The 273698-nt window shown below is 58.0% G+C and overlaps 12 protein-coding genes, 1 long non-coding RNA gene and 1 other non-coding gene across 50 annotated transcripts; 6 read left to right on the top strand and 8 right to left on the bottom strand.

Annotated features, from left to right (window-relative positions):
- Positions 1-7925: 7925 nt before the first annotated feature.
- On the top strand, positions 7926-16812 carry GATA5 (GATA binding protein 5). Its single transcript, XM_036323635.1, has 7 exons — positions 7926-8139; positions 8336-8903; positions 10079-10254; positions 14930-15055; positions 15497-15584; positions 15855-15982; positions 16308-16812. Exons 2-7 carry the CDS (start codon positions 8357-8359, stop codon positions 16461-16463), a joined length of 1221 nt encoding a protein of 406 aa, XP_036179528.1. The 5' UTR covers positions 7926-8139; positions 8336-8356; the 3' UTR covers positions 16464-16812.
- Positions 16813-38868: 22056 nt separating this feature from the next.
- Positions 38869-52855, top strand: RBBP8NL (RBBP8 N-terminal like). Of its 11 annotated transcripts, none has more exons than XM_036323553.1 (15): positions 38869-38966; positions 44644-44783; positions 44922-44996; positions 45713-45755; positions 46157-46252; positions 47044-47156; positions 47629-47701; positions 48145-48296; positions 48404-48483; positions 48694-48851; positions 49305-50019; positions 50230-50356; positions 50797-50867; positions 50958-51093; positions 52621-52789. In XM_036323553.1, exons 2-15 carry the CDS (start codon positions 44723-44725, stop codon positions 52638-52640), a joined length of 1920 nt encoding a protein of 639 aa, XP_036179446.1. In that variant the 5' UTR covers positions 38869-38966; positions 44644-44722; the 3' UTR covers positions 52641-52789. The 11 variants fall into 11 exon arrangements, with proteins under 11 accessions (XP_036179446.1, XP_036179441.1, XP_036179445.1 ...); XM_036323548.1 differs by having other exon boundaries at positions 50680-50867; XM_036323552.1 differs by having other exon boundaries at positions 50230-50362.
- A 2051-nt stretch (positions 52856-54906) lies between these two features.
- Positions 54907-66977, top strand: CABLES2 (Cdk5 and Abl enzyme substrate 2). Its single transcript, XM_036323599.1, is given in 11 exon segments — positions 54907-55136; positions 55138-55313; positions 58568-58639; positions 58752-58844; positions 60035-60112; positions 60697-60805; positions 61175-61340; positions 61776-61879; positions 62256-62362; positions 63335-63539; positions 63791-66977. Coding segments are annotated over 11 exon segments (1437 nt in total). The 5' UTR covers positions 54907-54950; the 3' UTR covers positions 63932-66977.
- On the bottom strand, positions 66033-67515 carry RPS21 (ribosomal protein S21). Its single transcript, XM_036323633.1, has 6 exons — positions 67373-67515; positions 66974-67034; positions 66820-66883; positions 66601-66672; positions 66180-66235; positions 66033-66094 (listed from the first exon to the last, which is right to left on the bottom strand). Exons 2-6 carry the CDS (start codon positions 67021-67023, stop codon positions 66085-66087), a joined length of 252 nt encoding a protein of 83 aa, XP_036179526.1. The 5' UTR covers positions 67024-67034; positions 67373-67515; the 3' UTR covers positions 66033-66084.
- Positions 67516-81699: 14184 nt separating this feature from the next.
- LOC118663724 lies at positions 81700-84787 on the bottom strand. The gene is made up of 4 exons (XR_004970119.1): positions 84455-84787; positions 84204-84322; positions 83703-83934; positions 81700-82516 (listed from the first exon to the last, which is right to left on the bottom strand). It is a non-coding gene; the product is annotated as an uncharacterized LOC118663724 (long non-coding RNA).
- Positions 84788-84989: 202 nt separating this feature from the next.
- On the top strand, positions 84990-136481 carry LAMA5 (laminin subunit alpha 5). Its single transcript, XM_036323531.1, has 80 exons — positions 84990-85241; positions 90227-90379; positions 99565-99682; positions 99941-100059; positions 100137-100307; positions 100432-100529; positions 103512-103627; positions 103998-104116; positions 104211-104301; positions 104493-104627; positions 104725-104784; positions 111401-111541; positions 111621-111758; positions 111847-111981; positions 112072-112206; positions 112285-112422; positions 112922-112974; positions 113188-113293; positions 113427-113479; positions 113572-113677; positions 114095-114194; positions 114350-114506; positions 114633-114771; positions 114982-115124; positions 115206-115312; positions 115406-115559; positions 115961-116121; positions 116195-116303; positions 118055-118152; positions 118230-118431; positions 118528-118654; positions 119170-119309; positions 120105-120220; positions 120304-120515; positions 120880-121084; positions 121260-121404; positions 121551-121691; positions 122323-122484; positions 122629-122730; positions 122820-122903; positions 123586-123816; positions 124128-124241; positions 124367-124494; positions 124614-124694; positions 124774-124988; positions 125420-125520; positions 125720-125900; positions 126005-126154; positions 126497-126648; positions 126715-126825; positions 127011-127122; positions 127692-127856; positions 127986-128182; positions 128375-128491; positions 128634-128788; positions 128997-129138; positions 129222-129324; positions 129848-129958; positions 130732-130911; positions 131006-131154; positions 131235-131405; positions 131505-131641; positions 131716-131869; positions 132027-132160; positions 132231-132393; positions 132520-132642; positions 132737-132885; positions 132987-133119; positions 133198-133341; positions 133524-133654; positions 133754-133930; positions 134016-134157; positions 134286-134431; positions 134503-134695; positions 134767-134937; positions 135044-135206; positions 135304-135437; positions 135518-135611; positions 135797-135916; positions 136051-136481. Exons 1-80 carry the CDS (start codon positions 84990-84992, stop codon positions 136212-136214), a joined length of 11079 nt encoding a protein of 3692 aa, XP_036179424.1. The 3' UTR covers positions 136215-136481.
- Positions 136482-136766: 285 nt separating this feature from the next.
- Positions 136767-143269, bottom strand: ADRM1 (adhesion regulating molecule 1). Of its 6 annotated transcripts, XM_036323608.1 has the most exons (10): positions 143142-143259; positions 142120-142333; positions 141150-141266; positions 139653-139776; positions 139055-139141; positions 138445-138526; positions 137759-137991; positions 137366-137523; positions 137146-137248; positions 136767-137003 (listed from the first exon to the last, which is right to left on the bottom strand). In XM_036323608.1, the coding sequence occupies exons 2-10, from the start codon at positions 142330-142332 to the stop codon at positions 136897-136899; spliced, it is 1224 nt and encodes a 407-aa protein (XP_036179501.1). In that variant the 5' UTR covers position 142333; positions 143142-143259; the 3' UTR covers positions 136767-136896. The 6 variants fall into 6 exon arrangements, with proteins under 6 accessions (XP_036179501.1, XP_036179497.1, XP_036179496.1 ...); XM_036323604.1 differs by having other exon boundaries at positions 137146-137523; positions 143176-143269; XM_036323603.1 differs by having other exon boundaries at positions 137146-137523.
- On the bottom strand, positions 138161-138367 carry LOC118663931. Its single transcript, XR_004970217.1, has one exon. It is a non-coding gene; the product is annotated as a small nucleolar RNA U3 (small nucleolar RNA).
- Positions 143270-148993: 5724 nt separating the features above from the next.
- On the bottom strand, positions 148994-191693 carry OSBPL2 (oxysterol binding protein like 2). 9 transcript variants are annotated; one of them, XM_036323578.1, is made up of 15 exons: positions 191549-191647; positions 189787-189990; positions 181558-181721; positions 178198-178342; positions 175319-175394; positions 167420-167554; positions 166663-166760; positions 163139-163321; positions 160746-160853; positions 159974-160063; positions 158355-158478; positions 156895-157023; positions 155673-155796; positions 154684-154849; positions 148994-150373 (listed from the first exon to the last, which is right to left on the bottom strand). In XM_036323578.1, exons 3-15 carry the CDS (start codon positions 181592-181594, stop codon positions 150271-150273), a joined length of 1518 nt encoding a protein of 505 aa, XP_036179471.1. In that variant the 5' UTR covers positions 181595-181721; positions 189787-189990; positions 191549-191647; the 3' UTR covers positions 148994-150270. The 9 variants fall into 9 exon arrangements, with proteins under 9 accessions (XP_036179471.1, XP_036179469.1, XP_036179470.1 ...); XM_036323576.1 differs by lacking the exon at positions 191549-191647 and adding an exon at positions 191139-191540 and having other exon boundaries at positions 189787-189993; XM_036323577.1 differs by lacking the exon at positions 191549-191647 and adding an exon at positions 191139-191540.
- HRH3 (histamine receptor H3) lies at positions 190855-211016 on the top strand. 2 transcript variants are annotated; one of them, XM_036323601.1, is made up of 3 exons: positions 190855-190954; positions 207420-207586; positions 209043-211016. In XM_036323601.1, the coding sequence occupies exons 1-3, from the start codon at positions 190942-190944 to the stop codon at positions 209964-209966; spliced, it is 1104 nt and encodes a 367-aa protein (XP_036179494.1). In that variant the 5' UTR covers positions 190855-190941; the 3' UTR covers positions 209967-211016. The 2 variants fall into 2 exon arrangements, with proteins under 2 accessions (XP_036179494.1, XP_036179493.1); XM_036323600.1 differs by lacking the exon at positions 190855-190954 and adding an exon at positions 205793-206379.
- A 4664-nt stretch (positions 211017-215680) lies between these two features.
- MTG2 (mitochondrial ribosome associated GTPase 2) lies at positions 215681-230984 on the bottom strand. Of its 4 annotated transcripts, none has more exons than XM_036323618.1 (8): positions 230650-230984; positions 228600-228707; positions 221869-222063; positions 220407-220554; positions 219083-219198; positions 217982-218200; positions 217600-217738; positions 215681-216858 (listed from the first exon to the last, which is right to left on the bottom strand). In XM_036323618.1, the coding sequence occupies exons 3-8, from the start codon at positions 222055-222057 to the stop codon at positions 216464-216466; spliced, it is 1206 nt and encodes a 401-aa protein (XP_036179511.1). In that variant the 5' UTR covers positions 222058-222063; positions 228600-228707; positions 230650-230984; the 3' UTR covers positions 215681-216463. The 4 variants fall into 4 exon arrangements, with proteins under 4 accessions (XP_036179511.1, XP_036179508.1, XP_036179509.1 ...); XM_036323615.1 differs by lacking the exon at positions 230650-230984 and adding an exon at positions 230090-230642; XM_036323616.1 differs by lacking the exon at positions 230650-230984 and adding an exon at positions 228829-230082.
- A 2033-nt stretch (positions 230985-233017) lies between these two features.
- SS18L1 (SS18L1 subunit of BAF chromatin remodeling complex) lies at positions 233018-248823 on the bottom strand. Of its 5 annotated transcripts, none has more exons than XM_036323612.1 (11): positions 248516-248823; positions 241703-241831; positions 240889-240973; positions 240498-240642; positions 239868-240065; positions 238919-239080; positions 238419-238523; positions 237541-237633; positions 236636-236755; positions 234640-234767; positions 233018-234091 (listed from the first exon to the last, which is right to left on the bottom strand). In XM_036323612.1, the coding sequence occupies exons 2-11, from the start codon at positions 241777-241779 to the stop codon at positions 234065-234067; spliced, it is 1140 nt and encodes a 379-aa protein (XP_036179505.1). In that variant the 5' UTR covers positions 241780-241831; positions 248516-248823; the 3' UTR covers positions 233018-234064. The 5 variants fall into 5 exon arrangements, with proteins under 5 accessions (XP_036179505.1, XP_036179503.1, XP_036179506.1 ...); XM_036323610.1 differs by having other exon boundaries at positions 241703-241779; XM_036323613.1 differs by lacking the exon at positions 248516-248823 and adding an exon at positions 248351-248388 and having other exon boundaries at positions 241703-241779.
- A 105-nt stretch (positions 248824-248928) lies between these two features.
- PSMA7 (proteasome 20S subunit alpha 7) lies at positions 248929-255184 on the top strand. 2 transcript variants are annotated; one of them, XM_036323620.1, is made up of 7 exons: positions 248931-249151; positions 251347-251473; positions 252467-252591; positions 253203-253325; positions 253723-253842; positions 254539-254601; positions 254967-255184. In XM_036323620.1, exons 1-7 carry the CDS (start codon positions 249056-249058, stop codon positions 255057-255059), a joined length of 747 nt encoding a protein of 248 aa, XP_036179513.1. In that variant the 5' UTR covers positions 248931-249055; the 3' UTR covers positions 255060-255184. The 2 variants fall into 2 exon arrangements, with proteins under 2 accessions (XP_036179514.1, XP_036179513.1); XM_036323621.1 differs by lacking the exon at positions 253723-253842 and having other exon boundaries at positions 248929-249151.
- A 3475-nt stretch (positions 255185-258659) lies between these two features.
- Positions 258660-268335, bottom strand: LSM14B (LSM family member 14B). 5 transcript variants are annotated; one of them, XM_036323564.1, is made up of 11 exons: positions 268011-268335; positions 266933-267090; positions 266117-266280; positions 265145-265274; positions 264324-264440; positions 262121-262291; positions 261830-261907; positions 261463-261624; positions 261053-261203; positions 259407-259591; positions 258812-258949 (listed from the first exon to the last, which is right to left on the bottom strand). In XM_036323564.1, the coding sequence occupies exons 1-10, from the start codon at positions 268316-268318 to the stop codon at positions 259420-259422; spliced, it is 1611 nt and encodes a 536-aa protein (XP_036179457.1). In that variant the 5' UTR covers positions 268319-268335; the 3' UTR covers positions 258812-258949; positions 259407-259419. The 5 variants fall into 5 exon arrangements, with proteins under 5 accessions (XP_036179458.1, XP_036179460.1, XP_036179457.1 ...); XM_036323568.1 differs by lacking the exon at positions 266933-267090 and having other exon boundaries at positions 268011-268276; XM_036323566.1 differs by lacking the exons at positions 264324-264440; positions 266933-267090 and having other exon boundaries at positions 268011-268276.
- Positions 268336-273698: the final 5363 nt, after the last annotated feature.

The following is a 273698-nucleotide window of genomic DNA, read 5'->3' as shown; positions in this document are numbered from 1 at the left end:
CCTACAGTGACACGGCCTATACTGACACAGCCTATAATGACACGGCCTATAGTGACACGGCCTACAGTGACACAGCCTATAGTGACAAAGCCTGTAGTGACAGAGCCTGCAGTGACACAGCCTATAGTGACATAGCCTATAGTGACACAGCCGGTAGTGACAGAGCCTGTAGTGACACAGCCTGCCATGACATGGCCTATACTGACACGGCCTATAGTGGCACGGCCTATAGTGACACAGCCTGTAGTGACAGAGCCTGTAGTGACAGAGCCTGCAGAGACACAGCCTATAGTGACAGAGCCTATAGTGACACAGCCTGCAGTGACATGGCCTATACTGACACGGCCTATAGTGACACGGCCTATAGTGACACAGCCTGCAGTGACAGAGCATACAGTGACACAGCCTATAGTGACACAGCCTGCAGTGACACAGCCTATAATGACACAGCCTGCAGTGACACGGCCTATAGTGACACAGCCTATAGTGACATAGCCTATAGTGACAAAGCCTGTAGTGACATAGCCTGTAGTGACACAGCCTGCCGTGACATGGCCTATACTGACACGGCCTATAGTGGCACGGCCTATAGTGACACAGCCTTTAGTGACAGAGCCTGTAGTGACAGAGCCTGCAGAGACACAGCCTATAGTGACAGAGCCTATAGTGACACAGCCTGCAGTGACATGGCCTATACTGACACGGCCTATAGTGACACGGCCTATAGTGACACAGCCTGCAGTGACAGAGCCTACAGTGACACAGCCTATAGTGACACAGCCTGCAGTGACACAGCCTATAATGACACACCCTGCAGTGACACGGCCTACAGTGACACGGCCTATAGTGACACAGCCTGCAGTGACATGGCCTATAGTGACACAGCCTATAGTGACACGGCCTATAGTGACAAAGCCTGTAGTGACACAGCCTACAGTGACATGGCCTATAGTGACACGGCCTATAGTGACACGGCCTACAGTGACACGGCCTACAGTGACAAAGCCTGTAGTGACACAGCCTGCAGTGACACAGCCTGCAGTGACACAGACTATAGTGACAGCCTACAGTGACACGGCCTACAGTGACACGGCCTATAGTGACAAAGCCTGTAGTGACAGAGACTGCAGTGACACAGCCTGCAGTGACACAGCCTGTAGTGACACAGCCTACAGTGACACAGCCTATAGTGACAGAGCCTGCAGTAACACAGCCTACAGTGACATGGCCTATAGTGACACGGCCTATAGTGACACGGCCTACAGTGACACAGCCTACAGTGACACGGCCTATAGTGACAAAGCCTGCAGTGACAGAGACTGCAGTGACACAGCCTGCAGTGACACAGACTATAGTGACACAGCCTATAGTGACACAGCCTGCCGTGACATGGCCTGTACTGACACGGCCTATAGTGACATGGCCTATAGTGACACAGCCTGTAGTGACAGAGCCTGTAGTGACAGAGCCTGCAGTGACACAGCCTGCAGTGACACAGCTATAGCGACACGGCCTATACTGACATGGCCTATGGTGACACGGCCTACAGTGACACAGCCTATAGTGACACAGCCTGCAGTGACACAGCCTGCAGTGACACAGGCTGCAGTGACACAGCCTATAGTGACACGGCCCTTAGTGACACGGCCTATAGTGACACAGCCTGCAGTGACATGGCCTATACTGACACAGCCTGTAGTGACACAGCCTATAGTGACAGAGCCTGTAGTGACACAGCCTATACTGACACGGCCTATAGTGACACAGCCTGCAGTGACACCGCCTGTAGTGACACGGCCCTTAGTGACACAGCCTGCAGTGACACAGCCTGTAGTGACACGGCCCTTAGTGACACAGCCTGTAGTGACATGGCCTATACTGACACGGCCTATAGTGACACAGCCTATAGTGACAGACCCTGCAGTGACATAGCCTATTGTAGTGACACAGCCTGGAGTGACAGAGCCTGGAGTGACACAGCCTGGAGTGACACAGCCTATAGTACAGAGCTGGTCATGACACCACATCCCCGGAGGGACCCGCCAGTCCCCAGGGCCAGAGCTGTCCAAGGAGGTTGCCACTGACCGAGATCTCAGGAGGAGAAGGCCCAGGGCCCTCACCCTGAGATGCAAGTGCCCCTTCCCATAAGCAGGACCCAAGGCACTGACTCTCCAAGGTGACACCCACCTCCCATCTCAAAGCTCTCCTGCAGCGGCCCCCAAGCATTGCCACATGCAGGCAGCAGCTCCCAGCCAGGCCAGGTGTGGGTGCTCCCCACTGTGAAATGTCCAGAGCCTGCCTGATCCCCCCCCCCCACCCTGTCCACAAAGCCCGTGAACTGCAGGGGAATGGGGGGGTGGCATGGCCCCTCCCCATTGAGATGCCATCAGGCCTGGCCCAGCTCCTGGTCACTGGGGAATGCAAGGCCTCCAGTGACCAGGAAGGAGGTTTCCAAAACGCCAGCCCTGCCCACAGGTCACAAAGCATTATGACCTTCTGAGGCCAAGGAGCCCATCTGGCCTTCCTGAGGGCTCCGGGTCACTCGCCTTCCCCTGCTCTGGGCCGGGCCGTGGCTGACAGAAATGACTGGCCAGACGGGAGCAGAGGACTTAGGACCAATGCCGCTGCCTCCCACTGGGGGCCTAGGGGTGGCCAGAAAGGAGAGAAACCCTTGAAGGCATCTACATGTGTGCTCATGGGTGTGTGCAAGCACACATACACACATGTGCAGGTGTGCAGGTGTAAGCTCCGGGCGCTCCCAGAGCCCAGGACTGGGGAGAGCATGGCCCAGGTCCTCAGAAATGCACCCCCCGGGTGACAGTGCTTAGACAGGGCCACCAGGAGTTCAGGGAGACCCTTTGTGGTCACTGTCCAGGTCACCATCTGTGCCCCTCTCTGCTCAGGCAGACGGGTGCATCTGAGTCCGCAAACGCAGGGAGGCTGGACGTGTGCCTGACTCACAGGCACCTGGCTCTCACTGCCCTGTACAGGCCTCCTGTGCCCACTGGAGCATCATCAGCCAGACGCTATAAGACGTGACTTACTTCCATTGCATTCAGTGTGTGAGTGCAGTGTTTGTTCATAGTGGGAAATATGGAAATGCAAAACCCCTAAAAGATATAAGTAAAGAGCACACGTGGTCCCAGCCCTTCATTGTTCTCTTTCTGTCCAGACTGTTTGATGCTTCGGGCCCCCCGAACGTCCCTGGGCTCTCACAGAAGTCCTCAGGCCAGCAGGAGCAGACTGACGCAGGGCCCCACCGTGGAGGCTGTACATTGAGCGGACACAGTTGGAAAGAGATAAGTTTCTGCTCTTGGTGGGGAAATTCCACCTTCCCGCACACAGAGGTGGGGGCCGGCCCTGGTAGGAAGAGCCAGGAGGCAGGCCTGGATTCACTGAGCCTCACTGTCCAGGAGACACTGTGATCTAGGAACAGTCTAGATCAGGGCTGGGGTGACCAAGCACCTGCGGGTCCTCCCCAGGAGGAAGGAGGAGGCAAGAGGGGAGGAGGGATAGAGAGAGACAGGAGGGACAGAGAGGGAGGAGAGAAGAAAGGGCATTTTTAAAGATGAGAGCGCATAAAGGGAGACAGAGTGATGAAAGCAGGTGCCTGCCCCGGGCACCCAGCCCCGGTGCCTCCAGCATGAGCCAGGCCTGAAATCCTGCGGAGGCCTGGTCCCCGCAGCAGCACGGCCCAGGGCACACCCTGCAGGGGGGGCTGGATGCACGGCTGCGTTCACAAGACAGGGTGCAGGTTATCATTTCACAAGCAGGATTTCCGAGGCCCCCAACCGCATGGCTGCCGTTCAGGCTAAGTGCCCGTTAGTGCATCGTGAATTTCCCACCCGACAACGCCCGAGGGAAGGAATAAAGGGCCCTGGTCATGAGCTGCTCAAGGCAAAACCCTGGCCCGGGGAAGGAGTGGAGTTGCCTGCTGTGGGGAAGCCCTCTGGCTGGAAGCCACCATGGAGCACTTTTAAATCAAATGCTGTAACTCCACAGAGTGACCCGTGGTTTTCATCTTTATCTTCTCTGGGATAAAGGGGCCCGCAGTTACAAAGGGCCCAGGAACCACGCGCTTGCGTTCAAGGTCAGGCCGGCGGCTGATCTGACGGGGCAGCGGGTCATCACGGAGGCCAGCATTAGCGGCAGGCAGTTTTATGGCCCGCGGCCCTGCCGAGTTCCCAGGCATTCAGCGTGCCGTCACTGTCCGTGAAGTAAGTTACAGATCATAGACCTGAGGGGCTGCCTTGCCCAGCCATCCATTCGTCTGTCCATCCTCACCTGAGCTCAGGCCCAGGGGAGCCAGAGACTCCCAGCTCACTCCTCCCCCGTGACGGGCCCAGCCCTGTGCATCCTCCAGTCCTGTCTCCGGCCGCTGCTGCCGCGGGCCCATCCTGTGGGACGGAGCCTGTAGGGACGGGGAGCTCCTTGGCCTGGAAGCCGCTCATAGATATTCCCTCATGTGACAGGACATTGACCATACACTCCTGCTGACAAGGAGATGGACCTGTGCGATTATGTCTCCCCAAAAACAAACTTGCCTTGGTTCCCTCCCCAGGAACCCCTCTCTAAGTGGGCTGTCTGGTGACCTGGCCGAAAGGGCCTGCCAGCTGTCATGCTGCCGAATGTCAACAAGGGGCTTTGAAAGCAGATTGGGTTACATAAATGATACCAAGCCCAAGGACTCGGCAGCCAACTGGAGGCCCCGGCTGGGTCACCCGCAGTGCAGGCTGTGCATAAGGCCTGGCATCTCCCATTCATGAATCCTCCCCAGAGCCAGTGTGCAGGGCAAACATCATTGTCACCCCCCCCACACACACACACACACACACACACAAACACACACTCTTTATAGATGAACTTAGGTACAGAGAGAAAAGGAACTCACCCAAGGTCACACAGCCTTGAGGTGGCAAAACAGAGCCCTGAAGAAGGTCTGACTACTTTGAGTTCACACTCTGACCTGCTGTCCCCCAAGCTTTCCTCGGGGCTCCGTGTCTGCTGGGGAAGCAGGACAGGGCACATGGCCATTTGACCACAAAACATGGAGAGGCACAAGCGAGGAGACAGAGCAACTTATCAGGGAGGCCACAGACACAAGGGGCCTTGCAAGCTGGGCCTTGAGGGCGTGTAGGCGCTCAGCAAGTAGAGGCAAGGACAAAGAAGGGAGCCTCCAAGTTAGGGAGCAGCTTGGGCAAAGGCTGAGGGGAGAGACGGACTTGCAGCTGGACGCAGCAGCAGGGAGAGTGGGGTCCTGGTGGCTGGGGCACTTGCCTCCCTCCTGAAGGGCCCACGGAGACTGGCAGCACCCCGGAGGGTGACAGGGTCCTTTAACATCAGAAGGCGGCGTGTGCAGGGCCAGGGGAGGCTGGGCGAGGTTGGGTAGAGTGGGGAGGGACCTGGGCTTTGTATTTTCGGCTGAGATGCTTCCCTTTTTGGTTCAAGTAGAAAGGAATTCATGAGGGGACCCAGATGCTGTCACAGGCAGCCCTCCCCCCTGTCACGGTGCCTCTACGGTGTCCAGCCAATGCCCCAGAGCCTCTGTTTCTATTGCCTTTGGGGGATGGAGCCGTGGGGCAGCCCTGCACCCACCACCCCGCAGGGCCCAGGGGCTGGAGCAGCCTTCAGGGGAACCTCCTCCCGGAGACAGAGTCCTCGGCAGCTCCGCCACTCCGCTCCCCCTGCACATATCCTCTGGACGTGGTCTCAGCCTTTTAATTGTAAACATAAAATACGTCTAATTTAGAGATTTGTTAATAGAGAAAACGTTGCCAGAGATCACCTCCTTATGTCCAGTTTTGCAGTCGTTGGTTTTAATGACCTTGTTTAATTACTAGCTGTGTGACTTGGACAGGTTAGCTCACCTCTCTGCTTTGTTTCCCCAACTGTAATGGGAATAACAATCTACCTCCTAAGACTGATGTGAGAACTAAATAGGCACACTATAGGGCAGTGATGGCGAACCTGTGACGCGTCAGAGGTGACACGCGAACTCATTTTTTTGGTTGATTTTTCTTTGTTAAATGGCATTTAAATATGTAAAATAAACATCAAAAAAAGTCTTTGTTTTACTATGGTTGCAAATATCAAAAAATGTCTATATGTGACACGGCACCAGAGTTAAGTTAGGGTTTTTCAAAATGCTGGCACGCCGAGCTCAAAAGGTCGCCATCACTGCTGTAGGGCAAAGCACAGCCCCGCCCCCCCGCCCCCCCCCCATGCTGTGTTTGCTAATCAAGGACCTGGCTGGATTTTATTCCAAGTAAAAATGCAAGCCCCTCCCCCAGGGGCCTCCCCCACTGATCCTATGATCCCAGGTTTGCTGCGGATCTTTCCTCTTCCTCTGGACCTTTTTTTTTGGGGGGGGGGGGGGCGGCTCTCAGCCTCCAGCAAGTCGAGTCTCCCCTTTTTAATTTCTCCTCACCCGGTGCTGGCTCGGCATTTTCCTGTTGTATTTAAACTTCAGGGTCACCTGGGCTCCGAGGGCCTGGGGCGGGGACAGAGCTCGCATCTACCTGCTTCTCTGTAACCTCGGTCTAGGCTCAGCGGGTGGAGGAGGTCACACTGGAGCCCAGCAGGGCCCCGGCACTGCGAGTTTCCAGGACTCTGAACCGCACGGGGACCTCTCTCTGCCCTCGCCCGGCTGGGCGCACAGCGAGAAGAGAAAAAGCGGGAGTCCGGAGGGGGTGGGATAGAGGGGCCGAGTCCAGACCCCGAGAATAGTGAATAGGGAGAGGGGGAACCAGGGGCCCACTCAGCAAGTGGGATGCAGAGGGCGGAGTGCCTGGCAGGCGAAGCAGGACACCGGGAGCCCTGAAGGGCCCGCTCCCGCCCCAACGGCATACGCCAAGGCTTGGGAAGAGCCCGGAGCCCGCGTGGAGCCCTCGGTGGGGTCCCTGGCCCAGGGTGAGTCACATTCCGGGACACTCCACTCTGGGCGCCCCGGTGTGCACCCGAATCTGTGTGCTGTCCTGGAGAAGGGAACCAGGCCCGCAGCGCCCCGCCCGTCTAGCGCGCCGCGGAGCCGATCCTGGCCCCAGAGTTCTCTGCACCCAGGAAGTGAGCGGAGGCCTGTTCCTGCGAAAGGAAAGCATTGCGGCCCCAAGCACCACGGACCGGGGCGGTCGGGGGAGCCGGCTCCGCCCAGCCAGTGCGGCGGGCTGCCCCTCGGAGAGCTTAGCGGGGAGGGCGGCTTGGTCCATCCATCACAGAGCTGAGAGGGAGGCCACTCGGCCACAACGCCGCCACTGTCTCTCCCGCCCAGGCAGTGCCAGGGCACCTCCATGACCCCCGTCCCTAGAGGCAAGCGAGTGAAAGTCCCACCTAGGGTGGGGGCAGAAGCGGGGCTGGGACCTCGAAGAAGGGCGGGGTGCATCCAAACGGGCCTGCCAACCTCGCCACGCCCCCAGCCGACGGGCTTGGTCAGAGTGGAGGAAACGCTGAGACTCCCCCGGTTCAAGTCCCGGGACACTGAGGCCGTCGATCCCCATGGTAACCGGATCCCTGCGCTGTGTGCCGAGTCCAGGGGCGCAATAACGGGCCCCATCGCCGCGTGTCCGTGAGCGTGTCCACCCACAGACACGGAACTCCAGGCCAGCCTCGTGGAATCCGGGGCTGGAGACCCGCGAGTCCCCCGACAAACTTAGTCTCCGAGCCCCCGCTACCGGGCGGCCCGAAAACGCCGCCGGCTCCTGTCGCCTGCGCTGGCGGGACTCGACGCTGGGTGCCCAGCCCGCGCGCCCTCGTCGCCTTCCTGCGGAGCCCGCGGGCCGAGCCTGCTCGGTCACGTGGCGCCGCGGCCGCAGCCCCGGCACTGACCCCGCTGGGAGGGAGGAGAGGGCGCCCGGAGGGAAGGGGCGGCGCGGCGGGGCGGGGCGGGGCGAGGCGGCGGCGCGGCTCGAGCGCCCGGGATTCCCAGCGGAGCCCCGGGCTCCCAGTCTCCAGACCTCCTGACACCAGCCCCCCGCAGCCACCGCGCCCTCGGGCGCGCACGACGAGCCGGTGAGGGCCGCTCCGTGGCTTGGCGCCTTCTCCCAGCGCGGGGCCGGCGCCCAGGTCCTGCACCCTCCGGCGGGACGCGCCGGACCCTTTTTCTGAGCCCGCCCGGGAGTCTCAGAAGCCCAGACCGTGGAGGAGGTGAGCTTGGAGTTCCGGCTGCGAGCGGGCTACCCCTCGCCGGTCCGCCCCGCAGGTCCGGGACTTGCCCCTAAAACTGCCCGGCTGGAAAGTGGGAAGCGCGGCCCGAGTGGCCGCACCTGCCGGGCAGGAGCTCGGGCTGCGGGAGGTGCAAAGCTGCCGTGACGACCCCAAGGCCCGTCCTTCTTCCCCGCAGGTCAAGGCCAACTCCGGGAAGATGTACCCGAGCCTGGCATTGGCCCCAAGCCCCGGCCAGGCTACCTACGCAGACTCAGGCGCCTTTCTGCACGCACCAGGCGCCGGCTCCCCGGTGTTCGTGCCGCCGGCGCGCGTCCCCTCTATGCTGCCCTACCTGCCGGCGTGTGAGCCCGGCCCGCAGCCCTCCGCGCTCGCCGCGCACCCCGGGTGGGTGCAGGCGGCCTCGGCGGACTCGTCGGCCTTCGTCTCCGGCAGCCCGCACCCGCCAGCCTCCCAGCCGGCCGGAGCCACCTCCTTCTCCTTTGCACACAGCCCCCCAGGGCCGGGCGGCGGTGGTGGTGCGGGAGGCCGGGACGGCGGCGGCGCCTACCACGGCGCACTGCTGGCTCACGACCCGTACCCGGCCCCGCTCGGGCGACCTGTGGGCTCCTCGTACCCCACCGCGTACCCGGCCTACGTGAGCACCGAGGTGGCCCCGTCCTGGGCCTCCGGACCCTTCGAGGGCAGCGTTCTGCACAGCCTCCAGGGCCGTCCGGCGGGCCTTCCTGGCCGAAGAGCCACCTTGGGTGAGTGCGGGGCTGGGGCAGCTCCACTGGGTCCTCGGCCGCCCCGGAGTGCCACCCGCACCCTACGAAATGCGGAGCTTTCCCCGCCGGGGGCACCCAGCTTGGGGCGCCAGGACCCGACAGTGCAGCGTCTGCCACGGTCTCGCCGCCCCGCGGAGCCCGGGGCCCTGAATTCCCTTACACGTTAGAGGGGAGTGTACCTATGTCTACCTTCCTTCATCTGAAGCCAGCATTTTGGATGGTGCCCATGGAGCCTGCACGGTAAACGTCTCTGAAAAGTTTCAGAAGTGATTTCGCGAAGTTCAAGCCACGGGTTTCTTTCCATAGGCCGCCAGCTCGTCTCTCCCAGTTAGGACCTGGCCCCGGCCTCCCCGCCGCAGCTGGGGAAGTCGGACTCCAGACCCACACGGCTGAGAACACTCCACCCTCCACCCGTTTCTGCGGAGTCAGACCCTGACACCTTCTCACCCCGTGGCCGAACCGAACGAAACCCAGGCCTCGGGGCCGCCCTTGGGGACCCCTCGGGCCAATCCTCTCGCCGCCAGCCGCAGCCCAGACCGGCCTTTTGGCGCCGCTGCCGCCTCCTCGGCGCAGGAAGCGGGTCGCTGGGCCGAGGCGCCCACCCGCCGGCGCTGATTGATCCCTGCGCCGCCCCCGCTCCGCCGACCCGAGCCGCCAGCGCCTGGCGGGGCCTAGAGGCCCGGTCTGTGTGCCCCCCAAGGCCGTGGGGGCTGCGCTCAGCTGCCTCCGAAGTGGCGACCACAGCCAAGCTGACGGGCCTTGTTCCTTGTAGGATCTGGAGATCTGGCCCCGCGGATGCTGTCGCTCTGAGCAGGACAGGCCCCTCCCAGGCTCCCTCTGCACGCGGACCCCCTACCTCTCCAGCGGGTGGAAATCACAGACCCTAGAGCTGGACCCCGGCTGGGGTTGGGGGCAGTTCCCTGTTTCCTCACCAACGGCTAATTTATGAAACCTTCCCCACCTTATAAAACCAACCCTGAGGAGTGTTTTAAATTCGCACAAACTTTACTGCATGTAAATTTACAGCTAGATAAAATATATTTTACAATAAAATAAATTTAAGGCACAATTTTTAAGTTTGAAAAAGTGCTGCAGACGCCCTCGAGCGCCAGGGAGGGACAGGGCCTCGTCCCATGAGCTGCCTGTCCCCGCAGTGTCTGACTTCTTGGAGGAGTTCTCTGGTGAAGGTCGTGAGTGTGTCAACTGCGGGGCCCTGTCCACACCGCTCTGGCGCCGGGATGGCACCGGCCACTACCTGTGCAATGCCTGCGGCCTCTACCACAAGATGAACGGAGTCAACCGGCCGCTGGTGCGGCCCCAGAAGCGCCTGGTGAGTGTGGGACCCAGCTGGCAGCGTGGGAATCCAGACCCAGGTGCTGCGTTCTGGGGATGCCCCCAGAGAGGTGACGGCGCCTCCCCACTGCTATGGCGGGAAGGGACAAAGAACCTCCTCCCTAAGCTTGAGGCTGCGACTTGGTGGGGTCTCCCTGTCTCCCAGTCTGGATAGGGACAGTCTGCTGGGGGCTCAGCCCTGTGGCTGTGAGGGTGACTGGGTGACAAGCTTCTTGTCTGGTGGTGGGGCACAAGGGGCCTGGCGTGGGCTGGAGGGGAAGCTGGATGCTGTGTGGGTGCGGCATTAGGGGACACAGCAGGGGCGTTGGGTCCGCTGTCCCCGATGTCCCTTTGGGGAGCACTTTCTACCGATCCTGAAGGGACAGGATCAGGCGGGGCAGAGCTCGGGAAGCTGAGCAAAGAGGTGAAGTTGCTTTGCTCTATATGGTTCACAGGCGAACGCTGATGTTCCCGTGACTGTAAGGAAGGGGAAGGGACTGCTTGATTTCGAGCTGTGTAAGGTAGCGCTGCCAGTGGCTCCTGCCGAGGTCTGGGCAGGGGTACGGTGCTGGGGGTGCCGAGCCTTCTGGTCTCACGCTGGGATGAGTCCTGTCAGGTACAGTCGGCCGGTTCTGGCGCAGCAGGCCCTGGCAGGGGTGGAGGGGGCTGATTCCTGGCTGACCCTGGGGGGTAGCCCAGCCAGCCGACACAGTTGCCATTCTGGGCTGGGTGGGGGGCTCAGCTGCAGGCCTTTACTAGAAACCGAAGCGGCTCTGGGAGCATCAGGCCATCCTCCGAGCCCCAGACTGGACAGGTGGGAAGCAGCAGAGCGCTGCTGTTTGCACCCTCTGTTCTGGCCTGGAGTTGGGGCTCTGTGGGTTCCCCAACCTTCCTCCACTCACACTGTGCCTCTCAGAGAGAGCAGGCCCCTTAGAGTCCACATCACCCCACACTCTCATCTCTGCCCCTGCATTCATGACCCCCACCCCCTGGTGTGCTGTACCGCCCGTGTCTGGTGAGTCCCTCATTGAGGGGAAACAGGCTAAGAGGGGAAGGTACTAGGGGACCCCAAGCAGCAGGCCAGCCCTCCTCTGGCTCTTTCACTCTCCCTGTGCCAGGCCCCGAGCCAGGTGCCAAGGACACACTGGTCATCGGGACAAGATGGTGTCCCCACCTTTGTAGGGCCCACCTCCCAGCAGGAAACCCCTGACTCGGGGGTGGGCAGGCAGGGCTGCCATCTAAGCGCTGAGATGGTTATCCTCACAACAACCAGAGCCCTGGGCACCCAGAGCCCATGGCAGACCCTGGGTACAGGCCAGGACTGTCCACCTCAGGGTCCCCTGAGTCCCCCTCATGCTGAGCCCCCTGCCCCTGTCCTGGGTCTCCTGGCCCAGGCCCCTGGGCGATGAATTCAGGAACTGTTCCCGCGCCGTGTGGTAAAGGCCAGATCAGACAGCTCTGCCGAGCACTTTGGCTTTGGCTGGCTCTGTGAACAGGCTGTCTGGGCACTTGGCCTGGTGAGGCCTCTGCTTGCTGGTCTGGGGAACACAGGGTACTCGGGTACTTAGGGTGCCTGCTAAGGGGGAGAGCCCTGGAGACCGCTCATCTCCCCAAGGCATAGGCCATGGAGGGTGCACAGCCTGGTCACCGTGTCCAGGCCCACGCAGATCTGAGTGTGGAACACGCCCAGGAAGCTTTTCTCAAGTGGGGCAGGGGGCTTACCTGTCTCTCCCCAAGCAGCATCTAGGGGTTCACTCTGGCTCACTTAGGGATTCCTGCCTGGCATTCAGGGAGGGCAGCCCCAATGCTTGCCCCGTGGCTGGTCCTGGCAGGGCCAGGCTGGTGTGGAAACCGAGACTCTCAGAGAGTCCTGGGACCAAAGCTTGAGCCACATGGCTCCCGCCACGATGGGGCTGGGCCCATGGCCCCAGGCTTCCCCCCACTCCAGTGTCTCACTGTCCCTGTGTGTGGCCAGACCTGAAGTCCCAGGGGGGGCCTCCCCAGGAAAAACTTGTCCTGACCTTTAAATGACTCCAAACACCCTAGAAGCTTGTCACCAAGATACAGGAACGTGACAATAACAAGCACCCCTCCCTGCAGGCTCGTAGCTGCTGCCCTCTGCGCCCATGTGCCTGCTTCGTCACTGGCAGGCTGGGTGCACCTTGGCCTGAGGTCTCCGTCAGTGCAGACAGGGCAGATCGTTGTGGTGGTTTCCGTCACTGTGGGTGGGCCTCCCCAGCTCCTGCCGTCGGGCCAGGCGCTCTGCAGCCCCCTCAGGTCCCTCCTAGACATTGGCCCGCAGCCCACATCAGGGACAGTAGGCTCGTTGGCCTGTGGCAGCCTGGTGCCAGCCCCGGGAAGCGGCAGTGCCGTGGGGGCCCAGTGTTGGACCTTGACTGGGGCTCTGACTGTCCACTGGCCAGGCGTGCCTTCTGGCACAGCCCTGCCTCGCAGGCTCTTGTCCCCCGAAGTTTGCCCTGAGCAACAGGGACATGAGCTTATCGGGTTAATGTCCCCCACGTATGTCTCCCCTTCCGAGATGTGCAGGGGACCCGTTTGAAATTGGAGCCATTTTTCGAGGCTGCTGCATGCACCTGTGACCTGCAGCTGATTTCCTCCCCAGTGTCCCTGCTCGGTGGAGAGTGCTGCCCGCCCTGACTTCCTTGGGTGCCCCAGAGCTCAGGCAGCTCTGCTGGGCCCGCAGCCTTTGAAGTTTCACTTCATTTGAAAAGAACCGACCAAATCAGAAAACCAAGTGCAGCGGAGGGAGCGCCTGGCAGTCAGGGCCTGAGAGCAGCCGCAGCGCGGTTCCGCTGGGAGGCAGGCAGATGGAGGCCCAGGAAGGTGGTTCCGCCCACCTGAGGGCACATGGCCCCTCAGGGCCTCTGAGCCCCAGTTTCCCCTCTGAAACGAGGCTAGTGAGAGGGCAAGATCAATGAGCAAACACATTGAATTTTTTTCACGGTTGTTTTTCCCCCATTTTCTTAATTTTAATTTAATCTCCAATTTCTCAACTTGGATCTGTGCTCACTGTAGGAATTTCAGACCCGGCTTCCCGGTGTCCCCTCACACTCCCCAGAGAGGGAGGCTGGGTCGCATGCTTTGGGGGGGCTGGGTGCTTGTGTATGTTTTCTGTATGCGGGCACCCTCTGTGTGCACAGCTCCCAGCACCGAGGGGCAGATAGAAGGGAGGGGCAGAGGGAGACCCTGGTGTCCAGTAAAAGCAGCTGCTCTCTGGATGCGGTCGGTCTGTGGCCTCTGCCCGTGGAGAGGTCTTTCCAGGGCCTGTGTTTTCTTGGGAATGGCTGGTGCCCAGGCTTCAGACAAGCCCCCACTTCCTTCCCCGGCCACTCACAGGGGGCAGGTCTGCGCCCTTGACCGCTGACCACAGCCTGGGGGAAGTGGGTGGTCAACAAGGCTTGCTACCCTCAGTCATTGCAGAAGGAAGGATCCTAGAGACTGCTGACAAGTGGGGAAATTGAGGCTGGCCCTATCTGCTGACCCCTAACCCCCCAGGTCAGGTTCCTTTGTGGCTTGGCTTGGCAGTCTCTTGATTGCCCTCGGGCTGGGAAAGCTTTAAGTATGGGGTCCTCATGGGCTTCTGTAGCAGATGTGGCCTGGGCTGGCCCTGGTTGCACGGGGACCAGGCAGGGGCAGTACAAGTGGAGGAGAGGATGGGACAAGTTCAGGGGCATCTGAGGCAGTGGCTGGTGAGGAGAGAGCAGCACCCCCAGGACAAAGTTTGGGGGCAGGTAGCTGGGGAGGGCCGGTGCCACCGGCAGGCAATGCTACTGGAATGCGGGGAAGGACTTCGAGTCCGAGGTACCTTTGGGGCCCTGTGCCTGGAACAGAGCATCTGGAGCTCTGGAGCTATGGGTGACAAGACTCCACCCAAACACCAAAATGTGAGTCAGGCAGAATCTGTGCTGAGAGAGAGGTGGCTGGGCTCCGGGTGCCGGGGATGCCTGAGCTGGTGGCAGGGCCCCTCAGATTCTCTGCCCTGTTAGGTCCCCAACCTGAGCCTCAAACGCCTGCTCTCTCAGGATCCCTGGAGTCAGTGCTATCTGGGCCATCAGGCACCTAAGCATAGGGAGGTTTGGGGTCCCTCATCAGATATGGACCTGAAGGCTTGGCGGTCAACTCTGCCAGGACACACGGGAAGGAAACGGCTTTTGGAAGGTTCCGATGGGCCCAGTCTTACTCTGACATGAGGCACGATGAGGCTGGTGCCCTCAGCCCGCTGTCCAGTGGGGAGTTGTTGACTTACGCCCGTGCTGAGTCCCAGGTCCTGGGAGGCAGGTGTCCAGAGGACCAGCAGGTCCCCACACGTCCAGCCTGGGGCCTGGCCTCAGGAGGTGCCACTCACCGTAGAAATATGGGGTCTTCATGAGATCCTAGCCCCACAACAGGCCTGCGGTGGATCTGGTATCACCCCCATTTCACTGCTGGGGAAACTGAGGCCCAAAAGTGAAGTGACCTGTGCCAGGCTCATGGGGCATGGACTCCAGGACAGCCTCACAACACCTTAGCGGCCCCACGTGGGCCAGGCCTGGCTGCCAGTCAGTCTGAGTCCACTTCCATCCCCCTCCTCCAGCTGTGCCTAGCCCAGCAGCCCAGAGCCTTGGGCCCCCAGCACCGGGTTAGGTCCCCAACCTGGCCTTCCCCTCCCACAGTCCTCGACCCGCCGTGCCGGCCTCTGCTGCACCAACTGCCACACGACCACCACCACGCTATGGCGGCGCAACGCAGATGGCGAGCCCGTGTGCAATGCCTGCGGGCTCTACACCAAGCTGCACGGGGTGAGTGGGGCAGGGTGGATGGGGAGAGGCTGAGGGCTGCTGAGCCTGAGCTGGGGACAGGGATCCCACTTGACCAGCCTTCCTGGCACTTAGGGACCAGGGGGCTGGAGAGGAATAAGGTGGGTGGGGCTGGGACTGGCCGTGTTACACATGGGGCCCCACACACTGCTACTTTCAGGCCCATTGTGCAGATGGGCTCCCTGAGGCTCGTCACATCACTGTGGCTCTCTCACAACCATTCAGCCAGGGGCAGCAGCTGGACACTTAGTCTTGCCTCTGCACACCAGGGTCCCCCTGGCCCTGATAGCTCCAGGAGGCTGGGGTAGGACAGCTCCTCCACCCGCCTGGAGGGAAGCAGCAGCCCAGGCGGCAGCTCGTCCAGCAGGGCTCCTGGCTGTACAGGGAGAGGGACCCGCCGCCCGCCCCTGCATGTCTCTGCAGGTGCCCCGGCCCCTGGCGATGAAGAAGGAAAGCATCCAGACTCGGAAAAGGAAGCCTAAGAATGTTGCCAAGACCAAGGGCCCCTCAGGTGCAGGGCCAGGGCCCCGGGTGCTGGGTGGGAGCCGGGACCCCAGCCACTAGTCGCTCCCAGGCCTCTGGTGGGGCTTGTGGCCCCTGCGGAATCACCTGGCCTGTCTCACCTTCCACCATTCGAGGTTTACATGTCCGCTGCAAACACTGTCCCCCACCTGTTCTGGGATGGCTCTGGTTGGGGGAGGGGCAGGGAGCTCCCCCGGCACTGAGGCAGGAGGGACGGGCTGTGTGGCAGCTTCTATAAACGTCCCACCTTTCCTCCCAGGGTGCCCAGGGAACACCACAGCCTCCCAGCTGTCCTCCATCCCCACCCCTGCGAGCTCAGCGGCCACTCTGAAACCCAAGCCCAACCCGGCATCCCCTACTTGCCCTGGGCCCTGCCTCACCTCCCAGGTAAGGCATGTGGGCGGGGTGGGTGCCCAGAGCTGGCTCCCGGGCACCTCCTCAGGGAAGCCTGACTCCCTGGCCAGGCCAGGGCCCCTGCAGGCCTCTCCCGGGAGCTCTGGGCTGGCCACACAGCTGGTCGTTGGTACCGAGAGTTGACCTGTGTTAGACATGGGGTGAGAGCCCAGCGTGTCATCACGTTGACACTCACAAGAGGTCCCCCTCTCCATTCCAGGAGTGAGGGGACTCCTTAGGGTGAGGTTTCCTGACCCCACAATCCCACGTGAGGCAGCCTGGGTTCCTGAATTTATACACATCCCTGTCCTCCCTGCAGGCCTCCAGCCAGGTGGACGACCCCCTGGCTCCCAGCCACTTGGAGTTCAAATTCGAGGGTGAAGACTTCCCCCTCCCCTCCATGGCCCTGGGCTCCCAAGCTGGACTGGGAGGGGCCCTGCGCCAGGAGGCCTGGTGTGCACTGGCCTTGGCCTAGATTCCCAGTCACCCACCAGACCCACCTTGTGATTTGCGTCGCTTCAGCACAAGGGACAGACCACTGGGCCACCCACCAGGAGAGACAGCAGCCAGCAGGATCTCGAGGCACTGGGCCTGCAGCGGAGAGGCCTGGACAGATGGCAGTCAGGCCCCGGAGTGGGGTGAAGGCCTTGGGGACAGAGGCCCGTGCCCCCCCAATAAGGGACCCCCAAATGCTGCACGAGGCTTCACACCACTCTGGCCAGGGGTGCCTACCGCCAACCTGAATTCCGTTGTCAACACTTGCCGCTGCCATGTTTACAGGTGGCAGCTGCTGGGAAAAACTCAACCTTTTGTTGTGAAGCCAGGATCACAGACAGAATGGCCAAGGCCAGGAAGACACCTCTCCTGTAAGCGCAGGACTGCCAGGGGCAGGTGTGCAGGCCATGGACGCACCCCCCCCCCCCCCGCACCTCCTCCCCCACCGCCACACCGGGGGAAGCCCTGCACCTCACCATCCTCGCAGACAGTAAAGACCTTGTTCTGGTTGAATCTGTGTGTGAGCATCTCTGACAGGCAGAGTGAAGTACCTGAGCCTTTTCCAACCCACAGGCTGCTGGTGGGGTGAGCGCACATCCGGGCTTGTCTGTTGTCCCAGCAGAATTACCTGTCACACCCCCTTCCTCCTGCACAAGTCCTTCGCAGGTCGGGTGGTTACCAGTAAGTTGGTCCTGCCAACTAGACACAGCTCTGCCCACGGGAGCTGATGGGTGGCTAACAGCTTAATGTTGGAGGCAACAGGGAGTGGAGGGGAGTGGGGCACACCCGGCCGAGGGCCATGGCACTTGTACCCAGATGCTACTTTAACCAATAAGACCTCCTGGTTTTTCCAGGGAAGCCAGAAACTGGAATTTAAAAAAAAAAAATGTAAAGTCTTCCAATTAAAAGCTTCTTTCCCCAGCTCCCAACTTGATTCAAACCAGCTTCCAGAATGTCCGCTCACCTACAGCTGCCCCTTGAGGGCAACCAGCCCACTTTCCACACGCATTCCTTTTTTATTTTCTTTTTTTAAGACAAAGGAGGCCATAAGAAAATATGTAAAATAAAGACCTTGATTTTGCCTTCCTGTCTCTATCACCTGTGGACCTTCCCGGCCTCGCGCGAACACGTCCAACATCAGACCATCCCTTTCAGAAATGCGTCCCAGGGGCCGGTCTGCTGGACATCACTGGCCAGCTTGCGTCACACAAGGGCCCTGGAGGGCGCCTGCAGAATGGATGATGCCTTTGAGGTTGCTGGGCATTGCCCAGCCTCTCACACACGGAGCTGCTGCAGGCCCGGGGCCACGTCAGCGCAGCCCCGGGGCCTGTAGCCGCATAGGGCAGCGGTCGCCAGCTGGTGGTCTGTGAGGTCCAAAAGGCTGGCGACCGCTGGCATAGGGAACTGCATGGCCAGTGCCAGGCTGCAGAAGAAACCCCTCGTGGGCAGGTCAGCCTGGCAGCTCACTACCAGCACTTCCCACAGGCAGGCTGGATGGGAGAGACGGCAGCAGGCAGTGCACCTGCCTGTGGCCAGATGTGAGATTGCTGCTAGAGAGAGCTGGCTGCCATCTGTCTCCATGCCCACAGGTTTCCCAAAAGACTGTTCCCGGTGAGGAAACTGAGGCACAGAGAAGTTAAGGGGTCTCCCATTTCCTTGCCAGCCTCCCCTCCCCCCTCAGAGGGAAGCTCTGCTCTGTCCAGCCCCATCACTTGCCCTTCCCCCTTCGAGGGGTCGGACACCTGATGAGAGAAACTGAGGCACCAGGGAACACAAGGCATCCGGCCAACAGCAAGGCCCACGTGAGGGCCCAGGTGTGGAGGGGCTTGCAGAGCACCCTCACAGCACAGTGCCAGGAGCCAGTGGCTTCTGTCGGAAGCTGTTTCCCCATCTGTAGGTAGGGGAGGTGCCCTGGCCTGTAATCCACGCACGTGGGCCCAGGCCCCGGAGTCCCCAGTATTGGAGGCAGCACTCGCACTGACCAACCACAGGCTTCCTGGAGGTGGCGGTGGGGCAGGCGAGGGGGCAGGGCCTCACAGATGCAGGGGTGGGTTTGGCAGAGCGAAGGAAGACGCCACCTCTCCCACCTCTTTTTGTCATTTTTAAGGACATGCCCAGGATGAGGGAGGCTGAGCCCCACCTCTGGGCATGGCGTTGCTGCTAAATTTAAGCCTTTCTCCCCGAGTGCCTACAGCCTTAATATAGCCGCTGGGCACCCCTTCCTGCAGCCCTTCCTCCTGCTACGGCCCCCAAGGCTCTGCCCTCTGGTCACAAACAACCGGACACCGGGCTGGCAGGCCTGCAGCCTGGGCCACTTATCATAGTGACAGGGTGGAAAGGCCACCTCATGGGCGCTGCCTGACTGCACCCACTTCATCTCCAGCCTCTCTGCCCAGGGAGCCCGAGGAGGGGCGCCCCCCTGCAGCTGTCCCTGCCCATCCACATCCCAGAGTCCACCGAGCCCCCACCGGGCTCCACCCTGGGGCCTGGAGAAGGGAGAAGACCTTGCCGGTGAGCACACAGGGCACAGAAAGCGGCGACACCAGGACCCCTCGTCAGAGTTGCTTAAATCAGAACATTTTAAGGTGCCCTTCTCCCAACCTTCTAGCCCTTGGTGGCTTCACTCCAGTTGCAGGGCAGCAGCCAAACGTGTCCCAGGGACACTCCTGCAGGCTTGGTCCTCGAGGCAGAAGCATCCCCCCCCACACTTCCCCCTCCCCGTCCCCCCCCCCCCCCATACACACACATCCTTGACGATGGGGTCAGGGTCTGTGACGTTCACCCTGTCTTCCGCCTGCCTTGCTGCAGGTGTCAGCAGCATGTTTGCTGCATGCATGGTGCACATTTGCCCCCTGGGCTCTCGGACAAGCACCACCCTGAACCCCTCCAGCCCAGCCGTGCCCAGACCGAAGAGCCTCTGGGGGCCAGGACTAGGGCAAAGGGGCTCAAAGCCCCCCGGGCGCTCCTGGGGCCAGGCGGGAGGGACCAAGGACTGCGGTCCTGGGGGAAGCGCCGGGCACCAGGTCGGGAGAAGGCCAGGTGCCTCAGGGAAGGGATGGTGTCCTCCCCGCTCACTGCTCTTTCCTTTGCCACAAGCCCAGGGGAAGTGTGTGGCGACTCAGGGGCTGTGGTGTGGACAGGCTGTGTGGACAGAGGCCCAAAAAGAGGCTGATGAGGCTCCCCTGGGTCCCGGCCCCCCCATGGACCCTTTTTGGCCGACGAGAGGCCAGAGGGGTGGGGCCCCCTGAAGTTGGGAGGCTGTGGTGCCTGTTACCCATACACATCACATCTCGGCAGAGCCTGGCAGGCCCATCGGAGCCTGGGTGGGGGTGGCTAGCCCTCAACGGCCACGCGGAGGCCCTTGCAGGCAGCCCCCCCACAATGCCCTGCGAGGCCCGCCAAGATGTTGACATGGACGGCTCCAGCCGACTTATTTATTATCTGATAAAGGGCTCTCGGCACCGCTGGTGGACAGTGTCTGGCTGCACTGGGGCCTGGGGGAGGGAGGAGGGGGTGGGGGGACCGGAGGCCAGACCAGGCCTCTACATTGGACTCCAGGGCAGGACGCACAGAGGAATCTGGGCTCTTCCTCCCCAGCCACAGCCTTTCTACTCTACCGCCCCCCTAGCCAGCAGGCCAAGGAGACGGCTAGCTCCCGCCCGGAGCTGTCCCTGGGGACTCCCAGCCTGGGTGTCACACCCTGAGACCTGTGCCTCGATGCCAGGCCCTGCTCTCACTGTCCCAGGAACCCCCGCTGGGGCCCTCCTCTACCCTCCCACCCCCTTGGCCCAGAGCTCGGACTTTCCATGATGCAAATCTGGGCGTCTCTCCTTTGCTTCCAAATGCTCTGGCCCAGGTGCCGCCCCAGCAACTGCTCGGCCGGCTCCAGCCATAGTGGCCCCGTGGCCTCGGGGCCCCCCTTTCACGGCACCTGCGTCCACTCTTTGGTACTGGGGACACTTGTCAGCCTCCAAACACATCATGGCTCGGGGCCTTTGCGTGTGCTGCTCCCTCGCCTGTGCCTAACCGACGGCATGTTACTCAGGGCTTGAGACCCTGATGCACCTCTTCGCACGCCTTTCTCAGGCTGTGCAAGGTGGCTCCAGGGTCGCCTCCGGGCAGAGCCGCCGTGCCCTCCCTGGGCCGCCCTTGCACAGTGGAAACAACCTAGATGCCCAGTCAGAGCAGGGCAGCGTGTCAGTGAGCCTCTCAAGGCCGCGTTGCAAGAGGATCGGACAATTCCAGCTTATTCCGAAGTGCTTCTCCCTAAACCTCCGAGTCAGCTTCTATAACCAAGTGACAACGAAGGCGGCCTCCACGGGTCTCCACAGCCAGCCCTGCCGACCAGCCTCACTGCCTCCTCGTGAGGGCGGGCCTGCACGGGAGCGGCAGTGGGGGTCCAGGACAGGTGACCTGGCCACAACCCCAACAGGTCCCTTCCCATGGGAGGTTCAGCAGAGGCAGGTGACGGTCACTGTCCCTTCTGCTTGGCCTTTGAGAAGCCTGGGAGGCGGGCAGGCCCAGCTGGGAGCAGTGGCGCTTCCCCTGGCTGGTCACTTCCCGTCTGTGCAGTTTCAGCGTAGAGGCCACCTCTTCAGACAGGCCCTGCTTGTCCACACTGGTCCAAGCAGACCCCCATCCTGGCCCTCCTGCACCTTGGCCTTCCTGGGCCTTGTCCACCTGTAACCACAGATTTGAACGCTCCCACGCTCCCTCTGTCTCGCTGCAGCCCGTGTCCCTGTGAGAGCCAGCACCGACTGACTCGGTGGGAAATACATGCATGAGCAATGAGTCTGACCTGGGGGTGCTGACCAGCCGTTTGCCATGGGGGTGGGGACAACGTGGGTGAGGTGAGGTCCCCAGAGGAGGATTTGTGTGGGGCAATTCATGGGAGAGAGACGGAGAGGAGCCTGTCCGGCCGTGTGCGGTGGCACCCTGCCCAGCTGCTCCTGCAGGGGTGGAGAGTGCAGGCGGCCCTGAGACTGTCCTGCCCCAGGCACGGAGGCCGGCTCTCGCCTCCACACCAGTGCCGCCCTGTGCGTGCGATCAGGAAGGGGCTTCCTCGAGTGGGCCCTGGGAGGAGGACGTTCAGCTGTTGTCTCCCTAGTCCCAGACCACCCACCGCCCCCTCTGAGCAGGCCCCAGGCCCCTGAGGCTCAGGGCCGAGGCCAGTTCAGACCGGGGAGCCGGGGCCTGTCCTGGGTTTGGGGTGTGGCAGGGCTGATGTTCCCACACCTGGACAACGCCTGCAGGGGCTGTGAAAGGACAGAGGCCACTGGAAGGACCTTCAGAGCCGGGCACACTCAGGGTGGCCACAGGGCTGGCAGCACGCAGCGGGACCAGCCTTACCCGGAAGCCCATGGACACTGGCCAGGCTGAGCCTGCTGGATTCTGGTTCCCAGAAATTTGGAATTGACTCAGGATGGAGAGGGACAGAAGGCCCTAGCAGGGTCTGAGGGCTTCGTGTCTGACCTCTGAACTCATTACTCCCGAGTGGGTCTCTTGTGTGTAAAACGGGCCAAATTGCTCAATATAAACATTTTGGATATTACACAATGGCCACGCCCTGTTCTGGCTTGTCTTTGTTTTCTAACACACGGAGAACGCAGAACTCGGTGTAGGCAGGGCCCCTTGCTCTCGACCCCCAGAGGCCCTGGTGGCCAGGAATGGGCAGGCCAAGGTGGACCCACAGCAGGCCATGTGCCTGGACAGGGAGGGAGGGATGAGGTCAACACAGGCAGGCCAGGAATGGAGAGACCCAGATGGATGGAGGCAAACGCAGAGAGACCCGGAGAGACACAGAGACAGACACACAGAGAGGCAACGCCGGACTCGCAACCCCTGACCCCGCACCACCTCCGGTCTGATGGCCACAGCCCCCTTTCCTGGTGGCCTGTCCTAGGGTTTGTTCCCTTCCCACTCTGTGATGCTGCTGGACAGGGCCCCCGGGTGGGGTGATCTGGGGGCCAGTGGGGCGAGGAGCACTGGCCGGCCACGTGGGCGGCGTGGCAGGGCTGCCCATGGAAGAAGAGCAGGTGCCGGGGAGGCAGGCAGGGTGGGCAGCAGCAGACGAGGTGAGAGTTTTTCTAAAGATTCTGAAGGAAATATCAAAAACCCTTCATGCCAAGGTGAGTAGGACCGCTGGCCCCGGCCAGGACCTGCCCTCTCCTTAGCACTGGAGCCTCCTAACAATTACAAAACGGGGAGGGGGCGTTAGGAGGAGTCAAGGCAGCCAGGAGCCCCCTAGGATCCCACTGAGAGCTCAGAGGTCACCCAAGGAAACTGGCCAGCTTGAGGCCACCAACATGGTCTGCCCTGGGGCTGAGCACGGCCTTGACCCGCCTAATAACCTGTGGGGCCTGGGCTTGAATTGGAGGGCGGTGGCCCCGAGGAGAGCAGGCGCTGGTCTCCATCTTGAACTTGGCACTGCTGGCCCTTCTGCCACCCTCTGGGTCAAGGGCTGCGGGAAGGGAGACAGATGGGGTCTGGGCACGGTGGCTGGTCTGGCTTCCTCTGCTGAGCTAGGAACAGTGATAACTGGATTTGGGGGCCTTCCCTCAGGGACCACCTGCGTCAGTTCCACAAGGACCCAGTGGCGGGCAGTCGGCCACACCATGAGCCCCTCTGAGTCTCAGTGCAGAAGCCGGAGCCTGACATTGCCACGGGCACCTGGGAGAGTGCAATGACTTGTCCTGAAGCTTCTAAACCAAACACAGAAAACACTTAAAACAGAGCCTCCTTCAATCACCAGCACCCTGAGCGGGCGTCCCCGCCCCCACCCCCGGGCTGACAGACGGCAGCTCCTCAACCCGCGTCCTCCTCCCCAGCCCCGCAGGACTTTCTAGGGAAGATTTAGGACACCGCAGCCCAGCCCCGCTAACCTCCTGACTAAAATGCTAGGTCCATTCGCTTCCTGCAGCAAAGTTGTCATCTCCCCCTCCCCTTCCCCCCTCCCGCCCGTCAAGTTCTGAGCGTTTCCTGCACCAGGTCCCGGGACTCTGCATAGTGCCAGCAAGAGCTCACAGCCACTCGCACATAAATCTCCCTTGTTTATTTTATGAATGAGAAGGGACATTAAATACTCAAATAGAGTCCATCGAGCACACTTCCAGCCCAAGAGACACTTAGAGCAAGTCAGCCCCTCTGTGGCCTTAGGGAATTCATAGCCAGGCCTGGGTGCAGCCGCCAGAGGGTCTCTGGGCAGCAGACAGTGTCCCCAAACCCACACCTCAGGGCCACACAAGGGTGTCAGCTCTTGGGGAGAGAACATGGGCATCAGGACAGGTGAGCTCCACGGGGATTAACAGGCACTTTTTTTTCATTGATTTCAGAGAGGCAGGGAGAGGCAGAGAGAGATAGAAACATCAATGATGAGAGAGAATCATTGATTGGCTGCCTCCTGCACTGGGGATCAAACTGTGACCTCCTGATTCATGGGTCCATGCTCAACCACTGAGCCACACTGGCCAGACAGCAGGCACTTTGAGGGCTGGGTGACCTGACTGGGTCCAGGCCTGAGTCCCAGCTGCCTTTGACAGTGGCGAGCGGAGGGTAAGCGCGAGGCCATGCTTGCCTGGATTCCCATCGGCAGGGAGCTGGCGTGCCGTCTGTGTGGGCCGCTGGTGCCACCCACCTGCCTGGAGGCAGCCTCGGCCACCTGCCCTCTACCCTGTCTGTGTCCTTGGAGTTTCCCAAGGACCCCGGCCACCAGAGAAAACACAGGCCACACCCCACAGCCTCGTCTCTGCAGCTCACCACGAGCAGCGGCCCTGATCAGCAGGTAAAACAGCTCGGCCCCAGCCTGGCTGTGGGACAGAGAAGGACCCCTTCCTGGGCCCCCCTGCGGACCCCCGGAGGGAGGTGCAGCCCGGGGAGCCAGGAGGAGAGAGGCTGCGTACAGATCCTTGAGACCCGCTGGCCCACCCCATCGTCCCTCCATGCCCCTCTCACGGCTCCCACCCTATACAGACCGTGGGGCCCCCCACTCTGCCGGGGACTCAGCTACTGCTCTGCCCCGCCCAGCCTTCACACAGGTGCCTTTTTTCCCTAATGAGATGGGGGCTCCCAGCATCTCCCCCACTCCTGCACCCCCTCCCCGACAGCTCCCAGCAGAGAACTCAATAAAGACTTGTCCTGGCAGAATCAATGAAGGACTCTGAGGGTCTAAATGCCACCTCCTGGGGCCCAGTCTGCTCCAGTCCTGCAGAGAGAAGCTGGACCCCCCGCCTCCGGGGCTCCCAGGCTCCTGGCTCCCGGCTCCCTGGAGACCCAGACAAACTCACGTTCCCTCCTCAGAGAGATGCCAGAAAAACCCAGACAATGGGCACTAAAAATACTCTGGAGCAGCAGGGTCTCCCAGGGGCATCTGTAACTCCACACGGAAGTTATAAATACTGAGTAATGTTAATGCGGAGCCATCAGTCAAGCGGGGACAGCCGCGTCCTTTGTGGGGACAAGGGATGTTTTTCCAGATCTGTAATTTATTGCTCCTTACAGTTAAATCCAGCTACAGGCAAAAGGAAAACTGAACAAAGCAGGGTCTCCCGCGAGCAGCCCAGGGAGGGCAGGGTCCGCGCCTCCACCCTCCACCCTGACCCCTCTGCAGCCCAACTCGGGCTGCGGGACCTATGTGTCCCCGGGGATCCCAGGGTCGCCCTTGACGTCCCCAAACAAACTGGTCGGTCCTGGGTCTGCTTCCCAAGTGGGGTTCCAATTCTTGCACATGACGCCCCTCCAGCTACAGGTGACCCCAAAGGCTCCTCCCGCCTTCCTGACCCACCCTGCCGGCTGCCCCCCTGCCTCCCCGTAGGTCTCTGAGGCTCCCCAGAGCCTCACTCGCTGGCCTCCAGGGTGCTCTGCTAGGCAGTGGCCACTCATAGGCTGGTCCCTCCATCCTCACTGACAGCTCGCTCCCACCTAGCGCTGTCCACACTGTCCACAGCCTGGCCTCCGCCCTTGAGACCCAGGCCCCAGCCCTAGCAAGCTGAGCCTCAGGGTGGGACGGTTAAGAGCAGCTGGGTGGTCAGGAAAGGGTGGCCCATGTCCCAGCACCCTGGGTGGGGCTGCCAGGAGGTAATGGCTTTGAGGACGTCTGCTCCATGCATGGGGATCCCAGTGCAAAGGTCTCAGAAAAAAGAAAAGGAGCCATAAACCAAAGGGCAGTGTTTCCTGAGAGGAGGGCTCACGGGCCGGCGGCGGCACCAGTGGCGGGAGACAGTCCTGGAAGCTCCCGTGGCCCAGGGCACGGGGGCTGGAGGGGCTTCGGGGGTGGCCTGGCCTGCCAGCTGAGGCCTGGCCACTCTACTCCCTCAGCTGGCAGCGAGCCTCTCCCAGACAGACAGGGAGACAGGGTGATGCGTCCACCGGCCAGGGGCTGGCAGCGGCCTGGAGCAGATTCCCCAGGAGGGGCCGGCCCTGCGGTCGCCTGGGCTCTCACGTCCGGCTCCCACATGGGGAGAAGGAGTCTGTTCTCGAAGCCCCCAGTCTGTGGCAGTGGCCGGCGGCCAGGACACTCTCACCAGCCTGCCCACCGCCCTCTGCTGGGCCTCTGGGGTGTCCACCCGGAGCGGGGCCTTGCCCTGCTCGTAGCAGCAGGAGCCGTAGCCTGTAGGACCATTCGGGCCTGGATCCTTTTTAAAAACATCCTCACTGACTGAGGATATGTTTTTATTGATTTGAGAGAGAGAGAGAGGAAGAGAGAGAGAGAAACATCGATCGGCTGCCTCCTGAATGCACCCTACAGGCAGGGTTCGAAACCCACAACCTAGGTATGTGCCCTGACTGGGAATTGAACCTGCAACCTTTGGTGTAGGGGATGATATGCCAACCAACTGAGCCACCCAGCCAGGTCTGATGGTGCCTTTGCTGGTCCCAATCCCAATCCCCAGCCAGCTGGGCCCTCTGGTTGGGTTTTGGCCCAAAGAGGAGGTTGAGCCTGTATTTGGAGATGAGGCTCCACAGAGTCCCCAGGCTGTAGGCACAGCCCTCATTAGTGGCAGATGGAGTGTGTGTTCCATGCAGCCACCCAGTGGACACCCCAGCCCGGCCGGCCACCCAGGCAGGGTGAGGTCGTGCCAGCCTCTGCTGCCAAGCAGAGGTGTCTGCTGATGCCCCCAGGGGCGGGGAGGGGGCCTGGTGGGGAGCCAGCGGCCTGGAGAGGGGGAACTCACATTTTCCAATGACACCACATTGGGCTGCAGGGCCCAGCTGGTAAGGGCAGGGGCCTCTTAATCCCCTCCATTCTGCCTCCTACCATGAGGGGGGGTGGAGGAGGAGGTGCCATGAGGGGGGTGGAGGAGGAGGTGCCATGAGGGGAGGGGTGGAAGAGGAGGTGCCATGAGGGAGGGGTGGAGGAGGAGGGGTGGAGGAGGAGGGGTGGAGGAGGAGGTGCCATGAGGGGAGGGGTGGAGGAGGAGGTGCCATGAGGGAGGGGTGGAGGAGGAGGCGCCAGGGGAGGCCCCACCGGAGCCACTTGAATGTGTGTCCCACTCCCTCTGAGGGGGCAGCGGCTTCCCCAGGGCCCTGGCCGGCTCTAAGCTCCAGAACGTGGACCAGGGCTCCTGAGCCTGTAGTCACCACCCACACTGGGCTCAACACAAGGGCACACAGCGTGGTGGGAGATGCTTGAGGAATGAAGGAATGTATGAAGAAATGAAGAAATGGGGGACTCAGTTCGGGGCCCTCCTGGGAAGCACCTACTCTAGCCCCACATTCCGTCAGCAAGACCTGCAGTCCAGGCCCCAGCCTATACCTTGCTCACCAGGCCAGCAACTGGACGCGGTGAGCACAGACCACCAGCCCTGGCCCCACGGGACCCCCAGACAACCAGGGCAGCCCTGGATGGACGAACCCACAACTACACGAACCAGGTCATCAGGAGGGCCAGGTGCAGGCTGGTGAGGAGCAGGGACCTGGGACTCCACACAGGTTCAAACCCAGCTCTGCCCAACTAGCTGGGTGGCCTTGGGCAAGTCACTCAGCCTCTGTGGACCTTGGGTTCCCACAGCCCTGCTTGCAACTGCAGAGACTAGAATCCCCAACGGCTGTCCTTGGGGAGCCAGCCAGGCAGGGGCACAGGCAGGGGCTGTGCCATGTGGGGAGTGCCCTGAGTGGTCCGCTTTGTGCCAAAACCAACTGCCAGATGAGGCCTTCATCGACCTCCATGTCTTGGGTCAACGTTCCTGCTGGGTTCTGCAGATCCCGTGAAGGAGGTGGAGCCCCTCCTCCCCCACGCTCCTCGCCCCCCACCCCACGCCCCCCAGCAGTATTTGAGGGAGAAGCAGAGAATGTGCAGAGCAGCAGACAGGCCAGTGCACAGACCCTGAGGCAAGCCCTGCCTGGAGCAAGGAGCCAGCCGGCCCCTGCAGACTCGTCAAGTAGGGGCTGCGGAGGGCGTGAGGGTTCCAGAACATGGTCTCCCGTTACCAAGAGCCTCTGTGGTGCTGTCGGGAACAGAGCCCGGGAGACACTGGAGGTACCCAGAGACAGCCATGCATCTCTCCGCCGGCCACCGAGCACCCAATCCCAGCCCTGGGCTTCGAGGGAGTCGAGGGGAGAGGAGCCTGCTCCATGTCCCCAGGGCTCACATGAACACAGGCAATACTCCGTCCGGCACGTTGCCCCGGTCAGCGTGGGTTCCTGGCGCCCCCTGCGCCTGCTTCCCCATACTCCACAGCTCCCTCAGACTGCTGGGCTCTGAGCCCCGGGTGTGCCGCCCTTGTGGGGGTCTCTGGGCATCCCTGCCGCTCCCTGCCCACTCCCAGCCCCAGTGCACAGCCAGTGACAGGTGGCACTTGGGAAATAGAGCCGGCAGCCCGGGCCTGCTGGGCCGGTGGCCGACTGGGACATGCTCTCAGGGGTCCTGACACCCAGAGCCTCCCACAGACATGGACACGGAACACATCTCTGAGGCACATGGCAGTGTGGCCCCTGGGCTCTGAGGCATCCACAGGCAAGGCACCTAGCAGCTCACTGACGGCCACAGACCCTGCCCCAGACCCCCTTCGGGAATAAGCCCCATTGTCAGCCCCGTGAGCCCCGTGAGCATCTCCAGGCCCGTCCGCTGAGCCCTGGGGAGCCTGTGTGGGACACGCCCAGCACCTCTGGACCCCCAGGGCCCTGCAGCACCTCTGGGCCCCCAGGCCCTGCAGGGCAAGCACTCGTAGCCCCCCCCCCCCCCCATCTTGGCCAACACGCAGCGCCTGCCTCCCGAGGACCAGGAGGGCCCCTTCCCCTGGAGAGGCCCTTGCTCTGCCTTTGATCCTCCCTGAAGCTCTGCGGCTCTGCTCCCGCTCGGCCATGACACTGATGATTGTTTATTAGTTCTGAAATAGCTGAAATTCACGTCAAACATTCTCATGTTAGAAAAATGTTTATGAAGTGCTATCGCGGTTTATGTAACTGCGTGTTTGGGAGAGCAACAGAGGCTGTAGCGGACCACACAGCCTCGGCCTGGGCTCCAGGCAGTGCCTCCTGGGCTGGGAGGCTCCCAGAGCTCGGACCCCATCCCCAGTGCCCTGCTCCTGAGGTCAGGGAAATGCCCCCAGGCCACCTAGCAACTGGCCAGCGCTGGGTCAGGGAGGGAGGAACCCCCACCTCTGCCTCTAAAGCAAAGGCCCAGGAGGCCCCTTCCGGGTGCGGACATTACGGAAGCGGCGGTGGGCCCAGCCCCGGCACCGGGTGGGGACGAGGTCCTGCCCAGCCCCTGGGTTTTAAAGCGCTCGCTTACCCCACTGGAAAGCCCGTCAGTGAGGTGACACCTGGCCTCCTCCACGTGCTCTGGCCGGGCCCTGAGGCCACATGGGGAGGCCCTCAGAAGCATGAGCTCAGACCTGGAGGGCACAGGGTCAGCCGGTGGAGCCAGAAAGGCCCCTTGGTTCACTCCAGCTCCCCTGCTAATGCCAGCTGGCCGTGCAGGTGCCCAAGCGGCCCAGGCAGGGCCTCAGGACAAGACAGCGTGGTTTCTGCCCTCCCGGGCTGTCCTGTCCAGCAGGACAGAAAGGTGGCAACACCCAGGTGCTGCCACCTCAGATGCATGATTCATGGTACTGCTATCAAGGGGGCACAGGGCCAGGACGCAGAGGGTCCAGCTGGTGTGCCTGTCTGTCTGAGGGGCTGCTGCTCGGCTAGAAGGAAGGGCGGCTGGGAAGGCGCCAGGGTGGGGACCCCCAGCCAGAGCGGCTCCACGCACACGGAGTTCCGGGAGAGACATGGTCACCGCTACAGCAGAACTGGGAGCTCATTGAACCCATCAGACTGAGCGCCTCAGAAAGGGGTGCTGAGCAATGCCTGCCACCCTGCAGATACTCACTTAAAGTTATTCAGTAAGAGCTCCAACAGCTGGGCAGGAAAAGGGTCTCCAATCGAAGCAAAATACCCCAAATAATTGAGAACAGGAGCTCAGACCTGCGTGCCCAAGTGGCACAGCTGCACCACACACAGCAGCCACAGGGTGGGAGCAGCCCAGCGTCCACTGCAGAAGAATCGATAAACACATGGTGCTCGTCCCTCAATGGAGTATTAGTGAGCCGCTAAGAGGAGGGAAGCGCGGATCCAGGCTACAGCATGCATGAGCCTCAGAAATGCTGAGTGAGCCCGGCCAGTGTGGTTCAGTGGTTGAGCATCGACCCCATGACTCATTAGGTCATGATTCGATTCCCAGTCAGGGCACATGCCCAGGTTGCGAGATTGATCCCCAGTGGGGGGGCGTACAGGAGGCAACCGATAAATGATTCTATCTCATCATTGATATTTCTATTTCTCTCCCTCTCCCTTCCTCTCTCTGAAATCAATAAAGATATATTTTAAAAAGAACGAAGTGCTAAATGAGAGAAACCAGACACAAACAACCACATGCTGCAGGATTCTGTTTAGGAAACTTCCAGAACAGGCGAACGCATCCAGACGGAAGCTGATGGGGCAGCAGGAGCGGGGGCAGGGGGGGCGGGGGACTTCATGCCTATGGGTCTCCTTCTGGGTAATTGGAATGTCGGGGCTTGGCCAGTGGTTCAGTTGGTTGAGCATCACCCCGTGCACCAGTCCTATTCCCAGGCAGGGTTGCAGGCTCAATCCCCAGTGGGGGGTGTACAAGAGGCAGCCAATAGATCTCTCTCTCATCAATGCTTCTATCTCTCTCCCCCTTCTTCTCTCTCAACATCAATAAAATCATATTTTAAAATAAAGAAAGAAATAAAAATTTTTAAAAGAAATAAAATGTTCTGGAACTAGACAGAGGAGTGGTTACACACCATTGCAAATGTGCCAAATGCTACTGGATTGTTCACTTAAAAATGGTTAATTTTAGATTGTAGGAATTTCACATTAAAAAACAAAAACACTGGAGCAAAGTTTTGGAAGATCCTCACGCTGAGTGTGCGGTGACCCTGGGCACACCCAGGGCGGCCCTCCCACCCAGGCCCAGGGAGCGGAGAACAGAAGCCACGCCCTCCATCTCCCACAGACCCCCGTGTGGAGCACAGCCACCAGGGCCCGGCCAAGCCAGATGAGCCCCCTCCAGTGCTCACGAGCACCAGGGCAGGCAGCTCCTGAGGAGAACAGGCCCCATCAGAGGACTGGGGACCCACGGAGAGCCGCCCAGACCCCCTCGCCACCCACAGTGTCTCCTGGGGCCCCTAACTTTGTTCCTTTGTAGCTGACCCTGAAACAAAGACTTAGATTCTGCCCCGCAGTGTGTGGCCATCTGATCACGAGCACTCGTAGCCAACAGACCTTCCTTCTGGACAGAGCCGGTGACAACAGGGCATCGGAGCACCTGGCTGCACCGGGAGGCCCCAGGGCTGGGGGAGGCCAGTCACCGCCTGGCCTGCTGTGGCCCCAGCCTGGGATGCACCGTGAGACCCAACCCCAGTCTGAGCTGCCTGGACACTAACACCCCTCCTCCCGAAAGTGGGCCTTCCCAGTCCTCCATGAGGAGAGGGCTCCCAGCTGGCCCTTGGGGTCACAGAGGGTCACAGTGCCCGCCAAGCCCATCAAAGGGGGGCAGCCACCTCCCGCCTTGCCCCTCCAGGATGCTGAGACCAGCGGTGACAGATATTCTGATCTCCCTTCCCATGTCCTCATTACGTAGCCTTCTTTTTTTTTTGGCCATAAAGTTCTGACTCTTAATATTTTCAACTCTTGTTTCTCATAAAACAACAATATTAGTATTTCTGTAGAGACACGTGGGCCATTACTGTATCTTTATGATGTGCGTGGGATCCATGCTGCATGCACCGTGGCTTTCTGACATCACACTCCTGGCCAGGAAGCATCGGTTACACCGGCTTTGACGCTGCCTCTACCTCCCGTGCGTGCAGGAAGACACGGTTTTATTATCTGTGAGGTGCCGACAGACAGCCCAGCTCGGGCTGGGTCACTCCCATCACGGACACCCCCTTGCCCCGCCACAACCATGGACCGAGTTATCCCGACCCCGGCAGCGATTACAACCCCATTACTGCTCGTACAAGTTCAGCCACTCGAGGAAGCCAGAGGCTGCTCTGTGCAGACACACAGGTCCGGAGCGCTGCCACCGTCTGTCGGGCCGTTTACATCTGGGGACAGGAAGCAGGAAAACACGTTTTCAAGTTCCCGGAGTCGGCGAGGAGGCCCGGAGCTGCAGGCCAGGCTCCGGCAGGGTCTTGGGTGAACTTCGCTGCTCAGTGGCCAGGACGCCTTCCAGGACAGCCCTGCTCCCCAAGACCACGCTGCCCAGTGACAGGCTGAGGCTCTGGGCCTTCCCCAGCTGCTGAACTCAAAAAATGTCAAAATAAAAAACAGCGTAACAGTGGCCACTTGGGGGGACTCAGCAGGCCAGGCGCTGCCCGGCATCCATGGTTAGTTCTCGCATCTAATTCCCACACCTGCCAGGGACAGTGGCCCCACTGTCCCCAAAAGAAAGCTGAGCTGGGAAATGCCCAGGGCGCCCGCTGGTTTTCCCCCAGAACCTCCCCCCACCCCCCACCTACGGCCAGCACAGGCTTTTCAGGGGGTGTGAGAGCATCAGTGCAATCCCCCCAGAACCTGGCCCGTTATGTGGTGGATATGGACCAACTGACTCTAAAGTTTACATGGAGGCGAAAGACCCAGAGCAGCCAAAGAAACCATGAGGGAGCCCTAGCTGGTGTGGTTCAGTGGATAGGGCATCAGCCTGCGGACTGAAGGGTCCTGGGTTCAATTCCAGTCAAGGGCACGTGCCAGTTGGGGCTTGACCCCCAGTAGGGGGTGTGCAGGAGGCAACCAATCAATGATTCCCTCATCATTGATGTTTCTATCTCTCTCCCTCTCCCTTCCTCTCTGAAATCAATAAAAATGTATTTTTAAATAAAATAAGATAAATAAATAAACCATGAAGGTGAAGAACAGAGTTGGAGGACTGACGCCACCGACTTCAAGTCTGACTGTAAAGCTACAGCGATCAAGACAGCGTGGTTACTGGTGAAAGAACAGACACATAGACCAACAGAGCAGGACAGAGAGCCCAGAAATAGACCCCGTAAATACGGTCAACGGACCTCGACAAAGGAGCAACGGCAGCTCAATGGAGAAAGGACGGTCTCCTCAGAAAGTGGTGCTGGAACTGCTGGACATCCACATGCAAAACAAGGACCTGCACGCAGAATTAACCCAAACGGACCACAGACCTAAACGTAAAACGCAAAACTATAAAACTCCTGAACGTAGCACAGGAGAAAACCTAGAGGGCCTTGGGTTTGGAGGTGACTTTTTACAACAACAAAGGCACGACCCAGGAAGGAGAAAAGTGATGAGCTGAACTTAATTAAAATTCAACACTTCTGGCCCTAACCAGTTTGGCTCAGTGGAGAGAGCGTCGGCCTGAGGACTAAGGGGTCCTGGGTTCGATTCTGGTCAAGGGCATGTACCTTGGTTGCGGGCGCATCCCCAGTGGGGAGTGTGCAGGAGGCAGCTGAATCGATGTTTCTCTCTCATCGATGTTTCTAGCTCTCTGTCCCTCTCCCTTCCTCTCTGTGAAAAAAATCAATAAAACATATTTTTTTAAAAATAAATAAAATAAAAAATAAAAATAAATAAAAAACACTTCTGCTCTACAAAAACAATACCGAGAGAATGAGAAGACAACCACGGAGAGGAGAGAGAGTTGCAAAAGACACATCTGATGCAGGACTGTTTTCCAAAAGATACAAAGAATTCTAAGCCCAGAAAGAAAACAATGAACCCGATTAAAAATGGGCCCAGACCTTCCCAGACCCCTCACCAAATAGATACACAGATGACGGGTAAGCAAATGAAAAGATGCTCCGAGTCCTCGTCCTCAGGGAAATGGAAATGAAACAATGAGATTCCACTGCACACCTATCAGAGCGGCCAAAACCCAGAGCACTGACAACACCAAGTGCCGGCGAGGACGGGAGCAGCGGGAGCCCCCTCACTGCTGGTGGGAAGGCAGGGGCGCAGCCACTGTGGAAGACAGCTGGGTGGTCTCTTACCAAACTGAACAGACTCGTGGGACCCAGCAGTCACGCTCCCTGCTATTTACCCAAAGGAGCTGAAAGCTGATGTCCACACAAAACCTGCCCACCGACGTTTACAGCAGCTTTGTTCTTGACTGACAGGATGGGAAGCAGCCCAGGCGTCCTTCCGCAGGTGGGTGGGTGAGTCACCGTGGCCCACCCAGACGGGGGGTATTATTCAGCACGGAAAAGATTCCAACCTGGGCTTGCACACCCCCGAGTGTGAGCTCTTTGCTCCCCTCATCCTAGTCTTGACTTTATTTAAAACTTTGATATTTTGTTCATTGCAGGTTTTTCTATTGGTTTTGATCTTTTTTATCCTCACCTAAGGATATGTTTTTATAATTTGAGAGAGAGAGAGAGAGAGAGAGAGAGAGAGAGAGAGAGAGATTGATGTGAGATAAATATCAATTGGTTGCCTCCCATACGTGCCCCAACCAGGAATCAAACCTGTAACCTAGGTATGTGCCCTTACCAGGAATCAAAACCACAGCTTTTTGGTGTATGGGGACGATGCTCCAACCAACTGAGCACCCGGCCAGGGAAGATTTTGCTCTTTTAAAATATTGCATTAAAATATTGGCAATTATTTACATGCTAAACATGCAACTGCCATAGGCCCCAGTGGCTGCACCCAGCATGTATCCACAGAGATGAAACTTCACCCACACAAAAACCTGTCCACGAGTGTTCACCACACTTTACGTGGACGCCTCTTCAGTGGGGGGTCCGGCCCACCATGGCGCTCTGCTCAGCAGCCACGGGGAAGAAGCAAGTGAACAGACACGCAATGACCTGAGCAGAAAAGCGAGGCCCAGATGGCTACCTACGGCGCGGTCCATGCAGCTGATATTTTGGAATGAGAATTTCAGAAATGGAGAACAGAGCAGTGGCTGCAGGTGTAGCGACAGGGAAGCAGGGAGGTGGCGTGGCTGTAAAAGGGGGAGGCAAAGGTCCCAGGAGGGTGCTGGGAACGTGCTCTGTCTTGACTCTGTAGGAGGAAATAAAACATGTAGAATTTAGCGCATGCACACACTCTCTCACATACGAATTTGGGTAAATTGCCATGGCCGGGGTGACACCTTTTATAAAAAGATCACACAGGGCCCCCTATATATTTCTTGCAGCTCCCTGTGACTCCACAATTTTCTCCATTAAAATTTTAACAAAAGCAAACCCCAAAAATACGTTCTTTCTCTTCATTACTGAGTGTCAGTGCTGCCTTCAGCTCTGCACCCACTGTCCTCATCCTGATCCCCGCCCAGGTGGCCTCCTCCGGACCTCTCCTCTCCTCCTCACCCAGTTCCTTGCTCTCTCCCTCGAGACTCCCAAGGGCCGGGCCGGCTCCTTTGCCGCCGGCTCCTCCGCAGCCCAGGTTCTAGCAAGAACCCCGATGACTCCACCAGCAGCCGTGCAGGACTCGCCATCCTGGTTCTCGCAGGCTGAGCAATTAAATCGCCAAAGCCGCCGGCAGTCCCGCAGGCAGTCACACAGAATCGCCGGGGCCCAGCCCGCCCACCCGGGTGTACGCCCGAGAGGACTGAGAGCAGGTGCTCACAGGCTGGTCCACACATGTTCACAGCAGCCAAAAGGTGGAAACACCCCAAGTGTCCACCGACAGAGGACGGTGAGCACCATGTGGCCCCTCCACACGACGGAATATTACTCAGCCTTCGAAAGGAAGGAAGGACTGGCTCACGCCACAAAGTGGGCAAACTTCGAAAACATGATGCTCAGGGAACAAAGCCGGACAGAGACCACACGTGCGAGTCCACTCCATGAAGTGACTGCAAGACGCAGGTCCGCGGAGACAGAGCAGCGTGGCTGCTGCCACGGCTTGTGCAGAGGGAGCCACAGCTGCCGAGCACGCAGTCTCCTTGGGGTCTGGGTCCGACAGTGTCCTGGGTCCGACAGTGGAGACGCTGCGCATGCTCGTGAGTGTGCCCGGTGCCCCGGACTGTCCACTGGACAGGGTTGAAGGCACAGGTAGAGGGTCATGCAGAGAAGGACCTGGGAGGAGACAGAGGCCGCGCAGCGAGGTGACCGGGAGGCGTGGAAGCGACCATAAAGGGCCCGTGGCCTGGCCTGTGACGGTGTAGTGCTCTGAAGGCAGCCATCCTCGCCCTGCTGTGCTATCAAAGTGTACTTTTCAGAAAAGGGTGCCTTGTGTTGAGGCCATGTGGGGGTGCCTCCCCCCCGCAAGGACATCCCAAGGCCCCCTGCCCCTCCCATTGCCAGACTGGGCCAACCCCAAGCTGCAGTCTGGCCCTGTCCCTGGCCATCAGGAGCCGGTGGGGTGGAGACAGAGGCCCCAGACATGGAGGGAGGCAGCCTCGCCCCTCAGGCCGCTCTGCAAGGCCATATTAATAGGTGACCCATTTATCTGGAGCCAGGGTTCAGGGCTGGCCTGGCCTGGCCGCTGCCCACACCCCCATCTATCAATCCAGTAACACAAACAGTTGCGAAGCAGCAGGACAGGCCTGGCTCCTAAAAGTGCCTTAGCAGGTGCCTTTGAAGCCTTATCTCCCGCCCCGCCTGCGCCGGGTAAAAGCCAGACTGCGGATCCCTGGGCACTTCTGCCTCCAGCTGTTCCAGGAGACGCCCTGGGGCACAGACCCTTCCCAGGCTCCAAGCCCTAGCCCCTCACATGCAGGAGAACTGCCTGGTCCGGGTTTGGGGAGCTCTGGGCTGGGTTTGGGGAGCTGCTTCTAGCCCCCTGCACCCCTGGCAGGTGCCCCCCAGCCCACTTGGGCCTTGGTCTCCAGCTGACGGTCGGGTGTGGAGCAGACCCTGACCCTGGGCTCGCTGGTGGTGAAGCCACGGTCTGTGGGTGTCATTCAGGCGGTCACCCTGAGGCTGCTGGGTGATGTCTGAGGGGGGGTGCTGCCTGGTTAGTGAGTCCCACTCCCCAGCACCCAGCGTCCTGGGCTTCAACAAACAAAATGAGTGAATGAATGCATGAATACGTGCAAGATATAATCTCATTTAATCCTCACATCGACTCTGCAAAGTAGGAAACTCTGTCTTTGGGTTACAGGTGAGTAAACAGGCTCAGAGAGCACCACTGTATGTCTGATTCTGACAGGCTACCAAGCAGGAGGTCAAAAAATTGGGCCCAGTCACGACCATGCATGTGCTCAGAGCCAAGCATACAGCAGAGAAGTAGTCCTTGGATGGCTGTGTGAGCAAATAGGTGAGTGGCCCACGGAGCAGCCAAGCGGGACTGTGGGAAGCTGCAACACCCACATGCACCCCCCCTGGCCCCTCGCGCCTCCACCCCGCAGCGGCCATCCTCCCCTTTCTAGTGTTTTCCCCTCCCTCTGCTCAGGGCTCTCAGAGGCTGACAATGCTGGCCTGGTGTCCCTCCAGCCGCTGGCTGGCCCAGTAGTGTCACCTGTCCCCTGGCCAGCCACAGGCGTGATTGTGGACCCCTGGTCCCTCCCATCCCCACAGGCACTCTCCAGCCAGGTGGCTTCACCCTCTCTGTTCCCCCCACTGTGTCCCCCACTCACTCCTCCCTCCTGTCCTGCACTCCATCTCAGGGCACCCTCATCACCAGGGCCTGAGCACAGTGGGCGCTCTATAAATAGCTGCCGGATGAACACGCCAGGTGAGATCTAAGGTTGCTGCACTGGCCGTCTCACCTGTACCCTGGCTGGTCCCACAACAGAGGTGCAGTGCGACCTCAGTGGCTGGTCACACACCTGCCTGACTGTGCAGCACTCAGTGAGCACCTGTTGCATGTATGTGTGCACGAATGAGCATCGGATATTCAGCGTCTGCACATGTCTGGGGTGGAGGGTGTGACCTGGCACAAGCCATGGGGAGGCCCCCATACATCAGGCTGTACACACACTGCCACATCACTCCCTTATGCAGTGCACACGCAAGCACACGCAAGCACATGAAAACGTCTCCGGCCTGCGCACAGATCCTCTCACAGGGCAGCCAGCGGGGGGCGTCACGCAGGAACACCCAAAGAGCTCTACGCTGACTCTGCTCCCTCCCAGAGCCCCGGCCGCCCTGGCAGCAGGAAGTCCCTCTGGGACCTCACCTGGTCCTCCTCTGAGCCCTGGGAGCTCCGAGCTGAGTGAGGGTCGGGGGAGTTGGAGGGGTGTGAAGGGAGGAGCTTGGGGTGGGGATGAAGGAGGTGTGGGCACTTGGGGCAGGGAGGACAGTGTGGGGGTATGTGCAGGGAGCGGGTGGAGGGTGGCATGGGGCCTGGGGCAGGGGTGCAGGGGCAGCAGCATGGGGAGGCCGCAGCCCTCAGAGGCCAGCTCTTTGCTGTGTGAGTGGGGCCACAAGGTCCCTGTGCAGAGAACAAACATGTAAACCACATGCCAGCCCCTTTCATACCCGAGCAGAACCCCTGGGCCCATCCCCACTGGGCCCCCCAACTTGCCCCACTCCTAGGCCTGACTGCTGTCCTCAGCGAGAGCCAGAGGGGCACCACTGGGCAGGGCAGCCCCCAGACCCAGTGGGGCCACTTCCAATAGCGGCTCCAGATTTCCGTCCCCTGAGCTCCCATGGGAACAAGCCCTGTCTCCTTATCCTCAGTTTGCAGACCGGGAACCCGAGGCCAGAAAGGTGAGCCCTCTGCGAGCCAGGATGTAAGGAGGAGGGGCCTGCTGCCCACCTGCACCAAGGCTACAAGAGAGAAGCCAGCTGCCTCCTGCCCGCCCCCCCCCCCCTCCACGTTGGAGGCCCCAGAGTCTCCTTGTTAACTGGCCAGAGGTGTGGGCCATGTGTTACGGAGAAACAATCCCAGCTCTATGTGGGGTCAGACCCAACCTGTTCCACCACTTTCTGCAATGGCAGAGCCTGTTGGGCGGCTTTGGGCCCTGCCTCCTTTCTGCTCCTGGCAAGGAGAGCCCAGAACCTGCCCAGCGGGTTTGGCCAAGTTGCGTCTTGCTGCCTGTGCAGCTTCACACATTGCTGCCTCCATCTCGGGCAGGAAGGTCCGCGGAGGTCAACACGGGCCGGCGAGGGGCCATGTGAGTACCCGGGGCCCGGGACCCTACAGCTCCAGCAGCTGGAGGCAGGGGAGGGGCTGGGGTCACTGTGGGGTCACCCAAAGCACCCCAGCCCCTGTTTGCTGGGCAGGAGGTGGGCTGGCCAGGCTGGTAAGAGGGGTGCAGCCACCTGTTCTGAGGTGCCTCGTCTAGGGGGAAGGGGACCCAGTGAGCTTCCTGGCCAGGGGCAGGGTGCAGAGTCATGACTGGGAGTGAGGGTCTGGGGCACCGGGAATGGGCAGCTGGCCAGGCACCTCATCCTGGATCTGCCCCACAGCTGAGTCCTCATGGGCGGGGTGAAGCCCTGGGGGTGAGGAGGGGCACGGGGCTGTGGGACAGGGCTGCCCTGACCTTGGTGTCTCTGGGGAGGCCTCCTGGGGGCCATGGTCCTGCTCAGCCTCCCCCAGTGAGGCCTCAGGGGTGCAGCAGGTAGCCCATGCCCTGGAAGTCAGGTTGCAAGGCCCACAGTTACCTGAGCCAAGAAGCAACCTCAGCCCACCTGGGAGCGCCCTGTCCTGCTCCTCTGTGCACGTGTGCATGCGCCTGTGGGATGCACAACTATGTGTGCACACGTGCATCATGCACACTCATGTGCAGCTCTCCCTGGGCCAGGGCAGTGCTGGGTGCGTGGCGGGGGAGGTGGCTGAGGGGAGCACATGTGTGTGTGGCACTCGTGTTGGGATGTGCTCTAACATGTGTTAGGATGTTATTAGGATCCATGTGTATGGGTGTGGGCATCAGGCGTGCATGTGTGTCACGGGCCTGTGTGTCTGGTGACGTTAGAAACTTCCCTGGCAGTGACACATCTCTGAACGACCTTCCACCCTGAGCTGGCCCAGGGGTCATTAGGAGGCCCCGTTTCTGCCCTGGCTGTGTCCTTGTGAACCTCTCTTGCTCCTCTATAAACAGGGTTGGCGTGGCCACTCCATGGGCAAGCATGAGACCCAGTGAGCCACAGCATGGAGCACCTATAGGGTGCTGGCATGTGGGCGCTCCCAGACTGGCCCCTGACCACTGTGTTTGAGTCCTGACAGCTTGAGGTGGCAGAGACCCCCCCCCCCTCCAGGAGCAAGGGACAGAGCTCACTTCTGTCTGTGTGGAGAGGGACACTGAGGCTCAGCCAGGTGAGTGACTGCCCAGCCGCGCAGAGGCCCCCTCAGAGGGTGGACAAGGACTCAGGGCCGGAGCCTGTGGAGCGGGCCAATGAGCACCTCCTCAGATGGCCGCACGCCCCGAGCCTGGGCACGCAGTGGGTGCATAAATCCCCACGCTGCACGTGCAGTGGGCTCCGACGGCGTGCCTGGCCCCATGCAGGCCCAGCAGGAGGTCAGGGTCCGTCACTTGGGGACGGTACATCCAGTGACCTCTCCACACTCCTTCAGAGAAGCTTTGGGATCGTTTTTAGTGCCCTGCAAGCATGTAGAGCCCTGGCACCATGCTTGGCACAGTGGGCATGAGGAAGCAGCAGCTGCTGCTACTGCAGCATCATCATGGTTGTTTTGTGGGTAGGTGGACAGACAGACAGACCGATGGCAAAGGAGCAGCGTACGGGCCGGCCACAGTGCTCCGGCATCGAGGGCTGCTGAAGCAGGACTGCCCCGGGCAGGGAGGCAGCGAGGGGCGAGGAGCCGGGGCCGCTGGCCCAGGAGCAGGGCCAGAAACCACACGCCTGGGGCTTGGCCGCTCAACCTGACAGCCCAGTCCAGGCTGGGGCTACAGCGGGGCCTCAGTGCCTCCCTGCGTGGGGGCCACATGGCACCTGCCCTGGCACAGCCACCAAGACTCAGTGGCCTGAAGTGTCTCTACAGTCTGCACCATCACTACAGATTTCTGAATTGGGGCGGGGGGCGGTGTCCTCCTGCAAAGGGCCTTCGTGGCAATGGGACCTGAACTGGCCCAAGAGGAGGGGGGTCCTGTAAGCAGAAATGGCAGTGCCGGGGCCACACGTGAGGGAGGCACCATCGGAAGACTGCAGGCGGGGCGCAGGGTCTCCATTTGTAGTCAACTGAGCACTCAGCCTGCCAGGCACTGGACTGAGCATGTCTCAGCTGGACGGGCGTCCCCTGGACATATCTCAGCTGGACGGGCGTCCCCTGGACATATCTAACCTGGATGGGCGTCCCCTGGACATATACAACCTGGACGGGCATCCCCTGGACATATACAACATGGACGGGCGTCCCCTGGACATATACAACCTGGACGGGCGTCCCCTGGACATATACAACCTGGACAGGCATCCCCTGGACATATACAACCTGGACGGGCGTCCCCTGGACATATCTAACCTGGACGGGTGTCCCCTGGGCACGTGTTACTGGGAAGGAGCCTCACAGTCCCTGATACGAAGGGTAGTGTTACGCCCAGATGAGGAAACTGAGGCTCTGAGAGGTAAAACCACTAGCCCAAGTTTGCACAGAAGGTAAAGGTAGGACAGGGCCGCTACCAGGGCTGTAGGCTTATGGCTTGGGCCCCCATGTCTTTATCGATCTGGCCTGGCTGACTCAGCATGGCCGGCCCACCTGCCCTTCCCTCCCACCTGCCCTTCCAGGGGCTCAGCCCCAGCAGAAACCTTGCAGCCTGGGCATCCAGAGGTGGAGGGCTGGGGAGCCCTGGCCTGTCTGGGGCCCTAAGGAGCACAACTCAGGTCTTTGCTTCCAAGCCCCACCCCCGAGAGCAGCTCAGGCCAACCTCTCCTGCGCACAGGCCTCCAGAGTTCTCTGAACCCCCAGCCCCCACTGCCCTGGGCACTCCTGGCAGACACAGAGCCGCATGATAGGGAGGCCCGCTGACCTCCCAGCAGGAAGCTACAACCCAGGGCCATGCTACCCACAGTGCCCTTGGAGGCTGACTGTCCACTTCGCCTCAGACAATGCACTCGGTCACCTGCCCTCCTGGGAAAGTCACACTGTCCCCATGGCACTGCCGCACGGGCTGGGTGGCCCTGGGCTATGTGTGCAGACAGGAGACTCCAACTTTGCTGTCAGCGACCTGCACAGGCCTGCCCCAGGGCCCTTGTCCATGCTGTTCCCCTGCCCAGCATGCAGGGTGTCTCCTGCCGCCCTTTGGGGACCCTGAGAGCAGTAGCTGGGAGGGCTGGCAGGGCAGTTTGGGGCACAAAGAGGAGCCTGGCGGGGCAGGGGTGGCACCCAACAGAGGGCACCACAGTGACCTCTTCAGGATCAATGTTTGCCTCTTGCTTGGACCCAGAGCCCACACAGGCTTCTCCCGGCCCATGACACCAAGGGCTCCCTTGGGCGCCTCCTTTATGGGCGTTGGCCCAGCCCACAGCCCACGGCCCACGGCCACCACAGGTGTTGGAGGGAAGAGGCGCCTGTCAGGCAGGTCTGGGTGGAATTTCAGGCGCTGCGGCTCAGCCCCTCCCCGGCCCTCCTCACCCTCCTGCTAGAGACCTGAGCCCATGGAGGCCCCAGTTCAAAGTCTTACCTTCCAGGGTCCCCACCATGAGGTCAAGGTCAGCACAGTGAGCACAGTGGGACTACTAGGACATGTCCTTTGTCCCCATGGGGTGAGGGTGCAGCATCCATAGCCCTCAGAGAAAGTTCAAACCCTGGGTTCCGCCTCCACTGGGCAGTTGGGGAGGGTGACATGATCTTTTGGGGCCTCAGTTTCCCCATCTGGAGAGTGGACTGTTTACGGTGTGGTCAGGGTTGGACTGTCATGAAAGTGACGGTGTGTACAGCGCTCAGGAAACGGGCCGATACCATTTATACCCCTTCTGCTCCAGCCCTGGCCTCCCCGGCCTCCGGAATTCAGCATCTTTGCTTCATCATCTGACACAGAGCCACCATGCGGGCACCCCCACTTCCCCGCAGCCCAGGCAGGTCTGGTAAACAAGTTTGGGGAGCCTGGCCTTCCTGCTGCTCCACCCTCCACCACACCCCCAGGCCCTGCACAGCCGGCTCCTTGGACACTGCAGGGCACAGGCTCTCACCTGTCCTCCAGCCGGGCTGTCTCCGGTACAGAAGCACAGCTTCCCACTGTTCTTTGACTCAGGCTCAAGGGCCTGGCTGAGAGCCAGACTCATGGTCTGTTACCCGGCGGCAGTCCTAGCCCTGTGCTTGCTGCCCCCGACTTCTCTTGGGGTCATAAGACCTGCTCCATTCAGGCCTTGTGACCCCATGGCACCTGCCACCCCCACTTCCGAGAGCCCAGAGCAGCAGGCTGGCTTTCCATTCTGCTCCCGTGTCACTCAATGACGGCAGTGGGGGCTGGGGCAGTCCTCTGGCCGGGGACATCTGGCAGTTGGCATTTGGGGTTTTCTAGTTTGGGGCTGTTTTGTAGGGTGCTGCTGCGAACTCAGACATCCTCAGGGCAACCTTTGAAATGCAAATGAGACCACGCCCCCTTCTGTGGCCAGCCGAGGGGGGATTCTGAGCAGAGGTTTCAAGGGCCTGCGCTGCACTGTGCAGAGTGTGTGCTGGGGCCCGGCAGAGGCAGGGAGCCAGGTGCAGTGGCCCGGGAGATGCAACGGAGTCCCATGGTGGCTTGGGCCCAGTGTGGGGTGGCAAGGAGGGAAAGATGAGATTCTGGGCATAAGTAGAAGTCCTGCCAACAGTTGCTACTGAGGGGTCAGTGCGGGCGGCCAGAGGGGAGGGCTCTGGGGGTACAGGAGCCTGGCTGTCTGTTCTCAGGGCCCAGGGGACCCCAGGGCTCCTCAGGCTGGGGACCAGGAGGGGCCACCTCACCGTGGCCTGGAGGCGAGACCCAGAGGGAAGAGGTCTCTGGCCTCGGGCAGGCAGGACAGGATCCTTCTGCTCTTTGTGAGACTCAGGGCCCCAGGGAGCTGGCCACAGACCCCACCCCTGCAGCGGGCATGCAGGGGGCTTGGCTCAGCCTCAGTAAATACAGACCTGGGGTCAAAATTAGCATCCACAACTACTCAGACTCAAGGTGGGCACAGAGAGCACTGGGCCTCAGCACCCTGACACGCACGCGCATGCACACACACACACACAGCATGCACACACGCGTACACACACATACACATGTGCGCGCATGTGCACACACATGCACAGTGCGTGTGCGCACACTACCACGCCAGGACAGAGCACACCAGACTGAGTGAGGGGGCCCCGTGCTGAGGTCTGAGCCTTGGCGGCCCTTGGCACCCCGTAGCCGGCAGTGTCCCCACCCCTCAGGGAAGGAGCTGCTGGAGAGAGTTCCCCAGAGGGGGCTGCATGTCACAGCCGGCTAATGGGCTCATGGAGCATGATGTGGGTGCTCTGAGCCACTGCAGGCCAGGCCCAGCCAAGGCTCCTGACCAGGGGCCCAGCCTCCCAGGCCTGGGGCCAATCTGCAGCCACAGAGGGAGGGGGAGATGGGGAGAGTAAGGGACATGCCTGCGGGAGGCCGGGATTAGGTGGTGGATATTGAATGGACAGGTCCCATCCCTCCTGTCCCCTCCAAGTTCCCCCAAAGTATGAAAGCTAAGAGCAGGACAGTGTAGAGGAGCCCACTGGGTCCTCAGTGTGGACATGACCCAGTGGGAGTGGGGGTGGTCCACAGACAGGACACTCCACCAACACCCACGGGGCCAGCACCTAGCCCCTCTCCAAGCAGTGGCCCATGACTGGACCCTACAGCCCATAGGCCCTTCCCAAGCCAAAGAGCCCCTCTCCCACTTCCTGCTCCACAGGCTGGAAACAGAGGGGCAGTAGGACCGAGGGGCACCCTGCACCTGAGCACAGAGGGGCCTGGCCAGGGCCCAGAGGGCCATGGAGAGCTTCATGGAGTCCCTAAACAGGCTGAAGGACATCCATGAGAAGGAGGTCCTGGGTGAGTGCCGCGGGGGCAGGGTGGGTGAGGTGGGGCTGGTCTCCACAGGTGGCTCTCACCTGGACCAGTGGCCTAAGAGCCGAGGCCAGGCCAGGGTGCCCCACACATCGCCTCCAAACCTAGGACCTTGCCTTCCAGGCCCAGAAGGAAGTAATGCCTCAGAGCCCAGAGCATCCACGTGGCCAGGTGCCCAGCCTCAGATCAGCACCCCAAGTGAGCCCTGCAGGGCTTCTCCCAACGGTCAGCCCAGGCCGAGTGGAAATAAAAAGCCAGGCCTGCTGCCAAGAGCCAGGAGCCTCCTTCGCTCAGGGCAGGGGTCTCGGCGTCCCCCGAAGCAAGGCCCCTCTCTAAGAACGGGAGCTCACGGGTCCGGAGGCCCGTCCAGGGCATTGATCTGAAACCCTCCGTTTCACTCCTGGACACCAGGCTGAGCTCTGCCCCGCCCACACACCTGTCCCTCCATTCCCCGGGCCCCTGGGCCCTGGCCAGACCCTCCTGAGACCAACCATCCCACAAGCACCCCCCCTCCCCCAGAGGTCCCCAAGGGCCTGGGTCACCTCCCCAGAGACTTAGAGAAGTAGGTCTGCTTGGGGCATGGAGGAGTCTGCCAGGGTCCCTCCCAAGAGCCCATTTTATTTCAATATTAGCTGCACCCAAATGTAATGCCCCTCCCAGGACCTGGCTAGGTGGTTTGTTACTCCCAGCTTCGAGGTCCCAACCAACCTCCAGACAGACACCAGAGTCAGAGCCCCCATGGGGAAGGGAGACGCTGGGCCCAGGGCAGCGATCCTGAGCAGTCCCGAGACTGAGTCAGTGAGGCGGTCCATCAGGGGTGCGGGTGTGGAGAGGAACAGGAGGTGCCCTGGGCTCTGCTGCAGGGGCTGCCTGCACAGCCGGCCTGACCCTCCACCCCTTCCTCCACCCTCCAGGCCTGCAGAACAAGCTTCTGGAACTGAACTCAGAGCGGTGCCGGTGAGTCAGACGGGCTGGCCCAGCGGGAACGGATGCGAAGGACAGCAGCTCACCAGTCACTCACTTCATCCTCCCAAATGCCAGGGAGCCCCCACCCCCACCTCCCCATGTACAAAGAGAAACAGGCTCCGCATGGGCAGGAGGGAGGGAGCCACTGGCCCATGTCATGCATCCAATAGCTGGTGAGCCAGGACTGCAAACAGGGACCCTCCACGGGGCTGGGCAAGCCACATCCACTCCAGGCGCCTGCAGTACCAACAATTATCAGTGGGAACACACGTCATGAGACATTGAGAACTGAGGGGAGGGGCTCCCCACGTCCAGATGGGGCTCAGTTCTGTAGCAAGAGAGAACTGCAGGTGGCAAGAGAGAAACCCCATCTCGTTGGTTCCCCCCCACAGGGATGCCCAAAGGGTAGAGGAGCTCTGTGCCAAGAACCACCAGCTCAGGGAGCAGCAGAAGGCTCTGAAAGACAATGTGCGGGTGCTGGAGAACAGGTGAGCCAGGTGCTGGGGGACAGGTGAGCCAGGTGCTGGGGTACAGGTGAGCCAGGCGCTGGAGAACAGGTGAGCCAGGTGCTGGGGGACAGGTGAGCCAGGTGCTGGGGTACAGGTGAGCCAGGCGCTGGAGAACAGGTGAGCCAGGTGCTGGGGGACAGGTGAGCCAGGTGCTGGAGAACAGGTGAGCCAGGTGCTGGAGAACAGGTGAGCCAGGTGCTGGAGAACAGGTGAGCCAGGTGCTGGGGGACAGGTGAGCCAGGTGCTGGAGAACAGGTGAGCCAGGTGCTGGGGCACAGGTGAGCCAGGTGCTGGGGCACAGGTGAGCCAGGTGCTGGGGCACAGGTGAGCCAGGTGCTGGGGCACAGGTGAGCCAGGTGCTGGAGAACAGGTGAGCCAGGTGCTGGGGCACAGGTGAGCCAGGTGCTGGAGAACAGGTGAGCCAGGTGCTGGGGCACAGGTGAGCCAGGTGCTGGAGAACAGGTGAGCCAGAACTCGGCCACCTGCTGGCCATTGTCCTGATTGGAGGGAGGGGGGAGGACAAGGGGTCTGTGGTTGCGTTTGGGAAGCTCTAGGGTTAAACTAAACCAGACAGCTTTCCCCCACCTTCCCTGCAGGACTTCTCAGAGCCTTAAGTAAACTGTATTTTCAAGGTTCCTTCCCAAACTTCGGGGATGGGGCAGGCTTCCACAGTTTGGGAAAGGCAGGGGCACATCCCTGGAGGGTCCCAGCTCTTCGATGGGCCTCAGTCTGCCTCTTCAGGGTGACCTCTTGCCTCCCCCACGCCACAGGCTGCGGGCCGGCCTGTGCGACCGCTGCACTGTCACCCAGGAGCTGGCCAGGAAGAAGCAGCAGGAGTTCGAGAGCTCCCTCCTCCAGAACCTGCAGCACCTCTTCATCCTCAGTGAGCTGCCTGCTGTCCCCTTCTGTGGGCCATGACCCCAGGGCCCGCTCAGCCTGACATGGCGCCACAGGGAAAGAGGGAAGGTGATCCTTCTGTCCGACGGTCACCCCACACCCCAATTTACAGACAAATGATACGAAGCCCCAGCTGGCCCTGGCACGTCCCTCATTCATCAGTCCCCTGCCCTCTCGGACTCAACTCCCCCTCCTGCGATGACGAGAGGCCCCTGAGGCCCCACGTGAGGAGAGCAGGCCCCCTTGACCTTGGGGGACATTCCGGGGACAAGGTCCCATCGCTTTCCTCAGCCTTAATGCTGGCGCAGTTTAGTCAGTCACATTCAACCGTCCCCTCAGGCAGCAAGCATGCAGGGGGCACCTGCGCATGCCCGGCCCCGGCCTGGGGGCAGGACCAGAAGGGAGACTTCCCGGGGCTGTGAGGGGCCCCAGGCCTTCGCTAATCAGTGTCTTTGCAGCCAATGAGATGACCCGACTGCAGGAGGAAAATGAGACCTTGAAGGAAGAGGTGGCCCGGCTTCGGGGCCTGGGGTGAGTGGGGAAGGCACCAGGGGCCTGAGCACCCTGATCCCTATACCCAGCTCCCAGCAGGCACCCGCCACGCGTCCATGGGGCACCAGGGGCAGAGCATGGGGGCACAGGACCCTGTGGGGGACCAGCCCAGTGCTGGGGTGGGTGTCCCATGGCCACTCACCATAGAGCCAACTCCCGACCTCAGAGCAACCAGCACAGGTGCCTTGTAAATGGACAGGAGCCCAGTGGACCCCTTAGAAACAGGGATGGTCCCCAGCACGCCAGCCGCTTTGCCACTCGGGCTCTGCACCTGGGGGCACATCTCGGGTGGTGTCAAGGGCCCTCTTTCTGGGTCACCTGGGTCCCCCTGCAGTGGTGGCTTGGCCCCCAGGAGGACACCCTGGCCTTTCTGATTGTGTCTGGGGGCACTGCCCTCCCTCTCCCCTCCCCTCGGGAGACAGACCCAAGCCCCAGTGCAGGGAGAGCTCCTCGGACCCCTCCTCACCCCCCCTGCTCATCTCCCCGGGCCCCTGGAAGGCCAGCACCGAGAAGCTGCCAGAAGGCCACGAGGAGGCCGAGGACCACCCCCTAGATGCCAGTCCACGGGGAGAAGGTGCTGTGAGGCTGGGGGCGGGGGGCGGGCATCCCAGGCCAGGGGGCCTCTGGGCAGGGGCTGAGCCATCTCCCAACCTGGCCTGTCCAATGCGTTTCCTCCCACAGAAAAGCTGGAGCACAGGATGTCTCCAGTGGCCAAAATCTCCCCGGGTGCCAACCTGCCTGAGCCACGGGCCTCAGACATGGTGAGGACAAGGGACCCCAAGCCACCTCTCCCAGCCCCAGCCACATGCCACGCGCTGTCCTCTGGGACAGACAGGGACCCCTGAGCTCCATTCAACATGGGTGGAGGCAAGGCTCAGAGCCGGTGGGTGACCTGTCCAAGGTCCCACAAAGAGCAAGGGCAGAGGGCACCAGCCAGCCCCACCCAGGCTGACCATGCCCACCCTGTGCAGAGCCCCCAGCATATCTCCAACCAGCTGCACGGGACCATTGCCGTGGTGCGGCCGGGGGCCTGGGCCTGCTCCGCTGACCGGGGCTCCACCAATGGGACGCCCTCTGCCCAGAGCAGCCCACCCAGCCCGCCTTACGAGCACAGCCTCTCCCTGGACAGGTGAGGTTCTGCCCACAGCCACCACCAGGAGTGGCCTCAGCTGAGCACCTGTCCCAATCTAGTCCCACCTTTGAGAGGGGGGCAGTGGCCAGGAGCCCCTCCATGGCACGGCAGGAGCTCATGCCCTCCCAAGGCTTTGCTTTCCTGGATACTCCCCCCATCACGAAGTCCCCACGGGGACCCTCCTGAACAGCCAGGATGGGTGGGGGGCTGCGGGGAGAGATGGAGCCAGCACTCCAGTAAGGGCAGGTACCTGATGCCCAGAAGGGGAGAGACCACAGAGCCCCAGGCTCCAGGTCATGTGGCTTGGCCTCCAGAGCGGGGGAGGGGGAGGGGCTAGGAACCCACCCTCTCCCCTACCCTCCCCCTGACCTGGCCGGCTCTCCGCACCTCTCCGGGCCTCCCTTGGGACATGGGGTTGAGCCCCTGTCATTGGGCTTCTTCCCACCCCAGCTTCCTGCGGGCCTCTCAGGCCTCCGCCAGGCCCCACAAGTCCCTGAAGCACGCCCTCCAGACTGACCGCCTCTGCCTCCTGAATCGCCCTCTGTCCCTGCACCTTCGGAGCCCCCAAAGCAGCCCCCGGGCCCCCGTCGCAGCCCCTGGCGGTCCCCAGCTCCAGATCCTGAAGGCCAGAGAGGCAGAGGCCTGGGAGGTGCCCTCAGGGCTACTGGGCCCACCGGGCACCCGGGTGGACATGCGGGATCCTCGGCTGGAGGGAGCACTGAGCCTGCTCCTGGCCCAGCAGCTACAGGCACGAAGACAGGCTGGCGGTGCCAGGATGAGAGGGCCTCCCAGGCCAGGGGAGACACCGCCCTCCCCTCCAATCTGTTCCGACTCTGAGGGGTCAGAGGGCGAGGTGGCCGGGGCAGCCCTGCCCAGGAGGCAGCACCAGCAGCCCACAGGCCCAGGCAGCCCCAGGGGACAGGAGGCCACAGCCACAGAGGACCTTGTTCCAGACAAGCCCCTGGACCTCTCTGAGTGGGGGCGGGGCCGGGATGGCCCCAAGCCCGTGGGCCGGCCAAGGAGGTTCAGCCCCAAAACTGCCCACACTCCCAGCCCTGAGCCGCCCCAGGGAGCCAAGCCACTTGCCCAGTCTGGACCTTGGGGGCGAAGCAATGGCACCAAGGGGGCCAGAGCACCAGGGCCAGAAGCGGCCCCCCCGCCCAAGGTGAGGCCCAGCCCTGGTCTTGCCTCATGTGCCCACACCCAGGCCAGCAGCTGGGCCCAGTGAGAAAGCCTGTTCCTGACGCTCACGCGCAGGGCAGGCTGACCCTCCAGCTGAGCCCAGCCAGGGTCCCAAAGGCTGTACCCAAGGCTGGGTTGGGGGGCAAGACAGTCTCCCCAAATGAATTCAAGCCACCTACGTGCTTCCCCTCAGGACTCCCCACATCCTCTCCCAGAGCCCCAGCCTAGCCTGCCATCTCCAGGCAGGACAGGAGATGAGTCCAGAGAGAGGCCAAAACCGTCCCCCCACCCACAGAGTCCTGATGCCAATGGCCTCCCAGGTAAGGGTGAGTGTTGGGGTCATGAGAGCCCAGCAAATGTGGCCCCAGGAGGGGAGGGATGTGCAGTGGTCTGCACCAGCTGAGTGTGGGCCTGACAGGCCAAACCCTAGGGTCCCCACAGGCAGACCTAGAAGGGAGGTGGGGGTCAGGGCAGGTGTGTCTCTGACCACAGGCCGTGAAGGAAAGGGCCCCAGCAATTAGAGTCTGGGGGCAGGGTGTGGGTTTCCCATTACAGTGGTCAAGCCAGGGGACACCCTAGCTGGTGGGGTCACTGTGCAGGCGCTGGACCCTAGGGCAGGTCACAGCACCCCTCTGTGCCTCAGTTTCCTCATCTGCAGAGTTGTTGCCACTCATCCTGGTCTGGCAGGCTAGAACAAGCCCTGCTTCCACCAGACTCCCGGGCCACCAGCCTGGCCTGACCCACGCCCTGCACCCCGCAGAGCTCAGCAAGGCCCAGGCACAGCGACCGCTGTCAGACAAGCTGGATGAGCCAGACGCCTCGGACAGTGAGGTGGGTCCCAGGCTCAGGTGGGGCCCCAATCTAGGGCTTCCCAGGCTCAGGGGAGGGTCCTGGCCCTGACCATACTCCCTCACCCCGCAGGTGGGCCTGAGCCCGGAGGCGGGGGCCACATCCAGCACCCCGGGGGAGGGGCCCAGGTGCTTCTGCACCAAGGAGCCCGGGCAGGGCCTGCAGCAGAAGAGGAAGTGGGTCCAGTCCTCTGACCTGTGGGACAAAGGTATGGGCCCGGACAGTGGGGGGTGGGGAGTCCCGCAGCCCCAATACCCCCACCCCACCTTGGGGAATGGCATCCTCCAATTGACTGGAACCCAGACCCTGAAACCAGTCCTTGGAGCTCTCCCAGAGCAGGACCCTTAAGAGGAGGAGGCAGGGGTCGGGCCTGGGTGATTCCTGGTCCACTTCCTCCTCACAGCAGCCCCAGCCAGTCCTTTCAACCTGGAGGGGTGGACTCCTGGACCCCTTTGGCCACCTTGATGCATGGGGTGTGTTTGTTCCACTGGGGAAGTGGGGGCTGCTCAAATGTGTGGTGCCTGTGGGCCCGGCTCCTCCTAACAGGGCAGCAGGAGCAGAGGCCCCAGCCCGAGGGTACCAGGACACCCCCACTTCCTGCTCTGGCCACAAAGGCAGCTTTGGCCAGGTGCCAGAGAGACTGAATGCATAAGCTAATAATGGATGCCGCCCTGGTGTTTGTCCAAACAGGTCTGCCACTAGGCAGGCCCGGCTTGGCTGCCACAATGCGCCATTGTTGCTGGGAAGGTGCCTGAGAGCCGTGTTTGCTCGGGCGAGCCGTGGAGGAGGCCAGCACACCTGCCTGATTTCCAGGCACTTCCTGCTGGGCATGATTTTGCCCAGTCCTGGTAGGCACAGTCCATAGGGGCGCACAGGTGTCTGCCCCACCCTGCACTTGGAGCTGAGCTGCCCAACCCTGGTCCTCCCACCTGGACCAGTGCAGGGGCTCCCCGTCAGGCACCGACACCTCACAATGGCCACACTGGTGGTCAGTGAGAACAGGGCCTTTGCCCAGCTTGTGGCCCACACCACTATGTGCCAGGCAGAGTGCCACACGGCTCAGCACCAGCAGCAGCGCCCCTGTAGCTTATGCCCATGGAGGGTGTCAGCAGTGTCCAGTCGTCACTGCCTCTGGGCCTCATGACCCTGCCCAGTGATGGACCTCACTGCCTCACAGGTGGGGAAACTGAGGCACCGAGAGGTGAGGGAACTCACCCAAGGTCACAAAACTGGTACACGGGGTCAGGATTCCAACCTGGTTCTGACCCAGGTCTGAATCTTGTCCCACATCAGAGACAAGCCTGGGGCATATGGCAGGTGCCCCCTGCGAGGGTCCCAAGGATCTGACACCCTCCCCTGTGGCCCCGGCCGAAGGCAGGCCCATGGAGGCACCCAGCCAGCGTCTCGGGATTCTGAGAGCCTTTCCCCCTCAGGGCAGGTTATCCAAAATGTGCCGGGCCCTCTCTCTGCAAAGCAGTGAGGTGGGGGGCCAGGGCTGGGCCGGCCTCAGGGCTGCACGCCTGGGGAGAGGGTCCACGCTTCCATCAAATTCCGATTGAGCCGCTGCGGCTCCGGGTCTGCCGCTGTCAGCACAAGTCACCTCTGCCAGGTGGGCTCTGAGTTCCCTGCCAGAGACTGCCCTCGAGGCCCTGGGGAGAGCCCGGTGTCAGCTCAAGGGAGGACCCACGAGGCCACCGCCGGGTGTCCCAGCCTAACCTCAGTCCACTTCCCACAGCCTCCAAGAAGCTGTCCTGAAGGAGAAGGACCCCCAGGGGAGCCCCTGACGCCAGCTGAAAGGCCCAGGAGCCCAAGACCCCAAGGATGACGGCCCCTCACCCAGCAACAGCATCTGGGAGGAGTCCTATTGCGCTCTGCCCGCCGAGGCCAGGACAGCCCACACCACCAGCCCAGCCCAGCTCAGGGGGAAGGAGATTGAATCCTGGCCACGTCCAGAGGGGCTGGGAAGGCCGAGAGGGAGTCTATAGCTGGTTTTCGGAACCTTTCTTCTCTACCCATCTTGATGACTGGCTGGACCTGTCATCCCACCTTCTTCCCAGCACCTCCTCCCTTGCGGGGAACAGGAGTTGAGAAGCACAGGAGGCAAAATCAGGCCCTAGCCCAGCCCCACCCCTGCAGCACAGAGACAGCCCTTACCTGGCAGCGCCTCTTCCCCCCCCCTCCCCCGCCCCCCATCCCTCCCCTCTACTCCACTGGCATCCCAGACTCCAAGGGCCCTGCACTCTTGGGCACCCCTTCCCTGAGGGGCAACGGAGCTGCAAGCATCGGTCTCCAGCGCCCCCTCGTGGAATCCTGCATACAGACGCTGGGCATTGAGGGCCTAGCAGGGCAGGGCTCAGGGAGGCTGAAAGGCAGTGGCTTGAGGCCTTTGCAGATAGGGTCCTCAGGGTGCTGGGAGAATAAAGGTGCAAAGAAGGATGGCCTATGTGGCTATCAGGGTCAGGGTCAGGGTCAGGGTCAGCCCTCTGCATGACCCAGTATTCCACCCTCAGCATCAGGCTATTCTGCCCCCCCAGGCCGTTGTCTCTTTAAGAGGGTGTATCTCAGAGGCCTCCAGGAAAGGAGCTTACACGGTTCCTGGGCCCACCCAGGCCCACTGGATCAGGATTTAAGAAGCTCCAAGTGACTTCTGGCTGGTGTAGCTCAGTGGATAGAGCATCGGCCTGCGGACTGAAGGATTCTGGGTTCAATTCCAGTCAAGGGCACATGCCTGGGTTGCAGGCTCCGTCCCCAGTGTGGGGCATGCGGGAGGCAGCCTATGGATGTGTCTCTCTCACATCATATCGATGTTTTTCTCTCTGTGTGTGTGTCTCCCCCTCCCTTCCACTCTCTAAAAATCAATGGAAAAAATATCCTCTGGTGAAGATTAACAAAAACAAAAAAATACAAACCAACAAAAAACCTCCATTCCCATCCGACTTGCAGGCCTGGGTGGTGAAGCCTCTTGGGCACTTTGGAAGGGCAGAGGGAAAGGAAAGGACAGGCTGGGCAGTGGGTGGGCCTGCCTGTGCTGGCAATGAGGCCACTAGGAGGGATATGCCAAGGTGAAAGGCGGGTAAGGGGCCTGCAGGGGAGCAGGCCATGCAGTGGGCCCTGATTGATGATGGTGATGACTCTCATGTCCCTCAAAACCAGAAACTTGCCAACGCATTTCCCTGGTGCAGGTCGATGCCCGCCTCCTCCCGAGACAGGAGCTGCAGAGGCAATGGGCAGCACACCCACATCATTCACTGGGCTGTATAACCAAACAGCAAATGCCCAGCTTCCAGCACGTGGCAGCCCAGCGCTGGTGACATCCTGACAATACCTGGAGTTGAGTCACACTCCCCACTCTATGGATAGGTGAGCCCACAGGGGGAAGCTGGGGCCGCAGAAGGCAGCACCTCGGCAGGAAGCCCTCAGCTCCGAAGTCAGGGGAACCCGGGTGCAGAACATTGAAGCCCAGGCCACTTTGCTGCTGAGGGAAGTGCAGGACTGTCCCAGCCTGCCTGTCACCCCAGACCCTTCTCCACTCAGACCCTCTGTCTCTTCTTCAGCCAACCAGGGAGGCCAGGTGGCACCACCGGCCATTCGGGGAGCCTTGGGGCTCCCAGGAGTGACAGAGAGGGCAGTTTGCAAACTGAAGGGCCTCCCACACGGCAGGGGGCACAGCTTCAGCCCCCCGCACCGGCACACACCCAAGAGGAAGTGCACTGGAGCCTAAAGGCGCAGGCTCGACGGAGACTGACCACAAACGCCGCAGCCCAGCAAGAGCCCAGCTTCCGAGGCGGGACTGGAACCGCAGCCCCGTCGCCGCGGCCGCCGCCACCACTCCACCCCGGGGCAGACCCCGCGAGAGCGCAGGCGAGCCGACCGCGGCGCCCGGGCCCTCAGGACGATCGGGCCCCCTCTAAGACCCGGGGGAGCCGCCCCGGCTCCGCGCTGACCAATGGGCGGGTGCGACAGCGATCATTTGCATGAGGGTGCGTCGTGGCCAATAGGCGGCGAGCGCGGGCGCGTGCGCGCGGGCGGTGGCGGCGGTGGGCGGCCCGCGGGCTCAGTCAGAGGATGGCCGCGGCCGCGGCGGGAGGAGCCCCCGGCCCGGCCCCCGGCCCGGGCCCGGCCGCCAGGGCCCCGCCGCAGGCGCTGCGGAGGCACGGGGACTTGCGGCGCCACCAGGCCGCGCTCTTCTTCCTGGACAACATCTCCCTGGACAGGCAGCCTGAGCCTGGGCCGGGTCAGCGAGAATCTCCCGCCTCCGCTGCCGCCCGCCGAGGCCCGCGAGCCGCCAGCGCCCCCGCCGCCGCCTCCCGGGCCCGAGCCCGCGCCGCCCGGCCCTCCCGGCAGCGCGGTCAGGGCCTCGGCGCCCCAGGGCCTGCTCAGCCCCGCGCCCGCGCCCGCCGGCCTCGGCCTGGATGCGCAGCGCCCGAGGTGAGTGGCGTCGAGGTGAGCGGGGCGGGGCGGGCGGGGGCGCGGCGGTGCCCGGGCCGTGAGCCGGGTGGGGCGGCCCGTCTGCCCAGGACGCGGGGAGCAGGAGGTGACCCCAGGCCCCATGGGTCTAAGATGTCAGGGCCGGGTCATCGGTGCACTGTCAACTCCCGAGACATGATGATGGGGCGTCCTCGGGCCCTGTCAGTCCCCAGACATAGGCGGCAGGGTCCCCTTCAACCTGCCAGCCCTAAATATGGGGTCACGGTGCTCTCAGCCTGGTCGGTGCCCTGAACGTGAGTTTCGGGGTTCCCTCCGCCCTCATCCACCCCCAGACGCAGGCCTGTGGGCTCTGGACACGCCCTCTCCCAGCCCACCGGTATGTCCCCTGGACAGAAGCCCAGGCGCCCCTGCTGTCCCCTGTGGGCCAGGGGCCGGCCCTGTCCCGGCCCAGGTGGCCGCCCCTCCGTCCTGAGTCCCCCTCCAGGAACCCTTAGCCCATCTGGAGCAGCCCCCACCCTGAGCTCAGCCCTGGGGCCAGACACCTTCCTTCTCCCAGAAGCAGAGCCTCAGGTTCCAGAGACCCTGCCTCCTTGGCCCCTCCCTCCCTGGGACCCTGAGGTGCCCCCTCACAGCCCTCCCCCAGGGATGGGCTCCTGGGCTGGGCCCCTGGACTGCCTGCTGTCACAGCCCTTCTCCTGGCAGGCAGGTGGCACCCTCAGGCTGGCCCTGAAGGTGTGCAGGAGGGGCCGAGTGCAGAGCCCCGGGTGCCCGCCGCCCCTGGAGTTCAGAGGTGACCCTTCTTACCTGAGGTCCCCGCGGCTGCACTGGTGTCCTCACCTCCAGCCCCTGGCCCTCAGGCAGGCCAGGGCGACGGGGTTCTGGTTGGGAGGGCTGCGCCCAGGGCACTTGGCAAGTGCGGGTTTGCTCTTCTCTCTGGGTGTGAGTACTGGGCAGCCCATGTGTGGTTTTAGGCGTCAGTTCAGCGAACAGTTGGGGCACCTGTGTTGTGGGCCAGACCCTGTGGACAGACAGCAGCCTGCCCGGACCCAGGCTGGCGGGAGCGGCACTGCGTTCTGAAGAGAGTGTATGGAGGGCCCACGCTTGGGAGGACGGGGGGCAGGCTGGGAGGTAGTTTGAATCGGTGTCCCTGGGCCTTCCTGCTGCACCCACACAGTCCCGGGTCCCGCCACCCCTCGCCTCTCCCTCCTCCTTGGTCTCCAAGTCCCGTCCAGATGTCCTTCCTGCTCCCAGGGCTGCACCTGTCCCCGTAGAAGTTGTCCCTCCTCGGGCTCTGCTGCCAAGCTCAGGGCCCTGCCCTTGTGTCTGGGGGTCGCCTCCCCCCTTGACCGCTGGCAGGCCCCGGGGTCAGGGCTGTCCACTTCTCTCTGTGCTCCCCAGGCCTCAGCGGAGTTGCTACTGAGTATGGGAGGGTGGCCAGCCTCACACAGTGGCTTCCAGCCGCTGGCTTTAGACAGTTGTTTTCTAGGGATGGAGAGAATTCTGAGGTTCTCTTCCCAGAATGTGTTGTGCCTGTGGTGCTTTGAGCCAGGCTCTAGCCCAGTGACGGCGAACCTTTTGAGCTCGGCGTGTCAGCATTTTGAAAAACCCTAACTTAACTCTGGTGCCGTGTCACATATAGAAATTTTTTGATCTTTGCAACCATAGTAAAACAAAGACTTATATTTTTGATATTTATTTTATATATTTAAACGCCATTTAACAAAGAAAAATCAACCAAAAAAATGAGTTCGCGTGTCACCTCTGACACGCGTGTCATAGGTTCGCCATCACTGCTGTAGGAGCAGACCTGGTGGAACCCTAGCTCCACCATTCAGTGGCTCTGTGACCTTGAGCATGGCTTCTCTGGGCCTCAGTTTGCTCCCCTATGAAATGGATTTGCGTTTAGCACTACGTGCCTGAGAGGCTGTTGTGAGGTCAGATGAGTGTCCAGGGCTCAGCGTCCAGAGCTCAGCGAGGGTGGCCGTGGTGGCGGACAGGCGAGCAGAGACCCTGGTTACAGCCAGGCTGCAAAGTGCTCCGGCTCAGTCCAGTCCTCAGGGAGGCTCAGTCCGGACACTCGGGGCTCAGTCTGGAGCAGCTTTTTCTGCTCAGTCAATGAGTGAGTCCTCAGGACCTTAGTTTTCAGTCCTAGGACTTCTAACACAGTGTTTGTTTTCATTTCAGCACGTAATACGTGTGCACGTGCGAGCCGGGTCAGAGCAGGCTCCCCGCCCGTCACAGCCTGGTGCTCCTCTCCTACCCTCCTTTCCCACGGGAGGGGGCAGCCCCCCCACTGGACAGCTTGCAGTACCCCAGGGTTTCCTCTGCCCTCTAAGAGATCACAAGTCAGCAGGGTGAGGGCAGGGCCTTGCTCCCTCCAGGGGCCCCAGGGGAGGTTCCGAATCATTGGCACTGGCACCTGTGAGGTGCCCGATATAGAAGGGTAGTCACTTCAGTGGGGGTGAGGGGGTCAGTGTTCTCAGATGGCCTGTAGCCCCTTCCCAGAACCCCTCACTCGGCCTTGGTGGTCTTCAGGCCTCAGACAGGAGCCCTTCCTCCGCTGGGCTTTCTTCATTTACGAAGTGCAGGAAGTTCATGGGCACTGCAGACGCTAATGAGCAGTGGTTTCTCTCCTGGCTGTGAGCGCGCTGCAGTTAGAGAAGGAGCCCTGAGAGCCGATGCAGGAGTCGCCTGGAGTCCAGCTCCCCATGAGCGGGCAGCAGGGCAAGATCCATGTGCGGGAGCGGGAAAGCTCCACCTTCCCAGCTCTGTCCCTCAGGCTCCCCACCTGTAAACTGAGGGTAATAATACCATCCACCTGGTATTAGTATTCCCTTCCTCGTGTTTCAAGGAAGGTAGAAGAAAGTCACCGACAAAGGTCTGTGAAACCAACTGGGAACAGATTTTCAGACATGGATGGCGCCATCCCTGCAGTAACCGGGGTCAACGGGAGAGCGAGCTGGGCTGGAGGCCAGGCGGCTGGGGAGTGTGGGTGCTGCTCGTGCTGCAGGGCATCTGCCCAGCGCCTCACAGGGACTGCTGGCGGGCTCTACACATGAGGTCCCAGGTGTGCGGGAGCCATTGGGCACCACCTGGCAAACTCCCTGAGTAAATGAGCCTGAGAAAGTCCCACGGGCTGCAGAGGCCCCGCGGCACTCCTCCCTCCGCGCCCCCACCCCCGCCCACCAGCCTGGCTGGATCCATCCTGCATGGTCCCCGTCTGTATTCTGAGCCCTGTGGCATCTTCTTTACAGAAGGCTAGTTGCCTCCCAGCGCTGCTCCCTCCAGTTCCTGGAAGACACCGTGGGATGTCCCTCAGTTCAAAGGTAAAGATCCCGCCTGCTGCCTGAGAGCCCTAAGGCCCTGCACACTCCGCCACCACTTGCCTGGGGGCCAGAGAGGGTCCTGGAGGGATGAGTACTTGTTTCTCACCTGCAGAACCAAGCACATACCCGGATCCCCCAGACACAAGGGCCTGAAGAAGACTCACTTCATCAAGAACATGCGACAGTATGACACCAAGAACAGCAGGTACCGGCCATTGTGGGGCTGCCTACCGTGTCCTCCATCAAACCTTGGGGGCCGACTCCTGCCCTGGAGCCACAGGGAGAGAGGTGCTCGGCGTCTCAGCCATACATGTCCCTTTCCAAGTGTACTGGCCTCCCTCCAAATTAGCTGAGCTCTAAGTCCATGGCTAGCTCACTGCCTCTCCCTCCCCAGAACCCTGGGGACACCAGACTTAGTGGAGGTGCTGAATGAAGGGACATTGGAGCAGGTGACATGATGGGACGCATCCAGGATAGAGGGCTTGGTGTCATCCAGGAAGCATTGGGGGCGTGGGGCGGTGGACTAAAACCTAAACATGGCTGCCCCAAATCACTACCGTGGCAGCAGGTGCACCTTCGGAGGCCTGGTGCCTGCAGATGCTAGGTGAGGGCCACTCCTGTCGCCTGTCCCTCATGCACCACCCTGCCAGCCCTGAGGCATCTGAGCTTATCACCCTGACCCAAAGGGTCCCCACACCGTTCCCCCTCCCATGGGAGGTCACGCTACAGGCGCCCACCCTTCCCATTAGTGGCCATAGGTTGGACAGTCCTGGATCCCTCAGCATGAGGGGCTGGGCCTAGTCCTGAGGAGCAGGCACTAAGCAGGCCTGAGAGCCCGGTGGGCCTCAGTGGGTACTGAGTGCCCAGTCATCCAGCCAGAAAAGCGGGAGCCTCACTGTTGTCCTCCTGCTAGACTGGGGCTTGGCCGGGCAGAGCCATCCCAGAGGGGGAAGGCTGTCCTTTCCTGCTCTGTGCTCCATGCCGGGGCACCTCAAGGGTCACTTTGGCTCGGGACATTGAACGGATGCTTTTTGACACTATTAGTCTCCCACCTTCCCAGTGTGGCTGAGGAGGGGCTCCCCGAACCAAACGGCCCTCTGGGCACACACTTCTGCCCCGTGTTTACTCCAAAGCCTGACCTCTCGAACTAGGGTCCTGACCTCTGGCCTCCACCCTGCCAGGGGCCAGGTGAGATCCTTTCTGTGCAGCGTGTTACGTGTGGGGGACCAGTGAGAGCTGGCATGGCCAGACCCACTGACCCTGGCCGCTGGGCCTCTTGGCCTGAGAGTCCCCTGGACAACTGGGGTGGTTCCTGTCACCAGAGTCTAGGCGGGAAGGAATTCTTCCCTCCCCAGGAAACACCTGCCACCTGTTCTGACCCAGCTCTCCCCACAGGATCGTGCTGATCTGCGCCAAGCGGTCCCTGTGTGCGGCCTTCTCGGTCCTGCCCTATGGAGAAGGCCTGCGGGTCAGGTGAGTGGCCCCAGAGGCACAGGCTGGGCTGGACCAGGCTCTTGGCAGCCTCACAAGGTGGTCAGCAGATCAGCTTCCACTGAATCTTCTCAGAAGCTCTGCCCCTCTCCTGGTTCTCCGGGAGGGGGGTGTGCGCACCTTACTTCAGTGTGAGCTGCCTAAATGTCAGTGCCGAGACATGTCTCCTCGTGTGGGCACTGCATGCATCCTTGTGACCCGTCCAGGCAACTGTGTCCTGCGTGTAATCCAGGAAGAAGGAGATGGCCGTCAGGGTGGAGAAGCCTCCTGCCCAGTGTGACTACAGGGTGGGGGACACACCCCTGAAGATCGGGCGTGGCCTAAGCTGCGGCACGGCTGCGGGGCCATATTGTTGCCAACCGGTGTTTTAACAGGAAGTGGCTGGTTCTAGGGAAGGAGAGACTAGACAGTTCTTAGGACAAGCATCCTTCACTGTGTACCCAGTGAATCTAGTGCCGCTGTTCTTCCAATGAGAACTCGTGCCCGCACGTCTGCGAGGTGAGGTTCTGCTGCCCCACCCGCTCGGGCAGAGGGACCCAGCCTCTCTCCGGTGCCCTGTGTTGCAGTGACCTGAGGGTGGACAGCCAGAAGCAGAGACATCCGTCCGGTGGCGTGTCTGTTTCTTCCGAGATGGTCTTTGAGCTGGAAGGTGTGGAGCTGGGAGCAGATGGAAAGGCAAGAGCTGATGCCGTGCACACAGGCCGGCGGGCGCAGATCTCACGTTATGGAGGAAATGAGCACATGAAGTTGTGCTTCCCTTTGATCTTCTAAAATGCAATGGGCAATGGGAGCAAGCCACAGCCCTGTAAGAATGGGTCTCGTCCTCAGCACTGGTGGTCGGAGGTCAAGGGCATCAGAGGCAGGGAGAAGGTTCCTGAGCTACAGATCCAGATAAGAGTTGGTGAGGGTGACGTTCTGGAATGTTCTTGTTACTGAGAACACTAACATCAGGCCTGCGCTGGGCCACAGAAGGGAGTGGGGGGTGGGGGGGTTCCTGCAGCAGCAAGAGGAGCCGGACTGACCTGGCCGTGCTTATCTTTCCAGGTCGTATCTTATGCCAAGTTCCTGTACCCTACCAACGCCCTGGTCGCACAAAAGACAGACAGCCACGGCCCGCCACCCCAGCCCCGGACCAGCATCCCCAGGGCTATGCCAGCATCAAGATACAAACCTGCTGCTGCCAAGTCCGCGCCGATCAGCACGGAGCTAGGTACCCTAACCAGGCACATGGGGGCAGGACAGGCGGCTACGCCAGCCAGGCCAGTGACCCCGAGGGGCACATTTGAGCCCACAGCCCTCAGTCTAGACAGAGGCGGGTTTGGGGCGTGGGATTGGGGTACAGCCTTTCAGAATGGAAGGAGGGACTCGCAGTGGAGCAGACCCAGCCAGGCAGTGAAGAGAAGTTGTGTCCACAGATGGCTCTGGGGCAGAGGGCGGGGGGTCCATCCTCATCAGGACGTCCTTCCCTCCCACCCATGCCTAGACCCCTCCCAGACCCCAGGACCATTGCTTCCCGTTCCTGGAGAACAGCTGCAGCCCCAGTGGCTCCTGGGCGCTACACAGGTTCTGCTGAGGCTTGGGTTGATGGGAACTGGACACCAGAGCTCGGGGCTCGTGGTGGGTCAGGGCTGCCTTCTGCCTGCAGGGAGTGATGCAGGGGATCCCCTGGAGTATAACCCCAACCTGCTGGATGACCCGCAATGGCCCTGTGGCAAGCACAAGCGAGTCCTCATCTTTGCATCTTACATGGTACGGCGAGCACCAAGTAGCACTGCCCCTCAGGCGCTGGGGGGTGGGCTGTGAGCAAGCGGCCCCAGCACTGGGGAGCCCAGCACCATCAGGGCAAGGCTGATGTGCCCTCACCCCCAGTACACCAGCAGCACCGCGGGGAGGGGGTGTGCAGCAGGCCAGAGAGCAGTGCTGGCCCCACCACCCTGGGGTTCAGCCCACGTGCTCCACAGCCTGGATCCCTGCTGTGCATTCAGCTCCACTGCCCGCTGTCCAGAGGAGTGTCATTCTCACAGACCTGGTGCGCTCTGAAGGCTCAGTGCATTCACATTTGCAGGCCTGACCGCGTGAAATTGCCTCAGTGGCCCGGCCCCACCTGCTGCCCTCTGTGTTTCAGACCACGGTGATTGAATACGTGAAGCCCTCTGACCTCAAGAAGGACATGAATGAGACATTCCGAGAGAAGTTTCCACACGTCAGACTAACACTGAGCAAAATTAGGAGGTAGGGAGGACCAAGGACATCCCCAAAACCTACTTCATTTTTTTTTTAATGTTTTTATTGAATTTTTTAGAGAGAGAGAGGGAGAGAGAGAAACATCAATGAGAGAGAAACATCGATTGGCTGCCTCCTGCACACCTCACACTGGAAATCAAGCCCACAACTCTGGCATGTGCCCTGACTGGAAATCAAACCAGTGACCTGTTGGTTCCTGGGTGAACAATCAACCACTGAGCCACACCAACCAAGTGGCCCAACACCCACTTCTAATGTGTGTCATCCTATGAGGTCCTGTAGGCCTATCTTCCCATTTCCCGTTGATTCCTGAGCCTGAAGATCCAGATGCCCCCTCCCACCCTCTGACCAGGCCAGGAACACACGCACGCACACATGCACATGCGTACACATGCACGCCTCTGCCAGTCAGGCTGCCTGTTTGCCTCTTGCAGCTGCCCCCACCCACTGAGCTCTCCTCACTAGTGCCCACAACACCCCATGAGGCAGGCACCGCCATTGTCTCTATTCAGTAGAGGAACTCGCAGGCCAAGGCAGCTTGCCTATAGCCTCACAGTGAGCAAGTGCTGGAGCTGCTGGCCGAGGCAGGGCTCCTGGTCACTGCCCCTTCTGGGGTCCTGCGCTGCCAAATCCTACTACTAACATCCCACCCCAGCAGCTCCAGGGCTCCTAGGGTCCTCTTGCTACCACAGGAGAGCAGGGACTTTGTCCTCTGTGGCAGCCCCTAGAGGACAGTGTGGGACACCTGGTACAGTGTGGGGGGCACGGGGGGGCGGCGTAGGACTCAGCCAAGGGGCAAGTGGGGCCCAAGACCAGCACACTGCTTACCCACCAAGCCGTGGGCCCTGGTGCTGGGCTGCGCCCGCCTGGAAAGAACAGAGCTGTTCTAATGGCCCTGTGTCATGGAGGGGGTGGTGTTCCTCCACCCCAAGAGCACCTGATTTCCCTATAAACCTGCAGTTTAAAACGTGAGATGCGGAACCTATCTGAGGAGTGCAACCTGGAGCCTGTGACTGTGTCCATGGCCTATGTGTACTTCGAGAAGCTTGTCCTGCAAGGCAAGCTCAACAAGCAAAACCGCAAGCTGTGCGCAGGCGCCTGTGTGCTGCTTGCTGCCAAGATCAGCAGTGACCTCCGCAAGAACGAAGTAAAGCAGCTCATAGACGTGAGTGCACTTAACCCTTCCCTGGCCCCCCTGACCCCCCAGCCCCTCCCCAGCCCCCACTCCATCCTCAAGCCAGTGCTGCCCCACCCAGGCCTCACCCCAGCCAGCACTTATAAGGCTGGGCACTACCCCTGGAGAGGGAGGTCATTGCCCACTAACCTGGAGCGGGGCCAGCCGCCACTCCCAAACCTCCTGGCTTAGGAACCAGAGCAAGGGACCTCGGCTTAACCCTTCTCTCTTCCTCAATGCAGAAGTTAGAAGAAAGGTTCCGATTCAACAGACGGGATCTAATTGGGTTTGAGTTCACAGTGCTTGTGGCCTTGGAACTTGCTCTTTATCTTCCCGAGAACCAGGTGTTACCTCATTACAGACGCCTCACACAGCAGTTCTAGTCTGCTGCCCACGCCACTCGGCACACGGCTTGTGGGCCCCAGGAGCTGTTCCCAGGCAGTGAAGTGCACCCCTGGCCCCCGTGGCCTCACCCTCCCAGCTGGGACACACGGACCCTGCCTTCACACTTTCTTCCTTGGGGGCCATGCTTTCATTCCAAAGCACCACATCACCATGGTATTTTGGGGAATATTCCTGCATTCTCATGTGGACAGAATGTGGGATTTGTCATTTTCCTTTTTTCACGTGCCTGAGACTGGCCTGGCACCAGGACCCGTAATTTATGCCTTGGATCCTGACGTCATGGCATCTTTCTCCTTTGCATTGCCTTGCCTTCCACATACCATTGTAGCCACTGAATGGCATCACAGTGGTGACTGTTTCCAGATGCTGCTGAGCACACTCAAGTCCCTGAAGCTAATGAAGTAAAGCATTAATCTTGACTTTCCAATTTCTGGATGTGGAAAGCACTGGAACACGCCCTGCCCAGCCCACTGTCCATTCCCCTCCCCACATCCACAAGCAGAGTAAAGAGCAGACTCCTGGTTTTGATGAGTTTTACTCTTGGACCTGTTCTTCCAAGCATCATGTCACTGTGAAGTCCTCGCACCTGAGTGTTCGCAGGCCAGCAGGCCTCTGCAAACACAAGCTGCCTCACCTCATCCAGAAAACCCACCGGCCTGTGACACTGGATCTTCAGATGACTGCATTGCGGGAGTGTGGCTTTTGATCTTAAGCAATATTATGACAGAACAGCCTATTGTCATTTGGGATTCTGTTCTGTAGGTGTTTCCCATAAGGGAACACAAACTAGTCACATGTGTGAAGCTGTGAGTTGAAACCACACTTGCTCAAGCTGTGAGGAGACTGACTACTTCACAGCCCACAGCACAGCCTCCCCCAGAGGTCGGCTCAATGCTTCTCCCAAGGCTGTCCCGGACCACTGGCCGGTGCAGTTGCACTCAGACCCCAGCTGCCAGTGATCCTCACTCCTACAAAGGCCCATGCTCTGCTTTTCCAGGTTTGTTGTCCTTTGCACGAACTCTGTTGTCCAGTTCTCCAGCTCGCTGCCCCACCAAAAACACGTTAAGGACTGGTGAGTCAGCTGGCCTGAAAGATGGCCATGATCAAGCTGCTCCTATTGTGCAACAGACCTGTGACTGGAGGGGCCCTGGGTCGGCCCCCATCTTGTACTCTCTCTGTGTGGGCTGGTGCTTTTGCAGAACAGCCAGTTCTGCTCATCACAGCACCCAACCACCAACAACTCAGCCCAGACCCCAGCAGAGGTGCAGGCCAACCACCCATCCACTTGCTGCCTGCAGGTCTGTTCCTTCTGCCACTCAAAGGAAGACTGGGATGGAGGACCACGCCTGTGCCCATGGTCCAAACTTACTGCAGTGTGCCTCCCTCTCCAAGATGGCTTCCTAAACCCAACATGCAACCAAGCTAGATCTGAGGGTGTAAGGTGCTAGGCCCTGGCAACTTCTGGAAAGCAACCTGTCCTGCCACCATATATCTCAAGAACACTTGTGTTACAAGCACTGTAAGGGACTCTTCAAAACGTCCCGGTTTACAGCTTAGCCTTGAAGGACCTGTCTTTTCAGGAATTTCTATACGGACTAAAGTTAGACCAGCTGAGAAATATGGTAATTTAAGTTTGCACATTTATGTAGTAAGATCTAGTCATTTGCCCATCTCATCTGTAACCTTCCCAGCTGTGTCCTTTAGTAATGCTGGAGCTGCCACTGTGTGGTACTCAAGAATCCCTGCAGAAAAGCCAGTATTTAAGCCAAACCTCAGCCTGAATCCCTGTCCTCTAGAACAAGGCCCAACCGACCTCTGAGTTGGTCCACGGCCCAGTGCCACTCGCTCAGAACCCAGTAGCAGTTGTGGATTTTAAATGTGCGTTAAGCAACTATCTGACCTCAATGCCAAGTTGTGTCACAAGTGTGTTTGTATTTGTGCTTTAAAGTAAAATGGTTTTGCAGCATATTTTATAAGTCACCTCCTTTCAGTGAGCTGACCGCCTGCCTCCTCACCCATTCACAGCAGAATGTCAGCTCTAACCCTCCAGAGCCCAGCACAGAATGAACCAACATGGAGGGGTGTTTCCACTATTTATTTATGACAAATTTCACATCTGTGATGCCTTCAGTCAGAAGTTCCTAAACAAAAAGGAAAAACAACATTAAAGCCTCGTCTCCGGAAAAGTCCCAGCCCGTCCCCAAACTTGACTTTGAGATGGCTTACTTTGAGACGATGCCGTCGGCCTTGGCCAGTCGGAGAATGGAGTCATCTGACTCACCCTGAGAAAAAGCACATTGGAACTATGAGCTGGCAGGAGGTCCATCAGGGACCACCCAGCCCTAGTGGCGGGCTCTCTCCCAGTCTCACTACTCAGACCTCACTGGACAGGGAAAGGCCTTTGGAGATGGAGTGTGATAAGTGGGAGGTTCCAAGGTAAAAGGGTGGTCCTGCTTGGGGCCTTTGAGCATCCTTTCCACCCTTCACCCCACCACCCCCCCGGAATAGGCAGACAACCAGTGCAACCCAGTCCCATAGGCTCAAACCTATTCCAACAAATGGACTCAGGCCTGAGATAGTCTAAGACACCATTCTCCATTGCCCCACCCCCAGAAGCCCACAGATGAGCCACGTCCAGGAGACTCACCATCCTGCGGATAGCCCCGCAGATAGCATAGGTTTTAAACTGGCCGTTGAACCTGCCTGTCACCTTGTCAACCTGTTGATGGAGATTGAGGATCATCAGACGGGCACTCGAGCTCCTTTAGCTCTAAACCTGGGGTCGGGATCATCAACCCCGGGGCCAGCCCAGACCTCGCTCTAGTCTGGGCTGGACCTCGTCCAAGCCCCAGCGCCCCAGGCTCACCTCGGCCACGTTCATCTGGATGGACGCGTGGTCCTTGGCGCCGATGATGCGGTTGCTGGCGGAGCTGCGGGGAGAGCGTAGTGAGCGGAGGGGTGGGAAGTCACAAGTGTTTGTATTGGCGTTTTAAAGTAAAATGAAATGCTGCGGCGCTCACCATTTCCGCGGCACGTACAGGTCCACGAACTCGCCGGCGTCGTTCTGCATGTCGAGTGCGCCTACGAGACCCCGCGTGTGAGAACAAGCTGGGTCCGCGCGCCCGGACCCGGGCCCCGCGCCTTGGCCTCACCCCGACCCCCGGTCCCCGCGCCGTGGCCTCACCTCAAACCCCTCGCACCCGGACCCCAACCCCGCGCCATGGCCTCACGCCGACCCCCGCGCACCCGGACCCCAACCCCGCGCCATGGCCTCACGCCGACCCCCGCGCACCCGGACCCCAACCCCGCGCCATGGCCTCACGCCGACCCCCGCGCACCCGGACTCCAACCCCGCGCCATGGCCTCACGCCGACCCCGCTCGGAATCCCGCGGAGCCGGCACTGGGCCACGCGGCCTACCTGCTGCCACCACCACGAGCGCGTCGGCAGAAAGAGCGCGCTACGTCCCCCGGCAGCACTAAGACGGGCCGGGCGGGGCGGGGCCTCGGCGAGTGCTTCCGGGTCCCAGCGCGCCCGCGAGTCTGCGCAGAGCCTGGCCGCTCCCCCCGCCCCCGCTGGCGCACTTCCGGTTCCGGCGGGAGCAGGCGAGGGCGGAGGCTGGCACCTCGGGCAGCGAATGGGTGGCCGGGGCCTCTGCGGTGCCGGCGGACCGAGGTGTCGCCACCCCTGGCGGGCCGGAGACCCCCGCGTCGGCGAGGGCGGCGCGCGGTGCTAACGGGCGGCCCGGGGTGTTCGTCGGCTGCCGGAACGCAGACCCGGTCCTGGGAACGGACGCCGCGGAAGCAGCCGAGTGAGAACACTCGGGTGATGAGACAGACGGTGAACAGAGACGGAGCAGCGCGGCTCGTGCCGGGTCCTCCGCGGGGCGGGGCGGGGCGCCGTCCTGGGACCTAGAGGCCAACTCCTCGGAGTAGGAGGCCCGAGCGGCCGGCGCTGGGCCACGCCTGGTGTCAGAACCAGGTCAAGCCCACAGCCCTTGCGCTGCACCCTCCGACCGCTCCCAGGACCGCCGCCCCGCTCCCACCGCCCCGCTCCGGCCCTCCAGAGTCCTGGTGCCAAGACCCATCAATAAAGAAAATAGGAAAACCCCAGACTGCACAGCTAGAGCCCCTGTGACACGTGTGAGGGCAGCCGGCTAAACGGGCTCGGGTGAAACAGAAGACCCTTTCAGGACGGGCTTGAGACCATGTACATCCTGCCCCCCCACCCACCCACACACACACACACACACACACGGGGGGGAAGCCCTAGGCGGAGCCGGAAAATAGCCCTCATCCGCCAGGTCAGCCCCACATCACCTGCCCACCCAGGGCTCTCACCCGGGGCTGCTTGCGCCTGTGGGATAATGTGTAAAGGATCCTGGTCAGCGGGCCTCCCCGCGCCCTGTTTGAGTGACTGCCAGCTTTATGGCTCAGGGAATTTCGCATGTGGGGCTGCAAGTCCCCTCACACCCGGAAACCAGTGTTTGTGAGGGCAGTGTGTCTGCTGTTGCTTCCACTGGGCTCCCAAAGCGGGGCAACAGGAGTGAGGTCACTGAGCCCGGGGTCTTCTAAGCAGGTCTCATGTAGGCCCTGAGAGGTGGGTGCTATGCACCTGGGCATGTGCACAGACATAACGTACGTGCACATGATTTGTGTGTGAGGCTGGGGATCGGCACATCTGGCCTGCCTGTCTGTGTCTGTGTGTGGGTGAGCCCAGCTGGGCCTGGTGATGGAGGGATTTTCTCTGTAGCTGGGAGGCAGGAGACAGGCAGCTTGAGTACCAGAGTGGCAGAGGGAGGTCTGCAGAAGGTCTCCCTTGAGTATTCAGCAGAATAGAGAGCCCAGAAAGCCCTCACATATATGGTCAAGTAATTTTTGACCAGGGTGTCAACACATGGTGTTGGGAAAACTGGACATCCACATGAAGGGGGAAACTGACCCTTACCTCACACCATATACAAAGTGACCTCAAAATGGATCAAGGACCTAAATGTAAGACCTTATCTCTTACAAGAAAACTAGGACCCAAACTTCATGACACTGGACTTGGCAATGACTTCTTAGGTAGGTCACCAGAGGCCCAAGCAGCAACAACAAAAAGGACAGTCGGACTTGAAATTTTTTAAATTTGTGCATCAAAACTATCAACAGAGTAAAATGGCAACCCACAGAATGAGATAAAATATTTGAAAATCACACATCTGTTAAGGGATTAGTATGCAGAATATATAGAGAAGTCCTAAAACTAAACAAAAAAAAGCAACTTGATTCAAAAATGGGCAAAGGGCTTGAATAAACATTTCACAAGAAATAAGTTGACCAATGAGTACACTTAAAGATGCTCAGTATCACTAATCATCAGGGAAATGCAAGTCATAGCTATGAGATAGCACCTCACACTTGTTAGAATGGATACTATAAAAAAAAAAAAAAAGCCCTGGCTGGTGTTGCTCAGTGGTCAGAGCATCAACCCAGTACAGAGGTCACAGGTTCGATTCCTGGTCAAAGGCATGTACCTCAGTTGTAGGTTCAATCCTGGCCTGGTTAGGGTGCATGCAGGAGGCACTCAATTGATGCGTCTCTCTCACATTGATATTTCTATCTCTCCCCTCCCTCCCTCCGTCCCTCCCTCTTTTCCTCCCACAATCTCTGAAAATCAGTGGAACATATATCTTCTAGTATGAATAACAAAATAAAAAAACGGAGTAGCCTGGCTGACATGGCTCAGTGGTTGAGTGTTGACCTATGAACCAGGAGGTCACAGTTCGATTCCTGGTCAGGACATACATATGCCTGGGTTGCAGGCTGATCAATGATTCTCTTCATCATTGATGTTTCTATCTCCCTCTTCCTTCCTCCCTGAAATCAATAAAAATATTTATTTTTTAAAAAACCACAGGAATTGTTGGTGAGGATGTGTAGAAATCAGAACCCTGGTGCATTGTTGGTGGGAATAAAATGGTGCAGATGTAAAACAGCATGGAGGTTCCTAAAAAAAACAATTACCATATGATCTGGCTATTCTGCACCTGGGTATACACCTAAAAGAATTGAAAGCAAAGACATGAACAGATATTTGCACAGCCATATTCACAGCAGCATTATTCACAGTAGCTAAAACATGGAAGCCAACCACATGCCCATCAACAGATGAATGGATAAACAAAATGTGATAAGTACATAAAATTGAATATTATTCAGCATAAAAAGGAAGAAAATTGTGACACATGCATATGGATTGATCTTGACATTTTGCTAAATGGAATAAGTCACAAAAAAGGCAATTGCTGCATGATTCCAATTTATGAGGTGCTTAGAGTTGTCAAAATCAGAGAGTAGAAGGGTGGGTGCCAGTGTCTAGGGAGGGAGAGTGAGGGTTTAATGGGGACAGAGTTTCAGTTTTACAGGATGAAAAAGTTCTGGAAATGGTGGTGGTGGTGGTAGTACATTATTGGTGTATTTACACCATTGAATTGTGCACTTACACGTGGTTAAAATGGTAAATTTTATTATATACTAGGGGCGGGTCTCAGCCCAACCTCCGCGGCCCCTCCCTCCACAGCCCCGGTCCCCTGTCTGCTGGCAGCCCCGCTCCCGCTGCTGCTGCTCCTACATGCTAACGGCGCAGAGCAATTGGGGCCGGTGCCGTCCGCAGGTGCGAGCGAGTGGCGGCGGCTGCCCCGATCACCCCTCAGGAGCAGGGGGAGGTGAAGAAGCCCTCGGGCAATCGGGGCTGTCAGTCACCACTCACACCCACTGGCAGTACTGAGCGATCAGCGCTGGGCACCGGCAGCGGGGTGAGAGCCGCCGGCAGCAGGTGCGATCACCCGGCAGGACCGCAGTGCATGGGAGCAAAGAATTTTCAGTAAACACTAGAGCAGTGGCCGGCAAACTCATTAGTCAACAGAGCCAAATATCAACAGTACGACGATTGAAATTTCTTTTGAGAGCCAAATTTTTTAAACTTAAACTATATAGGTAGGCACATTGTTATTAACTTAATTAGGGTACTCCTAAGCTGGCCTTTGCTAAAAACGTCCTCAATCTGATTGAGGTACGTTCGCTGAGGCCGACCCCTTCCAACTCTCCCATCCACACTCGTCTTGTGTACTTGCTTTGTCTATCTCCTTTCGTTTATCCTCTCTATATGTCCAACCCATCTCAACATACCTTTCTCAATCCTCGACAATCCTTCTTTCACTCCACAACGTTCCCTAAAATTAACTTAATAAACTTTACTTAAAGTTTTAAGTCTTAGTTAAACTATAGGTACATTGAATAAAACTTGATATCGATATTATTTATTGATAAAATTAAATTCCTTACACTATCCATAAAATTAAATCATGACACTAACACCACTTCTTCAAAATAGACTCGCCCAGGCCGAAAACCGACTTCTGCGCATGGGCCACGAAGTTTCAATCGCACTGTAAGTGTGCGCCCACATGTGGTATTTTGTGGAAGAGCCACACTCAAGGGGCCAAAGAGCCACATGTGGCTTGAGAGCCGCGGTTTGCTAACCACTGCACTAGAGGCTCGCCCTAATGACAGCGACCAGCACCTCGCCTTGGTCTGGCGCCCCTGCTCACCTGCTCCACCATCTCGCCATGTTCTGCACGCGCCCCCTAGTGGTCAGTGCACATCATAGCGACCAGTTGTTCAGTTGTTCCCCCGTTTGGTCTATTTGCATATTAGGGTTTTATATAGAGAGATATTTTACCACATTAAAAAACAATTCAAAATATAGGACACACACACGAGGCATCATGATATTCTCTGCCTGGAGCAGGGTCCCAAGGCCAAGTTCTTTGAAGGGAAACTGCTCCCCACTCTTGGGCCATGAAGTCTGGAGGAGCCCTTCTTTGAGAAACCCTGTTGTCCAAAGTCCGGATCACACAAACAGGAACAAGTGGTCCCTTGAAGGGAGCGGGGGAGGGTCTCAGCAGCAGGGCCTCCTGGCAACCGTAGGGGACGGGTGAGCAGCAGACTGCCAGGTGTTGGTAGCTAGGAGATAACATCCCCACGTCCTGCCCACACTGTCGCCAGCAGCCACTACCACCCATCCAAGAGCACACCTGGCCCTGCACGCAGCCCTGCTGCCTGCCTATTTCCCTGTTAGCTGAAGGGGGCTGAGCCACCTTCCTCCGGCTCTAGGTCCCTAGCCCCTTGCTGGTGGGTTGGGAAAGGGCCAGAGGCCAGGTGGTGCAAAGGGCATGGTGGGCAGGAGGACCTGGCACTGGAAGGCACTGTTGAGCTGAGCCCTTTTTGCAGATTCCAGGGCAGCCCCAGAGGCTCAGAGTAGTAGCTGTTCAGCAGGGTCGTCCTAGACATGGTCCCTGAATGCCCCCTCATCCACTCCAGAGCATACACCTCTTCCTGCCCACCCTCCACCCCAAAGCTCTGCATAACCTTGACTGCCAATATCACATTGGATTATAGGTGAAGCTCCTATGCTCCCTCTGCCTTTTGGCTGTGTGACCTTGGACAAATTATTTGACTGCCTCCTCCTTCCAGCTGCGAAGTTGGGACAATGGTAATAGAACCATCCCACAGTGCTGGGCCATCTGCACTCAATGCGTTAACACAGGCAGGGCTCAGAATTGGTGTGGCACTCAGTAGGTGCTCAGTGTGGTAGCACTCACCATCACCTTCATCACCATCACCATCATCACCACCACCACCACCATCCCTATCACGTTCACTATCATCACCACCACCATCATTGCCTTCACCTTCACAATCATCACCATCATCACCATCACCATCATCACCACCACCACCATCCCTATCACGTTCACTATCATCACCACCACCATCATTGCCATCACCTTCACAATCATCACCATCATCACCATCATCACCATCACCATCATCATCATCACCATCATCACCACCATAATCACCCACCATCACCATCAGCATCACCATCATCACCACCAGCATCATCACCATCACCATCATCATCATCACCATCATCACCACCATAATCACCCACCATCACCATCATCACCATAATCATCCACCATCACCATCAGCATCACCATCATCACCATCACAGTCAGTATTGCTATTATGTGTGGCCCCAGGTCACATGAGTATATTTGAATCCTGGGCTGTTGACTATAGGAGCTGCACTGTAACTACCCCAATCTCATGCAGGTCCCCGTTCAGACTGCCTAGGCAGGTGACAGTGGCCGGTAAGATCTGGTTGGAGTGTGTGGCCCCCTGCACTTTCTCAGCACCATCTTTGGGCTCACCTCACAGACCGGTAGGAGGTGCCTGTGCATTCTAGGGGAGGCTCCCTCCTCCTCCCAGATCAGCTGTTTCGGGGCCAGGCAGGACCAGGCCAGCCTAAAGCGCATTGTGTGTGGAAGGGAACCGCTCCAAGTGAGGAAACTTCCTTCCAGGCCTGGGCGGGGGCCCAGGGTGACTGGTGGATCAGAGCCTCGGAACAGGCTTCCACCCACGCCGACCTCCACAGGAGCAGAGGCTGAGGAAGAGGAAGTGGCTCCTGGCCTGCCCTGCTTTTGACAGAGCCTCACCCCAGAGGGCACTGTGGAGGGTGGGAGCGCACAGGCTTCAGCCAGCCGTCCTCCAGCAGGTCCTGGACCGTTGCCCCCCCAGGGGTTATTTGGGATTGTCCTCTGGTGTGAGGGATGCAGGCATCACTGGTCCTTCCCAGTGTGGGTGAGGCTCAAGGACACACGTGGGTCAGGCCTGAGGGGAGCGGGGCCATCAGCAGCCTTACTCGCCCCAGGGAACCAGGGAGCCAAGGAGCCGGGCCAGCATCTTGTTCCGCTCTATTTTACTACCTTATTCATTGTACTTGGTTAGATTTTCTCATTGAGATATGACCCACACGTGATAAAGAGCACAAACCCCAGGTGTCCCATCGCTGAATTTTCACATCCGTGTCCACCAGGCAGGCGGGGCCCACTACTGACTTCGCGGGCATTGGGTCGGGATCTGGATGGGCCAGTCCCCTCCCCCACTCAGCTCCTGTGGATCCTTCCCAGGTTACAGGTGAAGGTGCTGGGGGCTGGGCATCCAGGGCCTGGCCTGTGCACGGAGTCCACCTGGATGGCCAGCCAACAGAGATCCCTGCCTGGGTCCCCCCAGCAGAGACACTGTGAGGTGGGAAACACCCAAGACCCCCATCTTCTGACTTCTCCATGGTGACTGGCCAGAGGACTGAGCCTAGTGACAGGACAGGAGGCACTTCCATCCCAGAAGCACACAGTGTGTCCAGCCGGCTTGTCCCAGCAGACACTCCAAGGGCTGGCCTTGCTGGCCGGAGGCCAAGACATTTCAGCCAAACCCAGTGGAGCTGCAGGTCCAAGGGACAGGCTGCAGACACCAGCAGCAAGGCCCGCCTCCACCCCAAGGCCGGGCCAGCCAGGCGCCCCTAGCTGACCCCACAGAATGAGCCCATGTCCTGGCTCCAGGCTAATCACTGACCCTGGGCAGAAAGGGCCCAGAGCCTCAGTTTCCCCATCAGAAGGTTGAAGCTGTTCTCCCCGCTCCCACGGTGCAGCTGAGGGTTGAGCAGGAAAGGGGCAGCTAGGGGCCTTGTCAGGGCAGGTGGCTCTGAAAGGCCGCATCCTGTCTGTGCCTAGGGACAGGTGCACGCAGGGGAGCGACTCATGCCCAGCCCTTTGCTGCTGCTCGGTCTGCCGGTTGGTCTGCCAGCCTGTTGGGAGGTGACCTGGGATACGTCTCAGGCCTGGTTCTTCCTGCCCGTGGAGGAATACGCAGCATTGCCAGTCAGCAAGCAGCCCTGGCGCCACATGTCAGAGCCTGAGGTCACAGGGCTCATAGGAACGGGTGTGCCCAGTGGCCACATGGCAGCCTGCTGGGGGCCACTGAGGCCCTGGGGAGGTCCTGACCACCGGCCTGGCACCTGGTGAGGCCCCGTCAAGAAGGACCATGGCAACCCCATGAGGAGGTAGCTAATGAACCCATGTTACAGAGTAGAAACAGGCTGAGGGAGAGGAAGTGGCTCCCCAAAGTCACAGTGCTAGGGTGCAGGGGGAGATTAAACCCAGCCTCGGGCTCCGGGTGGAGGGTAAGATGCTGCAGAGGATCCCGCCACCCAGGGCTGAACTGCGAGGAGGGGAGTGAGGGGACTTCAGGAGCGTCAGGGGCAGTGGTTAGAGCTCCCATCTCCCCTCCCATCCCTGGTGATCCCTGAGTGGGGACCAGAGGAGGAGGTGGCCCTACTCCTCAGGCCCCTGGGTAGTGACAGGGCCTGTTCTCTGGGCCCCAAGCCAGCCAGGTGTCAGTAGCTGCTGGAACATGCCCAGAGGCAAAGGTTTGCACCCAAATTCCTGCCCCAGGTGAGCGGACCTGGCCGGGCTTGTCTGGCTGGCCCCACCCCGCCCAGCTCCTCTGGCTCCCGGCAGCTTCCCCCCCCACCAGCTCTGCAAGTGTGGGGGCTCTGAGGCCCTGGGTGCCAGCAGGGCCCAGCCAGGCAGTCGCCACCCCTCCACCCGCTGTGGCCGTGCAGGTGGCTGTGGGCAGGAGGCTGTGTGAGGCCAGAGGCTGTCCTGTCCCCAGGGTGCCCACGGCCCGGGGAAGAGGACAATACACATCTCATCTCAGGAGGGTCTGGGGCAGCAGGTCTCACCTGGGCGGCTCCCCAGGACACACGGCAATGCCCAGCTGTCACCCTGGGGGAGGGGATGATGCTACTGGCCACGAAGGGGTGGAAGCCAGGAATGCTGCTCAGTACCCTACCCGACAGGGCCCGGGACAGCCAGCAGGGAGGCCTCAGCCTAGAATGCCCATGGTGCCTGGCCTGGGGCTCTGAGGGTGATGACCCAGCTGAAGGCCTCTCTGAGGAGGAGACAGTGTCATGCAGTGACCAGCCCTGAGGAGAAGACTGGGGGTGCCAGGCACACTGGGGTGAGGGCAGGGGGCAGGTGGGTCTGGTGCTGGCCTGGGCAATTCAGGAGGTGGGCTCTGCACTACCCTCTCCCCCAGGGCCCAGCTCCAGGGCCTCTGCTGCTTTCCTCCCTGGGTGGGCAGGCGGTGGGAGGCTCGCGCATTCCTGGCAGAGACGAGGCGGGAAGGCAGTCTGTGTCAGCTCCTGCAGTGCCTGGAACAGGGGCCTCGGGCCTGGCTGGGGACACTCAGGTCAGCCTCTGCTAGAGAGCGTGTGGGTGCAGGCCCAGCCGCCACAGACCTTCCGGGCTGGGAGCTGAGCACCTTGCAGGTAAGGCCTGTGTGGTCATCAGCAGAGCTCCTGGCCAGCCGGGAGCAGTGTCACTCAGGGGCAGAGCCTCTCGGGTCCTCGGGCTCCCCGTCTGTGAGCAGGACATTAGGGGGTGCCCGTTAGCACTGGCCTAGCCCAGGCCTGAGGGCACTGGCTGTTTGGCACAGGGTGGCATGTGGCCAAAGGGCCAAAGTCAGATGGTGGAGGTGAGGCAGGAAAAGAGCTCATTTGCTCGGGGCCCAGGCAAGAGCACATGGCAAGACCAAGCCCAGGGAGCTGGGAACTCTCAGCTTTAGACCCCAGAGCCCGCCCCCCACCCCACCCCCCACTGGTGCCCAGGAGGGGCCTGGAGGAGCCTGGGGATGAAGGGGCCACATGCGAACCTGACAAGCTCAGGGGAGGCCTGCATGGCAGTCTTCAAACTCAGAGACCTAAAGTAACCACAAAGGATGGTCTGAAATTAAACTTTAAAAGCAGTGATGGTGAGCAGTTACGTCCTAGGCCAGTATCTTCCCTGACAAGGTCAGCTTTTACCTTAACTGAGCCTGTGTGTCTTTTTGCATCTATGGTAACATATCCTTAAGATGTCTGGGTAACTTGTAACTTCCCTTTTTCTGGACCCCCTGGGGCACAACCTAATGTGCTGGGCGCCAGGACAGAGACCACAGATTCCTTCATCATCATGTTAATTGTTCCTGCACCCACCTAAGTATGTGTCCATCATTTTACTTTTTATTCGATTCCAGGGCTTTCCCCGCTTTGCTTCCTCCCGCCTCTCTAGTCTGTCACCAGTGGATTTCATGTAACCCACCTACATCCCTTCCTTTGAGTGCAATGTATAAATACAGATGTAACCCGCCATTCTCCGGAGCACTATCTCAATTCATTGAGGTTCTGCTTCCCAAACTGTCTGCTGACAGTTTGGCTCAAATAAACTCACAAAAATTCTTTACAGGTTTCAATCGTCTTTTAGGACAACAAGCCTCTGAGCCCACATGTTTACACTCCCCCAGGAAGTGTCTCTCCAGAAGAGCCCAGGACCAATGTTTTGTAAATGTTGAAACTTGAGGCAAACAGAAGTCTGGAGCTGAGCTCACCCCCTCTATGAGTGCAGGGGGTGGGGGGAGGGTATCCTGGAGGGAGGCCACCTGGCCCACCCCTCTCCTCCCTGCCAGCCCAATGGAGCTGGAGGCTCCCAGATGGGTGGGCAGGATGGGGGCTCCCAGGCCAGCCCAGCCTAGGTGGACCTCTATGCCTCTCCCCCTTTCTGGTGTCCTGGGCCCTCCTTTTATGAAATTGGGGTGACAGTAGATGGGAGTGGTTGGGGCTGTACTTGAATCACTGGGGACCCCTGGGGAACCCCAGTCAGGCCTCCTGGGGGCAGGGGGGTTCACTGTCAGGCCTCCAGGGAGGAGCCAGCAGGCTGGCCCACACAGGGACGGGGGCCCAGCAGGCGCTCCCCAAGGGCTGGAGGGGCCGTGGCAGCCACCTCTGCAGACCACAGGGACCCCTAGCAGACTGAGTCATTTCCTGGTTTAGGGTTGGCTGTCTTGGGTTCACCATGGCCCTAAACCAGCGGTTCTCAACCTGTGGGTCGTGACCCCTTTTGCGGTCGAACGACCCTTTCACAGGGGTCGCCTGAGACCATCCTGCATATCAGATATTTACATTACGATTCATAACAGTAGCAACATTACAGTTATGAAGTAGCAATGAAAATAATTTTATGGTTGGGTCACAACATGAGGAACTGTATTTAAAGGGCCAGAAAGTTGAGAACCACTGCCCTAAACACAGGCCCATGCCTCCCTGTTGGTCACAGGAAGCACGATGCAGCGGGCTGTGTGGGTGGTCCACGGGCGCCTGAGGTAAGTGCCTCCACCATCTCCACCTGAAGGCTCGCCAGGCACCCGCTCCCACCTGAGCCTGGCCCCACAGCTCCCACCCGGCACGCACAATCCTGTCTGAGGTGGGCTCAGCCTGGCTGAGCCTCCCTCTCGACACCTGGGAGAGGCAGTGACCGAGGTGCACCAGCCGCCTGGTCCCTGGCAGCCTCCTCCAGGAGCCGGCCTCCCCGCTGAAGGGCCCTGAGCCTCAGTTTCCCCATCAGGAGGTTGAAGCTGTTCTCTCCGCCCCCACGGGTGCAGCTGAGGGTGGAGCAGGAAAGGGGCAGCTAGGGGCATGTAGGGATCTACCCACCCCTTGCCCACTGATGGACACTGGCTGCTTCCACTGCGGTGGTTAGAAACAGCGCTGCCATGAACAGTCACATATAAGTTTTGGGCACTCATTCACGCCTCTTCTGGGCACGTACCCAGGAGCTGGGGCCCTGCGGCCAGAGCTCCCCAGGCAGGCGGGTGGGAAAGCCTGGCAGGAAGTGGCTCTGTGACCAGGCTGCTGCCCCTCATCAGAAACAAGTCCCTTCTCCAAATGCCCAGAAGACACAGGTACTCAGAGGCCAGACTTGGGGGAGGGAGTGGCTGAGCTTGGCTAATCTAGGGCAGCTGCGGGGAGAGACGGAGAGACAGGGAGCGAATGCAGACAAGAGAGGGGAAGGCAGAGACAGAGCAGTGGAGAGCTGGAAGGAAGGGGAGGGCTTGGGAGGGGGAGGGGGAGCTGGGCAGTGTGCTGTGGGGAGCTGAGTCCCAGCAGAGCCCGGGCCAGCTGTCTGGTGCTGCTCTGAGGAAGCAGCCAAGGCGGGAGACGACTTGCTCAGGGCAAGTGGCCTGGCTGGTCAAGGCACGCCCCCGGCTGCTGCTGGCCCCAGGCCAGTGGTGGGCAGGAGGGCCACACCTGCTGGGCATTTGTGTGGTTTGTGTGGTGCCAGGAGGGGCAGGCTGATCTCAAATTGCACTCATGGCCATGGCAGCCCCAGCAGGGCCAGGCCTGGGGAGCTGCAGATCCAAAGTTGGCAAGGGGTCAGGGCTAATCTGGCCCCTCGAAGGCACTGAGGACAGAGGCTGGGGTTGGGGGCCGATGGCGGCAATCCAGGCATCACTCACCCACAGCCCGTCCTGTCCCATCCCTGCCCTTCCTGAGATCAGATTCTTGCTGGGCTTGGAGCCCTCCTGGCCATATAAGGCCGTCTGTGGGCACCTCGTGGAAAAGCTGCAGAACCCTTACCCTGCCCCCCACGGGAACCAGAGCTTGGCCAGGCCGCCAAGGACCAGGCGTGGGAAGGGACCTACAGGAGCTCAGGTCCCATGAGAGAGGAGGGTGGGCAGGCCAGGCCTGGGGCTGCCTCTGTGCTGGAGAGTCCCCACACATTGCCTGTTCCCTCCAGGGCTGGAGTATGGATTGGGAAGGTGGCAAGGATGGGGTGGGGTACTGGTGTGGACACACAGCGACATATGGGGGATCTGGAATCAGGAGGCCTGGACTCCCAACTTCACAACCCAGTAAGGTGCTGGGAGGTGCCCTGATGCGCCCCGTCCAGGGAGGGGCATGGGGCTGGGTCCTAAGAGCAGCCTGTTGTGGGACCAGCCCTTTGCACTTGCAGAGGACTTGACATGGGCTCGCTGGGGAGATGCCTGGCGGGCCCAGAACAGGGGCGGGGAGAGAGGGAGGTGGCCAGACAAAGGAGTGTGGACCAAAAAAGGGGGTCTACAGAAAAGAAGTTACAAGGTGAGATGATCATAAATCCCTAACTGGGCAGGTGTGGTGTTGGGTCATCGTGCCCCAGGCATAAAACGCATTCTTTGTCTGAAGCCAGCCCGTCCGGTGTCTCTGTACATCTGGGTTCACACACCTTTGAAATGTGCCTTTGACCCTCCTTCTAAAACACAGAGTGCTCGGAACTGAACTACCCTGCACTCCCACCCACAGGACGTTTCTTCCTTAATTTAAATGCATAAAAGAAGCTGGAAAACTGTCATTTCTGGGAAGCATTTGAGATCTTGTCTCCTGGCAATGTCATGTTTGGCTCAAATAAATCTCATAAAAATTCTCTGCAGGTTTGGACATTTCTTACGTCAAGGCGGGGGGCGGGTGGGGGCGGGGGAGAGGAGCTCTGTTGTGTTCAGGGTGGAGGTAACCAGGCCCAGGACTGGAGGGTCCTCAGGCAAGGGCTGACCAGAAGCGGGGGCAGAGCTGAGCGCAGCCAGGGGCCTGGCTTTCATCTGAAGCCAAACAGGAGCCCAGTTTGCCTGGGGGAGGCACGCGGCCAGCCCAGCAGGCACTCAGCCCCTGGAGCTGTTATCAAAAGGGTTCCAGTCCACCAGGGACAGCCTGACCATGGCGACTTCTGATTCCTCCAGTCTCCACAGATCCAGGGTCCCCGTGTCAGCGGGGAGGGGGCTCTCCAACACTCAGCCCTGGGAGGGAGGCACTGAGCCAGGGGAGAGGGCATCCAAGCTGGACCCTGGCCTCTGGACTCCGGTATCTGCACTGACGTCAGGCTGATCACCCCATCGGGAGCCACAAGCCCCATGTTCCTGAGCAGCCCAGGTGCTCGTGCTTTCTATAGGCCCGGCCTGCCCGGCCAGGATGCCTGTTGGGAAGGTGACCACGTCGGGGAAGGCAGCTTTGGGGGACCTCTGCGGAGAGTCCAGGACCTGGGACCGGGCTGGCCAGCCCAGGCCTCTGGCACCGGAGCACACCTAGGCCTGTCTGTGCCCCTCCCCCCATCAGGAAGCCTGAGGATCAGGGACACAGAGGCCGCAAGGCTCCCAGAGGAGGGGCTGTGGCCAGGCAGTGTGTGAGTCAAACTGTCTGATCCTTGACCTGGTGGCCTCTAAGGTTTCCCAGGACCTCATGCCCTGGAAGCTGAGTATAGCCCAAAGGTGGCCGAGTCCAGACAGCAGCAGGGAGGGGAAGGCAGGACTCCTTCCAGAGCAACAGGGGCCTGTCCCCGATCGTCCTTCTGCTAAAAACCAGGGATCTCCCTTGACCCCCTTCGTCTGAGGACAGCAGCCCTCGGGTAGGGGGATGGGTGGCAGACCACAAGGGTAGGGGTGCCTGGCCTGGGAGGGGTCCAGCTGCTGCTCTGGGCCTCCTGCTGGGCCTCAGGCCTAGGCCCCGAGTCCCGGGTGCTGGGCTGGCTCCCATAGGGAACCGTGCCAGCCGAGGGCCATGGGAGGCTCCAGCTCCGCAGCGGCCAGCAGAGGCGGGAGAGCGCCCCTCCTGCTGGGCCAAGCCTATCAAGCTCGCGTCCCGCGAGCTGCATGCGGCCCACAAGGAGTATTTTTGCGGCCCAACCAATATAACGGTATGTAAGAAACGTTTTAATAAAAATTTCGTAACATAATTTTTACAATATCCTGTTATACATAATTATTAATAACAAAGTACAACGTTCACTAATGACTGATGACTATAATCATGTTGCATTCATTTCCCGTACGCGCAGGCGCGTCATTTCTCTCCACTAATACCAGCAGAGAATATTTTAGCGGCCGATGGCCACGTCATTAGCCTTGCCCTGACTTGTTTGGTGTGCGCAACAGGAAATATTTCGCTTTCGGAGAACAAGAAAAATAGGTTTATTTGCGTTACACTTATTAATCTGTGCAGTTATTCAGTGTCTGGTAAGTTAATGTTCAAGAAAGATTAATTTCTATTAAAATGTTCTAATTTTTTTTATAGCAAAGGTGGAAATTTACTGAAGAACAAGTACAGACTCCCACGTGGGGAGGGGGAAAGAGTCCCTGTTCTGTTATTTTATGCTGACGATGGCTCATTTATTTCAGCCCTTTGTATTCAGCATGTCCCTATTGACATAAACCTACATTTCTACGAAAATGGAAGCTTTTGTTTTTCTTGCGGCCCATGTACCCTTACACCTTGTTTATTGGGCCCATGGTCGCCTTTGCGTTTGACATGCTGGGTATACAACCTGATGAGGCTGCTTCCAGCTGAGAGTTCTCAGGGACCCGGCTAATGTGGTCCTCCACCCCTGGGGCTTCCAGTGCCAGCCACCGGTCAGCCTTGGGAGCACCTGCTTCTCTGTGCCCTGCGGGTAGATGCGCTTGCCTGCTGGGTTCCCTGGAAGGGCACCAGGAAGGGGATGGCCCCACTGCTTCAAACCACAGCACCAGCTCCCTCGCCGCCTTCCTCTGAGACAAACACAGGCCAGGAAGCCTCGGCTCCCTCCTCACGCCACACTGCACAGCCCGGCTTCGACATGCTCCTCTCAGGGTGCAGGGCCCAGGGACAGCTGGGGCCTGGGGCCTGAGGCCGGCACAGCCACCTGTTAGTCCTCGTGTGCACTAGTACGCTGTGTGCGGAGCAGTGGGCGCCTGGCGGAGCTGCTTCCTGGAGGGCCTCTGGCTGAGCCAGGTGAGCCGGGGCTTGGCCTGCAGGTCCCACACCTGCCCCCACAGATGGGCAGCAGGGGCTCCTGGGGTGCTATTGCAGTGGGGAAGGGGAAGAAAACAGGATTCCTTGGGGCACCCCTGCCCCAGGACTGGGAGTGCCTCTGCTGGGCATTAGGACAGAACACTGGGCTACCTGATCTGGGGGGAGTGCCAGGAATCTGGGGGAGGCCGTGAGTGGCTAACTCTGTGCTCTTGACTCACCCCTGGACCTTTTGGCCTCAGTTTTCCAGTTTTTAATACGAAAGGTGACTGTGGCCCGAGAGTGTGAGGAAGGCGGGAGACACACTCGCTGGGCACTTGGGGATGACTTGGGCAGCAGGGGTGACAGTGGGCAGCAATGGGCCTCCCCTCCCCAGCACCCCTCCCCTCAACGCCCCCATTCTCCATGCTGTCCCCTCCCTGGCTGGACACACAGGCACACAGTGGGGGCAGAGGGTGGGCACCACATTCTTGCCGCCCCACCTCCCACAGCCATCAGTTGCTCCCTGGCAGCTGTGATGAACCCTCCTCCAGCCGGGCGCTAGGACTCAGCACATTCTCAGCAGCCACCCGCCCCTCCTGCTCTTGGGCGGTGGGTGGAGACCTGGCCCCTAGGGGTTCAGAGGGAGCCCACCCACCACCTCTGCCCACTGGCGCCTCCAGGGATATTGGGAAGCTTAGATCAGGGCAGGTTTCCCAGCCTCTAGACTGCCAGGGTCCCTCGCTATCATGGAGGTGCTGGGGGCAGGAGTGTACTGCTGTGGTGTTTGTGATGGGGGGGTTCGGGGAGGGAGGGAGGGTGAGGCAGGTCAAATCCCCCATCCTGGGCCACTACGCCTGGAGGCAGCTGTCCTTTGCAAGGGATCATAAATTACCCCGGCCGGCCTGTCTGGTGACTCCAGATTCCTCCAGGTCTCCTGCCCACCCTCTGAGCCGGCCCTCCCCCACCCTGAGCTTCCGCAAAGGGAACTAGCTGCCTCTTCTCCTCGCCCCCACCCCCAGGTGGAGAACAAAAGTGAAGTTACAGAGTTAAGAAGTTGGAGAGGGAGAGGGTAGGGAGGGTCGTTCCCACTGCCTGTTTCCCAATTCCTAAGCCCCCCTGATTCAGGATTTGCAGGAGGCTGGGGATGGGGGTCAGCCAGGAAGATGCCAAAGGTGGTGCAAGCTTCCCGGAGCAGCTGTGGGGAGGGGGGCAGGACCCCCACCAGGACCAGCAGGATGTGGCCCCACGAACTCACCTGGCCCCCAGGACTGTCCAGAAGGTCTCACGTGGGACAGACGCCGGGCTGGCCTGGCTCAGAGAATGGGGGGAGCTGCCAGCCCAAAGCTGCGGCCCCATCCCCACCTCCTCGAGCTTCCCTTGAGGCGGATTTGGGTCAGGAGCCTCCCAAACGCAGAAACAGCTGGGACAAAATCCCAGCTTGGCCTCTGGGTTTTGTCCGGTTTCCTGGGCGTCCTCCAGTGCCCTCCCTGGACAGGGAATGGCCCTGAGCGGGAGGGTTCAGCCTGGCCCACATTGTCCCCAAGCACAGGCACTGCCTGGCACAAGGGCAGGTTCCCACGCCCCCCACCCGCACAGCAGGTGCTCAGTACATGTCCTCCAGGCTTCCTGCACCCACCAGGCCATGAGCACCCTTCCTGCATTGTTTGCGGGGCGGGGTCCAGCCCTCCTGGTCCATTTCCTTGTTTGAATACACTTTTACCAAACCGCGGGGGGGGGGGGGGGGTATGAATCTGACCTGATACCCCAGGGAAGCATGGATCTGCAATGGGGTTTCTCTGTCCCTCTGCCAATGGGGTTCCCTCCAGGACCCCACCACGGCCACACACATGGAGCAGACAGCACCTTCTCACACACCTGCAGGATGGGGAAGACATGGGGCGGTATGAGGGAAATAACCCGAAAACCGGCCTGGGGGAGCAGGGAGGCTGCGCGGGGGGGCTCCGGAGGGCACCCCGTCCAACTGGGGTGGGGGGAGTGTATACAAACGTCTAGGATTCCGTGTGGTCGTCGCTGGGGACGCTGTGCGGTTCTGGGGGTGCGGGCGGGGACGCGCTGAGTCGTTGAAGGACAGACGCCCCGGGCTGGACGCGGGGCGATGCGAGATCGTGCGGCCCCGCCTGAGCCCGAGCCGCCGGGTGCGCTCGGCCGCCCAGAGGTGCCCGAAGTTATGGAAACAAAGAGCGGAGTCCCTAGTCTGGGACCCGCCGGGCGGGCGCGGGGATGTCGCCTGGGACCCGAGTCACGCCCTGGGGGGCCTGGGCCTGGCCCGGGGCCAGCAGGTGCCCCTTCCGGGGGCCGACCGGCCGGGGTCGGAAGGGTTAAGGCCGCCGGCCGCCCCTCCCCCTCCCCCTCCCCCTCCCCCTCCCCCTCTCCGTCCCCGGGGCGCGGGGCTCCAGCGCCCGGGCGGGCTGGGGCGGGGCCTGACGTCCGCGGGCGGAGCGAGCCGGCTGGCCCCGCGCTCATACCCCACGGGGCTCCCGCGGCGCGCAGTCCCCGAACGAGCGCGGCCCGGACCTGCGAGATGGGGAGGTCGCGCCGCACGCCGCCGCCGCTGCTGCTGGTCGGGCTGGCCCTGCTGGGCGCGGCGCGGGCGGGCGGCGACCTCAGCCTGCACCCGCCCTACTTCAATCTGGCCGAGGGAGCCCGCATCGCCGCCTCGGCCACCTGCGGCGAGGAGGCCCCGGCGCGCGGCTCCCCGCGCCCCACCGAGGACCTCTACTGCAAGCTGGTGGGGGGCCCCGTGGCCGGCGGGGACCCCAACCAGACCATCCAGGTGAGCGCGGGCGGGGGCAGGGTCGCCGCGGGCGGGGTGCGCCCGGGTTCGGACTCTGCCACTCCAGGCTGACTTGGCGGGGAGCACCCCGGGCCAGGGAGAGCCCCGGCGCGGACGGAAGCCCCGCGTCCCGCCCCGACTCTCCGGTTCCACATTGCAGAGAACAGACGGGACCCCCAACTCGGCCATTCAGTCTGTGCCAGAGAACTGCGTGTTCCCATCGCCCCCCGCCCCCCGGGAAGGCGGGACGTAGCGTCCGGGCGCGGACTGCGGAGCGGAGGGGGCGGGCTGGTGCCCAGTCCTTGGCCGCCCGAGTCCCGGGATGCGGGCGAGGTGGGACTTGGCAGCGGCCGGCGCGGCCCGTGGGGAGGGCGGAGCCGGTCCGCCTTCCCCCAGGACGAGCTGGAACTTGCTGCTGGCGTCCGGAAGGCACTGGGCCGGGCGGGAGGGGCCGGACCCCCGGAGGCTCTCCCTGCGCTGCACAGGGAAAAGCCGTCCCTCCTGGGCGTCTGGGGACTTGGTGGGGACCTGGCGGTGGAGGAGGTGGCAAACAGCTGGGTTTCTGACGGGAGGGGAACAGGAGCTCAGTGCGGGCGGCATCTCTGCCCACAGGTGGGGGAGTCCTCGGGGGAAGACCCTGGGCAGGGCGTGCCCTCCCAAGCCAGGAGCCTGCAGGTGGGGAGTGGGTTAGGTGCCCCTCTCAGGACCCCTCTCCCCAGGGAAGCAGGGCTGCCAAGGCCCTCAGGGCAGGTTGAGGGCTGGGGTCCTGTGAGGCTCCTGGGGTTGCCCTGGGGGAGCAGGTAGGGTCTGCTCTCGGGGTCCCTGACACCCTGTGCTAAGCTCATCTTTCCATTCCTGCGGAGCCTTAAGACGAGTCTGGGGTCCCCAGGGCTGATGTAAACTGAGCGTCTCCTCCAGGAGGAGGTCCAGGCCACCACCTTCCTGGTGGGAGAGGCTGGGGGAGGGGAGGAAGATGGGGGAGTAGCTGCGGTGGGTGATGAAGGAGCCTTCACTGCCCGCCTTCTGCCCGCCCTCCCCCTCTGCTGCTCTCCCCTTCTGCCTGTCCGCCCCCGCAGTGCAGGGAGGAGCTGGGGGGGGGACCCTGCTGTGGCAGAGCCATTCTCAGGCAGAGAGCTGCCTCCCTCTGATGCCTCCATTCACCTGCATGCTCTCCTCTAAGCCCCGCACAGCAGAGATAGGCGGTCTCACGCTCACATTTCAAATGGGGAAACTGAGGCCTGAAAAGGTGCAGACACCTGTGGAAGCCTCACAACCAGACTCTGACCTGGCTGGGGTGAGCAATGAAAACCAAGGCCACTGCGGGCCCTGGCACATCAGGTTGACGTCAAAGGGGCTGGATCCAGGGAAGGAACTTGAAGGGGGTTTCCAAAGCTGCCCCAGGGGGCCTGGCCAGCCCCCACTGCCCCTCCTCACTGCTCAGCTGAGATTCTGCCACTCCCGTAGTGGACGCTCCTGGCTTCCTCTGAACCCCAGACCACTCCTCCCCACCCATGCTGCCTGGCCCCAGATGGCAGACCCTTGAGGAGGGCCAGTTGCATGGATCCCTGCAGGGAGGGGCCCTTCAGTGCCCCCTCACATTGGGTAGAGGAGCAGCCTGGAGCAGGGCTCAAAGCCCCCGTCCTCTACCTTTCCTTAGTTGCGTGGTTTTCCTCCCAGAACCTCAGTCTCCTCGTCTGTAAAATGGGCACAGTGTGAGGGCCCCATTTACCTCGATTTGGAGACTGGGAAGCCATCTTTCACACAGTGACTGCTTGGCAACCAGTGGCAGCCCTGGTGTTAGGGGCCACAGAGCTGGCCTTGAACGAGAAGTGTCAGCCTGCTTGCCTAGTCGCCAAAGCTTTCCCCAAAAGCCTGTGGCCTCAGGGGTTAGAACCTGCTCCAAGGCCGCTGGGGTGAGGCATGGTAGGAAGACTGGCGGCCAGACGGACATGAGCTGAACAGCCATGGGACCTTAGACAAGTCCCTGGACTGCCCAGCACCTCCACCCTCTCCTCTGGGGACAGTGGGCCTGCTCAGTGCCCTGGTCTCTGATTGGGTTGGTGTGGTGCCAGGGAGATACAGCCACCTTCTCTCCATCTTATGCCACATGGGGGAGGTCACAGAGGACATGGGGCCCAAGGCTGCAGGCTCGCAGCTCCGAGGGGACCCCCTGGAGGAGACGGGACAGAAGCTGGCGGGGCCAAGGCAGGGTGTCCCACCTGGAGCCCTGCTGGTGAGGCGGTCCTGTGCGGGCAGCCCTTTCAGCATCAGGTGGGCATGGGGGGAATTCAGGACTGGCCCTAGACCCGCAGGCAAGTCAGGGGCTAGGCTGCTGGTATGGTGACTCACTGGGAGGGGAAGTTCTTATCGCTGCTCCCGGTTTCCGCACTCTGCTCCAGCAGGACCCTCTGCAGCCAAGGTGTGGAGGGAACTGCACCCCCTGCCACTGTGAACCCGGCCAGGCACAGTGAGGACGACTGTCTGCAGGGGCTGGGCCGAAGCCACACAGACTCACAGGCTGGGAGGGTCTTGACCACAGGCAGCCTTCCCGGAACGCCACCACCCCAGCCACATGCCTTGCCCACCTCCTCCGTGAAACCTCCCCGCCAGTCAGGGCCCTGACAGCCTGTACCCATGTGCACAGTACTTCTGGCGACACCCTTGAATCCCTCCTCGGTTCGCCCAAGAGCTCCCACAGGCCCGGGAGCCAGAGCTCCAGGTTCCAGCCTAGGTTCACCATTCGAGCCCGGCAGTACGGTCCACCTGGCTCCCGCCCTTCTCTGGTGTCCTCCATGGTTCTGTCCCCAAGGTGTGGCTGCTCTGGTGGTGAGCTCAGGAACAGTTAAAAACAAGATGGGTGTCCCTCACCCCCAGCTCGCAGCCCCCGGGAGGCAGTAAACACAGAATCACTAATAACCAGACAGTTCCAGGTCTGGAGGGAGAATAAAAAAAGCAAGGTGATGTCTGGGGGATGGGGGGGCAGCACCCTGGGTGGTCTACTAGGTCTGGGTGGGGGCACTGTTACCGAGGTGACCTCTGAGCTGAGATGGAGGACAGGAAGTCAGGGTGCAAAGGCCCCAGGCAGGAGCAAGGTCTGGATGGCAGGACTCAAAGCACCCAGCACCAGGATCCGGAAGCCCAGCTGCTGCCTGTTGGTCTCGCCCTCCCAGGTGCATGGAAGGAGCCGGGGGCAGACCCATCCAGGGGAGGCGGGTGCTGTGCACATGTGGGGCCTGGGAGTGGGGGTGGGGCATCCCACACTCCCACCTCCAACTCCTCCAATGAGGCCTGGCCCCCTGGGAGGCTGAGAGGGGTGGTGTCTGCCTTTCCCAGACTCTGGCCTCAATCACTGCCAGGTCCCGAAGGGCCGCCTTTGTTGTATGTGGAGGGATGGCAGGTCTGGTTTCCTCTGGGGCGGGGAGGGGCAGAGGGAGGGTTAGGCTCCACTGGGCTAGTGGCCAGGGCCCAGCCCTGCCCCCACCCCACCCCAGGCTCTGGGCACCTGCTCCTCCGTGATAGGAACAGCAGGCCAGGACGCTGGGAGCCCTCTGTCCCCCCAGGGGACAGGCCCCTGGCAGGTGTCTGGACTGTGATGGAAGCAGCTGCCGGGCCTGGGGTGGGATCATTAATCTTGGGACAGCTGAGGCAGGTGCCAGCATTACCCCACTCTTCTGATGGGGACACTGAGGCTTAGCAGCTATCGTGACTTGGCCAGGTCCCAGCGCTCAGAAGCAGCAGAGCCAGAGGTCCAGGCTGCCCACATGCCTCCTGCTGGCTGCCCACATGCCTCCTCTCTGGGGCCTGTCCCCACGGGCCACTGGAACGGCTTGGTTCTGTCTCTCTGGAGACTCTAATCCAGATGGCTCTGGGTGGAAGCCTGGCAGGGATGTGTGGGAGACAGGCCGTTGGGAGGCGAGGAGGGGGTCTGGCTGTCTGACTGTTCCTGGCCGCCTGGGCCCCTCGCCTCCAGGTGATTCCAGCCTTCTGTTTGTAGGGAGCAAGCGAGTTGCCCCTTGACTGGCCCCTTCCCCCCAGCTCCAGCGGTTCTTCCTACCCCAGGACCTTTTTGTGGGCAGTCCCTCTGCCCGGAGTACACATACTCCTTATAGAGTATGCCACCTCCTCAGAGAGGCCCACCTTGATTTTCCCATCTAAAGTGGGTGTCCCTGCCCTGGCCAGTGTGGCTCAGTTGTTTGAGCGTTATCCCACGCACCAAAAGGTTGCTGGTTTGGTTTCCTGTCAGGGTCTGTATGGGAGACAACCCATCGATGCTCTTCTCTCTCCCATCCTGTCTAACAAAATCAATAAAGTCCGGCCAGCGTGGCTTGGTGCTTGAGCATCGACTTATGAACCAGGAGGTCACATTGATTCTCGGTCAGGACACATGCCCGGTTGTGGGTTCGATTCCCAGTGGGGGCTGTGCAGGAGGCAGCCAGTCAATGATTCTCTCTCATCATTGATGTTTCTATCTCTCTCTTTCCTCCCTTCCTCTCTGAAATCAATAAAATATTTAAAAATAAAATAAATCAATAAAAATATTAAAAAAATAAATACATAGCCTGGCTGGCATGGTTCAATGGTTGAGCATCAACCTATGAACCAGGGCACATGCCTGGGTTGTGGGCTCGATCCCCAGTGTGGAGCGTGCAGGAGGCAGCCGATCCATGATTCTCTCTCATCATTGATGTTTCTGTCTTTCTCTCTCTCCCTTCCTCTCTGAAACCAATAAGAAGATATTTAAATAAGTAGGTAAATAAATAAATAAACCAATTGGGCGTCCCTCTCCTTCCCCTCTTGGTCTCTCCACATGGATGTGACCGCCTCTCACATGAGCTGTGTCTCCTGAGTCGGGAGCACAGTAGACACAGAAAATGAGTGAATGGTGAACGAGGGTCCCCAGGTTGGGGTGTGTGATGTGGGAGAGTGAGTGGAGGGGACAAGCAGTCCAGGCCCTTCTCTACCATCCGCCTGCTCCGTCCCCCCAGGGCCAGTACTGTGACATCTGCACAGCCGCCAACAGCAACAAGGCACACCCCGTGAGCAATGCCGTCGACGGCACGGAGCGCTGGTGGCAGAGCCCACCGCTGTCCCGCGGCCTGGAGTACAATGAGGTCAACGTCACCCTGGACCTGGGCCAGGTAGGGTTCCTTCTTTGTCGTCACAGCCCCCACCTCTGCATTCCTGAGCCCAGGGTCCCCGCCTGAGCACCCTCGGGCCAGCCAGGAGTCTGGGCAGACCTTCCCCTGGGGCAGGCCCAGCACAGAGGTGTAACCGCAGGCACCTCACGCGCTCTTTCCCCATCCCTGTGGTGAAAAGGCGGCCGTGGGGAGTTAGGGTGGGGGTGCTGAGGGTCCAGCATGGAGGCAAATGCTGAGCCCTGGTGTGTATTCTGAGGAATTCTTCTGCAGGGAGCCAGGCTCTGGCTTGCTAGTGTGGGAGGGGCCCCAGGAATGTGGAGGAGGCTGGTGGAAGTGGACATTCCTGGGATACCTGTGCTGCAAAGGCCCGGGGTCAGGTGTGCCTGCTCCGGGCCCTGTGCAGGCAGGAGGGTGGGGCCAGCATTTTCCAGAGACAAGAGTCCCCCTTGGTGGGCCCTGCTGGGTTAGACTAGGGTCCAGGGTGTGTCCTGGTACTGTGTTACTTTGCCCAGAGGCCTGGCCTTGACATCCTGGCCTGTGAAGTGGGCCAGCGATCCCGTCGCCTCCTGGGATGGGGTGGGGGCGGGTAGATGAGGCCAGGCCTGCCTGGAGTTGGGGTGACAAGGTTGATCTTACTAGACCGAAACCCGCGAGGCGGGGAAGGAGTCAGGTCTAGATGCTAGAGTCCAGGCCGCGTGACCCGGTGCGCCTGCCTGTTGCGAGCCTCCTCCTGCTGCGTGCGACCCTGAGGGTCTGAGGAAGGTGGTGAAGTGTCTCACCTGAGCTCACTGGAAGGGCAGACCCCACGGGCAGGTTTGGGGGACAGTGTCAGGCACCTCCCTGGAGGTCTACAGGTCTGGCCCAGTGGTTGGGTAGGCAGTGAGAGGAGTGGGTTTCAGTTCTAACGGGTGGCCTGAAATTTTGGGGGCTCTGGACTGGCTGCGATGTCCTGGGGAGGCGGGGAAAGAGGCTGGGTGGGAACTAGGGAGAAGGCTGCCCCTCACGGGCTCCTGCAGGCAGGTCCCAGGACTGGTGCTGGTACCTGACCCAGGTCTGGCTGGGGCTTTCATGGGGTTTCCAGCACGTCTGTGCTCTACTGTCCCTGGGAGCCTGGGAGGGACCTCAGAACCCTGTGTGACCTGGGTCCCCTACTCTGGTACTGCAGGTCGGTCAGAGGGAACTTGTGCTGAGCTGGTGGGTTCTCGCTGCTCCTCCTGCTCCTCTTCCCCTCCCTCTGGGACAGGCCAGGCCAGGCTGGGGGAGGGGCGAGGGCCCTAGCTGGGGGGGCAATGGCCCAGTCTCCATGGCAACCCCAGAGTGGCCTCCGAGCAGGTGGGCACAGTGCCCGCAGCCGAGGTGCAGTGTGGGGCTGAGGAGGAGCTCGCGGGGTCCCTGCCCCTTTTGGCTCTGTGCCGCCTGAGCCGCTGTGAACCTGGCTGGAGATGTGGTGGCAGGCAGCTCATTTGCTCGGTAGACTGGTCCTGGGCCAGGGATAGGGTTCACCGTGGGCACCTCCTGCCTCTCCAAGCCTCAGTTTCCCTGACTGTGAAATGACCCACAGGAGAAAGGGGCCATTTCTAGGCCTGTGGGGAGGTGGACCCACCCCTCTACCTACCATGGTTCCCTCCCCTCCCTGTCCTTCCTCTTCATCTCCCGAGCCCTCTTTCCCATCTTCCCCACACACACCCGGTCCCTGCCTGCCCGAGAGCCCACCAAGCCCCTGTCTTAGTCTGGCCGAGGGGCTGCCAGCCTTGGTCGGGACGGGGCAGGGCCAGGGCCTGCTCACCGTGTGCTTTGGAGTTGGGTGGGACAATGGACCCAGCTCCCTCCAGGGTGAGAGGGTGGAATTCCGGGGGGAACAGGAAACGGGCTCATTGCCCTCCTCCCTGAGCACGAGCAGAGACTGGCTCTTTGGGGCGCCACTTGCTGGGGTTGGGGACGGAGACTAGGTCCTGCCCTCAGCACCCAGTCTGGGCAGAGGAGCCCACGTAGGGTAGGAAGTGAGCACTGGGGGGCCGGGGCACTGGGGGGCATCTGGAGGTGCAGGCGGGCCCTCCTGGGCCCTCACAGTGACCCTGGGGTCTGTGCCTCCAAGTCTACCCAGATCTGGTGTCAGGAGCACCTGTGCCTACAGTCAGATGGAGGAGGTGCCCAGGGCAGAACCCTCCAAGCATGCTCCCTGGTGCAGATGAGAGACAGGCTGGGCGGGAGGGGCCCAGGGGTCCCCACCCCCGACTGGGGTTCTCCCACTTTGGGTCATCCTTGGAGACGAGGGTCGGGGTGGGGCTGGGGCTTCCTTCAGGAAGTGGGGCTGAGTGGGCAGCAGGGCTGGGCACTCCGGTGGCAGGCTGCCAGCTGCCTTTGTTCTGGGATCTGGAGCGGATGCCCTGGAAAGGGGGTGGGGTGGCCAGCATGGGCATCAGGAGGCCTTCCTGCCTCTGGGAGACTGAGAGGGCCGCGGCTGTCTCACAGCTCCTCCTCTGCCGGGTGGGTCGCCCGGAGCTGGCGGGGGCAGCGAGCCTGCCCTCCTTCAATGGCTGTTGCCTCTATCTGACCTTTCCCCTGTGGGGGATGTGGAACCCCCTTCCTTCCCGTTGCCGATGGAGCAGCAGGTCCCAGGAGCCAGGTCCTGGCTGGGAGGGGATGCAGGGCTCGGGCCTCGGGACCTTGCCCCGCTCCCTGCGTGGATCTCTGCCAGGGACCCTCAGGCCCGAGACAACCATTAGTGCCAGCCTCCAGGTGGGGCCAGCAAGGCTCCGAGGCTGGTGCCAGAGGTGCTGTGTCCCGAGTCCTGTGGTGTGACCTGCCGAGGGTCCTCCCAGGGGCCACAGGTTCTGCTTATCTCCTGTCCATCCCGTGGGACCTCCCGTTGCCTTGGGCTCTCCCTTCGCTGCACCCAGTGCGGGGTGGGTGCTGTTTCCGACCTCCTGGGCTCAGGCCGCATGGCGAGGCAGGTCCTGACCCAAGTGCTCTGCCCCTACCAGGGGTTCTGCCATGGGCTCTCAGGCCCTCTGCCCAGTAGTTTTAAGGACCTGGGCAGGTGAGTTGAGGCCCATGGCGTGTCCTCCCTCTCCAGACATCTCCCTGGTGGCCCTTACTGTGGCTGCAGCACCTTCCCCAGGTCCAGGTGAGGAGTGCTGGAGCCCGATGCTGAAGGGCCAGGTGGAGGGACCCAGCAGGGTGAAGGTACAGAGGGATGGCACCGGCCTTGGGGTCGAGGCGGGCGGTTGGCTGTGAGGCCAGAAGTGTGGGTTGGGGGCTAAAAATGCCAGGTGAGGGGTCTATGGCCTCCCTGGGGGACAGGACATCAGATGGGTTTGCTGAGGAGCAGAGCTCCGGTGAGCTGCCCTGGGCACCTGGGCATACTGAGCACCGTGTGGAGAGACCAAGGCCTCATCTGGCCCCCGTACCTCAGTTTCTTCTGTGCATGGGGGGCGGTGAGGGCACCTGGGCACCTGCTTTAGGGCCTTTGTACCTGAGCAAGGCCCCCCTGCACCAGCTCCTTTGGCTGGATCCCCGTTTCCAGGCACCACGCCCGCAGGCAGGTTGGCTCGGGGCGCCCTGTGCAGGCCGCCTGGTCCCCGCATGCCCCGGCCTGGCTCCCCAGAAGGGCCAGCGGGGTTATTCGAGGGGAGTGGCAGGAAGTTCAGCCGAGGCTGGCCAGGCTCTGGTTACTGAGCCCAGAAGCCAGGACAGGTGTGGGGCCTGGACTGGACACAACCCCTTGAGCTGGGCCATGGGGAGGTCCTGGGGGGCCAGGCAGGGCACCTCCTGCTCCAGCACAGGCGTCTCCTTGTGAGAATCGGTGAAACCTGCCCCTGCTGGGCCTTTTGCTGACAGCCCTTCATCCCTGGCCTGGTGCTTCCTGCCCCTCAGCAGCCACACACAGCCAGGGGCTGCTCGCCTCTGCTCACTTGGGTGCACACAGACGTCCCCCGCCCCTCACACTAGACGCCCCCCAAAGGCTCCTGTTTTCCATCTGTTGTTTTATTATTATTATTATTATTGATTTTTAGAGAGAGAGAGAGGAAGGGAGAGGGATAGAGAGATAGAAACAGCAATGACAGGAACATCATTAATCGGCTGCCTCCTGCACGCCCCCACTGGGGATCGAGCCTGCAACCCAGGCATGTGCCCTGACCCGGAATCCAACCAGGGATTTCTTGATTCCTGAGTCAACACAACTGCTGAGCCACACCTGCTGGGCTCCCATCTTCGTTTTTTTTGTTTGTTTGGTTTTATTGTTTTGTGTGTGTGGTTTTTAAAAAAGTATATTTTATTGATTTTTTTACAGAGAGGAAGGAAGAGGGATAGAGAATTAGAAACATCGATAAGAGAGAAACATTGATCAGCTGCCTCCTGCACACCCCCTACTGGAATCGAACCTGGGACCCTTCAGTCCACAGGCCGATGCTCTATCCACAGAGCCAAACCGATTAGGGCTGGTTGGTTTTATTGTTGTTAATCCTCACCTGAGGATATTTTTCCATTGATTTTTAGAGAGATGGAAGAGAGAGGGAAAGACAGAGAGAAACATCGATGTGAGACAACACACGGATCGGTTGCCTCCTGCACGAGCCCCGGCCAGGGCCAGGGCCTGGGCCTGGGAGGAGCCTGCAACCAGGGCACCTGCCCTGACCAGAATCGAACCTGGGACCCTTTGGTCCGCAGGCTGATGCTCTATCAGGCTAAGGCCCGTCTGGTTTTAAACAAACCCCACAACGTCGACCTCCAGCAGCGCCACTCGCGGAGACTAAACTGTTTGGGCTTGAGGTCCCCTTGGGATAAACTCCACTTCCTGTGGCCGGGGCTGACCACCTGGCCTCCTGGGCCTCTGCAGGGGGGAGGGGATGGGAGCAGGGAGCACCCTGACGTTCTGGCCCAGCGGGCACTGACGCTCCACTCTAGCGGGTGAGCTCCTGAGCACCCAGCAGGGCCCTTCCACCCTCCCCTCCCCTGAAGTTCCCCACCTGCTCTGCGCTCCTGTTTGTTGGGCGCCCGTCCCACAGTCAGGCCCCTGGGCCTCTGCCCGTCCCTTCTGCATTTCCATGCTTCACTGTTCCATTCCCCGCCCTGCTGGAGCTGGTCCTCCCTGACCTGGTGTGGACGGCTGTTCTTTACCCCGGTGGGGGCCTGCATAGACTCACCCGCCCTGCCCTGACCTGCCCTGACCTGCCCTGGCCCCTGCAGGCCGGGCCAGCCCCTGCTGTGGCGTTAACCTTTATCAAGGTTTCCAGAGGGGTCTCTGCTGAGAGGGTGGGCACGCTGGGGAGAGGGCAGACCTGGGGCGAGGGCGGGTGCTTTCAGCAGACAGGGGTGGGGGCACAGACGCCGGCCCAGCACCTGGCAGGGAATCCAGGAGGTCTGGGTGCCCCACTGTTCACTCGGGAATGGCCTGGGAGCTAGCCCGGACGCTCGGTCTAGGAGGGGCTTCCTGCCTCCACCCGGCCACAGCCTGGGACCCTGGCCCAGCCCCAGGAACCAGCCCTGCTTCCGGCAGGGCCAGGGCTGAGTCAGGACTGCCCAGTGATTCACGCAGCCTGCCTGGTGGGTGGGGGCTGGGCCCTCTGCTCCTGGCCTGCCTGGCTCTTCCTAGCTCTGAGATGGGCCAGGGCAGAGATGGGGTGTGCTTGCAATCCAGGGGTTCCAGCCACCACCCTGCCCTTGGTGACAGAGGTGCCTGAGCCCAGGAGGCTGCTGGCCACCCTCTGCACCCTCCAGGTTTCATTCCTCTCTAGTGTTGTCCAAATCCCAGCCCCGGCCACCCAGCAAGCATTCCCTCCCCACCGGGGCCTCTGCACTGCGGAGCGGAGCGCGGCACCAGGCGCAGTGTCCGGACAGGTGCTGCTGCTTTTGCTTGTCTACCTCAGGGACAGGTGCATCTTCTGTGCAGGCCTCTGGCAGCCATCACACCAGACTCCTGACCCCTGTCTTTCTTTCCACTGCTCCTGTGCCCAGGAGGGGATGTGGCTACTCGGGGTCACTTGGCCATTAGTGCCTGAGCCCACCTGGGTCTCCTGCTCTGGCCTGGCCCCCGTCAGGCATTGGTCACGGGGGCAGGGGGGTAGAAGCCCTCCTGGGGGGCCCTCTGTGGTCAGGCCGGGAATGGGGGCCAGGGTGTAGTGACCGAGAGGCCGTCCGGCTGCTGTCCTGGAGACGTGCCTGCCCCAAAATAGCCAGATTGTTAAAAATAACTCAGGAGGCTTTTGTTTGGCTTTTGCTTAAAAGACGTTCTTTCCTTCTGCAAAGAACTCTGCAGCGGGAAAGGTCAGCCTGCGCTGGCAGCAGAGCCGGGGCGGTGGGGGCAGGGTGGTGGGCGCGGCCGCCAGGCTCTCCGGGGTCAGGCCCAGTGTGGCCTTGGGAGCGGCACCAGGTCGGGGACAGACCGAGAGAGAGCGCTGGGCTCATGCCTTCCTCCCCTCCAGCCTGGGCCAGGCCTCTTGTGTGACAGGCAGATGGCCAGGTGGACAGCCACAGGGGCGGGGCCTTTCTCTAAGCGCGTCCCAGCGTGACGGGCGTGGGCGCAGCTTCCATGACGCCCGGTCCTGCTCATCAGTGTCTTCAAATCAATATTTGTGCAAGTGCCCTCAGCTGGGAAACAGGCAGCTGCCGCCGAGGGGGGGGCAGAGTTGGCCAGTGGCGGCTGCAGCCTGGTGGCCTCACTCAGGGAAAGGCGGGGGTGGGCCCCGCGGCTGGGGGGAGCCTTCAGTCTCCTGGGGGCCTTGGGTGACTCACACACAGCCAAGTCCCCTGGGGCTCCCTGGAATGCTGAGGGTTGGCCAAGGTGCTGGCTGGGTACAGGGTCTGTCCCCCGGGGCGCACCCTCCCCCACCCAGCAGGGAGGGAAGATGACCTCAGAGCCTGGACAGGGGTGACTAGGCTCCCCCCGCCCCCGCCCAGGAAGGCCCCTGGCTTGACGGGGGCCGTCCCTGAGACAGGCCTTCCGGGAGGGCCACCTCAGCACAGGCGTGGCTCCGGGCGGGACCCTGCCCCGCCGGCATCCTTAGCAGCCTGTGCCCCCTAAGGGCTGGGCCTTGAGGGGTCACCGTTCCTCCATGGGGTCACCATGGCGGCCTTGGGCAGCCCTGGAGGGGACTCCTGCGCTGCCTCAACTGGCCGCGGGGGGATTCAGACCAGTGGACGCCCAAAGGGGACCTGCTCCTCTGGGCTGGGCAGGGCCCTCGGAGGGTACGGACGGTGGCCTGGAGCATGACATCATCCTAGGGGTCTGTGGACAGTTCAGAGCCCACAGGGGGTGCCCCTGTGAGCAGCCCTGGTGTGGGGGGCTGGGGGGTGGGCTCTCACTACGTGTGGCATGTTAATCAGCATGTCTGGGCCTCCCACTCCTGAGCGCAGGCTGGGGGTGTTTGTGTCCCCCCACTACCCTGTGCGGATCTCCTTGGAGCCCACACTCCACACACAGAGTTCAGCGTGTACAATGGCTGTCAGCTTTGCTGTTCCCTTGGCATTGGGGCCGAGGGGAGCGGCTTGTCCTCAGAGCTGCCTGGGAGCCACCATCCTTCCCTGTGGGAGACAAGCCTGGGGTGGGCGCTCCCAGGGGGCTGTGCGGGCAGAAGTGTGAGGGCGAGCCTGTCACACACCCACCTCGGGGCCTGGGCCCCGCCTCGCCATCGAGGCCTCGGGCTGAGCAGGTGCTTTTGAGCCCTTGACGCTCCTGGGGGTCCCAGGGGTCCCAGGGGCCTTTCCTGGGGGCTGGGCCTGGGTCCAGGGTTCCAGGTGCCGATGTGATATGGGCCTCCGCCGTGTGCATCATCCCGGGGAGCGGGGTGAGGGGGGTCTTTGGCAGTGAGAACCAACTCCCCATGTTCCAGTCTGTCTTCCTCCCTGGGACTTGTCACAACAGAGGCGTTGGGTCCAGCTGCGCCTGCCCCTTCCCCCCCCCCCCCCCCGGGGCGGGGTGCTTCAGTGCCGGGGGCTGTCAGAGTGAAGGGCGGGCTCAGATTGGCTCTGAGAGAGATGGGATCTGACCAGGTGAGACAGGACAGGCGCCCGTCCCCAGGTGTCACCTGCCAGCTGCGCGATGAGGCCAGGCATGATGGGAGCAGGCTGCCGTGCCTGGCCACTGCCCGTCGGAGCTGTGTGACGGGTCGGGGGGAGGGTGAGCTCCTGTCTTCTCCTTGACCAGCCCCTCTGTAGGGTCTGTAGATAGGCTGCCCCCCAAGTCTTAGCCTCAGAGCCCTAGGACCAGTGTGGCTGTTGGGCTCTCGGGGCAGGGATGGGGAGGCAGGCAGGTCTGGGCCCTGGACCAATGTACCCCCAGATCCAGGTAGGGAGCCCTTAGGAATGGCAGTGTCCCCGGTGTAGGCCTCAGCGGCCATGGGCGGTCATCCAGCCCCGGGGCTACTCCGTGAGCGGCTGGCCCTCTCCTCTGGGTGTGGCTGACCCTCTCCCCTGGGAGTGGCTGACCCTCTCCCCTGGGTGAGGCTGGCCCTCTCCCCTGGGTGAGGCTGACCCTCTCCTCTGGGAGTGGCTGACCCTCTCCCTTGGGTGTGGCTGGCCCTCTCCCCTGGGTGAGGCTGACCCTCCCCTCTGGGTGTGGCTGGCCCTCTCCCCTGGGTGAGGCTGGCCCTCTCCTCTGGGAGCGGCTGACCCTCTCCCCTGGGAGCGGCTGACCCTCCCCTCTGGGTGAGGCTGACCCTCCCCTCTGGGTGTGGCTGACCCTCTCCCCTGCGAGCGGCTGACCCTCTCCCCTGGGTGAGGCTGGCCCTCTCCCCTGGGTGAGGCTGACCCTCTCCTCTGGGAGCGGCTGACCCTCTCCCCTGGGAGCGGCTGACCCTCCCCTCTGGGTGAGGCTGACCCTCCCCTCTGGGTGTGGCTGACCCTCTCCCCTGGGAGTGGCTGACCCTCTCCCCTGGGTGAGGCTGGCCCTCTCCCCTGGGTGAGGCTGACCCTCTCCCCTGGGAGTGGCTGGTCCTCTCCCCTGGGTGTGGCTGGCCCTCTCCCCTGGGTGTGGCTGGCCCTCTCCCCTGGGTGTGGCTGGCCCTCTCCCCTGGGTGTGGCTGGCCCTCTCCCCTGGGTGTGGCTGGCCCTCTCCCCTGGGTGTGGCTGGCCCTCACAGGAAAACCACAGATGTCCACTGTGGGAGAAGGGAGCCCACGCCCATCCCTCCCCACCAGCCCTCCAGGCAAGAGGAGGGCCGCGGGCATCACCCCCTCCCCCCGCAGGTGTTCCATGTGGCCTACGTGCTCATCAAGTTTGCCAACTCCCCGCGACCGGACCTCTGGGTGCTGGAGCGCTCTGTGGACTTCGGCCACACCTACCAGCCTTGGCAGTTCTTCGCCTGTGAGTCTCTCGGAGCCCAGGGCTGGCAGGCGCGTCCCGGGTGGCATTACTGCCCGCTCTGTCACACCCAGCTTCTGTTGGGTCAAGACTGTGGGGGGCGCACCCCAAAGGCAGGTGGGGCTGAGTGGTTCCCTTCCCTGACGTGGGACCAGTTCCACTTCACAGACTAGGCCACGAAGCTCTGGGGAGCTCAGGCACACAGGGCAAGGCCGCTTTCCTGGCCCTGCACCCTCACCCCCCCTCACCCCGATTCCGCAGCCTCCAGGAGGGACTGCCTGGAGCGATTCGGGGTGCCGAGGCTGGAGCGCATCACGCAGGACGACGATGTCATCTGCAGCACGGAGTACTCCCGGATCGTGCCCCTGGAGAACGGCGAGGTGGGCCAGGCGGGTGCGGCGGGCCCCGCGGGGGGTGGCGGCAGTCAGGTGCCGGCCTGACTCCATCCTGTCTACAGGTTGTGGTGTCCCTGGTGAACGGGCGTCCGGGGGCCATGAACTTCTCCTACTCGCCATTGCTGCGTGACTTCACCAAAGCCACCAACATCCGCCTGCGCTTCCTGCGCACGAACACACTGCTGGGCCACCTCATGGGCAAGGCCCTGCGGGACCCCACCGTCACCCGCCGGGTGAGCACGCCGGCCGGGCGCCACGTAGGGGTCTGGGTCACATGGGGGGTCTGGGCCATGTGGGGGTCCTGGTGGGTGGGCCGGGCTGGTGTGGGGGCCTCGACACTCACAGCCAGGTGTTCAGTACTATTACAGCATCAAGGACATCAGTATTGGCGGGCGCTGTGTCTGCCACGGCCACGCGGATGTGTGTGACCCCGTAGACCCTGCAGACCCCTTCAGGTGAGATCGTCGGCTCCCTGCCCACCCCCTTCATCCCCTGCCAGCCTGGGGGGAGGAGGCCTGGTTCTACTGCCTGCCATGTCCCTGGCCCCTGTGAGCTGCACTGGCTGCCATGCTGTGGTGTCTTTCCCATGTGCACAGCGAGGGGAGGGGCAGTGCCCTAGGCCCTGCTGCCAGTGGAGGTGAAGTTCTTGTCCAGACCCCAAGCCCAGGGCCTGATGGACGGGAGTCGCCGTGGAGGCGTCAGCCTGCGGCTGCACATTCCTGTCCTCTGCCAACCCCACAAACACACTCCCTCCGCCCCCCACCCTGACCTTCACCTCCCACCACAGGCAGGCCCAGGGCCTGGACGGGGAGCTGAGGGTGCCGAGCCCCCACAGGCACCCCGCACAGTGCAGGCAGCAGCCTTGGGCCTGAGTCAGCCAGTAAGGCAGGGCCCAGGCGTCTGCATCTTTAACAAGCGGTCAGTAGGTGTGTGCCCTGTACCTTCCTTGCCTCAAAATCACGCAGCCCCCACACCACGCTCTTGGATTTGGGGTCTTCTCTGTGCCTTCTGCTGGGGTTTTATTGCTTTGTCTGTACCCCAATTTATAGGGAGACAAGTGAAGCCCAGACAGCATAGAGGCGAACCCCAAACCAGTCCTTTGCAACCAATGGGTCTAAAGAGGGAGGGACAGGCAGGCCCTGGGGACCCACCTGCTGTCCAGGCTCCCTGCCGCCCCGGGCTCCTGCCTGCCGCTCTCAGGCAGCCATTGCTCTGAGGAACTTGGTGCCAAGTAAGAACTTGTGAGGCCTGGGAGGGGCGCACTGGAAGAGAGGCAGGTCTGCCCTTGCCCACTGGGCGGCACGGGCACTGCACGTGGGCGTGGGCGAGCTCAGCTCCCAGGCGGGGCACAGGGCTGCACAGCGTGCCCAGGCCCAGGCGCCAGCACCCAGCACACACCAGTGTCTCCACTCCCCCTCCCTGACCTGGAAGGTCGTGGAGGCTGCTGCCAGTGTCTGGCTGCTCTGGCTGCCATAACAAAACACCGATCATGCTTCACTTCTCACAGTTTTGGGGCTGCTGGGGGCCACTTCCCGGGTCCCAGAGGCGTCCTCTCACTGCATCCGCACATGGTGGGCAGAGGGCAGGGGACTCTCTGGGTGCTTTTATAAGGACAGTAATCCCTTGAATGAAGGCTCCACCCTCATGACCTGACCACCCCCATAGACCCCCAGGCTGTCTGGGCGTCAGGTTTCACATGGGAACTGGGGGGGACACGTCCGTCTGTGGCAGCTGGTGAGTCTCCCGGGTCTGTGTGTCGTCGCCTACAATGGCTGTTTGCCCTCACTCTTGGGTGAAACTTTAACTGACTGAAATTCTGGCTGAAGGTCATGTCTCTCAACACTTCGTGGTCTCTCGGCATCTCTGGAAGCTTGGGAGAGTCCCCCATCCTGCTCATGTTGCCTGGGCATCTTCTGGAAGTTTCTGTGTCTTGGTGCTCTGCTGGTCCACTCTGGTGTTAAGGGGTGGACATGTTTTCTCTGCCTCAGGACTCATGCTTTTTTTTTTAATTGTGGTTTTTATTTTTTATTTTTTGGTAGAGAGAGGAAGGGAGAGAGAGAAACAACGATCGGCTGCCTCCCGCACATGCCCCAACTGGGGATCAAACCTACAGCCTGGGTGTGTGCCTTGACCAGGAATCAAACCTGCCACCTTTCGGTGCACAGGACGATGCTCCCACCAATCGAGCCACTCGGCCAGGCCAGGACGCAGGCCTTTTGACGCCCTTGGCTGACAGCTCTCTGCCTGCTGGGCTCCTCATCTGCCCCCTTTCTCCTTCTGGAATTCGGTTATGGTTTCCTTCTGTCTCGGGACGTCTGGATCCTCGCCTGTCTCCAAGCTGCCTTCTCCGCTCAGTCTCCTCCCTGCGTCTGACCTGCGCAGCCCACCCATTGAGCCTTAAATGCAGTCATTTTGCTTTTTGTTTATAGGAATTCTGACTGGTTCTTTAGTCACACCACCTATTTTTCTTTTTAATTTAATTTTCCCACCTATTTTTCATGAATTTTAGCTGCCTCAGGTGAGTCTTTAAGCGTCCTCGTTTCAGGTGTCTGCCCATTGCTCCGTGAAGCTTTTGGGTCAGCCCTGTCTGCTGCGGTGGCGGCCCTGCTTCTCTGTGACTCCCGCGTGCCCTGGACCGGGAAGGAGCCTCCAGAGTGGCTTTGTGAGGGCTTTTGCCAAACACGCTGGGTATCACCAACCTGGCACAGCTCTACGCGAATTCCTTAGCTTAGGGGTGCCCTGCCCATGTTGACCATTGGAAAGTCTAACAGCAGCTGCAGCCTGTGGTTGCCTCCCTGCGGCAGATTGTCCTGCCCCCTCTCCCACGCAGGCCCTCCAGGTGTCCCTGGACGCCGAGGGACACCAGTGCTGACGCCCAAGGCCCTGCGGACCCTCGTGGGGACGGGGCTAGGGTGGTGGGATTGGAGCTCTGGGTCATGCACAGCACTGGCCCAGGACCCAGAAACACACAGCTCAGATGGGGCCCACTCTGGCCCCACCTTGGTGGACATATGGCCTAGGCTGGGTGGGGCTTTGGCATGAGTGTCTGCAGGAGGTGGCCACAACCTCCGTTCCCAGCTGCGGCCAGCTGTCCCCTGCCACTGAGCCAACAGGAGCTGCTCTCTAGGACAGCAGGCAGGGTTCCAGCCCTCCCACGGGTGTCTGCCCCCGGCTGGAAGGGGGAGCTGTGCTTGGCCACCTGCCTCTGGGGAGTGCCCTGGACTCACGGGCTTCAGACTGAGCTCAGGGCTGCCTGCTGAGCAAGACCTGGGCTTCAGGGCCTGGCCTGGTGGGGATGGCATAGCTCCCGGCCCCAGGGCTCCGGCTGACCGCTCAGCACCCCACGCACAGCTCACCCACCCGCACAGCCCCTGCGCCTCTGCTTCCTCCTGCTCTTCCTCTGCGGGTCTGAGCCCGCTGTGCCATGTGTCCCACAGGCTGAAGTGCGCCTGCCAGCACAACACCTGTGGGGGCTCCTGTGAGCGCTGCTGCCCCGGCTTCAACCAGCAGCAGTGGAAGCCAGCCACTCCTGAGAGTGCCAACGAGTGTCAGTGTGAGTGCCCCCTCGTGCACACATGCTTCTGCACAAGCTCATACATGCACATCTCTCTGCACACTTACACACTGGCAGTGCTCACTCACATGCACACACAGTGCTCATGGATACACTCACACACGTGCTTACACATACACGCCTGAGCACACACATGTTCGCACATGCATGTACAGTACACACATGGACACAGGTGCTCGCCCGCTCGAGTGCGGACACTCACATGCATGTTCACAGCTGTACTCACACAAGCTTACACACTGACAGTGCCTATGCACATGTGTGTGGTTGGCCACATCTGAGGTTGTCTGGTTTGTGGGGTGTAGCCTGGGGGCCCTGCTGACAGCTGGGTGCCTGCCCTTCCCTCCAGCCTGCAACTGCCACGGCCATGCGGACGACTGCTACTACGACCCTGAGGTGGACAGGCACAACGCCAGCCAGAACCAGGACAGCGTCTACCAAGGCGGGGGCGTGTGCATCGCCTGCCAGGTGGGCGGGGCTCCAAGCGGCACTTGCGGGGTGGGCGGGGCCAGGTGCTGCTGGACCAGACACCCTGGACTCAACGGCCCTCCTCTACCCCCAGCATCACACCACCGGCATCAACTGTGAACGCTGCCTGCCCGGCTTCTACCGCGACCCTGACCAGCCCCTGGACTCGCCCCACACCTGCCGTCGTGAGTGGGGTCAACCTGGCTGGGGTGTCCTGGGGACGGGTGGCTGGGAGCAGGGTAGCCCAGGGTCCCCGGCCCCCTGCCTCCCCGGGGCCCGGCCACAGCTCTCCCCCCACTGCCCAGATTGAGGAGAGACTGCCCGTCCTGGGCCCGAGTCCTGGGCTTGGGTCTCATGACTCCCGGCCCCCACCCAGGTTGCAACTGCGAGTCAAACTTCACTGACGGGACGTGTGAAGACCTGACCGGCCGCTGCTACTGCCGGCCCAGCTTCGCGGGGGAGCGGTGCGAGGCGTGTGCCGCCGGCCTCGTGGGCTTCCCACACTGCTACTGTGAGGGTGCTGCCGGGGGCGGGCCGGGGGCCTCTGGTCCTGCCTCCTCCCTCCATGTGCTGAGCCGACCTGGCTGACATGCGTGTCTCCTCCCCAGCTGTGTCCGCCCCCCGAAACTCCTCCGTGGCACAGGTGCAGCAGGCCGGACAGATTGTGAGTAAGTGTCGCTGAGGTCCCCGCTCCGCCGGTGCCCCTGGAGCAGGGGGCAGGAGGGCCACACAGAAAGGTGGGATATTCACTTTAGTCACATTAATTTGGGTTCTTTTCATTTTATGCGAACAATACACATTGATGCTAGAAAACCGTCAAAAATCTAAGTAAGCTTACCGTCGAAGGAGACATTCCCCGCGTTGCAGCCCCTCTTCGCGCCGCGGGACCTCTGGGCATGCACACTGGCGTTCACTCACACGGATGTGTGCTCTGCCTCCTGTTTCAGAATTGCGTTCCCACCCACCGCCACCCTGCAGACGTGTCGCTTCTCGTCCTGTGTCACACAGAACGATGTAGCGTTTCTTCAACCAACACGCAATTGCTGGGGTTTTAGGCTCTTTCCAATTGTCTTTTTAAAAATAATGTTCCGGCCGAAACCGGCTTGGCTCAGTGGATAGAGCGTCGGCCTGCGGACTGAAAGGTCCCAGGTTCGATTCCGGTCAAGGGCATGTACCTGGGTTGCGGGCACATCCCCAGTGGGGAGTGTGCAGGAGGCAGCTGATCGATGTTTCTCTCTCATCGATGTTTCTAACTCTCTATCTCTCTCCCTTCCTCTCTGTAAAAAATCAATAAAATATATTTAAAAAAAAAATAATAATAATGTTCCGATAAACATCCTTGCAGCTCAAGCTTCCCATAACTCCTCAGTTCTTCTGTAGGAAGGTTTCCCAAAGAGGGTTCTGCCCAGGCTGGGGCGCCAGCTGGTTCTCAGGGTGAAACGACCTGCCAGCGTCAGGCGTTGGCACACGCATTAATCAAGTCACTGCTTTGGGACACAGCAGGTTTATATTGACAGCCTGGTCCTCGCCACGGGCGACGCTCCTCCGCGGGAGCATGTCTGGGATGGGGACCTGTCTTTGGCTGAGGGCACGCCACAGTCTCATCTGCAGGCACCGTCCATTCGTGGCCTCGGCCGTTATGAGGAAGGCTGCAGGATCGCTGGGGCCAGACAGCTTTCCCAGTTAGCGTTTTCATTTTCTTTGGATAAATTACCCGACGTGGAATCACTGGGTCAAATGGCAGATCCATTTTTAATTGTTTGAGGACCCCCACACTGTTCTCCACAGTGGCTGCGCCGTCTGCATTCCCTCCAGCAGGGCACGGGGGCCCCCTTTCCCCCGCATCCTCGCCAGCACTTGTCGTTTGCTGATGTGTTGATGGTAGCCGTCCTGGCAGCTGTGAGGTGGTACCTCACTGTGGTTTGATGTGCATCTCTCTAGTGATTAGCGATGTGGAGCATGTTTTCATATGTCTCTTGGCCTCTGTATGTCCTCTTTGGAGTGGTGTCTATTCAGGTCCTTGCCCAATGGATTATTTGGCTGTGTGTTTTTTAATCTTCACCCGAGGATATTTTTCATTGATATTTTTGTTGTTGTTGTTAGAGAAAGAGAGAGAAATCCTGGCCAGGGCTGTTTGGGTTTTTTATTTTTATATTGAATTGTATGAGGGGTTTTTTTAATACATATTTTTACTGATTTCAGAGAGAAAGGGAGAGGGAGAGACTGAAACATCAAAGATGAGAGAGAATCATCGATCGGCATGCCCCCTACTGGGATTGAGTCCACAACCAAGCATGTGCCCTTGACCGGAATCAAACCTGGGACCCTTCAGTCCACACGCTAACGCTCTGTCCACTGAGCCAAACCGGCTAGGGCTATGAATTTTTAATATATCTTGGATATTAGCCCCTTATCAAATGTAGTGTTTGCAAATATCTTCTTCAGTTCAGTAGGTTCCCACCCAAGCATATTTCACTTTTAACCTGTGAATTATATGACAAATTCTGTTAACATGGACCCGCCATGAACATAAGGCTTCATTAGCGAGGCTGGTTGAAAGGGTTCTTGCCTGTTTGTGCCATCTTGCTTTGGTTTGTAAGTCGCCTTGTAAAGTACTTGGAAAGGGGTTCACAGGTAGGCACCCTTGATTGGGAATCAAACCCGTGACTCTTGATGGTCTATTTTTATTCTTTCTTTCTCTTTGCCCCTTCCTTCATTTGACTAACAGAAGTGCATTGAGTCTATTGCTGCTTTCAAAGGACAGCCCACGGCTGCAGCACAGGATTGGGCTTTTCTCTGGCTCATGGGGGGCAGAGGTCTTGCTCCCTTACATGGACGTTTTGGAACTAAAACCTCTAATTCCTTCTCTACCCTTCCTTGTGGTTTATTACTGTTTTTGATAGCTTCTTGAATTATTTCTTTACAGGAAAACGTCTAAAATGTCTTTTTGGATGTTGTAACTGGGGGTGCTGTTGTCATCCAGTGGATGGAGGGAGGCTAGGGGTGTACAAAATATCATACAATGCCCAGGCAGCGTGGCTCAGTGGTTGAGCGTTGACCTATGAACCAGGAGTTCACGGTTCGATTCCCAGTCAGGGCACATGCCTGGGTTGCAGGTTCGATCCCCAGAGTCGGATGTGCAGGAGGCAGCCAATCAATGATTCTCTCTCACCATTGATGTTTTTAGTTCTCTCTCCTTCTCCCTTCCTCTCTGTTATCAATAAAAATATATTTAAAAGAAAATAAGAAGAGTACATCTTAAAAAAAAAAAAAAGTATACAGTGCATAGGACGGCCCCACCCCTCTGATAGTTGTCCAGCCCAGAATGTCAGTGGTACTGAGGTTGAGAAACCTGGGCTAAAGCTATCAATTTGCCTCAGAGTATAACTTTGGCTAGGTGTATCCCACAAGGTTGATTGTTGTGTTCTCACTATTGCTTTTTTCTTTTTCTTTTTTTTTTTTAATTAAATCTTTATTGTTCAGATTATTACATTTGTTCCTCTTTTTTCCCCCCATAACTCCCCTCCTCCCAGTTCCCGCCCCACCCTCCGCCCTCACTCCCCACCCACTGTCCTCATCCATAGGTGCACGATTTTTGTCCAGTCTCTTCCCGCATCTCCCACACCCCTTTCCCCCCCAAGAATGGTCAGTCCATTCCCTTTCTATGTCCCTGATTCTATTATAATCACCAGTTCATTCTGTTCATCAGATTATTTATTCACTTGATTCTTAGATTCACTTGTTGATAGATGCATGTTTGTTGTTCATAATTTGTATCTTTACCTTTTTCTTCCTCTTCCTCTTCTTAAAGGATACTTTTCAGCATTTCATATAATCCTGGTTTGGTGGTGATGAACTCCTTTAGCTTTTCCTTATCTGTGAAGCTCTTTATCTGACCTTCAATTCTGAATGATAGCTTTGCTGGATAAAGTAATCTTGGTTGTAGGTTCTTGGTATTCATCACTTTGAATATTTCTTGCCACTCCCTTCTGGCCTGCAAAGTTTCTGTTGAGAAATCAGCTGACAGTCGTATGGGTATTCCCTTGTAGGTAACTGAGTTTCTTTCTCTTGCTGTTTTTAAGATTCTCTCTTTATCTTTTGCTCTTGGCATTTTAATTATGATGTGTCTTGGTTCTTGGTGTGGTCCTCTTTGGATTCCTTTTGTTTGGGGTTCTCTGCGCTTCTTGGACCTGTAAGTCCATTTCTTTCACCAGGTGGGGGAAGTTTTCTTTCATTATTTCTTCAAATAGGTTTTCAATATCTTGCTCTCTCTCATCTTCTGGCACCCCTATAATTCTGATGTTGGTACGCTTGAAGCTGTCCCAGAGGCTCCTTACACTATCCTCGCATTTTTGGATTCTTTTTTCATTTTGCTTTTCTGGTTGGGTGTTTTTTGCTTTCTCGCATTTCAAATCATTGACTTGATTCTTGCGCTCCTCTGGTCTGCTGTCGGGAGTCTGTATAATATTCGTTATTTCAGTCCGTGTATGCTTAATTTCTAGTTGGTTCCCCAATATAACATCGAGGGTCTCATTAGTTTTCTTGTAGACCTCATTAAGTTTATTGGCGGCTTCTAAACAGTTCTTGAGAGACCTTAAAAGTGTGGTTCTGAACTCTATATCTTCCATTGACAATTTTGTCCTGTGTCTTTGTCTCCGCATTTTGTTATGCTTTCTTGGTGCACCCCCTAGTGGTCTTTGTGCACAGTCTTGTAGTTAAGCCTTGATTGTTGTAGCTAATACCAGGAAGGGTTTGACCTCCAGGCCAAGTGGCTGTGAGAATCAGCTGTGTCTGCAGTGAGAGAACTTCTGTCCTCTAGGGAGGTGCTAATCTAGCCTTTGCCTGAGGCTATCTGGCAAATGCCTCTGAGCAGGGCTTGGGCGGGGCGGGTCGCACAGGATCAACAGGGTGGGCCGGAGAGAGCAGTTATGGCGGCTCTCAGTCCTGTCCCCAGGGGCTCTGCCTCTCTGAGTCCCAGCACCCGCTGCAAACCTCGGAGAGAAAGCTGCACTCGCTCTGACCGAAGCCAGACAGTCCTGCTTCTCCCGTTTGAGTCTGGGTCCCTAAAGACTCGCCTGTATCTGGACCTCAGAGTCTGCGACTCCCTCCCGATTGAAAACGCCAACCGCGCCCTCCGCACCTCAGAATTTGACTTCAGCACTGTGCCTCCTCTGAGTGTCCGTATGCGTTTCTCTTTCCTCCTAGTTGTAGGACTTCCACTCAGCCAGCGTTCCTGTGGTTCTGGGTGATGTCCATTCCGTCTTTTAGTTTCACTTTTGAAGTAGTTGTTCAAGGCAGCAAACTCCGGCGTTAACCTAAGCTGCCATCTTGGTTCTCCTCACTTTTTTCTATATACTCGGTCATTTCAGTTTTTATTTGCTTTTGACCAGAGTTCTTAGAAGCATGTTTGTCATTCTTGGTGGTTTGATTTTCTTTCTGCCCCCTTTTTTTTTAAAAAAAAAATCTCTTTATTGATTTCAGAGAGAAAGGGAAAGGGAGAAGGAGATAGAAACATCAACAATGAAAGAGACTCATCGATCGACTGCCTCCCACACACACCCCACACTGGGGATCAAGCCCGCAACCCCAGCATGTGCCCCAACCAACCAAACCATGACCTCCTGGTTTGTAGATTGACACTCAACCACTGAGCCACACTGGCCAGGCCCCTGCCCTTTTTTTGTTGGTTCAGTCCTTGTTTGACTACATCATAGTCAGATTCAGTAGCCTGACGATTTCTGCTTTTTGTGTTTGAAATTTAATATTTTGTTTTTTACTGTTTTGGGTTGTTCCATGGACATGTGGCAGGAACACGTGTTCTCTGTGGGATACAGATCTCTGTGTGCACCTGTTCCCACACGCGTGTTAATTATGCTGTTAAATCCACTCTGTCCGAGCGAGGTTTTCGCCATTCTGAGAACAGCCTATTCAGTCTGTCTCTATAGGAGTCTGGTTTTGCCAAACCCTTGAAGTGTTGGTAGTTCATTTGGCTTTCTGCACCTTAAGACCATGTTTATTCTGTTCTTAGTGACTTGGGTTTGCTGCCTCTCTTGGGGTGAGGAGGCACAAGTCCACTTTCTCAACACACACCCCTTTTGTCCCCATTAATGCTCGTGGCCTTGGATGGCGTCCCTCCTCTGCACGCTCCCCTCTCTCCGCCCGCACTGGCCGCGCTGCGTCATCAGCGTCGTTTCTGTTGAGTAGTCCAAGGTGCGTCCTTTCAGGAGGACGGACCGGATTGCCCTTTTAGAGCCAACCTGGTGCCTTAGGGTTTTGTCTCGGACGGGAGTTGGCCTGGTACAGGGGTGGTGGCGTGTCTCCTTTCTGCTTAATTTTTCCTCTCTTGCCTTTGCTGGTCAAGCAACCAAACATGTTTTGGATTTGGTTGGTTGGTTTGTGTTTTCTTCTCCGAGGGTTTGTAAATTCTGGTCCATGGTCACCCTTATACTTTGGACAAATATTGAGCTGTTTTTCTCTCTCAGTAACAAAATCTAAATTGTACGTATGGCCCTCTTTTTATGCACAAGTTAACACTTTAACACATTTTTTCTCCTTTCTTCCTACCCCCGGGGTTGCTCAGCGTTGGCCTGCACACCGCAGGGCCACGGGTTTGATTCCTGGCCAAGGGCACACTCTGGGTTGCAGGTTTGATCTCCGGCTCCAATCGGGAGGCAACCAATTGATGTGTCTACATCAATGTCTCTCTCTCTCTCTCTCTCTCTCTCTCTCTATCTCTCTCTCTCCCCTTCCTTCATCCCTTCCACTCTCTCTAAAAAGCAATGGAAAAAATATCCTCTGGTGAGGATTAATAACAACAAAAAAGACTAGAATTTTCTCCTGGCGTGTCGTGATTCTGAGTTTAAATGTTTTGTGGTTGTGTGAACGCCCATGGTTGACTTGGTGTCTACATCACAAACGACTAAGAGTCCACGTGTGTGTCGTCACCTCATCTCGTCACTCACCAGTTTTCCCTGGAACATGACTTTCCCTTCTTGGGATTTTTATTGTCATTTATTTGTTTGACTTAAAATTTAAAAATATATTTTTTCAATTACAATTTTCATACAATATTATGTTAGTGTTGGATGTCCAACATAGTGGCTAGTTGTTTATACACCTTACGACGTGATCTCCCCATAAGCCCAGAGCCACCGCCTGGGACGGGCTTTCAGTCTGGACGTGTGCAGAGTAGAATGTGCGGATCTGGGCTTGTGGGGAAGGGAGGCCTCCCGCGGAGGGGCCGGTCGGCAGGGCCTCTGAGGCCTCCGTCCTGCCCCCACCCAGGCTGCGACTGCAACGCCGGGGGCACCCAGAACAACGCCTGCCAGAAGGACCCGCAGTTGGGACGCTGCCTGTGCAAACCCAACTTCCAGGGCATCTACTGCGAGCTCTGTGCCCCAGGGTTCTACGGCCAGGACTGCCACCGTGAGTCCAGCCCATCCCCGTCCCCGTCCCCGTCCCCGTCCCCCCAGACCCTGACCAGGTGTGGCCTCCCCTCCCGCAGCATGCCAGTGTTCCAGCCCCGGAGTGGTGGACGGTGACTGTGACCGGGACTCCGGCCAGTGCACATGCCGGGCCGGCTTCCAGGGGGCCACGTGTGACCGCTGTGCCCCTGGCTACTTCCACTTCCCCCTCTGCCAGTGTGAGCAAGGCCTCCCCAGTGGGCACGGTGGGCCTGGGCCCGCGGTCTTGTCTGCCCTGCTCAGCAGCCTGTGCCCTCTCCCCCGCAGTGTGTGGCTGCAGCACCGCGGGGACCCTGCCCCAGGGCTGCGACGAGGCTGGCCACTGCCTGTGCCGGCCTGAGTTCGATGGCCCTCACTGTGACCGCTGTCGCCCCGGCCACCATGGCTACCCTGACTGCCGAGGTGAGCAGAGGGCGGGACTGGGCAGAAGCCTGGAGGTGGGGTGTGGGAGGGCCACCGCCGGTGCCCATGGCCTGCCCCTGTCTCTTGCAGCCTGCGACTGCGACCCCCAGGGGGCCCTGGATCAGCTCTGCAGTGTAGGCGGGGTGTGTCGCTGCCGCCCTGGCTACGCAGGCACCACCTGCCGGGAGTGCAGCCCTGGGTTCCACGGCTTCCCCGCCTGTGCCCGTGAGTGTCCTTGCAGGAGGCAGGGAGGGGGGCGCATCCCACCGCATGCCCGAGCCCACACCCCCCGTCCTTCCCCAGCCTGCCACTGCTCTGCCCACGGCTCCCTGGATGCAGCCTGTGACCCCCGCAGCGGGCAGTGCAGCTGCCGGCCCCGAGTGACAGGGCTGCGGTGTGACACGTGTGTGCCCGGCACCTACAACTTCCCCTACTGTGAAGGTGAGGCTGGTGCCATTTGCAAGACAGGCTCACACATCCTGTGCTGGGCGTTCATGCCACCGTCTGTGTGCTCTGTGCCCATGCGTGTGTCCATGTGGTTGTTCTTGCATGTGTTCATGTGAGGTTCGTATGCTGTGGGTGCGTATCCATGTGCCTTGTTAGTGTCCATGCACATCTCCGCATGTTTGTTCCTGGATGTGTGTTCATGTGTTGTGGTTGTGTCCATGTGTGTTCAGATGCGGTGCATGTGTCCATGTGCTGTGCATGGGTCCATGTGTGTTCACATGTGTTCATGTGCTGGATGTGCTTGTTGCATGTTCATAACCATGTGCTGGGGAGGGGGAAGGGCACATGCCCTTGTGGTGTGGGGACCAGAGCATGGAGGTGCACGTCTTCATGCATGTTTACACGTGTGGGAGCCGAGGGGCCTGGCCAGGCCTGGGGAATTCTTTGCCGTCAGGGTCAATGACTAAGGAATGACGGAGCGGTGTCTCCACAGCTGGCTCCTGCCACCCTGATGGCCTGGCCCCCGCCGACCGTGTCCTTCCTGAGGTGAGCCCACGGCAGCCCTTGGTGGGGCTGAGACGTTGCTTCCCCTGCTAATTGGTCACTGTGGAAATCTCCAGGCGCATTTGTTCCCCTGCTGGTCCTCTGTCCCCACTCCAGCGGATGCCAGAGATTGTGCAGGGCCAGGGCTCCAGGGCTGAGAGCTTGTGGATAGGAGGGGAGGGGCCCACTCTGACCCTCAGTCTCAATCTCTCCCAGGCACAGGCCCCATGTACATGCCGGGCACATGTGGAGGGGCCAAGCTGTGACCGCTGTAAACCTGGGTTCTGGGGCCTGAGTTCCAGCAACCCTGAGGGCTGCACCCGTGAGTCTGCCCAGAGTGGATGCTGGGGCTGGGGGAGAACCCTGGAGGGACAGGGAGGTGAGGGTTGGCCCCACAGGGTCCAGGCCCTCCTGCTCCCTCCCCCACTGTCAGGCCTGCTCTTCCCCTCCCCCAGGCTGCAACTGCGACCCCAGGGGCACCCTGGGTGGAGCTGCCGAGTGCCAGCTGGTGAGTCTGGGGGCCAAGGTGCTGGGGGTCTAGAGGCAGATGCACTGGGACACCCATCCCTGCCTAGTCCCACCTCCGCCCTCCACCCGCAGGGCAATGGCCAGTGCTTCTGCAAGCCCCGCGTGTGCGGCCAGGCCTGCGCAGTGTGCAAGGACGGCTTCTTCGGGCTGGGCCAGGCTGGCTACTTCGGCTGCCGCAGTGAGTGCCCGCCTCCTGGGCCCTCAGACCACGTCCTGGGGAGGGCTGCGGCTGGGGGGACAGAGGAGTCAGGAGCCGGGTGGGGTCTGGGCATGGGGAGGCCCACACATTGGACTGGGACTCACTGAGCTGTGCCTGATGCCTGGCCAGGCCTGAGCTGGCTGTGGAGAGGCTCTGCTCTCAGGCCCCTCCCTCCAGTCCTGCACCCTCAGCAGACATCACCAGTCATTCCTAGTTCCCTTGCCCTGGGCCTGGACTCAGAACCTGCCTGTGCAGAGTCCCAGGTGGCTTCTCAGCCCCTGTTGCTCCTGACAAGGCGGACGGAGGCCCAGGGCCTGTCTCCGGAGCCAGGCTGTGAGGAGCACTGAGGCAGGTGAGGGCCAGGCAGCACCCACCTCGCTCCCCCCTCCTGTACAGGCTGCCGGTGTGATGTTGGCGGTGCGCTGGGCCAGGGCTGTGAACCGAGAACGGGCGCCTGTCGCTGCCGCCCCAACACGCATGGCCCCACCTGCAGCGAGTGGGTACCCTATTCCGATTGGTTGGGGGGCAGCAGCCTGTGGGAGGTAGCTGGTCTTCTGGATTTGTCCCTGGGGATCCTGGGGGCTGTACCGGCCCAGAGCCCGCCCCACCCAAACAGCCTGCGGGCTGCTCTGACGCCCGTGCTGTGGCCAGGCCGGCGCCGGACCACTACCTCCCGGACCTGCACCACCTGCGCCTGGAGCTGGAGGAGGCGGCCACGCCCGAGGGCCACGCTGTGCGCTTTGGCTTCAACCCCCTTGAGTTTGAGAACTTCAGTTGGAGGGGCTACGCACAAATGGCGCCCATCCAGGTGGGTGTGGGCTGCCCTTTCCCCGGGCGCAGCTTACAGGGCGCAGTGGGGCGGGCAGGCCTCTGAGGCCACAGGACCCAGCTGTGAATGGCGGGAGGGCGCCCCTGATTTACCATGTCCCTCCAGCCCAGGATTGTGGCCAGGCTGAACGTGACCTCCCCGGACCTCTTCTGGCTCGTATTCCGATATGTCAACCGCGGGCCCTTGAGCGTGACCGGGCGGGTCTCTGTGCAGGAGGAGGGCAAGTTTGCCACCTGTGCCAACTGTGAGTGCATCGGAGGGCCACTCCCACACCTCTCTCCCCTCCCCACCTTGTCCCAAACCCCTGCATCCACCTACACCTCCATCCCACCCAGCCCCAGCCCCAGCCCCGACTTGGGCCATGCATAGGAGGGGAAGCCAGCCTGCCCTGCTGGCCCTGGGGAGTGTGGACAGGGTGGGTGTGTCCATTCTTACTGCCCCGCCCCCTCCCCAGGCACGGAGCAGAGTCAGCCTGTGGCCTTCCCGCCCAGCACTGAGCCCGCCTTTGTCACCGTGCCCCAGAGGGGCTTTGGGGAGCCCTTCGTGTTGAACCCTGGCACCTGGGCCCTGCTCGTGGAGGCTGAAGGGGTGCTCCTGGTGAGGCGGGGGCTGAGCAGGGTAGCGGGGGGCTGAGCGGGTGGACGGGCCGCAGCACCGACTCCCCCCTCCCACCTACAGGACTACGTGGTTCTGCTGCCCAGCGCCTACTACGAGGCAGCCCTGCTGCAGCTGCGGGTGACCGAGGCCTGCACGTTCCGGCCGGCCGCCCAGCATTCTGGGGAGAAGTGAGGGCCGGCCTGGCGAGGGGTGGGGGCCTGACCGTCACTGTACTCAGGCCTCTGGCCCCATGCTGACCGAAGACTGTGTCGCCCACACAGCTGCCTACTCTACACCCACCTGCCCCTGGATGGCTTCCCCTCGGCTCCTGGGCTCGAGGCCCTGTGTCTGCGTGACAACAGCCTCCCCCGGCCCTGCCCCCGGGAGCAGCTCAGCCCCGCGCACCCCCTGCTGGCTGTCTGCCAGGGCAACGACGTGCGTGTCCCGGGACCCCACGGCGGGCAGGCGGGGCCGAGGCCTGTGGGGAAGGGTACCCTTGGCCTGGGGGACGGGGTCCGTGTTGCAGTGAGAGGACACAGGTGCAGGACACCCTCAGGGCCTCATCTGTATTGGGCCCCAGCCCTTGGGGCTCACTGTGAGGACGTGGCGGGTGGTGGGTTCAGTCTCAAGGCTCAGGCTAGACCTCTGGGCACTGCTCTGCGGAGATGAGGCTGGGGGGACGGGAGGCCAGAGTGAGCAGAGGGCAGAGGGCAAGTGACTGCAGTGTTGGGGGGGTACCCAGGCAGCAAGGGTAGAAAGGACGTGTCCCAGGGAGCATGTGGGGTCCTGTTCTCCAGGTGGGGGCTGGGCAGGCCTCTGATTGCCTTGCCCCCCAGGTGGACGTCCAGCTGCAGGTGGCGGTACTGAGGCCAGGCCGCTATGCCCTGGTGGTGGAGTACGCCAATGCGGAGGCCCCCCAGGAGGTGGGTGTGGCCGTGCACACGCCCCAGCATCTCCCCCAGCAGGGGGCGCTCACTCTGCTCCCCTGCCTGTACAGGTACTCAGGGAGGAGGTGGGAGGATTTGGGCCCCAGGGCTGCTCACCTGCTGACTGCCCCTGCCTCACCCCAGCACCCTCTGCCGGGGCACCGCTCTGGACGAGCAGCACCACCTGGTGGCCTTCCACCTGGGCACAGAGGCCAGCGTCCGGCTCACGGCCCAGCAGGCACACTTCTACCTGGTAAGGCCCTGACACCTCACCTCATGGCCCAGGACCTCCATGGTGGCAGCTCTCTCAGAAGATCTTAAACCCGCATAAAGGGTGGAGAGAAGAGCCCTGGCCTGTGGCTCAGTGGTTAGAGCGTCAGCCTGCACACCCAAGGGCCTCGGGTTTGATTGCTGGTCAAGGGCGTGTACTTGGGTTGTAGGTTCAATCCCTAGCCCCGGTTGGGTGCATGCAGGAAGCAACCAATCGATGTGTGTCTCACATCTATGTTCCTCTCTCCCTTCTCTCTCTCTCTGTCTTTCCTTTCTCCTCCTCCCTCCCTCCATTCCACTCTCTCTAAAAATCAATGGAAAAATTATCCTCAGGTGAGGATTAACAACATCAAAGAAAGTAGAATGTAATGAGCCCAGGTGCCCGTCACCAGTGCCACCGTTAGCTCGTACCCTGTCTCTGTTCTTCCAGAACCCTCTCACCTGCAGGGTTTTTTTCCTGGGGGCATAACATGTCTATTTACTTACTAATAGCTCCGTGGCCACATAAGGAAGTACGATGCAGTGGAGTAGGAGAGGAAAGAAAGGTGATCTTCATAAAAGTCCATTTTCCGGTATAATTTACCAAAGCAGATCCCCGTGTGAACAGGGCCCCTCCCTGGCGTTGGGAAGAGTCTGTGACGGGGTCCTGAAGCTTAACACCCAGCAGCATGGTGGCCGGGCCGACCAAGGGCCGACCCAGCGCCTCACAGGGCCGACCCAGGGCCTCACAGTGCCTCACAGGGCCGACCCAGGGCCTCACAGGGCCGACCCAGCACCTCACAGGGCCGACCTAGGGCCTCACAGCGCCTCACAGGGCCGACCCAGGGCCTCACAGGGCCGACCCGGTCGTTGTAACTGAGCCGTCATCACAGAGCACTGCAACCCCCATCACTGTTTTGGAGCCAGAACCAAGCGTCAGGGTTTATTCAACACAAGGCCAGACACGATGGCGTTTGCCTCTGCGAAGTATCATAAGGTCTGTTGCGTCCACTTCCCTAGGCCTTTAGGACGTTTTCAGAGCGATAGATGCACCATTTTTATATAAGCATCCAATACCAACGAGAGCCTGGCCACGCGAGGGACGGCCTGTGGCCGTGGCAGGGCTGCTCGTCCCTCTTTGTGGAGCCGTGTGTTTGCCGTGCTGAAGGCAGGGACGGCTGCGGCTGCTCCTGGGCTGTCTGCTGGGGCCCCGTGCATTTCCCAGCCGTGGACTGGGGCGTGTCCAGCTTTCCATGCACATGGGAGAGCGCCCAGGGCAGCCACCCCCCAAAGGGGCAGCACCCTTATCTGCCTGTTCAGGGACTTTCTGTAACAATCACAGGGCGCCCTTCTGCTGACCCTGTGGGAGACCGACGTGTGCGTTGCCGTGGTCACGCCGCCTTCCTGCCTCTGCTGCGATGTATCTGCTTGGTCATATTTGTCTCGCTTGCACTTCCAATCGCAGTGGGCGGCACTGGACAGAAATGCCCGCCGTAAACCCATCCCGGGAGTTGGGGGGCAGGCGGTCAACCTGCGGGTGGCAGTGGGGTGGCTGGCGGAGAGGACCGGCCTTGGGGACCACTGGGAGGTGCCCAGGCCCCAGAAACTGCACTCAGGGGCTGAGGTTGTGCAGCCAGAGGAGGAGCTGGTGGAGCCAGGCAGGGACTTGGTGTCAAGAGCAGGACTCGGGTTGGACACCAGTGTGGACAGACTCCACCTGCGCGCCCATGTCCACGCCTGGCCCTCTGCCCACAGCACAGTATCACCCTGGTGCCCATGGAGACGTTCAGTTTGGAGTTTGTGGAGCCCCGGGTCCGCTGTGTTAGCATCCACGGGGCCTTCAGCCCCAGCAGGTAGTGGGGCTGGGAGGGGCTGAGCGGCCTGCTGGGCACACTGGCCAGGCCGGCACTCATACCCGTGCCCCTCACAGTGCCGCCTGCCTGCCCTCCCGCTTCCCGAAGCCGCCCCAGCCCACCATCCTCAGGGACTGCCTGGTGCTGCCATTGCCGCCCGGCCTCCCGCTGACCCACTCGCAGGAGCTCACGCCGGGTGCACCCCCGTCTGGACCCCGGCCACGGCCCCCCACTGCCGTGGACCCCGATGCCGAGCCCACCTTGCTGCGACACCCCCAGGTGAGGACCCGGCCCGCAGACGGGTGTGGGCGAGGCAGGAGGCGCAGGGGAACCCGTGTCCACACACCTGCCCACTCACGGAGCCTGTCCCCGCAGGGGACGGTGGTCTTCACCACCCACGTGCCCGCCCTGGGCCGCTACGCCTTCCTGCTGCACGGCTACCAGCCCGCCCACCCCACCTTCGCCGTGGAGGTCCTCGTGAACGGGGGCCGCATCTGGCAGGGTGAGCGCATCTGGCAGGGGGGATGGGGGCGGGGGGTGCGGGGCTCCCTCGTCCACACAGCCCCGTGTGGTCACCACGCCATGTGCACAGATGGTGTGTGGCTCCCGTGGCCCGTGGCACGGTGCCTGTCACTTGGCTGTGCGTGACAGGTCTGCACACCCCTCCTGTCATCAGTTCTCAAACGAGATGCCCCCGGGCCCACCCAGTGTCCAGTGCCGGCAGCCCCGCCTCCCAGCCCCTCCCTGACTGTTCCTCACGTCTGTTTTAGGAATTGGGGGTCACCCATCACCCACAGGCAATCGGGGGTTTGCTACGGGGCACTTGTTGATGATGTGTTCTATGTGTTTGCCTGTTTTGTTCCCGCTCAGTCAAGCCCAGGGGCCACGGCTGGTCCGAGTAGCGTGAGGGCCTAGTCCCTCCTCCCTGGCGACTGCAGGACGGCCCTGCCCGGAGGAGGCCTGGGGCCCAGGGTTCTGTGAGTGTTGGGGATGACCTGCCTTTTCTTGCCTCTCCAGGGCATGCCAATGCCACCTTCTGCCCACATGGCTATGGCTGCCGCAGCCTGGTGGTGTGTGAGGGCCAGGCCATCCTGGACGTGACCGACAGCGAGCTCACCGTGACCGTGCGTGTGCCCGAGGGCCGCTGGCTCTGGGTGGTGAGTCCGAGGCCGGTGTCCCTGATGTAGATGTCCTGAACCTGCGCACACCTCGCTCCTCACACCCGGCCTCACACTTGTCACACCACCAGCAGTCATTCAGCCAGGATGCTACCCCTGCCTGCCATGGCCTAGCCCAGTGATGGCGAACCTTTTGAGCTCGGCGTGTCAGCATTTTGAAAAACCCTAACTTAACTCTGGTGCCATGTCACATATAGAAATTTTTTGATATTTGCAACCATAGTAAAACAAAGACAACATTTTTGATATTTATTTTATATACTTAAATGCCATTTAACAAAGAAAAATCAACCAAAAAAATGAGTTCGCTTGTCAGAGGTTCACCATCACTGGCCTAGCCCCATGCCAGGGGTCAGGGGCCAGCAGCCTCTGGGGACTTCCAGGTCCCCCACACAAGACTCCAGAGGGGGCCTAAGAACACAGATGGTGGGCCCAGGTCCTGCTGGTCAGAGTGGTCTCCCTGGAGGAGGTGGGGCCAGGGGGTGGAGAGGAAGGGTGCCGGGCAGAAAAGAAGGGAGGGGCCCCGGGAGGCTGGGTGCTCTTCCACGGTGCTGCCTCCGAGCTCCCCAAGCTCCCATTAGGCCACGGAGGCTGGCCTCCCTCTGAGCAGTCAAGGTGGGGGCCCGGGCTGGGGTGTGGTGCCCCCACTGTCTCAGCTGCCTGGCCAGTGCAGAGGCCCCCGGAATTGAGCTCCAGCGGGCGGCCTGTGGCACAGTCCCCTGACCCGGGCCCTCTGCTGGGCCCATGGGAGGTGACCAGACCCTGGTTCCCTAGGAGTACGTGCTGGTGGTCCCCGAGGACGCCTACAGCTCCAGCTACCTCCAGGAGGAGCCTCTGGACAAGTCCTATGACTTCATCAGCCAATGTGCTGCCCATGGCTACCACATCAGGTGGGCTGGGCTCAGGGCGGGCCGGGGGGCAGGGCAGGGGTTCCGGGCAGGGAGACGGCCTTACCACCTGCCCCTCATCCCAGCCCCACCAGCTCGTCCCAGTTCTGCCGAGATGCGGCCACCTCTCTCTCCCTCTTCTACAACAATGGGGCTCGGCCTTGTGGCTGCCATGAAGTAGGTGCCACCAGCCCCGCATGTGAGCCCTATGGGGGCCAGTGTCCCTGCCGCCCTCACGTCATTGGCCGAGACTGCTCCCGCTGCGCCACCGGCTACTGGGGCTTCCCCAGCTGCAGACGTGAGTACTTCTGTCCACGGGTCCGCCAGCGAGGGGGTGGTGCCTAAACTCAGAGGGGCTTCCCACCAGGAAGTGTGGACATTGGTCAGCAAAGCATTGAGCCTGCAGACCAGCCCAGCCACCTCCTGTCTTGTGGGACCTCAGGCAGCAGCTGGCCCAGGCTTTGCAGGGTCGTCCAGAAGGTTCTAGGATGGCGATTCCAGGTGGCTGACCCCACATCAGAGCAGCTGCCTGAGGCCAGGGCCCAGAGCTGGGTGGAGCAGGACCGGGAGGTGGGGAGGGCTGTCCTGGCCTCGAGCCCAGGGCTGCCATCTGGGGCCTCCATGAGGGGCAGAGGGCCACCAGCTGTGCACGCTCCCCGCAGCCTGCGACTGTGAGGGGCGCCTGTGTGACGAGCTCACGGGCCACTGCTTGTGCCCCCCGCGCACCGTCCCGCCCGGCTGCGTCACCTGCCAGCCCCGGACCTTCGGCTGCCACCCGCTGGTTGGCTGCGAGGAGTGCAACTGCTCGAGGCCCGGAGTGCAGGAGCTGGCAGACCCCACCTGTGACAAGGACAGTGGCCAGTGCAAGTGAGCCCGGCGGGTGCCCGTCGCCCAGGTGGTCCTGGGGCCCAGGGTGGCATTTCTGGTCCAGAGGGTTCTGAGCCCACACGCCCTCCTTGGTCGTAGCGCCCTCTCCTTCAGTTCTGGGGGGCAGGGGTCCTGGCAGACGGGAGGCCCAGTCCGCTTCTGCGCCCTCCGGCAGGTGCAGACCCAACGTGGCTGGGCGCCGCTGCGACACCTGTGCTCCTGGCTTCTACGGCTACCCCAGCTGCCGCCCCTGTGACTGCCACCCGGCCGGCTCTGCGCCAGGCGTGTGTGACCCCCTCACGGGCCAGTGTCACTGCAAGGTGAGGGACAGGAGGCCGGGGGGGCAGGGCGGGCTCCCCAGAAGCTTTTGGGAGAGTGGCCCGTTGGCAACGGGTTGACAGTGAGCCGAGGCGGCTGAGGGCCAGGACATCGCTGGCCAACTGCCTTGCCCTGGCCTCCTGCCCAGGAGAACGTTCAGGGCCCCCGATGTGACCAGTGCCGCCTGGGAACCTTCTCCCTGGACGCTGCCAACCCCAAAGGCTGCACCCGCTGCTTCTGCTTCGGTGCCACGGAGCGCTGCGGGAGCTCCGCCCACACCCGCCAGGAGGTGCGTGAGCCGGGCCGCCAGAGGCTCCCCACTCCGGAGGGCACACGCTGCCCCCACCGCGGGTTTGCGTGTGGGGTGGGCCCTGTGACATGTGGGGGCTCACGGGGTGCCCCGCCCGTGCGCCCACAGTTCGCGGGTTTGCAGTGTGGGTGGGCCCTGTGATGTGGGGGCTCACGGGGTGCCCCGCCCGTGCGCCCACAGTTTGCGGGTTTGCAGTGTGGGTGGGCCCTGTGACGTGGGGCTCACGGGGTGCCCCGCCCGTGTGCCCACAGTTCGCGGGTTTGCAGTGTGGGTGGGCCCTGTGATGTGGGGGCTCACGGGGTGCCCCGCCCATGCGCCCACAGTTTGCGGGTTTGCAGTGTGGGTGGGCCCTGTGACGTGGGGCTCACGGGGTGCCCCGCCCGTGCGCCCACAGTTCGCGGGTTTGCAGTGTGGGTGGGCCCTGTGATGTGGGGGCTCACGGGGTGCCCCGCCCGTGTGCCCACAGTTCGCGGGTTTGCAGTGTGGGTGGGCCCTGTGATGTGGGGGCTCACGGGGTGCCCCGCCCGTGCGCCCACAGTTCGCGGGTTTGCAGTGTGGGTGGGCCCTGTGATGTGGGGGCTCACGGGGTGCCCCGCCCGTGCGCCCACAGTTCGTGGACATGGAGGGCTGGATGCTGCTGAGCAGTGACCGGCAGGTGGTGCCCCACGAGCTGCGGGCGGAGGCGGGGCTGCTCCACGCGGACCTGCAGCACGTCCCCGAGACAGTCCCAGAGCTGTACTGGCACGCACCGCCCTCCTACCTGGGGGACCGGGTGAGCGGGCACATCGGGCTCAGGAGGGTGCCGGGTCCTGGGAGGCGTGGGGCTCCGTGAACCCGCAGGACCGGCCCAGTGTTGCTCAAGACGCTGGCCTGTGGCGAGGGCCTGGCAGGTCACACTCCTCTGTCCCCTCTCCAGGTGTCGTCCTACGGGGGAACGCTCCGCTATGAGCTGCACGCGGAGAGCCAGCGGGGAGACGTGTTCCTCCCCACAGAGAGCAGGCCAGACGTGCTGCTGCAGGTGGCTGCGGGCGGCGCGGCGGGTGGGGGCGGGCACAGCCGGGCCAGGACAGTGGGCAGCCCTGACCACGCACGTGCCCACCTCCCCAGGGCAACCAGATGAGCATCATGTTCCTGGAGCCGGGACGCTCGGAGCCCGGGCACGTGCACCAGGGGCAGCTGCAGCTGGTGGAAGTGAGTGGAGCTGGCTGGAGGCCACGTCCCTTCGGAACCCAGCATGGCCCAGAAAAGGCCAAAAGGGGCCAGGACTGCTGTGCCCACTCATGTGGAAGGTGGTCCAGGAGCAGGACAGGGCTGGTCCCACGCTCGCTTTTGTGGTTGCCCGTGGGCAGCGTGCCCAGCCCATGCTGGCCCCTCATCCCTGCTCCCAGCTGGGCCCTGTGTGTGTCTTGGCCCATCTCTCTCGGCCTGTTGTCCATCCTCCGGGAGGAGCTCTGAGTCATTCCTGTCTTTGGAGACATGACTGTTGCCGCCCAGCGGCCGGCTCACCTGTCTTTTGCTAAGATGTCTTCTGAAGAACAGTTCTGACATTGTATGTGCTCAGATTCATGGATTTCTCATTGGCAGTTAGTATTGTTGTGTCTCTCTTAAGGAAGTATCTGTCGCTCTGAGATCAGGAACACGCACATACGCTTTCTCTGAAAGCTTAGACTACCTTTGTGTGTTTAAAATCTCACATGCCCCAGCTGGCTTTTGTGCATGGCGAGGTAGGGACCGACGCCGCTTCCCCCAGGACGGGTGGTTCCAGCTTCGAGTGTAACCGCCTCCGGGCCAAATGACCTGGGAGCCCGTCCCCACGGGAGGGTCTGTTCTGGGCTCCTGGTCTGCCCCCCTGAGGACTGTGGTGACCCTGCAGGGTAACTTCCGGCACACGGAGACCCACAGCGCCGTGTCCCGCGAGGAGCTCATGATGGTGCTGGCCGGCCTGCAGCAGCTGCAGATCCGCGCCCTCTTCTCCAAGTTCTCCAGAGCCGTCTCCCTGGGCAAGGTGGCACTGGAGGTGGCCAGCAAGATGGGCGGGGGACCTCTGGCCAGCAATGTGGAGCTGTGCATGTGCCCTGCCAATTACCTCGGGGACTCGTGCCAGGTGAGGTGGGGAGGGGCAGGCACCGTCAGTCTGCCCCACCCACGCACATCTGCCCCCCCCCACCCCCCGCAACGTCCACTCTTGCCTTCCATCCCCATTGGTGTCACCAACCCTTCTCTCCACCCGCTGGGTGTCACCCTCCAAGCACCCGACCTTCCCACCGCAGGCTGAGCCAGCCGCTTGCTCTTCTGTCTGCTAATCTACTGTCACCCCGTGTCCCTGCCAGCCCTTAACCATCCACTGCCCCGTCCACCGCTGGTCTGAATCTGACCTGTGAGCCTCCTTTCCTGACCACCGATGCCCCCCCCCAGGAATGTGCCCCTGGCTACTACCGGGACATCAAAGGTCTCTTTCTGGGTCGCTGCATCCCCTGTCAGTGCCATGGCCACTCAGACCTCTGCATCCCAGGCTTGGGCACCTGCATGGTGAGTGGGACTCAGTGGAGGGAGCCACTGGGGACCTGTGGGTCAGCGCCCTGGGCAGGGCCCCCAGCGGGTTGGGGTGGGAACTGGGGCCTCCACCGTCAGCGCTGACCTGTCCCTCCGCCCAGGACTGCCAGCACAACACCGAGGGCAACCACTGTGAGCGCTGCCAGGCTGGCTTCGTGCGCATTGGGACAGAGGACCCTGCAGCCCCCTGCGTCAGCTGCCCCTGCCCGGTGTCGGTGCCTTCCAACAAGTAAGCTGGCTGAGTCGGCACTGGCCCCCGGGAGGTCCGGGCGGCGGCGGTGGCCCAGCCTGGATACACAGGTGCTCCCGCGGGGTGTGCAGGTGCGTGACAACCCTCTGTTTTTGTAGCTTCGCGGTGGGCTGCGTCTTTCCAGGCGGCCGCCCCCAGTGTCTCTGCAAACCCGGCTACGCAGGAGCCTCCTGTGAGCGGTGAGCCTGGCAGGGGCGGCTGGGGGCAAGCTGGGCTGGGGGTGGGGGCGGGACTCTGCTGACCCCGCCCTCGTCTCAGGTGTGCCCCTGGCTTCTTCGGGAACCCGCTGGTGCTGGGCAGCTCATGCCAGCCCTGCAACTGCAGCGGCAACGGGGACCCCAACATGATCTTCAAGGACTGCGACCCCCTGACGGGCGCTTGCCACAGCTGCCTGCGCCACACCACCGGGCCCCACTGCGAGACCTGCGCCCCAGGCTTCTATGGCAACGCCCTGCTGCCTGGCAACTGCACCCGTAGGCCCCAGGGGAGAAGTGGTCCAGTGTGTGGGGGGGCGATGCTGGGTGTCCCCTGGGAGCAGGCTGTGTCCCATGCTGGGCCCAGCAGGAAGAGGGTGGACCCAGCCAGTCCTCCCCCATAAGACCCACGGCAGCTTGGGGCCTGGCCTCTGCTGAGGCATCCCGTGAGGCTCCTGCCAGGCCTGGCTGAGCCTGGGCTGCAGGGGAGGAGGGCAGAGTGGGACGTAAACAGCAGCTGTGTGATGGGAGCGGAGGGCCTGGCCGTCTGGAGTGGCCTGGAGCAGGGGTGGAGTAGCTGGGTACAAAGTGAGGTCCCGGGGTTCCCGTGGGGGCAGGAGGAGATGGAGGGGCAGGAGCTCACGAAGCTTGGTGAGGGCAGGAGGAAGCTTGGCGCAGGGAGGGCTGCTGTCACAGCCCGTCTTCTGCAGGGTGCGACTGCTCCCCGTGTGGGACGGAGGCCTGTGACCCCCATAGCGGGTACTGCCTGTGCAAGGCAGGTGTGACAGGACCTCGCTGCGACCACTGTCAGGTAGGGCTGCCTGGGAGGGGCAAGCTTTGTTGTACGAGGGTGGATTCTTGGGACTGGAGGGGGGCCTGGGGCTGCAGGGGTGGGGCCTCAGTGCTGAAGGCGGGCCTGGGGCTGCCAGGGCAGAAACTTATGGTTGAAGGAGTGGAGGAAGCCGGGTCTTGAGGGCTGGGCAGAGCTGTGACCACACCTGTGCCTGCAGGAAGGACACTTCGGCTTCGAGGGCTGCGGGGGTTGCCGCCCGTGCGCCTGTGGACCAGCCTCCAAGGGCTCTGAGTGCCACCCCCAGAGTGGACAGTGTCATTGCTGGCCAGGGGCTGGGGGGCTCCAGTGCCGAGAGTGCGCCCCCGGCCACTGGGGGCTCCCCGAGCAGGGCTGCCGGCGTGAGTGCGACAGGCCGGGCTCCATGGGGTGGGGCCCTCAGGGTGGCAGGGACCCAGGTCCCTCTGCCAGCCACACACCCTATCCTACCCTTCCCCCACCCCAGGCTGCCAGTGCCAGGAGGGCCACTGTGACGTGCACACGGGCCGCTGCACGTGTCCCCCTGGGCTCAGCGGGGAGCGCTGTGACACCTGTAGCCACCAGCACCAGGTGCTGGTGCCTGGCGGTCCTGGGAGCGGTGGCGTGCACTGCGAAGGTGAGTCCCCACACTCACCTCCACCCATCTGACCACACCCGTCTCACCCCAGCTTGGCACTGCCCTGGTGACCACAGCACTAACTTGAACTTGCAGAGGAGTCCTGTGGCCTCAAATTTCCCTCTCAATTTTCCGAGGGACCCCACACCTGTCCTTCCATTGACCCTCGGACCCCCTCCCAATGAGACCTCTGGCCCTCACCAGCATTGTCCCCGTAGCCCAGCTCAGTGCCCCCATGCCAACTCCATGACCCCTGGCTGACCCATCCCCACCACGTGGACCCCGAGACCTCTCTGCCCATGGCCACCCCACGCCCTGCACTGACCTGCCGCCTGCCCGCAGTGTGTGACCACTGTGTGGTCCTGCTCCTGGACGACCTGGAGCGGGCCAGCACCCTCCTCCCCGCCATCCGGGAGCAGCTGCGAGGCGTCGACACCAGCTCCCTGGCCTGGGCCCGGCTGCACAGGCTGAATGCCTCCATCGCGGACCTGCAGGTACTGAGCTGTGGCCCCTGGCCTCCGCATCCCAGGTGGCAGGCCCTCACTGTCCCTTCCCCCCAGAGCCAGCTCCGGAGCCCCGCAGGCCCCCGCCATGAGACCGCACAGCAGCTGGAGGCACTGGAGAGACAGAGCGAGAGTCTCGGGCAGGACGCCCAGCGGATGGACAGCCAGGCAGGACCCGAGACCCCTCCCCCTCAGCAGACTCCTCCCATAGGCCCCTCTCCCTGAGCCCCAAAACCATCCATTGTCACTCCCGACCCTCAGCTCAGGCCCAAGGCCACTCCCCAGGCCCCTGGCCTTTCCCCACACCCTCCAGCCAGCAGAGGCTGTGGGCTGATGGGGTACTGTGTCCACAGGCCACAGGGGCCCGAGTCAGGGCTGGACAGCTGCTGGACAGCACGGAGGCCACACTGGGCCGGGCACAGGCGCTGCTGAAGGCCATCCTGGCCCTGGACCGAACCCTGAGCGGTAGGGGCTGGCCCAGGCAGGCGGGGCACGGGTGAGCAGACGATGCTCAAGGCTCAGAGCAGGGGCTGCCTCCAGGCGGCTCGACCTTGAGGAGCTGGCAGGGTCCAGATGCTTCAATGGGGAGATGGTGCTCCCCCAGGGAACAGCAGGGCGGTCGGGAGGTGGGAGCAGTGGCGGGTGTGGCCAGAGCGCGAGGGCGGGTGGACACTGCAGAATGGGCCTGAGCATTGCTCACAGGCACCCTACCTCTCTGGGAAAACTCAATGGTGAGCACCGTCACTACAAACGGAAATGCAACACCAAGAAGAGATCAGAGGGGACCTGGCCCAGCCCAAGAGTCCGGGAGAAGTGCAGTCAGCTGAGCGCTGGACTGGAGGAGGGACTGGCCAAGGGAGTGGCTGAGCAGAGGGATGGGGCTGTGGGGCTGTGGAGTGAGGGGTGTGGGCCAGAGGGCCAGGCTGGCAGGGAGCTTCCTGGGATGTGCTGATGATGCCGGGGCAGGGCCTCGGCCTGGGAGCCAGTGGGCCGAGGTCTGCCCTGGGCTTGATGGCACCTTCTCAAACGCTCAGAGCTCATGACAGACCACCTGTCACCGGGCAATGCCTCGGCCCCATCCGGGGAGCAGCTGCGTCAGACACTGGCCAAGGTGGACCGCCTGCTTGGGGAAATGCGGGCCCGTGACCTGGGGGCCCCACGGGCAGTGGCTGAGGCTGAGCTGGATGAGGCCCAAAGACGTGAGTGGTCGGCCCACAGGGCAGAGGTGGGGAGGGGAGGGGCGAGGACTCAGCCAGAAGTCCCGGGGCTGAGGTCAGCATGGAGTGGTCACTGCCCAAGTGACCATCCCCGTATTGGGTCTCTGCCAGTGCTGGCCCACGTGCAGGAGCAGCTGACCAGCCGCTGGGAGGGAAACCAGGCGCTGGCTGCCCGCACGCGTGACCAGCTGGCCCAGCATGAGGCTGGCCTCATGGACTTGCGAGAAGCCCTGAACCGAGCAGTGGGCACCACACGGGAGGCCGAGGAACTCAACAGCCGCAACCAGGAGCGCCTGGAGGAGGCTCTGGTGCGGGACCTCCCTCCCTCTCCCCTCCTTTACCCCCCTCACTTCCTCTCACCCTTTCACCCTCCCTGCCCTGAAGCCCCACCTCTCCCATCACCCTCCTTCACCCCTTCAGCCCTCACCCAATTACCCACCCCCTCACCCCATCCTGCCTCTGTGTTTCTGTCCCCTCCTGTTCACTCCTCATCCCTCCAGCACTGGAAGCAGGAGCTGTTCCGTGACAATGCCACTCTGAGGGACACTCTGCGGGCTGCCAGCGATACCCTGGCCCGGGTCTCTGAGCTTCTGCACGGCATGGACCGGGCCAAGGAGGTGAGCACTGCCCCTCCCAGGGCTGTACCCCAGGCGAGGTGGGACGAGTGTGCATGCAGAGTGTGACCCCTGGGGTCCCAGATCAGGATAGCGAGAGGGGCTTGGTGGGGACAAGGGTCTCACCAAGCCCCTCTGCCCCCAGGAGTATGAGCACCTGGCTGCCAGCCTCGATGGGGCCTGGACACCGTTGCTGGAGAAGATACGTGCCTTCTCCCCTGCAAGTGGCAAGGTGGACCTGGTGGAGGCTGCTGAGGCCCACGCGCGGCAGCTGGACCAGCTGGCACACAACCTCTCCAGGTGCGGGGCCCAATGAGGGCTGCCCTAAGGACACAGTCGGGTCCCTGCCAGGGGAGTCAAGGCCTTCAGGGGGCACAGTTGGTCCGGCGGATCCTAGAGGGAGAAGTCACTGTCCTCACAGGAGGCTGGCCCCACAGGCAGGCTGGCCTAGCAACTGATGGTGGAGGCCCATGTGCTGGCCTGAGGATATCTGGGCCCCTCCCCACAGCATCATCCGTGGAGTCAACCAGGACCGGTTCATCCAGCGGGCCATCGAGGCCGCCAACGCCTACAGCAGCATCCTGCGGGCTGTGCAGGCCGCCGAGGGTGCAGCCGGCCAGGCACTGCAGCAGGCAGGCCACACGTGGGCGGTGAGGCCCTGCCCCTGCCCCTGCCCCTGCCCTGCTGCTCCCACTGCGTGGGTATGAAGTGTGCCCTGTCCCCATGTCTGCAGATGGCGGTCCAGCAGGGCCTGGCGCCCCGAGCCGGGGAGCTGCGAGCCAACAGCAGTGCCCTGGAGCAGGCTGTTCTCAGGGAGCAGCAGAGGCTGGGCCGCGGTGAGTGCTGGGCTCTGCAGGGACCCTCAGCTTCTGGGCACGTGTGTGGTTTGTGCATTGTTCCAGTGGCAGCTGCCCCTTATGGGGACCCTGCTCCCCACTGGCTTGGTGTGTCCACCCTGGGGCTGTGGAGGGCAGAGGGCACGGGACCAGCTGATGGTTCCTCCTGCTGCCCTGGCTGGAGGCTGTGTGCATGGCAGACTTTTGGATGAGAAAGGGCAGGCGGGGAGTGGGAAGGGTCCCCCTTTAGCTAGAATTGTGGGCAATGGCTTGGCTTTTCTGAGCCTCCATGTTTTCGTCTATAAAACGGGGAGGATTACATATTTGCTGTGGGACTGGGAGGCAGCCCTGAGACTCGGGGTGCTCTCACCCCTCTCCTTGAGCCAGAGCCCTGCTGACTGGACGCCTTCATCCATTAGTGGGCAGGCCCGCCTTAGGCCTCTGTGGTCAGGGGAGCCAAAGTGGGCTGCACACGTGCACTGGGGGTGGGGGCTCCTTGGTGCTATGGCTGCCTCCTCTGCAGTGAGGGCCACCCTCCAGGGCACTGGGACCCAGCTCCGTGATACCCGGGCCAAGAAGGAGCAGCTGGCAGCCCGGGTGCAGGAGGTGCAGGCCATGCTGGCTATGGACACAGGTAGGTTGCGCCTCCTTCCTGCCCTTGCCCTCACTGCTTGTCCCCAGAGGTGAACAGACACCTGCCCGGCCACTCCAGCCAGCCCAGCCCCATAGGGCTCTGTGGTGGGGGCACATCCCCCCCTGTGCCATGCAAAATGGTGACCAGGACAGCTGAAGAGAACCCCGAAGGAGGCGACCTGGACCTGGAGACCCGCCTCTGGTCGGGAGACCAACACCAAACAAAATAGACCCAAGTAGCAAGTGAAAACTGGGAAGGGACAGGAAGTGCTTTGGAGAGAAATTATGGGGGAGGGAGGTCAGGATGCTGGGACATCGGGGAAGGTACAGTCTGTAGGCAGGCATGGAGGTGGATGGGGGTGCAAGGGGACTGGTGTGGCAGGAGAGCCAGGTGGAGGCTCGGGGTGGCAGAGCCCAGGCGGCTCGCAGCAGGGGAGCCATAGCTGACTGGCTTTGGAGGAATCCCTGTGGCCGCCCAGGGCGGAGCATTATCGTGAGCGTGGCCATGGGGCGCAGGGGAGATGAGCATGGCCTGGGGGTGGCAGTGGTGGCTATGGGGAGACAGGGCTGAGCGGAGGCTCAGGGTGACCCTGCTCTGGCCCAAGAGGCTGGCACGGAGAAGCCATCGGGTGGGCGAGGGAGGGTGGGTTTCCACGTCCTCGGCACCCCCGGTGCTAGTCCTAGTGGAGGGGACTTGGTGATGTCCCTGAGGGGAGGGGAGGCCAGGAGGGTCTTCTCTTGACCCTGCTGAAGCCTGCCCACGGCCTGCCACAGACGAGACCAGCAAGAAGATTGCTCACGCCAAGGCTGTGGCCACCAGAGCACAGGACACGGCTGCCCGAGTGCAGTCCCGGCTCCGAGACATGCAGAGAAACCTGGAGCAGTGGCAAGGCCAGTACGGGGGTCTGCAGAGCCAGGACCTGGGGCAGGTGGTGCTGGACGCCGGCCGCTCAGGTGGGCCCCCCAGGCACACAGCACCCGTGAGAGCAGGTGGGCCAGGGGAAGCGAGGCTCTCAGGCCACATCCCCCTTCCCCCTCCCCCCTGCAGTGTCTACCCTGGAGAAGACGCTGCCACAGTTGCTGGCCAAGCTGAACCTGCTAGAGAACCGTGGGGGGCACAACGCCAGCCTGGCCCTGTCCGCCAGCATCGGCCGCGTGCGGGAGCTCATTGCCCAGGCCCGAGGAGCTGCCAGCAAGGTGGGCACCAGTGCCAGAAGAAGGGGGGCGTCTGGGGGACTGGGTGGTGGATGCTGATGGGCCATGTACCCTGCACACAGGTCAAGGTGTCCATGAAGTTCAACGGGCGCTCGGGGGTGCAGCTGCGTGCCCCTCGGGACCTCACTGACCTGGCTGCCTACACTGCCCTCAAGTTCTACCTCCAGAGCCCAGAGCCAACGTCCGACCAGGTCTCTGAGGATCAGTTTGTGCTCTATATGGGCAGCCGCCAGGTACTGGGCCAGCTTGGCAGGCTGGGTAGAGGTGGGCACCAGGTTGGAGTGGGTGGGCCACACTGGGTTCCTGTCCCACTGAGTCTCCCACCTCCACAGGCCACTGGTGACTACATGGGTGTGGCTCTGCGGAACCAGAAGGTGCACTGGGTGTACCGCCTGGGGGGCGCAGGCCCCGCGACCCTCAGCATCGACGAGAACATTGGGGAGGAATTTGCAGCCATCAGCCTTGAGAGGTGGGAGGCCTGCCCCGCTCCCCCGCCCCCCGGCAGGCTGCATGTCTGCCCCAACCCCTTCGCTCTGCCCTCAGGACCCTACAGTTTGGCCACATGTCTGTCACTGTGGAGAAACAGATGAGCCACGAGACCAAGGGCGACACAGTGGCCCCTGGGGCCGAGGGGCTACTCAGCCTGCAGCCTGACGACTTTGTCTTCTATGTGGGGGGCTACCCCAGCAACTTCACGGTGAGCCTCGCAGGGCCTGCCACGCGGCCACCCCTCTGCACTCTTGTCCCAGCGAGTCCTGCTGGGCTTCTGGCTTCAGTGGGTCTGAGCAGCCTGAGCCCCTCCTTGGGGCCTGCCTCGAGTGGGGTGGCGCCCTAACCAGGTGCTGTGCCCGCAGCCCCCGGAGCCCCTCCGCTTCCCCCGCTACCGGGGCTGCATTGAGATGGGCACGCTCAACGAGGCGGTGGTCAGTCTCTACAACTTCGAGAAGACCTTCCAGCTCAACACAGCTGTGGATAAGCCTTGTGCACGGTATGTACGGCCTGGGCCCGCCCTTCACCCTCCTCGGCCCACTCCCCACTGACTGACCTCTGACCTGCAGCACCAAGTCCACTGGAGACCCATGGCTCACTGACGGCTCCTACCTGGAGGGCTCTGGCTTTGCCCGCATCAAAGTGGAGAGTCAGATCAGCAACACCAAGCGCTTCGAGCAGGAGCTGCGGCTGATGTCCTACAGTGGGATCATCTTCTTCCTGCAGCACCAGGCGAGCCCGCCGCCCCCCCACCCCTAGTCACCCACCCTTCGGCCTGCCTCGCTCTGGCCCCGCCCCTGCCTGCTGGGCCCGCCCCCGCTGCTGGGCCTGCCCCATGCTGACCCACCCGCTCCACAGGGCCAGTTCCTGTGCCTGGCTGTGCTGGAAGGCCGCCTGGTGCTGCTCTATGACTTTGGTGAGGGTCTGCAGGAGGCCAAACCGATTCAGCCCCCTCCACCCCTGACCGTGGCCAGCAAGGCGGTAAGGCTACAGCCGGAGGATCGGCAGGGCGAGGCGGGGTTGGGCTGGCAGCAGGAACACCGCAGGTGCTGAGGATCCCCCGACCTGCCATCAGATCCAGGTGTTCCTGTTGGGGGGCAGCCGCAAGCGCGTGCTGGTGCGCGTGGAGAGGGCCACTGTGTTCAGTATGGAGCAGGAGAATGTACTGGAGCTGGCCAACGCCTACTACTTGGGGGGTGCGCCTCCGGACCAGCTGCCCCCGAGGTGAGCACACGCAGGGCAGGCAGGGGTCCCACGCTGTCTCAGCACGCCCAGCCCCCCTTCCCTCCCCAAGACCAGTGCCCCAATACTTGCTTGCCCGACAGCCTGCGCCAGCTCTTCCCATCCGGAGGCTCCGTGCGTGGCTGCATCAAGGGCATCAAAGCTCTGGGCAAGTATGTGGATCTCAAGCGGCTGAACACCACGGGCATCAGTGCCGGCTGCACCGCGGACTTGCTGGTGAGCCCCCCACCCGCTCCAGCCAGCAGCCCCCTCTCCAGCAGGCTTGCTGGGGCCCTCACAGTCCGCTCCCTGTAGGTGGGACGGGCCATGACGTTCCATGGCCATGGCTTCCTGCCCCTGGAGCTCCCAGAGGTGGCCCCCCTCACCAGCAGCGTCTACTCCGGCTTCGGCTTCCGCAGCACCCAGGACAGCGGTCTGCTGTACCACAGAGCATCTCCGGTGTGTCCACCCAGTCTTGGTCTGACCGCCTGCTGCTCCCCAAGCCTGACCTAGCCCTCCCTCCCCGAGTCTCACCTCTGCCCAGCCCTCCCTGAAACTAACTGCAGCAGAGTGTGGGGCCCACGTGGCTGGAGGAAGTCTGGGCCCCTGGCCTGGTCCGCTGACCTGACCACTGTCCCCAGGTTGGGCCATGTGAGGTGTCACTGCAGCAGGGCCACGTGAACCTTCGGTTTGTGACGACCGAGGTGAAGACGCCAGGGGGCTTTGCCGATGGTTTCCCCCATTACGTCGCTTTCTATAGCAACACCACAGGGTGAGCCGGGGACAAGGTGGGGTGGCAGCGGAGCCGGGGTCTTGGGTGCAGCTGCTGCAGGTGTGCGGACAGGGTGGCGAAACACTGCTCTGCTCACAGGGTCTGGCTCTACGTGGACGACCAGCTTCAGCAGATGAAGCCCCACCAGGGGCCGCCCCCCAGGCCCCAGCCACAGCCACAGCCTGAGGGGCCCCATCGGCTCCTCCTGGGAGGCTTGGGGGCGTCCAACACCATCCGTAACTTCAGCGGCTGCATCACCAACGTGTTTGTGCAACGGTGCGCTGAGCGGTGTCAGGGGGGCTGTGCTGACCCCACCTGCTCAGGTGCCTCCAGCTGCTGACTGCCCTTGCTGTCCTCACAGGCTCATGGGGCCCCAGCGTGTGCTCGACCTGCAGCAGAACATGGGCGGTATCAACGTGAGCTCAGGGTGTGCCCCAGCAGCCCCTGGCACCCAAACACCAGTGCAGGCACCTCGAGGACTACAGGCCACAGTGGCTCAGAAGGTGGGCACCACAGGCGTTGGGGGAGAGACAAGGGCAGGGGGTGAGGTTAAAGGGCAGGAGGCAGGTGGAGCTGGGGGTGGGCAGAAGATGGCCCTTCAGCACCCCTGCATCCCCATCTGACCCCACAGGTCTCCCGGCACACCCGGCAGCCCGCCCAGGACTCTGCCTGCACGCCTCCTCGGCCCCTTGGGACCGTCCACGGCACCTACCAGTTTGGAGGTCCCCTGTCCAGTTACCTGGAGTTCACAGCCGTCCTGGCACCCTTTGAGAACTGGTAAGACCAGGCCAGGTGGGGGCGGGGTGAGGGCTGCCCAGGCTGACACCCGCCTGGCTGCTGGCTTCCAGGTCCCACTTCTCCATGGTGGTCCGCCCTCGCACCCGAAGAGGACTCCTGCTCCTCGCTGTGCCCCTGGCGGCGGGCAGCCCCTCCCTGGCGCTCTTCCTGAGCCACAGATACTTTGTGGCTCAGACACAAGGCCCAGGGCCCGAGCTCCGCGTCCTGAGTCACCAGCGTTCAAAAGCTGACCGGTGGCACAAGGTGAGGGACTGAAGAGAAGGGATGTGGGCAGGGCCCTGGGGGCTCCCGCCTGATGTGCCTCCCCCCCCCAGGTGTCTGTGCGATGGGAGAGGACTCGGATCCAGCTACAGGTGGACGGAGTCTGGACTCAGAGCCAGGAGCAGCCTGGCCAGGAGCCTGGCCAGCAGTATCAGGGGGCAGAAGGCCCCCAGCCCTACACGCTCTTTGTGGGGGGTCTTCCTGTCCACGGCCCCAAGCTCCCAGTGAGAACTGCCTCTCCCCCGCATTCCCTGCCCGGTCCCAGCCCAGCCCACCCTCCTCAGCACCCCCTGAACCTGACCCCATGTCCACCCACCTGTGCCCCCACAGATGTTTATCAGCAGCTCCTGGTTCAGCGGTTGTGTGAGGAGACTGATGGTGGACGGGCAGGCCCTGAGTACCCCCAACCGAATGGTGGGGGTCACACCCTGCTTGTCAGAACCCCTGGAGATGGGTCTGTTCTTTGCTGGCAGTAGGGGAGCCATCACTCTAGGTCTGTCTGCTGTCCCCCACTCCCTGCATGTGCCCTGGGCTGTGGGGTTGAGGGAGCCATGGCCAGGCCCTCGTCCCCTCACAGGCCCTCCCCGCAGACACCCTGGGAACCACCCTTCCTGACGTGAGCCTGAGGCTGGAGGTGCGGCCCCAGACAGCCGCAGGCCTCATCTTCCACCTGGGCCAGTTCCAGGTGCCCCCCTACCTAGAGCTGCAGGTGCTGGAGAAGCAGGTAAGTCGGGGTGGGGGGTTCATGGCCAAAGGGCAGGATTGGGGTTGGCAGGGCCCTCCTGATGCCCAGCCCCCACCCAGGTCCTGCTGTGGGCAGACGATGGTGCCGGCAAGTTCTCCACATCGGTGACACTCTCCAAGGAGCTGTGTGACGGGCAGTGGCACCAACTGGCAGGTGAGCTGGGCCCCCTGTCCCATGACCAGATACTCCTGACACCCCGCAGCCCTGCTTCTGCAGAGCAGAGCCTGGGAGGGACTCGGGAGGACGAAGCTGCAGAGGCCAAACCCCGGTGGGCCCTCTCCCTCTGCGGCTGCCGAGACGCCCTCCCAGTCCAGCCACAAGGAGCCTGTGCCCCACAGTGACCAAGAGCAGGACCGCCCTCCGGCTGGAGGTGGACTCCCAGAGCAACCAGACCCTGGGTCCCATGCTGCAGGCCTCAGATAGCGCCCCAGTGCCTCTGCACTTGGGGGGCCTGCCCGGTGAGTGTGACCTCAGCCCAGGTGGGGAGCTGCCCCTCGGGGACCAGGCACTGGGGTCACCTGCTCTCACTCCACCCTCCACGGTGGGAATCTCTGCTCCAACCTGTCTCCCTTCCTCTTCTCCTGCATCCCAGGACCCTCGGACACACAGGCTGGGCACCCCACCCCCACACACCCTTGGCCTCCATTCTACCAAGGCTGCATGAGGAATCTGATGGTGAACCAGGCCTTTGTCACCTTGCAACGCTCTGCGGGTGTCCAGGGCGCGGTGGGGGCCAGTGGCTGCCCGGCCACATAGGGCCTTCAGGGCGCCTGCTGTCCTAATAGCTTGCTGACACCACCACCTTCCGCCAGTATCCTAGATGAAGTTTGTATAAACTTACCTAGACTTGAGTCTACAGGAAATGGTTTAAGTTATGTCTGACTTTTTAAATGAAACTTTACAATAAAATGGGTTTTTTTGTATTTTATAATTGTGAGATTTTCCTTCCACCCATTTAAATGAGAAGTCTGTAAATCACTGGTCCCTTCTCTTGAAACAAAAATTAAAAAGGAGCTTATGTAACTGAGTGTCTTTTTTTTAACACCTGTTTTCATTCTTTATTGTTTAAAGTATGACATGTCTCCTTCCCCCACTGACTTCTCCCCATTGTTCCCACCCCCGCACATGCCCTATGAGTGTTGACTTTTAAATGTAGAAAGAGGGACAGCACAGGACAGGCGGGGAGAGCCTGGTGGTGGGGGCTCTCATGGCCCACCTCCCCAGGCCTTTCACCTCAAAGTCACAATACCAAACACTGCAGACCAAGGGACAGCTTGTCACAGGGGACGGGGCACAGAAACACCAGAGTTGGCAGATAAAAGAAAAAAGTTTTATTTATTAGCAAGTTAGAACAGAGGTGTGAGGGTGTGCGACGGCCCACAAACACACTGCTCGCCCACACAGCCAGGAGCCCTGCCCGTAAAAGACAGCAAATAACTTAATCCAAGCTCATGTCCTCCTCTTCGTCCTTCTTGTCCTTCCCATCGCCCTCCTTCTGCTCCGGTCTGGCACTGTTCTGCATCGCTTTGGCAAAAGCTTCCACATCTACAACGCATTGAAAAGCCTGAGGCCAACTTCCTGGGCCTTGGGGACAGCCAGCCCTATGTTGTGCAAACAAGGAGGCTTGTGCCTTTAACCACAGGACCCCAAGTCCTGCCATAGCAGCAGGCGGAGGAGCAATACTTACCACCCTTGTTGGCGGCCTCCACGGCCTCTGCAGGCAGGCCAAACTGGCACATGAGGGGGCCCAGCTGCCCTGAGGCCAAGGCCGCACTGAACATGCCCAGGGCCTGCAAAGAAGAGCCAGACGTCTCTGAGCAAGCACGGGGCGGGGCCACGGGCAGCAGGCCAGGGACTCTTGGTGATGGGCGCCGAGGTAAAGACAGGCAGCTGGGCCGCGGCATTACCTGCTGGAACTGGGGGGAAGTCAGTGTGTTCTGGATCTCCTCTGCGGTCTGTGGCAGTGACTCCCCAGAGGGCAGGTAGGGTAGCAGGCGTTCCTGGACGTCCGCATTGGCGAGGATAGGTGCCATGATCTCGGGCGTCAAGACACTGGCCAGGTCAACTAGGACGCAAGCACACGGCCATGAGGGCTGAGGCCGGCCCAGGTGCCCATTCGGAGGGCTGCGACGAACTAGGCTGTGCTCTGCTGGGTGTGGTGTGACGAGAGGAGATGAGGGAGCCACGGCAGCCCATGTGTAGGACGGCAGCTCGGCCCAGGGACACGCTCGGCTGTGCCTGGGGAAGCCAGTGGGCAAGGGGCAGCGGGCACCTTCACCCCTGGAACCGAGGCGCGTTACCTTGCTGGCTGCCTCCTGGCCCGGCCGGCACGTTCATAGTGGCTAGAATGCTCTGGAGGTCGCTCAGCTGGATGGGCTGGGTTGGGCTGGCTGCCGTGCTGGCTCCATTACCTGGATTGGGCGTGGGGCTCGGGCTGGTCACCGAGGCAGCTGCTGGAGCAGAAGGGGCTGGGGTGGCTCGGGCAGAAGAGGCGGTGGAGGACGGGGTCACCGCTGCTGACTGGCTCCGGGAGCTGGGAAGAGCAGGGCAGGTGGAGCTGCCAGGCGCCCACATAGGTACCCTCACCACGTTGGTCCTGCCCCAAAGGCCCTGCACCGGGAAGAGCCTGGGCTATGAAAGGACCCTCCCAGAAGCCCACTTTGTCCGGCATCTCCTCGGTCCAGTCTTCTTTTTTTTCAAAAGCCACTCAGAAAGCATTCTCTCCCTCTGACTCTTCCCTCAGGAAGAGAAGAACGATCCCCAGTGGCTAATGGCAGCTGCAGAAGCAAGCCAAGAGGCGGCTTCACGCTCAGGAGAACGCTGCGCCTCCTCATGGTTTCGGGTGCTCTACACGTTCAGAGAAACTTCTCCAGTAACAAACTAGGAGCGAACTCTGAAAGCACAGTCTTGTGCCCAGTCCTCTTGAAGAAGGGCACTCACTCCTGGTGGCACTCAAGGGTGCAGCAGGGGCAGGGGCAAGGCTCACCTGGATGAGGAGCTGCTCGCCGGAGGCCCTCCACTCCCCAGTAAGCTGGCCAGGCCTGGCCCAGTCAGGGCCCCCAGCCCACCTACGAGGAGCAAGGAGACGCACGCTCAGACGCCACTCACCTGGAGCGCCTGCCTCACCCACCAAAGCAGCAGAAATGCCCCGCATGGAAGTCAAGGGACGAGCAGGGGGAGGTGTGGACCCTGTGAGCGGGTGCCTGCTCAGATCAGTGTTCTGGAAGCCAATTCCTAAGTCAATGCCCCTGTTCCATTCGTTACGCTTGGGGTCAAGGTAATAGCAGCGCAAATCCAGTAGAGAAGTGCATCCTCGCTGTCTGAGACACACACCCACCCAAACCCCGAAGGTGGCAGCAGGCCCCTCCTCAGCCGGCCAGGCTCTCCTGAGCCGCACAGCGGGGTCCTCACTGGGGGCCCTGGAAGGCCTTGCCCACTCGGCTCCCGCTCAAACCAGAAGGCTCACAGGCCCTCCTCCAGAGAAGGCAACACTCAGCCAATTAGGAGCTTAAAGGAAACGGACTCCAAGGCAAAAGCAACCACAAGCTGAAGGTTGTCCGAATTAAAACAAAGGCCCCGGGGCCAGAGGGCGTTACCCAGTCCTCCGAGGCCGGCGGGTCCGATGAGCTGCATGAGCTGGCTGTGGCTCATGTTCCCCAGCAGGCTCTGCAGGCCGCCCTCGCCTGGAAGACAGAAGGTGCTCAGGCTCAGGGCCCGCCTGCGCCCGCCCCGCAGCGCCCTGGGCAGGTGCTCTCGGAAGGGCTCATACCACTGGCGCCTCCAGGCGAGGAAGGGCCCCCGACAGCCCCCAGGACTGCCCCTCCAAGAGTTGCATGAAATGAGTCGGTGGGTGAGTCTCTGACACTGTTCTCGCCTGAGGATGCGAGTGGGGACCTGGGAAGGGTTTCTACCTGGGATTCCTCACTTGCACTTAAAACAGCTGGTCTGGGCCACGGCCAGGGACTCAGTGGCTAGAGCACCACCCCACGAGGCCAAGATGGCGAGTGTGATCCTGGTCAAGGCGCGTGCGAGGACCCACCAGTGAGCGCACCAGTGCAGCAGCAAGCGATGCTTCTCTCCCCTTCCCCCGCTCCCTCAAATCAGTTTTAAAAAACCACAACTGGTCTGCATCATCGAGGGCCACCTGATACCTCCTGGGGCCTCTGAGCACAGCCAGGGGGAGGGGAGCATTACCGCCCAGTGCAGACAGCTCGTGGCCTCCACTCCCGCTCGCCCCCAGTGCTCCAGGCATCGGTGGGTTGTTCAGATACTCGTTGACTTTCCGGCAATGCTCCTCGTCCTGGTCCGTCTTAGGCTCCTGTGGGAGGACAGGACAACAGCCGCAGCTGAGCAGCCCGCCCACCACAGACCAGACTCACAGAGGAGGGACCTAGGCTCAGACAGATGAAGTCACTGTCCATGTTCCCATGGCACCAGGGAGAAGACCCAGTAGTCCCCTACGACGGACGTGCCTGTTAGAGACAAAAGCGCTAAGAACGCGAGTCGTGCCAGGGCAGGTCCCGTCCTGCAGGCCTGAGGCTTCCTGCGACCATAGACAGTCCCAGGCCCTTCCTTCAACACATGCACTCGATGCAATGACCTCTACCACGGCACTGCCCACACACCACACCCGGCCCAGGCCCCTCGGGGTCCACAGGGCCCCACAATGAGCCCCTCCCTGGGTGTGATGGGGGTCATCGGGCATGCCACCCTGTCAGTGCCCAGAACTGCAAGACGAAGCGCCCAAGATGGATCCGTCCACCGTCACCGAGCATGGGCTTGTGTGGGGACACAGGGACGTGACAGGCGCGCAGGAGGAGAGAGGTCAAATGAGCAGAACTGGTAAACAGCTTGTGTGAGGCGAACCTCTGACAAGATTTCTTGGCAAAACTGGAGAAACAAGCTCTGCCCCAGCGGCTGCAAACCTCAGCCCCACCTGAGTCTGCAAATGAAGTTGGACTGGAGCCAGGCTGCACGCCCAGGCATGCTCTCCCTGTCCCGGCCACGTCCCCGCTACTTCGGCGCAAGTGAGCAGCTGGGCCCCCCAAGAGGAAACCCTTTCCCACCGGCTCTCCACGTCCAGACTCTGGGGGGGAACATGTTGACACCTGTCAAAACTGCACACGTGAGTCCACTATACCAGCAAGCCATTCCTCCATTTCAGCACACACATTATCCTCACACACGCAGTAACCGGCACAAGGCGACTGTTATGGCACTGCCTGGAGTAGAAGCAACCAAGACATGGCAACCGCTTGACCTGATGGAGGACTGCCCACAGCCGTGGGGGCACGCGTGTGTGCTGACCCCAAGACTCCAGAGCGCTCCATTAGGGGAGCGGCAGGGCTCAGAGAGCTCGGAGAGAACACTGCTTTGGAGACTATACACCGTCATCCTGGCTTCTGCCCTGGGGTCCTCGTGACCCTTGAGGGGGCACTGGGGACAAGCAAACCACAGGCCAAGTGCCCATCAATGCCCTGAGATGGAGTCTAGCCTGGAGCACCCATCTGCCTGCCAAGGCATTCCACCCCTTGAAAGGCACTGAGGGCCACACAGGGGACTCCAGGCTCCGCAGCAGCAAGCTGGTCAGCCCCAGCTGGCTGTGGAAGCCAATTCTACCATCTGGCAAGCAGGTTTCTAACCTAGCTCTAAGACGAGGAGGAAAAAAACATACAAACAAAACCTACACACCTGCATCCAGAAGAAGAGCCGTTTGGACCCTGCCTTGAACTTGAGCACGTAGACCCTCCCGCTGGGGCACTGCGGCACGCGCTTGAACTCACAGTCGTCAGGGAAGATGATCAAATCCTGCAGCCACAGGAGGGGAGAGTCATGGTCCCGTGACACATCGAGCCCCTGAGCCTCCCAGGAACACATGCTGGGCTGTGTCTCAGCGTGGAGGGTGGGGAGGAGGGCACAGGGCCCAGATCACCCTCCTCACCAGCAGGGCCTCTCAGGGCGGCTAAGCCAGGGGCAGAGGCACCCAGCAAGGAGAAGGGCTTCCGGGCCAGGCACAGGCCTGGTGCTGAACAGGGAACGCAGGCTTGTGAAGGATTTTTTAATAGAAACATTGTGGGAACATTCCCAGATGAGTCAAAAAGCCAACTCTGACCTGCCCTTGAACCTAACACAGAACAATTTAGTCTGAAGGACAAAGAACACTAGGTAGAATGACCACTGGAGGGAGCTGTCTGGTGGGCTGGAGTAAAGGTCAGGATTTTTACATGGCTTCACCCATTCTAGTACCTAATCTTCAAAGTTCAAAGTATATAGAGTGACGCCCGGCTGGTGTGGCTCAGTGGTTGAGCATCGACCTATGAACCTGGAGGTGACAGTTTGATTCCTGGTCAGAGCACACGCCTGGGTTGAGGGCTCGATCCCCAGTGTGGGGTGTGCAGGAGGCAGTCGATCCATGATTCTCTCATCATTCCTCCCTCTCTCTCTCTCTCTCCCCCTCTGAAATCCATAAAAATGTAGTAAGTAAATAAAACATATACAGTGACACAGTGACGGGAGAAACCATGTCATCAGTGGGACTGGGAAGACCGATAAGCAAATCAAAACAGCTCATGGGGCAGCCAAGCAGCAATGCCACACACCCACCCACGGCCTCACGGTGATGCTGCCACCGCCAGTGGCCGCCCAGAGGGCAGAGACTCACGTCTTCCACGTTCCCAGACGTCCTGTCTTTCCAGCAGAAGTGAATGAGGGAGTCATCCGTCTGCTGAATGTACACGAGCCCTTTTCTTTTGTCTGGGGTGACAGTTGTTCCTTTTAACGACATTTTTCCTGCCCGAAACTCCACCAAATACTTGTTGGAGGACCCACGGGAGCCTGGCACCAGGCTTGGAAACAGCGCGCCTGAAGTCGCCATCCTGAAAGAGGGGCCAGCAGTCACCACTCAAGTGCTGGTCGGCGCCGACCCGGTGAACGCGCCCTCGCCAACCCTCCGGTACGCTGGGCGCCAGGGAGCACCCCAAAGCTGCCAGAACCCGCTCAAAACACGGCGGGGGGGGGGGGGCAGGCTCGGAGCCTGCGGGCACCTGAGCAATGGAGCCAACACCCACGTCTCACGTTTCTCAAAGAAGAAATTACTCTCGGCACGCTCGGCGCTCGCTGCGCGGCCACTTTCTGTACTTGCAAACTTGTTCCTTACTGGGACCCCCGCCCCCAAGAATTTAAAAACTTGGACGGGGACACGCTAACATCAGATGGGACGCAAGGCTTTGCCTAACGCCGGATCGCTGTCGGACAGGCCCGCGGAGCTGCAGGTGTGCTCCCTGCAAACACGGGAGTCTGCGGGGTGCACGGCCCGCCCCACCCCGCACACCTGGCAGCCCGACGCCCTCGGCTCCGCGCTGGGCGGAGGGGCCGGGGCGGCTCGCAGCAGGGCGGGGCCCCAGGCTGGCCCGAGAGTCCACGCCTCGGTCCCCGACCCCAAAAGTCCTCGCCCCGTGCACGGGCCCTGGGGCCCCCCAACCCTCGAGAGCGCCGGACTGCTCACGGACCTCGGCTCCCAGGCCCCCGGCTCTCTCAGCCCCCGGGCCCCTCTACCTCGAACCCCCCCCCCCGCCCCTCTGGCCTCCGCGGACCCGGCGCCCAGCTTGGGGGGTCTCCCGGAGGCGCAGGCCCCGCCCCCAGCCTTCCCGGTAGCCGTCTCCGCCCCGGGTCGCCCCACTCAACCTGGCCAACGCGGAGACTAGGCTGAGAGATGTACCGTGCGTGATCGCTCTTCCTCCTCGGCGCCTGCCGGGCCCCGCCGGAAGCTTCCGCTCGCCCCGCCTACCCGCCGCTCTCTCCGCCGATTGGACCTTGTCAGAGGCCGGGCCGGCACTGGCCCGCGAGCGATTGGCAAGGGCGGCCGTCCATCACCCCGCCGCGGCCCGCCCCCACGCCGGCGGCTCCCTTCCGGCGGAAGCGCGGGCCGGCGGCGCGCGGGCCAGAGAGGCCCCTATTGTTGCTGTGTCATAGGGGTGCGGCGGCGGCCCCTGGCGGCAACGCTGGGAACGGCGGGGCGGGCGCGGGCCGGGCAGGGGGAGATGGACTCCGGGACGGCCCCTGGCGAGGCGGCGTCTCTCAGGGTCACTGTCGGGGCGGGGCGCCAAAACGTAGAGGAAGCCGTCACCGGCTCAGGGGATCGGGTATCTTAGGACGCGGGGCTGGCTTCGGGTCTTCCGGGGAATCACTGAACCGCAGCCCCGGACTCGGTTTGTGGCCCGCATTGCCCGTGGGACCTGGAACTCATGGGGCGCGTGGTCCCGCCCGCGGTGCCCCACGCCCACCGATAACAGTGCTGACAGGTGGTCTCCCCCTTTCTCCCAGGGTCCCCTAGACCCCACCCTGTAAGGGTGCTAACATGCGGCCCCCCTTCCCACCTGCGCCGGGAGGGTCGGAGGCTCCTGTGCAGGTCAGAACGGACTTGAGGCGGACAGACCCTCCCAGGAGCGGAGGCCGCCTGCACGGCCCGGCACCTGTTCCGCCCGGAGCCCTGTGCTCCACCCGAGCCGCCTCGGCCCCAGAGGAGAGGCCGTCCTGCCCGGGCCTCCTCCCGCTGCTTTGTGAACATCAACTGTGTTCTGAGCCTTTTTATGAAAAGCATAAAGGTGAAGGTGTTCTCAGTCACTGTTGTGGTTTTTTAATTTTATTTTATTTCAGAGAGGAAGGGAGAGGGGGAGAGAGAAACATCAATGATGAGAGAGAATCATGGAATGGCTGCCTCCTGCACGCTCCCCACTGGGGTTTGAGCCCACAACCTGAGCATGTGCCCTTGCCCAGAATTGAACCCAGGACCCTTCAGTCCCCAGGCCGAGGCTCCATCCACTGAGCCAAACCGGCCAGGGCTCACTGTTGTTTTTAAGATGCCCATTCCCGGGACTCCTGCAGCACCACAACTTCTGTTCCACTATCCCCGGGCTAGTCACAAACTGTTTTAGAAAATATAGCTGTTTTTCATTGAAAATATAATTTATGTTCATAAGTAATGGGCTTGTTATTTTTAACTAGTTAATACTTTTATTTCATTTAAATGTCTAGTATGGTAAATACTCGTCGATAAAACCCACATGCAGTGTTTATCTAGTGCAGCGGTTCTCAGCCTGTGTGTCGCGACCCCTTTGGCGGTCGAACGACCCTTTCACAGGGGTCGCCTAAGACCATCCTGCATATCAGATATTTACATGACGATTCATAACAGTAGCAACATTACAGTTATGAAGTAGCAACGAAAATAATTTTATGGTTGGGTCACAACATGAGGAACTGTATTTAAAGGGCCAGAAGGTTGAGAACCACTGCTTAGTGGCTGGTTTATGTCACTGAGCAGTGTCCTCAGCCAATCCACGCTGTAGCAGGTGTCAGGGTTTCCTTTCTACAGCTGAGTAACTCTTTGCTCATCCATTTCCATCCATCGATGGGATCCACATTTCAGCTACTGTGAATAATGCTGGGGACACGACTGTGCATATCTCTCCAAGACCCTGCTTTCTTTTTTCTTTTGCATCTTTATTGTTGAAAGTATTACATATGTCCCCTTTTCCCCCCATCGACCCCCTCCAGCCCACCCCGGCCCAAGACCCTCACCACCCCACTGTTTGCGTCCATGGGCCATGCATATTCGCACACAAGGTCTTTGGGGATTACCTCCCTTCCACTATCCCTCCCCCACCTTCCCTCTGAGATTCCGCACTCTGTTCCATGCTTCCATGTCTCTGGATCCACTCTGTTCATCAGCTTATTTTGTTACTTAGATTCCACAGGAGTGAGATCATGGGACACTTGTCTTTCTCTGACTGACTTATTTCACTCAGCATGATACTCTCAGGTCCCTCCATGCTGCCTCAAAGGGTAAGACATTCTTATTTTTTACAGCTGCATAGTGTTCCATGGTATAACTGTACCACAGCTTTTTTATCCACTCATCTACTGATGGGCACTTGGGCTGTTTCCACATCTTAGCTATTGTAAATTGTGCTGCTATGAACATAGGGGTGCATACATCCTTTCTGATTGGTGTTTCGGGTTTCTTAGGATGTATTCCCAGAAGTGGGATCACTGGGTCAAATGGCAGTTCCATATTTAATTTTTTGAGGAAACTCCATACTGTTTTCCATAGTGGCTGCACCAGTCTGCATTCCCACCAGCAGTGCAGGAGGGTTCCCTTTTCTCCACACCCTCTCTAGCTCATGTCATTTGTTGATTTGTTGATGGCAGCCATTCTGACAGGTGTGAGGCGATACCTCGTTGTTGTTTTAATTTGCATCTCTCCAATGATCAGTGACTTTGAGCATTTTTTCATATCTCTCAGCCACCTATATATTCACATTAGAGAAGTGTCTATTTAGGTCCTTTGCCCATTTTTTAATTGGGTTGTCTTCCTTTTGTTATGTTGTATGAGTTCCTTATATATTCTGGATATTAACCCTTTATCAGATGCATCATTGCCAAATATGTTCTCCCAAACAGTGGGTCCAAGACCCTGCTTTCAACTCTTTTAGGTGTCTATCTAGAAGTGATGTTGCTGAACCATATGGTAATTCCATTTTAATTTTTTGAGGGACCACCAGACTGTTTTCCATAGTGGCTGCCCCATTTTACATTCCTGCCAAGAGTGCACCTGTTTTGCCGCATCCTCACCAACACCTGTTGTTTTTCTGGCAGGAGCCATCCTAATAGGTGTGAGGTGGCATCTCTCTGTAGCTTTGATGTTCATTTCCCTGATGTTTAGTGATGTTGAGCATCTTTTCATGGGTTACTGACCATTTGTCTATTTAAGTCCTTTGCCCATTTTTGAATCAGGTTGGGGGTGGGGGGATTGTTGTTGAGTTTTAAAGAGTTCTCTATATATTTAGATGTATGATTTACAAATATTCCACCCTATTTTGTCAATTGCCTTTATACTCTAGTGATAGTGTCTGATGCACAACATTTTTTAGATTTTCATGAAGTCCAATTGGTCCATTTTTTCTTTTATCATCCAGGCCTTGGTGACATAGCCAAGTCATTGCCAGTCTGGTGTCATAAAGTTTGTGCCCTAGTCTTCTTCTGAGAGTTTTACAGGGTTTGCTCTTATATTTAGGGCCTCGATCCATTTTGAGCTCATTCTGTATATGATGTGAGGTAAGAGTCCATTCTTTTGCAAGGGGATGTCCTGTTTTCCCAGCACCATGTGCTCCCTGCACCTTTCCCCTTGAGTGGTCTTGACGCCTGTCACTTGACTATATATGTTGACACAGTGGTGGTTACAAGACAGTGTGACTGTCAACTGCACACACGGTTTCATTGTAGGGCTTGAAGCCACTTCCTCCACTTACCTGCTGTGAAAGGTGGGGCACACCCACCTTCCTGTACCTCCTTTCCCTGTGGCCTGGGTTGTACTGTGGGGAGTTAGCACTGTGACACCAGGCTTGGGCTCCACAGGGCTGGGTGCTCTGTGGCCCCATCATCAGATGTGGTGCTCGTGGCAGCGGCCCAGACCTGTGAACCTGAGCGTTCTGAGGGCACTCACACCTGTGACTGTCTGTCCCTCTGCCCAGAGCCATCTTGGCTGTTAGCATGAGTGTCCCCACTCAGCTCAACCTCCCGGGAAGCACACAGATGCTGGGCAGCTAGGACAGCGGTCAGACGGTGGGGACCTTCGAGTCAAAGTAAAAGTACTCTGGGCATTTAGTTGCTTCACGGTCTCCAATGCCTGGAGAGGAGAGACTAAACCAGAGCTCCCGACACGCAAAGACCCAGACCCCCACCCACTACGTGCGCCCTCCCAGGGATGCCACAGCGTCCCTGGCGCCCTTCTCCAGTGACCAGCAGTCTTCTGAAGCAGTCCACTCGCTGGGCCAACCCTACAGAACGCATAGTCCCAACCTGACACGCGGCACAAGGGCTCGTCTGCAGCCCTTTCCAAGGGGCCAGAGGAGCTGAGACAGTGAAAACTGCTCGGTGCAAAAATGTCAGCAACAACTATTTTTAAAGGACCTTTTTATCCACAGCTAGGGTTTAACTTGGATCTTTACGGGTCAGTACCAGTCCTCCAAAAACTCTACAAGCAGTTGGTTGTAAAATGAGCCCGTCACCAGTGTGCTGGTGTGCTGCAGTGCCAGGGGAGCAGTGGAGACCAGCCCAGCACAGGCACCAAGAGGGATGAAGGACCCGTATCTGTATGTTGTCACCCTGCCGGGACCAAGCAGCCCCTTCCTAAACCTTCGACCCAGGACAGTTTGGTTCTCAAATGGGAAGGAGCCGTGTATCCAGTGAGGGGCTGATCATCGCGTAAACTGATCCCAAGAGACACTGAAATGCTGTCTTCATTTTGCAGGATGCTCCTCGCTTGGACGGAGGAGACAGTGAGGGGAGGGGTTACACACACAGGGAGCCGCCAGGGGACGTGCCCAGGCCTGGTTACTTGCTCTCTCACCCAGGAACCCAACCTTTGCACCACTGGACACAGCAAGGCCCCTGGAAAGATGCTTCTAAGTCCCAGTGTTGGGCCAGAGCAACCAGAACTAGTAGGAATTATTGAGTCCACTCTCCTCGGGGCCCAGCTTCCTGCGCAGGACACAGCTCTTCGCCACCCCACCCCTCAGGATAAGGCTGCCAGTACTTCTGCATTTTGGATCTTATTAGCATTTTTAACCACGTCATTACCTCATTGTTCCTCACACACATGTGGGACCTGTGAGGTTTGTGAGCCACCACCTCCACTAGGAGCACGTTTCCCAGAGGTGGTGTCCTGAGAGGAAGCGTTTCACCAGGCTGCCCGGAGGTGGCAGGCTCGTGGGGAAGCACCCGCAGCATTTCTCTCATCCTGTCCCAGGTCCTGATCTCGTGACCCAACAAGGACCCAGCACGCAGGCGGCTGTCCTCTGATCCTCAGCATGTCTCCTGGACAGCTCCAAGCCCGTCAGGCTGCCCTTGGCCCATCTCCAGAGCGGCCGGAGTTGGGCCAGGTGGTATGTGGCCCATCCTCAAGCACAACAGCATGAGCCTTGGGGACAGTTTGAGAGAGAGACGGGGCCAGGACAACCATGGGGCCCTGCTGGGGCCTCTTCCGTTCCATGAGAAGGGCTGTGCCGGCTCAGTCTCGCACGGCACTTCCCCAGAGAAGCGACACGGAGACAAGCAGCCCCATGTGGCAAAGTGCTGTGATGCCGTGTGGGACCAGCCCTGCTTCTCCAAGACCGTCTCAGGAGCAGGCCACACCCTGTAAGAAGCCCGAGGTCCTGGTGACACCCTGACCTTGATCCCCCCTGGGAAGGCAGCACCTCTCCTGGGACAGAACTGCACCAGCTCAGTAACCCGGATGCGACCATCCAGCCCCAACACTAGGCTCCCTATTAGCCCCCTGGCACTGGTGGGTCCCTTCACATTATCTACACTTTACACAAGACACGCTCATCAAGGTTGGGCTGTCTGCACAGCCAACTCCCCGGGGCTCTGGGGAAAACAGGCACTGGGTCAGTGGGCACATGGCTGCACCCAGGACTGTTACAACACGGGGCTTCCAGTTGCAAAGCTACAAAATCAAGTCTTCAGAGCAAGTCTTCGCTTTCAAAAGTTTTAATTACAAATGTGATTCTGAAGCCTGGACACACAACAGTGACACCCTCTCAGAGGGAACCCACCACTCCATACAACTGTGTGTGCATGTGTGCGTGTGTACATGTGCACACATGTGGGTATGCATGTGAGAGCACGCATGTACACACATGCATGTGTGCACACGTGTGAGTTTGTGTGTGTGCGCCCGCATGCAGCAGATTGTCTTCCATTCAGAGAGTGGTACCATGATCTACGTGTTGATATTTCTACAGAAAGAAAACAGTCACCTGATCAGGACATGTGCAGAGATGGATGCACACCTGTGTTCTGTACAATAACCCTAATTCACCTGTAAGTAGCCTCTGCTCTGACCCCCCAGTGCACACCAGGTGTGGCCTCCTGTATCCTGTGTTTCAAACACGCATGCTGGGAAAACAAGGACACAGTGCTGTGGTTACAGACCAAATGTTCTAATGAATGACTTGTTTTGTGACATGGTTTGGCCTGCAGTGACAGTGCAGCCCTGGTGAAAAGAGCAGACAGGGTCAGAGGCAGGGCTCCCTTCAAAGCTGGGAGCCGTCTGGGGACTTGGTCAACAACTTGCCATGTTTCTGGACCCCTGTCATGGCAATGCTTCCTTTTGCGTATACAGCTGGAGATTAATGCATGTCTTGCTCTTCAGCAAATCCTAGTCAAGCAGCTTTAACTTAAATATATAAAAGTTATCTTTACATCATTGAAAGTTGGCAAGAAAACACAGAACCCGACAGCGACCCATGTCATTTAATCCGACGCTCTGAAACACTCACTTTGTTCCCGGCGCAGACAGCGTTCCTGGCCGCAGAGAGCTCACTGCAGGGTTAGTTTCAAGATCTGTCTTTTCTGTTATTGGTTCCAATTTAAACTACTTTTGGACACTCGTAACGCTGCACTCTGAGGAGGAACATGGCCCCTCCTTGCTGTTCCTTCCGCTAGTTTCTAATTGGTCATCAGGCTGCTGCCAGTTGAGATGCCCCAGCTGGCACGTCACATAAAGGAGCTGAAGAATGTTCCTTCTCAAATCTTAATGAAAACATGATGATCCCAAGGGAAGCTTTATGAAGAGACGGCAACAGTAATGAATGGTTGGCAATCAAAAGTTAATTAGGATTGAGTCCTCAGCCGGGATGGCGCTTTCTCCGTGAACATGGTCCTTAGAAAGGCTGGTGCTGCCGTACCCAGAGCTCAGAGGAGCCCGTGGCGGGGTCCAGCCTGGCAGGGGTCTGGGTCCCAGGGCACATCAGTAGATGTCCGGGCAGCCTGAGAAATCCCGCTCGAAGTAGCCCCCTGAGTACAGCCAGTCGGGGGTCCCAGTGTGCGGATTCCTGCCCTGGTGGAACCACCTGCAACACAGAAGAGGGTCAGGGAGCGGCTGGGCAGTCACTGTCGCCGGCCCTCTCAGGAAGGACAGAGAACCCTCTAATTAGCCATCACCCAGCAACATGCATCTCTAAAGGCAGCCACTTCAACTTGGGCTGTCATCACACTTTCACACATACACTCACCCTACACACATCCCCAATGTCAGCCTCACTTCCTCACAAAAACCTTATGGAGTAAACAGAAAACACTCAGGCCGGGCCGTCACCAGAGAAGGGGCGCTCACCCCCAGGTGAGAACAGTCACAGTGCTGTTTCCATCCTTTCGAGCTGGCCAGGTCTGCATGGTCTGTTAACTGGGAGGGGCGCGATTGAGGACAGAGAGGGTCACAGTGGCCTCTAGCTTGTCTATGAGCCAATCCAGTCACTGTCACCAGCTCCCATCAGGATCCCAGCACCTTGGTCACCCACCCTTGACCTCTGCGCGGTGGGAGAGGGAGCGGGTGTAGAGGACTCGCGAGGTAGAAGTAATTGTCTTCCCAGGATAAAATGTCGTTATTTTCACAATTAAAAAAAATACAACAAAGGAACATTGGCTATTTTCAAACTATTGTTTTCTGGAACAGCAAATTCCACATATCAAACTACTAAGAGCATAATAATAAATTATATTGGAAGCCCAACCTTCAAAAGTTAGTTTTAAAAACGACAGCCACATAAAAGTCACCAGGTGACTTCACTGGGCCCTGAACACAAAAGACAGGCAAAAATATCCTGGTCAACAACGCTGAACCACCAGTTTTCTAAGACTAAAATTGTAGCTTACATGTACCTTTAAATTTTGTTTAAACATTACAGTACTTAATCAAGTCCTTATTAAGTGGACTGTTGTCACATCTATAACAATAAAAATGTAATATGCTAATTAGACTGGATGTCCTCCGGACGAAGCCGGGGCTGCCTGCGGCCAGAGGGAAACCGGTGCTGGCAGCCGGGGGAAGGAAGGCCTACTCCTGCACAAATTTCATGCATCGGGCCTCTAGTTATGACTATAAAAGAACAAATGACAACTGATTTGAGATACTCCTCCCGGACAGCTCCCTCTGGGTCAAGGCCTGTGCAGACACACGCATGTGCATTCCACTCACATGGTGCACACCCATGGTCACATGATGAGTGCTCCCAGACATGGGAAAGACAGCCGGCCCACTCCTCATCATGGCCTCTAGGGTGCTGTGTCATATGGATGGGGAACATGTGGGGACAGCAGGCTGCTCCCAGCAGCACCGGGGACTTCCGGGCGCACAGTGGCTCTTCTCTGAGAACTGTGTTTTCCCTCATTTAGTGGATTAGCTCTGGCTACATTTTCTTTTCTAATTTACTATACTTGAAAAAGTTCAGGGTCAAATACTCAGGGGCCAGGATGGAGAGGCTGGTCTCAGGTGATCTGCCTCTCACCAGCAGGTGGCACTACTTTTGGGAGCATCGGCCTACAGCCTGGTGGGTACAGCCTGCACAAGGAGCTGTTGCCACCATCATAGCAGAAGCAGAGATAGCTTCTCAGCCCCAGGTGTGTGCAGTCCTCTTCACTGTCCCCAGGTGTGTGTAGTCCTCCTCACTGTCCCCAGGTGTGTGAGTCTCTCCTCACTGTCCCCAGGTGTGTGTGGTCCCTCCTCACTGTCCCCAGGTGTGTGTGGTCCCTCCTCACTGTCCCCAGGTGTGTGTGCTCCCTCCTCATTGTCCCCGGATGTGTGTGCTCCCTCCTCACTGTCCCCGGATGTGTGTGCTCCCTCCTCACTGTCCCTGGGTGTGTGTAGTCCTCCTCACTGTCCCCGGATGTGTGTAGTCCTCCTCACTGTCCCCGGGTGTGTGTGCTCCCTCCTACTGTCCCCAGGTGAGTGTGCTCCCTCCTCACTGTCCCCAGGTGTGTAGTCCTCCTCACTGTCCCCGGATGTGTGTAGTCCTCCTCACTGTCCCCGGGTGTGTGTAGTCCTACTCACTGTCCCCGGATGTGTGTAGTCCTCCTCACTGTCCCCGGGTGTGTGTGCTCCCTCCTCACTGTCCCCGGGTGAGTGTGCTCCCTCCTCACTGTCCCCAGGTGTGTAGTCCTCCTCACTGTCCCCAGGTGTGTGTAGTCCTCCTCACTGTCCCCAGGTGTGTGTAGTCCTCCTCACTGTCCCCGGGTGTGTGTAGTCCTCCTCACTGTCCCCGGGTGTGTGTAGTCCTCCTCACTGTCCCCGGGTGTGTGTAGTCCTCCTCACTGTCCCCGGGTGTGTGTGCTCCCTCCTCACTGTCCCCGGGTGAGTGTGCTCCCTCCTCACTGTCCCCAGGTGTGTAGTCCTCCTCACTGTCCCCAGGTGTGTGTAGTCCTCCTCACTGTCCCCAGGTGTGTGTAGTCCTCCTCACTGTCCCCGGGTGTGTGTAGTCCTCCTCACTGTCCCCGGGTGTGTGTAGTCCTCCTCACTGTCCCCGGGTGTGTGTAGTCCTCCTCACTGTCCCCGAGTGTGTGGGTCCCTTCTCACTGTCCCCAGGTGTGTGGGTCCCTCCTCACTGTCCCCAGGTGTGTGCAGTCCTCCTCACTGTCCCCAGGAGTGTGTAGTCCTCCTCACTGTCCCCAGGAGTGTGTGGTTCCCTCCTCACTGTCCCCAGGTGTGTAGTCCTCCTCACTGTCCCCGGGTGTGTGTGCTCCCTCCTCACTGTCCCCAGGTGAGTGTGCTCCCTCCTCACTGTCCCCAGGTGTGTAGTCCTCCTACTGTCCCCAGGTGTGTGTAGTCCTCCTCACTGTCCCCAGGTGTGTGTAGTCCTCCTCACTGTCCCCAGGTGTGTAGTCCTCCTTACTGTCCCCAGGAGTGTGTAGCCCTCCTCACTGTCCCCAGGAGTGTGTAGTCTTCCTCACTATCCTCAGGTGTGTGGGTCCCTCCTCACTGTCCCCAGGTGTGTGTAGTCCTCCTCACTGTCCCCAGGTGTGTGGGTCCCTCCTCACTGTCCCCAGGTGTGTGTGGTCCCTCCTCACTGTCCCCGGGTGTGTGTAGTCCTCCTCACTGTCCGCAGGTGTGTGTAGTCCTCCTCACTGTCCCCAGGTGTGTGTAGTCCTCCTCACTGTCCCCGGGTGTGTGTAGTCCTCCTCACTGTCCCCGGATGTGTGTAGTCCTCCTCACTGTCCCCGGGTGTGTGTAGTCCTCCTCACTGTCCCCGGATGTGTGTAGTCCTCCTCACTGTCCCCGGGTGTGTGGGGCCTCCTCACTGTCCCCAGGTGTGTGGGGCCTCCTCACTGTCCCCAGGTGTGTGGGGCCTCCTCACTGTCCCCAGGTGTGTGGGGCCTCCTCACTGTCCCCAGGTGTGTGTGTGGGGGGCCTCCTCACTGTCCCCCGGTGTGTGGGGCCTCCTCACTGTCCCCAGGTGTGTGGGGCCTCCTCACTGTCCCCAGGTGTGTGTGGTCCTCCTCACTGTCCCCAGGTGTGTGGGTCCCTCCTCACTGTCCCCAGGTGTGTAGTCCTCCTCACTGTCCCCAGGTGTGTGGGTCCCTCCTCACTGTCCCCAGGTGTGTGGGGCCTCCTCACTGTCCCCAGGTGTGTGTGTGTGTGGGGCCTCCTCACTGTCCCCAGGTGTGTGTGTGTGGGGCCTCCTCACTGTCCCCAGGTGTGTGTGTGGGGGGGCCTCCTCACTGTCCCCAGGTGTGTGGGGCCTCCTCACTGTCCCCAGGTGTGTGGGGCCTCCTCACTGTCCCCAGGTGTGTGGGGCCTCCTCACTGTCCCCAGGTGTGTGGGGCCTCCTCACTGTCCCCAGGTGTGTGGGGCGTCCTCACTGTCCCCCGGTGTGTGTGGGGGGGGGCCTCCTCACTGTCCCCAGGTGTGTGGGGCCTCCTCACTGTCCCCAGGTGTGTAGGGCCTCCTCACTGTCCCCAGGTGTGTGGGTCCTCCTCACTGTCCCCAGGTGTGTGGATCCCTCCTCACTGTCCCCAGGTGTGTGGGTCCTCCTCACTGTCCCCAGGTGTGTGGGTCCTCCTCACTGTCCCCAGGTGTCTGGGGCCTCCTCACTGTCCCCAGGTGTGTGGGGCCTCCTCACTGTCCCCAGGTGTGTGGGGCCTCCTCACTGTCCCCAGGTGTGTGGGGCCTCCTCACTGTCCCCAGGTGTGTGTGTGGGGGGCCTCCTCACTGTCCCCAGGTGTGTGGGGCCTCCTCACTGTCCCCAGGTGTGTGTGGGGGGGGCCTCCTCACTGTCCCCAGGTGTGTGTGTGGGGGGCCTCCTCACTGTCCCCAGGTGTCTGGGGCCTCCTCACTGTCCCCAGGTGTGCGGGGCCTCCTCACTGTCCCCTCATCCATGCAGGGCCTCACCTTGTCTGCCACTCTGTGTCCTCCTTGGCCCGCTCCCTCCGGGCTTCCCTCTGCTTCTCCTCCAGCCGCTCCTTCTCCTGGCTCGCCAGATCTAGGCCCAAGCACACATGGCTGGGTGAGGAGTCAGGTGGGTGGTGACCCTCCTGGTCTCCCTTGTTCAAAAACCCTGGAGAGTTAACTGTCATCAGGAAACCAAACCCAAAGGCCCAGGCTTCAGGTGGCGAGGGACAATGGTGTCCTAGTGCAGTACCAGCCACAGGCAGGTGCTCAGCTCCTGGGGCCATGTCACCCACAGGGGCGGTGTCAACAGAGCCCCAGCATGGGTCCCACCCTGGAGCCATTTCCCTCGCACAGACAGTTACATTCAACCTTAACCTTCAGGGACAGCAGCTGTGCTGTTCCCAATGACTGAGGACCCTGACCACAGGTCCCCGCCTACCGCCCTGCCATCCACACTCATCCCTGAGCAATTTGCTGACCCCACGAACTGCAGCAGGCGCACCCTGCATGGGCACTGGGAGTCCTGCTGCTGACCTGGCCCAGAGTGATGGGTGGTGAGCAGGAGGCAGCCGCTCGTCACACTGACCCCTCCTGCCGCCCTGCACAGCGGTCACCCAGCGAGTGCCGCCAGGTGCCGGACCCAGGGCTGTCTCATCCCACCTGCAGCAGGGCCCCACACGCCGGCCGTGGGGCTTTAATGAACAGCACGGGGGTTCTGAAAGGCAGCCCTACATTCTACCTATGAATAGAGTATTGGGACTTGACTTCTGTGTGTATTCCTCTTCATCGCATTTTCTAGTAACTTAACCTTACTGTTATTTACAAAAGGATTGGTCTCCTACAGGCTGCAAACTCTGAAACCGTCACCCGGGCAGTCCGCACGCTCTGTGCTGGGGGACCTAGTGCCTGTTTGCTCGTGAAAGGCCACCGCATTCCTTCCGCTCGTCCCCGGGCGGCCACCCAACTGCCCCCATTGCTCAGGCACGCACCCATGTTGCCGTTCTCCATGCTGCGGATGTCGGGACGCAGACGGCAGTCTGTGGGGGCCAGGATCTTCTCCATGCCCGTCTGCAGTTCATTGAGACTAACAGTGAAACTGGTGAAGTTATACATCTGAGGACAGACAGAAATCTGTGACCGCCACAGCGTTCTCTCCTGGGCCCCACACAGACACGCTCCCTGGAGACGCCCCCGTCAAGGTCACGCAGGGGCATGGTTCCTTCCCGGGCTGAGACGCACCAGCCTCGGGCTTCTCTGGGCCACCCCACTTGATGCCCAACTTGTAGGTCTGACTCCCCAACATCTCTGAGATGAGTGGTTTATTTTTTACATGCTCTGCTATGTTACTGGACATGGTAATACAATAAAAAATTATAATACATTGTATATTTATTCTATATATAAATAATTCATAATATGAAAAATAAAATTTATTACATATTTATCATGTAATTATTTTTATATATGTCATTGTATGTAACATTTATATATAATACAAATTGTAAGTTTAATTTTCAAAAATAAATATCAATCCTAGCCGACTTGGCTCAGTGGATAGAGCATCAGCCTGCGGACTAACGGGTCCCAGGTTCGATTCCGGCCAAGGGCACATGCCTGGGTTGCAAGCTCAATCCCCAGTAGGGGTTGTGCAAGAGGCAGCCGATCAATGGTTCTCTATCATCATAGATGTTTCCATCTCTGTCTCCTTTTCCCTTCCTCTCTGAAATCAATATATTTTTAAAAAATAAATAAATAAATAAATAAATAAAAATAAATAAATAAATAAATATCAAAATGCACTGAAGCATTTAAATTGACAGGCTGGGAAAACAACCCCTGCAAGCCACTCTGGAAACTCCTTTGGGTAAAACGTGGTTGTATAAACCTTCCAGGGCACACCGTGTGTCCCGAGGCACCTCTACCCAGGAATATCCAGGGCCACTGTGACACTGTGATGTGTGCAGACACACATGTCAGCTCTGTGTCAACATGCCACCACGACTCATGTAGACAGAGCACTGCTGTGTCGCTGGGAGGGTAGGCTGAGGATGGGGCTGGTGGTGGCTCTGTGGGACAGGAAGTCCTCAGAGGCTCACACTGAGAGCGCCATCTGACCAGGGGACAGAGGGTCCTCTGTCTGCTCTGGGACAGAGGACTGAGGTAGCAGGTGTACACATGGGGTTGGAGGGGCAGGTATGGGGGAGCACTGACCTGGGCAGAGTTGGGGGGCCGGGTATTGATTCTCCAGAGGAGCCTGCTGCCTGGAATGACCTGCACAGTGTCCTGGACCTCAGGCACGGCGTCCACCACTTCAGTGTCAGCGTCCTCCATGCTGATGCCCTGAAACACAAAACACGCTGGTTGGCTGCCGGAGGGAGTGGCTCTTGGAGTGCCTTTCAGCCTTGTTCTGATCCCAAGCAGAGCAAGATGCGCTGCTAAGGAAGGAGACGCCACTGCCCCAAGACCTAAAGGCTGGGCTCCTGTGTCTGCCATGCTCACCTCCCCCTGCACAGGCTCCTGCGCAGGGGTCCCCCCAACAGAGGGTGCCAAGTCAGTGGCAGGCACAGCTGTCCTCCTGGGAGTGCAGGCACCATGAAAGGATGAGCTCCTGACTCTGACGGCAACTAGCCAGGTGGCACCATCAAAAGTACATTCATCTAAGCCAAGGGGACTGGAACAGCTCATTTCTGAGAGGGGCACTTCCCTCCATAAGGACGTGTCCAGATGGGTGATCACATGATATCCCAGCACTTCGAGACCAAACCCACTGGAGACCAAGCCCTATATGAGATATGCCACCTGCGGTTACCTTTCAAACCCAAGGGGATGGAGATGGAGCAGTGGTTATTCATGCAGCTGTTGGGGACAGTGTGCTGGTGTGACAAGCGTCAGTGTGACCACGCAGCTTAAGGGCCTGCCACCTGACTGCAGGCTACACGGTGAGGTCCAGAGCTAAACGGGACAAGCCTGTCCCTCCAGGTCACCCAGGACAGCGAAGCTCAGCGCACACACCGAAGGCATCAGCCATGGTCTAACGCGCCGGTCTGCACAGTCTCTAAGTGGAATTTCATTTCTCTGAGTGACACAGTCATTGGAAGCCACACTGACAGCACGTGGGAGCTACCACAGGAAGACACGGAGCAGCCAGGAAGGCACAGCACTGCCTGAGGGGCGTGTCATCTAGAACACGGACGCCTCTGTAAGCGCACTTTCAGGCCCAGCTCTGAGGCCTTAGGGCAGCGGGATGCAGAGCTCCAGGGAGAAGCCTCCCTGCCTGGCACAGCCCTCATGTGGGCGTCATCTGGACTCAGAACTGAAACAGCAGGAAGGACACTCACTCACTGAACAGGTCTAAGCTAACAGGGGCAGGCAGACAGGAGGTTTGTTAAGAGCCATCCAGAACACGGCATTTCCAGAAGGAAATGGAGGTGCCTGGTTCTACCCTGCTTGACTTGGGGGACAGACAGACACTGCGACACGGGACCCGCGCCCTCCGCGCTGTGAGAGTGCAGATAAACCCTCCCAACCCAGAGGCCCACAGACAGCAGCTTCACTGACAGGCGGATTCTGTGCATCGTCTTCCCACAGGGCCCTTCTGGGGGTCATGGCTGGTTCCCGGGGCCTCTGCCCAGCAGTGCCAGGAGCGGGGCAGGTGCCAGGTGGCGCCTTACCGACTGTGCCTTCCTCGGGGGCTCGCCCCTCCGCTCCTGCTTCCTGAAGGACTCGTACGCCGCAGGGTCAATGCCCCACAAACACTCCGTCCACTTGCCGTAGATGATGAACAGCTTCTTTTTGCTGGAACAAAGGGGTTTAGAAACCAAGCTAAGATAGACCACCCACCCCAATGCAGCACCCCACTTCAACCGTGGAGTAAAGTCCCGCCTGGCTGTCTTCTTACCAATCTTGGGCTACCTCTGCACAGAAACGCAAAGACGAAAATTTGCATTTTAGGATCTCTGCTCCTGCCATTTGACACTGATGGTCCTAACTACCGAATACACCGAAGCAAAAGAAAGAGGGAAGGGACGAGGGTGGAGACAAGGAGGTGGAAGAGTCCGTGTTCAGATGTAAAACCCCATGTGCCGATCTCTCCGTGAGCACGCTGACTTCAAGCCCTTTATAAACCACGGGAACAGGCCTCCTCCTGATGAGTTTGCTTTATCCTCAAGGCCACATGTCAGAACTTCACTGACAGGCAGATTCTGTGCCGTCTGCCACCTGCTTCCTCAGGTGGTAACAACCTCTGGGGACCTTCCCAGATGGGCCACCTGCTGGCTCCCGAAGGAGCAATGCCAATGTTGGGCTGTTCCTTCTGCATCTTCTGGGGGAGAGCACAGTGGGCCCTGAGCTCCTGGGGATACTGCTCTGCCAGGGCGGGACCCTGGGGCACCCGTGTCTCAGCGGCCCCGCCTAGAGGGCCCACTCCTCAGGAAACACAGCTCGGTTGACGTGCACTGTCACTAACAGGCCCAGCGTCAGGAAATCGCTCACTCGAATTTGGGGTGGGAAACAGAAAAGCAGACCAAAGTTCACACACGCTCACAGTGGGTGCTGCCACCCACACCCATGGCCGTTCCTGGGCCTCCACGGGAGAGGCTGCTGTCCTGAGGTGGAGTGGGTGGAGTCATAGTGGAACGGTGTTCCCCAGGCTGAGTGGGGCTAGGCAGACCTGCTTCCCATAGGAGCTTGTTTCTGTTGACAATGTACAGATTCTGGGAGCTGGAAAGAGCCTTGGCCACCACATGGCCCAAATCACTTCAGGGGAAAAATGAGAAAATTGAGACCCAAAACAAGATTACTAAACCAAAGGGGGGAAAAACTCAAAAAATTTGTTAAAATGATACTAACCATTTCTCTGCTCACAAAACCTTTAAACTTCCCTAGTTTACGGCCTGAAAAGAACCAATCTCATGCAGATGACGCTCATACAGCCACGTGCGAGCTTCACCGACCGCCTGCCCGTGTGGTGCGGGAGGAGGACACGTGGTCCGATTTCCAGCCGCGCCCTGCCTGCAACATTGCAGCCGCGTCTCAGGGGGAACCTACTTCCTCGTGTCCATTTCATCTTTACCCTTGAGAGAGGGTGACACGGGCCCACTCACTCCCCACCCTAGAAGTGACACCAAAGCTGCTTTTATCTCCTGTCATGCTCAATCATGAAATGTTTTTTCTCAGTAAAAAACAGGTATAAAAGAGCCTGATTTTTTCTGCCATGAACAGACATCACTGGTTTAACGACCTTCTTTGAAGCGCACGCATGCTATCTGAGCCCACCCGCACGTGGACCTACTTTTTGTCTTGAATGTGTCCTTCCACTTTGTGAAGCTCTTTTCCAAACAACCCGCACGGTCTGAAGTGAAGCACACACTTGTCTCCAGTCCTGCGGGAGAAGCACAGGCTCGGCTGTGGGCCGTGGGCCGTCAGAAAGTGAGAGGGCAGGAGAGGAGGCGAGAGAGTAAGAGCAAGAGCGGAGTGGGAAGGGAAGAGGAAGCGAGAGGGGGGCGGGGAGAGAGAGAGAGGAGAAGGTAGGGAGAGCGCAGACAGAGGCTGCCGGGGCTGGGGTGCCATCAGGGAGTGACGGCCAAGGACACAGGGCCCTTTCCGGGGTGATGGGAAGGCTCCGGCCATGCCCGGGGTGACAGCTGCACAGCTCAGTAAACTTAGTACATATCACTCTGCCACTCAGGGGCCCACTCTTACCGGGTGGGCTTTATGACATGTGAGCTGCATCTCAATGAGGTTGTGGGAAACAGAACTGGTGTCACAGATGTCCAGGAAGAAGGAATGACAGGCCGCAGTGTGGACAGGACAGAGGATGGTCACAGCATTGTTTAGAATTTCAAAATAAGTTAACTTGTGATCAGAAAGAAAATTTTCAATACAGAGCGTGAATGGTGCCTCACACTGGCCAGAACCAGTTCCCACCAACACGGGCCCTCCCTGTCTGGACACCGAGGGTGGACAGCGCGGGGCAGCACACACAGCAGAGTGAAAGCGAGTCCCGCGATCACAGCCAGTGCTCCAGGGCAGCGCTGTGTCGGCCCCCGCCCAGCGTGTCGTACCTGTGGTTTAGGATTTCCACCGTCCCGTACTGCTCTATCCAGAGCTTCCCGATAATCACGTTGTGCACACAGCAGGTAGGGTTGGTCCAGGTGTAGGCCTCATTGTGTCTGTCAGAGACCAGAAAACACGCCTGTCAGAGCCAGCAGACACCGCGGGGTGGGGTGGGGACAGGAAAGCAGCAGCGGGAGTAATTGCCCTAATACCGCAGCAGAGAGCACTGCTTTGAACTCCCTCCAACAGCGGCTCCTTACTTAGCATTCGTTTGAAATTTATTTCTTCTTCCCTTTGTAGCAACAACAAAGCTTTCTACTTGATATCAATGAGACTGAGCCAAAGAGCTCTCCTGTGAGGATGTGAGAGCCACCACCGCCCGCCAGGTGCTCCCAGTGGGATGCGTGGCCTGCAGTTCGAAACAACACTGCACACACCTTCCCTTTTGTTCCTCATCTCCTCCCTGCCCCCCGCCCCCCCCCCCCCCCCGCCCCGTGACCTGCCCCAGAAGAAAAGGCCCCACAGACATGAAGTGAGCAGACGCCAGGGAGGCTGTGACAACCAGCTCGGTGCAGAATATCTAATGACAAATATTTGCAATTCCTTGCATCTCCCAGTTGGACCCAAACACCTGAATCAACAAGGTTTGCAACCTTTCAACTCTACCTGCCTTGTCCCAGGAAAGTGAAGACCACCGACAGTCTCCCTAAAGCGCTGCCCCCCCCCCCCCCGCCCCAGGTCCCCATGCGCCCCTGGCAACCAGCCAGGCGGGACCAACAGGGAACAGATTCCATCCAATGCTCCCCCACGGTGCTACCACAGCTCAGAACCCTGCCCGCGGTGGCCTGGACTCTGCGACAGCTCTGGGAGTCAGGCAGATGCTACAGACTCTGCTTTTGAGCTTTTGCTTTGAGGTGTTGTGGACGAAAAGAGGCCACATGCTAATCTAATTCAGGGAAGGCCTGCATGTTGGTCTTGCAAACTCAGAGACCCAAAGTAACCTCAAAGGATGGTCTGAAATTAAAACCTTTAATTAAAAAGCAGTTTATAGTGGGTAGTCATGTCCTAGGCCAGTATCTTCCCTGACAATGATCAACTTCGATCTTTACTGGGCCTATTGTCTTTTTGCTTCTACGACAGTTGTTCTCAACCTTCTGGCCCTTTAAATACAGTTCCTCATGTTGTGACCCAACCATAAAATTATTTTTGTTGCGACTTCATAACTGTAATGTTGCTACTGTTATGAATCGTAATGTAAATATCTGATTGCAGGATGGTCTTAGGCGACCCCTGTGAAAGGGTCGTTCGGCCGCCAAAGGGGTCGCAACCCCCAGGTTGAGAACCGCTGTTCTAAGACAACATATCACTGGAATGTCAAAGTAATTTCCCTTTTTCTGGACCCCTCAAAGCACAGGCACCACTCTGTGGGGACCACAAACCCCCCGTTGTTATTAATTGTTGAGTGTTAACCATCCTGCACCCACCTGTGGAACAGAACCATGTGTCCATCCTTTTCCTTTTTATCCAATCCGGTGTCCCGCTTGGCTTTGTCCCCTCCCTCATCCTTCACCAATGGGTTCCCTGTGACCCGCCTACGTCCCTCCTTGATTGTCCCGTATAAACAAGGTGCAGAGCGCTGTGCTCCACGATCTCCCCACGTGGAGGTTCTGCTTCCCGGCCACTGTCCAGTTTGGCTCAAATAAACTCACAAAAACTCGCCACAGGTTTGAATGTTTCTTACGTTGACAGTGTTTTGATCGACATCAGATCGGGGGCATTTAGATTTAGGCTGAACTGGGTGGGGCAGCCTCGAAGGTGCCCCTCGCTGTGTCCCCCGGAATCCACCCCTCCTGCACTCAGCAGGGTGGGTCTGTGTGACCAACGCACACGTGTGGGGCGGGTCGCAGTTGAGTCATTCCTGGGTTAGGTCATAAAAGACACCGTGGCTTCCCTCCTGGTGGCTTCTCCCCTTGCGCCCCCGGCTCTGAGCGATGTCAGCACCAACTGCCAGGGAAACAGGTGCTGTGCCCAAGTCCTGACGCCAACTCCCAGAAGCCCGAGCATAACCCCCTGCACAGGTCCCAGCTGCTCAGAAACCACGTCCTGAGCTGCTGAGTGTGGGGTCTTCACACAGGATAGGTCACTGCTACAAGCAGTGCCCGGAGTATGTCCAGGCCACGTGGGAGCACGCCAAGGCCGAGTGGGGCAATCCAGGTCGGCACTAACAGAGGGAACAGACTCGGGAGGGCTCTGCTGCTGGCAGGCAGCCCCCCGGCCCCTCCGCACGTGGTGACCTCCCTCCAGAGAAGAGCCCCCCGGAAAGAGGTTTCCTTCCACAAACAGCTGCATGGCTGGCGCTGGCGGAGGCGGAGGGAGGCGGCTCAGGCCCAGGGAGGCTCACCTGAGAAGCTCCAGTGTGATGGTGCCCCGGGGCTCCGCTTCCACGCTCTTCCCCCAGAACTTGAGCTTCGGGTAGATGGAGCCGTGGAACAGGAAGTCCTGACAGAGACCTTCGGAGTAAAATGCACTCACAGGGGGGTGGTGGCTGACCTGCTCAGATATGAACCTGAACCCTAGGTCTTCCCTAGGTACGAAAACAAGAGAGAAAGAAGCGGAGCCCATTAGTGACAGCAAAACCCAGGAAGGCAGCGCAGCGTCCCTGTCAACTCAGTGGCCAGGTGCACATGTGACTGCAGGGCTCTCATGTCCAGGAGAGGCACTGGGAAATGGGGACCACTCCATGCTGCCACACGCGGCAGAAATATGCAACAGTGCTCTGATGTCACACTTGCCTAATGCTGACAACACACGCACCACACACATGCATTAAACTGTGATCCACGGGGCCACCCCAAGCACACGGATGTCTGCAAGCATCTCTTAGAGCAGCAGTCGCCAACCGGTAGTCCGCAGACCACTAGGTGGTCCGTGAGGTTGGAAAGGTTGGCGACCGCTGTCTTAGAGCCAGTGCCCGAGCGCACCCGGGGCAGACGCCGTGCCAGTGCTCAAGGGCCGCCCACTGCCCCACGCTAGGAGCCATGACTCTGGCCTTCCCAGGGGGCTCCTCTCGGCTCCTGTAAGGTTTGTGATGAGATGTCTCAAGCTCCAAGTTATTTCAGTCCAGGAAATAGGATTTTTAGTACACTCTCTTGTTCGAGAAGAATGTCATGTTTTAATTGTTCCGGAACTATGAATACACCTACAGTTGTAGTTTAATAATTATAAAAGCTAAACCTCATAATTACTAACTTAACTGGAATCTGAATTTCCAACCATTACAGAGGGGAAAAAAGTTGAAAAATTAGATTTTTAAAGGTTGCCTGCCAAGGCATGTAATTTACAAGATGAATGCCTGTCTAAGCAAAGCAGTCTTTTCTCGGCAGCAGCCGGGAGGTTCTGTGGCTCCCAAACAGGAAGGCTACTCAGGTCCCAGGGCCCTGGGGCTCTGGACGCACAAGGAGCCACAGACACGGGCACAGGGGGACCTGGGACTGAGATGGGAGGGTGAACTGGAGTTTAGAAAGAGCGTGAGTTCTGTCAGACGTGGAATGGTGGTCCTGCCCGGGTCAGGCCCGGATGGGGTGCCGATGAGGTGTTCACCCAGCACTCAACACTTGTCCATGTTCCTTCAACCCATGCAGCTTATTTCCACCGCCAAAGCTCTGTTCACACTGTGCCTTGACTCCCCTTTTGTTGAGGGCATTTTAATGATGCTCTGAATGTACTCAGATACTAACCCTCTGCTGGCATCTAGATGAGGCCGGAATCCCGACCACGGGGGCACACACACCTGCAGACAGAGGTGGACACCTGCTCAGCACAGGTATCAGGACAACGCTACTAAATTCAAATAAAAGATCCCCTTAGTGGTGACTCTCGGGCAAATCTTTCTGGCATCAGGGCCTCAGTTTCCCAGTGTCTAAAATGAAGGCACAGGGCTGCTCACTGTCCCTCTCGCTGTGACATGCTGTAACCCATGGTCATCTGCTGCACCTGTCATCTGCAAAGAAGCCCTGGGAGGCACACTCCGTTGCTTTCTATTAGCGCATCCAGCTTTCTCCATTTTGCGAGACTTCGAGACCAGCCTCTCACCACCAGCCAACACAGCCCCACCAAGAATCCAGATGGCATTCCCACACCAGTGGAGCCAGGGGAGGGGCAACCACTGCACCAGCAGGCGAGTCAGACACCGGTCAGCCTCGGGCGTGACCACTAACCCACTGTCGCATCGCGGGAGCGGGGGGCCTGCAGGTGCTCAGGCATGCCCGCGTCTCCACGATGATCCCGCCCCACGTGGTCTGCGACCAGAGCTGACACACAGCTGCACACACCGCAGCCTCTACTCACCTGAAGAGTGCCACTGTAAGCAGACCAACACCCCAATTCCCCCAGCCACTCACTCACCTGATCATCACAACACACGTGCAGTAAAGGGCTGGCAACCACAGTTAGAAACTTCGAAGAAACTACACTTCTTTGAGCCCAAGATGCCATTGACCACATAACACATCATTATTTTATTTTATAAAAGAAAGAAAAAATGTTGCAAATTAAACTAGGACAGAAATGCTAGAATATGAAAAATGTCTTACCATCAATGAAATACTAAATTTAGAAAAAGTTTTAGTTATCGTGGGGAAATGAATGTGACCTGAAGTTCAATGGAAAAGGATCTAAACAAGCATTGTTGCACTCTGGAAACGCGCGCGCGCACAGGAAAGGAACTCAGCCCAAACATCAGCCAGACTCTTTCACAGGACTGTCCAACTCACCTGCCTCCCTTTTCTTCATTTTGCACATTTCCTAAGCAGAGCATGCTATCATAACTAAAGACAAACTTGTATTTAATAAAAGAGTACAACAGACTCCCCCCGGGACCCAAGGATGGGCGAAACAGGAAATACCGTACATGCACCAAATGCTCCGGAGCCCCGCCAGGCTGTGACCCCTCTGACCTGGGGGCCCACCACACTGCCTGTGGGCTCTGGCTGGCACTCGCAGCCAGGCCGACTGGACCATGGCTCATTCTGAGCGACTGCACAGCCCGAGAGACAGGGGCCCTGGTCCCGTCCCAGGCATGTATACAGCTCTAGGACCAGGCTGCGTGATGGGCAAGATGGGAGCAGCCAGGGGGCCGCTGAAGCTGCCTGAGAGAAACTCCATCGGAAAGAATTTCAGCTGCACTTGAAATAAGGTGTGGCCTTGGCCAGGTGGCTCAGTTGGTTGGAGTGTCATTTGTACAACAAAAGGTTGCAGGTTTAATTCCCAGTCAGGGCACATACCCAGATTGTGGGTTCAATCCCCAGTCAGGGCACATACAAGAGGCAACCTATTGATGTCTCTCTCTCTCTCTCTCTCTCTCTCTCTCTCTCTCTCTCTCTCTCTCTTCCCCTCCCACTCCCTCTAAAATCAGTAAAAACTTATCCTCGGGTGAGGATTATAAAATAAAATAAGGTCTGGTCTGGTCACTGCATTGCCAGTGCTGGCCAGGCCTTTGAGCCCAGGGGCAGTGGCATGGCAGTCGGCAGTGGCCGGGAGAGAAGCCCTCCGACAGTCACTCCTCTCTAGGTCACCTGCTCCCTGCACAATGGCTCCTGAGATGCTCGGTGAGTGGGCGAATGTGCTTCCAGGACCCATCTCTATTTCAGGCCAAAGCTAACAAGCCATTCACAGACACTCCCTCTCTACTCCTGAATCCAACACAGGATCCCATTTCCAACTCTACTTCACAGCACTAGGGTTTTGTTACAGACCGACCCGACATTCCCCATATGCGAACCGTCCTCGCCCCGGCGGTGCTCCCGGCCCCTCAGTTAACCTGCCATCCACAGGGTCGGCTGTCAGAGGCAGAATCATGCTGCAGGAAGAACCACACCCTCCGTCCTCCACAGCACCGCGCCTGGCACTCAGGAGGCCTGGCCTTACCTGATCAGCTCGTATGTCTCTCCCAGGAGTGGGTTGAACGGCTTGCCAGTCCTCTCCCACTGGGAAGCCACCGCCGACACCGCAAAGGCAGCCACACACTGCAAACAACACACAGGCCATGAGCAGTCCCCACCAGGAAGGGGGCCCAAGGCTGTAGGGAGCTGCAGGCACCTGGCATGTCTGCGTCAGGATTCACTATCTGGTGACTGTTCAGTCTTCCCCTTGTAACACGTCCAAGGTCACAGAGATTCCAGGAAGCGCCCTCTGTCACCACCACTTCCTCAAAACTACAGACAGCAGGAGCCCTGATGCTTTCCAGTCCCAGTCTGTTCTTCAGCAGGCCCTGTGGCAAGGGCCATGTGTTTGTCCCCTTTCAACACACATGGGCACACGAATGCACACAGCACACATGCTGTATACATGCACACGGGCAAGAACACACACAGGCACATTTATGCACACATGCGGGAACACACGTGGACATATGCACACATGTGGACACACACACACATGCACACACACAGGTGTGGTGCTGAAAAGACTGGGAGGAGCCAAGGCGCAGGCCCCATGCATTCCTGTGGAGGACACCCCCCAGCACAAATGTCTCAGCTGCTGGCAGGATAGCACCGAGTGCGTGTGCACTGTACAGCCTCCGCCACTGGAGAGGTGCCAGGTCCCTGCCATGACATGGCCAGTCAATAGGGTCCCATCCATTCACTGCTGTGGTCTGGCTCCCCCCAGCGCAGGGCCCGCCCACCTGCATCCTCTCCAGGGCCTGGGGCTGGCGGGAGGCTCTGTGGACGAGGTAGATGTGCTCCATGTACTCCGTGATCCGCTGCAGGAAGCTCAGGGGCTCGTTGAAGACAATGGGCATCGTGATCTTGGACAGCTCCTGGAGGGACAGCGAGGACATCATGGGGTTCCCAGAACACAGCCTCTTGCCTGCCCCACGCAGACAGTCCCTTCTTGGAGCAGCAGAGGCCTGGGAACGAGACCTGAACCCCTGAGCCAGAGAGCCGACCTGAGGGAAGCCGGCCCTCCCGCTGCACAGTGAGCTCCACTGCCTCCCGGGGGACGGCGCCCAGTCCTCCGTGCCCCTGCCCTGTTCCAGGCCACGTGCACACCGAGGTGGCAGGGGCCGCCACGCTGGCCACCTCCAGCGGCCCTCCCCCCAGATGTATGCACCCCTATGTTCACAACTTACAATAGCTAAGATCTGGAAACAGCCCAAGTGCCCATCAGTAGATGAATGGATAAAAAAGCTGTGGTACAGCCCTAGCCAGTTTGGCTCTGTGGATAGAGCAACAGCCTGCACACTGAAGGGTCCGGGGTTTGATTCCAATCAAGGGCAAATGCCTGGGTTAGGGGCTCGATCCCCAGTACAGGGTGTGCAGGAGGCAGCCGATCAATGATTCTCTCATCACTGATGTTTCTATCTCTCTCTCCCTTCCTCTCTGATCAATAAAATATATATATATATATATATATATATATATATATATATATATATATATATATATGGCCCTAACCGGTTTGGCTCAGTGAATAGAGCGTCGGCCTGTGGACTGAAAGGGTCCCAAGTTCGATTCCGGTCAAGGGCATGTACCTTGGTTGCAGGCACATCCCCAGTAGGGGGTGTGCAGGAGGCAGCTGACCGATGTTTCTCTCATATTGATGTTTCTAGCTCTCTATCCCTCTCCCTTCCTCTCTGTAAAAAATCAATAAAATATATTAAAATATATATATATTTTTTAAAAAGCTGTACATTTATAGCATGGGATACTATGCAGCAATAAAAAAGAATCTCTTACCCTTTGAGACAGCATGGAGGGACCTGAGAGTATCATGCTAAGTGAAGTAAGTCAGTCAGGGAAAGACAAGTATCACAGGATCTCACTCATATGTGGAATCTAAGTAACAAAATAAACTGATGAACACAGAGGATCCAGAGACATGGAAGCATGGAACAGAGTGTGGAATCTCAGAGGGAAGTGGGGAGGGCGGGAGGTAATCGAACAAAGACCTTGTATGAATCTATGCATGGCCCATGGACACAGGCAATGGTGAAGCCCTGGGGGTGGGAGTGGGCTGGAGAGGGTCAATAGGGGAAAAAGAGAACATATGTAATACTTTCAACAATAAGGATTTAAAAAACAAAAACAAAATAAAAAACAAAAAAATCACTAGCCTCCCATCATGTCCAGGGTGACTGGATGCCTCAGGCAGGGAAGGGAGACCACCACTGATACCTGTTCCCAGGCATCCTTCGGGAAAGCGAGCAGTGCAGAAGCCAGGGCTCTGCAGGGACACTAAGGGAGGAGGTCTGAGAGACTTAGACAAGGCAGAGCCGTTCCAGGAGGAAGCGGCTGACAGGGAGGGGCTAGAGAAGGGAGGAGGGATGAGAGGAGAGGTGGAGGGAAAGAAACGCAGATAGTAATTTCAGGAATGCTGGCCTGGCTCACGTCAGGAGAGGAACAGTGACCATGAGATGCTACTGCTCACCTGCTCATCAGAACCTGACATCCACTGTGGGCGTGGTGATGGGAGGAAGCCCCACACCTGCTGGTGGGAGGGCAGTGGTGCCCGCCCCCCCCCCCCCCAGATTTGCTGCATGGGCAGAACTGCACGTGCACCACCCTGGGTCCAGAAATGACCCTACACCCAATAGCAGTCAGGGCAGAAGGAGCGGGAAGCAGCTTGGGAGCCCTGGCACTGGGGGTGGGTAAGGTGGTGGGAAGCCTACAGTTAGTTACCCAGGAAAATGGAAGGAGAGACACAATGTCACTTTCTGATTCCTGGAAAGATGGGCCACAGAATTTTTATTGGTTGCCTCTCGGGGAAGGGCAGGGACAGGAAGCCGAATGTGTATATAGAGGGATACTCTTGTTTGAGAGCTTTGACTTAGGATTTACAATGTTAAAACAAAGTGCAATCTGCACGCATGGAAAAGAAAATGAAACAAAGCCCTGGGCACACCACCCGGAGGGAGCCCCGCCCCCACAGCAGAGACAGATGCACCCTGAGGATGGGCAGAGCTAGGGGCACCAAAGGACTTGGATTTCGAGGCAAACATGCTGTTGGGTGAGTTGATCCTGCTCCCAGAACTGCTGTGCTCATGGGATAAAGTGAGGGAGTCACTGGTTACATGCTAGGCTCAACCCATCAGCACTAGTCAGCACTAGCATTCACACCTGGAAGTGTCAGTGTGTGTGGGAGAAAAGACACATACATGAGCCAGAAGAGGTCAAATCAATCCTGTCATCCCTGAAACAAATCAAAATACAGCTGCTGTCTCCCATAAAATACATAATACTTCAAAACACATAGAAAAGACTGGGAACAGAGCAATCCAGCAGCTCCCCAGGGCCCAGCATGGTCCTGAGGCCTCTCTCCCTGCATGAGTGGCTGGCTGCAGGCCAGGACAATAAAGGTACAGGGTGAGCCGGAGCATCTTTTGTAAGAGATTAGGGGCCTTGAAGAGGCTCTCACAGCCACAGATGGAACAACCTGTGCTCTGGAGCATGTCCAGCAGGCTAAATCCCGTGCGCTTAAAATACATAAAAAAGAGCCCAGTGTGGCTCAGTGGCTGAGTGGCAGCCCATGCACCAAGAAGTCCCCAGTCGACTCCGTCAGGGCACGCTCCCAGGTTGTGGCTCCGCCCCCAGTAGGGAGCATACGGGAAGCAGCTGATTGATGCTGATGTTTCTCTCTCATCGATGTTTCTATCTCTCTCCTCCCTTCCTCTCTCTAAAATGACTGAAAACATATTTTAAAAATTTTAAATACATAAAAAGACCTCCTAGTCATTTATGCCAGCATACTGGGTGATGGTAGTGAATCAGACACATAATCTGAAGACTCTCAGGAAGATTCCTTCATTGGTGCTGACCTCTTAATGACACCACACTCACCGCGGACATCTCAGGAAGTACGTAAGGCGGGTCGGTGCGGCACTGACCTACAGCCCTAATGAGCGCATCGGTCGTGGCACTGAGCCCAGCAGTTCTTAAACTCAGAGCAAGAGCAACAAGCTGTCTCCCGATGCAAAACCACAGACAACGGGAACCCTGAACAGAGTGCACACCTGACAGTATCATGGTGGACATGTTTAAAAAAAGCCCTATCCTTCCTGGCCGGTGTGGCTCAATAGTTGGCCATCGCCCCATGCACCAAGAGGTCACCAGTTTAATTCTTGGTCAGGGCACATGACCGGGTTGTAGACTGGATCCCCAGTGGGGGTGTGCAGGAGGCAGCCAATCAGTGATTCTCTCTCATCATTGATGTTTCTTTCCTCTTTCCTTCTCCCTTCCTCATTAAAAAATCAATGAAAAAATATATTTTAAAAAAGAGCCCCATCCTTTAGCAAAATATAAGAAATACCAATGGCCCAGTGCACAGATTCATACACATTGAAAGGAAATTAATTAGAAGAAATATTTTAATATCGCTATTTGCCCTTTCTCTACAATAGAAGTGTCAATAGTTGATCTTCAGACAGATTCTGTCGACAACGCCGCTTTCTTTCAGTTTCAGAATGTCAACAAAAACAACCAAATTCACGATCAACAATGACAGATCGAAACACACACGTGCAATTGGCGCCAGTGAGAGCTTTATATGTATCGCGCAAGCACGAGTCAACTTAGCCTTTTATAGGTATAGAATAAACTTGCTTAATTAGACCTGCTTTCTGATTTAGCTAAACTTTTTCCAGCCCAGTGAAGCACCCCAACTTCTCTTTCAGGTAATTGTCAGCAACACAGCAGTAAATATCAACATGAAACAGATTATTATTATAGGTCACTCAGGGAGAACAAAGGGTAAAATATTTAACTGCAGCAGTGTTTGACTGTATTCTGCACAGTGAGAAAACCTGAAGTCATTTTCAAGGCCCACCATTTCTTACTTCTTTTCAGTCAGGTCAAGTTTCTAAGCTTTCTAAATCTCCGTTTTCCCGCTAATGAAAAAAGATAAGATTCCACCAAGTCTCCTAAGGACTCTAGGACTTCTGTGAGGATCAAATGAGATGAGGCACGGGAAAACGCTTCACAGACATTTGGTTACAGTGTAGTGTTTCCACCTGGCTATAAAGCAAGTTGTATTCCTGGGCTGAAGAAACTGCAAGGTGACTAGTCGCTAGGGAGAGGAAGTTGGGTGCTGCTACATGACGTCATTACCCAAACACTTAGCATACGCGCACACACACACACACACACACTCTAGAGGCCTGGTGCATGAAATTTGTGCACTGGGGGGTGGAGGTCCCTCAGCCCAGCCTGCCCCCTCTCACAGTCCGGGAGCCTTCGGGGGATGTCCTACAGATGTCCACGGGTGCGGGCCTAAGCCGCAGTCTGGCCGTGGAGGCTCGGAGCAGGCGCCCCGTGTGTGTGTGTGTGTGTGTGTGTGTGTGTGTGTGTCCGTCCGCTGGGAGCCTGCCCCCGCCTCGCTGTGGAGGCTTAGAGCAGGCACCCCGTTTGTGTGTGTGTCCGCTGTGGGGGGGGAGGCGTGGCCAGGCTGGACCCTGAGTAGTACCACCGTTGCTACCACTATCATTAGTGTCTGGGATGCAGGCATGGCTTGAAAAGACTGAACCACACCCCAGGCCTCTCTGACCCTGAGTTTGTTCATCTGGGAGTTGAAGCAGGAGGGGGGGCCCCGCACTCTAGGCCCTTCACGGAGACATCTTTTTTGCCCTCAGTTGTCTTCCCCTTTCCAGGCCTGAGGACAGCAACGTTCTTCTTGGTTTTTGTTTGTTTTTTTTACCTTTTTTTTTTTTAAGAAGGTGATTTCTAGAAAAGACAAAATTACAGAGACAGAAAGCAGACCTGTGGCTGCCTGGGGCTGAGATGAGGTTGACTGCAGATGGGCAAACAGCATGATGGAAGCTTGAAAACGGTTTGTGTCGGTGGTTGAGCTGTTGTGGAAATTCACGCATCAAACAGTATGCCTGCTGTGGATGAGTTGTACGGCATGTAAGTGCCTCTTCGAGAAAGCCGTGTAAAGGCATACATCTAAAAGGGAACCCTCTTAAAACCACAGTTGGTGTGGGATTACCACCTTCTAGGAACTTGATAGAAAGTGATCAGTCCATGGCTGTGAACTTGAAGAAGAGTGGAGAGGGTGCTGAATTGGAAGCCTTTATGTGGCCTGGGCAGGTCTAAACTCTGTCTGGGTCTGTTTCCCCGTCTGTGACATCCTGAGTTGATGCCCTCGGAGGGGGTGAGAGGTGCCAGGAACGGCCCCTGCGGTGGCTGCCCGGCCCAGTGTTCTGTGCTGCAGACCCTCGGGCTGTCCCAGGGTCACTGTACCTTCGCCTTTGCCACAGAGCACCTCTTCCTTCCTGCCTTTGTGCGGAGGACTTCCTCCCGCCAGCCCCTGGAGCAAACACATAGCCGGGAACAACTGGAAAATCCGGATTGGCCTGGCCTCGTTTTCCCCCAACCCTGGCTCCTTCCCTTGACTGGGACCAGAGAAGCAACCAGGAGACTGCCCTGGAGAAAACCTCTCAGACCAAGGGGCCCAAGCACCTCCTGGGCACTGGTACATGTGGCAGGCTAGGCTTTCCTCTCCCCTTGCAGCCCTGACAGGTGACCTCAGCTGCGTAGGTTCGAAGCAGGCGCCCAGGGTGTGTGTGTGTGTGTGTGTGTGTGTGTGTGTGTGTGTCCGCTGAGGGCCTGCCCCCAGCCACATCAGAGATCAGAGGCTGGGAGCAGGCGCCCCGAGTGTGTGTGTGTGTGTGCTCCCAGCCGCATCTGAAGCTCGGAGCAGGCGCCCCTGTGTTGATCTCTCAGGCTCCAGGCTGTGCCTGTGTGTTGTTCTCTCAAGCTCGTGGCCACGCCCAGCCCCTCCTCCTGAGCTGGTTGTGACCATTATGGAGTCTTGACCTCGTTTGCATATTACTGCTATACACACACACACACACACACACACACACACACACACACACACACACAGACATATAGATGGGCAAATGAGAGGTGTCTGGCTTGGGGGAGGAGGGGTGTAGAGGCAGCACGGGAGCCCTGAGTGGCGCTGTGGGTGCTGGCCGGGGGTGGTTATGCGGTTCTGTCTACTTCTACATGGTCAGAAACCGTCGTGTTAACTAGTCTGTTGCTATTGTCTCAGTGAGCTGATAAGTAGAAAGAGGGTGTCACCCCTTTAGTGATGCCCACAGAGGTGAGCATTTCAAGGGCCACGGGGATGAGTGCTCTGAAGTGGTGCAAAGGACCCAGCCAGGTGACTGCGTGCAGCACTCTGGGGACAAACCCACCCACATGTTCATACGCGGCTCTCATAGAGACCATGGGCTCCTTAGGGAGTGCAGCGTAACGAGGTCACCGTGTGAGAAAGATGCCGTGGGGTCAGACTCCTGCAGAGTCAGGACCAGGAGCTTGTCAAATTCAGCAGTCTGTCTTGAAGCCCCAGACACCCTTCTGTCCAGACCTGAACTGCTCAGTCACACAGAGGAATAAGGCCACTGAGAGGAGAAAGTACCAAACACGTCATCAGAAAGGGCAGAGAGGTGTGCAGAGCGCACGCACGTGCCAGCAGGGTCAGCGTGTGGCTGCTGAGGCCTGGAGTGAGCATGCCTCGTGAGGGGCGAGCACACCCAGCGCCTGGTCTGGTGTCTAAACACCAGTCTCCAATCAATGACAGCAGTGAACAATGGAGAAAGCCAGGTCAAGGGCGTGGCTCAGGTAACAGCAACACTGCTGTGAATTCCTCCACTGGGTCGCTGCACCAAGGTGACTGTGTGAGATGGTGATGTTACAGGAAGTAGGTGAAGGGTATACAGGGCTCACTGCTGTTTTGCAACTTCTATAAAGTCACTGAGGATTCTCACCATCAGAAAAAGGCCTGTGGCTTCTGGACGCCAGTCACTCCTGTCACAAACTCCAAGCATTGAAGCTCTGCCTGCGCCCTCATGGATGGCCTTCTGGGTCTCACCCTCTGTGTGTGTCCAGGAACCCCACAAACGTCCCCATTTCACACCGATAACCAAAAGCACATCACAGAACACTGAGGGAAACGTTCCGTTTAACCTCCATAGTTATTTCCTCCTGTCCATCAGTAACCTCACTTCCTCACCTCCTCCCCTTACATCTTTGTGCCTTTCCGGTTTCATCATCTTTACTCCATGCTGTTTACAAATCTGCAGAGTCACCCTAGCCCAGCCGTGGGCAAACTACGGCCCGCGGGCCGGATTCGGCCCGTTTGAAATGAATAAAACTAAAAAAAAAAAAAAGACCGTACCCTTTTATGTAATGATGTTTACTTTGAATTTATATTAGTTCACAAAAACACTCCATCCATGCTTTTGTTCCGGCCCTCCGGTCCAGTTTAAGAACCCATTGTGGCCCTCGAGTCAAAAAGTTTGCCCACCCCTGCCCTAGCCGGTTTGGCTCAGTGAACAGAGCATCGGCCCATGGACTAAAGGTACCTTGGTTGCAGGCTCCATTCTGGCCCTGGAGGCAACCAATCAATGTGTCTCTCTCACATCAATGTTTCTTTCTCTCTGTTTCTCCCCCTCCCTTTCACTCCCTCTACAAATCCTTGAGTGAGGATTAACAAAACAAAACAAAACAAAATGTGGGGAGTGAGCCCTTCTGTGGGTTCACAGTGCCTAACGCTGAGCTCGGACGGGCCGCCCACTCACCAGGCCGATGCACTTCTTCAGGATCCCCCACACACTGAAGTCACTCCTGGTGAACATCGGGGCCGGCAAGGACGTCCTGAAAAGCAGTAACCACAGCAATACATGTTATTATTAATCCAACATGAGGTTCCCTTATGACTGGTGATTTTGCTCAATGACCATTTTTCTCTAATTTTCCTGGCGTGCCTGGGGAGAAAAAGATCAGCCTGCTGGCTCAGTCCCAAAGGAATGGGCTTGTGCGAGGGACCCTAGGAGAAAATGACCATGACCACACCAATGACTCTCCTTCCAGAGCTGGGGACAGGTCGTCTTGTCCCCAGAGCAGCAGTGTACCAGCTGCCTGCAGCACTGCAGAGCCATGGACAGAGGCCAGGCCACAAGATCCCCAAGAGGGAACTACATTAAGAAAACCTTTTCAGCTCAGCCAGTGTGGCTCCGTGACTGAGCATCAGGGCATGTGCCCAGGTTGCGGGCTAGATTCCCAGTAGGGGCATGGAGGAGGCAGCTGATCGATGATTCTCTCTCATCATTGACGTTTCTATCTGTCTCTCATTCTCCCTTCCTCTCTCTAAAATTAATAAAAAACACTTTTTTTTTAATTTTAATAATAAAATAGTTTAAAAGAAAGAAAACCTTTTCAGAAATGCATTGTTTGCCCCTTTCAATGTGTGTGTGTGTTCCTGAGGCACATTCCTGCCCCAGGGACCTCCCTGCAGACCTGTGGCAGCCCCACAAGCATGTCTGCACCATGAGACCCTGTTCACAGGAGACTGGGATGGGGAACCCCTGACCCAAGTGGGGCCTGGTCTCCCTTCTGGAAATTTGGCTGGGATGAGACCCTGATTCCATCTGGGAGGGAGGGGTGCCCAGTGGGACAGGGGTGCGGGTTTGCAGGAAGCGAGAGGGGCCCGAGACTGAAGACTGAGCCAGTGGTTCCCTGCGTCCCAGAAGCCCCCGGTGCTCCCCTGGATGGATCAGTGCTCTTAGGACGGGAGGACCGTGAGCCAGTGCCTCTGCTCCAGCACTCTGCTTGGAACGATGACAGCAGTGCTCTCACCCCATAAGGACCCCAAGCTCCCCCTTGGGGTGTCAGTTAGGGCAGCTGAGTCAGGGCACAATGCTTATTTTCAGGAATGGGAAGGAGAAGAGAGAGGCAGCTGGAGACAAAATGAGAAAAACTGCCATTTACAGAGCGCCACATGCCAGGCTGCCAGCAACTAACACCTGGTCACTTGGCAACTGTCATCTGGGCTGGACTGCGAGGGGGCTGAGAAGGGAACATGGAGACAGGAGGGGAGAGGAGACAGCAGAGATGGAGAAGGCGGAGAGGGGCAGGCAGGCAGAGCCCGATGTGGGGGCCCTGGAAGACCCACGAGAGCCACTGTGGCTGGGCCCAGAGACAACAGGGAGGGGGCCAGGGAGGAGGAGAGGATGCTGCCCCCAGCCTAGAGGAGGTGACCTTAGAGTTCACAGTCCACACCGAGGTACTTGTGAGAGGAAAAGGGTGCTATTAGCGATTCCCAAGGGGGGGGCACCATGTGAACACCTACCTGAGATGTTTTTCTTTCTTCCTCACCCGAGGATATTTTTTTAAATATATTTTATTGATTTCAGAGAGGAAGGGAGAGGGAGAGAGATAGAAGCATCAATGATGAGAGTCACTGATTAGCTGCCTTCTGCATGCCCCCTACTGGGGATGAAGCCTGCAACCCGGGCATGTGCCCTTGACCAGAATCGAACCCGGAACCCTTCAGTCCGCAGGCCGTCGCCCTATCCACTGAGCCAAACCGGCCAGGGCACCCGAGGATACTTTTTCCATTGACTTTTAGAGAGAGTGGAAGGGAGGGTTGGGAGGGAGGGAGGGAAAGAGAGAGACTTGGATTGTTTGCCTCCTGCATGTGCCCTGACAGAGCTGGAGATCAAACCTGCAACCCAGGTACATGCCCTTGATGGAAATGGAACCTGTGACCCTTCGGTGCTTGAGCTGACACTGAGCATACTGGCCAGGGCCCACCTGAGAGTTTTAAGTGGGGGATGAAGGTGGGGGTGGACGTGGCCTGGTTAGACCTGTCTGAAAAAGTGACTGCTGCAGCATGAAGAAAGAGGGGGTGTGGGTGAAGTTACAGGGTGAGTGCAGGAGACCCAGGGAGTGGGGTGGATGTGACAGCAGACAGAAGGACTGAAAGGGCCCAGGTGTGTGTCAGAGTTGGGTAATGGGAAGGGGAGAAAAGGGGGCAGCTTCAGGGATGACTCGCCAAAGTCTGGTTATGGACCAAGTCGCAGGGTGCGGAGGAGAGGCTGACAGCAGAGGGTGGGCCTGCGTGGGCCAGGTCACCTTAGCATGCAGGAGGTGTGCCAACATCTGCAGAGCAAGCGAGCTAACAAGTAAAGGTATGAGTCCTCCAGGGCAGGGGTGGAGTAAGCATTTGGGCCTAAAGCTCAGAACAGGTCAGGATGAAGGTGGATGTGCCCTGGAGCCCAGATGCAAGCCAGCTCGGGGTGGACAGAGGCCCACCTCCCACTGACACCACCTCACGAGCTGCACCCCGCCGATGGGCATTGGGTCACTGTCATCAGCATCTCCTGGCCTGTGAACGAAACACTGGGAGACTGGAATGTGGTCCCCCTGCACTGAAGGAGGAGGGTCCCCCTGCAGTGTGCCAGGCCCGGGTGTGGTACCAGGTCGCCCGCTACGCTCAGGCTTCCCAGCACTGTGGGGCAGGGTGGCACAGTGCCATCACTGATCTCTGGAAATCTTGGCTGCATGGGATGCTGGGTCTGTCAGAGGAGCTGGCCCACACGGCCCTCAGGGCTCGGCGTGTTGGGGGCCATCACGGACACACTGGAAGATTCTAAATCACACACGTGGAACACCATACCTGTGTCTCTGAATCCCATTCTCCTGCGGGGGCCTCTCCCCAGCTTCCCCAATGCCGTTGCTTTTGCTGGTGTCCACAGGCAGCCCTCCGGGGGCTCTCTGACTGGCCTCTGAAAATTCCCCAGAAGAGTTATCAGAATCAAAGCCTGCACAAGACAAACAGAGTGGTCATTTTTGCAGGATGTGGAAGATAAAAACCTGACTCCCAGAATTCTGTGCGAGCAGAATACCTGAAGGTCTAGATGCTTCTACGGGTACATTCAGATTCAGTCTGCTTCTCAACTACTAAGGGCAGAGAAGCAGGAGCATTTTGGGGCTCTTCCAAGGGAGACAGACTGTCCACTCTGACCAGAATTTCACATACACCAGGTTCCTTTGGGCCTGCTGGGGACTGTCGCTAACCTGAGGTTCAGCCTCAGGGCCCTAGAACAGGGTTCCTGTGGCTTTATTCAATGGCTCACACCCTTCTGGGCCGGAGCCTCTACAGCGCTCTAACCTGGCCCTCAAGGAGGCAGCATGTCCTTTCTGCGCAAGGTCTGCGGTCCTGCTCCACACCTCATCTTAAGATCTAACCCACTGGACTGGTTTCTAAGGAAGGCGGACACTGTGCTGAACAACTACCAGAACCAATCGGACCGATGGTCGCTGAGAGCAAGTGACTGGTTTAACTAGAGCACTCCTCCACAGCAGAGAAAACTGGGAAAATGAGCGATTTCAGCCTCACGTAAACTACAGTTGAATATGTTCTCCAGGCCACCCAGACTCCTCAAGAAGAGCGCCCACTAGGCCGTGCTCCAGGACCCTCCCCGCAAATGGGTTCCTCTCCAAGGAGCAGGCAACGGTGGGGAAGGAGGGCCTGCTCCCTCCACAAGAGAGCGGGTGCAGGCACTGGAGCACGGGCACTCTGCGCCCAAGCAAGGCAGAGGGGCTGGGCCACCAGGGCGAGGTGGCTCCTGCCAGTGACAGTGACGACCCAGACTACTTCAGCAGGGGCCTGTGCTCACAAGGAGCTCAGGGTTCCCCCAACAGCACCATTTCGCAGAAAGTAAGGCAAGGCCCAGGTGTAAAGCTAGGGGCTAATTGTTGTCAGACCCCAAACCTACAACATCTGCTGCTAAGCCTCACTGAGAATAAGCAAAATATCTTCTTTCATATTCTCCCACACTGACAAACTTATACAATGTAGGGGTGAGATTCATTGCACAACGATTTTGAAAGGATATATTAAAAATGAACCTCTTAAATGACCACTGTCTTCTGAAAGAGCCTCTAATGTTCGCGGCCAATCCCAAAAGCACATCTACTTGACCCCCAGTCTACACTTAGCTTGAAACGTCCTGACTTAAGAGAATGTCTGCAGGGTCTGCCCACTGTCCTATGCCAGGCGGCCTATCTCCACACACCTCCCTCAGCGCTGAGAGATTCATGTGGACCGTTCGCTTCAACTACAGCCGACATGTGACCAGTAAACAGGCCACACGTCGCTGACAATTATGTTGAGGTCTTGCCTCAAATTAAGCCAGTGCTCTGTAAACATGTATTTACTGCAGAAAAGAGGGAACCTGAAATCACTTGTGATCTGATCCTTCAGAGACAACCCCTTCTAACAGGCCAGTTCGGGAAGTTTTAACCCTCAGTCAGTACACAGTTTCACGGACTTGAAGACCTTTTCATTTTAACAGTTCTGGATCCTGGAGGAAGTGGTTGCCTGTTGAAGTCATCCTATATAATATAAGGCTAATATGCAAACTGACCAAACGGCAGACTGACCGGTTGCTATGACATGCACTGACCAACACAGGGCAGAAGCTCAACACAGGAGCTGCCTCCTGGTGGTCAGTGTGCTCCCACAGGGGGAGTGCTGCTCAGCCGGAAGCCCCGAGCTGGGCTCACAGCTGGTGAGCGCAGCGGCAGCGGTGGTGGGAGCCTCTCCCGCCTCCCCTAAGGATGTCCGACTGACAGCTTAGCCCAGTGGGAAGTGGGCCTAAGCCATCAGTCAGACATCCCCTGAGGGCTCCTGGACTGCGAGAAGGCACAGGCTGGGCTGAGGAACCCTCCCCCGCCACCCCGAGTACACAAATTTCATGCGCCAGGCCTCTAGTTCCTTTAATAACTGCTGGGTTCAGAGACTTTTTAGGTGAGTTACAAGGGGAGCCCAGTGCTCCAGACAGTGAAACAGGCTGCTCTGCGTCTCTGTGGCTACTTCACTGCAAGGGAACCCTTCCCACTGTCATTCCTCCCATTGTTTGTCTTGGAACCAAAGGATGGAGGTGACAAATCATTTCACCTGTCTTTTTCCCCTTTCCTGAGTCCATGCAGAGCATTACTGCTGTGCAGACAGACGAGAGGCACCACCCAAACGCCACACCATGTGAGTTCCAGACCTCTCCGGGAAAATCCTCTGGCAGAAACTCAGATGGCCAGTGGTCTCGGTCACACTGGCTCCCAGGAGAGAGGGACCCATGGAGGCCAGCCTCTCTGGAGGCCTGAAGGCAAGTCCCTGAGCCTGTCACCAAGTGGAGCTCAGTCTCACCAAGAGCTGAAGTGTGAAGAGCAGGCGAGTCACAGACACACCTCTGGGGGAACCTCCACAGGGCGCGCCTGAGGGATGGCGGCATGCTCAGTGCCCCTTCCTCCTGGGTTTCCCACAAGAATAAATCAGTGACCTGGGCTGCCTGTCCATGCACTGGTCCCCACCCCTCCTTTGGGAAAGAGAAGCATGGTGGTGATGGGCGCACGCCTCGAGAACGTGCTGACAAAGCTCAGGGGACAGTGACAGCCGTCACAAAGAACCTTGTGCTGTGCTGGGTGCCAGGTCATTTTGGCGGTAACAGCACAGGTGACCCCCTGACTGCACTTGGAAAGACCATCACTAACATCTGGATATCCAAAACAAGATTCCAAAAGTGGGCCCTGAGGGTGGCGGATAGAAAGTGAATGGCCGTCTTGAACTTTAAGAGCTTTGGACCTCAAGTGGTCACTGTGATGGGGGGAAGGGGCTGCTCTAAGTTTGTGTCCTGCCCAGCCCAGTGACCCAGCCTGCTGCCCCACCGACCTCACACAAACACTCCCCGCAACGCTGTTTCCACTCGGGCACACCCGAGCAGCTTTCCAACTACGGGCTATGTGCCACTACTTAGAATGGCTGTGGGAAAATGGAAAATAACTGAACTCTGGGCATTTACATGCAAGAGCAACTCTTTTAAAGACTAAAAACTGAATTGCCCTTTCTTATTATCTCCGGTCGCCTAAAGGTGAGCTTTCTCCCCAGATCTGGGAGTCAAGCCTGGGAACATGCTTTCCTGACCATCCTCACATCTGAAGAGTAGGTCTGAGACCCGGGTCCGTTCTCTGCACTCACCTGTGACGGCATCAAAGAACTCCTCGTCCCCGTTCATCCTCGGCAGCCAGGAGCCCTGCCCCGACCTGCAGTCTCCTACTGAATCATTGCCTGGTCTACATGGACGGTGTCAGGTGCTTCACACGGGGAGCTTTGTGGGGTGAAATCCAATAGGTGGTGCAGATCTAAGGGGAGAAACATTTTGGCATACTTAACTTTCAGAAGTTTTATGGCTTAGAAACATTTTTCAAATGCCCATTTGTCATTTTTTAAAATCAATCTCAATTACATCTTAGCAAAGAAATAAAATTAATGATTTAAAGACAAATGCATGAGCCTGGCCAGGGGCCTCAGTTGGTGGAGCATCATCCCCTACACCAAAAGTCTGTGGGTTCGATTACTGGTCAGGGCATATAACTAGTTTGTGGGTTCGATCCCCAGTCGGGGCACATATGGGAGACAACTGATCAATGATTCTCTCTCACATCAGTTTCTCTCTCTCCTTTCTTCTCTCTAAAATCAATAAAAAAACAGGCCTTGCTGGTTTGGCTCAGTGGATAAAACGTCAGCCTACGACTGAAGGGTCCCGGGTTTAATGCCAGTCAAAGGTTGCAGGCTCGATCCTGGTGGGGGGCATGCAGGAGACAGCTGATCAATGATTCTCTCTCATCACTGATGTTTCTATCTCTCTCTCTCCCTCTCCCTTCCTCTCTGAAATTAATAAAAAATATATATTTAAAACAAAACAAAAAAAATGATTTAAAAAAGAATTTTAAAAAAATCAATGAAAAACAAATAAGCATATCCTCAGTGAGAATTAAACAAAAATATTTTAAAATAACAAAATTTGCCCGGCTGGAGTGGCTCAGTGGTTGAGCATCAACCTATGAACCAGGTCAGGTTTGATTCCTGGTCAGTACACATGTCCAGGTTGCGGGCTCGATCCCCAGCGGGAGGTGGGGGGTGCAGGAGACAACCAATCAATGATTCTCTCTCATCACTGATGTTTCTATCTCTCTCCCTCTCCCTTCCTCTCTGAAATCAATAAAAATATATTTTAAAAATAACAAAATTCATGATTTCAGAAAATATGAGAGGAAACATTTATAATACAAATATCCAACAATAAATAGATCAATAAGTAATCATTATTTGAAGAGTTATTTTTATTTTAAAATCTTCGTCTACAGCCAAGGTTAGTGGCTCAGTAGTTCGAGCGCTGGATTTGATTCCTGGTCAAGGGCACACACCTGAGCTGCTGGCCCTGGTCAGGACGTGTGCGGGAGGCAACCAATCTATGTGTCTCCTTCACATCAATGTTTTTTTTCTCTCTCTCTTCCCCTCTTCGTTCCCTCCCTTCCACTCTCTCTAAAAATCAATGGAAAAAATATCCTCGGGTGAGGATTAACAAAAATAAATTAAAAATAAAACCATCACCTAAGTTGTATAAGAAATGGTAAAATGACTAGCTTGGGACAGTCACACGACCAGGATAGTTTCCATTCCCACATCCGAGGCCAGACAGAGCTCAGGGATTGTGCTGAAGTCTTTCTCAGAACAGGCAGGTGGTTATAAATGAAAAATCATGTTAAAATATTTGTTTCACATCAACAGGAAGCCAATTTTCAATTCTGGAGAAGCTGCTATATAAGTTAGCTATTATCAGCATAAACTGAAATCAACTTAAATTTCCTCAAAATTATTTTGGCTCAGCCCAGCTGGCATGGCTCAGTGGTTGAGTGTCAACCTATGAACCAGTGGTCACCGGTTCGATTCCCAGTCAGGACACATGCCCAGGTTGTGGACTCAATCTCCAGTATGCAGTGTGCAAGAGGCAGCCAATCCATGATTCTCTCTCAAGTCTAACAAATGCATCTTTACGTTTTTCTTAGAAAAACAGATCTAGTCACTTGGGAATCAGGTGACTGGCTAAGAGCTTGCGGACCTGGAGGGTTTATGTCCCCAGTCAGCTCACTAAAGAGCAGAATTTCATGTTCTTTCTCTTCTCTTTAAAAATGGGCAAGGCAACCGAGATGTAATCTTCACAGAGCACGGAAAATTCACCAATGATACAAAAACTCTGGGTCCTCTTTGGATGTTAACTATGAATTCTGAATTTAAATTGTTCAAAATAATATAAATTATATATAATAACTTCAAAATGCATTAGCAAGCAACCAGACAGAGGATAAATAAAGAGAGGCCTTCAACAACAAACTAACCCAACATGATCCAGCAGACACATGCAACATATACATTCTCCTCTGGTGCACACGGGACATTCTCCAGGACATGTGAGACCACAGATCCATCTCAGTGGATTTAAAAAGGCAGATATTATACAAAGCATCTTCTCTGACCACAAGAAGATGAGTTATAAATCAACAAAAGTAAAACTGGAAAGCCCACAAAACCGTAGAAATTAAATAGCATGCTCTTAAACAGCCCATGGATCAAAGAAGAAATCACAAGGGAAATATCCTCGGATAAGGATTAACAACAACAAAAGCAAGGAGGTTCAATCAGTAATAAAAAAGCTCCCAACAAAGAAAAGCCCTGTATCTGATGGCTTCACTGGTGAATTCCACCATTTCAATTGGAAATAACATCAAACCTCCTCAAAGTTTTCCCAAAAACCTGGAGATGGGAAAACTTCCTAACTCATTCTATGAGGCCAGCACAACCCTGACACCAAGGCCACATAAAGACACTACAAAAAAAGAAAACTACAGACTTACATCCCTTATGAACATTGATACAAAAAATCCTCAACAAAATACTAGCAAAGTAAACACATTAAAATGCATTCAGCAACACATTCAAAGGATTATACACCAAATGGGATTTATTCCTGGAATACAAGGATCATACGAAGATCAATGTAATACATCACATTCACAGAATGAAAAAAAACAACACACGATCATCTCAATGGATACAGATAAACCATCTGACCAACTTCAACACTTCATGATAAAAAACAAACAAACAAACACACACTCAATAAACTAGCAATAGAAGGATACTGCCAGCAATAGAAGGATACTCAATAAACTAGCAATAGAAGGATAGCTGAAAACTCCACAGGGAACATCATGTCAAAGGTGAAAGACTGAAAGCTTTTGCTCAAAGTTCAGAACAAGACAAGGATGCCCACTCACCAGTGCTATTGATCATAGTACTAGAAGTTCTAGCCAGAGTAATCAGACAAGAAAAAGAAATGAAAGGCATCAAAACTCAACAACAAAAAATAACCTGATTCAAAAATGGGCAAAGGACTTAAATAGACATTTCATTTCATCAAGGAAGATGCACAAATGGCCAACAGGGTGGCCTTGACAGGCAGGCAGAGGGGACACCAGCCTGACCCTGAGGAGTCAGCGGACCAGCACTTCTGGTTGGGACCTGACAGGTGATGGCCTAGAGCCCCACCATCCACAAGTTTCCCCAAGTCCCTTGCCTCCCCTAGAAACTGATATTCAACAGTGAGCACCAGAGACACACCAGATACTTCGAGGAACAGGGTCATGAATCTTGAACAATCCAGAACAAAGTGCTTCAGAACCCACACAAGATGAATGGAGGCTCTTCCATGCAAAGTGTTTGTGTCGATGAACCCTGTCATTCTGTTCTGTAGCAGAGAAAAGCAGTTCCAATGTAGGGAGAGGAAGGAAGCTCAGGGCAGCAGCCCCGCCCACCCAGGCACCATGCACCCTGAGAGCAGTGGAGAAATCAGACCCGTCAGTAGGGCCACTGCCCTCTGCTTGTCCACTTCCAAGAGCAGAACCAGAGCCCTGGACTAGCAGGTGGCGACTGGTCAACTGGAAGACCCAGCATTGCAGCCCTAGGGGCAGTGGGAAGCCCTGGAGGGGTGTGGAGCATGCCCACCCCCCACCATCCCACCTCCCACCCCCGTGTCCCCAGTGCCCTGCTGCCCTGCCTGGAGCATCTATGCAGTCAGTCCAGATGCTTCGGATGCCAGCTCCAACAGGCAGAATCCAGTCTGAGACCCTCGCCCTTTTGCCTGCTGCCTCTCCCACCCCAGGGCCTTCCTTGTCAGTTCTCACACGAGTTCTACCTGCTCAGCCTCTGAACCAGTTTCACTGAGCTGAGAAACTGGTCACCCCAACATGAGACCTGCCCGCTCACTCCCAACTACACTTCCTGAGCCCTAATGGGGGTGGGGTTTAAACCAAGGTCAGGAAAATCCCTGAATTACTATACCCTCCCTCCCAAAGAGAGCAAATAAAAAAGAGAAAATGACAAACTTTTGTTTGTGTTCATTTTTCCCCAGGAAGATGACTCAGACTCTCCACTAGGTTCTCAAGGGGTCGCTGATCCAGAATAGGGTTAAGACCCCACCAGGGGTTCCAAGCATGCCTGAGGGCATAGCAACGAGGTGGGATGTGATGCACATCCCCGGGCCTCCCTCCCGAAGCCACACTTCTTTCTTTTTTTTAAATATATTTTTATTGATTTCAAAGAGGAAGGGAGAGGGAGAGACACATCAATGAGAGAGAATCATGATAGGCTGCCTCCTGCGTGCCTCCCACTGGGGATCGAGCCCACAATTGGAGCATGTGCCCTGACTGGGAATCAAACCGGTAACCTCCTGGTTCATGGGTCGATGTCAACCACTGAGCTACACCAGCCGGGCCAAAGCCCCACTTCTTATGAGGTTCCCAGCAGCCAGGTGAAAACCCTACAAAGTCAGCCAGGGACCTTCTACCCTGATGAGCATCGACAGTCAACCCCATGCCTGCAGAACTGCCTTAAAAACAGAACCGTGGCAACACTGGGGGCTGCACCTGCACTGGAAACCAAACCCCTCCCTCCCCACTACCTGCCCGCAGGCGGTGTAACATTTCCCACGCTAATTCCTCTGTGGAATGCCAGCACTCGGAGCCTAACTCACCCTGAGCTCCGTAAACGTGGCCCTGGCCCTTCTCCTTCAGTGTCAGACAGGTGCCTGTTAACATCTGCCACCACTGCAGTCCTTAAAGCTTCTGCAGGGACATCAGATCACACAGCCACCCTGATATTAGGGCACTAGTGGAAGTCACTTTCCAGCCACGCCCAGCGTACAGGTGCCAGATGACAGCTGGCACTGTCTCAGCCTGGGAGCAGCCTTCGTTGGTTCAGTGGGACACACAGCTCTCACCCTGTGTGTCACAGCCTGCCCTCCCCGCTGGCTGCCATCCTCCTCTCTGGAACCTGAAGTCAGGTCAACTTCCCCACAAACCATCCTCAGACCATTCTTCCCAAGCACCTGACACCAGCCTGGAACAAGCTTTTCCTGGCACCTTTTAAGGCTAGTGCTTCCACCCTCTGGTCAAGGTACCAGCTCAAGTCAGACAGGTCTGCCAACCAAGAGCCACTCGGTGGTTCCCATGTCGGCATGACTCAACAGAGCTGTGGGAGGGAGGTGCCCAGGTCAACAGAAGCGCACCTTCCCTCTGCCCTCCTTCTCAGACCCGCTGCGGGACCAGGGTTAGCTCGGCCAGCGCAATCCCAGAGTCCACGTCTCAAAACAACCCGCAAGATTCCACTGACACGCAGAGAAGGAGCAACAGACGCAAACACCAGGCAGAAGTCTACAAGCATCACTGCTGCTCACAGTCCTTTCCCACGGCGGACTGCACTGTTCAGCTCAGGGCACAGGTCAGAGTACTTGTGTGACCAGAAGGTTCCAGTGACAGCACGAGATGCTCTGAGATTCTGCCGGGGGACCCTAAGTTCTTTTCTGAATTTGGATAGAAAAGGAAAGAAGCGCCATGATGTTCACGGACACGGCTAGGTGACCATTTAACCACATGGTCATTAAGGAGAGCTGTGGGCATGTGTGGGTCCACCACACCATGTATCCACGGTGGGCTTGACCCTGGCAGGGCCAACACCAGAGATTTACCATGAAAAACACTTTGAAAACATAAAAATTATAGCAGAGATACAAATTAACCACTGTCCAAAGAAACTGCCATTTAATGTGTCAAACTAGTCCCTAAAATGAACTCTTAGGATTTAAATATTTCTTAATATTTAAGTCATGTTCAAATACTAACTTCCATTCAGTCTCGATAAGCTCAAGACCAACCTTGAAGTGCACCGAGTTTCAGAATCAAGCCTCGCCCTTGATAGTGCTCAACTCTACTGCCCTGGCTGGTTTGGCTCAATGAACAGAGCCTCGGCCTGTGGACCGAAGGGTCCCGGGTTCGATTTCAGGCAAGTACCTCCGTTGCTCCTCCCCAGCCTGGGCCCTGGTTGGGGCTCGTGCAGGAAGCAGCTGTCGATGTGTTTCTCTCACATCAATGTCTCTCTGTCTTTCCCTCTCTCTTCCACTCTCTCTAACAATCAATAGAAAAATATCCTCGAGTGAGGAATAAACAATAAATAAACTCTATGAACGTCAGCCTCCAGCAGGAAGTACGGCAGTGACCAGGAGACAGCCACACCCCCACTGTTCACATACTGTCCAGGGCCTCAGCTGAGTGACAGCAGGTGCTCATGGGTCCAGGGGTCTTTTTATAGTCGTTCTTATAAAGTGTCACTGTAACATTCAATAGAATGCAAATCTGCCTAAGAAAAGATTTATGTGGCCTCACTTCTAAATTCAATTTTTGTGTGTGTCTATGCGTCACTGTTGGGTGGGGTCAATGTCAATGCTCTCAGGTCAGTGACTGAAGGGGAACTGGGCACCTAGTACAACACCAGACACTCCTTACATTTTCTTCACATGTATTCCACACAATAACCCATTTTGCAGGCAAAGTTAGAAAGTGAGGGAGCCGGAGCCGGAGCCCGAGAGCTCCCAGCCTGGGCTTGCCCTCTGATCTCCAGGAAGATTCCTAACCTCTTGAATGGAACACATTGGTCACGTCAGGCCCATTGTCACAGCTTTCCTACAAATACATAAGCTCTGTAAGCCTACGGACACCACAGCCAAACCCCAGGACAAGAGGCGACCTTGGCTTCTCATGGGAATACCAAAGCAGTCATATGCAAGAGACAGTTAATTCCCTGTTGGAAGATAGCATAAAAGTACATAAAATGTTTCAAAACTTGCCCCACCAAAAACAAAAAAAGTGTTACTTATGTAATTAGCTGGATGTAATACAATTGGAAAGTTAAGCAGCTTTTTAGCACAGATCCTATCTAGGACTCATTTGCTAGCCTGTGCTGGAGGCACGGATAGGAGTCTAGGATGAGAAGCAAGTGGCACTCACTTCTTTTTTTTTTTTTTTTTTAATATATTTTATTGATTTTTCACAGAGAGGAAGGGAAAGAGATAGAAAGTCAGAAACATCGATGAGAGAGAAACATCGATCAGCTGCCTCCTGCACATCTCCCACTGGGGACGTGCCCGCAACCCAGGCACATGCCCTTGACCGGAATCGAACCCGGGACCTTTCAGTCCGCAGGCTGACGCTCCATCCACTGAGCCAAACCGGTTTCGGCGTGGCACTCACTTCTTAAACACTAAAGTAACACTGCGCATCGCATCGAAATGTCAAACAGATAGGAGTCTGAGCCCTAAATGCAGGTGAGAGGAGGGCAGGAGCCTCATGCACACTCAACAGCCACCTGCATTAAGCTCGCTCAGAGCCGAATCCCCAAGGGCAACCTTGTCCTTTGCACTGTGGACCTCCATCGCCACTCCTGCTCCTCCAACTCCCCCTCTCCCACCACGAGCGGTAATGACTTCACTACTGACTAGGGCAAGGGGCTTGGCTAAATCTGGGACAGCACGATAATCACTTTGTGGTGTTTTTTTCTCAGTCTATTTATTCTAAGTTATAATATTCTTTTCACCGAGAATCACTTTATTTTAGAAGAAATAAAATGGTTTTATAAACATTTGTGCTCACAAAAGAATGAAAATCGATTATCTCTGTGGCAAGAAACAAAGTTCGGACACACTGTAATGCAGCACAATTAGAATGTTTTAAAGGAAAATGGTGAGGGGACGTTGTAAATGAAAATTTTGGTTTTAAAAGGGTGTATAGAGAGGAATTTCAGAGTGTGAACTTCGGCCCTAGCCGGTGGCTCAGTGGTTAGTGTCAGTCCGCAGACTGAAGGGTCCCGGGTCCGATTCTGGTCAAGGGCACATCCCTCAGGGCGCGTGGGAGGCAACCTATCAGTGTGTCTCTCTCACATCAATATTTCTCTCCCTGTCTCGGGAGAGGATTAACAGCAACAACAGAAAAGAGTGTGAACTCCAGAGCCAGACTGCCTCCCTGCTCCATAACTCACTGCTGCGGGATGTAGAGTACGTTACTTCGCCTCTCCATTCCTCAGCTGCCACGTGAGTGGCATGCAGCACTGGTCTCGCAGTGGAGGCTCATGTCAGCACTGGTCTCGCAGGTTGTTGCGAAGACCACGTGGATGAAGCAACTATAAGGTGCTTCTGGCCATCCTGGAACAACTGCTACATGTCATCATCACCTCAGGTAAGAGCTGCTAGCAGGGGGGCACAGAAGGCAAACAGGAAAGGTAAATTCTACTGAGAAGACCCATCTGTTTACTCATCACTCACTGTCCTGTTTTAAATGACACCAGCTCCAGCACCCAGGGCTGGTCAAGAAGGAAGTGTAGCCAGTAAGTTTCCTGTCCTCAGCAAGGGAGAGGGACCTAACGATTTGGAGCACCTGCCATGTGCCAGAGCCTGCTGGGGGCAATCATTACATCTGCTTCTCTCATCAGCCCACCAGGTGGGGGTACCTGTCACACGGGGCCAGGAAAGATGGCAAGCCCAGCACAGTGAGGAGGGCTGCTGCTTGCTCGCTGTGGCCTGTCATCTCCAGGGACACAGGCAATGAGACCCATCTCCAGATGGGCACGGGCAGGCCCAGCAAGGGGCTAACGCAAGAGCTGTGCCTAGAGGCAAGCTCTGGATCACAAGGTCCAGAGCTTGTCCTAGACCAGTGATGGAGAACCTATAACTCATTTTTTTGGTTGATTTTTATTTGTTAAATGGCATTTAAATATATAAAATAAATATCAAAAATATAAGTCTTTGTTTTACTATGGTTGCAAATATCAAAACATTTCTATATGTGACACGGCACCAGAGTTAAGTTAGGGTTTTTCAAAATGCTGACACGCCGAGCTCAAAAGGTTCGCCATCACTGCCCTAGACTGACCCTTCGGGATAAACCCCCAAAACCTGAGCACAGCTTCCTGGGAGGCGATCCCCTCACTCAGGAGCGACCCCAACTACCTAACCACCAGCTTCTGGGCTCACCAGCTTACACAGTCACCGGGTTTTTGATCAACTGTGGAATTTAACTCAGAGCAGGAAGGAACCTTGGAAAACCGGTCTCCATCTGTGCTTACAAACTACCAAGTGCAAGTCCTACTCTCCCGGTCGCCGCGTTAACTGTGAAGGAGGGAGCCCTTGAAAATCTGATGGCATATCTAGGTGAGCTAACATGCGCGCCAGGTAGGAGCTCCCCACTGGCCGTGTGGTCTGCTATGGTGACAAACGAAAAATAAGACAGAGCAGGGTCAGGGGTGGGCACGGGCACAAGCCTTCCGCGAGAGGTCTCCACCGGTGGCCGCCCCGGGAGGGGCGGGGTCTCTAGCAGCGGGGACTGACTTCTCACCTCAAATATGCGAGTGAAGCGAGGGGTCCAAATGCCCCCCCGGCCGGCGAGCCCACCGTATGGATGACCCCGACAGCGACCGAGGCCAGCAGGCGCCCCGGCCTCCGAGTTCGCCCCGAACCCGACTTCCGGCTGCGGCGGCAGGTCTGGCTGGGACCACAGTTGCCTGGCGACGCGGGGTCTCGGCTGCCGCCCGGGACCTAGGCCCAACGCCCCGCCACCAGCGCCAACTTTCCTCCCAAGTTCCCTCGCGGCCGAGACTCCAGGGCCGGGGCCTGCTCGCCGGGGGGTAGGCTCCGGGCTCGGGCTACCCGGGCCCGGTCCGGCCTCCTCGCCGCCCAACCGCCCGAGGCCGGGAGCCGTTCCCGGCGATGCGGGTTCCGGGCCGGGGTCCGGGCTGGGTCACTCACCTGGACCGCGGTCCGTCCGGCGGCCGCCTAGCCTCGCTGCCCGCCCCGCCCCGCGCGACCCACTGACACCGAGGCGGAAGTGCGGCCGGCCGCCCGCGGACTGGCAGCCCGCGCCAGCCACTTGAGGCGCCCCGCGCCACCGCGTAGACCGCCGCCTGCCCAATCAGTGCTCCACCCGAGAGCAGCGCTGGGAGGCGGGACTATACTAATCACTTTGCTGGAGTGACACCTTCTACGCCCCTCGAAGGTCCCGCCCATATGGAGGAGTGACGACGCTAATAGCCAATCATAGCATGGAGAGGCGGGGTTATGCAGATATTGACCCGAAGAGGGCGGGGGAGAGGTAGGAAGGGGCGAGGCTTGGAGAGCTGAGTTTACAAACAGCGAGTCAGGTGGCTGGCGCGGGCTCTGTGCCCAAGGCTCGCAACTCCCTAGGGCGGGCGGTGCCTCTGGCAACTCAAGCATCTTCAGGCCTCCCCATCGCCCAAACTCCTTGGCATGCCCTTCACCGCTCAGCAAAACCCAGCGCCTATTTACCCTTGGCTGCATTCCTGACCGTTCCCTCTCCTGTTTAAAATCTTTGGAAGTTCCTGACCTCCAGCGGCTCCATGGTTAAGCCCAGGAGCTCTGGAGTGAGACCCCAGCTTGCATCCTTACTAGCTGTGTGGCCTTGAGCTTATGAGCACCGCAATTTTCCTTTGCAAATCAGTGTCTCCCACCCTCCTCCATTTGAGTCTTGGGTCTGATTTGGGGTGGGTGGAGTAACATGAACCAGGCTGGCTCAGGGGTGAGCAGGTGACCCTGTACTGGCCAAGGAGGGTCAGTCCTGGGGTTTTTGCTGGAGATCAGAGAGCTCAGGCCAGAGGGATGGCTGAGGTCAAATGACTCTCCTATCTGCTCACAGACCTTCCCAGAATTGAGGTAGGTGACAGAAAGATGTAAGTATGGGGCTACTGAAGCATCCTGTCACCATAAATGGAGGGAGCACCCGAGAATGAAGCCCACCCAGAGGAAACAAGAGCAAATACCCCGAGCCACCTGGGACCAGCCGCACCTTAAGCATGCTCTATTCTAGACTTTTCAGGTATCTGGCCAGCTACCTTTTCCTTCCTGCTGAAGTCAGTGAATAGACCCCCAGAGCACTGCTGGTCCCCACGATCACAGAGCGCATCCTGAAGACCCTGCTCACCGCTACCTCTCCTACAAAGCCAGCCCCAGCTGGGCCTCTGCACTCCCTCCTCAGAATGTGTTTCTCCACTTCCAGCAGTGGGGAATGACACACAGGTTGCCCCAGCAGGACAAGTGTGCCTGGGGGTCAGGAGTAGGCCTTAGTGGCAGACGCTGGTGCTCCCTGTAAACATCAGGGCCAAGGGGAGTGGCCAGGGTCTCTGTAGCAAGGGTGGAGCTCAGGCAGCATTTCTGGGACCAGAAAGCCAGCCGTCCCCATCCCCAGGCTGGGCCAGCTCACTGGTGGGCCCACTGTCAGCCGCTGCTGGAAAAGAATCCCTCCCAGCCTCTGCTGCTGCGAGAAACCAGAGGGAGGCGGGGCTGGGCCTCAGAAACAAAGGTGTTTCCATGGTTACCCTTGAAGAAACCGACTGCAGCAGGAGAAGGAAGGGTATGGAGGGCATGCCGGCCCCCAAGCCCGGACACTGGACAAGGCCAGTTGCCAGGGAGATGCTTGCAGCTTCCCTTGTAGGCCTGGCCCTGACCCATCAGAATCCTGGAAAACCACCACCCCACCCTCCACGACCCTCACCCTGACTAGTCCCTAAGGCTCTGACCCTCATTCAAAGGACAGGTCATAGCCCAGCCAGTGTGGTTCAGTGGTTGAGCATCAACCTATGAACTAGGAGGTCACAATTCGATTCCCAGTCAGGGTATATGCCAGGGTTGTGGGCTCAATCCCCAGTGTGGGGCATGCAGGAGGCAGCCAATCATTGATTCTCTGTCATCATTGATGTTTCTATCTCTCTCCCTTTCCCTTCCTCCCTGAAATCAACAAAAATGTATTTTTTTTAAAAAAGAAAAAAAAGACCGGCCTTAGAGAGGCTCAATCTATCAGCCCAACCCTTGGCCATGAACTTGGAGGTGAGTGAGCTGGGGCAGGAGGAGAAGTTGGGGTCCAGTGAGCCTCCAGTCTGCCCATGGATCAGCCCATGCTACCCCCTTTAAACAGAAGCAATATGCTGGGTTCCCAACTGCTGCTGCCTCCTCCTGGCCCTGAGGCAGGGATTGGGTGGGAACCCTCCCTCAGTTGGAGGCTGGAAGGAAGGTGCCTTGGAACCAACTCAGGGACATTTTCATAATCTTTGCTAGATGAAGAGGCTAGTTCCAGAGGCAAGATTCTGCAGGAATGGGACAAAGGACAGGAGCAGAAACGGAGACAGAGGTTTGGGCCATGCAGTAATGACATGACAGTGACAGCTGACATTATCCAGGCCTGTGATTTATATGCCTCATCCAGTTTCGTGTTTGCAACAGCCGACCGAGTAGACACTATGTGTCACATTCCCACTTTTCAGATGAGCAGGCGACTGGGCCTGCTCTGCGGAAGCAGCCCCTACACGTCCCAGACCAGGATCTGCACCTGAACAAGATGCCCAGGTGCTCCTAGGTGGCTGAGACCTTAGGGGCCTCATGGGTCATGATATCAACCGACTGATGACCTGCTACATAGTGGGGGGTCATCACGGTGCCCCCTTCCATCCTGACCATTGAGCCTGGCTCAGGTCCTAGAGTCCTCTCAGGACCCCAGGGATCCATCCGTATGTGGTCCCCAGAGCTTGAGACATGCTGGTCTAATCATTTTGTGGTGACTACTCCCACCAGAACTACTCTCAGGCCAGGCCAGCCCCAAGAGGGAACCCCACAGTCCTGCGGGTCTGTGACTCCCTAGGCAGGGATGATTGGAGCCTCCCTATCACAATTCCTTCTGAGTCAGAATCAGGGACTATCATGGACCAGGACCCCGCAGCCAGCGGACCCTGCGGGCTGAGGCCTGGCTGCTGGGGTCAGAGGCGCCAGCCACATGGAAACGCATGGGGGCTTTGCCCCGAGAAAGCACATTCACAGGCACCATCCTCGAGGAGGCTGAGCAGCGGCAATTGCTCCCCACTTTGGATGGGGAAACTGAGGCTCAGAGAGTGGAGCAGCCTGCTCAGGGCCATACGGCAGAGCAAGTCAGCAATGCCAGCCCTGCCCATCACCCGCTGCCCTTTCCCCAACTCCACTCCTACCTTCCCAGCAGGTTTCTGGGCCTGAGCTGATATCTTATCTCTGTCTGCGGCCAGAGCTGTCTCCTGCGCTCCAGCAGGGCTGGGCATCCAAGAATGCTGGGGCCCAGCATTGCTGACCGGCCTTTGCCCCGGGAGCCTGGCCTGAGGCTCGCTTCTCTCCCTGCCACCCCCACTGCCTTCTGTGGATTGCTGGGGAATCTGCTACCCGGTGCAGCACGGGCGGTGGCCACTGCCGCCTGGCCCTGCCCCTCACGTGGCCCAAGCTGGTCCTTCCCACACAACTTTCCAATCTGTGCAACGTGACGGTGCTTGGCGCCCTGTGGTCGGAAGAGAGTATTTTTAGTGTTGAACCCACCACCTGAAGAGAGACAACTTATCAATAGCAGCAGCAAGGGGCTTTTTCTTTTTTTCCCCATGGCTTCGGGACCTGAGCAATCTGCGCCCATTAAATTCTGCCAACTTTAAAAAAAATAAATCTGTATTGATTTCAGAGAGGAAGAGAGAGGGAGAGAGAGATAGAAACACCAATAATGAGAGACAGCCCGGCTGGCGTGGCTCAGCAGTTCAGCGTGGACCTGTGAGCCAGGAGGTCACAGTCAGGGCACATGCCTGGGTTGTGGGCTTGATCCCCAGTAGGGGGCAGGCAGGAGGCAGCCGATCAATGACCCTCTCTCATCATTGATGTTTCTCTCTTTCTCTCCCTCTCCCTTCCTCTCTGAAATTAATTTAAAAATTAAAAATTGGGAGACTTTTCTATGAAATGTTTTGTAGGATGCTGGAGTGGCCATCCACCCTGCTGGGGGGACATTTGAGCCAACTTGGCTGCCTGCCCTTTAGAATTAGTTAGAGCTACAGGCAGGTAAGTTACCAGGCATCCTCAGGGACCCGGTTTCTATGTTATTGTACCACCCTTCTAGTGTTGGGTCCCATTCTCATTGTCACCTCATGGCCCAATATGGCTGCTTGTGCTCCAGCCATCACGTGTGCATTTGATCAGGAAGAAGGAGACCGGGAAAGAACAAGGACTGGGCTGACCACTAGGTGAGTCAGCTCCCTGGTGTATCTGTCCCTGAAGATACACCAAGCACTTCTGCTGACATCTCCCTGGCGAGACCTTCATCCCACGCTGTTATTGGTGCAACAGCAGCATTTTGCTGAGCGCACTGCCAGCCTGAATAACACAGAGGACTCAGGGGAGAGGATCAAGGGAGGCTACTTGTCAGAGGACCTGTGCGGACCCCTGAGCCTATGGCTAGGCCTGCCTTTGGCCTCCAGGTGTCCTCCAGGTTCGGCCAGGGCAGGCCCAGAGTTGGACACCTCTCAAGATGTGGGTTCACCACCACTGCCTGGGAAGTGGGGCGGTGCCAGGTGCAAGGCAGAACTCTCAGCTCTCAGTCCCTGACACCCTTGCCACACAGACTGGGCCCTACTGAGCTCCAGCAGCCTGTGGAGTGGAGCCTCCCACGGTCCCGACCGCTGAAGCACTCGTGGCTGTGCCCTGAGCACCGTTTCCTCTCGAAGTGCCTGCTGAGCACCTGCTGCCCTGCTGGCCCTGCGTGGGGCAGGTGTGCGCCCCCGTGAGCAAACTCAGACCCAGGGGCCACAGGGCAAGGAGGGGGCCCTGCTCTTCTCTCTCCACCCTTCCCAGGGGTTCTGGTGGTTGTAGGCACATCCGAGCAGGGACCAGTGAGGCAGGAGGGAGCAGGAAGGTTTTAACTTTCCAGATGGGGCTAGGCCCGGTGCAGGGGTGGAGTGGGGGGAAGGGGGAGTTTAAACATACCTGGGGCGTGGGGGTCAGGAGAGCAGTGTGATCCACTACTCTCAGCCACTTACTGGCCACACACATTCATACAACAAGAAAACACAAGAAACAAGCTGTCCCTCCTGGCAGGCCAAGGCAGGGCGGGAGCTCAGCAGGTGGAGGGGCTGGGGAGTCAAGGGTGTGGCAGGGCTGGGGTACCCCGAACCAGTCCCTCCTTTAGCCTTACTGGGGCTTTGCTTAGGGGGCCGGTGGGTCTGGGAAAGCTGTTTATTTTTTTATTTTTCAAAATATATTTTTATTGGTTTCAGAGAGGGAGATAGAAACATCAGTGATGAGAGAGAATCATTGATTGGCCGCCTCCTGCATGTCCCCCACTGGGGATCGAGCCCGCAACCCAGGCACGTGCCCTTGACCGGAGTCAAACCGGGGACGCTTCAGTCCACAGGCTGACGCTCTAGCCACTGAGCCAAACCAGCCAGGGCTGGGAAAGCTTTGTAAACAAAGCCCATCACTTTCCCCAGGGCCATGGGGAAAACTTAGGTGGCCCCACTGTGACAGTGTGGAGGGCAGGGTGGTGACTGGTGGGAGGGCCCCCACCTCCATCCCTGGCAGGAGCACCCGGGCTCTGGAGGTGGGGTAAGAGACAGAGGGCACTTGGGTCCTTCTGGGGATAGACATGCTCCCCCTTCCTCATTCCATCCACGGGAGAGGAAGGCAGAGCAGGGGAGAGGGGGGACAGCCACAATCGAGGGGACAGCCAGTCAGAGCAGTTGCCAGGCACACCCCAGACTTGCCCTCACAGTGGAGGGGTGAGAGGGGGCCCAGCAGGCTGGACTGTGGGCTAGGAGTGTCAGGGCACACGGGGCTGCAACCTGAGTGGTTCCGTGGGGCTCTGTGCTCAATTGACTGCTCTGCTGTCACCATTTGAAATTCCTAACTTAGGGCCACCGGCTCTGTAGCCATCCTAAGTGAGGCGGGCTCAGTGCTGGACTCAGGGCCCATGGGTGCTGCTCTCCAGCTGCAGGGCTTCAGCAGCTGCACACCGCCCGCTGGGGCTCTGACCCTCCAGTAGGGTAGCAGGCTGGCGAGCAGGCCGGGTTGTTCTGGGGATAAGGCAAAGGGGCTGATGAGAGGCCTCATGCTAGGCAGTTTGCCAGCACTGCCCCAGCCCAGGAAGGCAGTCTACCAGGGAATCCCACAGCCCGGGCTCAGGGGACCCTCAGGGCTGGATCCTCTCCAAGGTAGCCCCTGAAGGCAAAGCTAGCCTGGCACCTCCAATCACTCACTAGGCTCAATAACAACATGACCTTCTGGGTTCCTAGTCAAGCTGCATATAGTAGGTGCTCAATAAATGCCTGCAGGAGGTGGGTGGGATGATCTGATCTGGGCAGATGACCAAGGGTTGGATGGAGCCAGCAACCTCATGCAAGTCCAGACTCTGCCACTTGCTAAGTGAGGTCTCAAGGAGCCTGTTTCCCCAGGGCCATGGTGAGGCCATGGAAGTCAGGCGTGGAAAGCCCCTGGTAGAGGAAGCCCATATAGGATGGACTTGGGAGGCAGAGGACATGGAATTGGGCCCCCTGACAACCATCTGATGCTCTGGCCAGCATCCACCCTGTCTTCTAGGAACAACCCCAAATTCTCCAGTGGGGACCCCCACCTCATCCAGGCTGACCTCCTGGACCTTCTAGCTCCAGACAGGGGCACATGACTGGCACCTGGCACATCACTGCATCACTTTGGAATAATAGGTCATGCCATGGGCTTGGGCACAAGGTCCTGCATCTGATCCGGGGCTGAGAGCTGTGGAATGTCAGTCTGGAAGTGCCACCCCGAGGGGACAGCTGTGTGAGCAAGGAGCAGGCATGCACCAAGGGCTGAAAGACAGGCTTTGATGAGAGTTACTGGGTTCCTGGATCCAGCCATGCCTGAAGGAGATACACCATCAGTGTACTGTCAGATGTATGTCCCGTTGAACCACGGTTTCTATGCCCTCTTCTCCACACGTGAGGAGCATAGCCACCTGTTTGGACAGGCCTCTGAACCCCTCCTCCTCCATCAGGACATCCCAGGCTAGGACCACCCTCCAGATGGCACACAGGTGAGTCACTCAAGGACAGACTCCAAGAAGCCCCGGATGTTTTCACCAGGTGGCTCTTAGCCACTGGCTTACCCAGGGCTGCACCACGCACAGATGGGAAACGGGCCTGGGGAAGAGAGGGGCCTCCCCATGTGCCTCATCACTTGCCACAAGGGCGTTTCCAGCTCTGCCGGAAGCAGCTGAGCAAGTGTAGAAAATGTGAGAGGAGTGCGCAATGCCAGGAAAAGGTGGGCCCAAGCTGAGGTCTGGCAGGGTGTGGGGGAGAGGGCAGGGGTGGGGAGCGGGTGGTGAGTCCCACCGGAGTGGCAAGCTGCCCTTTACCCAGGGCCATAGGGAGAAGGTAGGTGGCCCCTCTGGGACAGTGTGGAGGGCAGAGCTCTGGTCTGGGGCTGAGGGCTCAGACTCCATGTCCTTAGTCCACCCAGAGCTGCGCTGTCGGCCCCGGCCCTGGCCATTGGTTTCCCGGCTGCCGGTGAGAGGGACAAAGGCACAAAGCCACTTGGCCAGGCAGGTCCTGAGCCAACAACCAGCCTCCTAAGCAAAGCCCGGCAAGGCTGAAGGAGGGGCTGCTCCAGGATACCCCAGCCCTGCCACATCCTTGACCCCCCAGCCCCTCCACCTGCTGAGCTCCTGCCCGCCTTGGCCTGGTGGCCCCACGCATCCAGGGTCTGCAGGAGGGACAGCTTGTTTCCCATTTGGTGGCTGTATGAGTGTGTGTGGCCAGTGAGTGGCTGAGAGCCGTGCCCAGACCAGGGGAGGGGCTGATTCGGGAGTATCACGACCGCTGGCCTGGCCCACGACCTGGTCCTACAGCCGGGGCACTGTGGAGGGGGACATCTCTCTGACCTGGCCTGTCCCCACAGGGAGGAAGGAAGACAAGTACCGCTCCTGGCCCGAGTCAGAAACCCACCACAGAGACACACACACCGACCACAGACATGAGAACAGCCAGGCCCACATGCCACATGTGCAGAAATGCACATACATAGACACACCTGTAGGCAGACAGACACACATATTCACAAACAGAGACACACACATGTTGTTGTCCCGCGGGTCGGGACACACACACGCTGGCCCTGCTCCTGGGGTCGCCCCAGGCCCCCTGCTTTCTCCCTCAAGACCTCAGGGATGTCTTCATTACTTGGATCCCATGCCCCTGACACTGAGACAGTGGCTCATTCTTTATTTTCCTGACAGGCACAGGCTCTCCGAGGAGCTGCCCTGAATCCCCAGGGTCTGGGAGAGTAACAGAGGCAAGTTGGGGCCAGGCTCTGCCTCCTGCAGGAAGCAGCTCTCTGAGTGGGGCCCTCCTTCCAGCCCCTGGGCTCCCCTAAAGGCTGCCTCTAGGAGAGTAGCCCAGGGTGACCTGTGCGGTCAGGTGCTGCTCCTTTGCCCAGGGGATGGGACTGGGCACACGCCACAGGCACATTCACATGCAGGAGCATATGCGCGGGCTGGGCCCCAGCACAGAACAGCACGGGCAGGACTGCAGAGACCTGGAGTAGTCCTGAAGGTTCCGAGAGGCAAGGTGGGAAGGGGCCAGGTGGGTTGATCCTGACGGGTGAGGCTGCAGGGCTACCAGTGTGTGTGCTGGGAAGAGGCGTGCAGGCTGGACTGGGCTGGGGCCCTGACCAGGTCAGGGTGGGGTCTGCACAGTGGATCAGGTCACCAGGCCCAGTTCACCTCATCAGCACTGTGATCAGGGCCACCCAACCTGGCCCCCGCAGGAGAGGCCCAGTGCAGGACTGGAACCCCGAAGGGAGGGCGAGGCTGTGGATGGTCAGGCTGCTCCAACTCGCTGTGATGGTGGCACTGTGGGCAGAGGGCTCAGAGCAGGGACGCACTCCGGTGGGGGCAGGACCTCCAAGGGCAGGCAGCTGGCAGCCAGCAATGGGCCAGGAGCTGGCTAAGAGTTCAGACCAAAGAATGGCTTGGCCACCACCCCAACCAAGGCTGAGGGCAGGGAGCTTTGGGCCTCCCCGGGGGGTCTCATAGCTCTCCCAGTGCCCAGGCCCAGGGCCCAGGCTCCTCAGTACCGCAACAAGGATACTGTTGGGGGAAGGGCAGACAGAGGCCCTCACAGGACCCCCAGGGCAGCTGCTGGGGAGAACTATGGCTCCACCTGCCTGACAGCCTCCCCTCCAGCCACAGGGGTGGTGCAAATGACACTGACCCAGGACCTCAGACCCACACTGCTTCGCGCTCAAGTCAGCCACCAGGATTGTGTGAGCAGGGCTCACTCTGGGTGCTGCTGGCAGCTCCCCTTCTTCCTGGTGAGTGAAGGGAAAGTTAGGAGAACCGCGGAGCTGCAGGGAGAGGGCTCAGGGAGAAAGTTCTGCTGGGAATGAGGTGAACACAGGGAAAGACAGGGGGAAAGAAGCAGCTGTCTCCGCCCCTGGATGCAGCTGTGCCTGGAGCCCATTTCCTGGATGCTCCAGCCGTGGACAACGTGAAACATTCACTTCCTGAAGCCTCTTTGAGTTGTAGCCAAACCACAGCAACTGAACCCCTGGCTCTCCTGTCCTCTCTTGCCTTCCTGCCAACTGGGCCCTGGGCCCAATTCAGCCCTGACCCTCAAGGCAGGGAAATCAGACATGGCTTTTATTTCAAATCTGTGGCATCAGGAGCCATTCTAATCACACCCGAACTCTGAGCTCATCAGGATGCACCCATATCTGGCTCAGAATGTCACTAGGGAAAAAAAGACAAGGAACAAAAAAAGAAAAATCTGCATTTCCTTATTTAAACGAGCTGCCGCGGAAGGAGAAAGCAAACATTGGTTCCTTCAGAGGGTCACAGCGCTGACCCTGGAAACGTGCCTGGGCCATACTGGCAGGACAATTGCCCGGCAGCTGGCCTCGGCCTCCCGGCTCCTCTCATTATTTCTCATTTTGGGCCATGTCCCCACGCACAGGGCAGAACACTGCGGGGGCAGCTGTGGGCCTGCCGTTGGTTGGAGGAGAAAGGTTTTTCTAGCACAGTGAGAGCGTGGAGGCACAGCCTTCTGCCCGTGACAGCGCCGGACACACAGGACGTGCAGAAGCACAGGACACATGGGACAGTGTTTTGCTGGCCTGACACTGGTCACCCCAACTTTGTGTCTTCAGTGCAGAGCTCTCCTGGTCCCAGACCCAGAAGGAACAGGGCAGGCCGCTGCCGGCCCAGGCTCTGGTTGCAGGCCCGAGACTGGACCCTGGGGGGCCTAACAACTTCCCCGCCAGAATGTCCAATTGGCATCAAGCTCGACACACTCCTATCAGCACTCCATCATCCCTCAGCCTGCTCCACCCACAGACTCCCCGGCTCACTCCTGTCCGCGCCATCCTCTGAGATGCCTGAGCCAAAACCCTGAAGTCAGCCTTGACCTCTGTCTCCCATACCTCTCATATGTCAGCTTCAAAAGACACCATGTGCCCAGGCCAGAGTGCACCCCCTGGGGAGGGGGCCGCTAACCCTGCAGAGCCCAGAGGGTGGAGGCACAATTTCCCCAGAGGGTCACTGGGAGGGGCCAGGGGCCCAGGCCTGCCTCCACCCCAGCCCCAGTGCTCAGCTGTCCTTGTTGAAGATGAGGTGCTGTGTACTTCTCATGTTAGACTGCACAGCAGGTGGTGCCCACCTGTGTCCTGTGAAGCAAGTGGCTCCAGGACGGTGTGTCAGGCAGTGCAACCAGTGCATCCTTGTCTGGGAAGTGGGCCCCAGGCCGTGTGGGATTCCACACCTGGATGCTGGTGCAGCCTTGCGGGCAGGGGTCAAGCCCACACCTGAGCAGGTGTGCGAGGAAGGGCCAAATGCGGTCAACTCGCCACCAGGTGGCAGTTTCTCCTCCTGGAAAGCATGCCACAGGGGGCGCGGCCGGGTTATGTGGTGGGTGGGGTGGTCATTCAGAGGTGGCAGTAGCCAGATCAACCTGGGGAGGTGGGAGGCCACGCTCCTGGTCCCAGCAGGGCCTCCAGCGTGACTCCTCATGCCAGTTCTGGGCGGCCCGTGCCAGGGGCCTGCTAAACCATCTCTTCCTGATGGAAGCTTCCCGGGAGGGCCTTCACACTGGAGCCCACAATCACATGTCCATCCACATGGCTCCAGCCTCAAACCCCTTGTCTCCACCAGGTCCTTGTCCCTCCCGGCCCTGACCAGCCCTCCAGGACTTTGGGCACTGCCCCTGAACGCGTAGATATTCTCACTTGGGCCACTTTTCCGTCCACACAAGGTACAAGACCAGGAGCTTCAAGTCCCACCCACTGGGAAGATGTGTCCTTTGCCTCAGCAGAGACCCCAAAGGCCAGACTGCCACCAGGGGCTGTCAGCTCACCTCACCCCACAGGGCAGGCTCTCTCTTGAAGGGGAGCCCTGTGCTGCGCTCTCCGTCCCCGGCCTTGCTTCCTTCCTCCCAGGCAGCAGCTAGAGCCTGCACACGCATTGCTCAGGACTGCGCACGCTCTGTCACAGCCAGCCGGGTGCCTGAGGTGTAGCAGTAAGAGCTCTGGATAGAGGAATGGATGGGTCACTCAATCAGCAGGTGTGCTTTCTCCTGCGTGAGAAGTTGCAGGCGCTGGTTTTGCTAGTTGGCTAGGGTTGGTGTGAATGGTGCATTTTCCCAATGGCTTCCTTGTTGGACTGGACATATTTCACCCAAAATGTTGACTGTTTCAACAATGGAGAAACCAGAGCCCCAGGCTACTCCCTCTGTTTGGGGGTCTGAGTGAGTGGAAAGTCAGGGCCTGTCCTCTATCCCAGCGCTCAGCCAGCCTTTCCCAGGGTTCCCCACGATCTGGGGCCTGGATACCCACTCCTCGGGCAAGATGCCCTGTGGACAGCCACATAGGGACCTGCCCTATTCACTCTGAATTGCCTTGGCTGGGTTGGGCTGGACCTAGAGGACACTATGCCCTAAGGGTTGGTGCATTTGCTGGCCTCGGGGGCCTTGACCTCAGGAACGGCCACGAGTGTGGCCATTAAGAGAGGTGCAGGCGGCCCCAGGGGTGCCTGGCCTTGTGTGACCTTGGCCAGTGGTGTCCAGCTCTGTACAGGGCCCACTGATCCTACCAACCTCATAGGGTAAATAGCGGGCTAATAAGATCACACATGTGGGTGCCCGGAGATGGTGCTCACCACGTGGGCTACGGCCATTCTCAGACCACTGGCCAGCCCTGGCCCTTCCTCTCCCGAAGCTCTTAATTTCCAGAGGAAGACCACCCCTGAGTCTGACTGAGCCCATCCCCCACCCCGGCTGCTGTGGGGTGAGTCTACCAGGGAAATCTCCAGAATACTGGTAGCCACAAGGGTCACTGAGACTTTGAAGGAGCCATCACTACACAGGCCCCTTTATGGGCCCTCCATCCTGGATGGTAAGCAACACATAGTCCTCCACTGAGACTGGGGAGGAGGCTCCCAGCCAGTGAGTGAGAGAGCCAGAGCTCCCTCTGAATCCCCATTCGACTCCATCTCCCAAGGCTGGGCCAGGGGCAGGGGCATGCAGCCTCGCTAGCCACAGCCAGCCCCGGGGGGGTTGGGGGAGGAGCAGGACCTGGTGGAGTTCATTCCACGGGAGCATGGACAGTGAGCCCTGGCCCAGCACCAAAGGCACAGGAAGGCCTGTGATGAGAGTGATGGGGTCCAGCAGGCCTCACTGACCTCTCCAGGAACCCTTCACCTTGCTTGTCTCACCACCAATGAAGGGCCTGATCCTGGCACAGAGCTGCCCCCCGGTCACCTTGGGTGCAGTGAGGGAGCAGCTGGGGGAGCCGGTAGGAGGAGCAGGCTATGCTGGTGGGTGGGAGAGGCATAGCCAGGTACTCAGCGAGGCTTCTGGGAGAGTGAGCTGGAGCCCCCACCGCCCAGCACAGGCTGCAAGAAGTCGTGGAATAGTGGGTCCTCCCGCCACCAGCTCTGAGGGCAGAGGGAGCCCAGCCCCCACTCCTCAAAGTTTCTGAAGCACCTCTGGGGGCCAGTGGGAGGGGTGGTCCCCGGAGGATCCAGAAACTGCGGTGATTATAGGAGTCCAGTCTGCAGCCTCTGCCCCAGTCTCCCAGCCCCCACCCATACGCAGACACTGGGCTTCTGTCCTCCCCGAGGCCCATGGAAGTGTGGCTGCAGGAGAGTGGGAGCCCCTGCTTCCCTTTCCTCAGGCACTGTTCCCCTCACTGTCGCTGTCTGCCGTGTGTGTCTGTCTAACTGCCGTTTGGAGGCCCTAGACTGACGCTGGGTGCTTTTCCCTGGTCTGTGGGTGTCTGTGTATCTGCGTGTGGGCGTGTCTGTCTGTGAGTGTCTCCAGCTGAATGTGTCCTTGACCCTGTCTATCTGAACATGCCTGGGGGGAGGGGCATTCCCGCCCTTGCCTCTCCTCCCCCAGCCCCTCCTGCAGGCGCTAACGCAGTTGCAGCTACGGGGGGCCTTGATTGTGCCAGCGAGTGCAGTGACCTCTTCTGTCCATGCAGCGCTGACCACCGGACGTGGGCTCCAAGCTGCTGGACACTCCCCCCTCAACCTGGGGCCCCATCTGAGCGCCTGGTGGGCAAGCTCCCCTCCTGGCAGGGCCCACTGGCTCCCCATCTTTCCTTATGTAACTCCACATCTGTCTGAGCCTTGTAGGTCACCCTGCCCGCTATGCTGGGCCCTGTCCACGGGGAGACTGAGACCCAGAGCCCCACGCAGATTGGCGGGCAGGAGGGCTGACCCTGATGGGAGCACAAGCTCTCAGAGATCCCTCCCTTTTTTTTTTTTTCTTTAAGACGTTCCTTCCCTCAGACCCCCTGGCACCAAGGATGAATGAGGAGGGGTCGCGCGGGTGCAGGTGTTTCCCCTACCCCTACTCCAGGTCCCCACAGGCATCCCGGGTCCCGACGAGGGCCGGCCAGGTTTCACGGGGCTGAGGGCAGGAGGCAGGCCAGCGGCCCAGGGCCTGGCTCCAGAGCGCACTGGCCGGCTGACTGCAGGCCGAGCCCCCAGCCCCGCCCTCGTCGCGCCCCGGCCCGGCTCCCAGCCAGCGGCTGTGCGCACCAGGCTGGGCCCCGGCGGCTGGCGGGCACGCGGCGCTGTCCGTGGTGCTGCCGGCGCCGGGCGGGGCGGGGGCGGGGCGGGGCGGGGCGGGGCGGGGCGGGGGCGGGGCGAGGGTTACAGCCAATGGTGCGGGCGCTGAGCCCGGCTGGGCACGGGGCGCACTTGGCAGCGCGCTGCACTTGGGGCGCACAGACGCTCCGGCAGCGGTTCGGGCTCCGGCTCCGCTCGGGCCGCTGCGGTTGTGCCGCTGGCCCTATTCGGGTTGGAATCCAGCCTGGGCCTCCTCGGCGTTGCCCGCCCCAGCCTCTGCGCCCTCGGACCATGCGCCGGGCATCCCCCGGGGAATCCGGCCGGGCTGAAAGCCCTCAAACACCAGGCTCCCGGGCCCGGGCCCCTCCCGGCTGCCCAGCCGGCGGTCCGCGCCCTGCCCGGAGTCCCAGCGCCGCGTGAGCCGGCAGGGCCATGGAGCGCCCGCCACCCGACGGGCCGCTGAACGCGTCGGGGGCGCTGGCTGGAGAGGCGGCGGCGGCGGCGGCGGCGGCGGCGGCGGGCGGGGCGCGCGGCTTCTCCGCCGCCTGGACCGCGGTGCTGGCCGCGCTCATGGCGCTGCTCATTGTGGCCACGGTGCTGGGCAACGCGCTGGTCATGCTCGCCTTCGTGGCCGACTCGAGCCTCCGCACTCAGAACAACTTCTTTCTGCTCAACCTCGCCATCTCCGACTTTCTCGTGGGTAAAGCCCCCAACCCTGCCCGAGTCCTGGAGCGCTCGGCCCGCCAGGCCAGCGGGAATTGGAGCGCCGGACTTGGGTGCCTTTTGTACGGGCACACGCCCCAGCGGGGGTGGGGGGTGGGGGGGCGGGGCGGACTGGCCTAGGTAGGGGGCGCCTGGGACTCGTGGGGCGATGGGCGATGGGCGATGGGTGATGGGCGCGGGCGAAGTTCCTGGCTTCGCCGCCGCGTTGCGGGGGTTGGGAGTGGGGAAGGGGCCGGAGCAGGCGGGCGCTCGAGGCGCCAGGCGCAGCGGCACGGGTGCAGCGCCGGCTTCTGCAGTAGCAAACAAAGGCTATGGGGGACTTAGGACTCATGGAGGGCGCTGGGGAAGGTTTGGGGGAAGGGACATGGAATGGGGGTTTTAGAGCGGTGTTGTGGGAGGGGGCATTGGGAAGGGGGGGGCGGAGAGCGCTCTCACGTGTCCGTGAGCTGCTGCGGGCTGAGGGCGGGCGCGCGCGGAGGGGGCTGGAGCGCCAGACACCTGTTGGGGCTGCGCGTGCGTCTGCCAGGCGCTCAGAGAGGGGCTGGGCAGCGGAGCCGCTGGCGGCCGTGGCCGAGTGACCTTTGAATCAGGAAAAAGGTTTTCTTGGTTTCTGAACTGAAGAGGAAAGGCTGTCCAAAGCCAGGATAGGGCCTGGACCCAGGGGCTAGAGGGAGGAAATTCTCCCTTCCTCCCTTTGGGGCCTGGGAGGGCTGGACAGGAAGAAGCCTGGGAAGCACTGAATCAGGACCAGGGGCTCCTGTGCCCAGAGGTCCCCACACAGGAGCTTCAATCCTGCACCCAAGCCCAGGGGACACTGGTGGGCCTGGGGGCTGGGCAGGGGTCGAAGGCCAGGTCCAGGCAGAGGGTGTGTCTAGGAGACGGTGGAGGGGGTGGATAAGGTGAGGTTGCTGACAAGAAGGGTGGCGACTGACAGGTCCTGCCTGTCTCTGCGTTGTGGAGGGTCTGACCACAGACCCTGGTCCGGCTCTGACCCACCACGGCCCTGCTCTCCCACAGGAGCCTTCTGTATTCCACTGTATGTGCCCTATGTGCTGACTGGCCGCTGGCCCTTCGGCCGGGGCCTCTGCAAGCTGTGGCTGGTGGTGGACTATCTACTCTGCACGTCCTCCGTCTTCAACATTGTGCTCATCAGCTATGATCGGTTCCTGTCCGTTACCCGCGCTGTGAGTCTGGGATGTGGGTGCCCACGCTCACTCCTGGGGGGAGGTGGTCAGGAGTGGCCCAGAAGGCACCCAGCAGGGGATGTGGGCAGTGCCAGGTGAGTTTGGTCCCGCTTGCCTCACGCCTGACATGCCAGGCACTCTCTACAGCCAGCTGCCCACTCAGTAGTCATTTGCTGCCAGTAGACTGGTCCTGGGACAGGCAGGAGGCACCACCTGGATCTGGCACCAGGTGCTCCTGAAGGAAGGGGGTCACTTCAGCCTCCTCTTTGGGGCGGGTGCAGAGTCTTTGGAGCTGAGCGAGGATCTGAGCCAGAGGCCCTTGGTGGCACCCCCGCCTTGTGTGTGTGGGTCTGTGTGTCTGTGTGTGTCTGTGCCTGTGTGTGTGTCTGTGTGTCTGTGTGTGTCTGTGCCTGTGTGTGTCTGTGCCTGTGTGTGTCTGTGTCTGTGTGTGTGTCTGTGTGTCTGTGCCTGTGTGTGTGGGTCTGTGTGTCTGTGTGTGTCTGTGCCTGTGTGTGTGTCTGTGTGTGTCTGTGCCTGTGTGTGTGTCTGTGTATGTGTGTCTGTGTGTCTGTGTGTGTGTCTGTGCCTGTGTGTGTCTGTGTGTCTGTGCCTGTGTGTGTGTCTGTGTGTCTGTGTGTGTCTGTGCCTGTGTGTGTGTCTGTGTGTCTGTGTGTGTCTGTGCCTGTGTGTGTGTCTGTGTGTGTGTCTGCGTGTGTCTGTGTGTGTCTCTGTGTGTGTCTGTGTGTGTGTCTGTGCCTGTGTGTGTCTGTGTGTCTCTGTGTGTGTCTGTGCCTGTGTGTGTCTGTGTGTCTGTGTGTGTCTGTGCCTGTGTGTGTGTCTGTGTGTCTGTGTGTGTCTGTGCCTGTGTGTGTGTCTGTGTGTCTGTGTGTGTCTGTGCCTGTGTGTGTGTCTGTGTGTCTGTGTGTGTCTGTGCCTGTGTGTGTGGGTCTGTGTGTCTGTGTGTGTCTGTGCCTGTGTGTGTGTCTGTGTGTGTCTGTGCCTGTGTGTGTGTCTGTGTGTCTCTGTGCATCCCAGAAAGACAGGCATCAGCTCCTGGCTCCACCAGTTCCCCTTGGTGTGAGTGGCCACCATGAGCTGGGGCCCTGGGCTGCCGGGGCTCCCATGACCGTACCACATGGGCATGAGCCTGGCACAGCGGAGCAGAAGTCTCACCTTGCTCCTATGTCTTCTCCTTGACGGCTTTTTTGGGCACCCAAGGGCTCTCTGCTCAGAAGCCACATGTGTCCTATCTAGAAGGGATGGGACAGAGTGCAGAGAGCATGGGTTTAAGGTCAGTAGGCCTGGGTCGAACCCACTCTGCCCCCTTAGCCGATCCACCTGGTCTGTCCCTCCCTCCCTGAGCCACCCAGAAAGCAAGTGGGGAGAGTGGTGGGGGTGTTGTAAAGATTAAATGAGATGACACCCAAAAGATGCCTGACCCAGCATGTCCCCGCAGGTCTCTTACCGGGCCCAGCAGGGCAACACGCGGCAGGCGGTGTGGAAGATGGCGCTGGTGTGGGTGCTGGCCTTCCTGCTGTACGGGCCGGCCATCCTGAGCTGGGAGCACCTGTCGGGCAGCAGCTCCATCCCCGAGGGCCACTGCTACGCGGAGTTCTTCTACAACTGGTACTTCCTCATCACGGCCTCCATGCTCGAGTTCTTCACGCCCTTCCTCAGCGTCACCTTCTTCAACCTCAGCATCTACCTGAACATCCAGAAGCGCACCCGCGACCGGCTGGATGGGGTTCGAGAGGCCACTGGCCCGGAGCCCCGACCAGAGGCCCAGCCCTCTCCGCCGGCCGCACCCGGCTGCTGGGGCTGCTGGCAGAAGGGGCGCAGGGAGGCCATGCCGCTGCACAGGTATGGCGCCGGGGTCGGCGAGGTGGCCCCGGGCACTGAGGCAGGGGAGGCAGCCCTGGGGGGCAGTGGTGGGTGCACGGCAAACTCGCCCACCTCCAGCTCAGGCAGCTCCTCGCGGGGCACAGAGCGGCCTCGCTCGCTCAAGAGGGGCTCCAAGCCGTCGGCGTCCTCTGCGTCACTGGAGAAGCGCATGAAGATGGTGTCCCAGGGCATCACCCAGCGCTTCCGGCTGTCTCGGGACAAGAAGGTGGCCAAGTCGCTGGCCATCATCGTGAGCATCTTTGGACTCTGCTGGGCCCCATACACCCTCCTGATGATCATCCGGGCTGCCTGCCACGGCCACTGCGTCCCCGACTACTGGTATGAGACATCCTTCTGGCTACTGTGGGCCAACTCAGCAGTCAACCCGATCCTCTATCCACTGTGCCATTACAGCTTTCGCCGGGCCTTCACCAAGCTGCTGTGCCCCCACAAGCTCAAGGTCCAGCCTCACAGCTCTCTGGAGCACTGCTGGAAGTGAGCTGGCTACCCAGGCCCCTCTGCCCACACCGGGGTTTCTGGGCAGCCACCGCCTCCTCTTCAGCCCACACTTTTGCCACGTGGCCTCTCTTAGACCACCTGCCTGCCATGGAGGCAGCTTGGTGGGCTGGCCGAGGACCCTACTGCCTGAACTGGAATGCGAGTGGCTAGCCCTGCCACCCAAATCCTAACTCTTCCCCAGGAGGGACAATCTGGGGGTCTTAGCCACAATGTCCACCTCCCCACAGACAGTGTGGCAGCCAGTGGGTCCACCGTTTGCACAGTTACTGCTTGGTGTTCTTCCCAAAGCAAGCGCATGGCGTGTGCTCCATGCTTTCTACCCAGCAGTTTGCTCCTGCATGTGCGCGCACGCCTGCACACACCTGCACACCTTCCCTTGCTCCAGACCAGCCCGGGCTACCGGCTCTGCAGCCATCTGCCCCTTCTTAAGCCCGGCCCGACTCCTTCAGCCCTCTTTCCTCCAACTCTCTCTGCCCCCAAAGTGCCAACAGCTTGCTGCTGTTCTCTGCTTTTCCATTCTGGGTGTTTCAGGAAGACAAAGAAAAGGAAAACACATCTGTGAACTCGATGTTCCTTGGATGTTTAATCAAGAGAGACAAGATTGCAGAGGAGCTCAGGGCAGGATTGGCAGGTGTGGGCTCCCACGCCCTCTCTCCTCGTGCTGCTGTTTCCGGCTGAGCTGCACCAGCTGCTTCTGCCCACCCTGCCCCTGGCTCGGGTGCTGGGCCGGACTGGTGGCTCTGAAAGTGGTCAAAGCCCGGATACCTGCTGTCAGCAGGCTGTCACCCCACTTCCTCTGCTCAACCAGTGTTTTCTGGGGCTGACGGTCCGAGGGCCCGGCCCTGCCCCGAGGGTCCTGAGGCTTGCAGGGCAGGCAGAGGGACCAGGCCCGGGTACCCAGTGGAGGGTCCGCTTCGCCACATTCCGTGCACCCTGTGGCACCCTGCATGCTCCACGCCCCCTGGACCCGTTGAGCCGGCCCTGTAGACTCTGAGGTCCACAGTAAAGTGTATTTTTTTATTGGTGCTGATTCCTGATGACTTTGTGGGCGGGGGGCTGAAGTGGGGTGCTAGGGAGACACAGGCCACTCTGGGTGTGAGGCCCAGGCCTGCCCCTCCCCTGGCCCCAGTGTTCTCTTCGCAGTGGGGGACTGCAGTGGGGAGAAAGCAGCCTGGCTGCACACCAGGGTTTAATCTTAGTAAGGGCAGGTGCCCAGCAGTGCCCCCCCTGCTGCACCCCATCACTGTCCAGGGGACCCATTCCAGCCTTGAGAATACACCCCAAGCCCCACCTGCCACAGCCTGCCTGCCCCCAGGATGAGGTTCTCATCTTTCTCGGCCATGACTTCCATCTGGGAAGCTTCCCGGGCTCCTGGGGTAGAGCTGAGGGGCAGGGAAGGTGGGGGAGGGGTGGGAGCAGAGGGAGGGGAGGCATCTCTGGGAGAGACCATCCTGCCCAAAGGCCTGGAGGCAGGACCGGGGCGACATGGAGAGAAGGACCTGCATGCGCCCTGGGCTCCTCATGGAGCAGCAGCCCTCGGTCTCACCCCAGGGAAGGGGCCAGGGCAGCCCAACTCGTGAGATCCAGACTCCAGGGTGGGAGCCACAAGGGCCCTCCCTCCCCTCCCCCTCCCCCTCCCAGACAGCCGCTCCTCTGTCCCCACGGTCCCACACCTCACTTCCCATGCAGAGACGGTGACAGCTGGGCGTGGGTCCCAGGGCCTCTCCACGGCAGAGGCAGGTCAGTGCCAACACCGAGTCCCGCTCTGCAGAGAGAGCCGCCCGGAGACGTGAAGACGACCCTGCGGCAACACCGTGCCGCCCCAGCTGCCGGCACCTTTATTTCCCAGGAACCGGGGAACTCCTCCCGCTGGCACCCGCCCCCTCACACACTCTCCGTGTACCGTGAGGACCCCTCTGGTCTCTAGGCAGCTCCCTAGGGCAGTGATGGCGAACCTATGACACGCGTGTCAGAGGTGACACGCGAACTCATTCTTTTGGTTGATTTTTCTTTGTTAAATGGCACTTAAATATATAAAATAAATATCAAAAATGTCTTTGTTTTACTATGGTTGCAAAGATCAAAAAATTTCTACATGTGACACGGCACCAGAGTTAAGTTAGGGTTTTTCAAAATGCTGACACGCCGAGCTCAAAAGGTTCGCCATCACTGCCCAGAGGCTGGGTGCTGCATGAGCAGAGACAGCGGGCACCACCGTGTGCGGGGCCCAGAGCTCAGGGAAACCCCTGCAGGTAGCTCTGGAGGCTGAGTGCTGCCTGCACACTAGCCATTGGCCACCCTGCTGGCCCCACAGGACCCAGCCTGAGCCCCCCGCAGCCGCCTGTCCCTCAGCCCAGGGCCGTCCAAGCGAGGACAAAGGACTCGTTCTCAGTTCTCTGCAGCAGCGGCGGCGGCAGCACCTCCCTGCAGACAGCACAGCCAGAGCCCTCACTGCCCCTCCGCCCAGCCCTGCTAAATGGCTACAAATTGGAGGATAAAAGCACAGGCTTTCAAGCAATTTTGCCTTCAATCTCTGGAAAGTGCTGCTCCGCAAGGGGATGGAGGAGGAGAGAAGAAAGTCACCCAGCCCATTGGGCCTGGCCCAGCAGCAAACAAACACACCAGGGGGCCTTTCTCCTGAATCCCACACGGCCAGAGACAAAGCCCTTCACCCACCCCCAAGCCCTGCTGCGGGTGTTTACTGAGCACCTACTGCGTGCCAGGCTGGCCGCTGGGAGACATAAACACCTGGCAGGTAAGTGGGGCCACTTCCATGAGATTGGGGGCTGCATGGCTGTAAGCAGGGCAGAGGCCCCAGAGGAGGGTGGCCCAGCTCACAACCCAAGGGAGCCTCTCAGAGGAGCTGACATCTCATTCCTTCCACAGTCCCTGGGCGACCTGGCTCCCAGCAGGGCACCTGCCAGTTCTCCAGATGCAGGAGGGGCTGTGGCCAGGCTGGAGGGGCCGAGGGTCAGCCCAGGACCAGACGGCCTGCAGCGTCCTCCTGCCTGGGCCCCTCGGGCTGGCACTGGCTGCAGGTGCCTGGTGTGGCTCTGGAGGTGCCCAGAACAGCTCGTGTGGGGCAAGGGCCCTTTCCAGCCTTGAATAAAGACCCTCAGCTCTCAGGTGCCCAGCAGGCCACCCCTGATCCTTCCAGAAAAGGCCCAGCTAACCAACACGTCCTTTGGGGAGTCAGGGCCATGATGAGGGAGCGGGGCTTGCTCAGCAGGGACTCTGGAGCCCTGAGCCGTGGGGACCCATGTGGCTGGCCATTACCTCCCTGCATCCCCTATCCCAGCCTGACCCTCATGACTGAGCTTGAGGGTACAAAGAATCTTTCTACCAACATTTACTGGAGCACCCCATGTCCTTGTAGCCACCCCATGAGGGGTGCTCACACATCCACTATGTAGACACGAAAATGGGCTTCAGAGACAGGGTGATGCACCCCCCCCCCCCACATACACATACACACTTAGCAGTCAGGGGGGCCAGGACTCCACCCGCCCACTCCGCTGGGTCCTCCCTTGGGCACCATGGGCAGCGGCATGCGAGGTGATCCCCGCAGCACTGTGCCCTCATGAAGACCAACTCAGTGCCCCTCTCTCAATGGGGAGCAAAATGATGTCTGGAGGCACGTCCCCCTGTCCCCCGAGGGCTCCTGAGAGCCTGGGACTAGGCTGTGGGCCCACGGGAGGACGCTGCCCCAGGGAAGTGGGCATTGTGTCCAGAGCTAGTGCCCCAGTTTGAAGTTTGTCAGACAAATCTGAGAGGCACAAAATGTCGTTCAAAAGAGAAAGAAAGGAGAGAAGGGAAGAAAGGTGGCTTTGGATGAGAGGATGGAGGGGTAACACTGGGAACTGCAATGGACTAAAAAGGCATCTGTGACCCCCAAAGTCACACCAAATTTAAACAGGACCAGGTTGATGATCTTTAAATGCAATGTCACTGCTGGGCAATCTTTAAAGTCCAGCAAACCCGGCTCGGAGCTGAGCTGCAGGAGTGAGGGCAGCCCCCTGCCTTCTGTCCTCTTCCCACCCCGGCTGACCGCTCAGCGTGCAGAACCTCAGCTTCCCGAGACCAGGAGGGCAGGCGGGCAGGCAGTGCTCCTCTCGGGCCTCTCCCTGGTGACCCTGAGGGTCCTCATCTCAGTGGCCGGCATCCCCGGAGGCAGGGCAAGGGGAGCGGCAAGGCCCAGGCCTCAATGAGGGCTGCAGTGGCTTTCTGCATCCTGCAGGGCAGGGCAGGGCAGGGCAGGTGGCCCAGCGGGAGGGGAAGGCAGAGCTGTGCCGCTGGCCCTGCTTGTATCTGCTGAAGCCGAGGTGCTTTCCCAGACAGATTTCTAGTCCTGAGCGAGCATGATGCTCTCCCCTGGTTTTCCCAGACGCTTGCGACCCTGTGTGCCCACGGCTCCTGCTGAGGCCCCACTACAACAGAAAAGGAATGAGGAAGGCATGAGCCTCCTCGAAGGGCAAGGGAGGACTGAGAGAGCTTTCCAGGGGCGGGCAGGGTGGGGACCTTGTGGGGGGTGGGGACAGGGCAGCTGCTGCCCCCTGGGGAGCCCTGCCCCTAGACACAGGAACTCTGGAAATTAGGCTGGAAACGGGAATTTAGGAAACCCTGCATCCTGAAGCTTAGGTCCCCATCCTCCGACCTGCTTCCAGAGAGGCAACCAGGTGGCAGCCACTGTGGCCAGAGACAGTACCCAGAGGCAGAGAAAACGAGGCCAGTAAACGCAGGGCAGCTCCTGGACCAGGTCTGCGCCTTGCGCCACTGTGCACACGGCCAGCCTCACATGCAGACCCAGGTCACTGGGGCGAGGGGCAGGGAGACGTGAGAAAGCAAAGTCCCTTTCCATGGATGAGATGTGATGGAGGTGCCCAGACTGCAATGAAGAAACAGTTGAACAGCCTCAGGACAGATGACTCACAGAAATGGCCAGAGGGGTGCAGGGGGCAGGAGTGGCGGTGGCACAGGATGTGAGGCACTCGGCACCCACCACTTGCCCGTTACAAATACCTTCAAAGTAAAGGAAACCTGGACATAGCTAACACAGGCCACCATTCACTCCTTCATTCCCAAGACGGCTGTCGTGCCTTCTCTGTGCGGGGTCCCGGGGTCCCGAGGCTGCAGGGACACAGCCGGAACAGGGCGAGACCCTGCCCTCGGCGTGCTCCTGGAGGGAAGGCACATCTCCCTGGGCAGCCACCGAGACACAGGCCTTGGGCAACGGCCCTGTGTCCTGTGAAAGCCTGTGGGCCTGAGCGAGCGGCCAAACGCAGACACCACCTCTGGTTGTAGAACACAGGGCCCTGGCGTGCAGACAGGGAGGACAGGGCTCGTGCCCTCCTGCGCACTCGAGCTCCTGAACAGCCTCTCAGTGCTGACTGCCACTTGCAGAAGACACCTAGGCCCAGGCCCCTTCTCCTGACTCCTCCTGTCCCCTCCTGTCCTCCCTGAAGGGCCCTCGGGGACAGGTCAGAAGCATTAGATTTTATTTGGGGAAACAGTGGCTGCAGAGTGCGCTAGTGGATGAGCGAGTGAGCAGCAGTGCGCCGCCCTCACCGGCCCCCTGCACCAGTGGGCAGGCGGCTTATGGAGCACCTAGCCCAGCCGTGGGCAAACTATGGCCCGTTTGAAATGAATAAAACTAAAAAAAAAAAAGACCGTACCCTTTTATGTAATGATGTTTACTTTGAATTTATATTAGTTCACACAAACACTCCATCCATGCTTTTGTTCCGGCCCTCCGGTCCAGTTTAAGAACCCATTGTGGCCCTCGAGTCAAAAAGTTTGCCCACCCCTGACCTAGCCTCTTAGCTGCCACCACTCGGCAGAGACAGACTCTCCATGGACTAGCTGGCCTGGCCTCCCGGATTCTCTGCACTGACAATAGGCTGGTGGAAGGTGCAGGCCCAGCAGTCTCTCTGATCCCTGCAGGGACAGCGCAGGGGGGACCCAGCCTATGTCCTCTCGGAGCCCGGCCACCATCAGCTAATAACTCTCTGCACAGATGAGCGTTAGAAGCTGCGTCTCCGGCCGGATATTGGGTGCATTCAGTCGTGAAGTCAATGCCATGTTCAGTGCCCAGAGCTTGGCGCAGTCTGAGGACAACAGGGGAGGCGCCTCAGTGCTCAGATGGCAGCATCCGAGCAGAGCATGGCGCCTGTCCCCAGCCGCTCTGCAGGGTGTGGGGACAGCCAAGGACTCTCAGGTCCAGCGTGACAGCTGCTCATGTATGGGCTGGCACTTAGGAACAGGTGCCTCTGGCTCGGATCCGGCTGTGCTGGCTCCCTGCACACAGGGCCGCATGGTTCCTACTACTCAGGGGCTAGCTCCGGGACAAGCCCCTCTCAGGGTGCCAGAGAGCAGGCTGAGGGTGCAGGAAGCACCGGGAGCAGGCTGCCGGGGCCTGAGAGGTGGCCTGAGCTGAGTGGGAAGGTGCCACCTGTAGCTCCTACCGCAAAGAGCCACATGCTACCACCTGAGCGGCTGGCGGCCCTGCGCCAGGTTGGCGGCCGCGTGCTCATCATGCAGCTCCTTGATGCGCAGCAGCAGCTCCTCCAGGTTCTCACCTGTGACCGCCGACAGGGCGATGGCCTTCTCGCCCAGGCGGGCCTGCAGCGTGGGCAGGTTGGCTCGTGCCTGAGGGAGGTCAATCTTATTGGCGACGACGACATGGGGCCGCTCAGACAGACCTTGCTTGTACTTATCCAGCTCGTACTTCAGGTCCTCGACTTGGGTCCAGGGCTCTGGCGCTGCCAGGTCCACCACGAACAGGAGGAAGCCGCAGCGCTCGATGTGTCTGAGGAAGGCCAACCCCAGGCCTCGGTTCTGGTGCGCGCCTCGGATGATGCCTGGCACGTCGGCCACTGCAGAGACAGAGCAGGGGGTCGGGCAACTCCGGCCCGTTCCCCGAGGTCTAAGACTTTCCTTTCAAGGAACACCTTAAACCCACGTCGATCGAGTTACTGTCTCGGTGACTCATCAGGCCAATTGCCACGAAGGCATTTCAGCTTTGAGTTTCACAAGACGCTTGGAAATATTTGGGTGACAGGCACAGTGACAGATCCATCTAATAAGGAACATTTATTCACTGGAATTACACATTCCAGTCTTTCTGGCTTCAAAAATGATTTTAAAAGGAGGACCCTGCTTCCTGTAACCCATTAATAATTTGATTACTGATAGATTTGATTATCACAGAGTACCTGGTGAATGGAAAGTGCCATAGAAACAGAGCTACCTACCAGCAGGCTTGCTATTTTTAATGGGTACGTTATCTTCTGGGGAAAGTTTCCTTATCTCAAAATGGTAACAGGAAAGCTTTAAAATCACAGCAGGCTCCAGGACTGGCACTGCTGAGTTCCCAAGAGGAAGGGGAGTAGAGGCAGCAGGAAGGAACAGCCTTCCCAGGTCAGAAATTTCCATCCTAATTCCTGGTTGCACCCACAGACGTCGGCATGGGGTGGGATGAAAGTGTAAACCCTAACTAATGGCCACAGAATCACAACTGTTCACTTAAGAAAAATGATGCTGCTTTTCAGGCAGAAAGCTGCTTGCTAACGGTTCCGAACGACCCACCTCACAGCCCCCACCTTCGGGAGGTCTACCTGCTACTTGCTGGTGGTCCTCATAGTGCACAATGCCCACGTGAGGATTCAAGGTCGTGAACGGGTAGGCAGCCACGGCGGGCTTTGCATTTGAAATGGCCCGGAGAAGCGAGGACTTGCCTGCATTGGGGAATCCGACCTGCAAAACAGGGGGATGTGCTACCATTTCCTCCACCTGGGATAGACCGAGATCGGGGTGAATCTCAGGATTGGGAACCACACAGGTGAGGGCATAGCCCCTGTTCAAGGTCACAGGATGCCAACTGGGGTGAGTTGCCCCTCTCCTGCAGCCTGGTGGCATACCCCATCCACTAGAAACCACTTTTCCACAGCTCAGTGTGCAAAGCACCCGCTCCTCCCACTGGGGCTCAGGGATACCCACCATGCCAGCGTGGGCCATGGTCTTGAGCTCCAGGAAGAGTTCCCGCTCCTGCCCAGGCTCCCCGGAGGTGCAGGTGACGGGCGCGCGGTTATCGTTGGCCAGGAAAAAGCGGTTGCCCTTTCCTCCTGCCCCGCCCAGAGCGGCCACATACTCATCCCCGGGGTGTGAGAGGTCAGCCACAACTTTGTTTCCCTCCTTTACTAACGTGCCCATGGGGACCTGAAAAATAACGAAGCATTTGTCGGGGAGCAGAAAGACAATGGCCAGACCAGGTGCTTTCTGTTTGGGAGGGGGTGCAGGGCGGGACCCAGCGAGGAGCCCCTCCAGAGCCACCCAGTTCCCGGAGACAGGTCCCAGCCCTCCAAGGATTTCACGGGGCTGGCGGCACCCCTAGGAACTGTGCACACGGCTTTTCAAACCGTGTGTCTACCCATGAGGTGAGCGGATGCAGCAGAAACGCTGAGCTGACAGCGTGCTCAGAGGGCCCGAGAGAGTGGGGACAGCGGGTGGCTCCTGGTCCAAGGCGAGACAGACTGGGGACCTGTGGGTTCCCTTTTTGTAAAATGTAATGATTTTGAGACTTAAAAAAAAATATCACCAGAGGAGTGAGGATATCTTTTTCCATTGATTTTTAGAGAGTGGAAGGGACAGGGGGTGGAGGGGAGGGAGGGAGGGAGGGAGGGAGGGAGGGAGGGAGGGAGGGAGGGAGGAAGGGAGGGAAAGAGAGAGAGAGAAAGGAAGAGAAATATTGATGTGGGGAAGACACATAGATTGGTAGCCTCCTGCTCGAGCCCCAACTGGGGCCAGGGACTGAACCTGCAACCAAGGTACATGCCCTTGACCAGCAATCGAACCCGCAACCCTTTAGTCCTCAGGCCAATGCTCTAACCACCGAGCAAATCCTGCCAGGGCGATTTTGTGACTTTTTCAACAGGTCATACGGCACATGGTATAAAAATCAGTACGAAGTCCAGGCTGGGGTTTGCTCTGTGGGAGATGGCTGTGTGGTTCAGGCCATGGGCCCCTGCGGACCACAGCTGGGAACCTGAGGAGCCTGAAGGTCTGCACTTGGGGAGGGCATGCTCTGCAGATGGAGCTTACCGGGACGTAGAGGAGAGCGCCACTTCGCCCGAAGCAGTTTTTCCTGCCACCGTCTTCTCCATCAAAGCCCTGGTACTGGGACAGGACCGAGGACAGTGACTTGAGTTGTCGGTCAACTAAAAGAGAGAACCTTCATGTTCCTTTGTGTTAAAAACAAAATAGGGCCCTCGCTGGTTTGGCTCAGTGGATAGAGCGTTGACCTGTGGACCAAAGGGTCCCAGGTTCGATTCCAGTCAAGGGCACGTATCTCGGTTGCTGGTTCCTCCCCCACTGGGCCCTGATTGGGGCTTGTGCAGGAGGCAACCAATTGATGTGCGTCTCTCACATCAATAAATATTTCTGTCTTTCCCTCTCTCTAAAAATCAATGGAAAAGACCTAGCCGGTTTGGCTCAGTGAATAAAGCATCGGCCTGCGGACTCAAGGGTCCTGGGTTCGATTCTGGTCAAGGGCATATGCCTGGGTTGCAGGCTCCATCCCCAATAGGGGGTGTGCAGGAGGCAGCCGATCAATGAATCTCATCATTGATGTTTCTATCTCTTTCTCCCTCTCCCTTCCTCTCTGAAATCAATACAAATATATATATTTTAAAAAATCAATGGAAAAATATCCTTGGGTGAGGATTAAAAAATAATAACTAAAAATAAAGTCTCCATAACAATAGTGCTAACAATTAAAAAAATAGATAAAATACAAGTCTACTTTAAAAAAAAAACAAAATTGGCTGCATATTGTTAACTTTCTTTAGTCTAGTTCCGGAACATTAGGAATGCACATGGAAACAGAACAAAGCCAGAACAGAAATTACTAAAGTAGCAAAGTGATATTTTAAAAAGCTATAAATTCTTATCTTCTTTCAAAAAAGTACTACAATTTCTGAAAAATTCAAAATTACCCACAATGTTATCAATTTTTAAATAGCTACACTTTATTAGTTGGGAATGTTTCCAATTTAAAAGTAGTTACATTTTATTGTTCTGATATTTACTAAGTTTCCAGTGCTAAAAATGTGCTGACTAATCAATACCCTCCCACCAGCACTTACCTAGATGGTAGCATACATTTATCCTCTGACTGTCGTACTATAATGTTAGGTTTCCTGATAGTAAGATATCTCTGTGCACCTGAAATTCTTTTTAAAACCCACTATCAAAGTTGGGTTTTGGTGCATTATTTAAATGTAAACATTCACATAATTTAACAAAAATGATGCCCATAAATCAACTTCTGAATTCAAATTCCTGTCAGGATGAGAAGGTGGAAACTTTCTGCCCCAACATGTGCAGACACAGTGGTCCTGCCCAAGCTGCCCCTCAGAGCACCTGCCTCTCAGGATGATGTGGCCACCGTTGCCTCCATCGCCACCATCGGGACCCCCAAACTCCTTCCGGGGCTCACTGTGGAAGCAGCTCACCCCGTCACCTCCGCGTCCCCCTCGGACAAGCACCCGGCGATGGTCCACAAAATGCCTTTTCTGCAGAGAGCACAGACCCGGTTCATCACGAATGCTGCAATCCTCGAACCAAGCAGCCCCTGGAGCACCTTTCTTACCTACGTGCTTTAAAATTAGAGTCAATGATGCTACTATCACTAATCTCTCCTAAAATGCAAATGTAAGAACAGTTCCCAGCAGACGTGCAGAGTGAGGAAACAGTTCCCACAGACATGCAGAGTGAGGACAACATACTCAACGACAGACTCAACATGCCCAACTTGAGGAAACAGATTTAGAAAATATTCCTGAAACAAAGCGTCGCCTCAGCTTTCAAACAGAAACACATCACTGAAGGGCATCTCCTTGGCTGCCTGAATAGGGCTCATTTGTAAACTCAGCGATGCAGAGAGAGCTCCTATGGGAGGGTGAATGTCTCTCCAGGTCTCTTCAGTTCCAGCTAAAGAACTGAAACCAAGCAGGGGACTGTTGAATAGCTACTGGCTCCAACAACAAGTTCAGCTACCCAAGAAGCCAGGGCGAGGCACCAAGGTGCCACCCAGCAGGCCATCCTGTCCTGGGAGTCACCTGCTTCCTGCGCTGTGTGCAGAGACAGACTGGCCAGCACCTGGCCCTCCATCAGACCCAGGACATCTGCCCCTCCACCTGATACACAGACTGTTGTTTTAAGAAAGCACAAATATTTTCAGAATTTTTGGCACCACCAACCATGAATTACTATTTTAAAAACTTGGCATATAATTTTGCTGTATGCCAACATCCAAAACCCATCCAATGGATGCCTAGGTGCCGTGGCTCAGTGGTTGAGCGTTGATCTATGAACCAGGAGGTCATGGTTCAATTCCCAGTCAGGGCACATACCCGTGTTGTGGACTCGATCTCCAGTGGGGGGGGGGGGCATGCAGGAGGCAGCCAATCAATGATTCTCTCTCATCACTGATGTTTCTCTCTCTCTTTCCCTCTCCCTTACTGACATCAATAAAAATATACACACTGACGAGCACGTGGAGGTGAAGCCTGGCTCCATTTTCTCCGCTGGGCAAAGACAGTGCTACGGACACTGCTCTGAGCACTGGCGCTTCTCCAAGGAAGTTCTGACCTGGAGCCCCGCTTGGGAGGAAATGAGGTGGGGCTGTCCTTGAATTAAAGCACACTCATGTTTGTTTTTTTCTCACTCGTGTTTTACATGGTAAGTTTCATTTCATCATCTTCAAGTCCTACCTGTGTCCCTTCAATCATATAATCAGGACAGATGGAGACACGACAACGAGAACTCACAACAAAGCCTGTGAGAGGGAAACTTCAGATCAGTTCCTTCCCGGTCAGAAGTCTCACCAGTTTCTTCTCGGAGAGCAGTTTCTTTCTGGAGGGTTCCTTGGCACAGTCCACACAGCTGAGCGAGAGCAGCCGGGGGGCAGTGCACTGCAGGAGCCGGCCCAGGGCTGCCTGTGGGGCCAGAGTCCAGCGCCCCAGGCCCTCCAACGCGCTCCGCGATCCTGCGGAGAACAGCCTCCCAGGCATCATGGCTCCCTAACAAAAGTCAAATTGGCAAAATAAGGCCCCTGGTTTACACGTGAACTTCAAACAAACTAAAATCTCATGGATGCTTTTGGAACAAATAAGTAAACTGCAGACTATGACTTTCTCCTGTCACTTGCCATGCTGGACTCTGAGTCATGAAGAGCTACAGACTACCTGGGGCCAGGTTTGTGTAGACAGGGTTTGTCATTAAACCTCTCTTGACCCTAGAAACACTCCCCCCATCGAATACCAAGTATCTGCTAAATGAAACTATGACAGGAAATCGAAGCCCAAAATAAAAATTCCTGAAAAAAATTAAAGCACCATTTACACAAACGCTGCGCTATTATCTTGTGCAGTTTAAATGTCAAACTGAAGATGAAACAGCTCTTCTAACTAAGCCAATAGGTAGAAGAAATCAAAATCAAAATATTTTGACCCAAGTGATCATCCAAAGTTTATGGGATGCAGGTAATGTGGTCTCAGAGGGCACGCTACAGTCCCTCCTCCCCATCCATGGGACACAGGCCAGGACCTGAATCCTTGGGTAGTGCCAAACCCTATAGACACTATGTTTCTTCATACACACACACACACACACACACACACACACATATGCCTATGATAAAGTTCAATTAATAAATCAGACACAGTACAGGATTAACAACAATAATGATCAAATAGAGCCATTGTAACAAAATGCGGTAAGGCCATGTGACGTGGTGTCTGGTGGTGTCTCTGTGTCTGTGTGATAACCAAGGGGCTACTGAGTGACTAACGGGGAGCGGAGACCTAGACGAAGGGGCGGGACAGAAAGGAACAGCAGCAAAAACCCCATCACGCTGCTAAGAACAGGGTGTAATTTAAAACTTATGAATTGTTTATTTCTGAAATTTTCCATTTAACATTTCTTTTTAAAATTTCTATTTTTATTAATTCCAAAGAGTAAGGGAGAGGGAGATAGAAACATCAACGATGAGAACCACTGATCAGCTGTCTCCTGCACGCCCCCTAGGTTGACACTCAATCACTGAGCCACACTGTCCAGGCAACATTTTTTTTTTTTTAAAGAGAACCAACTCTGCTGAAACCGGTTTGGCTCAGTGGATAGAGCGTCGGCCTGTGGACTGAGAGGTCCCAGGTTCGATTCCGGCCAAGGGCATATACCTGGGTTGCGGGCACATCCCCAGTGGGAGATGTGCAGGAGGCAGCTGATCAATGTTTCTCTCTCATCGATGTTTCTAACTCTTTATTTCTCTCCCTTACTCTCTGTAAAAAATCAATAAATATTCTTGAAAAAAACAAAAAAAGAGAACCAACTCTATTTTTAAACAACATGTTCTTATTGATTTTTAGAGAGAGACGGATAGAAAGAGAGAAACATCGATGAGACAGAAACATCATGGATTGGCTGCCTCGTGCACACCCCCTACTGGGGGATCAAGTCCGCAACATGGGCATGTGTCTGGACCAGGAGTGGAACCAATGACCGCTTGGTTCCTGGATCGATGCTTACCCACTGAGCAACACTGACCAGGCCTCCAGTTAACATTTCTGAATGTCAGCTGACCTCGGGTAACTGAAACCTTGGAAAGTAAACTGTGGTTAAGTGGGCAACCACCATAGCTGTAAATGCTTCTCTTAGTAATTGAAGAAAGGTCTAAAATTAGTGATGTAAGGTTCCAAGTCCAGAAACAAGAAAGAAAAAAACAAAGTAAACAGAAGGAAAGAAATAATAAAAACCAGAAACAAATGAAACAGAAAACTGACAACGGAAAACGTACGGCAGCCCTGGCTGGCCTGTTGAAAACACACATGGAAAACCGCATGTGAGAAGATGGCCCTGTGGTGAGGGAGGCAGACTGGAGCGGGTCAGCTGTGAGACAAGGAGCACCAGGAATGGCTGCTGCAACCCCGGACAAGGCTCGACCCAGAGTCTTAAAGGGAGCATGGCCCTGAGGACACCTTGACTTTGGCCTTCTGGCACCCAGACTGTGAGAGAATAAACGTCTGGTTCTTTGTCACGGTGGCCCTATGAAACTAAGATTGATGCCCAGCTCAACAACTGATGGAATTATTTGCTTGTGCTTCAGTTTTTTGTAAAATGGGGATAACTGGTACTTAACCTTGTAGGATTGTGAGGATTAAATGACTTAATGGTGTGAAACCTAATCTTCTATAATAATAAAAGCGTAATATGCTAATTAGACTGGCCACTCTTCCAGATGACCTTCCCAATGAAGCCAGGGCTGTGAGGGAGGGCCTGAGTCCCGGGTGCCTGCTGGCGGCCGGAGGGAAGCCCAGGTTGGATCCCAGGTGCTGGAGGGAAGCCTGGGTCCCGGGTGCCAGAGGGAAGCTGGCGCTGACAGCTGGGGGAAGGAAGGCCTACTCTTGCACCAATTTCATGCATCAGGCCTCTAGTAAACAATAAACACTAGCCCTAGGCAGTTTGGTTCAGTGGATAGAGTGTAGGCCAGTGTAGGGACTGAAGGGTCCCTAGTTGGATTCCAGTCAAGGGCACATGCCCAGGTTGCGGACTCGATCCCCAGGAGGGAGTACGCAGGAGGCAGCAGATCAATGATTCTCATTGATGTTTCTATCTCTCTCCCTCTTCCTTCCTCTCTCAAATCAATAAAAATATATATTTAAAAAAATCAATGGAAAAATATCCTCGGGTGAGGATTAACACACACACACACACACACACACACACACACACTAAAATAAACAATAAAAATAAATAAATAAAATATAAGCAGAGTTGCCCTAACCACTGAGCAGTGGTTAGAGCATCGGCCTGCAGACTGAAGGGTCCCAGGTTCGATTCCAGTCAAGGGCATGTGCCTTGGTTGTGGGCACATCCCCAGTAGGGGGTGTGCAAGAGGCAGCTGATCGATGTTTCTCTCTCATCGATGTTCCTAATTCTCTATCCTTTCCCTTCCTCTCTGTAAAAAATCTATAAAATATATTTTAAAAAATCACACACACACACACACACACACATATGCAGAGTGGACAAACCCCGGATGCCAGAGGGATCAAGGAAGTAAGAGGACACAAACCACAAGGCCAGGAACATACAAAATGTCACCGAGCCCTGGCCGGTGTGGTTAAATGATTAGAGCAGTGGTTCTCAACCTTCCTGATGCCACGACCCTTTAATGCAGGTCCTCATGTCGTGGGGACCCCCAATTTCATTGTTACAAATTGAACATAATTAAAGCATAGTGACTAATCACAAAAACAATATGTAATTATATATGTGTTTTCTTTCTTTTTTTAAAAAAATATATTTTATTGACTTTTTACAGAGAGGAAGGGAGAGGGATAGAGAGTTAGAAACATTGATGAGAGAGAGAAACATCGATCAGCTGCCTCCTGCACATCTCCCACCGGGGATGTGCCTGCAACCCAGGTACATGCCCTTGACCAGAATCGAACCCGGGACCTTTCAGTCCGCACGCCGATGCTCTATCCACCGAGCCAAACCGGTTTCGGCATATATGTGTTTTCTGATGGTCTTAGCGGACCCCTGTGAAAGGGTTGTTCGACCCACAGGTTGAGAACCGCTGGATTAGAGCATCAGCCTGCGCATCAAAGAGTCTCGGGTTTGATTCCGGGTCAAGGGCAGGGCACATACCTGGGTTGCAGGTTTGATCTCCTGCGGAGGCAACCAATCAATGTGTCTCTCTCACATTGATGTTTTTCTTCCTCCCTCCCTCCCTCTCTCCCTCCCTTCCACTCTCCCTAAAAATCAATGGAAAAAATAATATTTTCGAGTGAGGATTAACAACAACAAAAAGGGGTCACCCGCATGAGCCCTACAGGCATCAAAGGGCAAGAGAACACCAAGGAACCACTTGTGTCTCAAACTCAGCAAGTTCCTGAAAAATGCACCTTACCACAAAGACAGAAGAAGAAATAAAAACAAAACAAAAAAGAAAAAAAAACCCACAAAGAAAACAGAGAAGAAACAGGATTACCTACAACAATCTAGGCTTAACTACAACAAGACTGCGCATAAAGACCACTAGGGGTTGCACCAAGAAAGCATAAAAAATGCAGAGACAAAGAAACAGGACGCAGATGTCAGAAATGGAAGATATAGAGCTCAAAACCACACTTTTAAGGTCTTTCAATAATTTTCTAAAAACTGCCGATAAATGTAGTGAGATCCTCAAGAAATCTAATGGGACCCTCGATGTTGTGATAAAGGACCAACTAGAAATTAAGCATACACTGACTGAAATAAAGAATATTATACAGACACCCAACAGCAGACCAGAGGAGCGCAAGAATCAAGTCAAAGATTTGAAATACGAAGAAGCAAAAAACACCCAACCGGAAAAGCAAAATGAAAAAAGAATCCAAAAATACGAAGATAGTGTAAGGAGCCTCTGGGACAGCTTCAAGCGTACCAACATCAGAATTATAGGGGTGCCAGAAGATGAGAGAGAGCAAGATATTGAAAACCTATTTGAAGAAATAATGACAGAAAACTTCCCCACCTGGTGAAAGAAATAGACTTACAGGTCCAAGAAGCGCAGAGAACCCCAAACAAAAGAAATCCAAAGAGGACCACACCAAGACACATCATAATTAAAATGCCAAGAGCAAAAGACAAAGAGAGAATCTTAAAAGCAGCAAGAGAAAGAAACTCAGTTACCTACAAGGGAATACCCATATGACTGTCAGCTGATTTCTCAACAGAAACTTTGCAGGCCAGAAGGGAGTGGCAAGAAATATTCAAAGTGATGAATACCAAGAACCTACAACCAAGATTACTTTATCCAGCAAAGCTATCATTCAGAATTGAAGGTCAGATAAAGAGCTTCACAGATAAGGAAAAGCTAAAGGAGTTCATCACCACCAAACCAGGATTATATGAAATGCTGAAAGGTATCCTTTAAGAAGAGGAAGAAGAAGAAAAAGGTAAAGATACAAATTATGAACAACAAATATGATCTATCAACAAGTGAATCTAAGAATCAAGTGAATAAATAATCTGATGAACAGAATGAACTGGTGATTATAATAGAATCAGGGACATAGAAAGGGAATGGACTGACTATTCTTGGGGGGGAAAGGGGTGTGGGAGATGCGGGAAGAGACTGGACAATAATCGTGCACCTATGGATGAGGACAGTGGGTGGGGAGTGAGGGCGGAGGGTGGGGCGGGAACTGGGAGGAGGGGAGTTATGGGGGGAAAAAAGAGGAACAAATGTAATAATCTGAACAATAAAGATTTAATTTAAAAAAAATAAAAATAAATTTTAAATAAAAAATCCAAAAAAAAGAAACAGAAAATGTCAATCACCCGTAACTACTAAAGGAGTTGAATTTGTTATTAAAGAACATTCCCCATAAGAAAACGCCAGACTCAGGCTGCTTTACCGGTAAATTCCATCAAACATCCCAGAAGTAGCAACAGCAGTCTCACATGAACCTTCTCGGAAAACGGAAGACGTGAGACTACACCCAAACCATGTCATGAGGCCAGAGAAGCCCCAATACCCAGCTGACATGACGGGAAAGGAAATGGTCATGAACACAGAGGCAAACAATCCCAACAACGTCGTGTCCAACTGCGTCCTGCACATCACACTGCAGGACCAGGCAGGGTGACGCTGGGACGCGAGGCGCCATCAGCAGCGGCATCCCACACTGGCTGTCACACACCTGGCAAAGGCCGCACCTACTCCTGTGCAGGGAAATGAAATGTCACTGGGAAGGGAAGGGGACACTGTCAAACTGACAGGCCACAGCCAACACCACACTGACTGCAGAAAGACTGGAGGCTGCCCTTGCCTACGCCTTCTGTGCAACACTGTCTTTTAGACACTGTGATAAAGAATTTTTTTAAAGGAATTTCTTTTTAAAAAATATTTTTTTTATTGATTTTATAAAGAGAAGGAAACATTGATGAGAGAGAAACATCAGTTGGCTGCCTCCTGTACGCCCCCTACTGGGGATCAAGCCACACCCCAGCATGTGCCCTGACCAGGAATCAACCGGGGACCTCTCAGTGCACAGGATGACACTCAAATGACTGAGTCACACCAGCCAGGGCTGCAATAAAGAAATTTTTTTTAAAAAAGTAAAGGCAAAATATAGAAGGCCTGATTGTTTCCATAGAAATCTACAAAACCTGATTAGAATTAATAAATGAACCAAGCAAGGTTGCAGGTTACAAGATTAACACACAAAAATCAATTGTATTTTTTTTTTTTGATTCCCTGAGACCCCGCCCCACCCTCAATTGTATTCTTATATACAAGCAGCAAACAACTGCATTGGCAGTAACACTAGTTACAAAAAGTTCCCGGACATCAGTTCAATGATAAACATTCGAAACCCCTGCCTCACTCTCTGCAGCATTCTACCCTTGGCATCGCTCAGGAATTAGGCCATCTAGTCCTCATAACAATTCTGTAAAGAAAATGAGGAAACTGAGACAAGGTAAATGACCTACCCAAGGCCGTGCCGCTGTGAGATGGGACAGGCTGGAGTACGAAAACAGGTTGTTAAAGGAAAAAACAACTCACCGATCACCAGCACTGCATGCAGCTAAGCCCGCTGGCAAGCGATGCCGTCTGTGCCGAGGTGGCAGAAACCAGGCTCCCCGCCCTGGCAACATGAAACCTGAAGATGGACTGCAGAGAAGGTGAACAGTGACAAAGCCAACCAGAAACCTGGCCGCCCACCTGGCCTAACTTGGAATACATTCCCTCTTCAGCCCTTCGATCTCTGTTTGGAAAACCCACTGAACCATACCTGCCAGGTGAACCATTCAGCTGTGTCTCACACTGTTACTTGGTCTTCATTTTCCTTTTAATGCTGTAACTGTGCAGTCCAATAAGCTACCCATTGGCCACATGTGGCTACTAAATTTAAATCAATTAAAAAACTTGAAAATGTAAAAACTCAAATGCAAGCCACATTCCAAGCACTCACGGCCACATGTGGCCAGTGGGCACCAAACTGGACAGCACAGATGGGAACGTGTCCGCCTCAACACGTTTACCTGGCCAGGTGAGCAGAGTACAAAAGATGAGACTGTGCGTACAAAAGCCCTGGTCCAAGTTGGATGAACTTTGATTCCAGGATGGGGCTTTAGAAAGACTCGAGAGCCCAGCCGGTGTGGCTCAGTGACTGTCGACCCATGACCATTCCTGGTCAGGGCACAGGCCCGGGTTGCAGGCTCAAGCCCAGTAAAGGGTGTGCAGGAGGTAGCTGATTTCCCCCCATCATTGATGTTTCTTTTTATCCCTCTCTCCCTCTCCCTGAAATGAATAAACCCAAAAACCATTTCTTTTTTTTTAAATAAAGACTGGAGAGTCACACGGCAAGGGCTACGCTTCAGATATAGCTACTTTGTTCCCTAAAGTGTGAAGTTCAGTTCTACTGGGCCATGGGAGTTATTATTGCCAGGAACCTCTGCCTGACCTTGTACGGAAACTTTTATATTTATTCCTTACAATAACTGTATGAGCGGGCAGTAGTGTACATGGGTGTCCTGCTGCTTTGAGGCCCTGCCCCTGGGCTCCCGATCTCTGGCAGAGACTGGAGGAGCAGGAGGCCAGGAGGGTGACTTCCCTGCCCCGCTCCATCCCTAGATGGCACCGCTGTCTTCTGTAACTGCCCCTCCCCTTGTGCCTTGGTGTCTAGGGGTGGAAGCCACTCCAATGTCACCCCTCCAGGTTAAAACACCACCTCTACGGTTTCCTCACTCTCCCTTCAGAAACCCTCCTTAAATTCTCCTATGTGGTGGGGCCATGATTCCTGACCCTGACATTTTTTATGCCAATTTTAGAGCAGGGGAGGCTGGGGCGAGGTGAAGCAGCTTGCCCAAGTCACAGTGTCCTCTGGCCTCCCAGCAGGAATCTTCCAAGTAAAGTGTGCACACACAACCACTTCCCAAAGTTAACTTCAAAGGGGCCAGCGTTCTGCTTCTTAACGTTGGCTGTGTTCTCTTTGCTTAAACAGATCTGTGACCAAACTTGCATTTAGAAGAATCGCATTCTGCCTCCCCTACCTCCTTTCCGCGGGGTCCTCGCCTTCACAAAACAAAGGCACCCTCTGGGACGCCCGTCCTCGCCTGCCGACCGACCGGCGAGCACAGAGCGGACCTAGTAAACTCGCCTCCCTGCAAACGGCAGCCGTGTGAGCGAGTTCACTGGAAAACCACCCAGCGGTCGAGGGCTGCACTGGCAGTAACACTTCAATGAAAAGTTCATAAAAACCGGTGTGTGCTAGCGCTGTCCTGTGCCACTAACAGTTATAAAGAAGCATCCGGAAGACAATGTTTAGTATTTGGTCCGTGCGTCAAAGGGAGTATCTGAGCTCCTCAAACTGGGTGCATGAACGCGGGTCCGGGAGGAGCTGGGGGCGGTTCGCAGGGCCCCGCGGAAGGCGCACTGCCGGGCTCCCGGGCCGGCTTCCCAGGTGCCCGCGCTCACGCCCGCGGCGACTGTCCGCTACACACAGGACGGGGGCGGAGGGTCGCCTGGTCGGCGCCGCTGTCCCCGCTTACGGCCTCCTCCCTCCTCCCCGACCTGGGCCTCCCGAGGCAGCGGCCTCCGCGCCCGCACTCACCTACTCGGAAAGGCTCATCACTTCCGGGGCCACTGCCGCGGCGAACTACTTCCGGGGACCGGCCCGGACTGCGCACGCGCAGCGCCTCCCCGCGCGGTTTCCCTCCGGCCTCCGAGCCCCTTCGCAGGACCCTCGGCTCCATCGTCCTGTCTCTAAGGCTCCTCCGTCGTCCTCGATCAGGGTGTGGTCTCGGGTGACCTCACCGGCCGCTCCCCGTCACATACCTGACCTTCACTCTGGCCGGAGCTCCCAGCGAGGGGGTCCGCGCGGGGTAGCGGACAGTGCGGGAGTCCTGGGGGTCAGCTCCCCGCCCCCGTGGGTCGTCAGACTATGCGGGAGGAGAGCCTGCCCGAGGTGGCCCGCTGGACACTACCCCGGTAACAGGTTTCCCAGGAGGCTGACTCAACTTGGAGGCAGACACCTGGGTCCGGGGACAAGTCATGAGCATCCCATTAACGTCACGAACACTCACTTTTTAGAGTGACTTTTGAAGAACCAGTTTATTAATTACACCAAAAGCATAAACAATTTATACGCCAAACTCCACCGGCTGGAAAAAAAACACACAATGAAGATGATCTCCAAAATAAAAGTCCTGTGCTCACAGATGAGTTTGACCTGTTCAATTAGAAATGAAGTAATGGCTAAAAATGTTTAAATGTAAATGAAAATGGTCTTCCATTTGTGCAATTCTGAGTGGGTGCCCAATATTCAAACACATACTAGTATATGCTGGCAAACTCGGGCCCCTTAGGCTTCCCCGGAGGTCCTGGCGACCATGCACACCCTGCCCTGATTCCCCTGATCCTCCGCACGAGTTCTAAGTACTTTCCACACCTGTGGTTCCAGAACAAACCCCAGTGGGCGCTGAGCTTTTGCACACCAATATGAATTTGTTGGCACTTCTGAAAATTGTGATCACTTTCCAAGTTTGAGACCTGCTGGGTGTCAGGGACAACAGGAGGCAGGATGAGCACCCATTTCCAAGTCTTCGGCTGCATCTCACTGACCTGTAGAAGTGGTCCTAAAAACAGCGCCACCCATCACACTGCACAAACAGTTCATCTTAGCCTAAGCTTTTGCAGACATTCATATCACAGAAGAGAAAGTATTACACAGCTAACAACAACGAAGTGCTGGCATCACTTTTTCCCTACAATGTCACATAAACACGGACAACACATTAAATCGGGTGGGAACCGTTGTCCTGCCAATGGCCGTTGGGTATTTATAACATCATTCACAGGCCATGCAAAATTATCAACTTAAAAATTAGCCTGCTATATTTGGTCAAACATTTAATTAACTCATCCCTAATGGCCTTGGCAGGGCCAGACCAAATGATTTCTCGGACTTTATACAGCCCTCGGGCCAGAGGTTCCCCACCCCTGCATTAAATAAACATTCTGTTATTTAACTCCTTAAATATATTAACACCAAAAATCATGTATAAATAAGGAAATAAATGTACAAACTATTTCACAAAGTGCTTTTTAAAATATATACACAACATTCAAGAAATTCTTAATGTAAGACATTTCAGATTGAAGTTTCAGGATAACTTTCAAGTGTCCTTTTCTTTAAAAAAAAGTGTTCATTAAAAAAAGCCAACCCTACACACACAAAAGGAATATTCCCAGGATGGCAAGAAATAAAAATAACCTAGTTTCACGGTTATCTAAAATGTTTAACATTTTCAATGGGAAATTTTAGTTCCTGATTGAGTCTACAAATTAGATCTATGACAACTGTCAGGAAAGAACAAAACAAATCAAGGGAGATGACATTGCTAATGTCTGTCATTTAGCAAATAAGAGCTCTCATCTCAGTCATTGAATATAGATATATATTTTTAAGCCCTTACCAGTGTTTAGGGTTTTTTAAAGCCAATACCAGTATACCTATAAAATAAACGCTTCTATCTTAGTATATCTGATGTATCAAGAATTGGATATCTTTTGTATTTTCTTGGTTGTTCTTGGAAATGTCAGCATTCATCCAAAGATGTTTTTAAAGGATTCACAGTAAAAGTAGATATTACCCAAGTAAATATTGATAACATGTCAGTATTACTTAGTGAAATGTAGGATTTTTCCTCTGACCAGACTTTTCCAAGTGAGCTGTCTATAGTGCTTGCCCAGAATTTAAATAGGATTTAACGTCCTGGGAATGTAAAAATTATTCACATTTCTCTAAGTAAAAAACTTTCCTTTTCACTAGGAACACCACAATACCCTCAGTGGGGTTCTTTTTAAAATTTAGTTGTAAATTTTAGATGTCCCTAAAACAGCGGTTCTCAACCTGTGGGTTGTGACCCCTTTGGCGGTCAAACGACCCTTTCACAGGGGTCACCTAAGACCATCCTGCATACCAGATATTTACATTACGATTCATAACAGTAGCAACATGACAGTTATGAAGTAGCCACGAAAATAATGTTATGGTTGGGTCACCACATGAGGAGCTGTATTTAAAGGGCCAGAAGGTGGAGAGCCACGGCCCTAAAAGAAAAGCAACGCTTGCTTGGCGATCTGAACAAGCAGGTCGTGGAATAAAAAACGTAAAACGAACAACTTGCCAACTGTGTGGAAAGTTTGGTGTCACTATTTTAAGCTATAAATTTAGAATGGGGCACATTTACTATTCAAACCCCCAAAATGACCATCAGGTAAACATGGGCCGGGGCCCAAGCCCGGTCAGAGCACCTCCTCTCTGCGCATTGGCGCTGCCTCCTTGGGTTGGGCTAAAGGTGGCTGCCTTCGTGGACTCCTATCTGCAACAGTCATTGATCTCGCTTTACTTTTTAAAAGGAGAGCATGTAACTTTTTGGATAGATGGAATCAGCGAGAGACGCAGGTAATGAGCTCCGGGACGTCCTGGGCAGTTCTCAGCCTCTCCACATGAAACATATGTAGCCTTTAACAGAAACAGACCCAAAACACAGACAAAGCCCCGCCCCACCGAGGCCCGGGAAGAGGCTGCACCCAGGGCTGCGTGAGCAGGTCCAGCTGCGGGGTCACCAGTGAGACAGGTTTACAACCCACCTTACCCTGCGTGAGGAGAGCTGGACCTAAGGTCTGTTTATACGATACACTGACTATGGCATCTTGTAGATTCCCATCGCTGGGCACAGAATACTCTGATGGCAAGAGGACCCTAAAGCTAGCTAGAAACATCGACGTCTCCATTCACCATGTGGACATGATACTATACACAGCACCAGGTACGTCACACCATCAGCGCGCAGTCCCCAGCCTCCGGCACACTCGGCGTCATACCCAGCATGAAATGTGCACACTTCACATGCGACACGTGTGGGGCGAGGGGGAACCGACGGGCCACAGTTTGTCAGAACCGCCACAGGTCGGTGCACGCTGGCGGACACACCACAAGGCTCCACCAAGAACGCTGTCCCTTACTGCTGGTAATTTCCATACTGGCCCTGCAAGAGACCAGGGCAGAGGTTATACCCAGACACCAGTAGACGGCCCCACCCGACTAATGTGCGGGATGAGACAAGGAAGGAGGTGTGGCAGGCAGACAAGTGGACAGGGCAGTCACTGGCTTTCCCAGGAGAGAGGGCCCCTCTGGTGTCTGAGCCAGCCCTTGGCCCTCTAGGACCTCTTCCTAGCACTCTCTGCCCGGCTCATCCTGGCCCCCAAGCAGCATCCAGCTCTGTGGGCCAAGACCCAAGCTCTAAAAGCGTGGCCATCAGTGTCTAGTTGCCGTGACCCCGGCATGCAGCGGGGAGGCACACGTGAGCCTCTGCGGCAGGAGAGAATGCCAGGCTCCAAGTGAGCTGACGATGCACAAACCAGCTGTCTGACCAGGGTGCGCTGCACATCCAGGTAATTTTTAAAACCTTACAGGGTCAGAGAATAACACCTTGAAAGACGGCTGGTTCACCTCACTATTTGTGACCACAGAAGAACCTGTTATGTTTTGACAGACACGCAGACCTACGTGTGGGGAAACATCCAGAAAGCTTGCCTGCTCGTAGCCGTACGGCCGCTGCTGCTGCGCGGACGGGCCGGTCTGTGACGTCCTGTAGCTCCCGTACTGTTGGCCTTGTCCTTGCTGGTAGCTGGAATACTGTGAGGGGGCTCCCTGGGCCGGCCCTGGGAACACAGCAGCTGTGAGGCCACCCCACCACGCCCGGTCCCCTGGAAAGCTCCAGACAGCAGACCCAGGTCTCCTGGGCAAGTCTGCGTAGCGAGCGAGCTCAGCAGGCCGAGCTGCTGTCCAGTACCCTGCCCGCTGCCCCAAGAGCTTCACGTCATGGTGGTCACTGTGGCCCATGTGAGTTCACAGCAACCAGTGAACACATGCAAAAGGCAGTGGAAACTAAGCTCCGGGGAGAATGCAGAAAGGCTGGGGGCGGACAGCATCGTGGTCCCAGACATAAGCACGCGCTCAGAACACAAAGGACAGGGCACAGCAGCCAACGCGGGGACGACGTGAACCAAAATAAACAGCCCTGAATGACAGCCCAACGTGTGAGACTAACATCCATGCCACTCATACAAACAATGACTTCTTTCTGTTTTGCTGATTTTTATCTGGCTTTTCTATTTCTATATTTTGGGGGGGTTGCTTTCCCTTTAAAGGAATTTAGAGATTTAGTTTGCTATATTTCTCTCACTCTCTTTCTTATGAATACAGGCATTTACATGGCAGCATTTCACATATTATGAAATTCTTTATATTTTCCTTATAAAATATTCTGTAATTTTTGTATAGCATTTCTTCCCTGACCCCTGGGTGTAACTTAAGAGAATTTTTAGCATTCTACATTGTTGTTTATTATTTAGTTCCATTCTGGCTATATGTGTGTGTGTGTGTGAATACTTTTTTAAAAACATTAATTTTAGAGAGGAAGGGAGAGGGAGAGAGATAGAAACATCAATGATGAGAATCATCGATCGGCTGCCTCCTGCACTGGGGATTGAGTCCAGAACCCAGGCATGTGCCCTGACAGGGAATCGAACCAGTGACCTCTTGGTTCCTGGTTCGTTGCTCAAACAACTGAGCCATTCCAGCCAGGCCTTGTTACATAGTTTTAGTGTTACTTCATTGTAGTCTGAAAATGTGCTATGTAGAATTCTTTATATTTACAAATTCACTTTTTTGCATTTTCTCCATGTGACTGATTTTTGTGACATTTCTGTATTAACTAAAAATAAAGTGCACCTGGGGGCTGACCACGAAGTCATCTTTGTATAAATGGTGATTAATGACTCAGTGGAGGAGATAGACCTTCCCGACAGGATTCTAAACAATCCATGTAGACCCCCTAGAGTGTGGACTGCATGCGGGGACTCCCTCCCAAATATTAACGAAGGGGAGGGAGCAGCTGGACCTGGACAGATGCCCCTGACCCAGTGACCGAGACCAGCATCGGAGGCGTCATGCCGACAGGTGACAAGGGCACCTCACCTCTGTGGTCTTTCCAAAGCCCACAGCCCGGTCTCATCCCGAGGAAAGAGGAGAGCCTGCTGGGCCCAGCTGGCTGGGGCATCGTCCCGCACACCAAGGACAGGTTGCGGGCGTGGGTTCGGTCAGGGCACACACCTAGGTTTTGCGTTCGATTACCGGTCAGGGCGAGTATAGGAGGCCATCAATTGATGTTTCTCTCTCATATCAATGTTTCTCTCTCTCTCCCTTCTTCTCTCTAAAATCAAAAAAACATATCCACGGGTGAGGATTTAAAAAACCCCCAAACAAAGAGAAAGTCAGAGCGACTGTCGGAGCCCAGAGGGTCCCGGGCAGAAAAGGACACTCAGGGAAAACTAGTGAGGTCTGAGTCCCCTGTGGGTTTGGACCGCAGCGATGGACCGACATCGGCCTCTTAGTGTGACAGTCGCATGACAACAGGACTCTCCTCTCCTCGCAGCTTTCCCACAACACACCCTAAACCACCCGTCAAAGTGCAGGAGGCGTGTGCTGGGCAGCGCTGCTGTGCGCTGCACGGGCAGTGCCCTCTTACCGTAGCCTGGCTGCTGGCCCGGGTAGCTCTGCTGGTTGGGGTACTGCTGCTGGTACCCCGCCTGCTGCTGGGCTGTGCCCTGCTGGTACCCCGCCTGCTGCTGGCTGTACTGCGAGTTCCCTGCAGAGTGGAGGAGACGTAGGTGATGTCTGCTGTTTGTCAGGGGCTGTCTAGGAGCCTCACTTTCCCCACTTCTGACTTCCAGAGCAGGAAGCTGGCACTTGACACTGAGGCCACGCCATCCTGGGAGTTGACTGCTTCTCCTCTCTTGGGAGTGGGGGCAGCTGGCACCCACCCGAGAACCAACTGCGAGTATCTGCCCCCAAATCCATGCCTGGAGCGTCACTTGGTGGCTTGAAGGCAGCAGGGATGGGCAGGCGCTACAGCTCGGCCTGCAGATTCCCTAGCCGTCTCCCTCTTGGATCACCCTGGTGCCAGGGCCTCCGGAGCCTGGCTTCCTGGTTCCCTGACCCTCCACACTGCTTTCCTGACCTGTGGTCCATCTCAAGGAGGATAAGAGTGGGTGGTCTGGGGTGAAGGGTGCGGAGATCTGAACGCCCTGCCGCCACCCAGGACCTGTTCCTGCATGTAGAACCCTGCAAAATCCACTAACCCACAAGCTGGCCTCGTCTGCCTCCTCCTTTGGTCTCTTGGCAAAGTCGGCACTTGGGGGCCGCTCTGCACACGCAGCCTTGTCACAGAGCTGTCTGGACGCCTGCCCCCTGTGGCCAGCCCTCCTGCTTCACGACCGCACTAGGTGTGCGGGACCCAGGCCCCGCCTGCCCTCCCACTCCCAGAAGTCGACGCGGCGCCACAGAGCTCTGGCCTGCTCTAAGCGTGCCCGGTGCCTGCGAACCAGCATCTCAGTGGGAGCACACCACCCTCCCGCGTGGCACTGTGCTTACCGCCCTCATAGTAGTGCTGCGTGGACTCCTCGAAGGACCGGTCATAGCTCTGCTCCGAGTAGGATGACTGCTGATAGGCATAATCGCTGTGCCCTGCAAGCAGACGATGGCTGGCAGTCAGGGATCTAACCACCAGACAGGGTGGGCAGCCTGAGTCAGGCGGGCAGTGCCATGGGGTCGGGCAGTGGCCAGAGCCGGGCACGATCAGTTCCTCACAGATGGAGGCCATGAAGGAGCCCACCATTGGTCCCTGTAAGTAGAACGCAGATGGCCACACGGCCCTCAGTGCCCTGAGTACTGACTACATTCAGTCTTGACACGCGGCAGGCATCATGGCCGTTGGCTGCCAACGCTGCTGCATGGCTGCCATCCACCGTCTGCAATGAGGGAATCCCATCTGGGGTACGGTGCCCCGCAGAGACCTTCACGCTATGTGGCGGGCCTGGCTAGCCCCGTGCTCGTCTCCGCTACCCCAACCCGATCCTGCTGGCTTGCTGTCTGGGAGTCCTCCCCAGCCATCCCCTCCGACCACCATAATGCCACCTGCCAAACCTGCGACTATTAAAGGTGACTGAGTGGGGACAATGGAGGGAAAATCCTCAGCGGGAATACGACTGATCAGCTGGGAGCCGAGTGTCATCAGACCGTCACCTTCCTGGAGGCGTTTCCAGGCCGCTGCGTCCCTCCCCTAAAGTAGCCACAGCTACCTGCTCAGTGTCCCACAGCTGGGCCTGGCTTCACTGCCTCTGGGGAAGAGAGATGAGCAGCCCAAGGAGGCGAGTGGCCGCGGCAGGTGCCAGTCACTCAGGCACAGGGACTGGGATGCTGGGCGGGCGGGCGTGAAGGGCGGGTGTGGCGAGAGGCGTTTCGGGGCTCACCGTCAGCGTAGTACTGCTGGCTGAGCGGCTCCGAGGCTGCCTGGCCGTGGCCGTACTGCTCGCCCCCGTAGTACTCCTCCTGGCCCAGGTACTGCTGGGACGAGCCTGCAGGCGGGTGGGTTGTGGGTGAACTTGGGGCCTCAGCCCCATGAACACCTCCTCGACAGGACACAAATCGAGATGCCCCACCACACCACCCCCGGGGATACTGCGGCACTGCCCCGCACCGAGCCCTCTACACCTGTCGCTTAGACATAGCTGCCCACCCCCACTGCAGCCACACAGCCACCTGTGACCCCACTGAGCACTCCAGGCTCGTCCACCCCTTGTGAAGACACTGGCTTTCAAACTTCAATGTTTCGTGGCCCCACTAGGCTCCAACCCGCAGCGTCCTCCTTGTGCAATACCAAAAACGCGTGGTCTCTCACACACACACACACACACACCCCGTCCTCCCAGCCCTGGAAGGGAGCACACAGACTGCAGGCGCATGGCGGTACCTTGCTGGGAGGGCCGGTAAGGCGCCATGGGCCGCTGCCCCATCATGCTGCTCCCCTGCCCGCTCTGGCCCATCATGGCGATGGGCTGGCCCTGGTAGTGCTGGCTCCCGCCCTGCGCCGAGTTGTAGTGGGACGAGGCAGCCTGCTGATGCATCATGGACACTGGGCGACACGACAGACCCGAATAACCCCGAGAAGTTCCCGGGCCGGCACCTCACCCCCTGGCTCAGGCCCAAAGGTGCCCTTCTCCCAGGCAAGCTTTCCCTGTACCCCTGGGCTTCCCCTAGAGATGGTCTCCTCCCTTCCCTGTCACACTTCCTACCAGCGAACCTCGGCACCAACTCTCACCATGGTGACATTCAGAAGACGCCACAGGCTCCCAGGCCATCTGGACACCCTGCCACCTGCCCTGCTCATGTCACCCTGCTCAGAGCTCTCACTCAGCAACACCCAACACAACGATGTGAGCCATGCCAAGAGTGAAAAGAGCTCTAGCTAGTGTGGCCCAGTGAATAGAGAGTTGGCCTGCAGACTGAAGGGTCCTGGGATCGATTCTGGTCGAGGGCACGAACTTCGGTTGCTGGCTCCTCCCCGGCCAGGGCCCTGGTCGGGGTGCATGTGGGAGACAACCAATCTATACTGGTTCTCTGCCCCACTATGCCTTCCCCCCACCCAAGTGACGCGAGTCCTGTCCTCTCAGCAGAACCCAGGCACCCTCTGCAGAGCCTTCCCGGGTGCTGTGGGAGCAGACTCGGCCCCCTAAAGCCGGGCACTGCCTGACTTGTATTCACCAACCCCTGGTCCTGGGGAGCTCCAGGGGGCAGCCCTCGGGACCCCTCTCCTCCTTAGCACTAGCCCGTGCCCAGCAGGGCAGCCTGTGTGTGACCTGTACACTTTGGAGGGACGCAGGGACAGGTGTGCACGTGGGCTGGGCCGGGCAGGGTGTTACCTGGGTTGGACTGCATGTTGATGTTGGCCCGTGACACGTAGTTGCTGATGGCACCTTGGCCCTGCAGGGGCACGCTCTGCGAGGAGGGTCCTGAGTGGCTGTAGCCGGGCCCTGAGCCGTGGCCGCTGCCGGACATGCTCATGGAGGTTGTGGGCAGCGTGCTCTGTGCCGTCTGCTGCAGGGTCACGTGGTTTGGACCTGCCAGGAGAGACGGTGAGGACGCCTTCAACCTGTCTAAAGCCACCTGTGACGGCAGGCCGGGCTCTCTGCCCGACACCCCGGCCCTTGGGTAGATGCGCTGTGCCGTCACTAATGGGTCCCAGTGGCCAGCACCAGTTCTGCTGCAGACAGGAGCACTTCCATTCTCGTCAGGGAACCCACGGAATCTACGCTGTGAGTCGAAGTGGCCCTACCCTCAGGTGCAAATCACAGCAGGAGAGCCGGAACGAGGTGTCATTCTCTGTGTGTCACCCCGGGCCCCTGCACCTGGCACTGCAGCTGGCCCGCAGCCAGGAACTCTGGAGAAAGGGGTCTCCTTAGCGCTGTCCTGTGTGGCTACCTGGGAGCCTGCATTGGTGACACTGTTCCAAGAACCAACCGCAAACCCAAACTCCAAACCAGGGTGCTCACCATTGCCGATCTGGCCCTGCATGAGGGAGGCGGGGGGCAGGCCAGTGCTGATGGCATCACTGAGGCTGCCCTGGGAGTGCAGGCCCTGGCTGGCGCCGCTCTGGGACAGCGCTCCGGGGCCCAGGTTCATGTTCTGGGTGGGCGGCTGTGGGCAACAGGAGGTTATGGGGAGGCAGGTCAGTTCCAATAATGACCACCAGCCAACAGCCACTGCAGGGACTTGTCCAGCTGCCTTCCCTTATAATGGGAGGACCTGCCCCTTCTCACTCCCTGTGGTGACCTTGGCTATGCCAGGTAAGACCTCAGACCTCTGCTCCCTCGTTGGCGGTCTGAGGCAGTGCCTGACTGTGCCGGGCAGGATGGGAGCCGCCCCCGTCCCCCTGGCACTCACGGCGGGCAGCAGGGACTGCATGTTCTGGTTGGAGTCCGCGATCGTGGCCAGGTAGACCAGGTTCCGGTGCAAGATCTGCTGGTACCTGCATGCGAGGGGCGTGTGGTAAGCAGGGAGCCCACAGGCCAATCCAAAGCAAAGTTCACCCAGGACAGCTTGCCCTGCATGCCGCCCAGGGACACGGACTGCACAGGACACCTGGGGACAGGGCAAGCAGCAGAGCGCTCTGCAGTCCCAGACGGGCCAGGTGGGGAGTGGGTGCCCGTCCAACGACAAAATGCTGCAAAAACCTCAAGGTGGTGGCCAAGGGGGACGTGCCACCCCGCTTCTTCAGAGAGTGGATGCGGACAAGCCCTCGCAGATGCCCCTGGCTAATGCGATCCTCTATGCCCGAGGAGGTGCTGGGAGGAATGCCCAGGCGTGTGACGGCCACTCACACACGCCTTCCTCCAGGTAGCTCTGATGCCCAGCGTGTGCACCTACTCTGTGTCCGGCCCTGGAGGTCTTACCTGGATGGAGCCCACTTTCCCCTGGTGTGTCCTCCAACTGCTCACAGAGGTGCCAGCAGTGTCCGGTCGGGGCCTCCCCAGCGGCCCTCTCTCCTCCCACACTTCCATTTCCCTTCAAACATCCCATACCTCTCTAGGGGCAACCTGGGGGACAATGCAGTCACCCTCAAGGGGTGATGCTCAGTGGCTTAGGTGACCTCCACAGCCCAATGCACCCAGGCCACTCAACACCCCCAATGGAGGCCTTTCCAGCGCTGGCAGAGCCTGTACCACCTGATAGCTGAGCTGGGGGAGGGGTCACTCACTGGGCACACTCGGCCGTCTTGCCCTTGCTCTGATGGTCCAGGATGCACTGTATCAGGTGGTGGTTCTCATCCAGCATCTGAGGGAGAAGCAGACGTGAGCGCAGGACGTGGGTGCATCTACAGTGCCTGCTGGAGGTTAGGTGGGGAGGGCTCAGTCGCTGACTAGATGTGACAATACCTGCTGTCAGCATTCTGTGTGCGCGCTGCCACACATGTGTATAACCTCAGCCAGCAGGGCTGAGCCCTTTCCAGAGCCCCATGCTAAGCACACAGCCCCACCTCCCCAGGGGCAGGTCCCAAGTTCTCTGTCACCTGCAGATGGGATTCTAGTCCCCAGGACGCCCCCCATCTTGGGCCCCAGAGCACGGTGTATCTGTCCAGCGAGGGTGTGTTAAAAATCTACACCAGGGACTGGGGACCCTAAGATCTGTCTGGAGGGTGTGAAGCCCACACATGCCAGCCACACAGCCGTCCCTCCCAGGGAAGGCAGCTCGTATCCCCACAGAGCATCACAAAGACCTACAAGAGCCACCTCTTCAGGACGCCACTGGGGACAGCAGCTGGGAGACCCAGGAGGAGGTGATGGAAGGAGCCGGAGAGGAAGGATGGCCTAATGGGAGGATAGGAGGAGAGGACTGTGTGGCAGGTACTGGCAGGTGCCATGTCCGGTGAGCACACAGGACAGCCAGCGGGCGGACCCAGGGGCACCATTCTCTGCCTGGATGTGAAGAGATGGAGAAGCACACGGCTCATTCACGGCCGTCCATGCAGGAACCTCCCCGCTTGGGAGGGAGCAGCATAACAGCCCACAGCAAGCCGCTTCCAACAGAAAGGCCTTGTCCAGAGACTAGCGCCAAAGGAAAAGCCTTTCGTTTCCACCAGGTTGTGCCCAGTCCTCTGGTCCCAGTGGCTCCTCCGGACAGGCTCAGCTCTGCTGCCCCTGAGCGGTAAGGCCCTGCAGCGAGGGGCAGAGGGCGCGCCCAGCACAGGGCCCCAGCGCCACGCCCTCCCTGGGCAACATGCCACCCACTGGTCTGATAGTGGCTCCTACTCCTGTGGAGCCGGGGCCTACCGCCCCTGGAGAGAGACGGGGCCGCTGCCCTCTCTGCCCCTCAGCCTCCAAGTCCTCAGGGCGGGTTCCTCTTGTTTTAATTTTTTAAAAAATATTTTTTTATTGATTTCAGAAAGGAAAGGAGAGGGAGAGAGAGAAACATCAATGATAAGAATCACTGGTTGACTGCCTCGTGTGCGCCCCTCACTGGACATGCAACCTGGGCATGTGCCCTGACCGGGAATAAAACCGTGGCCTCCTGATTCATAGATCGACGCTTAACCACGGAGCCACGCCAGCCAGGCTGATTTTTATTCACATTACAACTTCCTCCTCCCCTGGCTTTCCCACTATGTCCCCACTGTGGAGGTGGTACCCCAAGTACATCAATTCTCACGTTGACCCAGCAGCCAGCCAACACGGGGAGCCACCAGGGGGCGCTGTGAGCCCAGGGCTGCCTGCCACGCTCACCTGGGGACAGGTGAAGGGTGCTCAAACAACAGGAAAAGGCATTCTGGTCATTCACACATTATGACTCTTTTCTCCAGATCAGTTAACAAAAGGAAACAACTGGAACAGAGCTTCCTTTCCCTGGAAGGCTCCACGCCTCCAGGCAAGAATTCTCTCCCAAGGACACACAGTGCATTAAGTACTGAGACCTGTTCTGCACCCATGTTCGCTTTGGGTGTGGGGGGAGCTAAATGGGCGATGCTGAGAGGCCTGCAGTTATGGAAGAACCTGTAAGATGTTAAGCAGCATTATAAACGATTTTTGTAGTCTTTAAAGGCATGAGAAAATGTTACAAAATCTGTCAGCATGAGAAAATGTTGCAAAATACTAAGAGACAGAGAGAGAGAGAGAGAGAGAGAGAGAGAGAGAGAGAGAGAGAGAGAGAGAGAGAAAGAAAGAAGTAGGACACAGAATATTGTCTCAGCTAAGTTAAAAACACTCAGGAAGCCCTAGCCCGTTTGGCTTAGTGGATAGAGCATCAGCCGGCCGACCAAAGGGGCCCAGCAGGCTCCTCCCTGGGCCGGGCCCTGGATGGGGTGCATGCAGGAGGCAACCAATCGATGTGCTTCTTTCACATCGATGTTTCTGTCTGTCTTTCCCTCTCTCTCTTTAAAATAAAAAAGAAAGAAAAAAAATCAATGGAAAAATATTCTCAGGTGAGGATTAACAAAAATAAAACAAACAAATAAACACTCAGGAAAAAAGTCCAGAACATGTTGGTGAAAGGGCCAAGTGGGTGATTGCTGCACCGCAACCCCTCGGCCCACCCGATTGAGTTAGGGATAGAAAAGGCAAACACTCATAGGGACGAAGGGGACAGGGCTGAGACAGCTGAGCCATCAGCAGAATTCTAGAAGCAAATGGACTAGTGATAACTGGATCAGCAGACCCCAGGTGCTGCAAGTGACACTGCGCCACCCAGGGAGCCCACACTGGGGAACGCAGCAGGCTGAGGAGGCTGAGATCCCTGGACCTTCCCCACTGCTCACCTGGCAGGAAATGGGAAGGGAGGGCTCGGGAGGGAGGGGGAAGGTGTCTCCAGGGAAATGAGGGCCTGGGAGGGAAGACAGGATAGAGGGCAGCACAGCATAGCCTCCTGAGCTCTGTGCACCACGTGAGGGCAGTGGGAGAAGGCACCACCAAGAATCAAACCTTAGGCACCGCAACCTTGGACTTCCAGCCACGGCAACTGAGAAAGAAACGCCTGCTGTTTAAGTGCCCGGTCTACAGCAGCTGGAGCCAGTGAAGACAGAGCCTAGAACTAAAAACATCTAAAAAGCGCCACTTGGTTTAGCGATGAGAAGGGCAAGAGGGTGTTGCTGGGAAGTGGAAAGACAGCAAGAGGCGGATCACTCCGGACTTTTAACAACCGCAGCACCATGACTCTTCACGTGCAGGCGTGATATTGATCAGCACAGACTCTATCCTGGAAACAAGAAGTGAGGAGGGAAACCCTGGCTCTCGCTGGGCCACTACCCAGCTAGGGGGTCCATCCCTGCCCTCCCAGGGCGGGCCCAAGGACAGGAGTGAGCGGACAGTGCCCCCTCCCGGCCCTGGGGAGAAAGCACGTTCAGTGACAACTGCCTAAAATGATCAGTTAGCCAAGCGAAGGGAGGCTGGGAGTCCCCAAGCCATTTGCAGCCACGGGGACAGCTCTAGTTTTTGAAAATAGCCAATGTACCTTCCTTACCGAATCAGCCCACGTTCTGAAAGGCAACAAGTTTCACATCTAACAGAGCCCAGAGAGCCCGCTCCCCACCCCCACGCCCACCCCAGACACGGACAACGGAGCAGGACTGGCCTGGTTTTGACATCTTCCTGGCTCTCAGACCTTGGGCATGGCACCTGCCCTCGCTGGTCTCACTTTCCTATTCCCGACCCACATGGCAAACACCCAGATGCCCACCTGCCTATCAGCTCCGTCCTGTTCCCATGGACCTGTCTCCCCTGCACAAGGTGCTGGCACAGAAGGACAAGACTGCAGAGAAAACCAATACAAACAGTGACAGTGAAACTTAAATTGATTGGTTGATTGATTTCAGAGAGGGGAGAGAGGGAGTGAGAAATAGAAACATCAATGATGAGAGACAATCATTGATCGGCTGCCTCCTGCACGCCCCACACTGGGGATAGAGCCACAACCTGGGCATGTGCGGTGACCGGGAATCGAACCCTGACCTCCTGGTTCACAGGTCAATGCTCAACCACTGACCTACAGCGGCTGGGTGAAATTTAAATTTATTAAGCAACTACCTTGCCAAGGAGCAAGGAGGCACCTGCATGCCAGCCAAGGCCTTGTGCCCAGGGGCCCCTCCAAGGAACCCAAACCCAGCCTCGCAGTCCAGGGAGATGGCTAGTGGTGTCGGGAGCACAGCACTGGGCAGCAGGGGCTCCCTGGTCCCGAACCAGTGGAGAGCTGCAAAGGGCAGGTCCTGGCTGCAGGCCACTGAACTTTGCTGGGACACTGCCCATCTCCACCTCAGGGTCCCCTGTGGCTCTCACCAAAGTGCAGTTCCACCTGCATCTCACGCTGCATCAAAACTGTCTTTGGTCACCACAGGCTACACCACCTTAACCCCCGCCCTGGCTCCCCGGATCAGCAGGCACTCCCTGCCCCTCTAATTTGCATCTCATGCCTGCTCCACGCAGACCATGGGCAGGACCACCTGCAACTCCCTGGATCTTCCAGACCCTTCCACCTCTGCTCCTCAGTTCTTCTGTCTGGAACACCCCTCCTCCACACAGCCTCTGTATTGGATTGAATTGTGATCCTCAAAATAGGTTGGCTCTTAACCCCTGGGACCAGTAAACGTGACTTTACTTGGAGACAGGGTCTTTGCAAATGTAGTGGAGTTCAGATAAATGAGGTCAGTCCAGATTAAGGTGGGTCCTAAATCCTATGACAAGTGTCCTTATGAGAAGAGGGAAATTTGGACCCTTAGACACACAGAGAGGAGAGGCCACATGAGACAAAGACAGAGATGGGGTGATGCGTCCACACAACGGAGCATGGAGGACTGCCAGGAACCACCAGAAGCTCAGAGGAAAGCATGGGACCGACCCTCCCCCAGAGCCCCAAACAGGAACCAACCCTGACTTCTAGCCTCCAGAACCGAGAAAATGCTTCCTGTTTTAAACCACCCAGTCTGTAGTAACCTGTTATGGCAGCCAAAAGAAACAAATACATCTACCTATCCCAAACACTTCCACTGACATACCCAGTGTCATGGATGCTCTAGTATGTACTGGGCACTGACAGGTTGGGACTTTGCAAATAATTCAGTGACATGCAAACGTGGAAGCCCAAACAATGTGTCAAAATTCAGCACATGACTGCCAAAGGAGCATGAGGGAGGGGACATTTGAGTGGGGCCTTGAAGGTTGAGTAGGAGTTTGCCTGGCAGAATCCTATGCAAATATGCTCTAAGGACAAGCTGTATACTTCCTGCTCCCTCACTACCAAGCAGCTTCTGAAAAACCCTGGCTTTTCTCAATGCTCTGAGCATGAGCACACGCTGTGGACACAGCTCATGTGAGTGTGGGTCACACACCTCTCATGGCCTTCTCAAACTGCAGGTAAAAGACCCCTGGGTACATAAATTCACTGTCAAAACACCAAGGTGAGTATACAGATGGCTGGCTCAATCAGGTCAAATCAGATGACAACTTAAACTGAAGACCCATTTCCAATGAGCAACAGTTTCCTTCTTTCTGATCTGATGTTCGGGAGCAGTGCTTTTGCCTGGAAAATTTGGGGAGCTTTACTAAAAAGAGAGTGCAAAGTGCAAATAACTGGATGAATGTTGAAGGCGAAAGTTGGCTTCAGGAACAGTCTCTGCTCATCACACTTAAGGTCCAAGAGCCAGAGTGCCCGGAGGCCCTAGTGATTGTGATGTGATTGCCTGCCGCTGCACCAAGTGTTCCCACATCAGGTGTTATGGCCGGGGCAAATCCTGGAGCCACTGTCTGGGTTCAACTCCTGGATCCATCACTAACCATCAGGCACCTAGCTTCCCTCTGCCCCAGTTTCCATGTCTATAAAATGAGAATGATAGTAACCACCACAAGGAATTAAATGAGTTAATATCTGCAAAGCCTTAGAGCAGTGCCTGGTATCAGTAAGCACCACATACGTGCATAGTAAACAAAAATGCCAGACTTTTAAGTCTGTATTTCTGCTGCTTTTCAACTAGCTTTTCCTGGTTAGAGTTTACTGAGACTCATCTCAGTAAACTGAGATGTTTACTGAGCCAAGCAGAGAGGTTCCTACACAGACAAGGTTCACAGATCCTGGCTTCACCAAGAAGAGGGGCAGGGCACTGGGGTGAATGCCCTCAGGGAAAGAAAGGCTCCTGGGAACCAAGGAATACTGCTGTTAACCCCATGAAGTCCAAGCTTAGAAAGAAATAAGCAAAGCTACCGAAAACGTTGGAGAAACAGCAGAAAATACTAAATCTGAACTTCAAAATGTAAGGGTTTTGTTACAGGTGCCCCCAACTCCATGTAAACGTTATCTCTAGAAGATCACAAAGCGAATCTGTAAAGTTGCTGTTAGGTAAGGATGCTGGCCCCGGCGAAAGGCTGAGACACACTCTGACACGCGCATAAGGGCAGCAAAGCTTGGCCAGCAGGTCCACCCCAAGGGGTCCAGCACTCCTCAAAGGGCCGCGGATGAGCCTGAAGGGGAATGGCATCGAAAACTCGGGACGTGCCCCTTTGTGCTTCGGAGTGCCAGCACCTGACTGAGGGGTGAGTGTGGCCAGCTGTTGGGCCCCCTCCACTCGCCAAGCGGGGCCCTGGGGCCAGGGGCCGCCCGCGGGTTGCGCCACAGCCTTAGCCAGTTAGACGGAAACCCCTCCGCGCTTGGTGTGGCCCGGAGATTCCTGGCTTAGCCCACGACCCCAACCCGCCGACACCATTTCGAGGGCGCCGGCCCAGCCGCCCTACGCCCCTGTCCGCGGCGCAGGGTGCCCGGAGGCGGCGGGTCCGCACTGCGCCCGGCTGGCCCGCGGACACGGCCCTTCGGACACCATCCCGAGGTCGCGCGGCCCCGCCGTCCAGCACCCCTACCAGCAGCCCCCGCCCACCTTGGCGCAGGCTGGTGGCGGGGCACTCGTGGGGCCCGGCGGGGTGACGGCATCGGCTGCGCCCCGGCTTTGTTCGCGCCCCGCGCCCGCTGGCTGCCCGCGTCCCGGCCCCGCGCGCGCACGCCCGCACTCCGCACCGCCCTCGGCCCGCGGGACCCCGCCTACCTTCTGGATAGTTTGCTGCGTGACCTCCCCTTTGCCTCTCGGCCGGGCGGACGCGAAGGCCACCGACATGGTCGCGGCTCGAGCTCAACACAAGATCATCGGGGTTTCTTCCCCCGCTGCGCTCGGCAGCCCAAGGTGTTCATTCTCTGCAGTCGCTGGGGGGTGGGGGCGCGGGGGAGCCCGTCGTGGGTTCGTCCGCCCCGCCGCTGCCGCTGCGCTGTCTGCGGGCCCACCGCCGCGCCCCCTCCCGCACCGCCGGTCCCCGAGGCCCAGCCCCACGCGTCGCCTCCCGGGGACCGACCCCCAGCCCCGCGCCCGGCCCGCCGGCGCCGCGCCGTCCCCCGCCCCCGGCCGCCGGTGGTTCGGCCCGGCCCCGCCCCGGCGCGCGCACGTCCGCCCGACGCCGCCGACGCTCCCCGCCGCCGCCAGACGCTGTGGGAGGTCCCGGGCGGGTGCGGCACGGCCGAGCGGAGCGCTGAGCCGTGGGCCGCGCGGCGGTGAGTGTGCGCTTTTCCTGGCCCCGCCGCGCCGCTCGCCAGCATGAGCTACGACCGCGCCATCACCGTCTTCTCGCCCGACGGCCACCTCTTCCAAGTGGAGTACGCGCAGGAGGCCGTGAAGAAGGGCTCGACCGCGGTGAGCGGCGAACTCTGCGCCCGGGCCGGGCTGGGCGGCCGGAAGCAGGCGGTCCCGGGGGTGCTGCTGGAATCGGGGCGGCCCGTGGCGCGGGGGCGCGGGAGGTGCGGTGAGCCGGCAGGGGCTCGGCCGGGGGTCGGGGGGGCCCCCGGATGTGGGTGCACCTAGGAATCCGCGAGGCCCGGACTGGTCTCTCTGCCGGGGCGGGGGGTGCACGAATCGAACGGTACTCCCGGCAATGGACAGCAGGGGGCTCTGGAGGGCGCGTCCGAATGAGGCCCGGGTGCGTCCTGGCGTTAGTGGGACACAGGAGCCGGGCGTCGGTGTCCCGGAAGGAAATGGAAAGGGCACGTTGTGCACTGTGGTGCCCGGGCGGGGAGCGGCAGGACAGGACAGTCTGATGGGACTGCCCTCCGAACACGGTTTTCAACAAGGGCCGTTGAGGGGGTGTTAGCTGGTGATCGGCAGGTACTTTGCAAACTAGCAAATAGGGTCCGATTGATGAGCTTCAAGTGCCACCTTCCTCTTGCCTCTCGGTAGCGCAGAGCAGGCCTAGGAGGAGACAGCCATCTTGCAACCCGCCGCCCCGCCCCCGCCCCCGCCCCCGCCCGCTAGTGCCCGTATGGCCGGGTGTGGGCTGTACTGAGGCCCCTGCATGTGACCAGGGCCCCGCCGAACAGCGCGCTGGCTGCTCACTGGCTCTGTGAATGTTAAGTAAGCAGGTGACTGAAGTGCATCCAATAGGCCCCAGTTAGGGGATTGCCCCACCAGGGAGAGCCCAGTCCTCGGTGCAGGTGGGCTTCCAGGAAACAGTGGAGGTTCTTGGTGTGAGCTGAGTGGCCCCCACTGAGCCGGAGGTTCTCCCCTGGTTCTCCCCCGGGGTGGGCAGTGCGCTGACCCACTGTCCTGAGCCGGACCTCTCATTTTGAAATTCATGACGTCGTTGTCAGTTTGCTTATTGGTCAGTTTTTCTTTTATTACCTGGTATTTCAGAGATTTGAGCCAGCAGACCAAAGAAAGCGCACAGTTCTGTGAATTTTGATGTTTCAATTTCTTGAACACTTTTTGAAATTAAGATCAGAATCCATCTTGTGGCCTAACTCAGCTTAAAGAGCACTGGAACGAGAGTGCTGGCCCTCTCCCCTGCCCCCATCTGATGGGGCTGGCTTTGCTTAAACACCTAGCACCTCTGGGCCTGCCTGCCTGTCCTGGGGAGCTCTGAAGATCCCTGAGACAGTAGGGGAGACAGCACCTTGAAATCTGACACCGCAGGCCAGTACTTCTCCACCACATCATTTTGCACCCCAGAGGCATTTGGTAGCCTCTGCAGACATTGTTCATTGTCCAAGACTATAGAGCAGGGGTCCTCAAACTACGGCCCGCGGGCCACATGCAAATACAAATATTGTAGTTGTTCCCGTTTTGTTTTTTTACTTCAAAATAAGATATGTGCAGTGTGCGTAGGAATTTGTTCATAGTTTCTTTTTAAACTATAGTCCGGCCCTCCAGCGGTCTGAGGGACAGTGAACTGGCCCCCTGTTTAAAAAGTTTGAGGACCCCTGCTATAGAGGGTGCCTCTGGCAACTAGGGGTAAACACCTTACAGTGCACAGGCAGCCCCCACCTCAAAGAGTTAGCGCCCAGGCTGAGGAGCCCTGCTCTGAACGAAGTGTGGGTGTTGCTTCTCTGAGGGACTGACCCCGTTTGTCTCCACCTGCATTGCTGAGGTCAGAGGTGGGATGGGGGATTAACACGCAGTAATCTTAAGGCATCCTCCCCTGTTCAGTGTCAGCCATAAACAGTGCTAACCTCCCAGGAATAGTTGGTACAGGGGTCCTGCACATTCAAAGGGTGGGTAGTGGTATAGGTCACAAGCACAGAACCACGACTTTCAGGACACCTGGCTTGGACCCAGGGTCTTGGGCTGCAAGGCCTTTCGTATGACTGATTCAGTGGGTTGAGTGACACACGTGCACACTGATGACACCGCAGTCCTTGTTAGTGGTGGTGTCATTGAAGCTACAGGACTGGGCACAGTCGCGACAGCTGAGGGAGCTCTGCCACAGATAAGTAGCCGTGATTGGCCAGTGTGGCGCCCACAGCGGTGGCCTGGGACCCTGAACACCTGCTCAGAGCTCCGTGCCTGCTGCACACCCTCAGGTCACTTTCTTAGTGCTGTGTTGGTTTTTCTTGAAGGTTGGCGTTCGAGGAAAAGACATTGTAGTTCTTGGTGTGGAAAAGAAGTCGGTGGCCAAACTGCAGGATGAGAGGACAGTGCGGAAGATCTGTGCCCTGGATGACAACGTCTGCATGGCGTTCGCAGGTGAGCCTGGGGCCAAGCAGAGCTTTGGGAGATGTGTGAACTGGGTAAACCCACGTCCTTTAACCCTTTGCGGTCCAATTTTATTTTTGGAATTCAAACAGTCTAGTCCAAATTAATTGACGGGATTGAATGTTGAACCAGTTTGCAGTGTCGACCTCAGCCTCGACGTTGGACCTGCTCCTAGCGCCTGGTCTGTCGAGTCAGCATCCACGTTGGATCAAAAAGGGTTAAAGCAGTGGATTGGGGCCTTTAAAGGGTTGGCCATGGTTTCTTGGTGAGGAGGCTCCCTGCCCCTGGTGGCTGGAGCAGAGGCTGCAGGAATGGCTACCCCAGGACATGGGGCTTTGCTGTCACCTCCATTGTCATCGGCCTGTCCCTGATTATAGTTACTGTCTAGATCAGGGGTGGGCAGACTTTTTGACTCGAGGGCCACAATGGGTTCTTAAACTGGACCGGAGGCCGGAACAAAAGCATGGATGGAGTGTTTGTGTGAACTAATATGAATTCAAAGTAAACATCATTACATAAAAGGGTACGGTCTTTTTTTCTAGTTTTATTCATTTCAAATGGGCTGGATCCGGCCCGCGGGCCGTAGTTTGCCCACGGCTGGTCTAGAGAGAGGTCAGGCTTTCTACAGCTACTGCGCCTGTGCAGCAGGGCCAGCGGGAGCTGTGTTCTCAGCGCTCTCCTCCCTTGGTGGGTGCATTTGGGGAACATACCAGTTCTCCTGTGCTAAACGAGGGTGACTTGCCTGATTTCACGGGGCCTGGCACACACAGCTCTTCATGAGCCCAGAGGCTGAGCGGTCCACCCAGCTGGGTTCAGTGCTGCCAGTGGACCCCGTGCTGGGCTTTAGAGCAGTGGTTGCCAACCTTTTGGACCACTGGTTGGCGACCGCTGCTTTAGAGGACTGGTTTGGAACCCTTGCTGTCTGCTCATGTGATCTGGGTCTCTGATCGTGGCCATGCGGTGGTGCTCTCTGCTGTCCTGTAGGCCTTACCGCCGATGCGAGGATCGTCATCAACAGGGCACGAGTGGAGTGCCAGAGCCACCGGCTGACGGTGGAGGACCCGGTCACCGTGGAGTATATCACCCGCTACATCGCCAGCCTGAAACAGGTAGGCCCCACCTGCGGCTCGGCTCTGGACACGTGTGGTCACTGCTTGGTCCTGGAGGGGGTCCTGCTGTGGTGTTGGTGCTGGCACATGTCCCTGCAGGAAATTCGAGGCCTGCACTCGTTCGGTGCCCAGCCCTGCTTGTGCATGTGTTTGCTGTCACTTGCCCACGTTGGTGGCATCGTTCTTGTTGATGGGCATGGGGCAGTCCTCACGCCTATTTCTGGAGGGGAGGGATAGTTTTATCTTGCCATTCTGAGTGATGGTCACTAAGGAGTTGGGAGGGGCTGGAAGCCACCCCTGCCCTAAGGTGAACTGCTGGTCACCTTTCAAACCAGCTGTGCAGCCAGAATGTGTGTCTGCTGTCCCACCCTCCACATGACCTCAGCTGTGCTCCATGGGGTGGCCCTGGGCACAGCCTGGCTGGCTGGGTGAGAATGCAGAATAGAAGAGAGGGAGCCTCCGATTGCGATTCTTGCTCATCCTTTGACGTAACCCGAGGAGGGGACCTGGGGCTATCCTCATCCCTCACTAAGTGCAGTGGAGACTTCCCGTGGGCGTAGGCGGGCTTGTGGTGCTGAGATGGCACAGTGACGTGTTCCGTTTCCTGTCAGCGCTACACGCAGAGCAATGGGCGCAGGCCGTTTGGCATCTCAGCCCTTATTGTGGGTTTCGACTTTGATGGCACCCCCAGACTCTACCAGACTGACCCGTCCGGCACATACCACGCCTGGAAGGTGAGTCCCTGGGAGAGAGGGTTTACAGGCTGTGTTTCCACAGTAAAGGGGCTTGGGAGGCTGCTGGGGGTCTGTGCCTCCCTCAGGTGCGTGTGTGCACACAGCCTGTTGAACAGCACTGTTTGGGAGGAAAGGGCAGTGAGCTATAAGGACTCATGGCTTAAAGTGAAATGGCCACGAGCCTGTCAGTAATGAAATGGTATCTACTATTGGTGAGAATCAGCATAGCCCCAAATAGCCCTCAGCCAACGGAGGGCTCGGGGCAGGGCCGGGTGCCCAGGCTGCTCTTAAGCACAGGACACGGGACGAGCAGGGTGGCAGCTGGCTGGCCCAGACAGTGGCCAAGTTGTTGGTTTGGGTCTGGATTGTCCTGTGACATATAACACTCCCCTCTCAGGCCAACGCCATAGGCCGGGGCGCCAAGTCAGTGCGTGAGTTTCTCGAGAAGAATTACACTGACGAAGCCATCGAGACAGACGATCTGACCATCAAGCTAGTGATCAAGGCCCTCCTGGAAGTAAGTTTGCCTTTGCATCTAGGCAAGCCAGTGAGGACACCCATGCCATGATAGTGTTCCCTGGGTGGGCTGGGTGGCAGGCCACAAGGGTTTGCTCTGCTCCGCCAGCTCCTACATACGACTGGCACAGTCAGGGCACAGCTCACAACCACACTCAGCCTTCCTGGGCTCCAGCTGCTGGGAGAGCAGAAATTAGGAAGACTGCTGGGAGTTTTGGGGTCTTGGGCTTTGTCGAGACCTTACAGATGCTGGAGGGTGAAGCCAGAGGCAGAGAGAGGCTAGTTGGAGGCTAGGCTGCGGTCCACAGAGCAGGGGCTTGGTGTCAGGAGCAGGGACCAGAGACCCAGCCAAGGTCTGACTGGCAAGGAGGCAGCGTAGAAGCTGTGGGTGCTGGGATTGCAGTGTGCCCGGCCTGTCCCCTAGAGTGGCAGTGCTGGGTTTGGGTGCACAGGTCATCCTCTAAAGCAGCGATCGCCAACCTTTCAGACCTCATGGACCACAGTGGTCTGCACCAGTTGGCAACCGCTGCTCCAAAAGTTTCCTTAAACCAGCGGTCACCAACCTTTCGGCCCTCATGGACCATAGTGGTCCACGGACCACCAGGGACCACCAGTTGGCGACCGCTGCTCTAAAGAACCTATTTGGTCCTGAGGTGGGCGTGGCTGTCTAATGCTCTTCTCTCCGGCTCCTCCCAAGGTGGTTCAGTCGGGAGGCAAAAACATCGAACTGGCTGTCATGAGGCGGGACCAGCCCCTCAAGGTAAACGCATGTCTCTTGCTGTTTTCACGGTGGAGTGCTCCTGGGGACGGGCAGGGCAGTGCTGGTTCACGATGCTGTGGCTTTAGCACCAGGCAAGGCTCCCCACAAACGGGTGGGACGCAAGCATGCCAGGGCTGACTGCATGGTCACAGATGGTGATCGTGTGTGCTCCTGGCATGCAGACAAGCAGTCAGCAGCTGTGCAGGTTGGCTTCTGCTTTTCACTGATCCCCACACAGGCCACATGGCCTTGTCGACCTGCAGAAGCAGCTGTAGCGCGTCCAGGAGCCCCCTCCCTGTGGGGGCCTTACTGCACTGGGGCACCTCTTAGGCTGAGGGGCTAACCAGAAACACTCTCTTTGGTAGATTTTAAATCCTGAAGAAATCGAGAAATATGTGGCTGAAATTGAAAAAGAGAAAGAAGAAAATGAAAAGAAGAAACAAAAGAAAGCATCATGATCAATCAAATCTTGCTGGGAGCAATTTTTAAATGCAAATCATGGGTGATGTGAGAACCAATGGATGTGCAGGCGCCGACATTCCATTGTCTGTGTCCTACAATAAACTTCCATGTTTTTAACCTCGCCTTTTTACAGCCCATGGGTCTTTCGGGTGGATTTATGGTAGCTTTTTTTTTTTTTAATTGACTTTAGAGTGGAAGGGAGAAAGAGAAACATGAATTTGTTCCACTTATTTATGCGTTCATTGTTTGATTCTTGTATGTGCCCTGACCAGCATCCTGCAACCTTGGCGTATCTAACCAACTGAACTACCCGGCCGGGGCTGGAATTACAGCAGCTCTTGCAGAAATGGAGTCGACCCCCGTGGTCAGTCTCTAAAAGCTTTCCTGAGTGTGAGCTTTCCTCCTTAGTCTTTGTTGCCAGGCTCCCAGACAACAGCCACAGACTGAGTGGGGGTCGTCCCGCACGCAGTGCCAGGGGTGTTAGGGCTGCAGTGCGAGACTGCTGTAGGTAGGGGCACCTGGCACTTCTAACCCTCCTTTTCTTGTTCCAAATAGGTTGATTGTTCCTTTGACCTTTGTTCAAGCTCCCATTTAACATCAGGTCAAGGACAGGAGCACAAACAGCACTCAGTTTAAAGTGCTTACCCTAAAATTTGCTGAGCAGCAGTTGTGTTCAGAACTAGCCTTATGTTTATGGATTTACTAGGTCAGGTCAACATTTCTCGTTTTCTCCAAGACTTCTGGTGCTTACTGTTACCCACCCTCTCGCTTTCTAATCTTTTTATCCTCACTGAGGATGTTTACTGATTTTGAGAGGAAGGCGGGGCATACAGAAACATGGATCAGTTGTCTCCTGCATATGCCCTGACCAGGAATCAAACCCACAGCCCTTTGGTGTACGACAGTGGTCGGCAAACTCAGTCAACAGAGCCAAATATCAACAGTAGAACGATTGAAATTTCTTTTGAGAACCAAATTTTTTTTTTAAAATATATTTTATTGATTTTTTACAGAGAGGAAGGGAGAGAGATAGAGAGTTAGAAACATCGATGAGAGAGAAACATCGATCAGCTGCCTCCTGCACATCTCCTACTGGGGATGTGCCCGCAACCCAAGTACATGCCCTTGACCGGAATCGAACCTGGGACCCTTCAGTCCGCAGGCCGACGCTCTATCCACTGAGCCAAACCGGTTTCGGCGAGAACCAAATTTTTTAAACTTAAACTATATAGGTAAGTACATTGTTATGAACTTAATTAGGGTACGCCTAAGCTGGCCTTTGCTAAAAACGTCCGCAATCTGATTGAGGTACGTTCGCTGAGGTCGACCCCTTCCAATTCTCCCATCCACACTCGTCTTGTATACTTGTTTCGTCTATCTCCTTCCCAAAAACCGACTTCTGCGCATGGTTCATGAAGTTTCAATCGCACTGTATGTGCGCGCCCGCACATGGTATTTTGTGGAAGAGCCACACTCAAGGGGCCAAAGAGCCGCGGTTTGCTGACCACTGGTGTACGAGATGAAGCTCCAACCAACTGAGCCAGTGCCTCGTTCACTTTTTAACCAGAAAACCTATCCTCCTAGCCCAGTGATGGCGAACCTTTTGAGCTCGGCGTGTCAGCATTTTTAAAAACCCTAACTTAACTCTGGTGCCATGTCACATATAGAAATTTTTTGATATTTGGAACCATAGTAAAACAAAGATTTATATTTTTGATATTTATTTTATATATTTAAATGCCATTTAACAAAGAAAAATGAACCAAAAAAATGAGTTCGCCATCACTGTCATAGGTTCGCCATCTCTGTCCTAGCCTCTAGGCCTGCAGCAGTGCAGGTCAGTCTTAATGTCCCTACAGAAAACCTAACAAGCCCATTGGCCTGCCACTCTGCGGGAGGCTGCTGGTCTTGGTGACGGGGAGGCTTTCGGGTCCCTGAGCTGGTTGCCCCTTACCAACTCTGCTAGGATTCTAGGGTCCCCTTTCTGCCTCAGTCAGTAGCTTTCTTACTCCACATTCCCCTTGAGGGCACATGTAATCTACCTTCTAAAAAGGAGTCGAGAGGCCCAGATACTTTAGTCCAGCCTAAAACAGGCAATTGTCACAATGGTTTTCAGTTGAAGATTGAGCAGCAAGGTTGGTCACACATGGTAACTGAATTGACAATATGTAGACTCTCAGCACAGAGAATATTTTAGTTCAACTGTTCCCAACTAATTTCAAATTCGTGCCCTGGCTATCTGAATCTAGCATGTGCACCTGGGAGGATTGTTTTCATTGGTCAAGGATGTTAGTTGCAAAAAAAAAAAAAAAAGTTTGCCCAAAACTTGTCAAATTATGAATGACAGCCAGGCCAGACCTCAGAGGCCTGCTGCTCAGTCCAACTCTGGGCCTGACTGGACCACAGGCAGGTATGGAGGGACGAAACAGCTGACCAGTGTGTTGCTTCTAAAGTCACCCAAAACCCATTAGAGTGGAGGGATGCTTCAAAGTCTGAAACCAGCCTGTCTGCTGCTCTGCATAGTCCAGGGCCCAGCCCTGGAACAGGTTCGAAGGCACTGCGAACAGGTTCGAAGGCAGTCAGAACAGGGACGCTTAGAGGCTGTGTAAGGGGTGGGCCAAGGGACCATTTCTGAATCAGGTTCATTTGTGAACTGAGTTTTAGAAACTACTTTGTGTCACGAAAGCAGAGCCACTCATCCCAAAAGGGTGGCCATGGTGAACAGGCCTGACACTGCCCAGTCCAGCTGAGACAAGAGCATCAGAGGTCCCCTGGGGCAGGCCTATCGGGTGTGATGGGGTTCAGGCAGAGTCAACAGGACCACTTACTTTCAAAGCAGAGAAGATTTTAAAGTTTGCATGTTTATTTTAATTACAATATACATTACTCCAACAGAGCAGCCCCACTGCTACATTCTAATTCTTAGCCATTAAGTTCTACAAAAATAAACCAAGCTTTTACAGTAACTTAATACAGAACCAAAATCTTCATAGCTGTCTAGGGATTTAGTTACCAAGGTGCTTATGTTCACCAAGATGCCCTGTCTTCAGGGGGGGAGCATGCTTGTACTAAGGTGACCCATTTACTCATGCAACAGTTTACATCCCACCTCCCTCCACCCACCTACAAAACAAACACAACTATTTACAACTCGCTCTGTCAGCCGAGCTTGCAAAAAAGACTGGCTCATTTCCAAGTGGATGAGACTCGAACAGTGGTCTGAGTCCAACACTGACTGGCAGGACAGAGAGGATGGGTATGCCACCCCAATCCTGACTCCTATAGAAGCCAGGCTCTGAGTAACAGACAGCTCCCAGCTCATGTTCAGGCCCCTTCTGTGCCTCCAAGAGTGCCAGCCTGCCAGTCCCAACCTCAATACCACCACCCTGGACATCAGGTGGTCTGCTGCTCACACATGATCTGCGGGAACTCCACTTTCCCTGCTGGGGCCCACGTGACCCCACACCCCCTGGGCTGGCCCTGCCTTGCTCCTGAGGCCCACCAGTGGCAGTGGGGGTACCAGGCCAGCAGCATGAGCGCCAGCTGGGTGACAGAGCTGTGCCTGGCTGCTACACGGTCCACTTTAAAAGTCAAAGTTGTCCCCCCCAAATTTTTTTTTTCAAAGTGAAGATCACGCTTTCGCTCTAGAAAACTTTTTGCAAAACACCAAAACCTTAGGTAGACTGTGCATAACTGAAGAGGAAAGACCCAGAGACCTCAGAGAGGTCACCCTAAACACTCCCCGAACATGAGCAGTTCTAACTCGGACCATGTCCAAGTTCCATGACGTCAAAACAAAAGTAATAAACGGTGACCCAACGCCTGTCTGTCCAGTAAGTGCAGCGTCCTCACTCGGCTTCGTTTCTGCCGCTGCCTCTGCAGGAGCCTGCAGGGGGAACATGACACCACATGAGTGGGCTCAGCAGGCGTCCCCCCATGTCAGGCCAGGGCTTCCTAGACTCCCCCATCACAACCCACCAGGAAAATTCCTTCTGTATGCATGCCGTAGCAGGCAGCTCCGGGTCCCATCCACCATGACCCTCTTACCACCCAGACCCTAAGGGGCACACACGTCACCCGGGACCTTGTGAAAAGGCAGGGCCAGGCTGCACCAAGACCCTGGCTTGTCACCAGCTCTCCTGGCTGACCCCTCTCCCCTGAGGAACAAGCACCCGGCCCTCCTGCACGGGAACCCACTTTGACAATGCTGGGCCCGGGGTCCCCAAGAGCCCCCTGGAGATTTGAGAGCGGGCCTCACCTCTGCGATTCCTGAAGAGGCTCCCTGCAGGGGTACTGCAACCCCATGCCCTCCCCTTAGAGGACCCTGCAAGTCACCCACTCACCTCCGGCTGCTCTTCACACCCTGCCAGTCCCGGCTCTGTGGGAAGTCGGGTTGCGCCGGGTGGTGCCACTGCCCCTGCCCCCCCGCAGTCCGCCTCGGAATCCACGGCCACGAAGAAACCTTCCTGACACCCCAAAGGTCTCCGTGTTGAGCTTCCTCTCCTCAGCCCACGTGGTCCGCCTGGAACTGAAACAGACAAGGGCTGTGAAAACTGACTGCAGGGGCAGCCATCCCAGCTTTCTGAGCCTGGGAGGAAGGACAGTCACTGTGTTCCTGGAGCCATTCGAGGGCGACCCAGCTGGCCCCCTGCAGTTGGACAACCAACACTACAGGTGCTCCAGGCCCGTTCCTCACGGGACTAGGCTGCTAGACACAGAGCTCACACCTCTGTCCCCCAAACAAGCCCGTGACACTAGTGCACTCCAATGGAAGCCGCCTGCTTGCTGGGCTCAGGCCTGCACAGTCTCCAAGGCCTGGAGCAGACCATGGACCCCCCAAAACAGGTTTCTACCAGATGAGGAGGGGCTGGGTTAAATGGGCAGGGTCCCCAAGAGTGTGCTTATACTTTACAGGTGCTGGGGACCAGCACAGCATGGCTCCAGAACCCTTTGAGCTCCCCAAGCACCGCTAGTAAATACCCACAACTGTTAACAATCCTCATTTAAAGAAACAGCAGCTATGACCCAGCTGCCACTGAGGCCAACCAGCTCTCCTCACATCCTGCCAGCAAACCATCAGACCCACCTTCAAAGCAGTTTAGAAGCCAAGCCTCTCTCCATCACCAGGTCCAGTTGAGACACCTGAACTATTGGAAAGTGGCCACCTGCAGCCACTCTCACCAAAGACCCACGTGGTAAAAGGTCAGGCGGCTTCAATCCTGGGCTCCCAACCTCTGATAGCTGCCTGCCCTGCCCAACAGAACAGGCTTGGAGACCTGCTCTCTTGGCCCATTTTGAGTCACGGCCCGGTTCTCCTCAATGCATTTCAATCTGTGTGTATCTTGCCCCTCCGCATCCACCCGTCCCCGCCAGAAGACCTCAGCGCAGGAGGTGAGGACCCCCAGCCTGCTTTCGCTGCACCCTCTGTGCTCAGCAGTGCCTGACACTCTGCTTGCCAGTGGAGGGATCAGAGTTTCCGCAGCATGCCGCTCAGATTTCTCTCATGGTCTAGCTTGTTCACGGGGCAACACCTGAGTAACCAGCGGTCAGGTGCTGAAAACAAATCACACGAGGGGTGCCAGCCTCAAGCGTCAGGTGAAAGAGCACCCGGAACAGAACACTCCTAACATGCAGGCTGACTCAGGTTGCCCAGGCCTCAGGCCTCCAGGGTCAGCTGGGAATCAGGAAGAAAGTCCATAGTCACTCGGCTGGGGGGTGGGGCCAGCCCAGCCTCAATGGGCAGGGCAGAGAAGCCAGGAGGGAAGTGGGAGTGGGACTCGGGCAGACCCCTCAGTGCCTGTGACTGCCAGGGCCTCCCATGCTGCCACCGCGGGATGGATTTGTCCACTGTGGCAGACATGTGAGTAGGGCCCTGAACCTGAGACCTGAGTGGTCACCAAGAGAGTGCGTCCCAGTCCTGGAAACAGGCAGTGTGTGTTTTCCCACCAGCCCACCCGGACCCCCATCCCTCTCACCCTCGCCCCCCCACCTGGTCTTGAGTTCAGAGGAAATGTTGTCGAAGAAGGATTTGGACTTGTCATAGTAGCAGTTGGGCCCCAGGTGGTCCTCCTCAGCAGGGGCCTCGTCATTCTGGGTCACCACTGCCGGGTCCTTCTCTTCCCCCTTCTCAGCTTTGTCATCTGCACAGAGAAGTGGAGCCCACTGAGTTGCTGGAGGCAGAAAAGCACCTCTGTCCTCGGCAGGCCCGCCGTCACTCAGCAGCCAAATGACTGCTCTGTGCTAAGTGCCTTCTCCCTCCAGCCCATGCCATCCACCCTAAAGGGCACAGCTCCCACACTAGCCCCCATCATCACCACCCATCTCACGGCTCCAGCTGTCTGACCCACTCTGTGGATACTCCATGGAGAACAAGGGAGATTTCCACATAAGGACTCTGACCTTTAAAGTTCAGTTTCTTCTTGAACTCCTTGTCCAGCTCCTCACGGTTGAACTGGGCGTTTGCACTCTCAAAGTCAAAGTCCCCCTCAAACTTGATTGTGTTCTCCTTGATGTTGGTTGGGCGGCTCTGCCCTCTAGAGCGATTCCTTGTCCGTCTGTTCCCTGTGAGGAGAAACGACAGTCATGGCTGATGAGCCACCAACACAATATTACTGAGTGTGAGACAGATGACAAAGAGAGGAAAAGAGAGGAGAGCACACTGAAGCCACCATCGAGCCCTGGCACCCCTGAAACTGTGCCCAGAGAAGCAGGCAGGGTGGTTGGGGTGGGGGCAGAGAGCACGCCTAAACGTGGCAGCAGCTGTTACCTGATCTCCTCCTCTGGGGCCTCCTGTTCTCGTCGTTCACCTGCCCTGGCGTTTGCACAGCGGCTGGCTGAACTACATCTAAGGCGCAAAAGGGGAGAGTAAGGCAAGCGCCTGGCAGAGCAGAAGCTGGGAAGGAAGCAGGTGGCACCACCCAGGGGACATGCGGCAGGGGCCTGCCCTGCAAATGCATGTGGTGTTTGGGAGGGGCGCCATTTCTTTTACAAAGCCCCCAGGCAGCAGCGTGCACAGTGAGAAGAGGGAGTACACCCCAGGGAGCGAGTGTTTCAGTACCGCTGGCACTCTTGCCGCTTGGCGGGGCAGGGCGCCCGTTGAGCTGCACCCCCACAGTGCCCTTGCCGCCAGGTAACAGCTTTTTGGCGTTCAGGTTATCAAGAGAACCAGTCTGGACAGCCTGCTCCACCATGGGACTCTTGCCAACTGGGATGGATGGAAAACCAGCTCCTGAGTTGGGGAGAGAAGGCAGATTGACAACAGAGCAAAGGAGAAAGTTCCCCAGTCCCCACAGACACTTCTGTTCAAGCAACCACCCAGAGAGGGTCTACCCAACCCAGCCCAAGCCCCCTCAGCAGGCCGCCCCTCTGCGGCTAGCCCCGGCAGCAAGGCCAGCTCAGCCTGGAAGCTGAGCCCCAGGCCGTTAGGAAACCCCTCAGAGGGAAAACACCTGGCCACAGGAGCACCTCCCAGGTGGTCTAGGAATGGCTTTCAAAAACCCACACAAGCTCTGACCCCAAGGAGGCTTGGTGGCCCCGAGATGCTGTATGAGGATTTGTTCCATACTGGCCCACGCTGAGCAAGAACCATCCCAGTCTGGGACTGTCCAGAAAATGCAGTGGTCAGCCATTGGAGTTAAGCTCTTGGGATACTGCTGTTTTTGCGTAAGGCGTAACAAAGCAGAAAAGATGAGTAGCGCTGACTACAGAGAAGTGCGGCCTGCGGTGCTCTCGAGGGTTCGGGCTTGTCCTGAAGAACGAAGACTTCCAGGCTGCCTTGGGCAATGGAGCTGCACTCCCAGCCCTGAGCACAGGACATACATGCTCAGAAACTGAGCCTCACAAGAGGGTCCTCTAAAGAAAGAGGACAGAGGGATGTGCCTTACTCATCAGCTGCCTACTCCACTCTCACCCGGTCCTGGGTCTGTGGGTAGAAGTGCACCAAGGTCTGAGACAGAAAAGACCAGCCCTAACCTCGGGGTCCTTAGTCCGAGAGGGGCGGCTCAGGACAAGTGAAGATCACAATTTTTTTTTCCAACAGGACAAAAACCAGAGAAATTACTGTGACAAATTCCTTGTCACCCGATCAAAGTACTCCTAGGGCTGACTGGAACAGCCTTGTCACAGGCAACCAGTGTCCCTACAACGGGCACTGCCCCAGAGCACTTCCTCTGGCCTGTCACCTCCCCGCACAGCCTTCCCTGAGCTGCATTGCCCAACTGAGCCCTCACACTCTAGCACACAGGCAAGAACCTGGGGCCTCTGCTTTCTGACACCGATGGAGCAGTTAAACCATCTTGCCTCGGCACAGTTTTCAGGGTCCTAAGAACAGAGTGTCTGTGTAACATTTAAGGAGGGAGAAGCATCACTTCTTGGTACCGCAAGTGCACTGGCGCCCGTGCAGGGCACATGCAAAGCACAGGCTGACAGGCACTATCCTGGACCGAGTGAGTCTCCACACGGTGTGGGCAGAGCTCTGCCCCCAGTCATGCATGTCAACTCCAGACCCCCAGCAAAACGTAAAGAACCAACGCCAGGCAAGGCCAGAAACCCCCACCACCAGCATTAACAGGCCGGACATCAGCCCACACTGTTCACCTGTCAAGAGCTCGGGCTGGTCACCCAACTTTAAAGCGGCTTCATCGTACTCAGCCATGCGAGGCCCAATTTTGATGAAAGGAATGTTTCGCAGGTCCCAGAGCTGCATGCAGCTGCTCAACAGGCTCCCCCAGCAATCCAGACCACGGAGGACCGGCCAAAAGCCAGGGGACAGCCCTCTGAGCAGAGGGCAGTGCCCACACGTGGCAGTGACAGCACAGCAAGCAAAGGGCTCCCTGGTCCTTTCTAGCCCTTCTTTAAAACCAGGGTTCCGCCGAACCGGTTTGGCTCAGTGGATAGAGCGTCGGCCTGCGGACTCAAGGGTCCCGGGTTCGATTCCAGTCAAGGGCATGTACCCTGGTTGCAGGCACATCCCCAGTGGGGGGCGTGCAGGAGGCAGCTGATCGATCTCTCTCATCGATGTTTCTAACTCTCTATCCCTCTCCCCTCTTCTCTGTAAAAAATCAATAAAATATATTTAAAAAAATAAAATAAAACCAGGGTTCCTAAATCAGGACCATGTGCTGAACCAGAAACGCAGCTTAACTGATCCACAGGCTCAGCCAATTCTGTCACAGCCACTGTCCCTCTGGGCTATCTATGGTTTACCCGCCCCTGCTCTCAGGATGCAAAGACAGCGTGCAGTTCTCCCAAACTGCCGTTACCCTTGGAAGTGAGCTGGTGTGGCTCTGAGGACATGTCAGGCTCTGACACGGGCTGTGGAGATGGAGAGGAGCTAGGGCTGGAGGCTGCGGCTGAGGCTGGAGGGCTTACCAGCTTCTCTAAAAGAAGAGAAAGGAGAGAAGAGCAAAAAGAAAGGGCACAGATAAGTAATGAGACACTTGTCTTGCATTCAGCAGGCTTGGAAAGAGCCAAGCATCTCTCCTAGGACACTTTGCTCACACAAACCTGTTCTAGAAACACAAGGAGCCGGGCCGAGAGGGCACCGCCACACTAGGAGCAGCAGTCAAGACAACAGGACTCAGAAGCAAGGGACCCACACAACGTCAAGGGCCTGATCACACCCTATCGCCAGAGCAGGAGCGTGGTGGGTGAAGCTTCGGCCAGGCCCAGGCAGACCCTCACTATGTGTTGGGATAGTCTTATTCCAGAGTTATTCAACTGGGGGAAACAATTTCTGAGCGAGGTATCGACAGGAGAATGAAGAAGAAATAACCTGGCAGTGCTGTATTTCCGTTTCACATTTACAGGCTCACAAATGTGCAAGGAGTCAGACGCACTGTGATTACACCTGGAAGTTATCAGGTCTCTGAAGCAATGTACCTAGGCCTCCCCCAGACCTGGGCTGACACCAAACGAACGTGGATTTGGTTCACCTGTTCCAGGACCCAGCCTGCTGCCTCCCCTACTCTCAGTGAGTAGTCACTGAACGTCCTAGCACTCGAAGGACAGTGTCCCCATCAGAAGCTGAAGCCGCTTCAGGAGGCCACAGCACAGCAGGTTAGCAGAAAGAAAGGTTACTCACCTAGACCCAAGGAAGCTGCATACTGCTGACTGAGCAGGGAGCTGGCGGCCAGCTGGCTGTAGGGCGGCATCCCTCTGAAGGGGCTGTAAGGCACGTGCGGCTGGAAGGAGGAGCCCGAGCCCAGGGAAGACTGAGCAAGGGGACACACAGGTGAGAGCAGTGCCAGGCCCCCATCGCCCGGCCTGTTCAGACAGGGACAGACACCCGGGTCTGCCAGCCTGCTTCTTGGAAGCTTGGGTGGCCCTCAGAGGGGTAAGCTCCCAGGATGGTCTAAGGGAGCTTACAGCTGCCTTGTCCACATTTTATCCCCAGCTCCACCTGCCCAGGTAATTCTCACTCAAATTTCCCCTAACTCAATTAATCCCTCTAATGGCTCCCCACTGCCTGCATCAGGTAGTCCAGGCTCTGCAAAAGAGAAGACACCATCCTTGGCGTGGCCCTGCCCCCAGTGGGAAGGAGGCCAAGAGTCCCCATTCTCTCAGGCCCACTTAGGGGTTTCTCCCTGCAGTTTGTGCTCCAAAGGAGCTGGCGAATACCTCATTTACAAGTCAAGAGAAAACAGGAACCTGGGCTCCCTGGTGATCCTGGGCAAACACACCCCAACACAGCACCCCAATGTAACATCTGGGCAGAGTTAGCAGAGCAAGTCCTGCTGTCACTGCTGGCACCGTATGCCATGCACCCCATCCCGCTGGGGATTTAGACTGACCCAACCAGAAACTATGGGCAAACACCGATTCCCTGAGCACACTCGCCCTCCTCTGACACTGACACACCCACACACAATACTGATGCTGCAGGAGTTAAGACTTTCCACAGCAACACCAACAGCCTGGACAAAAACTAAACAACTTTTCATTAAAAGGCCATTCCTCGAGTTGAGTGCTCTGGCCAAACAGCCGACACCAAGTTCCACTTGGCCTCCAGCACCCCTCAGAGATTGTGTCCCACAGGCGCAGAGCCCGCACTCACTTGGACGATGGCGGGGTCCTGAGGGAGAGAGTGCTGAGCTTTTGGAGGTTCACACACGGTGATGTCTTTGATATCGCTTCCCCGGAAAATGATGTACTCATAAATTTCCTCTCTGGGAGGGGCAGGCCTGTCTGTGGGACGGTCTTCAGTACCGAAGGACCTCACTTAGGAGCAGAGGAGAAAACACGTTAGTTGTCCCAGCCAAGACCATTCAACCAACCCTTTAGGGCTGCAGCCCCTTCCTTGGGTGCCGCCCATAGCCCAGCACCGGGTTTCCACACTTCAACTACTCCCCCCTCCAATTTTCAACGGATAAGACCCCAGTTGGCAAAGCTCCAAAAAGTTCTAGGTCACGAAAAACCAAGCACAAGTCCCATGCCTGGCAGCCTCACGAAGCTCAACGTGCTCACAGCAGAACAAGGTCTGCTTTGCGGAACCCCCCTGCACATCTCACTTGGCAGATTCAAAGCCCAACAGCTGCTTTTTGATGGGCACCTGCCACACACGAGCCCCGGGCAGTGCCCCCTTTTCTTGGAGAGAAGTGAATACATTGACAGAATCGTTTCCGCCCTCCGACCCATGCCAGCCTGGGAGGAGCCTTTACAGAGGGGATGCAGAGCTTGGCCCGCCCCACCAGCTCCTGCGTCCACCGCGAGCTTCTCTACCCCAAGGCCCGGAGCCCAGCCAGGTCTCCCGAGATCTCCGGGGCGCCCTCTACCCAATCTGAGCACAACTCCAGCTGCGACCAGGAATGTCACGGAAATGTAGCCAAGTGCCCGGGGCACAAGGGAGCGCCCAGCTCCCGCACTGAACTACCTTCCTGAGCAGCGCAGCCCGCCCAGGACCGGAGCCCGAGGCGCGGCTCCCTCTGACACCGGAGGGAGCGCTGCCCGCTCACAGGCTTCTGGCGTCTCTCGCCTACCCAGATCCACACCAGCAGGGATTCTGTGGACCCGGCTGCGCTCCGCACTTCTCTGGAAGAGGCACAGAAAGGACACTCGCCATCTTTCTCGGAGGACGTAGACAAAGAAACTTTGAGGCCACCTCCTGCCTCAACAAGCCCAGAGAAGAGCCACAGCCCAACCATCTTCCTTCCACTAAGGGTCCCAGGAGGTCCGGTGTGGCTCCCTGCAAGCACCGGTCCCTGAAGGGTCCGCCCGCAGCCATGTCCGGGGGGCGCGGCAAGCACTTTAAACGGGGCACCTCGCTGCCAAGGCTCCGATGCCCACATGCGTCCCGATAAGACGCTATTTACTCGGGCTCAAGGCCACGGCTGCTTAATCCTTTCCAGACGGGCCTGCAGGAACCGTGTTCCCCCCCCCCGCCTTCTGGGGAGGCCGGAGCCCACTCCCCCGGACCGGCTGGTGGGCGCCAGCTGCCCCTCAGCAGGTGGGGAGGAAGCGGCCCAGCCACCGACCCCCACCTGCAGGAGGGCGCGAGGAGGGCGGCGCCGCGGGAGCTGGACCCGCCCCACCGCCCCTCTCCCGCGGGCTGGGCGGGCCGGCGGCACACAATAACGCTGGGGCGGGGACCTTGGTGCCGGCCGAGCCCCGGGCTCGGAGTGGAGGCCCGCGGGAGGGAAACAAGACCCGGGGGCGGGGGGGCCATGACAGGCGGCGAAGGGAGGAGGGTGCCAGGAGGGTGAGGGCCTGCGGGGGGAGGGGGCGTGCCCTGCGGGGGCGGGGGGAGGGGTAGCCGGGAGAAGATGGCCGAGGGGTGGGGGCCTGCGAGGGAGCCGGCCTGCGGGGGAGGGGTGGTCAGAGGCGTGAAGGCCCGGGGAGGTGATGCGGCCAGGATCCTGCGGGGACCCCGGGGGTGGGGGTGGGGGTCGGGTCGGGGGCGGGCCGGCTGTTGGCGGGCGGGGCGGGCGGTTGGGGCGCCCGCGGGCCGCTACCTTTGGCGAGCGCCACGGTGGAGTTGTCCGTGTCTATGGTGTAGAGGATGCCCTCGTAACGGATCTGCGCCTTGGAGATGAGGCTGATCTTGCTGCCCAGGTACGGGGTGCCCGACGAACCACTCATGGCGACGGCCGCCGGCCGGGCCTGGCCCGCTCGCCTCCGCGCGGGCGCCGGGCCGTCCGCTCCGCCTCTGTGCGGCTCTCCGCCGGCGGGGAGACCCGTGAGGGGAGCAGCTAGCGAGCAGGCGCGCGCGACCGGGGTCTCTGAGGGGAGCGCGGGGGAGGAGGGGCCCGCACAGCCACATCCGGGGCCTCGCCCCGCCCCGCACGCTCGCCGCCCATTGGCTCAGCGCGCCGGCCTCCCTTTAAATATGGCCGCGCCGCCTGCCGGGGGCGGGCCTCGGTCCTCGCCTGCGCAGTCGGCCGCGCCAGTCGCAGCTGGTTTCCTCCCTCTCCCCGCCCTTCGCCGTCGGCTCCCGGCGGGCCCCGCGCGGTGGTGGGCGGGTCTGCAGGAGGGTGGGACGGGGGTGCGGAACGCGCGTGCGCGGGGCGGGGTGACGCCGGGGTGGGGTGGTCCGGTCCCGCGGGGTGAAGCCGGGAGAAGGTCCCTATCCTCAAGGCAGGGGCCGGGGTCGCCCGCGGCCTGGGGTGCAGTGGTAGCTGCGGTAACGAGCACTTCCGGCGCGTCAGTCACTGAATATAACGAGCTGAGCGCATCTTCTCATTGAACCCTGCGCCTCTCCCAAACCTGGGGTGGCGTTCCCTGCACCTTAAAATAAATCCCACCCGCCACCAGGCCCCAAACCCCGGCGGCCCCAGGCCTGGCGGACCCCGGCGGTGCTGGGGAGGAACTGGCGGCCCTCCGTCGGTTTGCGATCCCCTTCCCCGCCAGCGCTCAGCTCCGTCAGTGACTGCGCTCACTTACTGTCTGCTTCTCTCTCGACTGTGCACATCAGAGCAGGGACCGCTTTGGGGTCCTGGAAAAAAACGTAGTGGGTAGTGACCAGTATTTTATAAAAGTAACACTGACTAAGTTAGAAAATATTAGAGTATTGGTTTGTGAAACAGTTACTTCACTTATACATAGTATTCAGGTACTTGCTTAAGATGTGAATGTGTTCCTGTGAGTACGAGGGGCGAAGGGGGAAGCGGAGGCAGAGAACTGACCTACTAAGCAAGGTAGGCGTCCTGACTCCCCTTTTCCAGGATAGCTGAGGGGGGCGGGCTCCTGCCCTTTGTAAACCCTGGTCTCTCCCTCACCCAGCAATATCTAGTAAGAGAACAGTAATGAGCCTGAGAAAAGGGGAAACGTCTTCAAAGTTTATCTGCCAAAAGCACCTGTATGCTCCAGAATTGCTTCCTGGCTCCTGGAAACTCACTGGTGAGAATGGGGGCAGCCCCAGTGAGAGAGAACAATGGCAGGGGACTCCCCCTCAGCACAGCACAACCTTCCCCAGGGGTGCACCTGTCTGGAGTAGCTGTTGCCCAGTTCTCTGGAGCATCTCACATCCTCCTTCCCCCCACTTTCAGGTCCAGAACATGACTTGCCCAAGGTCAAGGATGCTATGCTTCACACCTCTGGCATCTGAGCCAAAGCCTCAGGGTGTGTTGGGGGTAGGCTGCATTCTTCACTAATAGGAGCTGATTCTGTCTTGGAAAAGGAAGTTGGATCCAGAGCCCCAGAACCAGGGTGGGGTGCAGTTCCTGGAGACTCGGGGAGCTCACAAGGCTCCTGGGTGTGGGTGCAGCCAGGTGGCTTCCTGAGGACATTAGCCACAGAGCAAATACCTAGGCAGGGCAGAGGCTTAAAATAGACATGGCACACAGGCCCCGAACACTGGGCCTGCCATTCACCCTGTGGTGTCCTGCCCAGAGTGCAGGGAAGGGCGCTTGCCAAAGGTATCAGAAGGGGAGCAGTGGGACTGGGACCTAAACTTGACCCAGGAGCCAATTGATGTGGCCTGTGTTCCAGGCGGGACACACTTGCCAAACACCTCCACCTTAAATAGCTCTTCATGGTGCCCACCCAGTCCTGAGTAAAGGGGTATAGAGTGGTGAGGTGAGAAGCTGAAAAACCCTGGGCAGGTCAGGCTCCCTGCCTCAGTTTCTCCATTTACCAAATGGAGATTATAGCTCACCTGCCTGTCTCACTGTGGATGGGAGGGTCCCAGAATACAGTGCCCATAAAGGGTTTTGGAAGAGGCCAACGGGCCCACCATCAGAGACCTGGTAAGCAGAGGACCACAGAGACAGCTGGCGAGGTTTCTACTGCAACTTCGAGCCACTTATTAAGTGCCTACTGTATGTAGGAGGAGAAGCAGTCCCTAAGAAAAGCAGGTGTGCCCTGGCCTGTGTGGCTCAGTAGAGGGTAGCAGGTTGGATTCCCAGTCAAGGGCATGTGCCTAGGTTGCAGATTCACATGCGGGAGGCAACTATTAAATGTGTCTCTCTCACATCGATGTCTCTCCCTCTCTCCCTCCCTCCTCTTTCCTTCCACTGTCTCTGGAAGTTAATGGAAATCCTCACTCCTTGGATAAGGATTAAAAGGGGAGGAAAAAGAAAGCAGGTGCGACTGCCCTGGGTGTCATCACCAGTCCAGCTAGAGTCACACAGCCAATATCCTGCAGCAGGTGACTTAACACCTGTGACTTAACATACAACTTCAGGAAGAATGACCACATAACCATTGTTTTCACAGGTATTGGTTAGTAGGAGCAAAACAGAACAGGTGAAATGATTTAAAGAAATCTTAAAAATAGGTGGTCCAGCCCTGGCCAGTGTGGCTCAGTTGTTTGGGCATTGTCCTGTGCACCAAAGCTTGCTGGTTCGATTCCGGTCAGGGCACATGCCCCCAGTTGTGGGCTCAAACCGCAGTAGGTGTGCAGGAGGCAGCCAGCTGATCCATGTTCCACTCTTACATCGATATTTCTCCCCCTCCCTTCCTCTCTCTCTAAAAATCAATAAAATTATTTAAAATAATAATAGTAGGTGGCCCACAGATAAGCAGAAATCAAGGCAGGGCTCTGAATGTAGGGCTGAGGCAGTGAGACAGGACCTGGCCTGTCCCCTCCTCTCCTTCAGGACCTGCACAGGGAGGGACAGATGTTCATCACCCTGGGAGCTGGAGCCAAGGAGTGGGAGGGAGCTGAGGGGTTGCAGTGGGCTGGATGGGGAGGTCAGAGCTGGCTTTGAAGGTGTCACTAGAAGATCATGAGGCAGGGAAAGGAGCTGGGAGGCCCAGAGAGGTGGTTCAGGCCCTGGTCCAAGCTGTGGCCCTGAGTAAAGACAGGAAGGAGGGCAGGGAACTTTCCCCAGATCCCACCTGCTCTGAATCCTGCTAAAATTCATCTCCTCCAGTGCAGTGCCCACAGCTTCCTGCACTTCCCACCCTCTCCTCTCCCTTCCCCCTCCCTTTCCCCCTTCTCTACTTTTCTCTCTCCACCTCCTCCCCTGTCTTTCCTACCCCACCCCCACCTCCCCCTCTCTTCCCCGTGCCCCCATCTGGCCTCTCCCAGACCAGGGCAGTCCACAGCAGAGATGTGGGAGGCCAGCAGCTTAGGGGGCCCCAGCCTACCCCCACCACCCCACGAGCTCCCCCACTGCTGGCCTTGGGTTCTAGCACAGTCACCTCCTGGTCCTTGCCCCCTGGTGGTTCCATAAGGAAGAAGGGAAAGGATGACATAGTCACCAAGGCCACAGTGAGAGTGAGGAGATGGAATGTGTGATGTTGGCAAGGGGAATGTGGGGCCCGAGTGACACCTGAGCACACTACCCTGCACACTTGGGTTTTGTTTGCTTTTTTTTTTTTAATATATTTTATTGATTTTTTACAGAGAGGAAGGGAGAGGGATAGAGAGTTAGAAACATCAATGAGAGAGAAACATCGACCAGCTGCCTCCCGCACACCTCCTACTGGGGATGTGCCCGCAACCAAGGTACATGCCCTTGACCGGACTCGAACCTGGAACCTTTCAGTCCGCAGGCCGATGCTCTATCCACTGAGCCAAACCAGTTTGGCTTGTTTGCTTTTTAATATATATTTTTATTGACTTCAGAGAGGAAGGGAGAGGGAAAGAGATGGAAACATCAATGATGAGAGTATCATTGATCAGCTGCCTCCTGCATGCCCCCTACTGGGGATTGAGTCCGCAACCTGGGCATGTGCTCTTTACCGGAATGGAACCTGAGACCCTTCAGTCCGCAGGCCAATGCTCTATCCACTGAGCAAAACTGGCCAGGGCAGGCTTGTTTTTATTTATCAATAAACTAGAGCCCCGCTCCCACTCAGCTCATCCTGGCTCAGCTATGCCTGCTGCAGAGGTGGGAGGGGCTCGCAGTGAGCCCAGCGTCTGGAGCCCAGCATCCGGTGCCTCAGTCAGCTAAGCAGTGCTCCCGCTATGGGAGCACACTGACCAGCAGGGGGCAGCTCCTGCGTTGAGCGTCTGCCCCCTGGTGGTCAGTGTGCATCAGAGCTACCAGCCAGCCGTTCAGTTGCTTAGGCTTATATATATATAGAAGATAGTTCTGAAGATCAAATGGCAATTTGGATGGTTTCATGGCGGCGTATGCCCCAATGGAAGATTCTGGATCACTGCGCATGAGTGGACTTCAGCAGCACAGAGAGCAGAGAGACACACACAGTGAAATGAAGGGCCTAATCCCTGTGTGTAGAGTCCCAGGCAGGCCAACACAGGTAGGCTGTTAGATGTCAGGATGGTGGTCACCAGGGCCTAATGGCTGGGAGAGGCTTGGGAGTGAGGATTGGGGCTTTCTGGCTTCCTATGGGTGCTGGTTACTCAGGTGTGCACATTCCATTTGTGAAAATCCATTGAGCTGAATACTCATGACCTGAGCACTTTTTTGCACGTATATGTTACACTTGGAACCAATACTTTACACTCTTACTAAGTGGCCACGGTGGCCAGTGTGTACTGAGCCTGCTCTGTGCCAGCCCCAGTGCAGCAGGGCCACGCCTAACTCCTTTCCAGTCCTGAGAGGTGAGAAAGCCAGCCTGGGCCAGGGCCACACAGCAGGTGAGTGCCAACCAGATACCCTGCCTCACAGCACTCAGTGGGGGACAGAGACCAGCAGCGACATCTGCCACAGAGGCCAGTGGTCCTGAGGCTGCAGCTGGGCACTGGAGGAGGCAGTGAGTTGAGAGGCTCCCTCCTTGCAGTCTGTCCTCTCTCAACCCCATGCAAAGGATGCAGGATGGGGCTTAGGGAGTTGCCAGAGGATGTGAACTCCAAGGCTGGGCACTTGTTCTTGGGCCTGCCTGATGGTATATGAGGGCTGGCCTGGCTGAGCTGCAGCCCCAAGAGTGAAGTCCGGTGCATAAAGTGTTGGCGGGGGCCAGGGGAGAGGGTCCAGGCGTCCCCAAACCTGTCCTCACCTGACAGTGTCCAGTCCCACAAGTACCCCCTTTCTGTGTTGGTGGTATATGCTGGCTGAGCCTTGCAGCTCCTCTGTGGGGTACAGCCCCTCTCCTCCAGTATCAGCCCAGCTATACTGTGACTTAACTCTGGTTACAGGCCGGGACAGGGTGTGGGGACAGCTCCAGAGAGGCACCTATTGTCTCCCCAGGGGAGCATGGGTTGCTCTTTAGGGGAAGGGTTGGGCCCCGGTCTGCAGGCTCAGAAGGTTCAGAGGCATCCTAAGAGGCAAACTGCAGGCACACCAGGTCCC

This window comes from Myotis myotis, unplaced genomic scaffold (genome assembly GCF_014108235.1).
Source record: "Myotis myotis isolate mMyoMyo1 unplaced genomic scaffold, mMyoMyo1.p scaffold_m19_p_9, whole genome shotgun sequence".
Lineage (NCBI taxonomy): Eukaryota > Metazoa > Chordata > Mammalia > Chiroptera > Vespertilionidae > Myotis > Myotis myotis.
The sequence above is the reverse complement of the archived record's forward strand: the minus strand, read 5'-3'. Positions and strand labels throughout refer to the sequence as shown.

Coding starts and splice junctions, on each gene's coding strand:
- GATA5 (XM_036323635.1), top strand. CDS start 8,357: ATGTACCCGAGCCTGGCATTGGCCCCAAGCCCCGGCCAGGCTACCTAC. Junction 10,255..14,929: donor TGCGGCCCCAGAAGCGCCTG/GTGAGTGTGGGA, acceptor CCCCTCCCACAG/TCCTCGACCCGCCGTGCCGG. Junction 15,056..15,496: donor TCTACACCAAGCTGCACGGG/GTGAGTGGGGCA, acceptor ATGTCTCTGCAG/GTGCCCCGGCCCCTGGCGAT.
- RBBP8NL (XM_036323548.1), top strand. CDS start 44,723: ATGGAGAGCTTCATGGAGTCCCTAAACAGGCTGAAGGACATCCATGAG. Junction 46,253..47,043: donor GTGCGGGTGCTGGAGAACAG/GTGAGCCAGGTG, acceptor CCCACGCCACAG/GCTGCGGGCCGGCCTGTGCG. Junction 47,702..48,144: donor GCCCGGCTTCGGGGCCTGGG/GTGAGTGGGGAA, acceptor CTCGGGAGACAG/ACCCAAGCCCCAGTGCAGGG.
- RPS21 (XM_036323633.1), bottom strand. CDS start 67,023: ATGCAGAACGACGCCGGCGAGTTCGTGGACCTGTACGTGCCGCGGAAA. Junction 66,884..66,973: donor CTGTACGTGCCGCGGAAATG/GTGAGCGCCGCA, acceptor CTCTCCCCGCAG/CTCCGCCAGCAACCGCATCA. Junction 66,673..66,819: donor TCCAGATGAACGTGGCCGAG/GTGAGCCTGGGG, acceptor CTCCATCAACAG/GTTGACAAGGTGACAGGCAG.
- LAMA5 (XM_036323531.1), top strand. CDS start 84,990: ATGGGGAGGTCGCGCCGCACGCCGCCGCCGCTGCTGCTGGTCGGGCTG. Junction 115,313..115,405: donor GCCCAGCATTCTGGGGAGAA/GTGAGGGCCGGC, acceptor TCGCCCACACAG/CTGCCTACTCTACACCCACC. Junction 129,325..129,847: donor GCAGCAGAGGCTGGGCCGCG/GTGAGTGCTGGG, acceptor CCTCCTCTGCAG/TGAGGGCCACCCTCCAGGGC.
- ADRM1 (XM_036323604.1), bottom strand. CDS start 142,332: ATGGCGACTTCAGGCGCGCTGTTTCCAAGCCTGGTGCCAGGCTCCCGT. Junction 139,777..141,149: donor GGCTCTTCTTCTGGATGCAG/GTGTGTAGGTTT, acceptor GTCCTCCCACAG/GAGCCTAAGACGGACCAGGA. Junction 137,004..137,145: donor GGAGGCCGCCAACAAGGGTG/GTAAGTATTGCT, acceptor AATGCGTTGTAG/ATGTGGAAGCTTTTGCCAAA.
- OSBPL2 (XM_036323575.1), bottom strand. CDS start 181,594: ATGAACGGGGACGAGGAGTTCTTTGATGCCGTCACAG. Junction 160,854..163,138: donor ATCACACTGGAGCTTCTCAG/GTGAGCCTCCCT, acceptor GGTCTCTGACAG/ACACAATGAGGCCTACACCT. Junction 154,850..155,672: donor CATGGAGAACGGCAACATGG/GTGCGTGCCTGA, acceptor TTAACTCTCCAG/GGTTTTTGAACAAGGGAGAC.
- HRH3 (XM_036323600.1), top strand. CDS start 206,112: ATGGAGCGCCCGCCACCCGACGGGCCGCTGAACGCGTCGGGGGCGCTG. Junction 206,380..207,419: donor CATCTCCGACTTTCTCGTGG/GTAAAGCCCCCA, acceptor GCTCTCCCACAG/GAGCCTTCTGTATTCCACTG. Junction 207,587..209,042: donor TCCTGTCCGTTACCCGCGCT/GTGAGTCTGGGA, acceptor ATGTCCCCGCAG/GTCTCTTACCGGGCCCAGCA.
- MTG2 (XM_036323618.1), bottom strand. CDS start 222,057: ATGATGCCTGGGAGGCTGTTCTCCGCAGGATCGCGGAGCGCGTTGGAG. Junction 220,555..221,868: donor TGCTCTCCGAGAAGAAACTG/GTGAGACTTCTG, acceptor TGCTCTCTGCAG/AAAAGGCATTTTGTGGACCA. Junction 216,859..217,599: donor GGACCACCAGCAAGTAGCAG/GTAGACCTCCCG, acceptor CTGTCTCTGCAG/TGGCCGACGTGCCAGGCATC.
- SS18L1 (XM_036323609.1), bottom strand. CDS start 241,893: ATGCTGACAGCAGGTATTGTCACATCTAGTCAGCGACTGAGCCCTCCC. Junction 240,643..240,888: donor TGCAGTCCCTGCTGCCCGCC/GTGAGTGCCAGG, acceptor TGTTGCCCACAG/CCGCCCACCCAGAACATGAA. Junction 236,756..237,540: donor GCAGCACTACTATGAGGGCG/GTAAGCACAGTG, acceptor TCCACTCTGCAG/GGAACTCGCAGTACAGCCAG.
- PSMA7 (XM_036323620.1), top strand. CDS start 249,056: ATGAGCTACGACCGCGCCATCACCGTCTTCTCGCCCGACGGCCACCTC. Junction 252,592..253,202: donor ACATCGCCAGCCTGAAACAG/GTAGGCCCCACC, acceptor GTTTCCTGTCAG/CGCTACACGCAGAGCAATGG. Junction 254,602..254,966: donor GGCGGGACCAGCCCCTCAAG/GTAAACGCATGT, acceptor TCTCTTTGGTAG/ATTTTAAATCCTGAAGAAAT.
- LSM14B (XM_036323564.1), bottom strand. CDS start 268,318: ATGTGGCTGTGCGGGCCCCTCCTCCCCCGCGCTCCCCTCAGAGACCCC. Junction 264,441..265,144: donor TGCAGCTTCCTTGGGTCTAG/GTGAGTAACCTT, acceptor CTCTTCTTTTAG/AGAAGCTGGTAAGCCCTCCA. Junction 261,625..261,829: donor GCCCCAGAGGAGGAGATCAG/GTAACAGCTGCT, acceptor TTCTCCTCACAG/GGAACAGACGGACAAGGAAT.